The sequence below is a fragment of the Tympanuchus pallidicinctus genome, unplaced genomic scaffold, assembly GCF_026119805.1.
Source record: "Tympanuchus pallidicinctus isolate F22 unplaced genomic scaffold, pur_lepc_1.0 scaffold3, whole genome shotgun sequence".
In the NCBI taxonomy this organism is placed as follows: Eukaryota; Metazoa; Chordata; class Aves; order Galliformes; family Phasianidae; genus Tympanuchus; species Tympanuchus pallidicinctus.
This window is the reverse complement of record NW_026294747.1, coordinates 83631222-83919579: the sequence shown is the minus strand read 5'-3', so window position 1 is coordinate 83919579 and position 288358 is coordinate 83631222. Positions and strand designations below refer to the sequence as shown.

At 36.3% G+C, this 288358-nt stretch overlaps 1 protein-coding gene across 2 annotated transcripts; it reads right to left on the bottom strand.

Annotated features, from left to right (window-relative positions):
• Nucleotides 1-122823: 122823 nt before the first annotated feature.
• NXPH1 (neurexophilin 1) lies at nt 122824-257418 on the bottom strand. 2 transcript variants are annotated; one of them, XM_052695168.1, is made up of 3 exons: nt 257322-257418; nt 255528-255689; nt 122824-124616 (listed from the first exon to the last, which is right to left on the bottom strand). In XM_052695168.1, exons 2-3 carry the CDS (start codon nt 255579-255581, stop codon nt 123855-123857), a joined length of 816 nt encoding a protein of 271 aa, XP_052551128.1. In that variant the 5' UTR covers nt 255582-255689; nt 257322-257418; the 3' UTR covers nt 122824-123854. The 2 variants fall into 2 exon arrangements, with proteins under 2 accessions (XP_052551128.1, XP_052551127.1); XM_052695167.1 differs by lacking the exon at nt 257322-257418 and adding an exon at nt 256516-257224.
• Between the last annotated feature and the right edge of the window lie 30940 nt (nt 257419-288358).

The following is a 288358-nucleotide window of genomic DNA, read 5'->3' as shown; positions in this document are numbered from 1 at the left end:
AGAATGACTTGGGTTGGGAGGGACCTCAAAGATCATCTAGATCCAATCCCTTATGCGCAGGGTTGCCAGCCACTAGATCAAGCTTCCCAGGAACCTATCAAGTCTGGCCTTGAACGTTGCCAGGGATGGGACATCAACTGCTTTTCTGGGAAGACTGTTCCTGTGCCTCCCAACTCTCTAAATGAAGAATTCTTCCTAATATCTAACTGAAACCTCCTCTCTCAGTTTAAATCCATTCCTCCTTGTGCTATCACTATCTATCTAAGTAAAAAAGTCAGTCCTCTTCCTGCTTGTGTGTAAGCTACATGGGTAACTTGATGAACTGTTCTTACTTTCCATCATTTTTCTACCTCTTCTCTTGAAGATGCTATTGTTGAGAATGAATCTACTGTAAAACAGTGATATTTACCTGTCAGGGATTTCACTATTGTATCCTACTCTCTCTCCCTCTAAAGGGAAAACAGATAAAAAGATATTTCATAAAAGAAATAATCCACCACTTTTCTTTTCGGTACAGTCCTTTCCTATATTCCCTGGTGCTTTCTGGAAGGAGTTTTATGGCAGTATTTGTCTGCAGAGTGTCTACACTGTTGCTCTTTTTTTTTTTTTTTTTTTCTTCTGTTTTATTTTAATTAATAATAAAATAATGTAAAGGAAGGTATCCAAGATTCTTCTCTATTACCAGTTGGTTAAGTGTGATCCAGTCTTCCTTCCTAGTAGCTGCTATTGATACATAAGGACTCCTTCCATCTATCCCTTCATGTACAAATGAGCCAATATGTTTGAATTTGTTACTGAAATATTAGTGGCTACATGGTATATATAAAAGCACTCTTGTGCTCTCTTTTATAGTTAATTATGTTTTTGCTTAAATTCTCCTTTGAGAATAAGTGATTTAACCCCCAAGCTACCTGTAGCTTTGTGAATTATGCTCACACCTCACTTTTTGATTATGGTAATGCTACTGATACCATCAGCAAATAATTAATAGCAGGTTTTGTCAATTTTCTGCTCGAAAAATCCTCCTCGAGCCTTACCTACGTCTTACCACATCACACAGGATTACATTCTTTCTCTTCTCCTTTTAATGTTCTTTCATTTTTCTTGTCTGCATCTGAATATCTTGAGCTTAATTTTAAATTGTGCTTATTTCTTTCATCTGCAAACAAAAGAAAAAGAGTATGGGGGGACTCCAAGGCTTCAGCTTGCTCATTTTCAGTGTTTAGTAATGTTTTGCCAGGAAATCCTTCACAAAATAAAATAAAGGCACTCTGGAACTGCTTGTTTTTCAGCTGTATCTTGAAACAGCCAGTGCACAATAGGTTAAACAAAGCTATTGACAATTTCAATTTACAGCCAGCAGCAGAGAAAATTTTAATAGAGAAAAACAGGAAATATCCACAGCAAGACCCCCATTATCTAACAAATTATTTGCTTTCAAAATATATTAAAATCGTGCAGATCTTTGCAGGACTGTCTGCAGCACAACACTTACCTGCCTCCTGGCAACACAGTTACAAAGGCGAAGTGTGTCTCATTCCACTTGTGATATTATAATGAGATGTGAGCCTACATTAAAGAGTAACATGTTTGTTTTCTGAGTGAAATTCCCCAGGTATTCCAGGATGCCAAGCAGCCTTTCTATCTGTCTGCTCTATTGTTAGCATGTTTCATAAATCTAACTCAAATGCAGCTGAATCTTTTTCCTTTACAAAGCATTAGGTTTTGAAGCTAAGCAGCCATCACATGCATAAAATGGTTAATTACATTGTGGCTTTCAAAAGCAATCTTAGTTTAAATCATTTGCTGTTCTGTGAGGAAAGGGGCACCTATGCACCATAACTACAAAGGCAAGGAGGCATTTCTGCTGTCTGTTCTGTCTCCATTTTGAGTTCAGGCTGCCTGCTGATTATTCTGCATTCACTTCTCTAAAAAGCTTATTAATGTGGTCTAGAGGGAGACTGTCAGAAATGGCAGAGTGAATCAAGGGATTTTCCTTCAACATCCAAATGACATGCTGCAGCAAGAGAATTAAACAGATGACTAACCAGTGCCCTTTTGTCTGCAGATGAAGATGGGATTGCCAACTTGTAAACCAGAGACTGACATTTGGGTGGATTAAATTGTCCTGTTATTGTACTGCTAGCTTCTAATCACTGGTGCTTTCTTGATCTCAAGTGCCTCAGCTGAAAGCCTTCTCAGTTCTCTAAGAATTGTTTGCTGAAACCCTCAGCAGAGCTTTTGCTGTAAACATTTATCCATAGAGAAGTACCTCTCTGAAGCTGACTGAGGAGAGTAGTTGGCTTCTAGGTATTTAATTAAAACATTAAGTAGAAAAAAGCTTTAGTGTCAACATTCACAAGTGCTTTACTATAGCTGTGGGTTCTTATAATTGAGTTTTCCTGCAAATGCTTTTTTCCCTCTTTCCTTCTCTAAGAGCTGGAATAGCTTGAGGTTCGCTTTGCCTCATGCTGTTAGTTGTGGCTTTGAGACTGTGCCCCATGCTGTCATCCTCTGGATTCTTTCAATCTGGTTGTTAGCTTTAATTTCTAAAATCAAGATTGGATGGCAACAAGGGGCTCTAATGAAGAGTGGAAAGAAAAAAGTCATTTGTAAAACAGCATTAAGAATTCTTATTTGCAGCAGCACATAATGTGGCCAAGCTGATTTGTTCTGATTTTGTAAGCTGTCAGATGCTTTTCACCTTGCAATTAATATTAACAGGAAGAATATACTGTTCAGGAATCAAAGGTATAATGACATCTATAGCAGTTCTGCCCAGGTATCCATTTGCCATGATTCAGATGCTTTGTCGTTTAGAAAAACAGAGACTGCACCTTCCCATGAACACTGTCATTAGTATTTGCATTTCGAAAATACTGTGCTCACACATTTAATTGTTGTCAGTTAGTTCATCAAGTTTCTACTTTCAAGAATACTGCTTTATTTAAATTAAACAAACAAGCAAACAAACAAACAAAAAAATCCAGTCTTGTATCTTCCAGCTTGGAACTAATAGCAAAGTAATATCCTTTCACAACACTTTTCTGAATTAGATCTGTAGAGAATATCCTTTTCTTCCACCACTCTGGGAAATCTCAGTTCTACTACCTCAAATGGTCCGTGCATTTTACATCTTCAACACAATGAGTTAAATAAGAAGTTGTTATTCCTGAAGAAAGCAGGGAGATGAAGATTTAACATAACATCTTAAGTCACAGAGACAACTTTTCTAAGATGGTAAGCCACTGTTTCCAGGTTGTCCCTGGTATTTTGCATACAGAAGTACAGAATCTGTAGGTTACACAAATGAAAAAAAACTTGTTAAGAAACATCCTGAGATGTCTACTTCTGTAGTTATTCTTGCATTATACCTTAATCCTCACTTCCCTACCTCTGATAAACAGAAGTTAGAGGGGAAACTTTTGGTAGAGCATACTTTAATATAGTCGGCTACCTGTTCACAGCCACTTTACAATCAATATACTTCACACACTTCAATTAGAAAGGAAATCCAGGTTTAGGCTGGCTGTGTGGTGTGTTGCTGGAGCTCTGGGTTTCTGAAGCCTTGGCCTTGCCTCCCTCCCTAGCCTGTGGTGCACTGCAGCTGGCAGCACATCTCCGTTGCTGCAGCTGGCTGATTCACCCTCACTGTTCCTGACATCAGGAGGCAAAGTGTGTTTGCAGTTCTTTGTAAAGTATTTACAAAAAGCCCTGGAACCCAGGGTATTACTCTATTAAGCAACACAGTTATGCTCTATAGACATAGCATGAATTAGCATGACACAACTACTGCATCCAAACTCAGTTCCTTGTGACCCTCAGTACTTTGCCATTTCACTGCAGTGATAGATATACAGAAAAGCACAAGAACACGTTACCTCTCCTATGCTAGGAGATCATCCGATTACGTATGTTCACAATAGTTACCATTCAAAATCAATAGCAGTAAATCATTTCTTTTGGTTACTGCATTTATTATGGGAATAACCATATACTTTCACCAGCATCCCAAGCTTTTAGTACTTTGATTTGCATAACTGCAAAAAAAATTGCGGATACTTTTTGAATATGTTAAATAAGCTTTTGAAGTGCTATTAGAAGATGAATCAGTCACATAAACAACTAAAACAACAAGAGCTACTATTACTGTTTCATTCTGTAAAAAAGGAAACAATGCCAGTTCTAGAGATATCTTGAGAGAAAAATCTCTGAAACCTGAAAAACCTCTGAAAATGTTTCTTTAGAAAGTGGAAATAACAAGTAAACATACAATAAAGAACAAAATTGAAAAAGAGAGAATAACTCAATAGAAGCAGTTTAATTGCCAATAAATAAATAAATAAATAAATAAAATTATATTAATTCTATTCAACTAAATTCTTCTCCTCTCTTTACACCTGCGCACAAACCCAGACACACAGACATATGTGGTATTGTCAGAGAAATGCCTATCCTTTTTTGTATCAAGTTATGAGCTAGCTTATTAAGATTGGAATGCCCAAGTAAACATTTACTTCTCCCTTCCCCCACTTTCCAAGAACTTCATTTTCTGTTAAAGACCCGCAAGAAGGAAAAAGGAAACACTGGCTGAAGACTGCTATTTTTCTTTCTCATTGTTGCTATTATTAACTACTATTTTTAATAAAATAAAAAATAATCTACAAAAACATCACTCTATTTGAAAATTTCTCATAAAGAAAATTCTGAGCAAAATTATTTCACAGTAATAAATGAAAATTAAAATGTGATATTTATTTTGAGATTTAAGTGTTGGAAATAATTAGGAGAGACAATATAATATGCATTCTTACAATTATTTTAAAAAATATATGATTTGTGATTTTATGAAAAGTTATGAACTTATGTTTGTAAGTAAATTAATTTAATTTTGATATATTGTTTTGATTGTCATAAAAAGTCCTGTCTAAACTGTGGAAAATATTTTACAATACATTAATAAAAATGGATGATACCTCTTTAAAACTTGTATTAGCGAGCTGGAGAAGTCATTAGTACACAGCTGTAACCCTAAGAGTGTAGACTTGAAAGAACTGTTTATTTTCTGCCTTGCAGCTGTGTGTAAAACCCACTGAGAGAAACTTGTTACCAATTATTGGTTTAGAGGCTTCAAGTAAAGACAGCAGGTACCAAGAGAGTAAAACAGTCTAGCACACAAATAACTATAAAACACTGAAATTCCTTAAGAACAGTTGTTGAAGGAAAGGAGAAGAAATATAAGTGCTGAAAAGAAAAGGAAGGGAGGAAAGAAGGGAAGAAGGAAGGGAGGGAAGGAAAGAAGGAAGGAAGAAAAAGCAAAGTGAAAGAAAGAGATGAAGAGGAGAAAGAGTTAACTGAGATAGAGAAGGAAGTTTTTGCTTCCATTTACAAACATCAGATCAACCCATGGGCTCACTGGCTGCATTCAGCCCTGGACAGCTAGTAATGCTGCCCCACAATATCTTAAACCTTTGATGTTATTATGTAATTTTTAGCATTGTTTTTTCATGATTCAATTGTGTGTAGCCCAATTGAAGTCTGCACAGGTAACAATGTGTTAATTTCACTTCTCCCACCTGCCACATAAACTCAGTTGAATCAAAGTTCTGTGTGTATTAAACATCACATGCACTTGTGCAACTTGGTGAGTAAAACACACTAATTGCCAATGATATTTAGCCTACTTATATTTGTGTGTCAGTAAAGATGTATTTTTTTGTTATTAAGAAGACATGTAGGTTTTCTTATTTCACTATTAAACTTGAGCTTGTGTTATTTTAAAAAATACATCAACACATTCTGTAGAAGAAATATCCAGAACTCTCGTGTAGTGCTGATAAATTTTATTGTCTCAAAAGAAAGCTAAACCCAAAAAAAAGAAAAAAAGAAAAAAGATGAAGGAAGGATGAAGGAAGAGTGTTCAACAATAAATGAACAGATGTCAGCAGATTTGTCAACACAAATAATAAGGTGGTATGCTTAATTTGCAAGGAAATAGTATCATTTTTCAAAGATTACAATTTGAAAAGACACTATATGAAAAAATATGCTGTTTAATTCACTGCTTATCAAGGAATGTTTTATAAAGATAAAATAAAAGAGCTGAAAAAATGTCATTTTAACAATTTTTTAAAAAATATTATAACTCAAATAGACTCTTATTAAAGCTAGTTATATGGTAGTAAAGCAGATAGCAAAAAAGAGCAAAACCACATATTGATAGTAAGTTTATCAAGCAGTGTATGGAAAGCATGTCATATATAATTAGTACTGATGAAAAATAGATTTTTCTAAAATCTTTATTAAAATCATCAAAATACAGTTCAGGAGAACTGAAGATATAGGAAAATCTTCTGAATGATATTTGGGGAGTAAAGTTACTAATTTCAAACCATACTTTGGTGATGATAGTACAGATGCTACAGATATGGATCAACTTGCCATTTTTATTAAAGGTAAAGTGAGCAAAGATAATGTCACGAAGAAATGGCTTCTTTGGTGCTATTTTAAGGCAAAACTACATCTCTTTATTTGTATGAAGTGGTAAAAATTACATTAAAGTGATTTTATTTAACCTTGGTCATCACATCTGGTGTAGCTACTGATGGTAGTGTGTGCGGTGATGGCTGGTAAAAAAAAAAATGGGGCTTTTTTAAAATCAGTAGAACATGGGGGTTATATAATTAATAGAACATGATGCAACTGCCACCAGCAGCTCACGTTTGATGAAATATACCTGCAACATACAACAAGAAAATTTATGAATGAAAATTTTAACAATAGATAACGTCATGCAAATCATCATCAAAGCTGTGAATTTCATATAATCTAGGGGATTGAAGCATCACTGATTCCAGGAGTTCCTTGAAAGTATGGATGCTGCTTATGGGGATATCGTTTACTTTTCTAGAGTAAGGCAGCTAAGTTGGGGTAAAATGCCAAAAAGATTTTATGATCAGGAAGTCTTCATAAAATCCACCACTTTGGATAGCTCTATTCATAATACCTTCAGGAAAAAAAATAAGAGTGATAATTTCTATAACTATTTGAATGTGATTCACAAATGAGCCTCAAACTTCTTCAGATTTTGGTCTACTTCCTTTCTTCCCCCTCTCTCATTTATGGATGACTGCCAGTTACATATAATTCTTGCATTCAGAGCAAGCAAAAGCAAGATATTGAACTCAGAACTGGTACAAAAGAGAATAATGTGTGTATTTTCTCTTCTCTTTTACATCCTCACATTGACAGGATGAAGTCCAGCTGCTTGTGCATTACGTTTCTAAAGAAATTTTCATCAGAGGAGCTCAAAGTGCTGAACAAATACAAGCCCTATAATACTCCATGGAAAAGAAGATATTACAGTATTTCTGCCCATTCAAACATAGAAAGGGAAAGAAGTTTGAAGACAAAGTCCAGTTCAGAGAGATATTAAGCAGAAAGCTAAAAGAACCGAAATCTGTTCAAACATTAAGCTTCTAGATCAGGTTTCTTTTGGCCCTATCCAACCTGGCCTTAAATGCCTTTAGGGATGGGGCATCCACAACTTCTGCGGACATCTTTTACCGGTGCTTTACCACCCTCGGAGTAAAGAATTTCTGTGTAATGTCCAATCTAAACCTCCCCTCTTTTAGTTTAAAGCCATTCCCCTTGTCATATCACTATATCAGACTATGTAAAAAATTGGTCCCCCTCCTGTTTATAAACTCACCTGAAGTACTGGAAGGCTGCAGTGAGGTACCTCCAGAGCCTCCTCTTCTCCAAGCTAAAACAGTTACAAATTTTATTCTCCATTACACTATGTAAGAAAATGTCTTGAAACAGAAGAATGATTCCAAAACCTGAATACTGAGCATTAAACATTCTAGAGGAGAAAATTACACTTTCTCATCACCATTCAAAAAGGACTCAGACTTGCAATTACTTGCCTACCAGCTTTGGGAATATTCTTTCATGAATGTGCATGGGGTTTTCTAATCTCAGTTTACATTTCTTAATCCCTGGGCATCTATACTATCCATGGATTTATATAGACTTTTCAGTCTCAGAAGTATCATCAGTATCAAGGCACAAGAAACAACTATGAGAGAAGTATTTGATCCACTCACAATCACGATCACAATCACAATTCAAGAATCAAAATCAGACAATTCAAGAAAGATGTACAAGGGTTATTATATCAAAGCAGAATGCTAAAACAAGAGCTCTGGACAAGAGAAAAGATTTAAAGCCACAGGCAGTTTCTAAAATCATATGCTTACTGAAGTCAGCAGGTAGATACTCCCAGAACTGGCTTGAGCAAACAGAAGAAAAATTCTCCTTTTTGCATAGTCTTCTATTAAAGCACAGTTTAAAATGTCTGTTCTCATGTAGACTTTCTTTGGTTTTTGGTAACCCATAAATAAAAACTTTAAGTTATTTTTACATATAAAATGCTGATAGAAAAATTAGGCAAGTACTGATAACAAAATGAAAGTTCTCACTGCATGTGCTATTTAAATGTGTATCATTGTATCTGTATATCATAAGCACACATTTGTAGTTTTTATATAAGCTACTATCCATGTGACAGAAGGATTTCTGATTATACTGAGTATAATCAGAGTAACTGAACTATTTCCAAATTTAAAGGAGCTTTGTAAAGATTGCTGTTGCTTACCCTAAATGCTTTTTATGCGTTTTCCTTTAAGGTGCAAATTGTGACTGCATTGGTTTTAAAGGCTTGCTAAAAGGATATTCCAGTGTTTACTTGAAAGAAGCTGCTTAAATGTTTAATGACATTAGCTCTTTGCAAACAGCATTCATTTCCTGTATATGCAAATTTTCTTAATGTGAAAACCCTATAACAGGTAGAATGTAGAAAGTTAATGAAGCTATGTAATTACTATCACTATAGTGACTGCAGTCCCCAGAGAACAATAATGTGATAAAATACATGGGTTTTGACTTTCTTTGGAAACAACAGCTTATAATTTGAAAATAGATCGTAAAATATTTTCATTATCTTCTGCTGCTTTCTGAAGCAAATGGCAGGTAAAAAGAGATTATGCTTTTATTAACTTCAAAAAAGGAAGATAATGCAATTAGGCAACGTTTAATTGTATTCCATTTTCCATGACTGGCATTGTTTTGGGTTTAAACTCTTCTTTCAGCCATGGTATAAAGCCAAATTCAAACTAACTTCAGCCTGAAAATATTTATTTCTAGGAATGGAAAGTTACACATTGAAAATTACCACTTATAACCCTGTAGTACGTAAAAAAGAATCAAAATCTAATCACAAACTCTGAATGCCATTTGAAACTAAGATTTAAAGGGCTTTTTTCTGAATTTCAGTGCAAAATTCTAATACGTTTTGCAAGCAGTCAGGAAAAAGTCATGAAGAGTTTAATGGGTACATTTACAGTCTATTTTTATTTATTTACCTATGTATTTATTTATTTTCTGATTACAGTGAGCACTATGAAGAGAAGAAGAAAGAAGACATAGACAAGCTCTCTCCTTCAGAAGCACACTGTTGTGGCACAGCAGTCTGGGGCAAGTCCTGGAGTGTCAGAAATCAGATTTCTGATTACTCTGAGAAAATTGGAGCTGGCTCACAGAGAGCTTTTCCGGCCCTTCACTCCCTATCCAAGAGAAGAACCTAACTGCAGAATCTAGTCAACCTGAAATCTCTGTGGGATAAGAAAATAGAAAAATAAATAGATAACATAAATTGTCTTCTGGAAATACAGAATCAGAAATTCTAGTAAAGGCTTCTTTTTCTTATTTTAGTGGACTTTAAGCACTTAGCTAGGTGACCAAGGCTTTCTTGGTTTCCTTACTTGTATCTTTACCCTCCTTGCACAACTTATTGGTCTCAAAGCTGTGGAGATATCATGTCATTTTATTATCTGAATTGATTTTTGGTTTTCTAGATTTCTCGTGTCTCAGAATGGAAATTTTATTGTATTCTGCTATCATAGGAGATGTATTTTTAAAGGGAAAGGATACTTTACCCCATTGCAGAGTAGTGAACTCTTTCTTAAGTGATGAAATGCTCTTAAACAAAATCTTTCATCATCAAAGCATTATTACAGATTCCACCACAATACTCTCATTTCCCACAATATAATTTTGTGTCAAGCAGCACAGAGGTTCCCCTGTGTAGTGTGTGCCCTTCCTGCTGTACTTTATGTACAGCTTGCCCACTGCTTAAAGAGATCTAATAAATAATATTTATTTTATTCTATCATCAACAGATTTGTTCTGTGTTTTGCTGACCTTAATATCTAAAACTGTAGTGCCAAGGAGCTGTAATAGACTGACTCAAAGTAAAGTAAGCAGCTATATCAGTCAGGGCTCTCATGTGTCGTGTTAAGTCAGCAGCAGCAGCTCTTGTAAAAATGTCCTGCCTGACCAACTTTATCTCCTTCTATGACCAGGTGGCCCACTTGATGGATCAAGGAAAGGCTGTTGACATAAACTGATGCAAGACTAGACTTCAGCAAGTCTTGTGATGCTGCCACCCATAGAATTCTGGAGAAGCTGGCAGTCTATGACTTGGACAGGAAGTGGCATTGAAAGTAGTTAAATCCAGTTGATGACTGATCATGAGTGCTTCTCCCTAGGATATTGGGGCCCATTCTGTTTAATATCTTTATTGATGATGTGGATTAGGGAATTGAATACACCTTCAGTAAGCTTGTAGATGACACAAAGTTGAAATGAAGTGTCGATCTTGAATGTAGGAAGGCCCTATAGAGGGACTTGTCAGGCTGGATCAGTAGGTTGAGGTCAATGGGATAAAGTTCAACAAGACCACGTGCCAGGTCCAGCACTTTTGTCGTAACAACCCCATACAACACTACAGGCTTGGGGCAGAATGGCTAGAGTGCTAAGTGGAGTAAAAGGATTTGGGAGTGTTTGTTGATGCTCAGCTGAACATGAGCCAACAATTTGCCCAGGTGGTCAAGAAAGCCACTGGCATCCTGACTTCTATCAGAAATAGTGTTTCCAGAAGGAGCAAGAAAGTGAGGGTGTAATTAGTCTGGTGAGGCCACACTTTGAGTGAACTTGTGTTCAGTTTTGGGCCCTTCGCTACAAGAAAGGCATCAAAGACCTGGAGCATATCCAGAAAATCTGGTAAAGAGTCTGGAGCACAAGCACTATGGGGATCAGCTAAGGGAACTGGGGACACTGTATCACCCTCTACAACTACCTGAAAGGAGGCTGGCAACTTCTTCCAAGTAACTAATAATAGGAGAAGAGGGAATGACCTCAAGTTGTGCCAGGGGAGGGTCAGTTTGGATATTAGGATGAATTACTTCTGAAAAAGAGTGATTAGGCATTGGAATAGGCTGCCTGGGGAAGTGGTAGTGTTTCCATTTCTGGAAGTCTTTAAGAAACGGGTAGATGTAGTACTTAGGGACATAGCTTAGTGGTCAATATTGGTAGTAGGTGAATAACTGGACTAGATCTTAGAGGTCTTTTCCAACATTAATGATTCTATGATTCTATGATCCCGTGTAGCATTACCAGTGGTAGTAACAGGAATTGTACCTTGATAAAACATAGCTAAATTATCCTAATGGTGAAGCTACAAATATTGAGTATTAGCAGCCTGAGATTTTTCCACAAAGATCAGGTCTGACACCTGTTAAATCAGGTGCTGATCTGTGTATCTCAACTGGATGTGTGCTGAGCTCCACAACATGTTCTGGATGCACAACCTGCAGTCCTATACTAATGGCTGCAATCCAGACTGGAAGGGCAGGTTTTGTCCCTTCTACTCCTCAAACCAACCTTGAAGGAGATGTTGTTGTGTAGCTCTGTCCTTGCCCATTAATGGGAAAAGGATATGTACAGGTTATGCATGAGGAGCTTCAAAGTTTCTTGTTCTACAGCAATGGAAATTGGACAGCTAATTTCCTGAATCACTATGTAAAACCCAACCACAATGAGCATTTTGCAGTACATCCATTTATTGAATTTCATTTGCATAAAATGTTCACACAGTTGTTAAGAACAAATAAGTCAGTAAAACTCCATGTCAGTCTCTGAACACTTCACACTGAAGGAAAAAACTGTATTTCTTAGATAAATTAATTGTTGTGAATTCTTCATCCAGCTTAATTTATTATTTACCTCATTGTGAGGATTAATTAATGTCAGTAAAGCAATTATGAAGATGAAAATTATTATAAGTATTTAGAAAATATGCGTATTTGTTCTGAACAGACTGCGAATCATATATAAATATTTCTCATGTCATCTCAGAAATGCTTTACACTTATATTTATTCCAGGTCTTTTTAGAGCATGGCAAGTTTTTTTCCACAGATAGAGGATGGCATCATTGTGTCAGGATTTCAATGGTATTCAGTCTCCTAAATGTCTCCAATGCTTTTAAAAAGAAGCATGACGTTCAGGAGACTGTCTCTAAGTTTGATATATAAATGTAACCAGTAACATTCAACTAAAAGAAGCAAAGGCTCCATTTGATATGGAGCATGAAATCATACTTTTTGAATAAAAAATTTAGAGGGAAGACCTTAGCTTAAAAGGAGTGTCTCTGTCCTATTTATTCTATTTTCATAAAAATAATCTATTTCACATTACTTTAACTAATATTCTGAATTAAATCCAGGTGGAAAATTGAAGGATACATTCTGAACAAAGGTGTGACATTTTAAGAAATTTCATTTAGAGAATTCCTTACTTTGAAATATTTTCCAGGTGTTTTTTAACTTTAGAGAGAATGTTGTGTTATATATTTCTTCTTTTGTTGAAAGAGAAGAAAAAATAGGCAAAAAAATTTCTGGCAGTTAACAGACTGAAAATCTGAAATTGTTTACTTTAATATATTTAGAGTTAGTTTTACTTTGAGATTGCTTCAAATTATATTGAAGATGTTATTTCAAAAAACTGGCCTGTTCAGTGCTTAAAAAGTTCCAAAGATGTATCTTAGGGGAAAGTACCCTTACCAGATAATCCATAACTTCTAATGTGATTCAGATCAAGCTATATTTCAACATCATTCCAAAATATACAAAACCGTGCCTTACACTCAGCTATGACATGTGAATACAAAGTCCCCTGAAGTTATCAATGGTGTTTCCATGAATGTCAGTTGGACTTTGGTTTGGATTTTCATGATTTTTTGTTTTGTTATCTTTCATGAACATCCATGCAGACTGCACCTCTGTACCTGGAAAAAATGGCATGCTTCATTGATATATAAATATATATGTATTATGAAATTGTTAAACTGGGAAAGGATAGTTAGGTGAGGGGAAATAAATGTTTAATTTTGGGTTTGCAACAATGTGTGTATGGGCCTCTACAGAAAGAAATAAAACAAATAACCATAAGTTTGAAACACATTTTAATTGCATTTGGAGATAATAGACACGTTATCTCCTTGAGCCCCTCAAGAGATACCTGCATGCAGCTTGGATTCCATTTTGGAGATAAACGCAACATGTTAGGCATTACCAAGCTTTAAGGAGATTTTTCTTGGATCTGAACATTAATCTCAAATCTGTAAGGGACACTCAGCACAGAAGTGTGAAAAAGAGAAAAAAGTCAAGAGCAATAAAGACAAAATGGTTTCTGTCTAAATGCCAAGCCATCTGTGAAATTTTTCTTTCAACTCTACGGACAATTATTGTAGTACTTACATTTGTAATTATATGAGGCTTATACATTCCGTGGAAAGAATCTTATAAAAAAGAAATATAACAAAATTTAACACTCAACACAGGGCACTTTTTGCTCAATGGTCAGAAAATTCATGGTTTATTCTAACAGATTATTATTTTAAAATATAATTTGCGGAATTAAAACGTTGTACACATCATTTTTCCCCCAGTTTCACACTAGTATAAGAATGAACGGAACGTAAAGTTTGTTTTCAGCATCTTCACACAGTGCATAATCAAGTGTGAAGATGTTGGGTATGAACAAAATGACAAAATTCTCTGAAACAGGAAGGTATTAAGAATACCTTCAGTCTTTTGCTAGTTCCATACAACACACAGAGCAGTTCTGGTCTTATATGTAATGTGAGCAAAAACAAAATGCACAGTGAAAAGTAATGCATCATCATCTAAAAGGGTATAACACCCAGTGATTTTCCACATGGTATTAAGGCTTCTTTGTTTGAATATTTGTTTTTATTTATTATTTTTTTTTCTTTTTTAACCAAATATATTTACAAATGCATGACAGTTCACAGGATAAGATATTCTGATTGATAGCATTCTCCTAGAACTACAGTAGGCTTATATCTCATTTATTTAATTTATTTTAAGTTAGATAGTGTTAATGGGGGGCCAGGAAAATTTATTGTTAGCAGAAATATGTTTTTCTTATTGCCTTCTGTGTCCTTGAGCAGGTCACTTAACCTCCTTACTGTTCTGGTTTAACCCAGCAGACAGTTCAGCACCACACAGTCATTTGCTCACTTTCCACTTCCAGTTGGAGGTGGGGGTGAAAACTGAGAAAAAAAGAAAAGTAGATGTCATTGGTTGAGATGAAAACTATTTACTAAGACAGAAAAGGAAGAGAAAGAAATATTAGTAATGATGATAATGATGTTTGTTTATATATACATATATATATATACAAAACAAGCAATGCACAACACAATTATTCACCATTTACTAACTGATGCATGGCCATTTCCTGAGCAGAGGCTGCACCCAGGCCATCTCCGTACAGTTTTAAAGTTTTTTCAAATGATGTCATGTAAGTAATATCTCTCTGGCCATTTTAGATCAGATGTCCTCATTCTGTCTTCTTGAACCTCCTTGTGTCCCCCTCAGCTCTCCTCATATGCAATACAATACAAGAAACTGAAAAACTGAAACATCCCTGTGCAGCGCAACAATCCTCAGCAACAGTTTAAACATTGACATGTTATCAACATTGTTTTTCTCCTAAAGCCAAAACAGTGTCATACCAGACACTATGAAGGAAATTAACTCTGTCTCAGCTGAAACGAAGACACTTCGGACTTTGATTCTGTAAACTAGGACCAGTAATACTTTGTTTTTAAGTGAATTAAGATGTTTCCTAACCAGTGTTTGAATAATGTTTTAAGAGGTGAGAGTTGGCAGAGATGACTGAACAATAAGCCTAAGGAAAATTAAAATAAATCCAAGGTGTATATGAAGTAATACAAGTTAGTTTATTAAGTTCATGAGCTATAGATTTTGATCATGTTAAATTGTATTATTTAATAGATTGAATTGTGCATGTTTGTTAATTAGAATTATTATAATTTTTCAATTCTAGGTGAAAGGATTTTTTTATTTCTTAATTAGTCTTTTCTTTTTTTAATTTGTCCTGAAAATATGCACTTAAAATGAAAGCAATAACACAGCTGCCAAAAAGCTATGTAAGTATATACATCTCATTTTATATGCATATATATGTTTGGAAGAGTACGTTCACATTAATATTCCGTAGCTATGTAATAATATGATGAGCTAGTTCTGATTTGTAGATCTTGGTTCATCTGCAATAGTCTGTGATAATAAAATGCATGAGAGTGTTGCACCTCTGACTGTACAAGTACTCCTGTACATTAGATATACCCTGGTGTGAACAAATTAGGAAGAACAAAGGACAACAAAATATACTATCCTGATAATCTGCTAGAAGATTGCATTTATATATTAAATGTAACATGAAACTTCAGAAATGTTTAGAGCAGAGAGTGTAAACTTTCACAGCATGATTTAATAAAACTGCAGTATATGAATAAACAAAACGCTGGAAGAGTCATTACTTTCATTAAGAATATTACAGTGAATAAATTAACCTATAACAATAAAACCTGAGCAGCAGATATATGTAAGTCATTTACATCGTGTAGTAGACTCATTTGGTGTAGGAAAGAATGAATATGTTATGGTAGAGGTTTCATTAGTGCTTGCATTTCAATTGACTTAGAAGTGCACCATAATACAAAAGCAATAAATATCATCCATAAACAAGAATACTGTAAAAGGCTTTTTTTTTTTAATAATTAAAAAAAAAAAAAAAAAAAAAAAAAAAAAGATGTTCGATGCCATTACACTTTAATAGTCATCTTGCACTTTCAGTATAAAAACTGCTAAGAAAACTTGCAATGTTGTCATCAATGAAATCAGTGTTTGTAATTTACATGAGTATATTACATAACTTTGTTAACTCTATGAGTGTGTTGTCATTTCATGAGACAAGATTCTGGGAAAGCAGACTTTATCACATTCTGTTTAGGTCACACTGAACTACCTATTCTAGACAAAATTTGCCCTTATTTGCTAAGAATTTTCTACAGTCTAATAAGGTAGTCCAGTGAGTCTTTTATATGTTTATGTTTACACCAAGAAGTATTTTTCATTATCATTTTGTTGTTGTTTTATCAGGGCAAACAGAGAAATCTCTTGATTTTTCCCTACAGGACAAGAAGACTAAAAAGATTTCTTGACCAGGGGACTGAACTCTTTTGCAGACTGTCATTTCTAGAAATAAAATTCAATATAGGCTGAGTTATTGGTTTGAACTGCTTGAATCTTTTTAAGCATCAAAGATGACCGAGGAACTGCCTGTGGCTTATGTTTATCAGCTGTGATCTACTGCTCTGTGTTTGAGCATGTCTATGCAACACTGCAGTATATGATGAACTGTCTCTAAAAACTAAGTATGCAAGGTACCATACCATACAAGCAAAAGAGCCAGTGTTGTTGTAACTTTATTAATATATACACACATCCCATGAAGACAATTATTTCTATATGTTCATGAAAATGAATAAGAAGTTTAATGACTCTACAAGTATTTCTACTTTTTTTTATGCTTAGAAAAGGCTTGAAAATTGTTGTTGCAAGTAAAAGTGGGTGTCCTTTTAGCCCATAATCACAATTGAAAAGTGACTAATAACAGTTTCTGTAGAAAAAGTCAATAAGATTAGGGCAAGAACTGCTGTATGATATATTATTTAATATACCCACCCACTTTCCAGAATTCGGAGGAGAATCTTCATTACTGCATATGACATTCCACATTTGCTTCTTATTTCCATTTAATCCTTTAAGCATTCAAACTTCCTTTGGTAAAGTTCAAAACTTAATGAAGTACTTAATGATAAGTATTCTATCAAATACCACTCCCTGCTGTGTTTTGGTTTTTTTTTTCAAGTTGAGTTCTAACCTATTTCATCACTCCTTAAGCAGAAGTCATTCAATATCTCTATCATTCTTGTTGCACCTCTCTGTAACTTATCAAATCCAACTATATAATTTGTGAGAAGGGATTGATTGAACTACTACACAGTTCACATTCTTGATAGATGTTCATCACTGATTTAGTTGGGTTAAGTATTTCTTTTCCATTCTCTTTAATTTTCTTTATAAAATATAATATGTATTTGTCTGTCTGGAGGAAAGAAGATGGAGTCCACCATCATTCATGCTCATTCAAGACTTTTCATTCTCAGAGTGACTTTTCTGTACTTTTTAAGAATAAATTCATTTCCCATAATGACAATCAGACCTTCATGAGATTTTCATCTTTCAAATGTTAGCACTGTAAACCTAGAGTAACACTAACAACCAATATATCTTTATTCATTTTCAGTTTTTTAGATCATTCATGATTATATTAAACACAATAGAGAGTGAACATTTCTGTTTGGGACTCTAATAATTGCCTTTCTTGAAAGCAAATAAAGGTTGTATTACATATATTATGTTTAAAACATAATATATGACTCTTCTTGCTCGAAGATTGGTTAAAATTCTTTGCTGAAAAATCTTCTTGAAAGATTCCTGAATATGTGTAAGATAAATAATATTTTATCGTGTGTCTTTTAATTCTTCAAGGAGTTCTAGTAGGTTAACAAATGTAATCTTCTGGGAAAGCCATGTAAGTCTATCAATATACAAATCTATCTATCTATCTATCTATCTATCTATCTATCTATCTATCTACCTATCTATCTATCCATCTACACTGAATCTAATATTTGCCATAGTTTCAACCAATCTGCCCATTACAAACCTCAGAATCGTATCCTGAAGTTCTCTAAATTTTCTCGAGACTTCTTAGTGCGCTATTATGTTTATGATATTTCTTTGTTCCTAGTACAAAGGCTGATTCAGTAGATAAATTGTAAACTACAACTCTTCTTTTGGCTGTTTCATACTGTGATTTCTCTATAATGTTGGGGCTAAAATGTCTAGTCATGGAGATATCAATGTTCATTGCATCAATAATTTCTAAAACTTTAAATACTGGCAGCACAAGATGCAGTAGTCCATCTGTCCTATCCCCCCTGGAGAATAAGGTCTACATTGTCATAAGCTCCTCTGCAATGAACACTGAGTCAAATAATTCATTCTGATTTTCTGTAGTGTCCGTATCCTCCTTGAGAACTCATTTTAGATCCTGAACTGTATATGAGCTACCAATTCCCTGGCAGGCTGCCAGATTTTTGCTTTGTTTAAAAAGTTCTAAGGAAGCTGTTTTTCAAAACCTTTTTGTTTTAACTACTTATTTTTACATCAATTTTTTTTATGCCGCTACTTCTGTTTTTACATATTATAATTTCATACACTTTCTCTAATCTATCATGGCTTTGAAACTCCCCCTCTTTTTTTCTCTCCCTCTCCCTCTCTTTCCCCTTTACTAAAACAAAATATTTACTACAATCTTAAAGGGTACTACAAGATGCATGCACCCTATTTTTGTTGTTTTTTTTTTTTATAAAATCTTCTTTGTTGTTTGTTTTCCTTCCCAAAATATCATGTGACCTGAACTCCAGAAAAAAAAGGACCATATCAAAATCTCTTCAAATACTTGTAGTTTGTTTCAGTGAGAAGTTGTGATGTGCTGAGGTTTTATTTAGCTGTCCATGACTCTGCGTGATAAGAATCTTTCCCATAGTATTAAGCTACTGCTCATTATAAGCATTTGAGTATAACACTAAAAAGTTATATTGCAGAGTATCATACCTTACTTACATTTTTTTAAGTTCATATTGCCTTTCCTAAGGGATTATTTTCAGCTATTTAGAAAAATATCACTTCTTTCCAAGCATAAAGTAGTTGAGTTTAACTACTGTCTTCCTGATAATCAATTGCAGCTTTAAGCATGAGGGAAAACGCACACCTTTCTTATTACAGAAAAGGTATAGACATCAAATTTATCAGAGAGATATAGCTTTGACTTTACAAGTCTGGTAAAAATGGCTCCACTTTATCAAAGTTACTGGTCTTTTAAAAAAAAAAAACTATGGAATGTATTTGCAATTAGCAGACTGGCAGTGCTCTACTACTAACTCTGGGTATGCCTAACAGAAAGACATATGTACAGTATATGATATTCTGTTTTCCATGAAAAAATGTTGTGGAGAAAGTCTGTGCTGAGTGAAAAAGACAAGATTGGCAAAAAGAATTTTCTTCCCTGCATTTAATAAAGGAAATTTTCAGATTGTGTAGGGTCACATGCAAATACAGTCATGAAGACAACAAAAGATTTTATTATTTCACATCTGGGTCTGAAGAGGACTCTGCTAGCCTTCTTAAGCTCGGAAGTTATTTTGCCTACCACCTTTGATGCAACAAGTGGTAGATTAAGCATAAGTCTACAATTATGTCTTCTGGAAGATCTTCCATGTGCATGGGTTTTTGGTTTTGTTTTGTTTTTTTTTTTGTTTGTTTGTTTGTTTTTTTAACTTAGGACTTTTAGAATATATTAGTAAGATAGTATTATTGAGGAAGAGTTTTTGAATGTCCTTTCAGCTGTGTTCACAGACTTTCATCTATCTCTACCTCTTTCCAGCCATGTTTAAATACATTATTTTTTTAAAAATGACCATATTTCCAAAATTAGATTTTCAAGGAATAACTAGTATTTTATAACCAGAAGACTTTTAAAATGTTAAGTGTATATAAGCTTTCTTCATTACGTTATGTAATATACAAAAGTGTAGAGTGAGAGAATGCTAACCACATCCCTTGAGCCAGTGACTAAGACCTGACAGTATGTTGTCAATCCCAGACATTACATAAGCATCTAGTCATATTTTCTCTGCACTTGTATGTATATTGAAAATACTCCCATGAAAAAGAATGTAGAGAAAAGTACATGTTCTGATAGAGATATGGATAAAGATATTCAGCCTGCAAATCATTCATCCTGAAACCAAGCACCAGCCTAGAGATAATAGAAAACTGTTAACTGAAAACTGAATAGTTAAACTGTGAATATGTAAACGGAAAAGTCTTTAATCTTTATTATGCTAACCAGTGAATCCATAGACATGAAAGAAATGCATTTCACTTCATATATCCTATCAGTCATTGTATACTTACAAGTATTTTCTGTGTTTGTTGCTGTTAGAATTAAAAAGTGTTACATGAAGAAGAAAGATATTAAGATTTTGAATGTAAAAAGGAACTATAAAGCTCTAATTCAGCTTCAAATATGTTAATGAGATTCAAAATCCAGTAAGGGGGCCAGGGTTGGAAGGGACCTCAGGGATCATGAATCTCCAACCCCCCTGCCACATGCAGGGCCACCAACCTCCCCATTTAATACTAGTACCATGTACTGTAATGACTGTAACATAACAGCTGAAGCATATATAGTTGTCTCCTGATGTTTCAGAGTTTTTCAGTATACAAAATAATTTATTCATCCATCATATACTTTTCTTCTCCTGTATGTTCAAGAGTTAATTTCAAAAGTTTTCCTGCAGATACTATACGTAGTAGTCAGAGGTTTATGATTGTCATCAAATGATTTCATAACTACGTTTCAGTGAAGACATGCTAAGAATTTTGAATCAAATAAGAGCAATGAATCAAGTGGTAAAAGATATCAGCTAAAAATCTACTAGCTTGGGAGCCTCAATGGAGTGTACACTGAAACTATGCATTGTCACAGTATTAGAGCTTTTGTTTATTAGCAGGGCTAGTACATAGTTTTATTTCAAAATTTGAACAACATTTAACCACTAAAGTTAACTGGTTTAAGCTTTGTGTGGGTTTTTTTGTTTGTTTGTTTGTTTGCTTGTTTGTTTATTTCATTTGCTTTTCTTTCCCACAAGTTCAAGCGTTTGGACAAACTATAATATTTGGACAAATATAGTAACATTTGGAGAAATATTAAGTCATATTTCCAAGATTTGTGTTATGTCTCAAATAAATTCACATTCTTTTATTGATTCACAGTTTATTTGAGTTAGGTATAGTGCTGCAATTTAAAATCTTTCACTTGTCATGCTTTGGTTGATTCAAAATACAAAATATAAGCAGAAAAAATATTATTTCTATCCAAAAAGAAGATTCTGATAAAATATTTTACAATGAAAGCTTTTTGTTGCTGCTGTTAATGACAGAAAAATGTACTGGACTTGATTTCTCTTGGCTTCTCAACGTGACAAATTTGTTTTTGCCAGTTTATCTAATCTCGTTCTGAGAGATCTTTGAATTAATATTCACTGTTAATTCAAAGATCTCTCATGAAAAAGATTGAATTACAAATATTTCTCAGAGTTAACATATTCTTTTCTGCCAAAAATTCATGGTAGCAGAATTTCTACCTCACTGAGACAGAATGTCCTCAGTCAAAACCCATCAAAATATTTTCATTAACTGCAGGAGAGCCCTGCCCCTCCACAGATTCAGTACACATTTATTGCTTCCATGTCTGCTGCTAGGAAAAATATGTACTAAGCATGAGGAGACATCTAAAAAGCAGTCTGGTGATCGCTCAAAGGAACATAAATTTCATTCTATGAAGTTTCACTCCATATCACCTATTAGTTTTCCCACAGACTGTGTTGGAGCTAGACAACATGAATTCTTAGTGCCTTTCTTTCACCATTGTGTCTCTTCATTTTTGTGCCTTTACTCATTGAGCAGAAATCTTCTGAAGAATTCAGAGTAGAGATCTTAATTCATTTATCTCTCACCACTGAAGAAGCACACACACTGGATAAATACCTGGTCCTATATACTACTCTTTGAGTAGGCTCTTGCATGAAGTCCAGCTGACTTGATGGGAAAGTATTAACACCCACATGAAGCTAGGAGATGTTCTTTGATCAGGGACACTCCAAGGTGGCATATTTGTCAGTATACCCCCATGTGAGATGGAGAGAAATGGCTGTGAGAGATGGTGAGGCAATTAGCCACTGTGAGCATTTTACAGTTGATGCATGAGATTTAACCAGCCTTCTTCAGTTTGATTTAGATACCAAGACATATTTTGAATGCCTTTTTATTGGTTTGCCTTCAGGGACTGAAAAACAAGATCTTTATTTTAGACTCTATAATTTCCCTGCTTAAAGAATTACTGCAAATCTTCCATTTGTGATAAAGTTTGATAAATAGAAAGTATAATGTACGTCAAAATTATATTTAAAAATTCTCTTCATCTGCACAAGTCCTGCTTACTAACTATATTGCACATTTGACTCCAAGATTATAATCAATAACTAATCAGAAAGAAACTTACACAAATCACAATGAAGTTCTGAATAATATAAAAGTCATAACTTATCCAAGTACATAAATACCAACCCTTTTATTGAAAAAATAAGCAGTTAACACTTTTTCCTTTTTGTTGTGGCATCTGTTTTAGAAATAAATTTTGAAAGAGTTTTCAGAAGCAGCAGCCTCTGTTTTCAAGTGCTCTGTATCTACAGTAGTGAATCCACTTTAATCAGAGAAGTTGGATAAGTGCCCTATCAAAAGCATAGTGCAGGGGAAAACATGCAGATGGAGCTGATTGGAATGGAGGGTCCAGGGGTAGAAAGCTCGCCTTAATAGACAACTTCTCTGAAGTGGACAAAAATGAAGGAGAAATCCATCTGCAGAATATGCAAATTAATACTTGCCTCAGCTCTGAAGCATAACTCAAATGCTATGGTAAAAGGTGTGGTGAATAGAGTTATTTATGGATGTCCAGGGATGAAAGCTTTGCCTATAAAGAAAACTCACACACTCTTCAGTGATGTAAGTATCAACAGTGTAATAAGATTTAATGTGACCATCAAAAGAGAAATAAAATGGAAAACTTTTTCATCACACTTTCTATAGTGAGGGCAAACTGCAGGAATGACCTTTATTGCTAATGCCAAAACACTGAGCCAAATTCACTCCTGGTGCCACAGTGCTGAATTCCAGTAAATTACAGCTGGGATGACCTTGGTCCATTCTGTTTATGTATCCTAGCTGTAAGCACCCAACGGTAGCCAGCGTATTGTGTTTGAAGCAATAGCATTTAACAGTCCAGAGGTGAATTAAAAAAATAATAGTCAATTTTACTGACAACTCAATTCAACTTAGGTTTAATTGAAATAGCAACAATAAACTGGAAGTAATTCCTCCTTGGGAAATGATTTCACTACCCACCCAAGACACAATATCAAGAATCAAACATTTCACTACTGGAAAACAAAGCCAAACAGAATACTTCTCATTTCTATTGAACATTCTGAAGGTAGAACAACTTTGATATCTAAGAGTTTTTGAAAGCTGTTGCTTTTAACTATTTCATAGAAGCTCTTAGGCCATTTGTGGGATATGTACTAGCATTAAGTAATACTATTATCATACTATTTATAAAAATATAAAGGTAGTGTTAGGATCATTTTAAAAGTCCTGGATATGCTGACCTTCCCATTTAGGTTTAAAGAGTAAACAAAATAGAAGACCGCTATATGAGCAAAGACTTAAATTTATGTGCACAATATTTCCCTTATACAGTCGGAAGAATCTGCATTGCATATGCAGTGAGTCTAGACTGCATAGACTCTATTAGCCCACCATGTCAGAGCTGCCAAGTACATTCAGCTTCCTCTGCACTAGGACTTAGATATCCAGACTTAGCTCACAGTCAGCTCAAGGTCTCCTTTTCAGGCCGGAGTCAAGTGAACTTACATACAAAAAATGCCAATAACAAAAAGTAATTTTCATCCATTAATTTTTTTTTTCATTACACTTTTAATCAGATACATGTTTTTACTCCCTGCTCTCACTTTACAGATATTCAGAAGGATAACAAGAAGGCATATTAGACACATTCCTGGGGTGCAATTCACGCTGTCCAAACTAGCAGTGAAGTGAGCAATAAACCTGTGCTGACTACTGAGTCATTCTTCTCCCTAGACTAAGGATAGCTAGTGCTGGTGCAACAATCTCTAAAATGTGGAAAACTGAAAATGTCGTGATGGCATTACATATGAATTTATTACTATTGCTACCCCTTTAAATATTACTGTATTTAATTCTGTAGAATCAATGTGAGATTCAAAGAAGTTAGAAACAAATTTTAAGGTGTAGGTAAAGACTATCACAGAATCCAGGAATCACATAGGATGATTCTTCATACTTTATTCGAAAGACAGTTTCTGAAATATTTCCAATCATAGTTTGAATTCTGCTTCATTACCTTGAAAAACACAAAAATAATTTTTATATATGACTTGCCTGAGTATAGGAGTTGTATCAGATAACCCTCACAGGTCCTTTCCAACCTCAGCCATTCTGTGATTACAAAATTTTTCAATGGCCTAATTTCTGGCAATTGAATAGGAACAGGAAGTTATACATAAAAATAAAGATATCTCCCATAAACAAAGATATAATAAAGGATGGTTATTTGAAGGCTTTCGCACATAAAGGACTGAATATTCTGTTCGCTTACAGCAGTTGATAAAGGAGGAAAAGTCACCTTTGGAAGAGTGATTACCACAGAATTAGAGAGAGATAGGATAAGAAAACAGAAAGGATATTAAACAATTACTTAAGCACAGCCTGTACAAATGAAATCAATGAACATTTGCCTATATCAGAAATTGGATTTACCAGGACAAAAGAGAAGAAATTAGAAAGTATCTTGATAACAGAGTTAACAATTATTAATGATTATTAAAACATTTGAAAATTGCACAGTGCTAATACTCATAGATCAGAGTGTATAAATTCAAGTCCAAGAATGCTAAGAGAAGCTTGAAAACAAATTAGAGTAATTTAGTGCATATTTTTATGAGTTTAGTACGAGAAGACATTAAATGTTAGAAAGTGAAAAAAAACATTACTTGCAGAAGACCAACAACAATGCAGTAGGAATTTTCACTAGTCTTATCTCTAGATAAATTTATTATCAGGCACCACATAACGTTAGTCAATGTAATTTCATTCCCTATGAAAATTCAAGTATTCGATGTGGCTAGAAATGGAAGCATCATTCCTCTTCAAAGGAGGAACTCTGATGATGTGCATCAAATCATTTTTGCTGCTGGCAAGTCAAGATCAGCCATCAGCATACACTGGTTTCTGTGCATTCATTAAAGAAGTGTTTGTGAATAGTCATTAGGTAGAAAATGACTTACCGAACAAAAACAGGCTCTGTTAATGTAAACTAACTAATTGATCTAACATCTTGTACTGTACCACTAGTAATTAAGTAACCAAGGAGACAGATTCTACTGTATTATCAACATAAGAAATACAGGACTGTCCAAGTTCATTGACTTGCAGTATCTGAAGTCTTTTCTATGCTCCTGCTGTATACCTTCTCTCTTCACGTTTGTCACATGACAGGTAAAGGCAGAGAGAGTAAGGCAGGACATTGTCATGTACAATCTTTGTATCACAGAATCATAGAATGGTTTTGAAAGGGAAAATATGTATTACACATGTACATATGTACTTAAGCAAGTGAAAGTCTTTATTTCTCATTTATGACTAGAAACTGTTACGTTCAAGGTACCTAATAGTGTCTGGTCCACAGATGTCTGAAGTAAACCAGTATGAGATTTTTCAAAAGGTCATATGCAAATTATAAGATGTTTAATTCAGTCTTAGTTGTGCTGTTTGTTTATTATTATTATTATTAGTATTATTATTATTCATGCCTTTATCCAAATTCTCAGAATAAAAATTGCATGTGACTTTATATTAAGGACCAACTGGTAGTCAGTCATATTTTCAGCATCTCCACACTGCAAACTAGAGAAATCTAAACTACATTTCGTTGGCTTACTCAGACATGTAAGAGCCAAGTAGCTGCAACAGCTATAGAGTGAAATCGAAGCCTACTTTGCTGAAAAACATCCTACAGAGAAGGTTAATTTAGTCTCTATGGTACCCTCTAATACTGTGCCTAGAGAGCCCCCAGTACCATGCTAATTAACTTTAAGAGGCTCACTGGATATGTTTCTACTGTATTCTTCAGTAGCAGATACAGGAATAGCAATAAACAAACCCACAAGCCTACTCTGTTAGATAAAATGAACATACACAAACATATGATATTGTGCTTGTGCAAAGTAAGGATTCCAAAAAAAAAAGAAGAAAAATCTTTCCTGATGTGAATATTAATCAGAATTTAAAGCAAGATTAAGAAAATATTGTGTAGGTAACATCTTGTCAAGTTTAAAATTCATGTATATGCTGAAACAGTTTGAGATTAGCTATAAAACTGCATGTGGAAAAGAAGGATCAGGAACTCCATTTATTCTTACATATTCTTTCTTCAATAAAGGCAGGATTGTGATAGTGTAGAGAAATCTACAAATTTTTTATAACAATGTTTGTTATATGTGTGTTTTCCCTGAGACAAATAGGAAGTCTGTTATCATGTATTAGAAATGGAAAGCAGGAATGATGCAAAATTCACTAGAAATGTATGGAAGACCAGCTCCAAAATTGATGCGGCAGAGTAGAGATCAAAACTGAAAGTCATTTTCTACTCCAGTGCCCAAAATACAAAAAGCAGAAGAAAGATACTTCCTCAAAATATCAGAAATAGTAAAAGCTCTCATACAAAGAAGAAAACAGCTGTAGGAGAATTAAGTTTAGTTTTAGAAAAATTACAGATGACAGAAATAGAAATGAAATGCACTGAAAGCAACTCTCAGTTTGGAAATAAATGATAATTCTGAACATATATGCCAAAAAGCAGTATACTTTTTAAGAAATTGGCCTCACACAGTTGCTGGGTTTTTTTCTTGTTTTCTGAAAATTCTGCTTAGCTATTTAAAATACCAAAGCATGAATGTATAATGAATTACTGTAAAAGTGATGTGATTGCAAATAAGTTAACTAAATATCTTTAAAATATGTTAAATACCCTAAAAATAAACCCTTAAATAAAACAAAATTCCTGAGCAAGTAACTAATGCAAATGCTTTCTGTATCTGTACCTGTGTCTAAGTGTTTTTCTGGAAGACAGTTTTCTTTGGAAGACAAGTAATATAACTAAGTTTTGCCTTTCCAATTCATAAAAAAATGATTATCAGTGTTCATTGCAGTTTGTAGCTTCTTAACCTCATTCCCAAATCTTGCTGTGAAGTTTTAAGTACGTATACACATAGGTCATTCCAAAAGTAATGTTTCCTTTTTGTTTTCATGGAAAATACAGCAGACACAATCAGCACAACACTATCAGATAGAGTATATTCTCAGCTACAAAATACTATTTTTCAGCATAATCATCAACATTAGCTATGCATTTTGGGTAGTGATGAACAAGAGCCTACATGCTGCACTTGTAAAAATATGCATGTCTGTCCAGAACACGGCTTGTCCTTCACATCTGCAGCATAGGAAGTTCCGCACAAATGTGCGCAAGAACTTCTTTACAGTGAGGGTGACGGAGCACTGGAACAGGCTGCCCAGGGAGGTGGTGGAGTCTCCTTCTCTGGAGATGTTCAAGACCTGCCTGGATGCCTACCTGTGTGACCTACTGTAGGGAACCTGCTTTGGCAGGGGGGTTGGACTCGATGATCTCTGGAGGTCCCTTCCAACCCCTACGATTCTGTGATTCTGTGATTCTGTGATCTCTGTTACCACTGTTGCAGTGCACCACCCACCTCCTCACTGTTTTCACATCCACTATTTTGTCTTCATAAACATTCAACAAGCATTGGTGAATGTCAGTGGGTGATATTTTTTGTGCATGGAGGAATTCAGTTTCGCACCTTAGCTTCATGCACACTCCCATATCAGATGCTATTTTGCCCAACTGCCTCTCTGCTGCCATCTGTCACATGGCAACAACATGTAACAGAATATTGGTGGGAAGGTTCAATATCTACTGCCACACCACCAATATCCACCTCTCACATCATAGGCCAAAAAAATAAAATAGGATACAATACTTGCAGAGCAGCCCTCATAATACAGGAAAAGAAAATACAAAATGTTTATTTATTTGCAATTGATAATTACTGTAGGATCCCATCAGGGAGAGATGGTGGTATTCATAATACATTTTGGTTTTGCTTTTAGAATAGTTGAATTTTGTGACTGTACATCAAAATTTGTTTGTTTGGGCAGATAAATTAAATAAGAACGTCTTCTCTACTTGTATTTTAAGTGAATAATTTTATCCAATCAAAATATAATTTAACATATTAACATATTCTGGTACATATGAATGCATAGGTTGAATTCTCTGAAGATCTGGAAAAGGTTATATCAATTGGAAGAAGGGACAAGAAGACATGTAGAAGTGTGTAGGGAAACAAAGCTAGGGTATTTTTTTATCTTGTGTAAGATCTTGTATGGTTGATTGCTCAAGATAGGCTGCCCATAAAGAAGAACAATAGCTAATGAGGATGGATGCATCACCTAAGCATATCAGAAATGGCTGCAGCAAAGAGAGAATTGTGATATATGTAGAGAGCTCTATTTTGTTCAGCTCTCTCTCATATGACTGGCTTTGAAAATGGAGAGAAGTACTGTGTGCCTTCATTCCACTCATTAAAACAAAATTATAGAGGCAAATATTAACCTTATTTAAATATTTAGATTTTATACTTTCTTTGTTTTCCAAAGAAATAATTCAAATGGTATTCCCTTACTACTGGTAAAAAATAAATCCATTAGTGGAGAGTGAGTTAACTTCAATTATAATAAAGATAAGCTCAAAAAGATAGGGGAACTATTTTATAAAGGGATGGAGACATACTTACAGAAGGTAGCAGAATAGTGACACTGATGGTCAAACAGCACCTGTTTTTACTAGTAAAGAATGTAAGAAAAAGTAATGTGTATAAGAAAATCATATCTTTTTGTCCTTTCTGGAAAGCAAAATACACTGGCTTAATATTAAGAGTTTTCCTGTTGGTTTTTCTATAAACTCAGCTACATGAAATAATATAAAATTTGGCACTTGTTACAGGTGTTTATTTTGATATTCAGTAAAAATAAATATCCTGAACAGACTTGCATTTTTGTCTGTGAATAACAAATTTGAAAAGGTATGGGAGTGTAACAGGTTGTTTCTGAACAGAAGGAAGGTTCATCAGTTTGGATGATTCATTTATTTGTTGTATTAATATAAATAAATGTTCCTATCAGAAACAGTATTAAAAAAAATAATAAAAAAAAGAAATTAGATTTATATATCTTATGCACTTAAATCTAGAAGAATATGTTTGTCTATTTGTCTTTTAAAGCAATGTAGAATCCAAAAAGACTATCATTCCTGAAAAAATAATCTGTTCACTTAAGTAGAGAACAAGATGCTATTCTTCCTTGGATGTAGATATCTACTGCAGCTGAACCCTAAACTTGAGAAATGACGGAACAGGCTTTATTTTGTATCCCTACGATAAGCCCCAAGTTGGTGAGGATGCTAAGAAAATTACAGTAAAAGCATCACCTCGGGAGAAACACAAACATCCACAAAGTTCTTCTCTCTCTCTCTCTTTCCTCCAGGGAACTGCTTGCACTTTGTTGCTGACCAGTATTAGCAGTAAGAAGGTTGCTACCTCAGATGTTCAGGCTGCCATGCACAGGGGGTGAAATATTTTTTATGTCTTTCATCACCCACACAGTGGTGAGAGCATTCATCAACTTCCCCTGAACCATATGCTAAAGATTCAAACACTCTCTGCCAAGGCCAAAGGCATATAAACACATAAACAAAGCACATAAAAAAGGCACATAAAAAGTGTGAAATCATTTAGTTAATACATGACAATGTCACACAAACAAAAGTGTAGCACTCTGGGTAACTTTCAAAAGATTCGGAAGAGCGATCCATAGGTAACAGATAGTTATGATTTTTATATAAGTGTATCTTTTTCATCTGTGGCCTTCAAAGCCAAAAAGAAAAGGGAACAATAACTTTCGGAATGAAATCATGGTAAGCATGATTTCTCACATGATTGAGGGGTCATCAAATGTTATTAATTTGTTACAAATACTTTACCTTGTATCATTTTTTTCTGCCAAAGTTCAAAACAAGGCATGAGTCCGTCAATCTATCCTTTCTCATCATGCTTCTCTGTGTAAAGAGATCAAACAACTCCACAGTAATTTCTGAATCTTGCTTTATGTAATTATAAATGCTCTGCAGTCCAGACAGTTATGATGCTGGCTTCTAGGACACAGCCCCAGTGCTTTTTGCTTCATCTGATATAGCTGACTAAATAAAATAAACCACTGAATTTCTTTGGAATCCACAGTCAGTTATGTTCAAAACCCTTAACCATCAGCAGAATATCTCAAACTTTTTCTATAGTAGACTTGACTGATCCATGCAAAGTGAAGCTGCACTTATCTACAGGTCAACACTCATTTCTGTCCTCAAATATTGCTCAATTTCTGTTAGTTACTGCAGTATTTTCACTGCTAAAGAAACTTTGTTAACAAATTTAACCTAATATAAATATATCACCTACAGCAAAATCTGTTCAGCCACAAGCAGTGTTTAAATGTATTCTGACATAACCAACACTGTCAAAAATAGTACTAAGAACCACGTAAATGAATTACATATAAATTTTCAACTAGAAAATTTCTTTCTAGGATAAAAAACCTAAGGTTCAGTTGTTTGAGCTAGTATTTTCTACTTCTTCAACTCAATATCATAACATTATCATTGGCATTAAAATTGCTCTTGATACAGTTATTATCAAAATGACCAATACTTAAACTGATGGTTAAAATAAAGAGTAACAAAACGAATGTGACAGTAGAGGGAGTAATACAACATTTTAAACTTCAGAGGTCATTATGATTATTATTATTATTATTTTTTCTTTTAGAAGAAGTGCTTTCAGACACTGGATTGTGTCATGAAGCACTCTCAAAGAAGCTATGAGAAGTTATACCAGCTCAACTGGTGACCTACAGCAATCTTTTTTGTATTCAAAAACTATTAGTGCTTTGTCAAGGTGTTTACTTCAAAAAGCTCTACTCCTTTTTTTTTTTTTTTTTTTTTTAATTTTTAAGTACCGTAGAAAAATGAAATATGTTGCTATATTTAGAAAGGAAACCTTTTCCAGTGCATAAAAATACAGAATACACAAGTGCTCTTGCTCTAGAGACTTAAATCTGAAGTTTCATGACAAAACTGTTCCAGTAAACTGATCTACTGCTTTCATGTGCCTATCCTAAATATATCAGTGTATTTTTATTCCAAAGGATTTCCAAGAAACAAGAATAGATCAACTTCTTTACTAAAGGCTGAAACATATATAATCTTCGTGGGATTATCAGAGGGACAAGAAAATAGCCAGTTTCTGCTGGCACTTGATAAAAGATCTCAGTTTTCAATATGTTGGCATTACTTTGTTTGTTTACCAATTTTAGGAAGCACAACAATAAGTTTTCACCTCCCATTAATAAGAATTGATTTTGTTACTAAACTGTGTCCAAATTGAGTGATCATTAATCTTGTACCATTCATACAATGCATCATATCATTTACACTTTATAATTTTGGGCCAGGCGTAGGCATTAGAGTGGTAGTGTAATATGCTAATATTAATAGTCAATCATATACATTTTGATACCATTACTTTTAGCTTAAGAAGAAAAATAAAAGAGAGAGTCTGAAGTCTGCTCTGTATCAAAGTCAAGGATACTGGGAATGATTAGAGTTTTCCATATGTGATGCAGTGATTGAATGTCTCTGCTTTTACACCACTAAATCAATTTCTTCCTTTCTTTTCTGACTTTACACCTGTCTGCATTTTGGCTGGAATCAACTCCATAACAACTTTTCTTGTATCTTTGCCAAAACTCTATCACATTAGTTCAACGTCATGGCATTACGGAACAAAAAGCTTATTCTTAAATCCCAGGTTACCCGATAGAAAGAGAAAGCCTAGAACACACATTCTTTTCCTCCAAGGAAGCCTCGAGAGCAACAGTCTCTAAAATGAGTGTCCCCATACAGGCCGAACCAGCCCATAAACCAATGACAATGAGTCAGGACTACAGTATTTTGAGTCTGCATATTTAATTGATAACTATAAGAAGAAGGGAAGAAAGTCTGAGAACACTGGTTAGCATAAATCACAACACATAAGAACTATATATTTTTTTCTATATTCTGTTAAGTTTCTGCTAGGATTTGTTAGGATTGTGTCTACTAGAAATTTCATTATTAATATAATATCTTTAAAGTAATTAAAACAAAGAAAGCTTCCTCCTTTTTTGTCCCAAGCTATCTCTGCTATAAACAAATTTAATAAAAATAATAAGTAAATATTGCTAAGGAATTTCAAATAAGCTTTTCTGTTTAGGTTCAACCTCACAAGCCCATTCTTTATGGCAATTCCACTCAGAAAGAAAAGGCCTACCGCTGAAAATGATTCAGATGCCAATAGCAAAAAATTATTCATAGCCTATAATTATGATGATAATGACACCATCAGTAATCATAAATCATCATTATGAACACTTGATGACTGATTATTGTGGCAGTGGGCTTTTAGCAAGTGCCCAATATTATTTAAGGAGTTATATGACACACTGAAAATGTTGACTACACTGAGGCTGCTAATTAACAATGTAATGTTTCTTAAAACATTATGGTTTCTTGTTTAACTATTTTCCTATTAAAATACATTCAAACATTTTGTCTGTGAATAATTTACTCTAAATTATTCAAATGCTATAGCATCATGCCTTTTCAGACAGAACCAATTACGTGAAAGGACTGGAATCTTCTATAATCTGGAATATTGTTTTTTAATCTAATTCTGCTTCTAAGATAATTACTCAGAATCAGTCACTGTCAGGATTATAGCAGTAATCAGATTGGAGTTAGAAGCTGTTGATAATATCTCAGAGTCCAATTTCTTCCCATAATAAGGAGATCAAATCAATTCCGCAACTGAGAATTACATTAGGTCTATACTAAATATAGTTTATATGCATCAATTTTCTTTTTGATTTTTTTTCTTTCTTTTTTTAATATGGATCTGAGTCTTACATTCATTTCTTGTAGAATAAATATGTCCAGGTTCCAGTATTGATTTGTGATACATTCAGAATGAATACAACTGAATGGATCATAAATGATTATCTTTGGGCCCTGGATAATGCACAATGAGAAAGAAATGTCTGATAAAACAATATTTTGTTATTTCCACATACACGTTAATCCACTGTTATTACATCTATAATACCTAAGTATAAAGTTATCATTAAAAAATTACAACTATTATTCTGTTTTAAAAGGATTTACTAAAAAAAGAACCAAAAAACCAACAAGAAGAAACACAACACAAATCAAGATCCTCCTTGGATTCAAATACATAAGGCTTGAAAAAAGAAAAGGGTTGAACTCTATTTTCCAGTGAGGATAATAATTTAAGTATAAAATCAGTAGTAGTCCAAACTTTTAAAGATAAAAAATAATTACACTTAGTAAACAGAATTGTAATAGTGAAATAACCTTACTGAAAACAAGCTACAAAATAACTTTCATTTTTTTATCTACTTTATTGCAATAGCTTATATTTGTTTACTGGATTCAGAATCTATTTCTTCAGCTTATTTATGTATTCTTTTAATTATTTGGTATCTTCATTTGCTCTATTTTTGTAGAAGAAATGGGTTAGCAGTTCACCATTTCATTCAGCACTGTCTTGAAAAGTCAAAAGTACAAGGTCAATTGCAAATCCACCTGATTAACACTAGTTTATTATTTTATCCAAGGATAGTTTTTATAGGTAATCTTTTCAACAGTTACCCATGTCTATCATTTTACTATTTGTTATCTCCTCAGCAGAATTAGCATGATGATTCCCACATAGGAAAAAGTACATTAAAAAAAAAGGGCAGAAAGAAAAGAGAAAATAAACCAAATGAAATGAGATTCCAAAAAAGATAGTAGAGGTAAAATACATTTTAATTTTTTTTTTTAATTTTAACATTTTTACACAAAATAATTTATAAGTATAATTAAAATCAATTGCCTTCAGTTAAAAAAAATAAAACACCCTATTTCTTGTAAGTTGAATATTTGACTTGAACCAAATAACTCACTTCATTTTCTTTGCCAAGAAAAAATGTTGCATTTTTCATAGTATCGACAATGCACTTCCCGAGATATTTGACCAAAAATCATATATAAATACATTTATAAATGAATATTTAAGTATTATTAGTACTATTATTTTCAGCCCAGATTTATTTTCTACGTAGCAAGATTCTGGAATGATACCCGTACCATTCTAAGTTATTCTTACACTGTGAAGAAACATTAAATTGGTAATAAATTATGCTACATTCACTTCATGTTGATGCTACATTATATGGACAGACACAAGTAAAAGAAATAGAGTTTCAATATAAAGAGGCTTGGACTTTTAACATCTAGTTAGTAATAAAAGCTAGACCTATTTCAAAGTCTGAGATGAAGGAAAGTAAGAAGGTAGAATAATTTAGACAAAAGTTGTTAGATTTTAAGTTTTCTAGCTTGTCTTCCTGCATCCATTAATTATTAGATTATACCACATTTATGAAAGAAATTTCATATCTAAAAGCATTTCATATATAAAACCACTGCATATCTTTTCTTAAGGCAAGTAGGCTTTTCCTAGTAGGAAGTAGGAAGGCTGAATGAATACACAAATGACAGATGAGTTATCAGGGTTCTTTCAGAAAGTATGTTTCTAAAAGTTACAAATGTAAAACCTCCAGGACTAAACTGGAAAATATTGTGAGCATGGGGAGCAGTATGTATATTATGGACTGCCTGACAGGAAGTGTCTTCGAATTTGTCATTTATTTGATGGCAGACTCACACCATATGCAAACAAGATTCCAACTGAAATCAGTGAGAGTTTTGTTGTAGAACTCATGAAAGCATTAAGAAGATTTATTTTTGTTTTTGTCTTTTTCCAAATTAGATATTCTCACTTTTTTCCTCCACATTTTACATAAAGAAAGATTACTCTTAAGTCTTTCTTGTGCAATTTACTTCTCAGGGAAGTCATAACCAGGACTTTTCATTGCCAGTGTGAGATCATTCTGGCTGCCATGAGCCACACTCAGCAAGGACAAAAGCGGAACCACTGGACTCAGACATTTGTGCTGCTGTATCATAGCTTCAGTGATTCTGAAGTGCCACACCTTTGGGAGTTACTCTAACAGTTATTTCAAAACAGTTGTGGTTTGCTTGTTTGTTTAAACAAAAGGCTGTGTTGTGATGTTTTGAACCTAGGAATCAGACTTCAGGATATCATACGAAATATCATATAGGTGTATCAAGTCTCCAAAAATTATGCAGGCTGAAAAAAGATCGACAACACATAATGTCTAAATGTCTTTAGTAATATAGGGATAGTATGGGACAGAGAAATACAGTGTTTTCATCCTGCAGCACTACCATTCTGTTATGCTTCTGCACCTAGTTCATTGATACCCATATAAGGTGTAGGCCATCTGACATCACAGAAACAAAGAAGTCTTTGATGACACCATAACAATGAATTGTGACACCTAAATTCACTTGCTGTTTGCAAGTATAAAGCATCAACTTAAAGCTTTAACTCATAAGCTTGTTACTTTGAGATGCCTACCTTCCTTCACTAACATCACGAGATAGTCAGACACAGAAAGCATGCAGCCTAGTTGTGTGCTTACATCTGCTGTGGCTGAATATCAGGGTTTGGGGTCTGATGACGCTATCATTTTCTCCTGGAATGAAAAATCATATGCACTGAAAAGTACAAATTGGTATTCATGAATCATCTCCTGATTATTGCAGTCTCACTGAGTTTTCAACAAAGCATAGGAAATCTGCTGATCTTAAGTTCTCTGGACTCTCAGAAAACAGAAAATTGAAGTAGGGTAAAGACTGACCAGAGCCTGATTTAGACCTATCTCCCCTAGGAGGAGATTCACTGAGACATATCTGGGGAGACAGAAAAGCCACAGTGCTACCTGGCCCAGTGGGTCCAACAAATCTGCTCCAGGGAAGAAAGCCAAAACAATAAAACTAAATTTAAATCCACACATGAAAATTATAGAGGTAATTAACTAATGCCTACAATAATCAGAAAATTCCCACTGTAACCGAGCAAAACAAGAGATGTGCCACATATTTAAAGCACCAGCATCCAAAATGGCAGTTTCCAAGTTACAAGATATGGCCGTGTTCTTTTTTTTAAAAAAAAAAAACTTGACACTCTATTTTTTATATTTTAGATGACACTGGAGTGGTTTTATATCAGTTCAAGTGAAATAAACAACTCTCTGATGACAATATAGCTTTGAAATATAGCTTTACCCCATTAAGTCAGAGAGTAGTTGGAGCTACATCCAAACTAGTAACATTTTGAGGGTAACAAGGTGAGATATATCAAATATGTATACATATATATTCTGAGATTTTATCAAGTAGATATTAATGAAGCATACATTCCTCCTCTCCTTGCTTTTAGAAATGTTATATATGCTCTCCAAGTTACAGTAGACGTTGTTGTATAACTATGATGACTATTGCCTCACAAATCATAGCCCAGGGCCCAAGTTTCTTCAGCAAGTAGCATTTAATCAGTCAGCTGCTTTTACTGACATCACACATTGCTGCTAATATGCAATGGCTAAGTACATATTACAAAGACAGGAGGGAAAGAACTGGCTCCACAATCACCATTCCCTTAGAGCATTCTTTTACTACTTGACTAACAGAGCAGGTCAAACAACAGAATTTCTCATAAACAGTTTGATGTTGTTGTGCCCCAAACTGGGATAAAACAAATTAAAACAGCAAATGACTCCCCCTTCAAATATGCCAAAATATGTTTCCTTCTAATGGAAATTTTCCTTCAGTGAGGCTACAAAGAAAGACAAAAGGTGATCTTTGAGTTCACCATATCATTTTTTTTAATACTATATCTGAATTAAGAATTCATAGTACAAGTCTCGTGTAATAAACCAATATAATAAAACAAAAATATATATATATTTTTTTTAAATGCAATCAAATTGATGCAGAAGTGTTAATATTATTGAAAGAATGAACATTTTCCAAATGTAAAATTGTTTCAGCGTAGGAATATCTACAAGTTGTAGAAATCCATTCCCTGAAAATGAAAGAACTTTTAGATATGTAGCTAATCCTATTCCAGGGTGAGGGGTTGTGTTTTTAATCCTGCTGATATAGTCTTCATTTATTACAAGTTCAAATGAGAGCAGTTTCTTAGAAATGATGATTAAAATGCATAACTCAGTGGCTCTGCCTTTCTATATATGTAGTTAGGTCTTTCCAAAAGTAATGCCTTCTATTTATTTCCATGGAAACCAAAACCACAACAGATACAAAGTGCACAATAACGTTATTTGATATAGCTCATTCTTCAGCTTATTCACCACCATTAGCTATGTATTTTCATCAGCAATTAATTAGAGCCTGCACTCATAAAAATGTGCATGGCTCCCCAACATTTTCTATATAGATAGCAGTAAACACAAACAATTCAGTGAATTCTGAGAGCACTGGATGTTTGACATGCATAAAAGAGCTTTACAATGGATCTACACTGCATGTGTAGCACCATGCATGAGATGCTGATCCTCTAAAGCAGTATGCAGAAGAACAAATTTTACACAGTCCAGATATGCTTTCACATTGTCATCTTGTAGTAACTGTAATAAAAGTTACCACTGTTGTTTACTTAGATGATGTTTAGATGTCTATTAACTCAGCACAAGATTGCAGCTTGTAGGCTCAGGATGCACATCTAATTTCTAAAGCTTAGATGTCTCTGTTATTTACTCTTTTTCAGAAATCTATGTGGTCATGGTGTAAATAAATCCTTGTCTATTAGTTATTGGGCTTTTTTGGATACCTGAGTGGTTACTACCTATGAAGCCAATCAGATTTTGCAATCTGCACATCTGTGATTGACACTTCCTTACTTTAATATTCTGCATGTAGAATTGAAAGCAACTTTTAAAATCCCAGTAGGCTCTGAGTATAGTAGACCATCTGTGTAAGCCATGAGAGTTGCCAACAACAGTACTCCTCCTGTGCTCTGCTTTTTAAATAGGCTCCTTGGAGAATAGTAGCTGAGAATCACACTGTTTCAAAGCAATCCAAGAATCAAAAAAATGGGATGCCCAATGACATGATGGCAAATTCTTCAGGCTTTGCTGTTACAGAAGATAGAAATTACGATGATAATGACTACACCAAAGAGGCTAATGATACTGTAAGTTGGGTAAGTTATCAAGGATTCCTTAGGGCACCTCCTAGAGCCCAAAAACTAATAGACAAGGATTTATTTACACCATGACCACATAGATTTCTGAAACAAGACTAGTAGTCTTGTTTAAGTTTCTTTTTGATAGCTCACATGTAAGTGTAAGTATTTACTTATCCTCCTAAGACTTTTTGTCCCTAACCTTACCTAGACTCTTTAAAATCTCTGTTCAGTTCTAAATAATAATATTTATCTAAATAATTTAATGTCCTTGTTTCATGCCAGCCTGGCTCTTTCTTGTTACAACAAAAATCCACAAAACATTTTAGTTAAACTAAAACATATTTCACCTTTCACATAGAAGACATATAATGCATTTACAGTATGTATAGCTGTCTCCAAAAGTAAAGCTTCCTATTTATTTCCATGGAAAATACAGCAGATAGAAAAAGCACAAGAACACTAGTTGATAGAGTCCATACTCAGCAACAAAAGACTGTTTTTTCAACAGTTACCACACTGAACAAGAGCCTGCTGCCCTTGTAAAAATCTGCATGACTGTCTAGAATATGACTTGTCTTTCACATCACTGTCACCACTTGTGACGTGCTTGATTCCTGCAAAGCAAAACCTCCAAGATGCACAGTGTTTCAAAGCAATACAGCTTACTGTAAAGATATCCACAGTTAATACTTTCAAAATTCTAAAATTTCAAGATTCCATGTTGTCAGATTTTCTAACATGCCATTCTCTCCAAAGAACTTTATACATTTAAAGTATCTGGAAGCATATTTTCCAGTCAGTAATAGCAAATTTATATTCTCTACCAGATGAACAAAAACTGTATTCGAGGGGCAGAAGAAGAAGAAAGGACCATTAAAGATGCCTATATCTTAGAATGGGCTGCCCAGGGCCCCATTCATTCTGGCCTTGAACACTCCAAGGGGTGGGACATCCATAGCTTCTCTGGACAGCCTGTGGCAGTGCCTCACTTCACTCTGAGTGAAAAAATTTCCACCTAACTTCTAATCTAAATTTCCCCTCTTTTTGTTTAAACTCATTCTTGCTTGTCCTGTATACATCTGTTTCCCTCCTGCTCATAAGATTTTTAATTACTGGAAGGCCACAATAAGGTCTTCCCAGAGTCTTCTCTTCTGCCAGAGGAACAAATCCAGCTCCTTCCCTTTAGTGATAAAAGAGATGCTCCAACATTTATCATCTTGTGAATTAACCTCTTAGTTTCCATATATTTTTGTCAATCATACTATGGATTTCATTTTCACTTAGCAAAACGTTCATTTACTTCAGAAAAAATAAGCCAATATTCCTTATTGTAGCAAACACTCTACTGATTCCCAATTTGCATACACTAGGCAATATCATGGATATCTACTATTTTGTACTCAGAGACTACCTTCTTTACTGACAGGATACATCATACATATGATTGCAAGGGTTTGCGTCCTGATTAAGAGTTGCTTAAAAGCTGTATGTTTATTCAGAACTCAGCTGTAATAGGGAAACGGACTGATCAGCACATCTGACAGAAGTCTCTGAAACTGCGTTGTACCAAAGTGTCAGGTTCAGGCACTGTGACCCATTCCCTTACGTACTGAATTGCAGAAAGGACTCACAATGATTATGTAAGTGTAGTCAGACTTGTATGCTTAAAAGGAAGTATTAAGCTTGTATTGTTTTACCATTCCAAGTACATGCACAGGAAGACCTCATGAAACAAATTAAGGTCCCAGCCCTTGAATGAGTTCAGCAAAGGTGGGCCTCTCATTTAAATTATATCCTCACGAATCCCTGATCAAAATTCATCACTAGATCAGTAGTCAAAAAGACCATTATAGTTTCTTACTCTTTGTTTCTGGATGCAATCTTATTCTGGGGTAAAATACTATACCTGCTCACTTCCCTCTTTCCTTTCCAAGAAACACTCATCATAGTTGAAAATCTCATCTTAGATTTTATGTAGTATTTTATTTATATTTTGTCATCTATACCACAGATACAAGTCATCTAATATCTGGTTTTAAGCAGTGCAGCTTAGTCAGCCTTAGATATTAATGTTCAAAATTTAAATATACAGAACTACCAGTTACTCCTGAATGTTACTCTCATTACTTATGTTTCTCCTAACAATTATATGTGAAAATGCTTTAGAAGTGTCAAGTTAAGGAATGCAAAGTAAATCCTCAATGATATCTATAATCTGAATATTCATAACATATCTCCTCTAATGTATATATGTATACGCAAGCATTTTGTACATTTCAAGATATTGTCATCTTTGTCCTGTAGAGCTAACCTACCTTTTCCATTCTTTTTTACCCCTAAATTCAAAAATACTCCTTTAGATATCTGGCACATAGAAGTTGTAGTACTGTGGTGCCTATGAATGTAATTCAAGTCTCATACTTTATGCAGTTTTCTCTTTTGGAGTTTATTTGGGTTTTTGAATTATTCTACTTTCTCCTACCAAAAGCTCTCATGCAAAAGAACGATCTAGCATCATTGAAACAGTTTCCCGTATCTTTAAATTTCCCCGCACAATAAAGTACCATACTACAATTTTCATACTTTTTTTTTAAACTATATTCAACAGTCTCTGTTTTGAAGCTTTATTTGTGTACCTGATTCCAGTTGAAGAACATTGTCTTTGCAACAGAAGACTGAAGGCAGGCAGTAATATAGAGGAATAACTAAGGAATAAAGAAAAAAAAACCCTCACAATAAATGTAGTTATTCAGGCATATCCAGGCATATCCATATCTTAATGGGATTTTTAATTGGAATTGTGGTTATTTTCTTTATCCACTATTTAGAGATGAAATAACAGAATGACTTTTTAGGACAGTTTGGAAGAAGGCACTAGAAATGTCCTTACATAAATGGGTTCTGTTTGGATCTTTTTTGTTAAAACAACAAGTATATTGAGTGGAACAAAATTATTTTCAGTGAAGCAAAACTAATGAAAAAGAAACTCTAAAAATATTTACTTTTTACTTCAAAATCATTCCTGTCATATTGCAAATGCCTTCCATGAATTCTCCAGCTTCATCAGGTTTAGAAGTAATTTAGATTCTTTCATTGCTATATAAGCTTTTCTAAATCTTCTTTTTTTTTATAAGAAAACTATTTCTAATTTCTAGTTTAAATTTATACATTTGTACCCATTTAATTTTCTGCAAGTACTATCCTTCAATATTTATGCTTTCACATTTATTTTCAGAATGTATTTATGAAAAATAATCATACCCTTCTCAACTTTTATTTTGCTAGGCTGAACAAACCAATTCCTTTTAATCTCTTTATATATGATAAGTCCTCCATTTCCTCTAGTTATACAAGTAGTCGTCTTCTGCTACTCTTCCAGTCTCAGAGGATTTTATTTAGTTTGCTTTAAATACAAATTGCTTAACACAGTATTATTATATTCTAACTGTCCTCTTACTAGCAGCCTTTTATAACAGCTGTATAGGGCTTGGAGTAACATTTCTCCTGAAAGTATATGCTGCTAAACTGCTAGCTTTTTCCATGACTGAGGTTTAGCAGTCATCTTTTTCATTCAAGTTTGTTCTTCTTCCATCATACTAAATTAATAAACAACTTTTACTTAAAGCAAAGTTTGTTATCTGGCCTAACATATATGATTAGAGTATCACTGCTATCACTTCATCCCATAAAATTATACTATGATAAACTTGCATTCCCCCACACTGATTGTGCTGATGCCATCTACGTTCTCAAACTCATTCATGAAAGTATTTTACTGTCAGTATCCAAAAAAGCATCATAGAAAGAAAACAACCAGTCATATACCCTCATTCTTTCTTTTAATACTAATTTGTCTTTTAATCAGATTTTTATTCACCGAAAACTCTGTGCATCCCATTGTTTCTACTTCAGTGATTACTTGTGGAAACTAAATCAGATACATTTTCTTAAACCTAGCTATATTAAGAATTTGCTTTTTAAAAAATAAATTAGCAATCTTAACAGAAACTTAGTTTATTCAGTAGAAATTACCTTTGATAAAACTGTGGTGAATTTTAGTTTAACTTGCATTTATTACTGTATCCTTTACAAAATTTTCTTTGGTTTTGCATTAGGAAGGTTTTTTTCCAGAGTATCTTCATGTCACAGTATTTCAAAAGCTTGGTGTTTAATTCCCTTAACAATACAAATGAAATTATTACTACTGCGTTTTCAGTTTCATTTTTCCAATTCTCTTAGGTTAGATTTTAATCAATTAGCATTCTAAATATTGTTTTTATACCAGAGTATCTTAAGATCATCTACAACTATCCACATGAGCATTACTGTCCTCACCATAACTTCAAATAAACTTGCATTTTTTCTTTTGTTTGTAAAATTTCTTTAGCCTTATGAACACCAACTGCATTTGGAGTGTGTATGCCTCATGTTCCTACATTATCTCTTTATATTTATGTGGCTGAAAGCTCTCTTACTACTGCTGTTATTTTTCCTCATCAGTTGAAGAACCCCTCAGCTTTATTCCCATTTATTAATTTCAAGAATGAACTCCTTTGTTCATCATTATTTTCCCAAATACTTATCTGTACCCTTCTTTTGAATATCTGCATTGCTTTTTAACTTTGATTATCTTTTGTCCTTTATAAGGTTATTTATTTCTGTCTGAGATACGTACTCTGGAAAACATTTACAATTGTACGTGGAATAATTCAGGGAATACTTTTTGTATGAGATCTTTGGGTGTTCTTTTTAGTTAACAATTTTCTTCCTTTTCCCATACTTTGCTATTTTAAGTTCTAACACCTTACCCAAAGATGTATTTTTCTTTAAGAAACTCTCTAAGAGGTATTGAAGCAACTCAGAATTGCTCACTCCCACCCTTTTTTCCATGGACTGCTCTCAATGAACTCTACTGTTTTCAATTAATTCTTAAGAGTTAATTAACTTCTTAAAATATTGATTATCAGAGATGATTATGCAGGTGTTACATGTGCATATGTCACTACCAAAGATACAATGCTGTGAGTGGAAGAACTAGCAAGAGTGAGGTGGTAGGGGGAAAAAAAAATTAGAATGCAAAAGATTTAGAAGTGTGGTCAGGACAAAATAAAGAAAGAAAAAAAGAAAAAAAAAAAAAAGAAGAATTCAGGCTAATATACTTAGATGTAGAGGGAGGAAAAGAAAAAAAAAAAAAAGAAAAAAAGAAAAAAAAAAAAAAAAAAGAAAAGAAAAAGAAAAAGAAAATGAAAACAAAGCAGGAAACATACATTTTCCAGGCAGAAACCTAGACACTCAGGAGTGATAGTGGAAAGCGATTTAGACAGCAGCTTGAAATATGGCATCAGAAGCAAGCCAATGCAATTTCAGTCTGTCTGTGCATTGGAATCATGACACAGTGGAACATTCTGTCATCTAGAGGAAGGAAAAGTAACTAAAGAATTTAAGGATGTTTCTACTGTGCACCTTATATGAGGAAAAGTAATAGCATCTTTTACTACAACCACCACAGCGTATCTTACTATATCTGGGAAATGTCTGTCTCAGATTAGATTCAATTGTCTAAAAGCAGACTTTGTTGAAATATTGTTTTTAGATATCCAATGTGGATTCCATGCTGGCTGCAGTATTGTTGGTTGCAGTATTCACAACTGAGGAAGATGGAGAGAAGTGCAGTGTATAGATTCAATCCTTACTAATTTTTGGTTTGCATTACTGAAACACTGCTAAAGCACAGCTAAGCAAAAAAAAAAATTTGCTAAAATATATCACCTCAGGGCTTTTGGATTCATCCCAGGAAGACATATTCTACCTCAGACCTACAGAAAATATATATATTATAGCATTAAATTTGGTAGTTCCAGACTGCCAGACAAAAGTCAGATATGTTTCAGTGCATCAGATCAGTGCTCTTTCCACAGTGTACAAGCCTTTGAAAAAGAGTTTCTCAAGTAGCTCATCATTACATAGCCTGCCTCACCACAATTGGTCATCTTGACTGATCAGGTAGTAAAAAGTTTTAAAATATTTATTAATGCCATATAGCAGAAAGCTAGTGTATCTGGTATGCAGAAAGCAATGATGTTTATTACTTTACTGACTGCTAAAAAGGGCTGACATTCCTTAACACAGAAGTATCAGCATTCCCTAAGGAAGTGATATCTTGTAGTAGAATCAAAATTCCCTTCTCATACCCACATCTCTTTTCTTTTTAGGACTGAGCATCTATCCTTTTTGGCTGTAGATTCTCACAGTGTTTTGTTGGCTGAGCCACCTAAGACAGCAAATATGATAATCACAGTGACATTGTAGCAGAGCACTAAGCCTTTATCAGGTGCTTGTAAATCACTCTGTAAATACCTGCCATTGGTTTCTGCTGTGCATTCTCTCTTTCAAGGAGACCCGTACTTGCAAGGCCACTCCAATAGGGAAATGCCTAGGGCTGTGATCCAAGCTATATATGCAATGTAAATACATCCCAGAATAGCAAAAAGTAAGATACCATATCACCCCAACATCCTGAAACCTCCTCCAGATTTCACTATGCACTGTGTTAATATGTGATTAAGATACAAGATACCAAGGACTTTCAGCTTATGGTCAACTTGGCTATTACTTGGCTAAAACAAGTACCTTAATGATGCTGAACCCTTTGTTTATATTCTGTATTATAAATATAATTAACTAAAAAAACAGCTGCAATCAAAATACCCAAAGACAAATCTCTTAAAAACCACTGAAAAAAACAGCCAAGCTGGAAATAAAGAGAGTCAAGAGGAAGCTCAAAGAAAGCCTGTTACTGTCTCCTAATCAATGCAAATTCTTACTCTGAGACATTCCTGTACTTTCTGAATTGATATTTTTCCCCTGTACTACATGTGCAGGAAGTAAAGGTGAAAACATCTACAACATGCTGATCATATAACTGCTGTTAAGTAACAATCATTTGCACCAACAAGTGTCATAACAGTCCTTTTAGCTGAAATCAAACTGTGTGTAGACTCAGGATTAAGAAAGTGCCTGCTGAGAGGAGTTCAAAGTAAACTGACATAGTTATCTATGCAGATTTAAGGAATGATGGATTAATGGAGGATTCTAGGACAGACATTTTTACAGTAGCTACACTAATTTAATGTGTTTAAAAGTTTCAAACTACCTGATTAAAAGAAGTAATATGGCTGACCAATTGTATAATAGAGATTTTGTAAGCAGAATGTAGAAAAAAAATATCTAGCAAAAAAAATACAGTAATAAATCATAGAATCATAGAACGTCTTGGGTTGGAAGGCACCCCAAGGATTATCAGATTCCAACCCCCTTGCCACAGGCAGAGCCACCAATCTCCAGATCTGGTACTAGATCAGGCTGCCCAGGGCCCCATCCAAGCCGGTCTTGAACATCTCCAAGGACAAAACATCACAGTCTCTCTGGGCAGCCTGTTCCAGCACCTCACCATTTTCTCTGTAAAGAGCTTCTTCCTGTCATCTAATCTAAGTCTTCCCTCCTTGAGTTTAAAACCATTCCCCCTCATCCTATCACTGCCTACTATTGTAAAATGTTTATCCCCCTCCTGTTTGTAATCCCCTTTTAAATAGTGGAAGGCTGCAATTCTCACAGCCTTCTATTCTCCATGCTGAGTAAGCCCAGTTCCCTCAGCCTGTCTTCGTAGGGGAGGTGCTCCAGCCCTCTGATCATCAAATGCTCTGGTTTTCATTATTTGAATAATTTTTCATTATTTGCTAAATTCAGCAGGCCTTTCTTGAGACCTAAACAAAGTATTTTGAGTCTGGTTTGAATCTCAAGTGAGAAAATGAATGAAGATTTTATTTCAGATTACATGAATCATAGGTTACGTCCATCTGTCTGTCCTTATTTGCAATCCCTAAAATCATTCCCAGTCTCATGAAAGTTTAGTTTTGGAATGGAAATCTTTTGTATCATTTGTCTTCCTATTTGAACCCCATATTTCAGCTAAGGATTTATATTTCCCAGTTCATCTCACCCCTTCTATCATTTGTGCCATCAACTAACTTGAGTCATTTTGGAAAATGTGTTTTGTTTCAATAACTAGCTTTTCCAACTATACTCTGCATAATCAGTTTCCAGATAAGTCTTGAGGGTGATCTCCAATGAGTGATAATCACTGAAATTGTATTCGTATACAAAAACTCTGCTTCAAAATTTCTGCCAAAGTCAATCTTAGGTCCACCTGTTTTACGGATTAATTTTCAACTGCACTAGAATCTGTAGATGTTTGAGTTCACTTATTACTGAAGGATTTGATGGACAGAGCGATACAAAGTTTTAGTAACTTAAGTGATCATCTGACCTATAGTTGGATTTTGATTCCCACATCCACCTATGCCCATAATCTTAAAAGCAAACATGGATTACAGAAAGCTTGACTGGAGATTGATATTGTAGTGTGTATTTTCAGCAGAACTATTCCACAGGCTCATTGGATTTTCAGGAAGACAGGCAGCATTAAATACATCCCTTGTTTGTCTTGATCTAAAGCAAATAGGATTTAGCTGATAAATTAATATTTGTAGTCATTTCTAAAATGGAATCATAAACTCAGTAAGAACTTTTTATTACCCAGTGTTTTGTATCAACTTCATTTATTGTACAATGAGTAGCTTTCATGCAGACAGTGGCTTTATATTAATCTCTAGAAAATGTAGTATTTATCCTTATCCTGATAGGAAAAACTAAAATGACTGAAAAGAAACCATATTTTCTTACAAAATATTACAGTACTCCGTATTCTTTGTATTCCTGCTTACTGCCATGTGAATTTGGATAGAGATTTTGCTTTAACTTCTGTATCTATAAGACAGAAACTACAAACATTTTTCTGTTTAACTGAAATTTTTACAAAAAACGAATGTATTAAGACCTCAAAAAATTCCTGATATAAAGCATAGCTTTTAAATTCAAATGGAAGTAGAAGTATTTTAAAGTATATTTCCGATAGTGAGTGTGATGAAAGAGTGATTACACTCTCCTCCTAGTGACATAAGATTGGGAAACTTGTTTGGGTTTAACTGTTCTTTATCTCTAGTTTCCATGAAAATAAATGGGAGACATTACTTTCAGAGCAACCTATCCATATATTTGGATTGTGATTCTAATTCTTTTGTTCACGAGATAAATTGTTGACCAAGTCTCCAAGTGCCAAAAGATATCACTCCAGAGATATCATAGTTATTCATACAAACATATTCAATGGTTAGCAATGCAGTAATATGAGTGAAAAAGCAGAAGACAATGTATTTAAAATTTATATTTTCTGTAAAGTTCATGAAGTCATTAAATTCTCCTCTATTATTTTTTTCTTTTTTATTCTAAAGGCTTATAAGCATTCGCAGATTAAAGAAAGATTAATTTCAAATCTACTTTCTCTCTCCCATAACTATTAAGTGAAGATTTGTGCCTACTTTTAAATCAGAGATTATATCTGTAGAAGTCACCCATGATTAAAGCAGCATCATTTTACTGTCTTTTAAAAATGTATTTATTGTTTTCAGTGTTTTTGTGTTTTTAATATTCTAGTAGTGAAGCAACCTATTGCTTAATTAAAACAAGTAAGGTTAATTTATGAATCTCTGATTTGAATTTGTCAAATAGTGATTAAGGTGTAATAGAAAGATGCAATCATATCTACCATGAATTTAGCAGTTGTCTCACAGCAAGAATCTCTTGACCTTACAACTCATTTACTCTTCAGCTTGGCCTGGTAATCTCCAGAAGGAAATGATGTGGAACACATGAGAATTCAGGTCAGAACCTTGTTAGAATCGGTGTGAAAGAGCAGAAGATTATTAGGACTCTCAATAAATTATGACTGAAAATGACTTGCAGTGAAAATTATGCTAGGATGCAAAAAGAGTAGGAAGAAAAAACATCAAATAATATGCCTTCATTCCAGTGAAACTGTACCAAGTGTTTTCTCTATAAAGTATCTACTTAGGAAAACCTTCATTTTCTGTAGCATACGCTAAATATTTCTGTTTTTTTTTTTAAACCTCTTGCTATTTGTGATAAAAGACATCAAGAAACCTAGGGATGAGTATCATAATGCACATGTCCAATTTTCGGTTTGTTCCATTGTTTACACTGATAAAATCTTGCAGTAATGATGTGCAAAAGTGCTTATACAATAAGTAGAATCAGACATGGCTATTTACAAATAAAATCTCTCTCAAAACACTACAAAGCTCACTTGTTCTCACATTCTGATACTTTGCATAGCCAAAGTACTCTATACTAAAGAGAAGATCAGCAAGTGGAAATTTGTACATAAGTCAGATGTAGAACAATATGTCCAAAAGTCTTTCTTCAGCCTAAAATCAGTACTGACAATATGTGAAGAAACTACGTTCTCTGTGGTAGACTGCAGCTTTCTAGTTTTGCTTTCTGCATGTTTACTTATACTTATTACGTAGGTGTGGTTAAATGTTGCATAGCATAATTCTTTCCAAGATTATTTTCCTACTTCTCAGCTTTAACTCCAAAACCAGAACTTACCTAAACTTTCCCAGTTCAGGGAATGAATTTCACTTGGAGCTGTTACATCTGCCTCACTGCTGCTTTAAGCCTCTAACTCAAATGGTTAGGTCTTTCAATCCCCTGCAAGTTTTCACAATCTTCATGCTACTTAAGAATGCCTGTTCTACTCACACTGGTTGTAAATCAAGAATCCAGCTATGGTTCACCAGTATTTTCCCCTACTTACTCAGTTGTGAGTGACTGCACTCCCTTCGTTACCAAGATCTCTAACATTCCTGAAGTTCTTTATCCCAAAAACAACAACAAACAAACAAAAACAACTATCTGTATTAAAAGAGGATCTTCTGTGACCTTTTGGTTTCATTACATAATTAAAGACTAGAAATATGGTTGCCTTACTGAATGCCAAGATAATCTCCAACAGAATTTGTCCTTTCTGCTTCCAAGACAATCTCTGACAAAAGACAAAGAGCAGTGAAACAGTATTCACATTTATTCACACAGGTTAATGCAAATATAAAGTAAATGATTTTAAACAATCATCAAAACTTGGAAAAATCAGTTGCTCAAAGACCATATATTCATGAGATAAGCAAAAAAAAATAGTAAACAGTATATGTAAAAATACTTTAAACTTATTTTTAGTACTGGTAAATACACTGTGGCTTGGATCTTACTACCAAATGCTTAATGGAGTGAGCTAGGAGAGAAACTCCCCTCTGTTAAGAGCTAGATCTTCATAATACTATGCTTTCAAAGAGCATTTAAAAGGCATTTTAGAATCAGATAGGAGATGCTATTCTTATATTTCCAGTTACAAGCCTTTATTCCATCCAGAAAATAAGCTTTTGTCTCATTTTTTTATTGCACTTGGTGCAATCCTTAAAATAAATGCATGATATTGTATCTGCCATCAAGATTTTCCCAAATTTCTTGCCATTGTACAGAAAACCACCAGATGGCGACTGGAAATGCAGCTCTTCATCATTCCCTGAGATCATATGAAGCTGTGTTCATCTATCTTCGGACTCAGCTTCTTGGTGGCCTCAAAGGGCATACAACCTATAGTGTATGAAAGGGAAGCATTTATCACCTTCTGCAATATACACCTGCTTGCTAGCCAAAATTGTTAAACAGCTGCAAGGGAGTTAAATTTGCATAGCGGTTCATAATGTCACATTCCATTATGAAGTTTATTCTGGGAGCTCTCCTTTGTCCCAATCTAGTAATGTAGAGTCTCTGAATGTCACAAATGTCTGCTCTGTTATTCCTTAAATTGTACAGCACCTATCAGCAGTGTCTGGGAGCAAGTCATATTATAATAGGTGATAAGAAATATAAAGTATATTAGCAGTAGAAAGAAAAACAAAAGAAGGTATATAAGGAAAATAACTGGTGACAGAAATGGGGAAGTTTTAAACTATGGCAATAATGTATATATGTATTATTCTATGTTAGTCTTGCTTTAGTCACAAAGCAGTGGTTATGTATCAAACGAATGAGAGTATCTTCATAGCCAGTGAATCAGCTTAACCGGTTTTATGATTCTCTTTGCTATAGCTGCTTCATTAGTTTGCTTTTTATGACCTGATAAACTACTGGCAATATATTTAACTGTTAAATAAGCTATATGAATAGTAATTAAAAGTGGATACTCATTCTACATTTGTCTTCTTCTGTATGTGCTATATTCCACTCTTTTGGATATCATAGCTTATAAAAAACGTTCACAGTTCTTGTATCCTCTAGCCTGACTAGCTTTGTGTCTTCCATAGCTAGTGGCACTTAGATTTGCTCATATTGCAGTATGCTACCTCACTGTATTAACTACACAGACTTCAAACAGTGTGGGTTCCTTGGGTCTTGCTTAATAACATACTAACCAAACTAGCTTTGTCTACATATTACACATCAGAAAGCTAAATAAACTTTTGTACTTAAACGCCTGTGTATACTAGGAATGGTAAAACAGATATATGGAGCAGTGTCTTTTTATGTATTCAGAACTTAACTTTTCTTCTTTTAACCCGTAATTCTTAGCTATTTAGAGCGCTCTCTCCTTGGAAATCTACATTTTATAGGAGCTCAAATGGGAAGAAAAGATATCTGAAGGACAACAATCATGTTTGTCAAACTATATCCTTTCACTAAATCCTATGCAAATATATGAATTTCAAGAAGGATTTCCTGTCCCACAGTTGGTGTATAACCAGGTAGAACTATTCTTGGAGGACAGAGTAATACAGACAATTAAGCCATTTAGAGAGATGTGGCAAAATGCTTCATGTCTATCACCCCAGGCCCCTGAGTAGATGATTGTCAAATTTCATTGTCAGTTCCATGCAGACAATAGTATATAGTTTATTTAAATAAGCTACCTGGGATTAGAACTTTGAAGTACCTGTAGAGATACATGCAGATTCTGCAGTCATAAATTTACTCTTTCATCAGTGTAATTCACATGTGAAACAAAGCAGGATGTTTTTAACTATCAAAGCTTCTAACTTCCCATGCTTTCTACCACTTAAAATTACTGGGGGAATAATACACTTGGTTAGCATAATCTTACTCATCAGAAATTATAGATATTTAGAGTTGAGTATTCACTCTACTTTACTCAGATGCTGCTCACAGAATGTAAGATTCCTACTGTTATAAGATCTGTGACAAACAGTGTAGAATTAGAAACATATATTCAGTGGAAATTATGACTGCATGATTTCAGTAAATCCTGAAGGGTAATTCATCTGCTTCTGACGGAATGCTCAGAACACTAACTAACTAGATTTTAGAAGGCAGAAATAAAACCGTCTCCGACATTATTTTTCTCAAGAAATGTAATGTCTGTTTCTACCATGATTGAGTTATTCATTTGTCCAATGGATGGATAATGTTTTGGGATGAATGTTTTCTCATTTATAGATTTATTTATTTATTTATTTATTTATTTACTTACTTACTTACTTACTTACTTACTTATTTGCTATTGCCAAACTCTTTCAACCTGTCCTCACAGGAGAGATGTTCCATTCCTTGGATCATTTTTGTGGCCCTTCTCTAGATATACTCCAACAGGTCTGTGTCTCTCTTGTACTGAGAACTTTACATCTGCACACAGTATTCCAGATGAAGCCTCACCAGTGCAGAGTAGGAACAGGATCAGCTTCCTCAACCTGCTGGCATGCTTCTTTTGATGCAGCTCAAAATATGCTTGGATTTCTGGGTTGTGATGGCACATTGCTGACTCACATCCAGCTTCTCTTCCAACAGTACCCCCAAGTATTTTTCAGCAGGGCTGCACCCAATCTTTTCATTTCCCCAGCTTGTATTGGTAGCAGTTGTTGCCTCAACCCAGGTACAAGACCTTGCACTGCGATTCATTGAAATTCATGAGGTTAACCTGGGCCCACTGCTCAACTGTGTCTGGGTGGCCTCCCATCCCTCTGGTGTGCTGACTGCATTCCACAGCTTGGTGCCATCAGCAAACTTGCTGACAGTGATCACACAGTCAGTGTCATTGATGAAGATATCAAAGAGTACCAGTCCCAGAACCAACCTCTGGGGGGACATCACTCATCACTAATCTCCATTCAGATATTTCGCCATTGATCACCACTCTCTGGACTCAATCCTGCAGCCAGCTCTTCATCCACTGGATAGTCTACCCATCAAATCCATTTTTTTCCAATTCAGAGAGTAAAATGTTGAGGGGTGCCATGTCAAAGGCCTTACTGAAGTCTGGATAGATTATATCAGTGTCTCTTCCCTTGTCTATTGCAGTTACAGTATCATAAAATGCAACTGAGTTGGTCAAGCAGGATTTGCCCTTGGTGAAGCCATGCTGGTTCTCCCATCTCACCTTCCTATCTTCCACGCATCCTAGCATAGCTTCCAGGAGGATCTACTCCCTGTTGTTTCCCGGAACACAAGTGAGACTAACAGACATGTACTTCCCAGGGTCATCCTTTTTACTATTCTTAAAAATGGGTGTGATGTTGCTTCTTTTTCCAGTCACCAGGGACTTCACTTGCTTGGCACGATTTCTCACATATCATTCAGAGTATCTTCACAACTACATCAGCCAATTCTCTCAGGACTGTGGGATGCATCTCATCAGGACTTGTAAGTGTTCAGGTTTCTCAGGTGGTCACAAGCCTGTTCTTTATTTACAGAATGAAGGCATTCCAAATTTTAGTAATTAAAAGTGTGGTTTATAATTTCATTTATATTGTAATTTACGTAGTTGATGTAGCTGCAAATTATCATTTAAATTTAAACACAATGTCTTTAACTTCCTGGTCAGAGATCAGATTTTTTTTTTTAAAAAAAGAAATTCTTCTGACCTCTCATTCAATTAATCATCATACAATATACTTCTTAGGAATGGGGCTTGACTAGAGTTTTCAGAAAAAGTCACTATAAATTATAATATATACTCATTTGATTATTACATCCAGTTGCAGTGCATTTTGATGGTGCTGCTTTTATTTTTTTCTTTAACCTAACAGCTGCACTGAGATATGCCCAAAATATTGATTTTAAATGAAAGAGAGAAAAAAATTAATATTTTATCTAACAAGTTGGAAGCTACTTACTAGTGAATTACAATACAACGCAGAGCAATTTGCTCCATTTTCAGACTAGCTCTCTGACAATTTTACCTTTCAGAATAAAATGTAGAAGTGAACATATAATATTCTGAAATGCGGCCGCAATGTATTTCTATTTTCCAGCCAATTCTGTTTACCATAATAGAGATGATTGTTTAAATTTGCTTAAACTTGAGATAGCTTTGTTAACACTAGACCCACTTGGTGGGTAGAATTTGAGTTTTCTGTTTGTTTTACAGTTCTTATTCAAAAATTTTTTTCAAGAAGAGATTGATCCTGATGGATAACAAAAGCAGAAAGTTAACATTGGAAGTTTTGGTGAACGAGGTATGGAGCTGTGGTTCTTTAAGGATTTCAGTACTTCCTTAAGGACTCCAGCATACCTTCCCCCTTTCTTCAGACATATAGAGACATGGATGAACTAAGCCCTTTACCATTTTCAGACAGGTACACCTAAACCTTATTTAAATATTTTTTACTATTCCTGCCTCTCTGTACGATCACTGATTTGTGGCATAAAATAAACAGGACATTGAAATGTGAAAATTCATGAAGGAAACTATATAAATAATACAAGTTTCAATTACAACTCCCACTTACTATGAGCTTCAGTAAAATTCCCACTGACTTCAGTAGCAGTCTTGATCAAGTAAGTACTTAATTGACCCAGTGTCAGTAAATTCACAGTAGTCTAGAGAGAAATCTGACTTTGTGCTTCTTGGTGAAAACACTGATAATTCAGGCTAGCAAATTATTCCAAAGAGCCTTACTTCCAATGATACTGTGTAGCTCCTGACAGCTGATGGTGTTCTGGGAATGTCCTTATGGTAACAGAAGGTGTTCAGGAGCTGAGAGTAACACTTCACACCTAATGCAGCAGCTATATCCAATGTTCTGAGTCATCTAGGAGCAGTGTTCTGTCCTCTTCCTATTGTTGCTTAGTGGTGCAACACGGAGCTATGTTGTGTAAGTGTATACAAAACAAACAAACAGACAAACAAATAAAATACAGTAGTGGCTGAAAATTAGCTGCATGGATCTTTTACAAACAACTTTGAAAATGTTATTTGAACAAGCTAAGAGCTAGAAGTAGGTGAAGGCCTAGACAGAGACAAACTGTTTATTGTATGCATTTCTTGTATCTGGAAGACTGGAATGCAATTGATGTAACCTCCTGAAATAACTGTAATATATGAAGCATTATTGTCCCCATTTCTGAGCAGGGAATTGAAGCATTGGGAGATTAAGTGAATTGCCCAAAGTGATACAGGTAGCAAGAAATAAATCCTAGTCTTCTGACACTAACTCAGTGCTTTAGTAATCCTCTCAGTTACAGTTGCTGTAAGAAAAAAAGCCTGATCCCTTGTAAATATTACCTAGGCTTTCCAATGTGTAATCCTAGCTTGAATGTGCAATGTCTGCTTCAATGGCTACAGAACTGAAATGAGCTAACCATATATAGGCATTTTTATAATGTTGCAATACTGCCCATGATTGTACTGGAACACTTTTACCATCACTGTTCTGCATGGATACAATAATGTCATGTCAGAAATTGCAGAAATGGGAAGTTATATGTCCTTCTATCAAAATATTAATTTTTAAAATAAGATTTTGAAATTTTACATGTCCAAAAATTATGATTATACGATGCCAAATCTAGTACTTTTTTTTTTTTTTTTTTTTAATTTTAAGTCATATCCACTTATTAACCTTAAAATATCTGTCTTAGACTATGATCAGAGTCTGCATATTCATCTGAAGTTCTAGCAGGGCAGAGATAAGAAAGAAAAGCAAAAATAAATTTCTATTTTACATAACAAAAATATGCTTATTAGCTCTACCACTGTCAAAGGACAGACTAGATGCTGTTAAATACGCAAAAGTGAAACTCTGGTATTCAGATTTGTGATATATACATGCAGAATGTACATGAAGTTCATTTGGTTTATGGCAGGAAAGACGAGAAAAAATACTGATAAAAGTAAAATCAACAGAAGTGGAATTAGTATGTCGTATTCAGAAAAGAATAGAAGAAAAGATAAGTTTTGGCTAATACAAGCGTGTATGTTCATACGTTTTAAAAGAAGTGACAAAAGAGTAAAATGTCAAAAAATGTCAAAAGACTTTTAAGTCTCCTGGAGTTTGATGTTTATAAATAGTATTCAGTAGTTATATTTGTTATTTGATCTCTAAGCTTTGCTAAATGGTTCAAATTTAACAAGTCAGAATATATCTCTAGTGGTTCAGAAGTGTTAGCTGTACAGTGTGTTTTGACAAGATATTTCACCATATATTAATGATCCCTTGCTGTTTGCTTTTTATTTTATCTAGTATTTTCATGTTAATTCCCCAAATCCTCTACTGTTTCTTTGTTGTTCCTTTATCCTTTTTTTCACTTACCCTGGAATTCTTTGTCAGTCTGATGTAAGGTTACAGCTCACATTGCTCCCTGGCACAGAAATGTAGTCCTTCCTCCATCATTTATTAACTCAAGTAAAATTCTGGAAAGTAACAGATCATAACAGCGGGTCTCATGATCAGTATGGTTTCAAAGGGTCTGGATGTTTTTGGTTTTGTTTTTCATTCTGTGCTGCTTTTTCTCAAGATTCATTGTGTTCCAAAGCTCACCACCACAACTGCAGAGCTGAGGCATTTATGTATCTTTTTTACCAGTATTCCACCATCACATCTTGTCATCATAGTCAGGTAACTGAGCAAAGCTGCTGAATCCTAGCTTCTCCAGACTCTTCTTCCCATCATCTCATTACAAGCAGAATATCACCTTAGAAATTCAGCTGTCTTATCTGCTCTAGATAGGTCTATCACCATATCCAACTGTTCATGTAGAATGAAGACAGATTGTATGTAAGATAAGAGGAAAGTGATAGTAAAGCAAAGTTAAAGCAAATCAAAATTAAGTCTAAAATATTACAGATTGTGCCATTTGTATGTTTCCTTGTTTTGCTTGTCTGATTTGTTTTTTTTTTAATGCCACATACCAGCAGAGAATAATTTGAAAAACAAAAGTTACCTTTAGCTATTAGTGTCTGTCTAAATATTGAAATTCAAAAGTCACTTCTTAGTACTGTGTCTGTACCAGCTTTGGCATTTAACAATAAAAATATTTCCATGTAAAACTAATAAGAATTTTGAATATTGAACCATCTTCTCAAAAAGGAAAGTATTAATTAATTATTTAATTTCCTTTTTAATTTAAATTTTGGTCATGAAATCATTTTCTGCATATAATGCAAGTTGACAATGTGATTTTAATCAGCCTATGTTTTAATCATAGCCTATGTTTTGCTGAGATGTAAATCAGTCCAAAAATAATGTTTCCCATTTATTTCCATGAAAACTACAACAGATGAGCAAAATCTGACTTTGATACAGCAAAGTCAGCAAAGTCTCAGCTTCAAAATACTGTTTTTCAGCATAGTCGCCATCACTAGCTATGCATTTTTGCCAGAGATAAACAAGAGCCTGCATGCCACTCAGAAAAATTTGCACTAGCAAAGATGTCCCACTGTCATTGTCACCGCTGTTGAAAAGCACCATGCATCACCTCACTGTGCTCACATTCACAGTTTGGGCTCCAAAAATGTTCAGCAAGCATCAATGAATATCAGTGGGTGTAATTTTTTGTGCAGGGAGGAATCTAATCCCATCCTTTTATTTCATAAGCACTTCCATGTCAGATGCCATTCTGTCAGACCTTCTCTCTGCTGCCATCTGTTGCAGAGCAACAACATGTAATGGAATATCAGTGGGAAAATTCAACCTCTACTGTCATACCACCAACACCTGCCTCTGGTATCATGGGCCAAGATAATAATAATAATCAGAGAAGCCCTAGGGATTCTCTTGTAATTGCTTTAAAGGAAAAACATAATTGACACCAAAAATTATAAATTTCCTGGGATAATGAACAATGAATTCAGAGGGAAGGAAATACATTTTTTGTGAAAAGTAATTGGAAAACTTAAAACAAAATTCTCTGCCCCAATCTTATTTGCAGCACACCTGTGGAGAAACAAGGCCAGGAGGAAAGCAGTGCAAGAACAGATTTGTTTCTGTGTAAGGAGGGATTTGTTATTATCAACAAAAGCTTAAAAGCAATAGACTGAAAATTTGTCAGTGGCCATTGAGAGAAAATCCTACCTCTCCTGAATCAAAACTGTTTAAACTAATACAGCAGGAATTACATCTTTACTAGAAAGAGAGTGTAGATACACATTAGAAGTTTCATCTGAACAAAGAAAGAGAGACTTCAACAGATGTAGCCATATCTCAGTAGTTGTGCATTGACATGTATACAAGGGTTCTTAGTGTACAGACCTCTTTTCCCAAGATCAGATAGAGACTTGCCTTATGTCCTAGCTGCATGTCTTGGCTATGGGTTAACATTGTGACATTCTGTGCAAATAAACCTTTGGGTCAGCTACTTAAATGTTGACCAATGTAATGTCAGAAGAACCAACAGGATGAGAAGATGTGACAAAAGAAGGAAGAGAAATGCTCGCCCATGTCTGAGAATCATGGCTTGCAGAAGAAACTCCACGGAGGAGGGATCTTCCAAAAGAAATCCTTCCTCAATGGCAGTCAGCCTTTAAATGAGGTCTGAGAGATGTCCACCCCTTCCAGTTGCACAGGTGAACTGCCTTCTTATCTGCACTGTAAGTTGATCTCCGTCTCTTTATTTCCTCCAGGGAATTGTTTGCACTTTGTTGCAAAATATTTAATCAGTTATTTGATGTGAAAAAGCTCCATTAAGAGAGTCTGGAAATAAGAGAGTTCAGAAAAGACACCACATTCTGACAGCTGCTGAACGTATTTACTTGCCAGGAACACCTTGCATATCTTGATCAAAATATAACTATTATTCCACAGGAGAAAAGCTGTAATAACAGAAAGCTTTCTATTCTATCACACTATTCTGATCAGCATAAAGGCTAGAAAAGTTCGTCTAGGAAGTAAGGGAGAACATTTTAACTAGAACTATTTACTAATGACAGCGATGGATTTTTCATAATGTCTGTTTATTTTTAAATCAAGATGCATTGTAGGTTCAAGGAGGTATTGTTCAGGGAAATCTCATGGCCAAGTCTGTCAGAAGATATGATTAGGTCATTACAGTAATGTCTTCTGGCTTTGTAAGTTTAGAATTTATGAAGACAACAAAATGCAAAGAGGCTAGTCAGCATAAAAGGCAATGAAGTATTTGTTTCCAACTTTCTGTGAGTGACCTACTGCATTCATTGCAATTCTACAGTATTTGATCTGAAGAAGGTACAGAGAAAATTTTCAAAAGACGGACAGAGCTCTTTCAAATTGGAGGATATATATGCTAGGTTGAAGATTTTTTATGAGATTATGGACTGAAAAGGATCCTCTTCTCACCATACAGCAAGCCAAAATTATTTTTTTTCTTTCAAACCTATTATCTGTTTTAGGAGTCAGAGCTGTGACAACATTGAAAGTACCACTTCTCAATGAAGTTTTTGATAACTTGAATACTTTGCTTGTATAGAATTATCTTATAGACTCTAGTGTTTCAGACAGATTCCATATCAGTAAGGAACAGATGAGAGTGTGAAATTCTTACTCTACACATCCACAATCTAGTCTAATGTTGGCATCAGACTTGCTGTCTGGATTCCGTTATAGTCCAGGAGAGCTAATCAATACAGGTAATCGAGTTTAGAGAACAATTCATCTGTCCAAATTTAGGACAAGATGAACTCCTCTGTAGATGTCATTGACTGTACTGCCTAGTCCTCCATTGACTATAATGGGATTTAGACAATTAATTCAAACATGAACAGATGTGTTACATGTAACCAAGGCAAGATGAATCCTAACCGCAGCTTTTCCATTATTGTGGATAATGAGAACACCTAAAACTACATCAGACTAGGGACATGATATGCCTGCAAAAGATCTTTTTGTTAAAATCTCTTAGTTTTATTTCACAATAAATTGGACTGAAGATTGTCCTCAGTTTTCATCATGACAAGGAAACTGAGTAATCAGACATTGCTAATAATACTGTTGCTTGAGTGGTGTGGCAAAAAGAATTGCTCTATCTTATCAGTGCTAGGTGGAAAAATCATGTAAGTTTGAGAAGTTTAGTTACTTCAATGCATGTGTGAATATACATACATATGCACTTCAGCAATCAATCTGTACCCTACAGTAATAAAACAAATACACTACTACAAGAAAATCTGGACTTCAGAGTATAAATTTTCAAAATTATAACATTTAACTGTCTTACCTTGAAATGGAAAGAAAGAATAAATTAGATCTCTAGTACTATCCTTAGATCTTAAGATTTCCCTGGTTACAAATGACATAATTACTTAAATATGAATTTGAATCACAGTGGGTGAATACAAAAATTCAAATAAATAAAATAGAAATAGAAATAGAAATAGAAATAGAAATAGAAATAGAAATAGAAATAGAAATAGAAATAGAAATAAATAGAAATAGAAATAGAAATAGTTTCAGAATGAGCTATGCAATTCAGCGAGTGTGGGGCTGGTCTCTTCTCACTGGTGACAGGTGACAGAATGAGGGGAAATGGCCTCTAGTTGCGCCAGGGTAAGTTTAGGTTGGATATCATGAAACACTTATTTACAGAAAGGGTTGTTAAGCACTGGAATAGGCTCTCCACAGAGGTGGTTGTGTCACCATCCCTGGATGTGTTTAAAAACCATTTGGATGTGGTGCTCAGGGACATGATTTAGCAGAAGGCTGTTAGAGTTAGGGTAGTACGGTTATGTCACTGTTGGACTTGATGATCTTTATTGTCTTTTCCAACCTGAGCAATTCTGTGATTCTGTGATTAATGCAGTTCTGTAAACCATGCTAGAAGATTAAAAGTTCCTTGTGAAAATTGCTCTCATGAGGTGTATATGACAGTTCACCATGATTAGTAAAATCTTAATATACTCTGTTTTACCCTGAGTATATATTTGGCTCTAACTTTAAGAACTTAGTGTTGAAATCATATCAGCCAGATGACATTCTAATTGTGGATCCATGGAACATGGACTAATTTCCTCAGGTGAAATCTTTTCAGACAAGACTTATCAGTAAGTGGTCTCGTCTTAGCTTTAAAGTTTGTGTCATGGTCTTATGGTTTTTTTTATCTGTATTCCACATCATAACATCATGTAGTACTCTGGTAGTTAAAGAGTTAATGTTCCAGTTCCATGGACCATGGATCGTTCTGGGTACCTGGTTCTCAAAAGAAAATAATAACTACATACTGCTTGTTCCCTGAGGACTTATTCAGAGAGGAAGATAAAACTGTTCACATACCATGAGATATTCACTCTTCCTTTCTGCTCAGCCCAGCTAGATGTCTCACCTCAGCTTACTTGAATAAGGCCTTCAGTTTTTGGATGCTCTCACTCACTTTATTTGTTACCTTCAATTTCAATTATATTGTATTATATTGTATTAGAGTGTACTATTTAGCATTCCAATATCTTTTTTAGTAAATTATTTTGTTTCCTCTCAGATCATTGCTGCTGTTTTCCCTTTTTCCATTTTTCCCCTTTTCCCTATTTCAGGGCATAGGTCCATGCATCCCCTGCCTCATTAGACATGGAACCAGGCCAAACCAGCCCATATACCATTGACAGTTTGTTTAACTGAGACCAATATATTGCCTAAAAGTAGTTATACAGCTAAGTCTAATTCCAAAATTTTAACTGATGGGAATGCAATTTCTTAGAGTCATCTGGGGCATTCCTTTTTCAGTAACCAGAAATAATCATTGAGTTTTTGTAAAAGTTCAGTAACGTAGAACAATGATTTTCTAGAAAATGATAGGTGTCATGGATGTTATAGATTATCACAATTAAATTATTTTGGTTTTTTTTACAGACAGTATTCTCTAAGTACCTGTTTTTAAAGTATTCTTTTGATCTCCAGAGAAAAATTATTTCTAACAAAATTAAGTAACAGGAAATTTTTTCCCCAGATTCATGGGTCAGCCTTCGGCTCACGTGTGAGACAGCAGCAAAGGGATTCTCAGGAGTTTTACAGCTGAATGTAAGAAACTTGAATATGCAGACTAAAAACTATTTCATTTTGCTAATTTGATTCATGTCATTTTGAAAATGAGGTTATCAGCAAGCACGATTACCTAAGATTAGTGTACAAATGATGCAAAAGGATAGAGAAACTCAGTGTGAGCATGTAAATCCATTGTATCATTTTTTTATCATATCATTGCAAGCATGAACTTTTTCACCTGAGAGTTTGTCCAAGGATGTGAACACTGAAAATAATCCCATTAAAATGATAGGAAAGACTGAAGATGCTATGTACATGGATGTTATTCATTTTATAATCTGAAGTTATCAAATCCTTCTTGTAGAAAGCACATGTTCCAGTTTGACAAAAACAAAGGAATATTATTGAAAGCATAGCCACCTTAATTATTTTACTCAAGATTTGGGCTTAGCTCAAAGCATACTTTTTTACTCAGGAGAATGACTGGAGGTTGGAATGACTGGAGGTTGTTGATGTTAGGAAGCAATTTCTCACACAGAACTACGTTGCTAGAAGAGGAACTTCAAAGATGACACTATTTTAGTCCTAAACAGAGACAACCTGTAACTTGGCCTGGAAAACACCACAAATTAAGCTTAACTGCTAAGGGAGTACGCAAGCATTAAACCACAGCTCTTCCTCCATATTAGTGAACCTCCATGGGATGCAAAACTAATCACAGTAGCACTGCTGAGGTCTTCTAAAGATTCTTTGTTATTAGGCTCAGGAATAATGACCAATCTGACCATAATCTTCTACTTATAAAATGCCTATCAGTGTCTCAAGTATTGTGGTTGCCCAAGAAAAGACTGTGCTGCGACCAACATAATTATTCATATAATATGCATATTACCTTAACATTCTGGTATTTTTAAAAGAAAAACTTGCAGAAATGCTTCCTTTTTTACTAATTTATTTCCACAGATTCATGTGTTTAACAGCACTGCGCTGATCATCAACTTCATTTCTCAGGCTCTAGGAATAAAGCAAACTAACCAGAAGTGATAGTAAGCAAACAGCAGGGAAATGTTTTCAAAGCAGGAGGATGGGAGAAGATATTTGTGAGCATGTTTTTGACTTGTCACAGTGACCCTGCAGAGCAGATTAGAAAACTTAAAGAAAGGAAATATTTGTTTAAAAAGGTCTCTGATTCCCAGGATGCTGTAGCAGAAATTCCAGGGTTGCTGTTTTGTGGTTTTTTTCCAGCAAGTTATTAACCATTCACACTTAAGTTGTAGAGTCTATTCTTGGTCCATACCTACCCTTTCTACTGATGTTCAGCAGTAAGTTCATTTATTGTTTTTCACAGATCTTTCCCAACAAAAATTACTTTTCAGCATATTCACACAATTTTGGGACAGTCTGTGGGCATAAACTTGGTCTGATAACGTTTCTTCAATATTTGCTAACTTAACAAGCAGTGCAGTGCATTTCTAGATGTTAACTTTAAATAGTTGTAAACACCTAAGTAATTCCATTTGTAGAATTTCAGAATAAAATAGTGGTATTATATCATAGTAATACTGCTTTGAGGTAAACCTTCATTATCCAGCAGTAACAATCACCATAGTAGGGAAGACAGTAGAAGTAAATCTTCTGATGCTCATACAATTCAGCCTCCATCTCTGAGTTTAAGCAAAAAGATAAATCCTTGATTTTCTGAAGCTGAACTCAAACATAAGACAAACTAGCTCTGTTTCAATTCCCAGCTTCCAAAGATTTTTGTTAGTTTCCTTTACAGTACTTACAAGCCCAGCTTACCAGTTCTTAAGACCCTTCAGTCCCATAATCCTCCCTTTGCTGTATGCTCTGTAACCTCTGAATGCAAATCAAGGATCCTTTACTGATAGTTCTGGCTGGCTATTAAACAATCTTCTCACATTAAAGTCTTTTTTCATTATGCAGATAATTCTCCCTAGTTCACTTATAACTACATTAAACTTCTATTTTCTTGCTGTTATTTAGGTTTGAATACTTTCATAACATTTTTTATACTTGGAGAAAAACCTAGATCAAAGTCAAGAGGAATCCAAAAGGAATTTGAATCTGATTCATTCTAGTTCATCTAATAGGCCAGAGAGCATCTTCAGATCCATCCCTCTTTCTGACTTCGAAAATGACTACAATCTAGCAGTAAATTTGAAGGCTACTTCCCTATTTTACTTCAAAGATCTTACATCTGTTTCATTTTTGTTTCATTTTCTCAGTAAGATCAACTAATACTGAAAAAGATACATGTAGAGACATTCAACAATTCAGAAAACTGCTAATGGAATTTGTCTACACAGCAGACCAAATTTTCTGTGTAAGGAAATTCGGCATTCAATTAACCCTGTTTCCCACCTTCTTTCCCCCCTTCTTTTACATCAACTCATAAGTGGCATCCCGGGGCAAAAAGAAAAGCTGATAAATGTCAGCAACATGAAGACCTATAAGCCACTTGGAAATACGTCTCACAAGACATCAGAAGAAGAAGAACTACAGCATAGGTTGTCACAGGGTGTTGTTACATAGCCCTGCTTGCTGAAGGTGACCTGTTAGGGGCTGAGGTTCCTGTGCAAATTTTTGAAACTTTGTTCAGATGTTATTGCAGTCAGGACTCATTAAGTTCTCTGCAGACCAGGCAACATGTTTTGAGCTTATACTAATAGCTTTCTAATATCCCTGCAGAATGGATCTCCAGAAATTGCTAGTGACAAATCACATGCAGAATATAGTAGAGAAAATACTAAATAAATACAGCTAAATACTAAATAAATACAGCTAAAGACAGATGTGCTTTTTCTTCCACTTACTACAAGAGTGGAAATACAGTCTTTCTTCATGAAGAAGGTTCATCTGAGTCCTTTTCGCTCCCAGTGTGAACAACAGACTTCACAGATGTCCCTCTCTGGAAGGAAAAAAAATGTTGCTTTCTTGAAATATTGAGGTCAGACGGGCCAAAATTATGCCTTTGTTGCATAAAATTCAACCTTTCTGACCAATATTTTAAAATCAGATTTTTTTTTACCAAAAAAATATTATACCTTCTAAACAAGCTGATTTAGGAAATGAAGATACATCATCTGGTGGGAAGTCTTCTTTGTAGGGTTCCTGGTCTCTTCTCTTGGAGAAAGCAGATAATGCTACTGGGCACCCTTATCTCCTATCCCTGAATAATGACATTCACATGAAGACCCAACATATAGAAATATAAGTCAGCATAGTTCTTATAAGGCAGCAGAAGCATTTTAGACTTAAAATATTTAGGTCGGCATTCCAGGTTTGGGAGTGATTTTCTGAACTCCTCCTGTGGGAGAAAGAAAAGTGTCCCCATTTTGCTGGTCTTTATCAAAACAACTTCATCAATCTTCTTGTTCTCTGTCTCTTCTACAGTGATTGACTACCTATCTAGATTTCTTGGGAGCAAAGTAGTCAGTTCCTCTGAAGTCAGGTAACTTTAGAACTGCCTAAAACTGAACAAGATACTCATAAGTTATACAGTGGAACAGATAGACAAATGTGTGAGCACATATAGGTACATTGTTCACATCCAGGTGTACAAGATGGTCACCTGGATCTCATCTACTCACAAAACAGGACTGAAATATGTTAATAGAATATGTATAAAGGCATTTATACAGTGTCTGGTGAGCAGAGTATTATGATCTGACTCAGTCATTAAGACACAATAATTACATAGGCTGGCATTCCCTACAGGCAACAAGAAAAGAGCTGCCATCATAAAAAGATTTGCATACATGTTTTTTGTGAAGAAGTATTATTTTGTTTGTGGCAGGAATAAAAGCGTATGGAAACTGAAAAGTGTATTTTGCAAGATTAAAGCAAGGTATTCAGATTCAACCACTATCTGCTCATGATTTTAAAAATACCAAAACTCAGAAAGGATCTGTTTCCTTCCTACATTGCTCAACATTTCTTTACACTTGAGCTTCTTTCACCATTTACAAAGTAAAAAATCTCCATTTTCACAGAGTAAAAGAAACAACAGTTGCACTTTTTTTAAGAGAATAGAGTTACCCTTGTATATTAAAAATTCCCTATGTAAAGGCCATACCAATAGAAACAAGTAGAGGGTCCCTGTGCTATCTGCAGACTTCCTTTACACCACAGTGAAAATTCCAGAACAGACCAGTAATACCCAAATAACGAGACAAATTATAATATTAATAACAAATAAATGACAATATTGAGACATATCCTAGTCATTTTTCCCGTGGACATTCTATTTTTTCCTATTAAAATAAAACAAATGAAAAACATTTTTATCTATTTTGAATGTGTTCCTTAAAAAATGGATCCCTCCTAGAAATTTATTTTAAAAAAGTTAAATATATTCTGCTTTTAAAAGTGGAAATGATTCTGTGCTTTTAATTTCTTTCTGAAGTAACAAATGGCTCTGCACCAGAATGTTGCTTGCTTACCATTACTGGTCCTGGCCTTAGGGAATGTTACTTTATTACCTTTCCAAACCATACTTCAGAGGAATTAATTAATTGATGCTCTTAGCAGCCTCATCCTGACAAAAACATATGATACTCAAATGTTAAACATGGAAGCTAAGATGAAACTGTCAGGAGAAGGCTGAAAGTGGTTATTAATATGGGTTTTGATAAATATCTTCTCAGGCTCACACTGTGCCTCGTCTACTTTCATCTTGGAAAGTAGTTAATCTGATTGATGAAGATTCTGTTTCAGATTGTCTCCATGCTGAGTTTAATAACTGTGCTTTTTTTTTTTTTTTTCTAAAAAATAAAAAGTCCCTTATTGCAAGGCAAAAATCCTTTGCACTGGCAAGTTTTGCGATCATGTAAGAAGTCTAATAGTGAAACCTTCGGTTTTTGCTCCCTCTGTGCTCGAATAGTGTTGCTTAATTATCACACCATTCCAAACATGACAGCATCCCGTTCACTTCCCCCTCCCTGTGCACTTTGGAAAGCAGACTGATAGGAACGTTGTCATATGTTGCTAATGTTAAGCCCTCAGGCTTAAAAGAGCAAGCTCATCATGGCATCCTATCAGGTCTCCAGCACAAAGAGGCAACACAGTGAGACAGTTTTGTGCCATTAATAATATTACAGTATTAAAAGAGAACAAGCTGATTTTTTTTACTATTATTTAAATAATAAAAATAATTGTTAATTACATAATCATAGTTGGTTGCTAAGTTAAATAAAAAGGTGCGTTTTTACAGAGTAACATCTGTAGATGTTACCCTACACTAACCAATTCTTCATGTTATAAAGAGCAAAACTTTAAAATATCACACAAAAAAAAAATTAGATAAAAGAGAATCTCAGTTATACAGCATTGATGAACATAAAAAAAACAAGAAATAAGATTATTATGAACTACTAGTTCAGCTTTGGCTGTAAACATCACTTCAGAAAATTCTTCTGTTAATTTGAACCTTAGATATATTCTGCATGAATATCCTGATTTATAGTGACAGCATATATCACCTGTGATTTCCCTAATCATAACAATTAAATTCCCCATGCAGTCTATTCACTGCGCTACATAAAAGTGACTTCCCCAGGCCACCACTTTAACTACACCGTGTCTTTCTTGAATCCTACCATTGACTCCACCTTTTCCATAGCATCTAAAGCAAATGATTTATTTTGTGTCTTACAGAGCACACCCTACAAAACAGATTGCAAATGCAATCCCAGCCTCCTGATCAGCCCACCATTGGGCTAATCATACATTCTTGGTAATGTTTACTCCTGAATCTGACAATTAGGGTATTTCACACCCTCTTAAGCATCTTTTTACTGAAAAGACTGGAAAATCTTCACAGCCCTTAGATGCCTGGAGTGTGGAGGCCACTATCTGTTATGATGTGCTTGTTTCACCTGGGATAGGGTTAATTTTCTACACAATAGCTTGTATGGTGCTATGTTTTGGATTTGCTATCAAAATTAAGCTACAACATATAGAATTGTAGAATCATTAAGATTGGAAAGGCCACTGAAATCATCTAGTTCAATCACCAACCCATCACAATCTTATCTAATAAACCATGCCCCTCAATGCCACATCTACACATTTCTTGAACACCTGCAGGGATGGTGACTCCACCACTTCCCTGGGCAGCCTATTCCAGTACCTCTTCTCTCTTTCTGAGAAGAATTTTTTTCCTAATATCCAACCTGAACCTCTCATAGTGCAAATTAAGGTCATTATCTCCTGTCCTATCACTGGAAAAGAGTCTGATCCCCACCTTAGTACCTCCTTTCAGGTAGTTGTAGAGATCAAAAAGACCTCCCTGAGGCTCCTCCAGACTAAACAACTCCAGTTCCCCTAGCTGTTTCCCATAAGGCATGTGCCCCAGACCTTTCACATCTTTGTTGCATTTATCTGCACACACTCCAGAGTCTCAATTTCTCACTTGTCCTGTGGGGCCCAAAACTGAACACAGACCTTGAGGTGTGGCCTCACCAGTGCTGAGTACAGATGAATGATCACTTCCTTAGTGCTGCTGACTACGCTATTTCTAATATAAGCCAGGAAGCCAGTGGCCTTCTTGACCACATGGGCACACTGCTGGCTCATGTTCAGTCAGCTGTCAAGTAACATTCCCAAATCCTTTTCCTCCTCTCAGCTTTCCAGCTACTCTGCCTCAGACCTGTAGAGTTGCATGGAAATATTGTGACCAAAATGCAGGACCTGACACTTGATCTTGCTGAACCTCATTTTATTGGCCTCTGACCATCAATCAAGCCTGTCCAGATCCCTCTGTAGGGCCTTCCTCCTCTCAGGCAGATCAACACTTCCTCCCAACTTTGTGCTTTGTGTCATTTGCAAATTTACTGCCAACATATGTCATCCCGTAATCATTCTGAACTCTCTTTACTGACTGACACCTGTAAGCCTTGGATAGCAATTGTTTAATTCTTAAGGAAAAAAGGTCCCACAATGACTAAAAAAAAGTGCTAAAAATAGGCCATATTCAAAATTTGTATAGAAGTTTCCATTAAAGTATCTTCCAGTCTGCTAAATCTACAGCTAAACCTGTATAATACCGAAGTCTAATGTGTGGGTTGAAGTTAAAAGGCAGTGCAGTACTAAGGAGCAAGTATTTCATTTTATTGACAGTCCATTAAAGAATACCTTCCTTTAGGAAACTGTCTGGGACTTATCATTTTGTGTGAAAATACTGATTCACCAGAAAATAAATTTAGAATATTTCAGATTAAATTGGCCTTCCATTCCAAAAGCTAGGTAGTAAAAGTTCTCTTCTGAATATTTTTTGTTGTTTTTTAATCTGAAGGAGTTCTTCATTTCAGACTTGTTTGTTTAATGATTATTGCTTCTTATTAAAATGAAAAGTTGAAATATTCCTAAATTATTATAAAAAAAAGTTCCAATCCAATCCAAACTTATTTACATACTGGTACTACATAAATATTTTTGAGAGGAGCAGTAAAAACTATTTCAAGTCTTAAAACTAGACAGAGAAACACAAGAATTACAGTACATCAGGATGGAGCCTGCTGAAGTCTTCTCTCAACGCTGTCAACAAACTCAGGTTTTTTTGCTGCAAAACTAAGGAACCCACTGGAGCCAAACTGCTCCTTGTTCTAGTAGTTTTCATCTTAGCAGATGTATGAGTGAATAAAGAAGACATGAATCCATGCACATTCTGAGATCTCCTCAAATATGTTGGAGGAGATTCAAATGCTGTGATTCTTACTATCTCTGGAAACAAGGAGTAACTTTCATTGTATTTTGGTGGGAGTTTCATATAACCTAAAACACAGAATCTTTCCTCTGCTGAAAAATAGTATAGAATAAATGCTGTGTGGAATGAAAACTACAGAGAGGCAGAAAAAAAGAGAGAGAGAGAGAGAGAAAGAGAAGAGGGGGAATTTCACTTAGGAGAAAAAGGAATTAATGACAAATGGAAAATATAGACTTTTCGATACAGAAAACAAGACAATTTGGAAAAATGAGATATTTTATGTGGAAAATTGAAAGCTATTGTCCTTGGTAGGCATAGAGGAGCATATTTTCCTTTGGACTGGGCAGTGTCTTTCATACATGGAGCAGAGGATGGAAGAGAGTGCTGGTTCTCTCCAAGATGATGTGTAGTTGGTAATCTCTTCTCTTTCTCTTTGCTAGCTCTTGATCTTCCCACTTCTTACAGCATTGAATGATATGTAGCATAAGAAAATTGAGAAAATTTTCTCTTAAAAATTCTTAATCATCAGGCCACTAGGTCTTCCCTCTCTGTCCTCATCTCCTTGTTTGTCTTTCATTTTATGTATTTCCTTTCTTAATGAAGCTGATGAGTTTTATTGAACCCACTAAAATTGTACAACATGATTCAACTCCTCTCCTTGGGTAAATCTCAGAGATAACCTCTTTAGAATCTGCCAGATCATTGCTGAAGGAGCAATTTTTTTTTTTTAAAAGAGCACGTTATATAACATATTTAAAACTTGCTCACGGGAGAAGTGAATTGGGAGTACTGGACCTTATTACTTCTTTATTTTTGTTGTTCTTAATAAACATAGAAAGAAATCACCTTTAGGAGCTGAAGTATAACAGAAAGTACTACAAAATAGAAGCTTTACCAAAAAACCTCCACAGTATACTGATGGCAAACACTTATTAAGAAATGAAATTTTGAAAAATAGAAAATGAAATTTAGTAGTAGCTCTGAGAAGCTGTGAGGGTGCATATTAGTTGCTTTAAAAGCTTTGGAAGAAACAGTAGGCTTGAATATTTTCCTGCTGATTGTATCAAACTCTGTGACTGTTAAAGTGATAAGTATGTCTGACAAGTTTCATTTCAAAGAAACCGCTTTGTGACTAACAAGAAGTTGATCTCATTACCTGCTTCTTGTATCAGTCTGGTGAAATAGTAAATCTGAAGTTCAATTTCTCAATCTTTCTTCTTAATCAGTCTGGAAAAATTGTCTTTAAACTAATGTAACTGACTCCAGAGGGGGTTGAGGGGTGGGGAGGAAAAATAAGTGTTCTCATCTTTTGAAATCTAGGCTTTAGTTGAAAGCTATACATTTTATTAAGATAACTTTTATCAGCCTAAAAAATTAAGTAGTCCAGAAAGAACATTTATTAATACTGCAGTTAGTCTCTGAAAAGCACTTAGGTATGAGCAAATGGAATTAAATAAGAAAATTCAATACTATGAACACTATGAAACATTCCCAAAACCAATACATGGGAAAGAGCATATAAAAGTGCCAGTATATGTAGATTGTTCTGAAAGAAATACCTTCCTATTTATTTCCTTAGAATCTACAACAGATAGAAAAAGCACGGTAACTCTGATAGAGCAAATTCTCTGATACAAAGCACAGTTTTTCAGCAGAGTCATCATTAGCCTATTTGAGCTGACTGAGACATTCTTTATTTCATGCTGTTTCAGTCGTGTATGACTGTCTGGAACATGGCTTGTCTTTTACATTACTGTTGCCACTGTTGACACCATGGTGGTGTACTACCCGCTGCCTCACTGTGTTAACAGGCACTGTTTGGTCTCCATAAGCATTCAGCAAACATCAATGAATGTCAGTGGATGCCATTTTTTCTGCAAGGAGAATTTCAGACTTTTCCTTCATATGATCTTCCATGTCAGACACCAGTTTGTCCTAGTGCACCTCTGCTGTCAACTGTCTCATGGCAACAAAATGGAGTGGAATACTGGTGGGAAGATTCAACCTGTACTGCTATACCATCAATATCTGCCTCTGGCATAGTGGGCCAACATAATGAAACAAGAGACATTACTTTCAGGGCAGCTCTCATAAACATATTCACAGCTGTAGGAAGGCTATTTTTACCTTATTAAACATCACAGAATTCAACTGCAAAAGCCAAAACTGACAGAAATATAATTTGATCATCCTTATTAGCAGAGAAAATTTTCAGAAGAGATTATTGGAATTTATTTATAAAGAATATACATATATATATATCGTATACCATATATATTTTATATATATATATATGTGATAGGAATAACTGGTAGGTTTTTTGCAGCTCAGCCAGAAGTAGAATCCTATTATGGCTAGCTGTAATAATTTACTGTGTGGGAAGTGCAGAGATGTAGACGTGCAGTTAGAAGCCATTGTTTTGCAGGATGCAGCTGCAAAGGGAAGACTTACCTCAAAAAAGTACCGTCAGAAAAGGACTTTGGAGAGGGCAGATTGACCAGCTACTGCAACTGCCATTAGGCAAAGCTCATAGATGGAGGAGCAATACAGCCAACTTATGGGAGAAGGTTTTGTTTTCACAGTGAAATATACTGATTACTGAGGGGAAAACTTCTGCTTCTGTATGAGCACAATTCATAACATTTGTTTATGGTTCTATTAATCAGTTCCTGTGGCACAGATTTATTCACTGGAATGCAAGCCTCTGATTTTTGTCCAAGGTTAGTCCATTGTGTTTCAAAAATAGAGCAGCTGTACTTGGAAAAGGGAGAGAGTAAAGACAGTTTCATATCAGATGATAGGACAGAGAAACGGATGAAAAGGATTTTCCCAAGCTCACCTCCATGGGTCTGAATTCTTTATACACTATGATTGAAAGTGAAGGCTACAAATTAAAAAGACATTTGTGTGACCTGGTCAGAAGAAAATAATGAAACTAGACAAAGGTCTTGTGATATAGTGCAGTAATAGATAAGCAATAAGGAGCTATGGCAATCTAGGTTCATTACAAAAGACATAAATCAGAACAACAGGATTCAGTCAGGACATACAGAGTTGTCACATGGCAAAGGAAAAAATGCTAATACTGTGAACTTTCGCTGTGTAAGGATTACTAAGGTAGCAAAACAGGGACTAAACATGAAGGGTACTTGGATGCTACTGGAAGTTCATCCAGGCTTGGCAAGTTCTCACAAATCCTGGTGTGCAAGAAAAGAAGCCCTATCAGAGCAGTTTGGAGCCTTCTTTTTCATTTTTAATTCCCTTAGGCAAGACCTCGTCAATATAGGATATTTTATACAGGTATGTGAGCATATAAGGAAAAGAAAAAAACATAGTGAAGTTTATAAAAACATACAATTTAATGATGGATTAAATAATAAAATTTAAGATGAAAAGAACAAATTGTGAAAACAAGTCTCAGAGGTAGTTAAATACTCATCTGAGCCAAATTAGATTTAGATTTAGAAACAAGCACCACTTGGAAAAGTCAGTGGGACTTCTGTTTCCACGTTATTTATTTCAACATGTCATTTTTTGATTCTGACAAAATATTTAAATTCCCCAGTTCTGGAAACCTCATGTCTTAAATAGTCTTCAAAGAATCACGCAGATATTTTTCCTTGTTTTCTTCTTCTTTGCTGTACTAAACAGAAAATATGAATTGTACACCACATTCTTCTGGTAACCCAAGAGCAGGGAGCATGAAAAAACATTCAATAAAATGCAACAATTAAGTGGACTGTTTCAGTGTTCATTGACGACTGCTGTCCCTATCAATGTCTACATTTTCCAGAATGAATTATTAGTCTAATGAAGATCAAAAAACTTTTAATGTTCTGAAAAGCAAAATGAGTGATGAGCCATCCTTATGTTTGGATCCTATTTGAACTGTAATTCATGACATTTTCTTACAAAAGTTACAATTAGTGTCATGGACATTGCTGTAATTTCACTGCAAATACTGTGTTTCTTGTCTGTCAAATTCAGAGCAGCTGTCACAATTCTACTCAATTGAAAAGAAGAGTAATTAAAAACCCTACTTTATAAAATTTCCAGTACACTTTACTAAAGTCAAAGTAGTAATTATACAGATTTCAGTCAAAAATGTATTCTTCAAGCTTTTTTAACAGAAAATATTGCCTTCTTCTTTTGAAGTGCCAGTTGTGATTCCCCAAGAAAATTAAAAAAATAAAAATAGAAGTCGACTAAGAAAAAAAAAATTGCAGTGTATCTCCAGCATTACAAACTAATACATGTACATAGAAGGCAAGTAATAATGGTTTATTAAGCATGATATTTTATTTATTATTTATTACATTTAATATTATTCATTATTATTTATTATGTGTTCATTCTATCTCTTAAATCTTCTTTGTGCTTTGAGGCATTTACCATGTAAACTAATGGCATATCATTAGAGATTCCATTCAGAATCAGATACTGAGTTTATATCACAGTTTTCCAGGCCCTCAGAAAGACAGAATCACCCAGAAAAAAATTGCCATTAAAAAAAACCCAGAAAACTACCTGATGCAGTCACTCTCCCCGCAGACCTACTGGCACACGTAGAATAAAAAGGGAGTCCTTTCAGCCAACCCACAGATCTTTAGAAGAGCTGTTGGTGTAGGGGTGACAGTGTGGCTTCAAAAGATGTCACACAATTTCTGACCAGCTCTGCAACTGTGACTGGCGTCATTTATTCAATAAAAGGCACTTTACATGTGACCTCAACAAGACTTAGTTCTTGTTGTAAAAGCATATAAGAAATTCCTAGAAAAAAAAAAATCAAAAACTTTTCAAATATTTCCCCTTGAGAATGCTTCTTGAAATTTAAACTTAATTCCTTATCAAAGATTTTATTCAGAAAATTGCTTATTGTGATTTGTTTGCTTATCTCTAATCCCAGCAAACTCATCAACACATTTCTAACAGAATAATGGGTAGATAAAGCAAAATATTATGTCAATCTGCCTTCCCAAAATTTCTGAAGGGATACCAAGGGAGTTGAAAAAGAGAGCTCTAATCGGCTTAAAGACATTTGTGAGCAGATTTAAATATCCAAATTTGTAAAATATATATATATATATTCACTGTTAATAATTCTTTTGTTTCAAGGCATACTTGATTTGTTTCTGAGTGCAATGTCCTTTCACCTTTTCCCAAAAACTACCAGTCTCCTTTTATAGAAAACATCATATTTTCAGAGCACCTGTGGGCATCCATATAACTGACCTGGTTTTTAGAAATGTTGAGACTCAGCTCCCTGTGTAATCAATATATATTGATTCCTCATACTACATTCTCTTTATGTAGTTGAAAACATACCAGTATTGCTATCCAGTATTTCACTGGGCTGCTATAAAAAAAATCTTAGATATCTGTGCTATTGATGAACTAAAAATAAATGTCAAACTATAATACCAGTAGCGTTAGTAATGCTCAGCATAAATATTTGTTAGAGATCTTATTCTCTGATGTGTAAGAAAGGCTTTCCAACTGAATGTAGTAGACAAAAGCTGAAAAAAGTACCTCTGACCTCTCAGATATTTTGTTTAACATCTTTCTTAGAGATGTACTTCCTAACATTATATATTTATATCCTACATTTTTGTGTAAGAGTAGTTTTCCTATTAAACCAAATCACTGATCCTAAAAGGTTTGTTATGTTTTGTTCCTATCATTCTTATCATTCTGAAAATGCCATAACTTCCCTCACCTTAAGGCTCTTACTGGATTATAAACTGAAAAAATCGACGTCCTATCTCTGTTAACCTTTGGCAAAGCTTGAGGAACTATTTCTTGCTCATGAAAAAGCCATCTAATTGCTAATCTATAATCCTTTTAATATGCTCTACATTTCGGATTGATCTATTGCCAGCTGACCCAGCAGTGCCTGTGGCTATATTAATCCTATTATTCACATGTTCTGATGGAACTCTTTAATGAAGTCTGAAAGGCTTGCATACTACTGATATTAAGGATGGTTACACTTGTATTGTATTGTACCTAATTATGGAGCATTCTATTGTCCCACCTAATTGTTCAAATTATGTTTTTTCCCAAGGCATAATTTATTTTCATTATAAGCACTATCATCTGTGTTCTTTTTTTTTTTTCCTTTTTTTTTTTTTTTTTTTTTTTTTAAGGGGAGGGGAGCTTATTATATTGGCAAGCATTACAATGCTTGACCAGACTATCTGAAAATAAAACTAACAAGGTAAACAATGATACCTAGAAAGATAGGAGTAGTAAGTAATAATATCTTCTAAATTTAGAATAGAACCCGAGGATTCTAAAGCATCCTGAAAACAAAGAAATCACTTGATCTTAAAAATGTCCTTTTAATAAAGAGCATTCAAAAATATCTTTGCTATCGAGAGAAATTAATGAAGCATATTAATAGAAAACGCAATTTATCTCAACTGCTGCAGTTCTTAACTCCAAATTCTTCACTGCTTGTTTGTTTAGTTGTTTTTGTTGTAGTTGTCTGCTATTTGCTTTTTTGCTATTTTTTGTTGTTGTTTTGAGGGGTTTTTTTTCATTCAAATACAGGAATAGAAAGCACTGCATTGACTTATTGTTTAGTAGTATCATACATTTCACAACGATGGAGAATGATGTCATCTCTTCAGTGTCCCACGGTAGAACACAAATCTATCTTTTCATTCCATGCACTACACAGCAATGAAAGCATGCCATCTGCGAGTACTGCATCAGGAAAAAAAAGTTTCTAATCCAGCTATCTCTATTACAGCAGAAGTTGGAAAATAAAGGCCCCTATTCCCTACACTGATGCCCTTCACTGAGTCTTATTATATCTTGGGTCATGTATCTCCAAAATCCTGCCCTGCAGTTACAAGAGAAATCACTTACCCTTCATGATGCCATAAGAAAAATAATAGTCTGGCCTCTCAAAAAAATCACTCAAACTGATTGTCACATGTGTTATTCTGTCAAGCCTCCCAAGAAACAAGTACATCAAGATCAGAATTACTGCTTTCTAAACTTGGAAATGTACTCCATTTGCGTTGCATTGTCAAATAACATTTGTTTTATTTTAAATCTTAAATATTAAAGAAGATTAAGGATATTGCAATGTCTTAGCTGCTGAGTGATCAGCAGAATACATATGCTCCCATTGGCAAAAAAAAATAAATACCAGTACCTCAGCCAAATAGTAACCTTCAGCTACTTGTACTTTCTCTTTCAGATCTGTATCAAAACAGTAAAACTTCACCACCAAGATCTAACCTTAAACAAGTAATGTCACAATGGAGTACTCATCACTCTCTTAGCCTCACTAACTCTTATCAATCTTTATATACAAAAAAACATTTATAATAGAATATATTTAAAATATTTTCCAACCTTGATGATTCTAGGATTCCACGTGGCTTATCCTTCACAATATTGTGCAACTGTTTAATTGCTTGTGCTTCCTCCATTGGGATTTCCATACTGGATTCCTTCTTTTCTGCACATCTGAATTTCCTTACAAATTGTACAAGGGAGACTGAGGAATTTGGTACGTATCTTCACAGCATCAGAAATTCAGGAACTGTCTCAGAGGACTTGACTGAGGCAACATTTGCCATAACAATTGTGGCTAAATTCTCCTACCCTCTCTACATCCTATGCAACATGCTACTCTCCTGAGGTACTTTCTACACAGAAGGAATCACCTGCAAATGAGGTGTACAGTACTTAAAGAGTCTTGATAAGCCAGAAATGGAGACAGAAAATTCCCGCGGGGTTTCACAACAACCCAGTTTTCCAGTTTGAGTAATAATGCCTTTGCCTTACTAGTAACCTTATTGTCATTCTAAAGAGCCACTCTCTCAGGTGAAATTCACATGGGCAACAGTGTAACAACTAGGACAGAGAGTTGGTAACTGATATAAGTGGAAAAATAAGTAGTTCAACTAAGGGAAATCAATAGATTATTCAACCCTTGGCAATACATGCTATTAGCATAAATGTGCTCATTAGTCTGCTAATAGACTTAACAGCCAAAAGCATCTTTCCTTTTAGGAGCATTAACCAGCAGAATGTAGCAGAGGCTTACACTGATTCATTGTATCATCTTAAAAGAACAGTGACAACAAACACATCGCATTTGACCAACATTATCAAACACTCACCAAATTGTAGGGGGAAAATTCTCTATGCAGGATATTGGCATTGGTCGGTTGATGCATTAATTGGAACTTGCTCAACTGACAGCAATTAAATAATTCAATCAGCCATTAAGAGGTTGGAGAATCAAGTTTGAACAACGTTCTCATCTGGTTTTCAGCTGTGATATTTTTCCTCGCTCTAGTTCACACACATCCAACTTTCTGACTTGTTTGGGCCACACTGAATGAACAACAATTGTCTTGAGCTGCACGCAAAATATGCAATATAATGTATGTCCCCCTCCCATCCCTCACCCTTCCCTAATGAAAAAACATCTGGAGATATATCTGTAGAGGTGTTATCTTTTTCAGTATTTCAAATCCCCGAAATCCTGACCACACTTTTATGATCTCCATTTTCAGAATTGCAGTTTCGTTACAGCTCATTGTGTTAATATAGTATCATTGAAATAAACAAATAGCAGCAGTGGTTAAAATTTTAGTTTTGTAAGGAAGAAGAAGAGGGAAGTACTGATTCATGTCATTTTTGATTTTGACTTAATGGCACAGGTTACTATCAGTCTGTTAATTTCACTTCTAAGATATTTATGATAGATTAAAGCTACCAGCTCTACTTAGGCCTGTATGTAAATGACCTCTGATTTGCTTTGGAATCTGCTGAAGTAAATTGGCACAGATTTACACGTGCCTTAATGTTGTTGCTTTTTTGTTTGTTCTTTTGTTTTTTGTTTTGTTTTGTGTTACCGTTTCTCATGCACATTTAAACCATTTTTCATCTTCTCTCAAAACATCATTTTATACTTCTACAAGAAGTAAAATAGTTACCCGTTTTTTAACATTAAAAATGAGATTATATTTTCTTCCGGGGAGTTAATGAATTTTTAACTCTGCAGATTGTCAATTGGCATTCTGGATGCTGCTTAACTGAGCTTTGAACATCTCAGCAAGAAGGCTTTGTAACATTCCTGTTGTTTATGATACCGTCAAACAGTCTCAAAAGAAGGAAAGTGATTCAGTTACTTCTACTAATATATTGATGGATTTTCCTGAAATTACCAGATTCACAACTATGCTGCACATAATGTGCCACTAAACTAACTTTACACCTGATGCTGACTGGAAGAGCTAACGGTATCAACCATCAACTCCTGACCTCTGACTCTGCAATCACTTAGAAATGTTGAACCATGTTTCCACTTTGTGTAAAATTATAAATTAATTATATGTTCTTTACTGGATTGCATCTGTTATTTAGTTTTCCCAGAAACATGCATTAGAATTCACTTATCACCAGTTCATCATGAAGAGTAATTATTAGTCTGTCATAATAATGTAGAAGTGCAATATGTAGTACTTCTCCGTACAAAGCAACAACACAATCTTTAAGTTTCTCCAAATTAAACTGATTACCCACTGTATAATACTCCTGGTGTCATGCTGTATTCCTAATTTCTGTCTAAGTCCCATGAGCAAGTAAAGAAGTTACAAAATGTGTGTCAGTAAATTCACAAATTAAGCACCCATTCTAAAGAACATAACTATATTTAAAAGTCTTGAATAAAATTTATGAATTGTCATTACTAACTGATTTAGGAGTTGATTGATGAAAAAAACTTAAGCAGCAATATGTTTCATAAAATAGTGAGAACCTTGTGGCAAAGCTATCAAACTCTAATAAAAATGGTGCAATGCAATAACTGAAGGTTTAATAGGTATAAACATACTGAAGCAAAACATTTGGTTAACCCTACACACTCTGCTGAATCAGGAAACTACATTATTGATTATTCTAGTACAGCATATCAATATCACATAATAATTGAAAATATCAGTTCCTATAGGATCAACAATTTATTCATTTTCATAATGAAGAAAACTTTATGAGCAGAGGAGGGAGAAAGAGAAAGAGATTGAGAGTACACTGGCTAATAGTAAAAAACAGAAATAATTTGTTTATGCTAAATATGTAGGTCATCACAAAAGTAGTGCCTTCCATTTATTTCAGTGATAAGTAAAACAGATACAAAGAGCACACTATTTGATGGACTCCATTCTCAGTTTTAAAAAGCACTATTTTTCAAGTTAGCCAGCATCATTAGCTATACATTTTTGCCAGTGATGCACAAGAGCCTGCATGCCACTCTTGTAAATATCTTCATGGCCATCCAGAACTTGACTTGTATTCTACATCACTGTCACCATGGCTGAAATGCACTATCACTGCCTCACTGAGCTCATATCCACTGCTGGGTCTCCAAAAGCATTAAAACATTCAGCAGGCATTGATGAATGCCAATGGGTGCATTTTCTTCTGTATGGAGGAATTCAGTGAAGCACTTTTGTTTCATACATACTTCACATTTTGTCACACTGCTCCTTTACTGTCATCTGCCACACAGTAACAAAATGTAATGGAATACTGGTGGAAAAGTTCAACCTCTACTGTTATGCCAATAACATCTGCCTCTGAATTCATGGGCCAACATAATGAAGTAGAAGTCATTACTTTCAGAGCAGCATTTGTACAACGGAAGATTTTATTTCCTGAATGCTGCATTCAGGTTGTTTCTGGAACATCTTATATATTTTCATTACAATCTGAACAAAATCGGATTCTAGTTAAATGTTGCCAAAAGGATGAAAGGATATTATGTAAATAATATTTTGTGTCAAGGATTGAAAATGTCTGGCCGTATCTTCATTTGTTTCATTTTATTGATGCAGACTTTTTATCACTTTTTTTTTCCCTATGGGAGAATTTTAAAGATCATCTCTGAACAACCTACTTATTTTGAAACACAATTAGTGCTCTCAGTGGGCTGCATCTGACTTCCACAGTGCCATGGCTATGAAAACAAAACACAAAAAGTTCACACAGGGAAGAAAAAAATCAGTTTGTAAAATCTGTTATTTTGAAATATGTTTAACTTAAAGATATCATTTTTTAACTGTCATTTTTTTAGATTTGTTTTCTGCTTTTTTTTTTTTTTTTTCTGCTAAAATATAAATGCAATATAAATGCAATTTTAATATAAATCCATTTCAGATACCAAATCCAGGCCCTAAAATTAGTAAAAGCAAGAAAAGTAACTAGTAAAAGAAAGGAAGAAAGGAACAAAGGAAGAAAGGAAGGAAAAAGAAGTTTGCAGTTGGAAAATGCAAGGAATAATCTTATGAAAGCTTCTGCAGGGACGCAGAAATGTGGATAATAAACAATGACTTTGGATGGTTACTATTGTCTCCAGGGAAAACTGATGAATAAAGGAACTGTGCAGACTGTACTGAAAAGGAAAGTCACATTGTTTATCCAATTCCTAAACTTCTGCACTCATAAGATGAACTATTAAACACACAGGATCCCAGAATCATGCACTACAGTCAGAAGAGAATAGTAAACCCTCAGCTGAATCCCTGGTCATCTTCTATTTGCAACTGTCCATCCATCCCATCAGTGGCATGATGTTGTTCTTGAGGCTGCTGCTTGGTGGCATAGGGAATATTCACATCTCAAAGCTGTCCACACACTATGAACTGAAAGAGGGATTTTGCATTTTCTACTGGCAGGAAAAGGGGAGATGGTGGCTAGAAGGAACAGATATCTCAAAACATGTATTAATTCGGAGAACATGAGGTAAGAATTCATTTCTTTCTCTTTTCCTCTTCAGCACTAGGATTTTACAAAAAATTTTGCACAACAATAAAAGATGTAGATAAATTCAAAAGTTTACTTATTGGAATACACATTTGAACGCTGGAACACAAGAATTTTCTGTATTCAAACAAGAACTTGGATATCATTCTTCATGTTGAAAACTAGTACTCTGACAAGTTGCCTACTGGATAGTCTCCAAAAGATGTTTCTTGATATCTCCTTCTTTCTTTTTTGAATTGTCAGTGGTACACAATAACTGTCAGTACTGTAAAAACTCTATATAATGTGTATCTCTATGGTAAGACGTGTAGAGGAAAGTAATCATATCTCATGCATCAGATGAAGTCTCTAGAATAGGCAGACAGATTTTACAACTCAATTATTTTCCAATGTTAAAAAAATAGCAGCAAACTCAAAATAAATCACAGTTCAAAGGAACAGATTTAAGCTAAAGCACTACACTGAATGGTTTTCAAAGGAAAGATAGATAGCAGATATAAGAAAAAGTAGTATGATCCAGAAATGATAGGAGAAACCTGCAATGTACAAGAAAAACAGAATTACAACTAAATCTGCAATTTGCAGTATATTTCAGTTACAATTTTAATTCAAAAACTTATTATCTTTGCAGATGTTTTGTAGTTTTCTTAGAGCATCAAAACTAATAGATTGGGAAATGGCTCTTCTATTAAAAATATTCTCCCACTGAGTTTTATAAGCTGTCCGAGCAAATCCATTTTGACACACAGTGATTGCATTTTTCCCCCTGCATGTGGCTCTAGATATAGCAAATGAAGTTCCATTGACTGAAAGCATATGTTTGATTCATGAATTTTGATGTTACCTTTGGGACAGACAAGAAAGGGGTTGATGGTGTTAGATGTTGCTCTGATAAGTTCTGGATGACATCAGCTTGCTGGATGCTTTGCTCTTGTGACGAGCTTGGGAAGTTTGAGATGACATGAAAAGAAATATGCTGTAGCATGTGAAAACTGAACAGTAGTGTTTATAGCATTTGGGACTTTTTTTGCTTATATTCCTTTTCTGCTTTGAATTTATACATGGTGTTAAGATATTGAGAAACAGGAAAATAAATTTGCTTCATGTCTTATGGTAGCACCATTAGTTACAATATTTAAAATTTAATGGTAATTTGAGGGTATTTGTGTTTCGTTTTGTTTTGTTTTTACATTCAAGCAAGAACACATATTCACAGAAGTCTCCATTCCAGATGGAAAGAAATTTCAAACAGAAAAATCTCTGTTTGAGGAATAGCTAAAATCAGAATTTATTAACAGTTTTATTTGGGATATGCTAGATTAGCCTATAAACAGTCACTGTCCCAGTGCTTGAATAAAGATTGCCTCTTTAGACAAGAATTATGAATTTAGCATGTGAAAGTCCTGAAATCAAGTTCCCAGTACTTTTATTCTTCATTTTTTTCTATTCTGTTTGTTATCTTGGCTAGAATCCAAGAAATTATGATTAAAAGTTATAACTAAAAAACCTTTCTGCACATTTCTGAAAGTACACATCATACTTGTACAGTTCCATAAAGCAAATTTCTTCCAATGGAAATTTTTCTCACAGTCTCTGGTCAGGAACACAGTAAATAGTCACCGTGGGAACGGGTTATCCACTGAGTACCCACTGGGTGGGTATCTTAAAATATAAATATTTGAGGACTCCAATGAAAAAAAGTCAGCAACTGATATCTTTATCCCATGGTAGACCCAGAGGAAGAGAGATGAAAATTCAGGGAACAAACTGTCAAATTAACAGCTCTTACAAATGTATCTTGAGTTTTACTAAACAAGGCAGTAGTGATTAAATTAAGTTGTATGCGTTTCTATCTGCACATTTATTTATTACTGTTTACAGACTTACTCATTTATATTTTAAAGTCATTTGATAGATTCATCATGAGACTTACTTGTTTAGTGAAAATAAAGTCTTATATTTGTGGCAGTTTCTAGACTAAAAGTTTGGAAACCATCTGATATATTTTCAAGATCTGCATTTCTCTATCTTTATTTTTGTAATAAACCATTCTAAACACTTTCAAATTTGACAGAATAAAATTAAACTTTTTGAAAAAACAAAACTCAGAATTCTTGAAATAAGTAAGCTTTTCAAAATATCATAAACACTTACCTTTATGCATTTTCCTGACATAAAATGACATCATCTTTATGATAACACAATAAACACAAGAGAAAAGTACTTGCTATTAAGGTATAAAATTTGGCTTGACATGGATAACAACATCAATAAAATATATTCCTTATTAACAAAGTACCAACAAAATATTAATTCCTTACATTAAGAAAAATTTTGGCAACTGCAAACAGCGTGACAGCTTGTCCAGTGAAGGAAACAAAAAAAAAAACCACATTGATTTCTTTGTGTTTTATTTTGAATAAATAAATAAATAAATAAATAAAGGTATTCCATTGTAAGTGTACTTAATGCTTTTAATGCCTGTTGATTATATTTGAAACTTCAGTTTAGAAAAACTCAATTATTCACATGGGTGTTTTTCAACATAGAACTATTGAGAATAATAAGAAAAAAATATCATTTGAGCATGATAACAATCGTAAGTAGAGAAAAAAACTTTTCTATTTTGGAATATTTTTAATATTCTTATTGAACATTATCCACCTTCACTAATGCAGAATTCAATTTCTAGCACAAAAGAGATAAAACATTGATATTGGTAATGGATTTTAATCTGAAATAAAACGAAGAAAAAATAGAACTGTTCATTAAAATATGCTAATGATAGTGTTTGCCTATTATCCATAATATCATAATATGTTTTTAATGTATTTGGGCAAACTGGAAACAACTGACATTAACAGCAGATAATAAATCCCTTTATTTTGTCTGTCCAGATATAATTTACATGCTGCTACTGTGTTTCTTCTCATGCATTTGCAATGAAAATAGCAATGAAATAAATTAACCTAGCACTATTGAAGTGGGCACTGCAGTACAGTCTCTCAGTGTTTTTGAGCCTAAAAAGTACATCAAGCATACAGACAACAAATGGGGAAACCTTACACCAATGAGTTCTCTCAACACATGGCAAAACTGCCAATATGCCTCTGGAAAATATATTGCATTAAATATGTCAATAACAAATTCTATCAGCTTAATGAAACAGATGTTCAGGATTTCAAGTGGATTGAATGACACTGATAACTTCATTCACAAGCAATAGTCAATATAAAATATGATTTTCTTAATAGAGTAGAGCACAGTATTGATAATTAAATAAACTTTTAATAATGATTCTGTCAGAGAGCAAGAAGTGCTATGAATCATTCATAGTTACATGCTTGAGGCAAGAAAAAAAAAAAGAAAAATGGCTGATTTTTTTCACTTTCTTTTCTGCCAGATTTGCTCTTCCAAATTAGCTAGTCAAACCATCTGAATAATGAGGTCAAACATTTGACAGGGTTAAAACATCATGGGTTAGAAGTAATAAAACATAAATAATTTAAACAAGAAGACAGCATGGACTTACTTTCAGTAAGTTATTCAAGATTTTTTTAAAGAAAAAATTGTGATAGAGTCTAAAAAAGTTTTGCATTGCAAAGTTGGAGTAAATATTTTCTCTTCATATATTTCACTGTATCTACATCCTCTGAATAGCCTTTCTTTCCACAGTCTACTCTCACCCAATATAGTGTAACTACTTGAACTAAGAACTGAATTGCAGCACAAATCTCTGTCCACAGAGTATACAACAGGGTATTTAATCCCCAGTGGTCATCTTTGATATAACAGGAAAGACCTGAGTCATCTGACAAAACGACCTTCTAAGATGCTTCAGTCAGGCACCTCACACAAAGCGATACAAAAGACAGCTCTTTCCCTCAATGAGTTCACTCAGAAAACTGAAGGAAGAGAAATATGATGGTAAGTTTGCAGGTGGCACCGAATTAGGTAAGGCAGGTAAGAAGCTCAAGGCCACAGCTGCAATCCGGAAGGATTGGAGAAATGAGTCACAAGGCCCTGAATAGGGTCCATATCTGGATCACAGCATTGGAGGGGTCCTGACAACCACCCAATTCCCCAGGCTAATTTACAACTAGTGACTGAGCTCCTCCTTGGGAGCACCACAATCAAATAAAAGTCAGAAGACTGCCAGTTCAGGTGCATGTCCACCGCCTAAGGAACAACCCTGACTATATCACTGGATAGAAATGTGGTGATATCTCTATATCTTTACTTTTGTATCTTTCTTTTTCTCACTCTTTTCAAGGTGTATCATCACAGCTTATTGCCAATAAATTATAAATATATTATATACATATAGATCTATTTATCATAATGAAGTACAAACATTTTAACTGATAATTTGGTGTGGCTTCACCTTAAATCATCCCAAGAGGATCTCAGATCTTCCGACCCTTTTGCGCTACCCAAGAGCCAGGTCACAACAGGAGAAGCTTCACTGAAGTGTCTGTGGGGTTGGCAGAGTGTGAGCTGAGCACGAGTACATGGTTAGTCCTTGCAGGAAACAGGAAAACAGTGTGCTGCATCGTGTAGGCAGGAGCACAGACAGAAAATTGAGGGGAATGATTAGTCACCTCTAATCAACATTCATTATATCACATCTGGATTCTGACCAGTTTGGGGCCTCCAGAATAAGGCATTCATAAATTGGAGCAACTTTAGAGGAGGACAACCAAGATGGTCTTGAGCACCTACGAGAAGAAACTTAAAGAGACAAAGAGAAGAGGTGACAGCAGAGGTGACAGATTTGTGAGACCAAGAAAGCAGAGACATGCTTTTCAGTGTTGCATGGCGGCTGAACAAATAAAACAGACTTAATTTGAAATAAGAAAGGCTCAGTTTGATTATATGGAAAAACAGTCACAATGAGGTCAGTTTGACAGGTAAGCAGATTGTTCTAGAAGGTTATGTAGTCTTCATGCCTGGATATTTTCAAGATTTCACTTAATCCTGAGATCTGACCTCACAGGTGACTCCACTGTGAGGTACTCCAGATGTACTTAATCTGTAATCTTAAATTACAATACCAGATAAATTAGTTTGCATCATGCTTCACACTAATCTGACAAGCCCACAGTTGAACTTGTCAGCTAATTTTAACATATCAACCTGCAGATCACAGGACAGAAACAATTTAGTAAATAATTGGTACTGATGGCCTCTAGTATTGGATTGTCTATGATAAGTCAAGCATCACTGCTTACAACTTTTTACACCCCTAGAGCTTTTATACTTAGCTTTCCCCAGAAGTTTGATAGTTTGACACAGGTGTATTCCAGTCTGCCTGCATTTTCTCTGCTGTGCCATGTTACTTCAGTTTCTTTTTTCAACAGAATTTCCTCTCTTACAATCAAGTACATACGGTAAGCAATGCAGTATCTCTGTATTATACTCACGTTCTTAATTAGTTCCTCCCTATTGAAGAAGTAGATCCAGGACAGTTTCTTCTCTGCATGGATTTTCTACTTTCTGGATCATAAAGCTGTCTTCTCTGTATTCTAGGAACTACTTTCATGTTTTACTGTCTTCATTACCTAATGGGTTTCAAAATGGTTATTGTTAAGTCCCTCATGAATACAGTATCTTCTGGTTTTTAACACTTCAAGAATTGATATAGGAATTTTCCATTTTAATCTATTGCTCTGTAAAAAATATACACAGTTCACTGTAAACATTTATTTTTCCAAGGCATCCTCTGCAAATAACTTATAGTTATGTTTTCTTATTTTTCTACATAAGGATTCAGATGTTTTATTTCAGCCTTTATTTTTTACATATTTTAATACAGACCTAATTTCCTCCTTTGTTGCTGTTTCTTGACACGATAAGTTAAAACTTACTTTTCTGCTATTTTGTCTAAATAGTCTAAAGTGTGAGCAACTAAAGATTTATTTTTTTTTTCTTTCAAGTGATAATTAATGGTTTTTCCTTATGGGCTTTGCCAGAAAAGATAAAGATCTTTGTCATCCACTTGTATTTGTATTTTCTTTTAAGAAAGCTTGTTCTGTATATTAACTAGAAGATACAGTGAGACAAGGTAGTTGCTAGGAGATATTTTTTTTGCTGCAATAAAAGAACAAATAGTGATTTGTCTGAATATAATTTATAGCTACCCCCAGGCCACAGTAAATTATGCATCTGCTTTTATTCACAGAATGTCTTACAACTGTTTACTTCAGATACCTTTTTCCACCTGTTTTTCTCCTGTAGTTCTGCATATCTTTAATGCAGAGTAGTAATATGTTCCCAAGAAACAATAACATGCTTTGATAAGCTAACTTCCACAATATGTCTGGTTTCTCCATAAACATAAGTGGTAAAGTAGTGAACGTCTGGTTACACATAATTTTTGCTAATGTCTAATTGTTACTGATGAACAAGAGGGAAGCTGTAGAATGTCTGTTCCTTCATCCTCCTCATCAAAAGCATTAGGGACATTCTATAAACTGCTGAAATACTTGGGAGAATAAGTGCTAAGATTTCAGAATTTGTACTTGTATATTACTTTGCTATTTTAAAACCTGCACTGAAGTGTTGAAAATTGAAATTAAATTTTTCAATTTTGTCTTGTATTAGATTATTTCACAGGAAATATTTCCAGTATGTGTCTTCATTGTTTATGTCCCCAAAGCAACTCCTACAAAGAGAACTTTGAAACAACTCCTTTGTTCATGTAATCCAAAAATGTCTCTTGTTCAATCACTCTCACCTGTGTCACTCAGAACAGATTTACTGGCATGATAGACCTCTACTAAAGTTTCTGATACCTTTACATCCATCAGTTTACAGAATGCAAACTTTTGCAGAATAATTCTGTCATATACATGTGGAAGCAATTTAAGTAGTTTCCAAAGGAATGGCAAGTAATGAGAATACTTGCATCCATTAAAACTGTAGCTGCATTTTATTTAGTGAAACAGGAAGATAATGATGTTTTTGATGTATGCAGGCTGTGAAGTCTTAAACACAGATCTTCAAGACTGATATTTTAAAAAGCTGTGAGATAAGCAATAAAACAGAATAAGAAACTTCCTTACTTAATTTTTTCTTTAAAAAAAAAAAAAAAAAACAAAAAAAACTTCATTTTCTAGTATAACTTTTATGCACTCTCTTATTTGGCTGCTGGAGTTTAAGAGTCAATATAAGATGTCATTTATAATAGTTCTCTTTAATAAGGATATTTTTAACACAGTCCAGAGTTATTGACAAAAAATACTTCGTCAGTAGCCTATTAGATGAAAGTAAAATCAGTTATTACTCCTGTTTTCTTACATCCACACACTAAGCCACTACATGACATTACTTACGATCATTAACATTTAGCTTAGATTTATAAAGCAAACCTGTCTGATCTCTAGCTGTTCCTGTATTTCTAGGTTACTGTCATTCTTGCTTGCTTCCTGAGTTTTGTGAGACTTATGTATGGCTGCATTGCTCTCTGTATTGCTTGTCTCCTCTTGTATATAAAAATGTATTTTCTGAAATGTAAATTTTCTGCTGCATACAACTAAGAAGTTGAGCAGGCTCAGAGGGTCTTATAGCAGCAGCTGTTTTATGATGTGTTTTTCTTGCATTTTTTATCAATTTGAAACATAGAACCTTAAGGTAAAAGGTCTGAAGTGACTTATGGGAGAAGTCTTCAAGTAGGCCTAAGTGTTTTCTAAGTTAGTGGCTGACCTGTCTCCCTGTATATGGAAATATTTTGAGCATAGGCTGGAACACTTTTCCCCTTCCCTTCTAACACTTGAAGAAAGGTTTGACTGTCACCTGCTGACAAATGTAAATGAAGTTCACTGTCTTGTTATTAACTTGATTGATATTTCCTGGGTAAAAGCACTGTGGAGCACTCCTGTTATGTAGTGATACTGGGTGAAATAGCTGTTTTGCATCTCTCCAGTTATCATTATGTTAATTAAGTTAATAAATTTACAGCCTCTAGCTGTAATCATATTCCTATGTGCATCTTATTTGCCCGAGGTGTTTGAATCAATATACTAGTCTTATCAAGTCTGACAAAATACACATTTTGCTACACAATTACCAGTTTAAGAAGTTTTGGGGGATTGGGACGTATTGAGTTACTGGCACCTTGATGCTTTTTTTTATTTTTTTTTTTTTAATTTTTATTTTTTGGAAATATACCAAAGGGATATATACAAAACTTTCTAAATGCCGCTGCAGTCCCTGTATGCAAACTTCATTTACAATGGTGAATGTATTTTACTGATCACAGGAGAGTAAAGAAATTCATATTACTTCCTAAACAGTATTTGGTAGATCTTTACATTAAATGCTGTCATCTCTTAGATTTTGTTTTCCTATATGTTGGTGAGAATTTCCAACAATCCTTAACTTTATCATGCTTTCAAAATATTCAAAAAAATCTCTCTCTGGATAATGATAATGCAAATGGATTTAAAATTAAAATGCAAGTGAAAGGAGAAAATTCACTTTAAACTGAAACAAGCTACAGCTTCTTATTCTTCCCACTAGTTCTGAATTGGTATACAGAATCCAAAAGATACTTCTGAAAACTAACTAGATTTATAGTAGTTTTAGCTATCACAGTTTTTTTGGTTTTTTTTTTTTTTAAATAAATAAAAAAATGATAGCTATGTAAGAACTTACATATAAAATAAACTGAAAGGTTTTGTTTAGATAAAAAAAGAAAAGAGTACATATGAAATTAAAGACACTGGTGAGCAACATAATCCAAACACTTTCTACAGTATTCCTTGTCCATCCCTCTGAGGCATCCATTTCTAGCCACAATCTGAGACAGACTGTAAAATAAATATCCTTCTATTTTACCAGACAATATTGTTATATGGGGCCAATAGGATAAAGAAACATCTTTAGCTTTTCTTGGGAATGCTTCCTTACCTGTTTTTAACATCTCACAGCACAGAGTCAGTCTAGCTTTGAATTGTAAAATGGCAACTAGCAACTAGATTGGTAAGTTGTACTCACATAGCATTGATTTGTAGGCATGTAGTCCTGCCCAGAAGATCATAAAGGCCTTCCACTGTAGAAGACATGCTCAAAAAAATCACTGTGGATGTTTAGAGATAAATAGGGGACTGTATGGTTGTTGGGAGATATGGGTAGAGAAGGAACTTGAACAAAGTATTGGTGTGGGTTATTTGGCTCCAAAACACATAATATTTTTAGGAAAGATTTAATAAACATGTAGAAATTGGCTGGATGGAAGGGAAATCACCAGAATAAGTTGTGAAAGTGAATAATGTTAAGTATTTTACACAAGGAATGGAGCAGTAAAATTCAGAAACTAAAAGGCCACACACAAAAATGCATCCATTAAAACATTGGAAACAAATAATTCCATTATTTTGGAACTGAAATCATTGATATCTTGGAAAAGATAGCTGACTTGTAAATTGCTTGGTTTGGAAACAAAGTCTTTCTGATGTTTTTTTCCAAGACATCCAGTAGAATTTCCATGGTAATGCTAAGTGCAGCTCTTCTGTGTTCACAAGTTAACTACAGATCATAACAGAACAATCAGGTGATAAACTCTAATTTGCTAAGATACCATGACCGTGTTATCCATAGTGTTATGAATAACAGCCTTTCTTGCTATGGAAACCATTAAAATAAACTGAAGCTATACTTCATGGATTTATAAAATTTAGGGATCAAGTAATAAATTTCAGAGCTGATCTGACATTTTCTATAGTCAATTGAAGAAAAATATCCAGGAGGATAAGGTGAACTCTCCCAGACTAGTTCTTTTGGAAGGGACTACAGATAACCTGAAGTCCAATTGTCTGATAACCAAAAGTTAAAGAATAGTATAGAAGACATAATCAAAATGCCTCTTGAGCACTGAGAAGCATGGGTCATTATCCACCTCTCCAAAAATTCTGTTCACATTTCTGACCACCCTCACAGTGAATAAATTTTTTCCAGTACCCAGCCTGAACCTCTCCTGGTGGGACTTAGTGCTGTTCCCTCACATCCTATCATCAATTACTGGGAGGAAAAGACTGACATGTCCAGATCCATTTTTCCCCTTAACAAAATTCTAGATAGTAATAGGGTTGCCTCTTAGATTTAGCTGTTAGTCTGCTTTTCTGCAAACTAGAAAAGTGTCATCCAAGCGCCCTCTTCTCCTCACGGGACAAGCCTTCATTCCCTTTTACCACCCTTGCTGCTTTCTTCTGGATGTTTTCAAGGACTATAACATCCTTCATATCTTGTGGAGCCTATAATGGTGCTTCTGCACTAACTCTAAACATACGGGGTTAATCACTTCTATTGATAAGCTGGCTTTGCTCTGTTTAATACATCCTAAGATGTGGTTTGCCCTCTTGACTGCCAGTGCATGTTGCTGGCTTCACGCTTGGTGTGCTGCCACTATACCCCCAGGTGCCTTTCTGCTAAGCTGCCTCTAGCCACTTATCTCCTAGTCTGTTCCTGTATCTTGCATTACTACAGGTGCAGCACTCAGCATACTCCTTCGTTGAACTTCATGTCGTTGCTAATTACCCTGTGCCCTTATCTATCTAGATACCTCTGTAAGGCCTGTCAAACCTGTAAGGATTCAACAACATCTCCCAGTCTAACACCATCAGCAAATTTGCTGAGGATGCATTCAACTCCTAGTTCCAGACAATTGATAAAAACCTTGAACAGCATTCACCTTAGAATTGAGTCCTGGGGAACACTGCTGATGACCAGCTGCCAGAAACATACATTACATTCATTACAACACTTTGAGTTCTACTGCTCATCCAGTTCATCACGCAGAGTAGCATGAACTTATTTTTCTCACGGTTGGACCATTTATCCATCAGGATACTGCTGAGGGACAGTAGAAAATGCCTTACTAAAATCTAGAAATATTATATATCTACTACCCTCCCTTCTTACATTATACAGGTGATCATATCTTAGAAGATCAGATAACTAAGGCAAGACTTATCCTTGACAAATCCATGTTGATTATCACTAATTGTTTTGTTCTTTAAATACCTCTAAATAGCACTCAAGATTGTCTTCTACATAACTTTTCCAGGCACTGAGGTTAAACTGACAAACCTGTAGTTTCCTGAGTCTTCTTTTACGTCCTTCTTGTATATTGAAAGACTTCCCATAATCCCAAACTCTGTGGTAAATTGTTGAGAGATGTTCAGCTATAACGTCTGTTTTTGATCGGATTTACATGCATTTATTTATTTTTTCTGAAGGAGCGATTACATATTGTACATTGAATAGTGTTCATTGAAGACAACAATTACAACAGGCTTGATGATTTATTGAAAATTTTGTTTGTTTGTTTTCCCAACTAGAGCACTCTTCTTCCATTGTACATTTGCATCTAGTTGTTTAACTATTTACTTAAATTTGAAAATTTAGCTAAATTCTTTTATTATCCAAATTTTGCCCAGTAATTTCATTCTCATAGTAAATCTACTTACTAGCCCCTAAAAATATATGATGATTTGATCAGATGGGTTCTGTTTAATTTCAACCTGTGATGCTAATATCACAAAAATTTAACTCTATGCCATTTTCAAACCTGTCACTCACTTGGAAGTTCGTTCTTGGGTTGACATGAAAAGCATGGGCATTTACTTTACTTGAGTGGCATTTGGGACTGACACTGTGCATAGCGATGGTATCAGCGCACCTACAGTGTGAAGATTATTCCAGTTTTGCTGTGAATGTCTCTTACTGCATCTGATTCTTTTAAATGCCTCAGTAATCATAAACAACACATACATTCATGAAATCTTGTTTTTTATAGTCAAAGTTTTAACAAACTCTTCAAGGATACCAATTTGTAAATATTCTCAGTCTCCTTAGCTTTTAAAGAACAAAATTATGGTATGAGTTTAATGTTTATCTTTAGTTTATCATTATTCTTTTTCTACAGTTTTGAGATTTTTGAGGGGTGTTCATTTCCCATTTGCCTCTGGTTCAGCCAAATTAGCAATGTGAGTTTTAGCGCAAATCACAAAGTTTTGGTATTGATTTCACAGACACCTCAAACAAGATTTTGAAAAGGAAAACCGATTAGGAAACTTAATCATTTGTAGTAAAATTATGTTAGCTACTACTTGGCAAGATTGCTTTAGAACTAGGGCTTTGAAGCCTGTCACAGGTCTTAAAAATAAAATTGCTCGAGTAGTTGAGGAGAACTGTATTAAAATGCAAATTTCCAGCTGTTAATATTTCTTCAAAAACCAATAATCCCTCAAGGCCACCAATATGTCAAATACTTAATGGAAAAATATCCCTTAGGCAGAATGGCCTTTTTAAGTTGACTTTTGATTAAACTTAAAATACTATATAGAAAAAAAAAAAAAAAAAAAAACTTAAATCAGAAAGGGGATATAAATATAGTACTAGACTAAAATGTCATAGAAAATGCAATTGGAGGGGCAAAATTAAGGTCACTAATTTTTAAGTAATTTTCTACCCTTTATGAGGATTAGCCAAAGAAATAATTGCTAATATAAGGTATACCTTAAATCACACACTTACAAATGGGACCTGAATAAAACTCAGGGAAAAAATAATCTAATACTTTTTCAAAGAAGCAATATATATCTATATAAAATTAGGGCATAGTTGGCATGTGTAGCACAGAAGTTAAAGTTCCCACTGCTGAAAATTTCTATTCTGGTGAACAAAATCTGGAACTTGATCAAAATTATCAAGTAAGAATACCTGCTATCAAATTTCAGGACTCTATTTGTCTGTCAAACAGGATTCAGATTTCCTTTGAAAAAAATGGCTTAATCAAAAGTGCAATCCTGTTTCCATGAAAAGCAGTGATAAAATGAGAATGTAAGAAGAAATAAGATACTAATTTGCACACACTGAGGTACACTATGACAGAGTACGCCAAAATTTTGAGGAAACTAAATTGTCATTTATATCAACTTTAAACTTCAAATCAACTTTAGACCAATAGTTGCCAACAACGTACTTAATTCCAAAGTTTCATCCAATATAAAGTTTTTACGGAAAAAAATGCTGTTTAGCACACTCTGTCACATCTGTGCTGCTGTAGTAACTTTTTTAGGAAGAAAACTGTGCCAGCAATGACTAAAGAGTATTTTGAGTTGCAAGAAAAGGAAGCTGAAGTATAATCCAGTCTCAGTTCATCTATATGATACATTAAAAAAAAAAAAAAAGGAATTAGAAAAATGTTTTGGTTAGACAAGAAAATCATGTGACAACAGATGCTGGATTCTCAGCTGGTGCACAGCAGAGTAATAATATTGATGCACCATGAAGATAAGAAGAGCTACATCCATAAGGACATGACATTATATTCTGTTCTCAGAAGATATGTAAGGATGTCCTTAAGCTGTAATATAGTTCCACAGAACAGGCTTTCCATATAGAAACTTTCTTACAGTCCTTCTGAATGTGTAGAACTATTGAGGCTTCACACACCATTGCTTTACGCTGGAGAATATGAATCACCCAACTGCAATGAAAAGACCCAGGGAGAAAAAAAATAATAATAATTGCAGGGATAATTTCAGGTTCTTGTTTTAAAATGGAAGGAGTGCTGAAATCTGTAGTTTGCATCCATAGAGAAAAAATATCAAACAGAAATTTCCTTCTTCTTTTTCCTCTGTAAAGAATTCTGAAGAAAAAATTAGTTACTGGTGATGACTTACATGATGCTTTAATCAAAATTGGTTTGTTTCAGTTTTAAAAGATCCTAGAATTTATCAGTGTAATCTAGAACTCCTAGGCACCTAGAAAAAAACACAATTTTGTAGTTTCTCTTAAATTTCCATATTTTCTGGATTTCATCCATCACTTACTATAAGGAATCTTGGCAGCATTAAATTGCAGGTTCAGAAAGGGATGTGAGCCCTAAGAAGGACATCAGGCAATTTATATACCCAACTCTTTTCTCTACGTGCTTTAAAATTGAGAACTAGAGTTCCCTAAAATGACTGTAGGCAGAAGGAGGATGGAGATAAAGTTATAACAGTAGATATAGGAAAATAATGGGAAAGATATAAGCACATATCTTTACAACATATCTCCAAATTCTGTATATCAAATCTGTATATCAAATCTAGTTCTTAGCATCCGTAGTCTTAGCATAGCCTCCCTAAAAATTTACAAAAGTACCCTGAATTCTGTATTCCCATCATCATTTCTCAACAGTTAAGAAAGTAACACCTTTAGATCTTGTCTTAAACATCGAACCATCTTCCTGTGTAACCACACGTTCATACAGGATTCTAGATTTTACCTTGTGTTTAAAGACTATATGTTTAAAGACTATATGTTTTAATTCAGAAGGTAATACTCTATTTTAGGCACTTTGAAAGAAACTTCAAAAAGAGCGCCCATTTTTTTGAAACCCCAAGTGTTTCATTTTTGGTGAACATCCAAACCAAGTAAAATAGAAATTGAAAAGGACATTCCATGTGATCAGCAAGTTTCCAGTTTGCTGATAGCTAACTTATGCTCTGTGAAAAGAAACTGATGTCTAAAGAATCAAGAAACTGTATTTCAGTTTCTTGTGTTCTTATATAAACTACTGTTTTAGACACAAAGAAGCCATTTACTGGGTGTTGAGGACACCATGCTAATGACAATGACCAGTTTTGATTATGACCAATGATTATATTCAAATCTTGGCTGTGACCAACGACCAAAATGTGTTTGCTGACATAGCATGTCACAACAGCACTTCTCAGAGCATCAAAATAGCTATACAAGCACTTTTATTTCACCAGCTGCAGGATGAATAGTAGAACTTTGACATTTTCAGTTTAACAAATCTGTGCTTCAGAAAGGGCAGAAAATGAAAATGAAATATATTTAGAATGACAATAAACAGAGTTATTTCACTTAAAGTATTGTTTGAAAATTTTTAAAGGAAAAGTTCAAGAGAATTTCAACATAATTCCTTCCTTGTCATAGAATTTTTTTACCAATTTATGCTGAAGTTTTAGCTGCATCTCCAACCAAAGTACGTCATCATTACCATGTAAGTACAGTCTCTTTGTTATCCCAGCTTCTCATCATGTTCAACAATGCTTTTTTATAAATTCATTTTCAGTTGTTTGTGAGTCAGACTTAGAAGAAATAAGTAGTTGTGATTAGTATTGTGAAGCTAAAGATGGAACCACACTGCATTCTACATTCAGTTCAGGGAGTTTTATATCCCACTCTCTCCATAATTTCAGGGCAGAAGCAGAGAAAGTCTCTTTTAAGCTTGGATATATTCCAAATTAACAGCTGTCATATTTTCATTCTTTTAAAACTTTTTTGTATGTTCTCTTATTAATGATTTGAAGCCATGAATAGGTGATCTAATATTGTATATGTAGAAGAGTTACAGATTTATTTCAGCATCACTGACATTTTTCCTTTCCTTATCTAGCACAAAGCTCTGACAAGATTTTAGAAGTTAGATGTATTGCTCTTTTATTTACTTTGTTTTCTGATATTTCCCTTTATTTTCCTCAGGGCCCATTGCCCATTTGGAGTTAAAATTTTGCTTCAGATATATCCAAACACTCTTGTTTATCTGTTCTCCAAATATCCTTTTAAAATTTAGTTATTCTTAAAGGGCTCTTTTACATTTTAAATGGATGATTGAGAAGTTACTCTTTTTTCTCATTTACTTTTCATCTTTAAAAATGAATTGTTGTCCAGGTTGAGTGTTTGATTTTGTTTTTAGTTAAGTAAGAATGTTTCTTGAACATTGTCATATTCCTAATTAATTCTCCAAATAATAGTATTGTCTGAGTGTTTGGTATTTTTCATTTGGGGGTGCGGCAGATTTGTTATAATTTTTTTGTTTGGTTGTTGTTGTTTTTGTTTGGTTGTTGTTTGGTTGTTGTTCTAATTCATTTTCAACTTGTTGGTAAATGAGTAAGGGCCTTTTCAGCTAAAAAGGTGTCTGCAAAACTGCAGTCATAGGTAGACACTTGTTATATGCATTTTACATGAGTATATGAGCAATGCCATATAAAGGGCAAAGATATATGCAATTGCATGTAGGAGGGATCCAGGTATTAAGAAATTTCTTGTAAAGAACAAGAGCAGAGGACTGTAACCATGTAGGATTACCACGTCAAATATTCAAAAGAGATACTTAGAGTCATTTCTGAATCGTTTGTTACAGATGAACAATTCTTTATATGAAGTCATAGTAACTAATAATACATAAGTGCTAAACATCTACATAAAATATGGGGAGGATAGTGATTGAAAGTGGTAAATTTCGGTTTTTGACAGTCAGTGCATCACTTTTTTCAGTAGATTAGCACTCCCATGTATTAATCTTCACTATATCTATACATGTTGATGTGATTACTTGAAATAAACTTCAAAGAAGATCTCCATCAGCATATTTTAAAAACTTTAACGTCCAAGGTTTTCCAAAATTTGAAAGAATTATGTAGGTATCACTATACAAACTTTTTAATTTGCTTTTCATCTGAGTGTTTTTAAAAAACAGTTTAAAAAAAAAAAAAAAGAGAGAGAAAAAAAAAAAAAAAAAAAAAGTAAATATGATACCTAGAGGACTGTCAGCCATTCACCGGTGACGATCAACAGTTTAAACACAATGGATTCACCATGACTGGTCCATAAACAACAAAAAGAAAAGGCCACTTAATTTAAAATAACCATATGCAATTAGAAGAGGAAAATGATTAATATGTGTCAATGATTCACAGGCTGGTTTGGCCCAGTCCGTGACTAGCGAGGCAGAGGGATCCACAGAACAGTTGCAACAATCTGAGGAGATACAAACTAATTTACTAAATATGGTACTGGAATGCAACATACAATAATACAATATAATTAGAATTAAAGCTAGTAAATAAAATATAATGAGAGAGTGTCTGAGAACTGAGGGCCTCACCATACCCTGAGATGAGATGCGCAGTTGGGTCGAGCAGCATGGAGGAGAGCCAAAGGAAGAATGGCCATCAGGTGACCTTGCCAGGGGTCATATCTCCTCTCTGAACACAAAGGGTTCTGGGGTATGTAGTTCTCTTCCGGACAGGTGCCCAAAACTGGCGCATTAACTCTTTAAGTCACAGTGCACGACATGATGTTATGATGCAGAATACCAAGAACCAAAAAAATCATAAAACCATGAAAATGTGGCATGATTCTGAATACTAAAGATTGTGAAGCATATTTTCATTCTTCTTTTGTTGTCTAATTGAAAGCAGAAGGACAAGTTTTTGTAAGTATACTTTGGGTAGAAGTAATGGATAAGATACATCCATATGTCAAATATGTGTCTTCAGTTATAGTGTCAGTCCTATGAGATTAGTCTCCGTCATTTATTTGCTTCGACAGGCTGAACTCAGGATTAGGAAAGGAACTCATAACAAAGTAGAATTTCTTAACTGTCACCTTGCTGCACAGTTAGGTCATTAATTATTTCCTGGTAAAAAAGAAAAAGAGATTGGACATCAGATTTTCCACCCCAGAAGAAAAAGTTCCTGAAAGTAGTTAGATTAGCTCCATATGAAAAAGTTATCCTGCTATAACTTTATTTTCAAAATAATTCTTTAGTTTTCCAAAAAGAAGGGGAAGGAGAGAGAAAATCACAGGAAATGTGTTCTTATGTGTCATTTCTTTCCAGTGAGTAAGATTTAACATAATGCTTCATCCTTCTGGAATTAAAAATATATATATATCCAGCAACTGAGATCTTGAGAACCAGCTTTCAAGACTTTGGTTTTGAAACAACCTCGACCAGTGTTTAAGCTTTTTAGATTTTTTGATCTCAAATTCCTCTTACAAATTTGTTTTTCTTTCTTCCCACATTTATTTCCCATTTCTGATTCTGAATTGGACTGAACTTCTTTTAAATCAGGCTTCTCACTTCTCTCTTAATCAGGAAAAACCTCCCGAGACACTGACCTTCTAGTGTTTCAACATATTATTGCTGTGATCTTTTCTGCATAAGAGCTACCAGACACAAATGATTCATGCTGAGTTTGTCAAATGAGATGACTAATGGGAATGGAGAGTAGATCTGTAGATGGACTTCTTTGTCTCATTCTACCCCGTATACTTGCATATATTTCACCATTTAGTTGTCTATTATTTTGTTATTTATAACAGTTTTTATACATTCAAACTGGAAAATAATCACTCTATTTTCAAAATCATTATCTTGGAGATGACATATTCTCAAAGTCATATTAAATTCTAGTATAGAATATGAAGGCTTTTTCTAATTAATTCAATTTAGTTATGCAGATTTGGTTCTGTCTACATAATTTTTTCACATAGCCTTTTTAATGTTACCCCTTTTACAAAGAGGTTAGACTTCAGAAATTAAAATCTGTGTGAAAAATAGGATGTTATTGGTCTTGCTTAACCCTAGCACCTACTTCCTCTGTAAACTAATGGGTGCTGAAAAAAACTGCAGCTCTTAAGTTGAAATATGACTGCATAAATCATGCAAAACAATTCAAAGTTTCTAGACATCAAGAGTCTTGCAGATTTGAGGTGTGATTGAAGAGTAATAATGTACTTTCGTCAGTTAGTTAGCCTGAGACTGAAAAATAGACAAGCTGATTGAAGGACTTGACCTAATGATCTCATGCTTTTCACTCTACCCTGTGCTTGTTTCCAGTCCACTCTAGGTCTTTGTTCTCGATTTCTTAGTAGACAAAAATTTTCGCTCAATTCCACTTATGTAAATGTGTTTCACTGAGCCTGTCAGTTTTGGTGAGATCAATTTTTACAGTACTATTACTATTTTTAGCTGATGTGACAGAGGTAATAAAAATGCCTTTAGCATGGAAGTGACAAGAGGTTATTTTTAGGAAAAGTTCAAATGACCTAAAAATCTTTTTGACTTGAATAACAACATTTTAAACAAGTTAAGCAAGATTCCAGGAAAAAAAATAATATTCTCAAAAAATCAAGAAGAATGAAAAAGTATACCTACTTACTTATGGCTATTTTCACTTATCTTGATTTCATTAATTGAAAGAAAGATCCATGTGCTTTATATGTCTTTAATTATTCCCAATCTACGAATTATTGTTATGTGTTTGCCAGGACTTCTCACAGACCATATCAATTATTCTGCAAAGAGTCACTGCTAGTATTTAAAATCTGCACATTAGGATCAACTGAAATTTCTCTTAATGGCCTAGACCATGCTCTATTCATCTTCCTCTAATATAGAAATAAATAAATAAAAATCTGTGACATGCATCTTGAAAAAGGAAGGAAATAACACTACATTCAATATACTTTCAGTGCAGATAAAGATTTTATCAACAAAATAAAAATTGTTAATAAAAATTAATTTTAAGGAACCAAATGTAATAATTAGTTCTTTTTGTAAAGTAATTTATCCACACTTGTCACATGTGTCATCAGAGAAGAAAGCTATTCTGAATTTCACAAAATGTATGCTTTTATAACAATTCACAGGTGATTCTAGATTTTGTGGTTCACGTAGAAAATGTAGGTTTGATTTTAACAGTTAACAGTTTAGTTAACAGGAAAAGGTAACAGAGAAGGCGTATGATATAATTAAGGTATAACTGAAAATGGCTGCTCAGGTAGTATCCAAAAGTGCATTTCATCTGATCTTTCACAGAAAGATCATTTACAATATCTTTCTATCAACTGTTTACTATATGCTTTGGCTATTTAAAAAGTCGTTGAACAACTGTTGCTAAAGACATTGCTTGAAATTAAAGGAATGGGGTTGATTCTTTTTATTTTGTCATTTTCAGAGTATAAAGAGTAACCAATTTATTTTAATATACATTCATAAAGAACAGTTGTAATTTTGTAAATGCTATTTCTCTGTCTACTTCCAATATTATATGTGCTGCTTCTCGCACAAAAAACCATCCATAAAGAAAAAACGTGTCTTACTTTGCTTATTTTTATAAATGATTCATTGCTTCTGGAGATTTAATCAAAGTTTTCTCATGGAAGCCTAATTTTTGAAACCAATTTACAACATACTAGCTCTTATAAAATAAAATTAATCAGCTGAAGGCCCATTTTTATGTTTAATTTTTTAGCTGAGAAGAGGATTTTGTAAGTGTAAATTCATCTAGTACGAAAAGCTTTGCAGAGCACTGCTTTCACTATTTACACCATGTCCAGGCTATAAGTGAAACTGTTAATGGTGCTTGCTCAGGAGACTTTAACCCAATTAAAAAATCCCTGACAAAATAGGCTACTGCGCTTTAGTCTCAGTTAGCTTCAGGAGAAAACATCAGGGGTAGGGAGATGACAACTGGTCAATTAACATGGCTTCAGATGTGTCATTCTCACTCCACAGTGACACTAACTAAAATAAAGTGAGCTAACACAATTAAACAATAGAGATTCTTTATTCATCTAAGTGCATCCCAAAGACTAAGAAAGATGACCTAGTGCCTGGCAGATTAGTGAGAAAGTTCAATCCGCATCTACATCTCATCCATGGATATTGTCATTTAAGTAAAATTGGAAATCAGTCTTAAGTGTTGCACTTAAATGCTGTAGATGTCCACTACATCTCCAATCTCTTTTGCATAACTGTTTTCCATTCCAAATCTTTATTCAGTGAAATAAGAGGGCTGTTCTGATAGTAATATCTCCTATTTTATTATGTTTACCCACAACACCAGAGGTGGATGTTGGTGGTATAGCAGAAGAAGTTGAACCTTCCCACCAACATTCTTATCTAGTTGTTGCTGTGTGACAGACTGCAGCACTGGGACAGTTTGACAAAATGGTGTCTGACATAGAAGTGCATATGAAACAAAGCTGTGTCATTGAATTCTTCCATGTGGAAAAAATTGCATCCATTGGCATTCACCAAAGCTTGATGAGTATTGATAGAGACCAAAAAACAGATGTTGGCAGTGAGGCAGTGGGTAGTGATGTTCAGAAGTGGCAATAGTGATATGAAAGGTAAGCCACATTCCACACAACCACATAAATTTTTACATGCATCAGCTCTTTCTTATTGCTGGCAAAAATGCATAGCTAACCATGGAGACTGCTGAAAAAATGTTGTTTTGTATCTGAGAATTTGCTCAATGAAATAGTGTTATTGTACTCTGTATTTGTTGTAATTTCCACAGAAATAATTAGAAGGCATTACTATCAGAGTTACCTATGGATAAACCCTATCCTTATCTCTTCTACAATGTACATTCCTTGCATACTCAACACGCTAGCATTGGCACTGCACCATATAGCTCTGCTAGTGTTACTTGCCTTCAGAACAAGCAAAGATTCTGTTCTGAGAAAGAATTTTTGCTTAAGTTCTCCTTTTCCTTAGTCTCCCAAAATAAATACGGTGTACATCTTTGTGCCTCTCAGGCTTCATCTTTGACAGCAAATAAGCCAATCTAAGATCATCTGTAAAGAAAATCTTTCACTTCATTTGCTCAAGCAATCTTCTCTGTAACTTTTCTAGTATGATTTTACCTCTCATGAAGAACAAAAATCTTTGATTCTGGTTCTTCCATGAGATTTTTTTCTTAAATGATTTCACTCTCATGCTTAACTACTTGAAGTTAAACATGTGAAAGTCAAATCTTCTCAAATTTATCTAGTATTCTTCTGCGTTCACAGACATTGAAGAAGAAATATTTTCCTCTTTTTTCTTTATTCTTTGTCTTGAATTTTTCATTTCTATAAAATAGTCCTAATTTTTTTTTAAATGTATTAGTAAGATCTCATAAGCAAATCAGTAATTTGTTTCAAAACTGTATTACTGTGCATAGTAACATATTTTCAATTCTCCAGATAATTTTATTGATATTCTATATTCTTTATGCAACAGAAAATTTTCTTGCATTGTTGTTTAGCATGCCGTTTTCCACTTCTGTTATACAGACCTGAATTGAACATTTTCCTTTGTATTTTTCATTTTATCTAAGTCATATACACTACTGAATTTTTGTAGGAGACTCTTCTGAACCTCACGAACCTCTGAGATTTTTCTGCCCAGATTCCTTCTAGAAAAAAAGTGTTCTTTAAAATTACAATTCATAAACCTGTTTTTGTTTATCTTTTTGTTTAGTCATCTTCTTTGACTCTCTCTCAGCACCTGCAGAAAACATTAGTAATGTTGAAAGTCATTTCAAATTATCACTTATTGAATGAAGAGGAAAACTTCTTTGCCATCTTCCTAATATGCACTTATCCAAGTATTCCAGTTTTAGTGAAGAAAGAGGTGTGACTCTGTGTGAGTGTTTGTGAATTTTTGTAGTTATCTATGGGTTTAAATGGAGAAAGAGTAACTAGAAAACAACAGGCTGAGGAGATTAAAAGGTACCACATGACAGTCTCTCAAGAATTGTTATGCTTCAGAGACTAGCAGTCCTGTTGAATCTACACAAACTAATGAACTGAGAACACTAAGAATTGATCAAATCTGTGAAAGGTCACCAGTGCACACTGGTGTCAACAACAGGTAGTAAAACAGGTGGTTTATGCCAGGTGATGGCATAAAAAAACTTCAGGAATTCTCATAAAAAAAGGGAACCACTGAGAGGCCTTCCAAATACCTACCTAGATATCTCTAGTATAAAAGATTTTAAAAGTTTTTATTTGGATAGAATTTGGATATCTAGCCCACAAGAAACTGAAGCAGGTAGCTAAAATTTGTGTATTACGATGATGTCAAATAAAGATAAAGATGACAATAAAATTTAAATTTTTTGACCCCACTGTGAATGGTAATGTCCAAGAACAAGTTTATGGGAGTTTTACTTTCAATCTTGATTTTTTTCACAAATCTATTAAGCCTAATCATTCACATGAAGGAGGAAAGCACTTTAAATACCAAATATGTCATTTTGTGTTGTCCTGGACATCTCATTTTCCATACTGTTGCCACAAACTGGAGATGATCTCTCCTGTCATTAGAGATGAACTATAACTTCAAAGGTCCAAGATAGGCATAAACTGCTATTTTGTTTTATTCTATGATTTTATATTATTGCTTTGACTTGTAATATACGTCAATTTCATTTGCAGTTTGTACTGTCTTTCCAGGGAGATCAATTAAAGATAACCAGACAAATTCTTGATTATATTCAGAGAGTCAATTTTAATATTACTTACATGAGGGAATTGTAATCTTATCAAAGATGTAATCTCTCCAGCTCTGCTTTTGGTTACTAGAAAGTTTATGAATTGTAATTCAAACCAATGTGATAAGAAATGTGAGCAAAGTCCAATTTATCGGTGTTCAGTCATATAAGCTAAGTAAATAACAGTGTAATGAAGAAAAATCAAAGCTACAGGAAAGGATTTCCATTAAGTTGCCCAGCAATGCAATGACATTTCTAAGAGTATATTCTAAAATGCCATGAATTCTAACACCAATGCATAAAGTGAGACAGGAATCAATGCCAATTTCAGACAGAGGAATATGCAATATCATATTAGATTCAGACTGACAGTTTATTATCTTTATATTCAAAAGATAGCATGATAGCCTTGAAAGAGCAGAGCAATGACATAACTTGACTCCACAAACTGCAACGTTCACTGAATATGGAAATGTCAGGTACTTGCTTTTTGCATGAATGATCAATATCAGTAAGAATTTATTAATGAACACTGATTGAACACCGGACTCAAGGTGGATAAAACCCTCACTGTACCTAAAATCAAGCCTCTTATCAAATATATAATTTTAGTTGCATACCTTGATATTTCTGCAAACAAAATTGTAATATTTATGCTATATTTCTATCATTCTGAGGTTTTATATAGTCATTTTGTGGCCTTGAAAATTCAACGTGATTTCTACTGAACGTAGGTAGACATTTAGAGCATGAGGAAACAGTCTCAAGTTACATCAGGATAGATTTAGATAAGATGTCAGAAAGAATTTCTTCACAGAAGAATGAAGATGAGGCATTGGAATGGGATGCACAGAGAAGTGATAGAATCACCATCCCTGGAGCTGTTTAAGAAATGTGGATGTGGCACTTATGGACACTTTACATGTGGTACTTTTCATGGACTTAGATGATAGCTTGACTTGATAAACAAATTCTTTTTTTACATTTTCTATTATTTTATGATCTTACAATTGATGAAATGAGCTAAATTCTGGTGTGAACACTAATATATTGAAATTTGAATAAGATTCAAATAATCATTTAGTAATGATTGTTTATATATTTTTTAAGAATGTCCTTTAGCTCTTGCATCAGTAAAGTTTAATGATGGCAATTTAGCCAGAACAATATGAGTCAGGTGGTCCTTCCCCTACACACAGCAGTGGTAAGGCCACGCATAGAGTGCTGCGTCCAATTCTGGCTTCCCCAGATATGGAGCTACTGAAGATAGTCCACTTAGAGGTCACAGAGATGATTAAGGGGACTGAAACAGTGTATAAATATCTGAAGAGAGGCTGTAGAGATGAGGGAGCCACCTTCCTTTCAGTGGTGCCCAGGGGCAGAACAAGCTAGAGTGCACAAACTGAAATACAGGTTGTTCTATCTGAGCATAAAGATATGTTTTTATTGTGATTGTGGCCAAACACTGGCACAGGTTGCCTAGAAATGCTGTGAACATTACATACTTGGGGATATTCAGAATTTGTCTGGACCTTGTCCTACACAATCTGCTGTAGGTGACCCTTCTTGAGCAGGGGAGACAGGCAGGTTGACATCTTGCATTCCCTTTCAACCTGAATCATCCTGTGATTCATTTTCTGTGACTCAAATATCTCTTAATCATTTTGGAAAGTAACTGAAATTTATCTGAGTCTTCAAGACCAGTTTTGTCACATATGGGACTTGCAAAAACAGAAAAGTGGGAAGAATGGCGAAGGGAATTAGGCGCACAAGTCAGTAGCACCGTGCCTTGGTGATTCTGCAATTTCTGAGCTACATCCCACATGCCACTTGCAAGGGCCTTTTGAGACCTCATGATGTTACAAGATCACTGTTCACGAGCACAGCTTCTATAAGTTCACAGAATCACAGGAATTAGAAGGAACCTCAAGACATCAAGTCCAGTCCTTCTGCTAAAGCAAGTACTCATCAATAGGCTGCTGGATGTAGGCATCCAGACAGGTCATGAATATCTCCATAGGAGACTCCATGTCCTCTCCGGGCAACCTGTTCTGGTACTCTGTCACCCTTACTATAAATAAGTTCTTCTGCACGTTAGTACAGAAATTCCTCTGTTCATGTTTTAGGATATTAGTCCTTGTCCTATCTCTGCATACCACTGAGAAAAGCCTGGCCTCAACCATTTGCCTCCCACCCCCCTTTAGTTATTTATAAACATTAATCAGATCCTCTCTGTCTTCTTTTCTCCAGGATGAACAGACCCAAGTTACTCATCAGGTTTCTTCTTTCCCCTGTCTGTCCAGGTATGGTTGAACGGCAGCACAGCCTTCACATGTGACAGCCAGTCCACCCAGCTTTGTATCATCAGCAATGATCTGAAAGTCGAGTGATGATAAAAGCCACAAGTAGTTTCACACTTTGCCCAAAATAAGTCTGTAGGACCACCTAAGAAAATTTTCATCTGTGACAGAAGAAGCTTTTAAATAAGGCTTTGGGCTCGATTTTTAAAATGATTTAGGGGTCTTTTAGGTGATCAGACACGCTCACAATGGTCATAGTTAGAATAATGCATTGTGAAGTTCCTTGTGAAGTGCCTTGTGAAATTTGACTAAGCTAATATGGAAGCCTATGTGATGTATACAGGTTATGGAAATAGTGGGAGCAAAGAGTGGAAAGATTAGGAATCTGCATCTGACAGCACCAAAACAGAAAACTTGTCCCATGTGGATCTCACATGAAGTCAGGCTTCTCAATCTCTCTTACCACTTGCAGTACCTCTTTAAGACACAGCCAGTACCATTTGGCTGTTATTTATGGACATACTTGAGATGTTGAGGACTTTAGACTGACTATCTTGCCACAAAGTTTACAGGATGGAAAGCGTTTGACACCTTATGTGATTATACATCATTCACAAACAAGACATTCCCAGCATCTGCGATAGTCCATCTTCAAGTTTTTAGGGCTGGAGCTAGTACTACAAATAACTGATCAGTATTTTTTCAGCAGTACTTTGGTTGCTTTGACAATGCCAGTTGCGAGAGATGGCATGTATTGAATTGGATACCTAGGAGGTAAGGATGTATTTACAGCTGTGAAAACAAAAGCAGCATCAATACAATGTGTCTAAGTACAAATCTGCTGCTATGGGAGTCTGAATTATTTTGAAATCTACATGAAAATACCTCAAGGAAACTTAGCACTGCAGCTGCACTAACATAGCTTGTGATGGGATGTTTCATAGAGGCTCTATATCAGGTTCTAAGGTTGAGTAGTCATATCAGTTCAGCTCCACCACAATAAGTGTAACTATCCTCTCAGAATGGATTGTTTGTTTGGACTAGGAATGCCACTGAGACTGGCATAACTGCTAAATGGGAGCAGCTTCATAGCTGTGCAGGGTAAATACCCCAAAACCCCCATGTCTCCCAGGAACTTCTGAAAATTGGATTTTAGGTTCCCAGGTTATTTTTTAGCGGATTTTAAATTCTTGTTCTGAATTCCTAGAACATAAATAATGATTCACCCACCAATAAGGAATAGATGGCACTAGCAGACTTAATATGACATATTCTGGACTTACAGTCCTGTGAGACATATTTCACAAGACTGCAAGACTTTCAGTTCCACTAGCAACAAATCCAGAAATATTTTATTCAAAGACTACCGCAATACTGTTCAAAATCACTTTTATCTCTGTGGGTACAGTGTGGAACGTTATCTTCAGATTCTTGCATGTATTCTTCCTGCTTTGGGAAAATTATGGGATGTTAATCCCCAGTATATGATTTTAAACTTGAATCAGTACTTCATGAAAAAATAGTCTAATTATTTTTTAACTTACAATAAAAACAATTATGTCTATATGCTTTCCATTTAGAAAACCTGAAAAATTTTAAATTATACCGAAATAACAGTAAACACAGCATATTTATCCAGTAGTTTTAAATAAAATTTTCAACCCAGCAGGGCTAGCTACAAAGCATTTCTCTTCCTACAATGAGACTTTTAATTCAATTATGTACTCATAGGGGGAGAAAATGGTGTGTGTTCCAGACTGCAAAACCCATTGTCCACATGTGCATTCTCTGATCAAACAGATCTAATAATTCCTTGTTAAAGTCATCATTTCCCATTAGATGAGCAACTGTGGCTGGTAAAAGGTAATGGTTACAGTGTGTTACGCAATTAACACAGTGTGAAATGAACTGAAATATGTGTTCTAAAGATGATTTTCAATGGAAATAGAGTACTTAGACACTATGTATCGAAAATACAGATCCAAATGTGTGCTGTGATGAATGTTCTAACAAAATTGACTGTGCTTATTCACCACACATTCTACACATTACGATTACTGTGTTGTCTAAAGCACATCAAACGTTCTTTAGTGCTATGAAAGAGAAAACTTGCATTAGAGGAAAATTACTTGAAATTGTCTGGATATAGATAAATGACAGAAAGGCTTTTTAATGGTTTCTGCCACAAAATGTAGTAAAAATTCAGATAATCACAAGGAATGAGATCTATAATAAACAGCCAGTTTAGTAGAATGAATTTAAAAAAAAAATTACGTACCTCTGAAAAAAAAAACCTAGCAAAACCATGAGTAAGCAGTGTTTTCTACATGGTGTGTGCCAAATTGTGCAAGTATAACTCAAGTAGTCAGTGAACCACAATATCCAGTTGTTCATAGATATAGAAGTTGCAGCTTCTGTCTGTCATAATAAATAAAGAGAGCAGTCTGGTAGCAAATATCTGATCTGATAAAAAGTTCCATAAGTCCTTTCATATAGCAGAGTATTTTCACAACCTATATGCTAAATGCAACTCTGGAATTCAAGGCAGTGCAACTATTTAATATCTCACCTAAGCAATGACGCATTTCTAGAAATTGACAGTGCTCTGTGAGATAAAGTTGCAAGTTCTATTGTTCAACTGTGTAAGTCTGTAGGACTAGCTTTCTAAGATTTACAGCCATTCTACATGGGCAACTGGTGACTGTAACACACCAGATCCATGCATGCTCCAAGCCACAGGAGATGGAGTTTTTGAGATTCCTGAGTGAATTACATCAGGTGCTACTTGACTGAGTCCCTGTTGACAATCCTTTTTTCTCAAATAGATTTTTGGTATGACCCAGTATGACTAACTCAGAGCACCAGTAATGTTAAAGTCTAAGTAGCAGCCTTTAATCCCATAGACAAATCCTGAGATACTATTGTTCTCAAGAGAGCAAATATCTATCCTTGAGACAGACACATGGGTCCTTGGTGCTATAAAACCTCGAGTTAGCAAGGTACAGAGGTATTGTTAAGCATGTCAGAAGACAATTTCAGAAGACAGATAGATTATGTAGTTGAGAGAATCCGTCTGAATCTGTAATATTGGCAGCAGTACTCTTCAGGATCCCTTAATGCTACAACACTAAGTTCACCTTCCAGTAGGGGTGAGATTAGGCTAATCAGCAATTAAATTACACAAAGCAGGGAAAGAAAAATAATTAAAAAAATAGATACACATTCAAGCATATCTTCCTGAAAGAACTTACTGACCAGAAGACCTTTCAGGTGAAAAGATGGAGAAAATGGCTGTGGAAGCCAGAAGAGTCTTAAAACCAAGGTTCTATCTATACTGTGTGATGAAGAACAGTACAGAAATTCTCCATCTAGCTACTGGTAAGTTTTATCTATTTTTCTGTCTTGTACTTATGCTGGATTTCTTCTTCACATTCATTCCTTCGCTTTTCTCTTGAGTGTTGTTTTATTGTATATACCTGTTCTTGTCCCTGAGGCTCTTATTTTACAAGCCTCCAAGATATCGTGTTTGACGACACCAGTTCAGAGCATACTTATGAGATACCCCCTTTCTCCTAGCACTATTACATGGCAGTACTTAGATGGTTTTTAGATACTAGCCAATATCTCCATATCTGTTTTTCCCCCCTCCTTTTCTTCCCTTGTTTTCATTTTTATCATCCACAATACATGCTTTCAAAATTTCATCTCAATTTTGTAAGTATTTGTGACAGGGATTGTCTGTGTTTGCATCTGTACAATGGTTAAAATCACAGCTCTCATTATGCAAATAGTAAGTAATAAATACTAAGTAAAAAATAAAAATATATATGGCAAATTTAAAAACAACAAAAAAAGCCCACATTATTTCCATTCTTCTTTTTGCAATGGTCTTGTGAGCAAAATGTCAGGGCCACTCTTTTTGTTCCCTGAAAGTGGGATGAAGTGGTGTTCAGTTTTCAGAATGAAAGAGATGAGACACAAAGTAATCTGCTGACTAGATCTTGCCTTTCAAGCACAGGAAAAAGTGATTAGACTGTCTCTTCCATCTAACAGAAAAGATTCATTAATGTTAATTTACAAGACACATCATTATGCAACCTGTAATGTCTTTGGGTTGTGCCAGTATTCACTAAAATCTGGACAGAAAATCCACTGACTCCAGTGTGAATCTCACTACAGATTTCAATGGGCTTGAAGTTAGTTATCACAGGAACAGATAATTTTGCATACTCCAAAACTGAGTACTTCAAATCATGTCAGTGTTTTTATTTATGCAAAGAATGGCAGGAAATACAGCCCAAAATCTGGCCCAAGGGAAGAAATGCAAATACTTTACAAGATTTGAATTTCTCATAGAGTATAAATGCGACCTTGGAACTGTGACCTTTGCAAAAAATGATGCAACATAATGTGCCCAAACAGTGAAATGCATGGCGATGATACCTCACTCCAGAGTTAAAGATGCACACAACAGAACATACCAAATCTTAAATCAAGCACACTGCACCCATTTGTGGATGATATTCAGCTAGGTTACTTCAATTGATTAGCAGACAGACAGAGTTTACAGACAAATCTCATATGAACAGCAATTTATTTTCATTCCACAGGACTTCCAAGTTCTTTGTGATTCAGATTGTCCATAGATGATTTTTTTCAATACACTAAGGGCATCAGATAGTTCAAACTTACAAAGAAAAGATTGCCAATAATGAGGTTCCTCAGTAGCTCTTTTCAGAAACTTCAAAACAATGACCTGTTATTGTAGATGAAGAAATGTTGTCATCTCTCAGCAGAATGGCATTTCTTCAAGTGTAATATCTGCAACAAAGGACCTTGCATAATTGTCTAGAATAGTGCAAAGGGGACAGAGGAAAGCATAAAGATTGCAGGACATGCAAAAACAGCAATGGGTAAGAAAATGAGACAAAACTATTTTCTCTCCTTGAACAGTGGGAAACAGCCTGAATAAGAAAAAAACATACAGCTTAGGAGCTGATGCAGTGATACACAAAGATATTGCTGGGAGGTCAATTTCTCCTCCCAGTGATAAAGACCTCAGAAATGTGAGGATCCACACTGTACTCTATTTAGACTGATGGTTAACAGGATTTATAACAGAAATATAAATAATATAAGAGTGGAAGGACCCACTTCTAACAGCACGTCTTCAGGAAATGAGCCAATTTATGCTGGTCAGGCTGCGAGGCAATGGAGAATAATTGATATTTTTCTTCTAATAGGGAACAGCACTGCAAATAAACCCTGAGTATATTGACTATTCAGTAAACAAGTAAATAGAGAGTAAGACTGTCTTCCATTGCACTGCAAATGGTGTTTTCTCTGTTTAATTAAACTGTAGAGGTTAGGTCTGCAGAAGGACATATGCACCTTGAAGTCCATCAAGTTTGTTCCAGTGATCACTGAATCCAAATTTTCACAAAACAAAACTCCAGGACAATTGCAAACTCCTCCTTAAGTACTGACCACAAAGAACATTTAACATCTAATATATAGATAAGCCAGATATTTCTCTTCTTGAATGACTGGAGATTTTTAGTTTGGTAAGCTGCTTCATAGCGCATAGAGCAGAAAAGGATGGGATTCATAGTACTAGAAAATGTGATGACAGTAGGAAAGAGAGTCAGTAGGAGTACCAAACTCACTTCTGCTTTCTAGGCAAGTGTTGTAACGAGATGGTTCTTAGAGAAAACGTGAAGATGAGCCCTGTGTATTTTAAAAGGGAAATCTTTGTTCAGTTCTTTGAAGGAAAGAAATGACCAAGGGTTAATTCAAAGTATATTGCAGCTCTCATCTGATTCAGAGAAAAAGATAACGCTTAATAGTTGGAAAAAAACAGGAAAGGGGAACAAGAAATGGAAAACTGCTCTCACCAGCGTCTGCAGAAACTAGCCTGTTGTTAAACAAAATCACTTCCTCTCTTTCAGTTCAGACTCCACAAATTTTTTGTTTGATTGTGCTTTTTGTTTGTTTGCTTTTGTTGTTTTAAATTTTTTTACAGCAATAATTGAATGAACTTTGTGGACTATCTTGTGAGATAATATTTCTCCCTCCAGCCCAAAAGCTGTGCAATAGCATCACTTCAGTGATGTTCACACATTTAAACCTACCAAAAGTGTTTACCAGCACAGGAGAATGTGTTAATGCTACGGCTTTTTCCTTAATGATATGCATTATTACAGAAGTGCTGGCAAACATTTTCTCTGCATGCAAGTAACCACGCAGACCTACACAGCTGTTTCCACATGTAACTGCTGCATATGTAATTGCAGCCACTTTAGAAACAAATGCAGGTATTCAGAGAGTTGATAGATAATAGTAAAATAGTGTAGGCAGTAGCTGTAGCTGAGTTTTGTCTTTTTTCATTTAAAAAATTTATAAATGAGGATCAAACTCAATTTAAAGCTAAACTTTCAGTGATCAAAATTAAGTAATATTTGTAAGGGTTGAAATCCTTGTTTTGATGAAAATGTAAACATGTATCCTAGCTTCCTATCCTCTTTTAGAAGGAAGCAAAAGTCATTTCCCCAAACTGAAAACTCACCCGCACAGTGCTTGCATTTGTAATACACACATAAAAATGGACCAGAGGTAAGGGTAACTTCTAATCCATTATTAACTCTCAGCAGAAATCTCCAAAAGACTACTAGTCTTCCATAGAACTAATTCATTTGCTAATGTGAACAAGAATTAGGCATTTTTTAATTGTGGATAGTTCCAAGAGAAACGATTTTCTTCACTTTACACAAAAATCTACTTAAGGTTTAAAGTTGCTGACATTTTTTCTTCCTACAAGAAGGCAAATGAAATTATCTCATTCCCTCAACACTTGGAAGTCATTGTTTCTAGCAAGTTTACTGTTTAGACCCCAAATAATCATTTCTATAAACATGTGTGTCTGTAGTCTAAAGAGTAACTGTAAAAATGCCAGCTTGGTTATTCTAGAAATATTAAGACCCTACTTGTGCCATTTTGCAGTGATTTACAGTATCAGTAAAGACTATGAAGTGCTGATGTTGTAAGTTCAAAAGGGAAAAGAGGAGGAGAGGGATGCATTATTGAAAACCAAAATCATGTTGATAAATGGGAGGAATGGTCTGAAATCAATAACAGGAAATTCAATAGAGATAAGTGCAAAGTACTACACTTGGGGCTTGACAACACAAGTAGGTTAGTACAGCAAACTAAAACATGAGTTTGCAGTACACTTGCTGCTGCATACTAACTTTTTGTGTTAACACTCCTACTAAGCACTAAGTATAGCTTTGTGTGATGCTGTTTACTCCACATGCAGTAGAGTAGGCCACAAGTATCCACAAGGGGAGCTTGCAAAGAGAAATTAGCATGCTGTACATTTGTATCCAGCCTACAGTGATTTACTGGTTTATATACTCGTTTAGGCAGAAAACTCAAATGCAAACGCAAAGTATGGAGTTACAGGCTGGACAGCATTACAGCATAAGAAAGATATAGTCAGCACAGAAAGCACAGCAAGCCATCAGTGATAAGTTATGGAAAATAACCATGATATAAATATTGCATACAACACTGTTGCTAACATGGAGATAGAAACAGAAGATAATTCTTCATATTATGTTTTGTTTACTGTTGTTAAGAATATCATCAAGAATAGACTGTTTCTTTTGGGGTTCCAAGATTGAAAGATAAGGCAAGTTTTGGAGCAGCTGTAAGAATACAGCCAAATATCCTACAACGGGAATTTAAAAGAAGTGAAACTGTTTAAAAAATCTATAACTGCTGTCTGAGTCTGGCTTTCAAAAAAAATATAAAAGAATGCTTTGAAGGAAGTCTACTGTTTTTTTCTTTTAATCCATTAGGAATTGAAAGGAAATACATGTTTCATTTGCAAAGATGGAGATAGTCAACTACATTTTAAAAATATTGAAGTGTTATCAACCTGAGGGCTACATGAACAGGTCAGCAAGAAGAACAGTAGGAAGAATACTTGGGTTTATTGTTTTCATTTCTAACCTTGAAACATGACAGTTCTACAAGAGAGAAAGGGATAAAGAGGAAGTAGGAGGAGGAGAGGAATAAAGAGAGAGGCAGAAAGGAAGAGATTAAGAGTAAGAGAAGGAGAAAGAGAAAGAGGGAGGAAGGGATTTGCACAAGCTTCTCATGGGGAAGGGACAGAAGGATATATGCTTGAGAAATACTGGCTAAGTTTTGAGACAGGTTACCTTCAAAGAATGAGGAAACAAATCTATTGGAGAGTTTACACAAACATCTTTCTGTGTGGTCTGAGCAATCTTACACCATTTTAGCAGGAGCTCAGAATTAGCTTTGTAACTCTCTTTTTTCTATCTCTTGAAATCTATAAGAACGACACTAGAATGTAGACCTTCCTGTGGCCTGCATGTGACTTAAATATATGTTTTGCAATTAAGTACAGGGCAGAAATATCTATTATTTCAAATGCAAGAGGAAGTTACCCTAATTTCCTAGTTGATCAATCACAGTTCTGTTTTCAGTGTCTCTTCTAAGTTATGTTCCTCATCTTTACAATAACATACTTACAATTGCAAATCATAATAAACAATTAATTTTATGGTTACATATTAAATTATGATTATTGGTGGTTTCTGTGCCACCTGGTTATTCAGGTAATATTTCCATCACAGTACTGCTTCTGTTCTATATGTATATATTTGCAGTTTGCATGTTATAATGAGTTCAACAGATCTTATATACAGCTAATCTTAAAATAGAAACCTGTGTGTTGACAGCATTTCTCATTCAGACAGCAGATTGAAAAGCTCTTGAAGTGGAAGGTGAAAAATCCATGCCTGCTTAGATAAAGATGAAGAGTTTAGTTAAAGTCTGCAAACAAAACAGAATAGAACTTCAAAAAATTCATAAACTTGTAATGTTTAAGGAGAAATGGTGATAACAAAGTTAATTGCCTTCTCTTGGCTACTAGCCATCAGATGTTTTAAGCCATAAATGAAAAGCAAAGGAAACATAATGTAAAGACTTTTTGAAAATAATGTTAACAATATCTTGTGGAAAATGAGAGAAAGTAGAAAGAAGCCTACATGATAGTGATTGCAACTATATCTTAGCCCACTACCTAGAAGCATACAAGAAATAGCTGGAAAATAAATGGAAATAGTGTATCTTTACTAGAAGTGAGATTATTTTGTTGATTTGCTCTACCTCCAAGAAAATCATTCTGCCTTTCAGTGATATTTAGACACTTAGAGGCAATAAGTTTCTGTACTTCCCAGCCCTGCAAATGAAGCTCTGCTTATTTTTAAAGCCTACTTATGTCTTTACCTAAGGATTAATTACAAGTACCAATACTGTTTGTTACTTTGCATTTCTAAATGAGTTAATGCAAAATCATCTCATTACTTCCACTTCAGTAAAAGAAGTAGTTGTATCTCATCCATTCCACTGTATATAATAAAGAAGTGTGGAGTACTGTTTGCATGAGATCTAAAACTGGCAAAATGGACAAGAACAAAACAGTAGTGTAAGAAAAAACACAGGAAATAAGGATAATAGACACATCAGAAATCAGTAAGAAGTGAGCCATAAACCATTTCTCACCTCTGACATAGCAGCAATCTAGAAATAGATGCAAGTAATTGTCTAATGAAGTTCATTGAGTGGTTCATATATCTGTGAGGTTAAAAGTATATTGAAAATATAAATAGATATAAAAAGGTAGAGCTGAAGACAATAGCATATGCATCTCAAGACTGTTAGTTCAAAACTCAAATGATGAAATAGAAACAACACTAAAAAGCAGTATAATTAAGGCTTGCCATTTTTTGAGAATTAATAGTGGAAAGCTCATTAGAAGTCTTTTTCTTCTTTACAGTTTGAGACCTGAGAGTGACCATTGAAACTATGAAAATGGAGGAATTTATTAAAAAAAACATATGATGAGCAAGCTTGTCTTTCAGAGTTCAAAGTTTAATTTTTGAAATGTCTAGTTTTCAAATCTTCACTGGTGTGTTTCACATTTATGACATATTTTTGAACCCTCTAATTTCCCACTAACAACAGAGAGGAGTTCATTTCACACATCACTAAAGCTCTCCCTCATAGCTCTACGTCTACTTGCTGGAGGGCTGAGGTACCTTTTGAATAAACAATAAACCTCACTTATGCTGCATCTTCTAGAATCTTATCCTGGACAACGAGATTGATGCTCTCAGAATTAAAGTTCAAGTAAGACATTGGTTTCCTCCTGATCTAAAGTACAAACATAAACAAACAAACAAACAAACAAACAACCTGTATTGTTTCTTTATTCCAAGGGCAAAGTGAAATAAAGGATTTGAAATATGTGCCACGTAGTGGACATCAGTCCAAGCTGAGGTAGGCACCCATGCCTTTCAAATGGAATATATTATCATGAAGACATCAACATTCCAATGAGAAAATAAAGTTCTCCGCAAAACAGAATGATCTATCTGCTAATTTTGGTAATGATAGAATTTCAGCTAATTAGCAGGGAATATTAAAAAAAAATATATATTTCACCTATATAATTCACAAATCCTTTTTGGATGTTTGGATCATGCTACATCTTTCAAGTTATACTGTGAGATGTATACTACCCAAGTGAACACAATATTCCAACAGACTTTCATTTTCTGATAATCTTTAAAGTCTTTAAAGAGTTATATTTTAATGAGTGTTTTTTTTCACAGTCAGCAAAATGTTAAACTTATACATACACTTCCTCAAATTTATCTTAAAAAATATTTCATACACGAATTTTAGGATATTTTGAGTAAGACACTGCCAATTCTTTATTAAAAGAACAAAAATGTTTTATTAGGCAGTAGTCTGTTCTTCCAGTGTCAAAATGTTTCTGGAGATAGTATTTATACATTAGAGCATTAGTAGGGAAAGTCACAAAAGAACGTCAGTATAAATAATAATTACTTTTCCAGCTTTTGAATACTTGCAGAAAATCAGTTATTCCATTTCTCATAAATTCCAGACATACACAGAGATCAGAAGTTTTGAAAATGTTAAGGAGTGCTTATGTTTCATTAATACATATATATAATTGTTGAAAAATAGTACCTTTTTGTGAGAACAGTACATAATTTTGTCAAAATTAATTTCATGAACAACATGCCTCAAAGTTATACAAATGTGGTTTACAAGAATTCTGCAGTACACTCTTTTGAAAGTTGGAAGTTCTTAGCCTCAAAACTATTTCTGAGTGTATACTGTATATACAAATATCTGTATTGTAATGGAGTTCCTTAATGCAGGCATTTAAGATCTTCCTTAATTCTAAATGCATATTTGCATACAATTCAGCTGGTGACAGAGCTATTCTTTAGATCAGATGCCTGGGCTTTAGATAGGCTTTACTTCTCAAGTAAAAGCAGATAATACTTTGTAATCACAGAATAACAGAATCATAGGCATTGGAGAGGACCTCTGAGGATCATCTAGTCCAAAATTTTGCTAAATCAGCTTCCCTAGATAGTTTGTACAAGAAAATGTTCAGGTGGGCTTTGAATATCTCCAGAGAAGGAGAATCCACAGCCTCTCTTGACAACCTGTTCCAGTGCTTTGTAACCATCAAAGTAAAGTAGTTTTTCCTCCTGTTCATATGGTACTTCCTATGTTCCAGTTTATGCTCATTACCCCTTGTTCTGTTACTGGGCGCCACCAAAATAAGCTGGTCCCATCTACTTAACTCCTAGACATTAGATATTTTTCAACATTGTTAAGAATCCCCCTGCTTAGTCTTCTCCAGACTGAACAGTCCTAAGCCTCCCGTTGGACTCTCTCCAGAAGTTCCCTGTCTTTCTTAAACTGGGAAGGCAGAACTAGACAAAGTACTCCAGACATGGCCTCACTGGTGCAGAGTAGATGGAAAGGACAACTTCCCTCAACCTGCTGGCCATATTCATTTTAAGGCACCCCAGAATTGATATTGCCTTTCCTCTGATCCTTAGACACTTCTTCCATTTTCCATTACCTTTCAAAGATGATAGAGAGCAGTTTGGCAATCACTTCTGCCAGCTTCTTCAGCATTTGAGGATGTATCCCACTGGGGTCCATGTATTTATGTGCATCACATTTACCTAGGTGATTTCTAAACAGATCCTCCTCAAATAAGGGGAAGTCTTCCTTTCCCCAGACTCTCTTTCTTATCTTCAGGATCTGAGATTCCTGAAGAGCAGTCTTAATAGCAAAGTCTGAAGCACAGAACGCATTCAGTAATTCAGTGCCTTCTCTGTGAGTTCTGTTACCAGAGCACACACCTTATTCAGCAGTAGGCCCATATTTTCCCTAGTCTTCATTCTCTTGATCTCATTGATCTCCCTCACCAGATTTAATTCTAAGTGTGCCTTAACCTTCCTTGTTGCAACTCTGCATGCCCTGAAGGTGTCCCTATATTCTTCTCAAGTGGACAGACCTCTTTTCCACATTCTTTAGACTTTCTGCTTCCATTTGAGTTTTTCCAAGATCTCCTTGCTCATCCATATGTGTCTCCTTCCTAATTTGTCTGATTTCTTACTCCTAGGTGTATACCAATCTTGAGCTTGGAAGCAGTGATCAACAAACTCTTTTGGGCCTCTTTACTTGCCAATGCTCTAGCCCATGGCATGCCTTCAAATAAGCTCTTGAATAAGTCACTGTTCGCTTTCCCGAAGTCAAGGGTTGCAATTGTACTTACTGACTTGTTTCTTCCATGTAAGATTCTGAACTCCACTATCTCATGGTTGCTGTATCTGAGGCTGCTCCTGACCTTCTCATTCGAACATGTCCTTCCTTGACTGTAACAGCAAGGTCCATCAGCACACTTCTCCTCACTGTCTCCTCCACCACCTGCATCAGAAAATCATCTTCCATGTACTGAAGAAACCTTCTGGACAGTGTGTGCATGGCAGTTATGCTTTTCCAGCAAATATCAGAGTTGTTGAAGTCCCCCATGAGAACCAGTGACTGTGAGCGTGAGGCTACATTCAGCTATCTGTAGAAGGTCTCATCAGATTCCTCCTCCTGTTAAGATAGCCTCAACTGTGTCACTCAGATTAGCCTACCTCTTACTTCTCACCCATAAGTTCTCCACTAGTTTATCAGTGATCCCTAGGCAGAGCTCAATACTTTCCAGTTCTCTCACGTAAAGATCATTTTCACCATCTCACCTTGCTGGTTCATCTTTCCTAAAGATTACGTAGCCATCCACAAAAGCATTTTAGGTATGAAAACTGTCCTAGAGTGAGATCATGGCCCTGTGACCACACATAGATCACCAGTTCTTCTTGTTTATTCCCCATGCTGCGTGCATTGGTAAATAGGAATTTAAAAAAAAAAAAAAAAGGGAGCAGAGGATGCAATCCCTGTTTTAATCTGCATTCTCATAACACATTGTGTTCATAGCAGTTTGTAATATACCTATAGAATACCAGGTTACAGCATGAGAGTCAGAGAATGCATGACAATGCTGTGATTTAATCACAGTAGCATACTCCAACTAAACACCTTAGAGCAGTATTGTCTAGGCCAACATCCAGCAAAACACCACAAAACCTCCTTTCTGCTCTTCTATAGATGGAATTATAATATTTCTTGGTTCATCCTAAATAAATACAGTGAATTTCAAAATTTTTTGGCATTATATTTTTTTCTCAAGGGAAATTTTAAAAGACAAGCTTTTTTTAAAAATGTGAATGTTCTAGTTTGTTTACTATCAGTTCAAATGTGGGGGAAAAGGTAGAAAGGGATAATATGTTATGAGTCATTTCATAAGCAAAGAAGAAAGTGAATTTTCTGTTCTGTGCTGAAGTATTTTGATTTAAATAACAAGTTAAAGTCTTTCAAGTTTTCTTCACTGTAGAGAAGTTTGATCTGAAACAAATGCAATGTAAAACCTCTTATTTCCGGTATCCTAGATTTCTTGTCTTAAAAACATGGAAGATTATAAATAAGCTCTAATGTTGATCCACCCAAGGCAAATTAAGTATATTGCTCCTTGCCCAATTGTATGATCCATGTATTTTTGTAATAATTTGTTCAACTAAAATAACCACATTTGTAAACACTCTATATTATTAAAACAAAGAAAAAGAAAAAAAGAAGGAACAAAGCCACTAACCTCATTTTGTAAACATCAATACCTTAACCTTCTTTAATCCTAAAAACATACCTTTAGAGCTATGCATCTTTATAATGTCTAGAATTGGTGGCCTGTAGTAAGGCAAGATTTGCCTAGTCTAGCACTCCATTAAGGCATTGTTCATGTACAAGACCCAGATATCCATATGTACACTGTTTAACTGAATTAGAAATACTCATGCTCACTGAATTCCTTTTTCACCTGTCAGAGAAGTAATTTTTTTAAAAGTTAAAAAACACAGTATAGTTCCCAGAGAAACTGAATGAACCGCAGTGTAGTATTAGCAGATAAGTAACACATTATATGCTTTGATTTTAGATCCCTGTTTCACAACCAGATCATCAAAACAACTCTTCCAAGTTCATTCTCAAGAAAGCTTATCAGGAGTAGCAAGTTCTTTTAAGGCTTAAGACTAAAAACATTGTGACTGGCTGTGAGAGGCAGATAAAGTACCAACTACCACAATTAGAAGAATCAAATCTATTGCTTAAAAAATAACTCTTTTGCGTCTTGGTGTTACTTGAAATCTATATATATCTATGTGGTATATATATATATGTATATAATTTATACAATTCATAGAATGCAACTACTTCATATATTCATGAACAGTATAAAAAAAAAAACATAACGAAGTTGTACCAGTAGTAATCATTCACATTCACTCTTCAGAAATATAAACAAGAAACCACACATGTAATGTTCAATCATAATACAGGATGCTAATCATATTTAAAACTGGACATCTATATACTAACATATGTAAATTAATACCCTATTGAACTAGATAGCAAAATTTTCACTGACTTCAATGGAGCCAAGATTTTACTCCTGGTCATAGAATGTATTACACTGTGGTATATATTCACAGCACTTACTTTCCATACAGCACAAATGAGGAAACACTACTAGTACAATCACAGTTCCTGTGAGAGAAAAAACAAATGAGCTGTAGCCCAACATACTCCTGAATGTAATCAGAATCTGGACTGTATGGCTTGGACATTTTCTTTCTCTAAATCTACACATGGTCCAGGACCACAAGGTTGTCTTTGGAAAGTCACATATAATGAAGAAATAATTCCCACAGGCATATGAATTTGAAGGAACCAAACATTAATAATATGCAAGTCTCCTCTCCTACTTGTACATTATTAGGAAAATGTTTACTTGTTAAGCATATATTTTATTCACTTTGTTTCATTCTCGTTTATGTTCTGCATGTTTCAGTAAGAGATGTCCACAACTGGATGTTGTTTCAAACTTCTCACTTCTTGAAACATTAGTAGATTTATTGGGACTTTGTAGAAGCCGCTCATGATGTTGAGCACCTTTGGAAGCTGACCCATCTCTGTATTCACAGCTTTGACAGAAGAGCACAGAACCTGGGGTAAGAGTGAGAGGGGGAAGGAAGCATTGCTAGGAAGGATAATTCTGAAAGATAAGGGGAAGAAATACTGAGTTCTTCCTTAGGCAGCCTTCTTTTAAGCATCGCCTTGCTATAGTCACTTGTGAACCAGCTAGTGGGGATAAAGTGTGCCAGTACACACACAAAAATATATAAAAGCTAGGGGTTTTTCATTCATATTAAGAAAATTCCCTAATCCATATACAGGGATCTCTTAATTCCATAAAGAGAAATCAGTGCCTCAGAGGAGGCTAGAATTAAGGCAATTGGCAGGCCTGAAACAGTGTGGCATCATGTTTCCCCACTTCTAAACACTGATGAATCATTTCAAACAAATCCTAAATTTTGTAATTCATCTGAATGGGGTCTTCCACTCAAGTTATCAACACCCTTCGTAGTAATGACATTTTCTTGCTAAGAATCGGGCCTGAGAAGTTTTTATATGTTCTCCATACATGTCTACAAGTATTTACACGTACTCTTATGCACACACGTATATATACACACACAAACATGCCCACACGCAAATTTATAAATATATGTACATATGCAAAGAGGTAAGATTGAAAACCATGTCAGATTTGGAACGTTACCCACTTTTCCGAGCCATTTAAACTACCATCTACACAGTACATATTGAAACTCAACTTTAAGATTTCTTTTATTTTTATGTACAGCTCATTTTCTGTTTGGAAATAAAATATCTAAGTACAGACAAACTGTAATGTTTATATGTATAGCTTTCAACAATACTTTAGCTGAATAAATGCTTTGTACATAGTTCTGTCTTTTAATGAGTTTACAGCTACATTGATAAAATGGATTCCTCAATTCCTTGATTGTTTTCAACCAATAACAAGCAGAGAGACAATTACAAGTTAATATTAATAAGCAGCTCAAATAACACTGGTTAAATTATGTACAATACAAACCATTCATACAAATCAAGACTAGGATATTGAATTTGTTACAATATTTTGTAATAAAGATAAGACAGCCACTTATAACTTACATGTCCTCCATGAGGCATTTTCCTTCCTAAAGATCATCTGGAGGGTTTTAAAATAGCTTTGCTTACTAAACTCAACCAGGTTTAAAGAATCAGAGCTTAAAGAGTCAGAGAAACATAAAACCAGAACGTCTGCCCACATGTAAATTCCAAATGTTTGCCCATCTTTACTGGTAACAGGCTCACTCCATGGAAAAAGAGCCACCTAACACCACCTTGAATGTGCCTACTGTATGCTGGAAAAAGTCACTATGCTTTGCTGTGTTCATATAGCAAGGAATAAACTCTAGACACACATTTTTCTCCCATTTTAACAAGTATTAAGCCCTACAGTATTATTTACTGGTACAGCTACTCCAAGCAGTAGAATGCATGAGTGAGGATTATTGGTATACAGTAAAGGACTTTCAAAGAGATTTCCACCACACTGTGTAAGAAACTGTTCTCTGTCTAGTAATCCATTTTGCTTGATAATAGTTTATCCCAAAACTTTAGTTATCAGACAATGAAAATCTCTCTTAACAGGAATCTCAATAGATATGAGCTGAAGAGTGTGTGTCTCTGTGTTTATGATTTTATTTCAAATCCACAGTGATTTACAACTAGATTAATACATGGTGCTGACTGGGCAAAAATGACATTATATTGTTTTCCACTAACATATTTGCAGCCATATGACATCAGCAGCAGGTAGACACATTCCAGGCAATAGATGTGGCTTTCCTCCTTGAGGTTACAGCCCTGTCATACGAACTCCTTTATTCCCCAGGCTTCAGTCTCAGACACGTGTTTATCCTCACCCTGAGGGGAAGTAGGGTGTGTCACTGTGGTAGTTGTAATCAGGACACACCTTCTGTACTAGTTTATAATCTGTACTATAAAAGGAAATGTAAATACAGATTACTTTAAAGGGCTTGGAGCAGAGCCATGACACGTGGCTCTGGGTCTGCTCCTGATAACAGGTTTTTGAAGGGTCATAGTTGCAGAGTGTGTTCTTGGTAGCCTTGTCAACCTTTTCGTACTCGATTCGACAGTTAAAGGACTTGGAATCTTTGGCATCAATCACTGTCTGTTGTGCCAAGTCAAATTCCACTATTTTTGTAGGGGGCACTAGGCTCACAGATACATTCCCTTGACCAGTGGAGTTATGCCTGAAGTAAACGCTAAACGTCCCATTGCCATGGTCAACGATTTTCCCTGTTATTAACAGATTTAGCTTCACAGTCTTGATGTTGGAATGAAAATCGCCCCAGCCAAACATTTTCTTAAATTTCCCAGTCTTGACAATAGGCCGTCTCTTTGCCCTGGGCCGAGGCTCTTGTAGGTCTGTGGAGTTCCTCAGCCAGTCCCAGAGATCTTGCTCAGTATAAGTTTCTGGGGCATCATATCGCAGGTCCAAATCTGTATCGTTCTCCTTTCCACGAAAAGTCTGTGACAGCAGTCGGCTGATAGACAAGTCTTTGCTACTTTCTGTCCATATGTGCTTTAGTGTGGATTTGGAGCTTCCTGATTTAAGAAGTTCTGATTTACCTCCATTTGTTAAATTTGCACAAGTAACCTGAAAAAGAATGAAGGAAAAGAAAAAAGAAAGAAGACATTAGGATATATAATACAAAACCCACCATTTCCACCTGAGAAAATGAGCAGATTTCAAAATCATAAAGAACTATTTTTGGGGAGAAAAAACTACATTCTCTGTACTCAAGTAGAACAAAACATAACTGTCTATTTTCCTCTTCTTCTCAAGTAGTTGTTATTTAATTCTCTTTTGTCAATCTTTTGCCTTCAGAATTAATTCTGACCATTCATTTAATTCTTCGGCATACAAGCTATGTCTTCATGATGCCTGTAATTGATGAGTAAGGAATGAAGTTTGCAAAAACTAAGGTACACAGCTGTGTCATCCTGCTTTTGGTGACCATTTCTCACCTCAGAGTCAAGTACTTTTATTTTAATGTTTTCTCTTCACAGTAGCTGTTTTTTCACCCATCTGAGGCACATTCATTTATCTTTAATGCCCCTTGAGTTCACTGTTAGGGTGTTGTCTTGATGCCAATTTGACCATGCTCAAAGTTCATGTCACTACAAATCCGACAGTAGCAACCTAATTTCCCTACTCCTTTTGTAAAAAAGACATTAGTCTGCAGTCTTGACTAAGACCTTCAGTAACAACTACAGTATAAATAATAGAATAATGTAAGTTTTAACAAGTTTCTTCAACAGCAATAAATCTACTGTGAGTTATACCCCAGTTAATGCAAGAGGAGTCACGCTCTTTTGCTCCCTTTCTAGATCAGTTACTGATTTGCCTTATCTGTATGAAGTCTGACATGCATTTCTCCCTTCCTCACTCCTGTTTCTTCACATCTTTCTCCATGAACCAGAGCGGTCTGTGCAAGACGGAGAGTCATATGTGCAATTTCAAGAAAAAATATGGCTACTTATTTGAAAGTAATAATTTTTAACAGTTGTACAGAGCACATTTAAATTAAAAAAAAAAAAAAAAAAAAAAAAAAAGCTGTCTAACTCACAGCAGTCATGGAGAGCAGGAAGGGCTGGAATTAGCAGGGGACAGCAAGAAAACAGGAGGCATCTACAACACCCTTAGACTCATTTCTTTAAAAGCTTAGACCAGGCACACTACCACATTTTTTTTTAGTATTTGAACTTACATGAAGAAGCCATTGAGTTTCTTATTTCCCTTTTCATGACTACATAATTCATTCTGAAAATGCCTGGTTTATAACTCTGTGTTCCGGCACTGAGTTACATTGTGCCTTCATATTTTCAGTTACATCTTTCTTTTTACTTAAAATAGAATTGAGTATATTCCCAACTAAGGAAATATATTGAAAATTGGCTAATATTTAAACCATGACCCCTCTCTACTGCTATAACTGTAGGTATGTGACATGGACAATGTCTATCACAGCTTGACCTTTTCATTTCCTAACAATAATGGAACTGAAAATGCTTTCATCAGCTTAAATACACTTTCAAGACCAGTTGAAGACATATACATAAAAGCAGACTAAGAAGCCTTTGTATCCTCAGATAGGAGGTATGTCCACAGCCTTTACAGTAAACAAATAGGTAAACTGTTCTGTCACATCCCATACTACAGCTTCCCAGTGCAATTCCAGTGAGAGGAGTGAGTAGAAGTAATAGCTAAAATATGGGTTTTATTTAAGATCTTGCCAAAGGGATGACTGTTTCCTCTTTTGAAATGAAAGAAGGATAAACACAGCCTAGCATTTTGATAGCCACTTTCTAGCTGCATCTTAGAATCAACACAGTCAGCCAGGAGAGAAGCTGTAATGAAATGCACTGATGGTGCACTGGTTAATGAAGCAGCAATGAACATGTCACGGAGAGAGCGAATGAGACTCAGAATATAATTTTATAGTGGCATATGTGGAAGGCGTGCAAAATAAGGGGAGATATGTGGCTAAAAGGAAAAATGTGCCTGTCCAGCATGAATCTGTCAACATGTTATGAATCTAAGCAGGCAGTTAGAAGAGCTAGTCTACCTACAATCTGTAGGTAGGACACAGATTACCGCCACTATATTTTTCTTTCCTTGGAGCTTGCATTTCCTTTGTTTGCCTTTCTGCCTCCAATAATTTACATTTCATAGGATTATGCAGCAAGTTCCATGTAACAAGATGTAACGGAATAAAAACTATTTAAAAATAAGGTCTCTTTTTTTCCAGCTGAAACTGAACGACAAAGAAGGGAAGCAAGTATTTTTTTTTATATATAATTGCTGACTGATCCAATACAAGTACATTTTTGAAAGCCAGTATATTTCATGGAAATGAATGATTCAGATCCCATGTATGTTCAACAGCTTCATACTTGACCTAATAAATACAACTGATTGTTACTGTCATTTATTTAGTAACGTCTGAAAGGCTTCTAGTCACGCAGTCAGCCCTGAGACCTCTGCAATTTTCATTGTGGGTAACTGACTACATTCATGACTAAAGGCCTGAACCTGCCCTCCCTAGTCAAGTGTTTGTGCGAGTACTCGAGAAACAATCCACAATTGTTAATAAAAAAGTTCTAGAATTCATAGCTCTTCACTAACATTTTCCAGCCAAGTACCTTTTCATGTACTGTTAGTGCACTATGTGCTATGGAAAGCAGCTAAATGTATCCTCAGAGACTGGCACACCCAATAATACAGAGCACTTCTGTGTAATAGAATTTCTATTCTATTACAGCAGTTATTTTCACATGAACTAATCCACAATTTTCTTCTGTCTCTCTTCTTTCCAACCATGAGTCTGAAATAATACAGGAAAGATCATAAAATCCATGTGATTTTGCACTTAGCACTGTGAAAACCAGCTTACTGAAACACAGACTCATTTTAGCAAAACCTGAAAAAAGATCCAATTTTAAATGACTAATTGAAGGTTAAACCTCAAAGTAGACAAAATTCCATCCTGGCTTTTTCCTTCTTCTTTGACTGTATGTGCATATAATCCAGAAACGTGCATACAGTCTGTTAACAAGTAATTCAACATAAAACGAGTTACCTTCTCTTCCAAAACCACAGCCACTCACAGACTGAAATGCATTCTCCTTCATTATTTATCTTTTTCTCAGTAACAAATTTCAGTAAGAATTCACTGGGACAGTTGAAGTCTATACAATAGGGACGAGAATGAACATTTTTCTCTATATTTACACTATAAAAATTTATAGAGATGACAGGAACAGATTTATGTCTACTTTACTCCACAAAAATAAGACCTATTTCAGCTTCTGTTGGCTGAAGTGATCATGGTCCAGGCTTGTTTTTCATTGTATGTATATACAGAGCTTTCTATGATAGCCAGTCTTCACTGGTAGCTTTAAGCTTTACTGTAATGGAGGAACAGTAGAGTATACAAGAAACAACAGAAAGTTTTGCCAAGTACAGTGCAATAAATCAATGTTGCAAAAGGGCTGAGGAGATGAATTTCCTGTGACTACATAGCTAGAAGTGAATAATTATGATGTCAGTAGTGTCTGTATAGAACAATAGTAAGGAGAAAAAAGATTTAGGAAAGCTTAGCCATTACAACAAATGTTACTGGAAAAGCAGCTCAGTAAGTATAACAAATTGACCTTTGCTTCCAGTCTTGTATCTTTAATGGAAAATACGACTCTCCACTACCTAGTAAAGCTTACTGATATAAAAAAGGTACAGGGACCAGACTGCCTGGAACCTTTTTCAATGAATAATGACAAACAGCTATTCCATTTCTTTCTATGTTTTTAGGCAGAAATATAGACAGCAGTTTCCCTGGACACAATACATCAAAGCACAATTAATAAAAGACGTAGGAACTGATCTGTAATGCAGCTTTTTGCTCCATTAAAACAGAATTTTCTATTCATTCTATATCCTTCTTTCTGAGGATGAAGAAATTTTCATGATGATGTTTAGCTTCATCAGATGTGTTTTAGTGAATATCTGCAGTTCATTTAGGACTTCCTAAGGGATAGGTAGGATTTGTCTCAAAAACCTTGGAATCCTTTTTAAGACATTGAATTCTGAATGCTCAGTCAGATCAAACCTGAACATTTGAAACAAAGTTGGAAAGTATGTCAGGAAGTCGTCAGGGTCTTAAGTGGTGAGTTAGGCTCTATTCTCATTTCAGGGCAAAATCAACCATAGTAGTTTCAATATTAAGATTAAATCTCAAATTTATCTGAGTCATTCAAAGAGATACACAGTATCTTGATTTCTCACTTTTCTCTAATACAGTTCATTATCTGTAATTACAGTATTGGCTTAGAAATTATGTATTTGTTTCTCTGAATATATGACTACTTGAGGGCAAATGAAAATGTAAACAACAATCTAATACTCAAGGTAGAAAATCTCTCTCTTCAGGTAAACAACTAATCAAAACTGAAATCATTTTTGTTGGCATAGCTCTGTAGCAATTTGGCAGCACTGTTTGTGTACTCTCTGTACACAAGAACTTAGAATTTTCTTTCCTCTGTCAAATATCCCAGCTGATGGAACAGTACTTATGGACATAACTGTAAGATAGACTCAGTGAAGGAATTGTGGCTGCTATAAATTGATATGTGAGAAGGGGGCAAATGCAGAAAATCTCTCAAGTTTCTACCTCACACAAGCAGAAAACTGTGTGTCAAACTTAGACAACATTTTTCTGTTTGACCAGCAAAGAATAAGTAGTTAGATTTTTTTCTTTTTAAATCAAAGCATCATCAAGCTCAGATGAACGTGAAAAATGAGACAGTAAATCCTAATTTACTCAAATGAGAAGACAAAAATGGTTATGCGGGATCAAGCCAAAAACTCTCGCCTCCAACAGCAGCCAGAGGCCATTTATAAATATGTTGAACAGAGGTCCTTGCACAGAGCCCCAGAGAATTCCATTGGTGACCTTCTTTCATTACTTATCATTTTAAATGAAGCACCTGAAGTTTTCTGCAATATTATGTAAAATAGTCATTTGGGATCATTCACTTCAATTATGTGTAAAAAACAATATTTATGTTGCACAGAAACCATAGGGAATGTAAAACTTTTTCATTGTCTTTTAGCTGTGAAATAGAATTTAACATACACTGCAGTTCTTGCATAGATTTTAAGTTTCATTAAGATTTCCTTTGTGCTATTTAAATTAGTTTTAATTTTTAAGCTATACTGTTTGTTCCAAATGGCTTTTATTTGAAGGAAAATTTGAGCTTTTTTAATATTTTGCACAATAGAGATTATCCAAGACCAGCAGCTAATATGAATTCAGTGAAATTTAATAGAAATTTAAATTAGAGTGCTTGTATCTGTTGATATCTGATATGGACCTGGCTAAGAATCAAAAGGTAGTTACAAAATTCATATCTAAAGGCTCTGGTATATCAACAGGTACACTTCTTTATTTAGTTATATTACAATTCTTTGTATTTAATTGTATTTAATTAATGTATGTAATTGTATTGTTGATTATAAACACAATGTTAGTAGCCTATTATCCATAAGTATGAAAAACTAGTTAGTTTCAAATAATCTTCTCAGAATGCAAAGATGATACAACATATTCAGAGGTTGGTTTCCAGTAAGAATACTTTAGAATTACACATCAAATTTTGTTTTAATCTTATTTACTATCCTTTGAATTCATACTGCCTATGGCTATTGCCAAAAGCTCTGTGAATGTTAAGAAACCAACTGAAGAAGGAAAGTGGCAGACTGCCACCACTTTTAAAGGAGTCAGAACATATCCTGTGTCAGACCAGTTCACGATTTAGAGTGGGAATCATCTCGCTCACCACCTCACTTGCATGGGATTTAGGTGGTAGATACAAACAACTCTTCTAGGCTTATTCCACAGCTAATAACGTGAGAAACAAATGAACTACATGATCTATCTCAATTAGCTATTGATGGACCATCAAGGACTGAATAAATGCTCATCATCTTGTACTCCTACAGTGCCTATCACTTATGAAATTGCCATTGAGAGAATACTGTGGAGGTAGCACAAATATTGCAGGCTAGAAGCTGGACAAGTTTGCTCTATCAAAACCATTTCCACAAGACTATAATCACACCAAAGTCTACCATAACCAATACTGTAAGTGTGCTGAAGCTAGTGCTGTGTTGTTTGTACAAGTAGTGTAGTCTTAGAATCATAGAGCCACAGTGTGATATAATTGTTTGGATCAGAAGGGACTACATGGATCCCTTGCCATGGTCAGGGATACCTCCCGCTACCATCTACCTCCTACCTACACTGGGCTTGAACACTTCCATTATTCCACTTGAATACTTTGTAGTATTGCTCATACTTTTAGATCTAAGAAATTTCCTACAGAGGGCTTTCCTTTCAATGAGAGTATAGTTTTGTACTATTTTGTTATCTTTGGGATTTTGTTTGATCTTTGATCATACAAATCATTTTCACAAGTGTTTACAGTCTGAAAAATAACCTTCCTTGAGCCTGTTTTGTTAACTAGTGATTAGAACAAAATGTTTAATACTTAAGCGTTCAAAGAGTATTTAGCCTTCTAAAGAGACATATAGGCACCCAAAATCTGGCAGACAGTCTATGATTATGGGGATATTTCTTCCAGCAGCACTGCTCCGACGTTTTTTCTTTCTCAATTTTCTCTGCTTTGCTCTACCTGAGTATTGTCCTTTCAGCTGTGGCAGCACAGCTCATTGTAAATTCTTTGTAATGATTTTCTTTTTCCTTTCACAAGCTACCAGAGTGGAAAAATGACTTGAAGTTAAACACCCAGACTCCTCTAAGTGCCTGGAGAAAGGCTGGGCACTTTGAACCAGGAATCAAAACCACACATCCATACAAGGAAGTCATGAGATATCAGCTCTAAGAAACATTCTACCTTTATCTAGAAAGCAGAGGCAAAAAAAAGAACTGCTGTCTCTATTGTCTTTCAGAGAAGGGATCTCACTGTTTTTCTTCAAAAAGTGTCTCCTGAAAAAAGAAAAAAAAAAAAAAAAAAAAAAAAAGGAAGAGATTGCTATTGAAATTAATCTAAGAGCTTGAGAACATCAGCATGATGCCACCTAAATTCTTGTCCAGAAGGCCACAACAAAATCTAGCATAGCATCTGCATTTTTTCAGTATAGTTCAGGCAGAAGCTCAGTACATGGATGAGATCAGGCCAACCATAGCCATGAAAGAAAGCATGGCACTATGCTTCCAGGTCAAGAAAAGGAAGCGTTGCCTCATTTAAAGGTATTTCAAGAACTGGGTAGCTCCAAAGATGGTAGAAAATGGACTATATAAATACACTTTGTAATTGTGATTCTAGAATACATGAAAATTTATGAACTGTCTCTGCTCAATTTATTAGTCAATCCTGACCCACCACCGAAGTTAATTATAAAACTCCTAGAGGAGCAGAAGAATGAATATAGTGTGGCATTATGTAGTTTGTTTTCATTTTCTTGACTAGTAATATAATTAAGGTAGAATTGATGCTGTTCAACATCATTTCTCTATCTACTTAGAAAACATTACACTACCACATATAACAGCCTGTGAACTGAAGGACCAGCTGAGTTACAATACAGTGTGAAATTCTTCTCATCACAATTTTACAGCTTTCTGCTTTCTGCCATAGAAGTGCTGGAATTCTCTCCAAATGTTTCTAATGGTAGAGATGCAAGTGAACTTATAAAGATTTGGAAAATGATTGAAATATATCTGTATGAAATATCCTATTAACTCTTGCACTACATTTTACATTTTTAGAAAGAATTTAAACTAAACTGTTGAAGCTTGCTGCCTGTGTTGTCATTAAGGATTTTTTACTTCAGTGGATTATGGCTTTTGAAAATTCAGCCAGCTCTGTTCAGCAGGAGATTAAACTTCCATGGAATAAATTAAAGTGGGTTAAAAATGTCTAACAGAATTTTATGACCCTTGTATTATCCCAGTATTGTACAGTGCTGCTAACTTTGAAATGAAAGTCTAGGTAGGTAAATAAATTTTGTCAAGGATATATTTCTCTCATTCCTGTAAGCCTCTTTTATTAATACTGGTATGCCATTTTCTGCATACATGTATAAATTAATATTAAATAAAATTAGATTTTATTTGAAAGGCCACAGAGCAACGTTTTAATCAAAATTTGCCCTGTATTTTTCTTCACAGATAACACACTAAAGAAAATGTCTACTTCGTATGGTTACACATATCTTCTGAAGAGGATAAAAAAGACTGTAGCATGTTCTACACTAGTTAAATGAAAGATATCCCAGTACTTTATAGTGGTATCACGGTTTTGGTTGAGATAATTTTCTTTGTAGAGGCTCATATGATTCTCTGTTTTGGTGGGAGGGAGGGAAAGGGGGGCTGGTGAAAATAGTTATCACACACAATACACCACAGCAGTGTTTACACAGACTGAAGTACTCTTCCTTCTCATGGTGCTCTGACAGTGAGGAGCAGTGGATGCACAAGGAGCTGGGAGGAGGCATAACCAGGACACCTCAACCCAACTAACTAAAGGGATATTCCATACCACATGATGTCATGATGCTCTGCAATAAAAGCTGTGTTAAAGAAGGATGAAGGGAGAGATGTTAGGAGTGATGCCACTTGTTCTCCCAGGTAAGCACTATATGTGATGGGCCCTGCTTTCCCGGAAGTTGATGAGCAAACCTGTTGCAGTGTTCCCAAATGGCAGAAATGTTGAAGACATATGGAAATGGCAAAATTTGCTCTTGATAAATCTGAACAGGACTCAACCACCAGTGCACATTTGATCATCTGGGATGTAGGAAGATCAAACAACCTCAGACAAATACTACTTCATTTTATATACATTGTTGGCCTTTCTGTAACTGTGAACACAGATATCATGCAATATCTATTATTCCATTAAGAGGAATAAAGTTACAGACTACTAGAAGAGGATACCATATACGAATTTCTCTACATTTGTAAATTACATATATTTATTTAGTTAAGTATTCCTTGGTAGTATAATCCCTGAATTTCTGCAGACTAGTTTTTAGGTTTGTGGTATATATTTCTGAGTTGATCAAAGCAGATGCTGTGAAGGAACCTAGCATAGTCAAAACAAAACAGAATACCCAACAGAAAAATCAACATTTTCTGTGCCTAATAGTTATCTTGTATTTTCTTCCTACAATAGCATCATAGCTAATTAAAAGTGAAAATTAATAGCCAACGGATTAATCAAATTCCATATGCAAATATCTGGCTCATGAGAGCCTTGGTCCAATTGCTAGTACCATCACTAAGGTCATTAATTTAAATTGAGATGAGTTACAAGTCTTTTGGGCATTCACATATAAGTTGAAGGAGGTTATTCATTGCTAAGTTCTTCATACCAAAAATGAAAAGCATAAGAAGAATGAACAGCATTTCAGCACATTGATTTCTAAGATAATAAGCATTCCTATGAATTTGCCTTTGGAGGACCACAAGTACTCTCCTATAACATGGAGTAGTTCTGATACATAGTTTTAAATTCACATTAAGATGTACCAAAGCAAGCTGAATACAGATAGTTCAAGGTCTGCTAGGTTGATATCTTTGGGATTATTTTATGCTTGCTGATCTCTGCCTAGCACCTTCAAAGAACAGAGAAACTTTTTTTAATCAAAACTTGAGTCCAAGTTTCATAAACCCTTCAGAGACACTTTCATAGTCTTTCACAGAAAAGAACCAAACTATTCCAGTTAGCAGAAAATATAAACATAGCTTCCAAATAGAAATACATAAGCCCTAAAGCATTTGTTATACTAGAGGTAATTGAATGCATTCTCAGACTAGCATCTCCTCAGCTCACTTCAACTACTCCAGTGTCTTGATCCATAACTGCATTTCCAGGAAGGGTGACTAGAAGAAATGTAGTTTTTTAAGGCAAATTACTATGGACAGCCCAAAACCTATGAACTTTCTCCAAATGCTGATGGCTGAAATATTTTAAGTTGAATAGTTAGCAGAATGACTGCAGAGTAATAAAGTAGTGATGGCACCATATTACATTTCCTACATAAAGAATAAAAGTATAAAATTTATTATTCTGACCTTGTATCACAGTGCCTTCTCAGTTATGTAAAAAATTCAACTGGTCTATCAAAATGGATTTAGAAAACAGTGAACTTCCAATATGTGTGGTACTCAGAAGGTTTTGAGAATTAGAGAAAAAGGTGGAGTCTGGAAAATAAGGCTGGAATCCTTGTATGTGTGGATTGGAGTATTTAATCAACAGCATGTCTGTAGAGAATCATACAATGTCTTATGTTGGAAGTGACCTTAAAGATCATCTAGTTTCAATCCCATACTATGGGCAGTGTTGGCACTCCCCTGATCAGACTGCCCAGGGCCCAATCCAACCTAGTCTTGAATGACTTCAAGGATGGGGCACCTACACATTCTCAGGGCAGCCCGTGCCAGTGCCTTACCACACTCTGAGTAAAGAATTATTCCCTAACACATAACATAAATCTCCCCTCTTCTACTTTAATGCCATTCCCCATTCTTGTCACTAATAGTATTAGATTACCTAAAAAGTCAGCCTCCCTCCTGCTTGTAAGCTCCCCTCTAGTACTGCAAACACTAAAATATAACAAACTCAGGATTCAGGAAAAAATCAGACATTATTGATTCCAAATCAGCATGAATCACAAAATGTGGGGGTTCTAGAAATAGATAGAGAAGCAGGAACTTCTTATATCAAGTTTGAGAGATCCTTCATCTTGGAGTCCATTGTGCTTTGGCCTCAGATCGTTCTGAGTGTCACTGTCTTGACCACACTGAATTGTTTGGGCCAGTTCTGTCTATAGTTCCATTTGTACCATCTCTTGTTTGAACTGGCTTTCATTGGAGTGGCTCATAATATCTTTGACCTTCAGAGAATAAATATTTCTTTAAAGGGAGGTCAAGACTACTATGCATAAACATCTGCCCCCTCCCCAGAAGCAAATATATTTCTTCCATCATTGTATTTCTGTATCTGTGTGGCTCAACAACAGCACAAAACAATTTAACCTTAGCAAGTAAATTTCATTTTTTACCTGCCAAATACTGGTACAAAAGATAACTATGAAAAAGCAATAAAAACCTCATTCTGAGGCAATAGGTAACATGCTTTTGCTATACTATACTTGCTAAATAACATTCAATGAACTCATAAAAGCATTTAATTTAAATTTAAATGCCTGCCAGTTCTATTCTTCAGGGAGTAAACTACACCTTTCCTTGCGTTTCTTTGAAATGCATTTGCAGAATAGACATCATTTCAAAATCCACTATTAGTGTTATATATGATTACTATTACTGCAGTGCTCATGGTCCATCCTTTTGTCAGGGTTAGAACGTACTAGAAACTGCAAAAATATACAGTCCCTGCCCTAGACAGCTTTATCATAGAAATAGAATTTGCCAACGCAAGAAAAAAAATATATATATATATTTGTGATGTCACAGTTCAACTACAAAGTTAAGAGCTTGTACAAATCTCTCTTCTACTTTGAATGTCATATCCAAGATGTCCCAAAAATGTTCATTTCAATCACCAGCAGAGACATAGAATGCCACTAGCTGTTTTGAAAAGGATACAAATTCTGGGAAAAAAAGACATCTCAGAGGAGATTTTACTGTACTCAGTAAGTCCATATGATCAAAGGAACTGAAATCCACTCATAGGGCACTAAGAGTTCCTAATATTCTCCACAGGCAAGGATATCTCTCCTTTGTTGTGCGACATGTATGACTTGTTGCTTTGAAAAGGGTTATAGTAAAGGTAATATATATATATATATAAATAATTATAAAGGTAACTATATATGTATTTATATAAATATATTATGTTATATATATAAGTATATATATAAGTATATATATATACTTATATATATTTACTGAAAACCAGTAAAATCTTACTCAACTTAAAAGGATAGTTGCTTTTTAATGGGTTTCCTTACTTTACCGTATAAATAACTAAGACATGAGAATGTAAGACAGCAAGAAAAGTCCAATTTGTACTTGTTACAAGATTATATCCAATCAATGAATTATTTTGAGCCCTTATCTTACAGATATTCTTTCTAAAATAAGTTTATGAAATAGTAGAATCCAGTAATATACTGGATGAACTAATAGAATAAATTGTTCCAGTAATTTCAGAATAATATTTTCTATGGAGCACAATGTAAACAGAGATTTGGTCTAAGAGACATCATGTTTACAAAAAAAAAAAAAAAAAAGAAAAAGTATTCAGTGACTCGCTAGTTGCAGGATAGTATAAGATCAGGCTTTGTAATTTACAGTATCTGTATCATGGTAGTAAATATAACCAAATATCTGAAGACTTTAAACAAGGCCTAATCCCTTCATCCTTAGCCCCCAGATGTGTTTGGTGCCCAGGAAGTAGGAGAAGGGCAGTGACTGTGAGGTTCTAGAGAGAAAACACACACGTGTATGCAAATAATTCAGCTATGGCACACTTTTGTCTAAAAGTACCCACGCCTTTTCAAGCATTGTCATGTACTTTGAGTAATGCAGAAGCAGATCCTTTGCCAACATCACTGACTACCACTTAACTGATTTTTCAGTAGGTCCATGCCTGATTAATCCAGCTGAGGTTCTGCCCATACATATTTAAAATTACCAAATGCTTCATTTCTAAGTTACAATCAAATCACTTAAAACAATTTTAACAGTACTTGTAGTAAAAAATATAATTTGATATCACCAAGGATAAAAAAATTTACAAATGTATCTACTGAGTATAAAGGATTCAGGCAGGAAAAGCAATTTTCCATCATGTCCTTCAGTCCAAAAATGAGCGTACTTTTTGTTACAGGGAAGAGCAGTAAGGGATGCATAGCAGTCTCTGTGTCTGTTCAATTAACTGCTCATTCTAATCAGATTGCCAGCAAGGGATCATTACGAGTTTAGTGCTTATGATGTAAAATATCTACTAGGAATTGGATCATAACTTCATTTCACATCTGTTTCACACTAACAAATAGAACAAAAGAGTGTTAATCACTGTTGACCTTTGCTGGATTTGAACTGGTAACTTGATTGTTAACCCCCACTGAGGGTCTCTGAAGTAACTGTAGAGCCCCTGAGGCATGCAGCTTGACCCCCTCTTTTCAACATTGGTTTTAGCCAACAACATCATCAAGAATATGCTCAGACTTGCCAATGCTAATTACAGCTTTGGCCATAGTTTTTCAGATGAAGTATAGATGAAACTGTCTAACTAGAAATATTAAGAAAATATGTTGGGCTCTTAGTGATTCTACATTAATCAAAAAGTAGCTCCAGCCAAGAAGATCTTGCAGCCAAGAAGATCTTGCAGACTCATGCAACTATACAGTCAGGCTGCTTCAAAGAAATGGCCAGTTCCTGGCAATTGGAATTCTTAAGGAGCCAGGTGGAAATCTGTTAGTTTTGGCTTGTATCAAAATCTTCCCCCAGATGGTAATACAATTCCAAATAAACTGAGATTCACTTTGCAGTGAATTTCATTATAAGAAAGGACCATACAGAAAAGAGAGGAACAAAAGGCTTTCCCCTCCTCAAATTTCAAGCTATAGTAGGAAGAGCATTTCTTTGAGGCTTCATTCCGAATATGATTAGCTCAAAGTTTCTTTATCACCAAATCTAATCTTTTTTTCTTGGTTATTTTCAAATTTACATTCAATTATATTTTAGACTAACAATTATTAACTGAGAAAAGAAAAGCAAAGAAGCAGTAAGACCTACCTTGCACTCAGCACCCAAACAACAGGTATTTTAGTTGTAAAGCAGGTAGGCTGTCTTGCAAAGCTTAAACTAGGAGAATGTGGTTTGCACTGGTTTTTTTTTTTTTTTTTTTTATGCTGCTTTGACAAAGCCCTCATTTCCTACACTGTCATTCACTGCATACTTTCCAAGGTGAATACAGTATTACAGTAATTGTATGTTTTCACTGGAGTAATTCATTTTCTCTTTAAACCGAGTTCTGGCCAGTTGGAATTGGGCAAGAACTACAGCAGATGCTAGTAGTTCACACAGAGGGACATATTAAAACATACTTCCCAGTTTGATTGGGCTACCAGATACTCTGTGTACACATCAACGGACAAATAGAGAGCATGGTTTACCTGTGTGCAAATAAAAGCAGGTTATACTGTGAGCTGACTATACTTCAGTGGGGCTATTCTAGTACTACACATACATGACTGAAGCCTTAATCAATTCCATGTGTTTGCTGAGTAGTCCACTGAGTATCAACTTACTGAAATAGGCAACTAATTTTTGTCAGAAACAAAAATATTATCCCTTTCATGATGTCTTGGTAATACTGTGGCATGCCTGCATGTGTAATACAAACTACTTTAAAATTAATAATTTTGACAATTAAAGCCTAGAAAAGAAAAAAAAATCCTTATTTTTCACCCTAAAAATGTTGGCAAGAGACACATGTGAGTACCTAAAACCAAAAAATGACTGAGAAAATTTTGTGGTTTGTGTTTTATTGACAATATTTCATCAACTAGTATTTTTCAAACTTTTATACACAAAATCACACATCAATCTCAGTCAGGCCCTTCAGAGAACCAAAAAAATGCTTCAAGAGCCATGAAAAGACTTAGAACTTTTGAACCATTCCCAGCCCCCCTATTGTTGCAGCAGCTCCTCCAGGAAGGCAGCTTGCCAACTTCCACAAACAAACCCCACAAACAAAACAAGGGAACTGAGTTATTGGATGGACTATCAACAGAACCTGTGGCCAGTATGCCAGGCCACCTGTTCTAGGGGGAATTGTGCCATGGAAAGAAGCTGGATTCAATTTCCTTAGCAATTCTATTTACGTGGTTTCCCAGTATTTATCAAATCTTGCCACCTGGACAAACTCCCATTGTGTCTAGCAGAGAAAGGGAAAAATAGAGCAGAATGTGTATTCCCTCTCCCCATATAAGTTTGATCTCAGAAACCCCTAAGTAACTAATACAGATCTTATAATGGAAATGTAAAATCTGTAAAATAAATAAATAAATAGATGAGGAAATTTTGAGAGATTTACAAAAAAATAATAAAAATAATTTAAAAAAATTTGCATTTTCTTCAAAATTCAGTGAAAACTTCAGGGGACTGAAAGAATGAAACACCTACAGATATTCCAGGGGGAAAAATATCTGTCCATTGATCTTATGTTATTTAATACACTAAGGCTTAAATGTTTGGAGGAACATAAAACCATTCACAAGCAAATCGTCTTTGTCTTACCCCTCAATATACTCAAAAGACAAAGATATCAACAACATACCAGACATTCAAAATTATACCAGACATACACATATGAAAATTACTTTCTTCCTTTATCTTGCAACATAAAAAGCAATAAAAAAAATCTTTCAGCATTTGAAGGAAGTATTTAAATTCATTTCTTCTTTTGACTGTTCATAAAATGTAGTTTGAAAAAACCTCAGTGACATAAAGTTTGTAATACTGCGGGAATATAATATACAAATAATATGCTCAGATACAGCACTTTTCCTTGAAGACATCAAAGTATTTTACAACAGAATTAAGTCTGTCTACTACATAAGTTATTACTATCATTAAAAATATAAATGGCAAAATGAAAGTACTGAAAGTGACACAACTCGGTCAAGAGAATCCGAAACTACCGTAAATGCCACTTCGGCTGAAAAATTGTATCATCAACAAAAATCAATCCAAGAATAATCAAAGCCAGTTATAGTAGCATATTGGGTGAGGATATTAATTCAAATGTAGTCCTAACAGAGAAGCACAAATAGAAGAGTATTTGTAACTGGAATCAATTTTAAGCTAATAAATATCTGCTCTGATCAGAAATTCAGGAAATAATTGCAAGGTTAAAAATAGAAAGTACAAATAACTGATGGCATAGTTTGAAAGGAAGTGTGTATATTGAAATCCAAATAATGCAAAGACTTTTTTTTTCCCCAGCAAAATACCTGACTTGGGCATAATAAAAAAATGTGACAAGCAGACAAGGGTACAAAGCTGCACAGTGCTGGTTCATCATTGACAAAGTCCTATAGAGAAAGGAAGGTTTATAGTTGGTGAGGACCCATGTGACACTTTCTGGAGACTGAAGCTTTTTATTCAGAAAAGAAACAGATGTTTTGGCAGATAGCATAGAAAGAATCCTGTCAAAGACTATAAACTAGGCTTGAAGGCAAGAAAAAGGAGTGGGGGAAAAATGTGAAGTATAAAACAAAAGAACCAAAATGACATGGATAAAATAGAAATGCAGGAAAAAAAAAGACAAAGGCTTTGTTAAAATTGAAAAGAGAAAGTAATGTTCTAAACTCCTTGTAACTTTGGAAGAAGTTTTAAGGCAAAAAAAATGAAACTGATCTCTCTTCTACTGGCACAGCTCATTGCAGCATGAGACTGGGAGATTAATTTTATAACTGCAGACAGAAATCTAATAAAGGGAAGAGTCAATGCCCTTTTTAAGCATCAGTAGAGAAAGATCACAAGAACCCAGCCAATATTAAAATGCAGCCGAGGTTTATGGACAACATTTAAGTAGGTTTATCCTGGAATAAAAGAAAATAGCTGACTTTGTAAGTGAAGACAGGCATACTTCAGTCATCTGCCCCTGCACCTTTAAGTTTTCCTCATTCATTTACTTGTGACAAAGACATTCCTTCTGAGCAAAACAAATACGCTAAAGAAAAACTAACTCAAACTCACCAAGACAATTTCTGTGCATACTCTCAGCCTTAATAAAGAAGTTTGCCAAGAAACTTCTAGCTTGTTCCATTCTGAAGTCTACTTCAGATGGACAATTACCTGCAACCACTTCTAAAAATATCCTCTTTAACTCTCAACAATAACCTTTTTTCGGAAAATTGGAAGGAAGCTGGTATCAGGGTAGCAAAGTCAGCTAGCCCTGCCGTTTGCAAAGTAACAGCTGAAGATACTTCGACATGTGTTGGGGTAATATATCTAAATTGCCATGCAGTGAGGCCTCATGTAACACACTCTCCCAGCTGTGTATCTACTGCACTCTCACTGACACTAAAACAAGTTGTCATAAAGGATTCAGATACTATATGTCATCTTCTCCACAGATCCTTACATGCTTGTCCTTAATATATAGTAAATTCAAGGTACATCAAGGGCACACCAAGGCATAAACAACAACAAAACTATATCACAAGGACAAAGCAAGATTATAAATTGTTATTATGGAATAATCTTAACTTCCATTGCAATAAACTTCCTACACCCTAAATTAACACGAGTCAGCCAAAAGGGTTGCTGTTTAAAGCACAATTCCTTAAGGTATCTTCAATTCAAAGATTAGAATTAGTATTTAAATGTTGCCCTATAGAAAGACACTATGAAATTTAATAATAACCTATACTTCTCATACACTGTACAAAAGAAAGAACTAGAAAGGTAATATTGTTATGAAAGTGTTACACTCTTTAGTCTTTTGCATGACAACCCTTACTTCAAATCATTAAGATGTGCCAAGAAATAGAATATGTCTGTAAAAACAGGAAACCATGACAATATTCACATTCAAAGGAACATACAAAGAATGATAGCAAAGAAATTAGTATACACCTCAATTAATCTGACAGGAAGAAATAAGGCTCATCTGGATAAAAAACTGACCATACAAACACATTTTTTGCTTTTCATATGTATTTCCACCAGAGGATCCCATTTGAAAAGTTCTTAGTTTAAGTCAAGACCAGATTTTCCTGTCTGGTGGGCATGAAAGCACAAATTCACATTTGCACATTAACTATGTTCTCTGTGCTTCAACTGTTATGTGCAAAACTATTTCTGGAATTGTATCTTAGCCTATAATTTAATGGTTATTGTACATTTGGGAGAAGAGAGTGCACCTTAGTTTGCCACAGCTACATTTTTATTGACTGCACAGTACTGAATGGGGAAAATCTCTTTTTGTTATCAGATTAAGCACACATAACTTGGAAGATTCACAGAATGCATATACATCATCAGTGATCAATTAGTGTTTGCAGTTACTGTGGGATTGAAAAAGTATCTGCATATGCATCTAGGATGCTACTCCAACTATTCAGCAGCAAGAAAAATTCTTATGTCAGAAACATTAAGGAAAAGTAGTGTAGCACTTTTACCAGTTATTCTCTGGGAAAACTACTTTCTGTACTCTCACCACCATCCCAGCCCCACATTTCCAGCTTGTTGTTCATCATTAAGAAAGAGTATGAAGTATTCTCTCCAGTGGTTTCCACTGACTGTAACTTCCAGGTATTTTGATATGATCAGTCCTCCCTGGGAAGATCTATATCATTCTAGTTTATTTCTTCCAATTCAGAAGGTATGAAATAGACAATAACACAAGAACTTTCACCTTGCTCTCTCACTTTCTCTGAGGCATTTAGCTTCCACTTTTTCCTTCTCTCTCAGACTTCTCAACATTTTCTTCTACTCTGACAGTTAGGTCTGTGCATTCTGAGAAACAAATCCTCCCTTAGTCTGATTGAAAGCCTGATTAAAAGTAAATCTCCCTTGTTCTGTAAAGAGGAAACAACTGAAATTAGTTCTTACTGATGGAAAAGTCACAAGTCCAAAACGCCAGAGGACAGATGAACCAATCAAAAAGACAATGAAATCTTTCCACTAACTTTGATAGACTTTTGCATTAGGTCATTAATCACCACTGTTAACAACTTGAGGGGAGGTTTTGCACTAGAAAAACAGAGGCAGACAATACAACCTTGACATTTCTACTGCACAAGTAAAGCTCAGAAGATGTACCCACTGGCATTCTACAGTTTTTAGATTGTAATAAGTTTTATATTTAAATGTAGTAGAACAATGACAAACTAAGTATGGAATTAATGGTATTTGGTTTGTCACTGAGTTTTTCTGATTGGTTGCAGTACTTTTCTGATTGGTTGCAGTGATCATTTTTATTTTCATTTCAGAAATAAATAGTGTATCTACAATTAAAAAGATATGTGTCCTTTGCAGAATTATTAGTCCATGCACGCTTATTCAGAAGTCCTCTATGCAACAAATTATTAATACAAGATTTATAATGACAAAAACAATAGAGATATTTGCACCTCAGATTTAGAGATTTTTATAACGTGCTAAAATAATATATATTCAATACCTAAAATTATATACTGAAGTTGTTTTCTTTGTTTACTGCTATTACATCCTATGTAGAAAAATGAGCAATATGCATAGCATTTCTTCATCTTGATCTTCCATCTGCTTAATGCTAATTTGCATGTGACTATGGGGAATCAGTCATCTTTACAAAATATTTTTACTTCTCTAACACTCTTCTACCTGCTATTTACTAGCCAGTTCACTGAACCATGTTCCTGAGTTATTCCAGGCAAGTGTGAATTATTTTGCTTACCTCTGTTAGAATGCCACATTCTTCACAGCTACAAATCATTACCACTTCTCCTCATTTTACTCACCTATACTTCTTCATTGTATTGCTCCAGTAAGTGAAAATTACCATTGTGCTGATACTCACAAAATGGCTGAAGTCATTTGCCTTCATTTATATTTGCTATTACCAGCTAACTCCAGTGTTCTTTCATCACCTGAAGTTAATCATCTTCCCTTATCCAAGAAAGCTCAATATTTCAGTGGTTGCCGCAGTTGACGCTGGCTTTTACTTATTCCAAATTGGCACCATTTGTACTGTGGGTGTGATGAGTGCAGAGTTTTTGCAGCCCCACTGAACATAGTTAAAGGAATCACAGACATAAAAGGTGAGGTACATGCATTCAAATAGATATTTATTAGTATCTCTTTCAGATTGTGCTGTAGCCAGTGCTTGTTAGAATAAATTACATTTATGTACCTTTTCTCCCTTCACTAGTTAACTTTTAATCTAGCTGAGGTAACAAGACAAGTACTTGAAATTAATAATTAAACTTCTTCCTTTTATTTTTGTGTTTTAATCATGATCAAATAATAGCTTTCTGAAACTGGATGTTTGGATCTCACTATCCTGAAGAGCAGAAGTAATACTTAAAAATCAGTAATTTCTTGCTTCCCAGTTTCTAGTAACTTCTTTTAAGTCATCTAACATCTTCCCTCTTTTATAATGTAACTTTTACTACACTTGCTCAGATGTTTTGGATCTTTAGAATAGACTTATGATGGTCCCTGAGCTTTGCTAAACTTTAGAGATTCTAATATTCTTATCATGTGCTCAGGTATGGCCTTGATTTCCCTCAGTATTTCTTCTACCTCTCCTAGGAAATTTTCATCAATTCTCAGCATCTGTCTCCCACTCTTGTGAATGTTCAGGCAAGCCATTAATTTCATGTCTGGAAGTTCTGACCATTAATTATACTAGCTTCTTACTCCTGCTACCTTTATGAACTTCTGATGTAAAGTACTTTAAAATGACTTCACAAAAAAGTTCAGCATGTCTTCTCCCACTTTCTATAGCTTTAGGCTTCAAAAGAAGCACATATTTGCCACCTTCTTCTGTAATATTTAAAAAATGAAATCTGTCTTGTGAACTAGTTTTTCCTAAATGTACTATTATCTCCTGGTCTCAACCGTGGGATGTAGTAATAGCCTTGATCATCTGCATTAATTCCCCGATTTTCCAGAAACTGACTTTTTTTTGCAAGCATTTAGATATAATGCATCTTGCATGAGAATTTTTAGTAGTAAAGATCATTAAAAATTGAAACTAATCAGCTAAAGCTGATTAAGAAAATACTGGGATAGCATAAGTATTTATCAAAAATGTGCAGAATTGACCTTCTGTCACTACTACCATTGCTTACACTGTATTTTTGTACATAAGTAAATACGTTTTTATTCATGCATGTGATTTTTTAAAATTCTTTCATTGTCTTCTTCAAACAAAGAACTTAGATTTCCACACTAGAAAGGACGGGCACTGTACTTCTGACAAAACTTCCTTTCAATGCCAGTTAGTGTTTCCCTTTTATGTATTATAAAACTGTATCAAATGCCTCTAGAAATTGGGATCACATAATATCCTTTGTAAACAAGTCAGTTCTGTAAATGAAGCTAAATACTTTCTCATTTGGTTCAGCATTTTTGTAGATGTTTCTGCATAATATCTTTAAAGAATACCTGTTCCTATTCGCCTACAAAGCCGAAAGTATTATCCAGTCTGTCATAAACCACCTGAAATCTCTATTATTTTAACATCTATTCCTCTGGTGAACCCTGGCACCCTCACACAGAATCAAATAGAACAAAATTGTCACCTTGTTTGACCAACTTCTGCCTATGATTTTCTAAATAATCAGATATAAGTTGTTTAGCTTCATCTTCAAATTCCCTCTTATTTTTATCCTACCTATCATCTCCAGTGAGATTTTTCTCCAGTTAGACCAGAATGTTGGCTTCCATTACCCATTTGTCAGATATTTTTAAACAATCTCCTCTGTGATTTTTTTTCCGAGCATCTGTCTCACAACCTCATTATCTTCCTTCAAATCCCTCATTAAAACTCTCTTGCTGTGATGCCTACAAAAAACATGAGAGAATGTTTAAGCTAATAATGCAGTGAGACACTTTCTCTCATGCTAACCAACATCGCTTCATCGTTTCGTTGTACTTGGCTGCTTGGATCCATGTGTTGTCTCTTATCTTTGATTCGAATCATAGCCTCCCCATGAGGTCCTAGTTTATGACTTATAGCTCTTTGGTGCTGAAAATATAAATAATCAGAAGATAAGGCTTTTCCTTCTCATTATACATTGTTACCTCCTGAAAACCTGTTCACACTTCCCTTTTCTGTTAGTTTCTAGCAAGTAATTATAGAAAGTCATGCAATATAATCTCAAATACCTCTCTCCTTTTTGCAAGGAAACACACAAATGAAGGGTCAGTTCATCCTCTATTCTGAAAAAAATCTTTGAAAAGAACTACGGGTAAGAGGAGAAAGCCCAGGGTTCAGCATAATTTCTTTTTCTAAACAAGACAAGGAATTTCAACCCTATTTTCTTGTCACCTTGTTCCTATCCCTGACATGTTATTGCTGTGGATTGTACACATTTAATAATTACTTTAAACAGAAGTACGACTCATCAACACAATTCACCTGATAATTGTTTATCACCTGGAGAAAAGCTAGCACTTTTCTAATCAGCGATGCATAGTTTTCAAAGAGAAAGCTTTTTTCTGCCCATGAGAAAAATGTAAACATAAATATACCTAACAAATATTCATGGATGGTACAGAATACACTATTTTGCAGGTAGGCAGCTTTTATACTTACATTTACATAACAACAATGATACACAAATTTAGACTTTGTATTGCTCAGTTAAGATTAAGACTACTCAAATCCATAGAATAAATTTTCCTTTCACTGCATTCTTAAAAAGAGAATACTAACAATGAAATCTGGCTGTTTGTATCAGCTATGTTCATGAATTCTGAAACTAAATTCTGTCATTTTAGTCAGAGGTATCAGTAAAAATAGTTTAGTTATGAGAATTTAAGGATTTCTAGAGATTTAGTAGTTCACTGATCCCACAGCACTTCTATAGGAGGCAACTCAAGTGGTAGGTAGAGCCAGACACTATTCTAGCACAGAAGCAGTTTGAAGACAACATGGAACAAATGTAATCACCACTACAAAAAGCATTTCAGACTTGAAACTGTGGATGAATATCTCATTGTGCTTGTAGGGGAATGAGGTAGCTCCATGCTGTTAGCATAATCTGACCCTACAAACACAGTAATGTCCCCTCCTTTGATTATATGCTGACAACCCAGTCTCCATTTAATCATAAATTATTATCTCAAGAAAATTTCATGTCTTTGTGACTTTTAGAATATAAACATGAAAAATATATTAGTGAGTAATGCAGACTACCAGGAATCTGTTTCTTATACACAGTATCTGCTAGTGACTTACAAGTAGCTACACATATTATAAAGAAGACTTTCAGTCTGTGCAGCATATATTAAAAAAATAACAATAATTGTGCGTTACAAACATGGTAGAAGCTCAGTTTTGACAGCTCATAGTGTAAGAATTTCATTTTCACCTAAGTATTTCCAACAGACTTTTTGTCTATCTCCACATAGCATAGGAAAGCAACCCAAACTGAACAGATCCATCTTAAAATGTTGAGCAGAAAAAAAAAAAGAAAAAAAAAAAGCCATACTCTTCCAGAATTTCTCTTTACCTTTTTCTGACTTTCCTCTGTGGGTTTTAATCATATTCCTAACATCACTTTCAGTGTGTCTTATATCAATATCAATTTTCAGTCTGTTTCCAAATTCAAGCAGATATCTTCGTCTGAAATTGTGTTCTGATTCAGCAAGAGAAATGACCTTGCAAGACAGCATGAAGGGTAATTTAAACAAGCAGAAGAAATAAGGGTAACAGATTAAGATATTAGACACTGCTTTATGTTATTCACATAACAATATCAATATTAAAAAAATACTCAAAATATGAAAAGCAATGCTATGATCATATAATGGCTGAAGTCAAGGAGGAGAATCAATTATATGACTTGCATTCTATGGATCAAATTTAAAGTTATGCACCATTTATGAAGATCTTTTGAATAATTCACTCATGGAAAAAAAGTTCAAAAAGTGCCGTCCAATAAAGCACAAATCTTTACACTTCATTTACGCTATGTTTCTTTATGCACAAGTGGCCATATCTCCATTATGCATTCAAGGGTGCATAATCACAAAACAAGGTGGACTGTGACAGAAGGGGACATGACCTGTTCCAGTGCACAAAATATATGCATTACCAGTGCTCATTTAGAAAAGGAAAAGTAAAAGAGGTATAAAATGTCAAATTGCCTGATATAGCCTTAACTTAAAATTAATGCCCATTACTTTTGAGAATTTTATTCTGTGATTTGGAGCAATACAAATAGAGGATGAAGAGGAAAGAAAATAAATGTGATGACTTCGTGAAATTGCACAAGTTGTTTATGTGAAACCTCAGTGATGCAATTTGCAGTTTTTGTGACCCATATTTTTTAAAAACATCCACACTGATCTAGAAGTAACATAAATCATCACTGATAAAGGTTTTAGATTACTCACATCTTGATGTAAGTGAAAGGTAGCAAACCTGTTAGATGAACAGCTAATACAAATCCAACAGGACACTTTAAGTGAATTGGGTAAAAACTGAAGAGATTTTCTAAAGGTTAAATGAAAATATAAATTTTATGAAGAAAACGTTTTGTCAGAATCTTACATCACAACATGTACCCAAAACCATTTGGTTGGAGAGGAAATTAATCAAATCCCATGACAATACCATTCCCAGAGTTTTCAAGAAAAGGGACATTTCAGTGAAAAGTGTTACTTCTTTGTATGATTAGCAACATCCTAAGCATTGCCAAACACACCATCTCTAGCTGCAATGTTTCAAGAAGAACATTGGTATATCACAATCAGTTGATAGAAAAACATTTTACAGGCCTGGCAGTTCAATTCTGTTCATAGCTAAATACTCCACGAGCTCAATATTTTAGAGAAGATTAGGAATGATTTTATCTACGGCTTAAAAGGATGTTTATGGGAAACAGAGATTTAGTAATGGCTTCTTTGATCTATGGTAAAGCATAATTTTAGGGACACATCTGAAAAACTTCAGAAAAAATGCAGATAAGATGAATAATTGCCATCAAATGTGAAAAGATTAGGAGAAAGACAGAAAAGACTACGAATTAGAAATATGGAACATTTAACATTATTTAGGCCCATAATTCTGGAATTTTTTTATGGAGCAACTAAAGCAGAGTTGTGCATAATTAGTAGTCTTCTCAGAGATAGGATACACAGAAATTTATATATTCACAGTGGAAGAAGGACTACACAACATGAAATGGGAACAGTTAAATATACTATCAAAAGCCATTAAAAGTCATTAGTGGACAAATATGTAAATAACATTAAAAGGAGATAGCTCAGAAGTTATTTCACAAATATATTTGCTCTCACTAAAGATTAATATCTGATCAGTTCTCTGAATATTTTCAACAATCGTACGATGTCTTGTAATTCCCACAGTCTTAACATGCTAAGTGTAGAGTAAAAAAAGAGATGTTTCATGATATTAAAACTGCATTAACATGAACAGATTATACTATATATACAACATATCTTATATTCTGGGAAATTCAAATACAAGATTAGGGGCTTTTCATGGTTATTTTGGAGGAGATATTTAGTATGATATGATGGACGTCATCAGTAAATTGTACATTTGTTCCTCAGGCAAGTCTGAAATATTACCATTATATTTTATAGAGATTTTGCTTCTGACGATTGAGCCAAGGGATACAGACTGTACAAGAGTTTTACAAGAGTATCAATGCATGAAGGAAAGAATATAAATAATGAAAAGTCTGATAAATAATAAAAATGGAAATAATTTTATTTCAAGGAATACAACTATAGAAATATTATAGGAGTACTCAGACAAGCTCCATAAAGAGAATAAAAAGGCTAATAATAAGTGGCCGTTGTCCAGACAACTGAGCCAAATTTTTGAAGAGATTCAAGAGGTAACTCTTAGGAATAACAAGCACCAGGTGTCAACAGTGCTGCTGCTATAATGCTAAACAAACGAACAAAAAAACCCTATAATATTGGAGACCTCATTTATGATTTCACCTTTTATATGGAGGCCCGTGAAAATGCTAAAGGAATTAAAGAAAGCAGAAATATTTCTAATTTTTAAAAAAGAGAGACAAAATGTAAAGTGACTGCTTTCTCTGTGTGTTATGATTCACAGAATTCTAGCTTTAGACACCTATATAGATTTCCTTCTTACAGACAACAAACAGAAGGAGAATGCAAGTGTTTCCAGACATATATAACATTTCATATATCTCATCCTTATGTATCAGATATTTTTAATGCTTCAGTGACAAAGAAAAACCATAGTTTGATTAGCATGCATAAATAGATTTTAAGAACTGTGTGATAGCATTTTTCCAATATAATCTTTGTACTACAGTGAAAGAACTGCCTAATAAAATTATTAGGGTTGTACAATTGTGTCTTATACTATTGAAAAGTAGGCTGTGGCATGGGAAATCCTTAAGCAATTTTGCAGTGATATAGGATTAAAAAAGGGAAAACTATGTGTACAAAAAATCTGGTGATCTATAGGATGTTTATGTCTAACCATGGATTAAAAAATAAAAATAAAAATAAAAATAGAAATTGAGTCTCAAGCAAATTCAGTGTCTAAGCATACAGTCAGAATTAGGGAATACGTTCCAGACACCAATCTTTTGGAAAATTGTTCTTAAATAGCATGTAAAGTGCTGACCAGTAAGGAGGCAGAAAAATACAACAAGCACTGCTAAAGATCTTTAATGTCCAGGTGATGAAACAGAAGAAATGAGAATCTGAGCTTTATTCATCAGAGTGATATTCAAGTGTTATAACTTTTGGCCTTCACTGAAATTGATAGTTACATGAGTGTAATTTCAATAGTGAAGCTGAGCATAAACTCAGTATTAAGTTGTGTTATTCATTGAGCTAGTGCTTCCTTTGTTATGTTTGTTATTTATGGCCTGCCCTTGGAGTCATACCTTGCTTGAAGTATGTTTCTGAATTATTGTCAGACTTTACTTGATGTTAAACTATATTACATTAAAATTTTGCTGATGGGTAGTTTTAATACTCATATGAATTATGCAACTATACGTTGTCTTTATTATTTATATTATTTTGATTTAATTAAGGTTACCTACCTGAATAATTTTTGTCTTCTCTTTTTCTTTCAGTGACCATTTCATGCCTGTCTTCTTTATCTAATAATTATTGCTCTAGGCAGTTTAGATCCAGTTAGATTGAGTTCTTTTGTTACCAATTTTGGTTTGTCGAGTCATATTGTTATTTCAAAATCAGAAAATGAGGTACCTGATTTTTGGAGAATTTCTTATCTTGGTACAGATATTTATACATTTAGAAATTATTGTCTATATAGATATAGACAATTTGTAATTCTGATTCCTTTTTAATAAACAAGATTTAAGAGGAAGAAAGAAACAAAATTGGCATTTCAGACCCAAAGGAAGGATATGTCATTGATCCTGGAAAAGACTCACATGTCAAGGCTACCATGTAGCATTTCAGTATTTTCTTCATTCATTATAATATTCTTCGAGAGGTGTTCTCCTTTCAGAGATCATGAATAGTTTTTTAACCAAGAAAAATTTGCTGAAGATGTTATGATTTATATAGGGCTATATAGTGGTCTTTACAAATCTTTCCTGAGTATATTGTCATCATGAAATAACTCTGTGCTGTTTATTTTATTTATTTTCTAATTTCTGCCTTCCAGAATGCCTGTCTGCTGTTCTATGAAAATTACAACTGAATATTACACCTGAATAAAGGATAGAGATGCCTTCTGAAACAACAGAATAAATTTCATCTCTTTCTCATCCTTTCTAAAAACAAATGCTGTTTGTATAGACCTACTTACAGAATCACATCAAGTTCCTTACTTGTAGTCAAAAGAAAAAAAAAAAAAAACATGCTATGGGACAAATTGTGCACCAGTAAGATTCTTCTAATCTTCACCCTTTAAATCAGAAATTGCTCATTTAAAATTCTTCTCTTAAATTGAACATTTTAATAAATAATATTTTAAATATACATCTAAAACCAGGGTATTTTTGTGCGGACAAAAATCAACTACAACCTGCAGAACAATTTCTGAACAAAGCTTAAATGTATTTCAAGAGAAAATCAACTCTGTAGAACAAAGAAATTGTTTAAACAAGCTATTCCCAGATAAGGCAAAAATGGAAATATGTGACTTACAGGGTACTTGTTCAAACTGAAAGAATATAGTGATAATGCTGAGATGGAAGGGGTTCAATGCTTTAAACAAAAGCTATGTTCATTCAGTAACTTACTTGTTTTATTTTTATAGAATTTGAAGTGTAAAATTCTCCCTTTGCTCAAAGCACAGAAAGCCATAGGCATAGTTGAAACGTACAAAGGTAGATATAAATTATTCAAATGTATTGTTGCCTAACCAAAAGGAATAATTCCATCACTGCATTACTAGTTTATTATGAATTTTAGGAAAGATTTCCTAGCTTGCACAGTACCTGGCAGCACTGAACAGCTGAATTTAAAAAAGGACAAAACTGATTCTGTAGCTGATTGTATCCTTACATGTATATCCATGACACCACTTTCCATTACTTCAGTGTCACCACTATGCACCTTCACTATGCAGTCAGATATTTGTCCTTGGATGGTAGGTCTAGTTATGCATAAGAACAATTGTAGCTGAACTATGAAGAACCAAAACTTGTTTTGCAGAGTTTAATTTTTGAGTTATACCTATGTATTTCACATTTAAATTATGGCTGCTTCTTAGTTATTTTTTTATTCTTTCTTCATACCAATACTGTACTCATCACCTGAAACTATGACTTCCGCATGGATACAGAAACACAATATATTTCATGAACTTAGTAGCATAGCAGTGCATACGCATGTACACATATACAAACCAAATGAAATAACCATAATGCACAAATAATATTTCAGAAGCAATATTGTAATATGTAATATGTAATATTGAAAATAATCCCAAGAAAAAATATCATTGGTCTGAAAGCTACTCATAACAGCCTCTATTCAGGAAGACTGAGAATTTTCCCTTGCTTAGTGTTAGTCTTTGGAATGAATAAGCATGCAACAAAGAAGAGTAGAAACACAATTCACCTCTGCTCTCACACTAGTCATGGAGTGAGCCAGGTGAGCCTGTGTGCTATGCATCCAAGAAAATAGCACAGTAGACATCTTCCTACATGGAAGAGAGCACAGGGACATAGCACCTTGCAGAGGCTCACCTACTTTGGTAAGGCTCCAAACATTAAGCTTGGTTTAGCTCATCATCAAAATATCAGCTGAAATTCCAACGTAATTTTCTTTCCAGACCAAACATTTTGCAAAACTCTTCTCATGACAAAAGAATGGCAGAGCATACTGTTCTACTCTGAGCTCAGCCATTTTTGCAGACCATTAGAGTATTTAAATGTCCTGGACTTCTTGGATTGCTTTAGCAAGTAGAAGGAATGGTGCTTAGATTTCTCTGAGCACATGCTGTAATTTATAATTTGGCTTCCAGAGAGGACTCTGAAGTGAAACAAAACAGATCATTCCCATGTTCCATGTAGAAGATACTACTTACTACCTTATTAGACTTTCACTAAAACGATGGAAAACTCATATATAATCAGTTTCACATCCCTTAATAGCTTTAGAGGGGTTTTCACTCTGCAGTGTTTTGGGCTTTGAACAGCGAGATTTAGCTCAGGGTTTCAAAGCTGTTACACAAGGGAAGTGCATGCATGAGTCTCAAGAAAGAGAAAACAACAAATTTTGAAGGTCCCTTCTGAATTATTTACTATGTGTTTCAAAATTCTGGAATGGAACATATTCCAGCAGATTAATTTTTTAATATTTAGCACTATCCAGTAGTCTTTAAGGGCACAACTCTTCCCTATTTCCAAATATGATATATATAGTACTGTGATAAGATTATATGGATAACTATGTAGTTCTGATTGCAATGACACCCTAGTATTCTGATGTCCCTCCTGCACTTTGCAAAGATCCCAAAATCTTCAAAAGATTTCATTTCACAACACCTTTGAGAAAGTAATCTTTCTTGTCTTATACAATTGGGAATGAATGATAAATTTTGTCAAACTACTAAGGCATCTAAAGAAGTAGGTTCTGGTTTCCCTGAATTTTTAAAAATATCCAAAATACCTACACACCAGGACATGAAGAACTGTCTCCAAAAAAGCAAAAGAAAATGAGACTTTACACATCTCTGAATCACACCTTAATCATACCTTAAAAACATAAAAGCCTGATCATTTTATTTAAAATAATTAGAAAGAAATATTTTCTAAACAGAAGATAGAGGGTAATTTCAAGAGGCTATTATCCTCTTCTTGAGATAACTTTTATTGTGTTTGCATATGCAGGGTTTGCATATACAAAGTCAGGCTCATACTAGAACTGTAACTAGGTGTACGGACATAACAGAGTTGTCAAATATATTTGAGATTCTGAAAAAGTGTCAAGAAGACACATAATGCATTTAAATATAGGCCTCTGGTACCATTTTAGACATGTAAACTTATTCAAGCTATCAGACCCTAAGATGACAAAAAAGAAGCCTCTATGCAACTAATTTGAATCTTTCTTGGTATGGCTACCAAGAAAACAAATTCCATAGCCTGAACTCTATCCTGCATGTACACTTCAGCTGACTAAAACTACCTAGGCTGTGACTATCATCCAAAGCAGAGACATTTTGAAAATCATCAAAAATAACTATAAATTTGTAACACTTTCCACCCTATTCTTTATGATTTTTCTCTGTTCAAAAGTTTTTTTATCCTAATTTGGGTCCTGATCTTGCTACTGTGATAGATTGTGCTTATATTCCTATGGAGATATACAGCAGCTTAATTAGGTCACTGCACAGATCTAAGGATTCAGTTAAAGACTTGGTCCTCATAGAGTTGTTAAGTTCTTTTGTGTGAAGAACAGAGAATACTTAAAAGTATTTAGATCTAACAATGAACAGATGAGAAGTAGTAATAATACTGTCCTTCCTGACAAAGAAAACAAAAAGGAGAAATTAAAACTGGAAATTCATTCAATGCCATCTTTTGTTGCTATTTCAACTAGGAAAAAAAACCCTTATTATATAAGCTCCTGGAAACTGTTTCAGTTGTAAACCAACTGTTCCTATCAGCTTTTGACACAAGTGACATGTGTTAATTTTGACATGCCACTATGCAATTTAGCTGGTAGAAACAGACTGTAGTCTGGATGGACAGTCTGGTAGAAACACACTGAAGTCTGTATGTATATATATATATATATATATGTATATGTATATTTATATATATATATGTACACATATATACGTATGTACACAGACATATATTTATGTATAAAATATATTAAGCTGTTCTCAAAAGTCTGAATATACATCTGGCAATGCATCAATCATCTTATGAAATCACAAAAGTTCTTCCCTAGATATCAAGATCAAACTCTAGAGAGGAATATATTACAGCTAAAGGTAACACAGTGATAAGATGAAACTGGAGTAAAGCCTAGAAATTTATGCTGAATGCCTTTCCAGCCAGACTTCTCCAACAGTCCAGCTGTAAGGAACATTCATCACAGAATTCACTTTCAATTATTTCAGCCTCTAGGAATCTTTGTACTACTAGTTGGTTTCTTTCAGAGACAGTGCCTACTCTGTAATACATACAAAATCCTCAAACCTTGGGATTAGTACTACTGACACTCAGCCCTTTAACTCACTGTGAAGAAGAGGCACAGAAAAGTAATACTTGAAGGTAAAATTGCATAAATCTGTTGGTGCATAGCTTTAAGTAAGATCCATAGAGTTATTCCCAAAGGCAGGAAGGGAAGGAAAACTTTTCTACAAAACAGACCAAGAAGATGTTTCAATTTCTGTTTAGATTACAAAAAATATTTGTCAATAAGTGCTCCTAGGAGAATCCCCTAGTAGCACAGCTCACCTTGGGTATCTGCAGACCTCTGTTGAAATCAAGGGACTGCTGAACCAAATCATCTCAGAATTGAAGCCTTTGATATAGCAATAAATCAAGTACAAATAAATTTCACATAGATATATAAACTAGGAGGAAAATGTCAAAACTGCAGAAGACACGTTATGTATGACAGAATCACTATCCCTAGAAAACTTCTCCCTCAGCTCTGTTTCTCTGCTTCCTAAGTAACGTTTACAAGATTAAGTAATTCCATGCAGAGCACTGTTCTCTCCTAGGTAGGCTCACATGAGCTCCCCATGCAGTCCTTCACCCACTTGTTTCTTCTCAAAACCATTTAATTAGTTCAGCTGCCTGGAACAGCCATGTTTGAAATTTCTTTTGAATTTGGAGCATACATCAAAAGCAGCATGCAGAGGACACTGCCTGGAATGTTTGTGTCCACACGGATTTGCCTCACTCTTGGATGTGTAAACTTGCTGGATGTGTCAGCTAAGGAGGTAAAGACTATCAGCCACTAAAAAAAAGGATAGATCACAATAATTAACTGTTCTAATAGAAGTTCTGTAGTGTATCATCTGGAAAACATCAGCAAAGAACAAACTCTCTTCTGACTCACAATTCACCCATTATTTATATGGGGTCAATTTAAGAGCAGCAGAGCAAATGGACAATGATAATAGTCACTAAGGCCTTGATAATGGATCAGAGATACATTGCTGCACTGAGGAATGGTTGGAAGTCAAAGGATAAGGGATAAGAAGGGAAGAGTAACTAGCAGCTCCTGTAGGTAATGCTCCTGGGGTATTTTTAGAGATCATAGACCTAGATCTGCAGCTAACCCCATGCCTTCAGGCAATTCATTTTGTTCCTGTCTTCCCTGGCATTTATTTTGGGCTGTATGCTGGTTAGGATAGCAGCTGTTCTTATACAGCTCCGAACCAATGGCGCTCTGCACTTATGAAAGGCTTCTAGACACTCTTAGAATTCAAATAATAAATAATCTTAATTTAGTAAATATTTATTGAGCTCTCTCAGGTATTATACCTAATTACTGCCATTTTCCCTTAAAGAATTAATCCATCACTCTGCTGAAAATAAAAGACCTTTTCAAATGGATTTAAAATCTATCTACTTGGAGAAATAATTTGTTCTTATTTTGTTCCTATCTTTTTATGCAAATTTTTTGCTTCCTTGAGGGACAACTCTAAAGCCTCTAAAGAGTGTGAGCTAAATAAGTATTGAGCAAGTTCAGATTCTCCACAATATAAAGATGCAGAGAGAAATTTTCTATTTCTAACGATATTATATACATACAAAGTCTACATTCCACTCAAAAGTCATTAATAAAAGAGCTAAACTATGCATAGTATCACTATCCAACCACCTAATTTGACAACAATATATTAACAGTACATGTTCTTCTATTTCTGAAGTTTGTAATTACACTTCCATAATTATCCATTTCCATCAGCTCTATCTTTTAGCATTACACCGTATAGTTAACTAGAGTTTTGGTAGGGAAAGATATATTTTTGGGAGTACTCCTTTTTTTCAACTGGACCTTTTCGAGAGCCTGAATTCAGATATTCAAGGACTTATTTGCATATTATTATTTACAATGCATTATTTGCATTGTAAATGAGGTGTAACTCACAAGAAAGGCCAAAAATATTTGAAGTTTGGCACCCCACATATGAGGTTTGACTAACAAGAAACTGTTTACTTCAGCTAGTTACAAAGTGTTTGCTAAAGTTATCGCTGGAAAGATTCCAACGAACTTCAGCAGCACTCATCATACACAGACAGAAAAAAAGTAGAAATTCTCCCTTCTAGTTGAAATAATTGGCTAGTCAAAGAATGAGAAAAGTTTTCCTTTTGTTTACAACTTTTTAGTCTATGTCAAATATGGGATGCATCAATATAGTGACACAAGAACTGATCACAAGTTTCTGTTCTACGAGGATAAGCACATGTAATGTGAAAAAGAAATGCTATAAGTTACTTGATTATCGGTTGTTATTTTTTGGTTTTTGGTTTTTTTTGTTTTTTTTTTTTTGGAGGTTTTACATCCTGCTCCATCTGTAATAAGCAATTTGAAATAGGTATTATTCTGTTACTAACCAGCTCATATAGCTGTTGTATTCAAAACAAAAATTTTGGTTGATCCCCATAATTAAAATAATTAAAATTCATAAATTGTAAAGGTTTGAAAAAGGGGCATTAATGTAAAAAAGGCTGATAGTAATTCCAATTTCATTTTTTTTTAAGTTATCAATTTCTTGTACAGAGATAGAACAGACCCAGATGATAAAACAGATCATCCTACAAAGGGTACTGAAAACATTGGCAAGTTTATCCATTTATCCTATTCCACATGCATCATTAAATTGTGGGACCATAATGGATTTTATTATAACAACAATGGACCAAAATAGGACTATAAAATAACCAATGGTTCCTACAACTACATTCATTGATCCCATATAAATGTGTTCTTAGTAGTGGACTGAATCTCATGAATTAGGAAACTAAACCCAATTTGATTACTCTGTGTTGTGTGACCATCACCATTTCATGGTGCGACATTTTGTCCCATTCTGACCATTTGCTGTCGAGACTGCAAGTTGTGTCTGGTGGGTACTCTCATTTGCTGTTTACCTACACGTTTTCTTATATAACATGGCCTCAATGTCAATTGAAGCCCATAGGTAATTCTAAAACTCAAAACATACATAATCATTATCAAAGCAACTCACAATACATCCAGAGACATGTTACATAACTACAAACCTGAGGAACTCATTCACGTCCCAGATTTACATGGAGATGAAAACGATAAATGTACTGAAATGCCATCCAGTTAATGGACAATACATCTAGTTGTCACAACTTTTTGTCATCGCCAAAATCAACATGAATGAGAAGGCTTTAAAAAGGAAGAGCAGACAGTAAGAAATGAAAGAGAGTTCAGTGGAGGTCTTCCATTGCCCAGGACTGTGGGCACTGGAAAGATGAAGGAGGACTATCCATGATCAACAAGTACAAACACCACCAGGAAATAGAAAGGCCATAGCACTGCTCATGCAACACTGACTTTTCTTAGGAAGATTTTTAAAGGCCAAGGCTTCTACACTCCAATCTTGACTTAGAGAAATGATGGGCATTGTTCTTATGCACAGCTTCAATATCAATTTGTTTTCATATGATCAGTTTTTGAAGTTCAGAATCAAAATGTGTCAAATTAATCAGTTCAACAGTGCTCCAATCTTCTGAATTCCTATTGATTACATGGAGTCTGCAAGCAACATAGCAGGTCTTAGATCTCCTAACTATCTTTGAGAATCAAAACTGATACTCTAGATCAGTTTAGCGTAGCTCCTAGGCAATATCTCTACATTCAGATTTGATTGTTATCCTACTTAAACATACAAATTAAAAAGACAGAGAAAGGTTTGCACTTTTAGTCATATGTTTCCATTATCTACATGACAATTACCGAGCTTTTGATTTTGTGCTTACTATTACAGTGATTCTGCAAGTATGTCAATCTATTAAAAACTAGGATCAAAGTCAGCAGATTTTCCCTGGCAATGCCATTATTCAAGTTTATATAAATTTAGAATTCTTCTTATTATATCTTACCATGTACTAAAAAAAAATTCAGTTTAACAGCAACAATTGATAACAAGAGATATGGTAAGATATAGTCCTACCAGACTAACAATCACTTTCAGTTGCTATCAGATCTGTTCCAAATGAAACAATATTTCCAATGTAATACAGATCTGGTAGATGAAACAAAAATAATCCCTACCATTTCAGCATGAAGCATGTTTAAAATGTTCTTCGTTCTCCTTTGAATAAAGGCTATTTTTAGACAGATTCCTTTCTTGACTGCATGCTCAACAATGTATTCCAAACCAGCACTGAAATACGTTCTCAGATAATGTCCAGCTTAAATCCACAGGGGAATCAAATGAACAAAAGGAGCTTAATCTGAGATGTAATGAAAACATCGGGAAACATGTAGGAAAAATATTTCCTGCAGATCTCAATGGTCTTCATAATGTAGACCAAGATGCATGTGCTCCATAATACTTGTTAAGGTTATAAAGTTGGTTTATTTCTGTTATTTCTTCTTCTGTTTCCTTGTTCGTTTGTTTAAAAAACACTCTCATTTTATTAAGAGATTCGTAAAAGTCTTGTTATAATTTCAGTTTCCCATTCAGACAGATTTATGGACTTCCCCCCTTGTTTATGCCCTTTTAATACACCACTAGAAGCCATGACTACATCAGGATTTGCACCAAAGAACTTGTGTAAGTAAATCAACATCAGCTGATAAAATAACATTCTGATTTAACAAGATTTTTCTTATTCAGGTTCTCTCAGTCTGCTTTGTGTCAGTTACAGAAAGCACAGTCAGAAAGAAGGCTTAACTCAGAATTTTTTTGCAGAGACTTTAGCAATGCCATGTTCAGAGCAGTTTTCCTGGTCTTTATTATACTGCTAGCCCAGGAGAGGAAAGAAACAGTTTAAAAAATGTCACAGTAGGAGCTGGAATAACTTAAGTTTTAGATCACTGATCACAGATGTGAAATATTCTAGTTTTGTTGGAGCATGTGAAGGTTTTGTACAGAATTTTTAAATAAAGTAACATGATTTTACTTTCTTTTTTTTAGAAAAAATAAATGAACATGAAGGGAGAGATCATTGCATGCCCTTATTAACATGAGCTGAGCCAAAGCCTGGGAACACGTGATGGTAGATGCTAACATGAATCACCTTAGAAAAAGGTCTCCTTTGCTGGGCATTTTTTTTTTAACTGGGTTGTACTAGTCACTCCTAAATCTCTAGGTAATCAACAGGAATTATTTTTACACAAAGTAATAAAATAAATTCAGATATGATCAAATAATATTCTAAAATCCAATGTGGTCACAGATTATCATAATTTTTGCCTTCAAATTTGAAAAACCATAAAAAACAAAATCATTAATAAAACTTTAAATGATGAAATGATAGTTCCTTAAAAGGATAATAACAGTTTGTAGGTGTCTTAAGCAATAAGGATCAAAATACCCTAAACCCTGGAAAATTTTGTGATACGATCTCCTGATAATTTTCTTTCCCTAAACTGGTATTATATTTGCCATAAAGAAACTCATCCTACCTTTTTTTAATTTTTTCTGTATTTCCCCCGCAAATATTTTCTGCTTTTTAAATATTTTGATTTTCACAATGAAAAATCTGCAAACTAAATTTATACAATGGTTACAATGAAAATAATGCCTCCTATTCTATTATGATAGCCCACGACATCAAAGGCAGAAGTTGATGGCATGGCAGTAGAGACTGAACATATTTTGTCACACGTTGTTGCTGTGTGACAGATGATAGCAGAGGGGCAGCCTGACAAAATGGCATCTGACATGGAAGTGCATATGAAGTAAAGTTGTGGAACTGAATTCCTCTGTGCAGAAAATAATGCACCCACTGACAGTCATCAATGATTGTTGAGTGTTTATGGAGACCAAAGAGTGAATGTCAGTGCAGTGAGACAATGGATGGTCCATTTCAGCAATGGCAACAATGACATGAAAAACAAGCTGTGTTTTGAAAAGCCATGCAGATTTTTACAAGTGTAGCATGCAGGTTGTTGTTCATCACTTGTGAAAATGCATAGTTACCAGTTTTGGCTATGTTGAAAAACAGTGTTTTGTAGCTGAGAATTTGGTCCATCGAATAATTTTATTGTGGAGGCATTTCTTTTAGAGCAACCTGTTTATTCTTGATAGCAGTATACAGGCATGTCAGCAATATAAAATAACTTCCCTACATGTAATGGACGCCAAATTTTAATTTTTTCATGTTATTGCAAAGAGGAAAAGTGTTAGTCCAGTGTATGACAACAAACAATGTGCTTTCTAGTCCTCAGCTGTAAATATACCTGGAATATGGACAGAAGTAGCACTCAGCCTGAACATCCATCACTACTGTGATTGTTTGAAGTGCATCCGGTCCTCCGGAGTATATTTGCTGTGATTACCCAGTTCGTCTTTTTCAGCTATTGTGTGTGTCATCAGATGACAGTAATGAAAATAACTGCAGTCATTATTATAGGATTTAAGGCTTTGCCATCTGCTGAATATTAGCCTTTGCCTTCCCCCAAATGGCATGTAGTTGTGCCAAAATCAATACATATGCAGTGTCACTGTACTATGTTTGTATATATTTGTGTATCTCTTATTTTTCCTTACATACCCTAAGAAATCACACAAAATAGTTTTAATAGAGCCAAGTAATCTCTAAGGAAAAAGATCAGACAGAATAAATGTAGTTCAGGTATTGATACCCAATTACAATGGTACGCAGAACTGGGGACTGCAGTTGATATAAGTCATTACAAAATATATATACACAAAAACTTAGTGCAACAGTGTTTAGCATATGCTAAGATGCAATAATGTCAAACACAGATCCTAACAGATTTTTATTATACAATCAACATCACTTGGCACACTGTAAAGCATCTTAGCTAAAAGGTAATGTATAATATTAGCAATTGTACACTACAGTGCAATTGAATACAATATTCATCCTTACAAAATATCAATGTTTTCCCACATATACAAAGTGTGCCAGTATCTGAATGCCTTGTATGATTGCCCAGCCCTCAGATTACAAAAGTTTCTCAAGTCTTTGGGAGACATACTCCTTCCTTTTAAGATTAAAAAAAAAAAAGAAAATATTCTGATACCGGTTAACTCCTCCTTGCATACAGCCTACTTCACTATAGGCTAGTGGAGTAGGCTGTATCTTCCATATCAATACATATACTGCACATAGCATACAAAAGATCATTCTAAGCAAATTCTTAATTTATGCATTACTACTCTCCAAGCTGGACATGCTCTGAGCAACGTGACCTAGCTGTGGATGCCCCTATGTGTTGCATGGGAGGTGGACTAGGTGATCTTTAAAGGTCCCTGCCAAATCAAAGGATTCTTTGATTCCATGATTTTGTAAAATTCATATGGTACTTACTGATAAATGCAAGGTATTAGTGATGGCTACTTCAACAAGTCTAGTGGTTGGTGACCCTGCACATAGGAGGGGGCTTGAAACTAGATGATCATTGTGGTCTTGTTCAACCTAGGCCATTCTATGATTCTATGATTTTATGATATGACTAACAATGCAAATGAACTCCGTGAGATATAAAAAATCACAAGTCACAATCACCAAGGAACTTTTGAGTATCCCTTGTCTGGATTAGAATGACAGGGAAGATTGGACAAGAGACATATTGTTTTCGTAGGATCAAAATATTTTGGGTAGCATCCATAGTCATCATTTGCTGCCCTGTTTCTGCCTGGAATGTATTATCTTCATTACATTTGTTTTCAAGTGTTATTATTTTGGGAAAGTTGGAACACTACAGTTTCATGCTCCAATCAGTAAGGATGAGATGAATGAAGATGCCTCAAGATATTGTCCTCAGCCAAGGAAACCACCTTAAGTGAGAATATCATTGTAGCAAATTTGATTGAAGGGAAAACAATTGTGAAGGAGATTCTACTAAATTTCTAGTATCAAAATCACTCCTTACTCAATTCCGAAAAGTCAGATGAGCCATGAGCAAGTATAACAAAAAATTATCACAATCAAAAATAATACTGAGGAAAACAAGCACAATTCCACAACCTCCAGGACACACTGCAGGACTCAAAATGCAGCCTGACTTTACCTGAAGAATAGCCTGTTCTGTTCCCAGTTAATCAGAGTTTTTAGTCTTACACTAAAAGAAAAATATGGTAGCTTAGATTGTATAACTCATTCAAGAACTAATTAGTGCTAGAACTCAAAAAAAAAAAAAAAAAAAAAAAAAAAAAGGTATTTCAGTAAACATTGTGATCATTAAGCACTTGGAATTGTGTTTTTTTTTTTTTTCAGAAACAAACTAAAGCTTGTCATCTATAGAATAGAAGTACACTGAAACGTAATCACATTGATCTAGCACTATATTTTCTGCTCAGACAGTAAAAAGTTTTACAGCAACAGGTATCAGCTTCTATACAAATAATTCAAGTTACTTAATTCAAGATTCTAGAGGACTCTCATGCTATCTTTATAACCCTACGACCTCAGATTACTAGACTGAGCATGAAAGAAAAGATGAATTAAAACATGTGGAACTACTTCCAGGTTTTCTCTTGGTTTTCTTCCCAGTTTCTTCTCAGCTTGCCAATATGTCCATACAGTTCTTCAGTATTTTCCCTATTATTGTTATCCAAATTTTTCATCTATGTTTGAATTGAAAGATGTAGAAGATTCAAGATAGTAATTTGCCACCATGTATGGAAATGTCATTTTCCAAAACATGGAGGAAATGAGTGAGAGTCCAACAGTCATAAGAGTTGATATCCTGAGGAGGAAAGTTCTTACCCACCATTATGATGAAGTCTCACTTTCAGTTCCTTTTCATACTTTCACCACATTAATGTACTATGAGATAGTAGCTCTAGGTAACAGCAGGCTCTCCATTCATCTCACTGTTTTTAAGCAGAAGTTCCACTCCTGAAAAAAGTAACCTTCTCCATTAGGCTTACTAAATATTTGCCTAATTGTGAAAGATTTTGTGTTCAGTAAATTTGGATTATAGAATCATAGAATTATTAAGGTTGGAAAAATCCACTGAGATCATCTAGTCCAACTGAGAACCCATCCTCACCATACCCACTGACCATGACCTCAGTGCCACATCTGCACATTTCTTGAACACTTCCAGGCACAGCGACTCCACCACTCCCCTGGGCAGCCTGTGCCAATGCATCATCACTCTTTCTGAGAAGAATTTTTTCCTAATAATCAACCTGATGAAACTTTATGCCAAGGACGTTTTTTAGGTGTATCGTTTTATAAAAATATTCCTAAGCAGCATAATTCTTTGGTACTAGATAGATCAGAAGGGAAAAAATAATAATAATAAAAAATAAACAAAACAAAAACAAACAAACAAAAAAACCATCTCATCCATAATGGAAGAAAGGCAACATGTAACTGACATTTCACCATAGGGAACTGTAATCAAACAAGTGCTATAAAATGTAGCTGCAACAGTTTGCAGATGATAAAATCCACCTACAGATACTTCTTAAATCAGATTTGAGGGTTAGAGGTCACTCTGCCTAAGAGCATTTTAGTGTAATATTTGTCAAAGTTCTGTCACTCATGATTTTTGTTGTTGCTTTTGTAAGAAAGAGTTAAAGATTCTAATACACTGCACACATCTTCTTTATACTCAAATGCAAAGTCATGGACAACTCAAAATGCTGCCAAGAAAAATAGTGCTACAGGCCATCTTCACTGACAGTAGTACAGCTGGAATGAGAACCTTCACTAAGATCTCCACTGGAGCATAGGAATACAAAAATTAAAGAAATAGCCACATAACTGGGCAATCTGTTGTGGTTTGTAGGTATACAAAATTTGACCAAATTAGAGAACATTATAAATCCAGATTATTCAGCCATCTGTGAAGTTAAGACGAAAAGTAGTGGGATTAGACAAAAAAATTCCAATAGTCTCACTAGACTTTGAAGCAGAATTATGTTTCAACTTTTCCCTCATTCATCCAGGACTGACCTAGAGAAAAGAACCTTTATCTCAGGTGGAAGGACACTACACTGTATCATCCACAGCTCTAAGTATAGAGAGCGTATTATGTGAGGGGGAAATTTGATAGAAGAAACAGTAGATGACAGAAGACAACAGGAGATAAGTACATTCAGGGAATCCATGAAGGGAAAAAAAAATGCTGTTTAAACTACTACTCTGAAGAAACCCATACTCAATGTTTTCATGAGTATAGCATTCACATTTAAGCAAAAATTAGTTTTGTTTTGTTCCAACTATCTCAGCTGGTTACCACCCACAAGATTAATCCTCTGGTACAGATCCAAAATTTCTGAAAGCCACAAAATAGCTCCAGTCAGCATATATACCCTCTTCTGACTCAATACCAAGATATATTTCCTTGTTTCCTTCCAAAATTAGTTTTACACAAATAGCTTGAAAAAATAGTGATTTCACTATAACATCTTAAAACAGAATTAAACTTCTATCAGAAGAATCACTGTGATCTCTATTTGTTAGAAGTAAAGCAAAAGGCTATAAAACAAACTGTATAGAACAAATATGCCATAGAGTAGAAATGAATGACAGGTAAAAACCTGAAAACCACTTTTGCATTAATTCAGTGGTCAAGAGCAGTGACATGCAAATAGATGCACCTGAAGAATCAGTTACAGAAATTATCCTGAATTGCTTAGTAAATGTGGAGTTATTTAAAAACAAACAAACAAACAAAAAACCATAAATATGCTTCTTCCTTAATTCTGTGAAAGATCCTGAGGCCCTAACAGACACAGTGAATCAATCAATTCATCTATACAATCAGGTGGTATGGTAGTTATTGCTCATTCATTGTGATGTAGCATCCTCTGAAGCCAAATTAAAAGAATGGGAGTGAGATATTAAGAAAGGGTTGCTTGTAGATTGACACATGCCATTGTGCTACATTAGATCAATTAAACTATCCAGACAGTCCTTTGAGAATAAATGGGTGTATGCTCAAAGAAAATAACTGCACAATCTGATGAACACTTTGAAACAGCAATTCATCATTAGTTTCAATATGAATGGCAATAAAGACTGAGCAAATGACAAATGTTCTATGCAAAGTCAGCCACTGTAGAAGAATGCAAGAGATAAGACACTTCAGCACTTTCCAGTAATGACTGTAATCACAAAACCAAAACTCCATGGTTATAGAAATATTATTTCTCTGAAAATAAATCCTCTGCCATGAGAATGGCTCAGACTGCTTCACTAAACTTCCCTGAATTGCACAGCCTGGACGCAAATAGACTAACAGAAGTTACTTTTTACCAGCAGCAGACCTTGTAGTAATTATCTAATACAAGTCACTATTTGGTTAAAGGGAACATAATGAAGCACAAGAACCACCACATCACTAGAATTGCCTGTAAAATAATGGGGAACACTTATGCACCAGACTAATTTAAGAGGATTCTGGAAGTGAGTGTCCACAAGACAGTCTCAAATTCAAACTAATTCTACAACCAATTCTCAAGTAGATATTATAAGACCTATGTCTTCTGAACTCCTTCTGTATTAATCTCTTTCATCCTGTCACATTCACTTCTTCTTCTTCCCTGACTATGCTTTAAAATGTTGGGCAAGTTGGGTGCCCCTTGAGAGCCAAGAAATGATTCAGAAGGGGCCATAAAGTCTGAAAGCGTCATTTTAAAACGGCCTAAGCCAATCTCCTTTCCCATGGCCATAGATTGTTATTCCCTCATTTACATCAATTCTGACACTAAATGGAGCCATACAGAGTCACATCAATTTACTAACCCAAAGAAAAACCTGTTTTTTGGAGGGCTGACTTCCAGTGTAAGTCATCACACAGTCACACACTCGCTGTTTCCAACACAAGAAGCTGAAAGGGTAGAGGGAAGAGCAAAACCAGTCTTTTCTTTGCAACAGTCAGACTAACATAGCCTGAACACAGCACTAGTGCTGTGCTTCACTAAGGGGAAGTAGAAGCTTAGAAGTTGTTCTGCTTTTACAAGCAGTTCTGTTCTCTCCAGAGCAGGAAAGTGAAAAGCTACTCCAAATTAGTAGCTGAAAGTGTTTACACTAACCAAGGGACTACTAAATGCTTGTAATTTCTGGCAAAAGCTCAGATGTTCCAGGACCAAATGCATATTCACACCAGTCAGTGATTTTGTATTGACTGTCTTTCCCCAACCTCAAGGGTATGAGCTGCTGCCAAACATCCAGAATGACACACATGCAGGGTAGCCCAAGAGGATCTCATAAGTTCAGAAAACTTTAAATAAGAGTGCTCCTTCATACAAATGTACCTTTTCTTTCCAGAGTGAAGATCCAGAAAGAGATAGAAACTGAGCGCTTCTGAAGATGCGGAATGTAAGCATTTTTCCAACCTGCCAAAAATTGCCAATAGTTTGAACATAAAGACTTTTTGATGTTTCAGCAGTCAGATTCAGTTGCCACAGAGAAAATCCTAGACAAACATCAGCGACAACACCCAGAGCTATCAAGAGGAGTGTGTAAACTAGACATTTGCTCTTTCTGTCACTAGAAGCTATTAGGCTTCTGTGTACCACACATCAACACTACAATGAGAGGTCAAATACCCCTCCTCAACATAACCATTCAGCTTCTTAGCACAGCTATGAACTCAAGTTCTAAAGGTGAAACTGCAAGGCTTGAGGGAAAATGAGGAGCACAGCACAGCTGTGGCAAGTAATAAGACCTTTGCATATTTTGTTGCAGATGGCAAAATCCCAAGGCTTTAATATGGAAACTACTGTTGGAGTTAAGACAGGGAGTAACTGAAATAAAATATTCAAAATTAGTGAATGCCTGCACACTCCCACTTGATCACTAACAAGCCAGTGTCAATGAAAGTTTTCAGGGCAGATAAGCTGTTATTTTCTCATTTGTGCAAAACATCAGCATCTTCCAAAACAAACACTTTCTCTTGCAAAAGAACGCAAAAAATGTTTTCCTTCCTTTAATTATCCTAGTGATTGAAAGGCAGAATATTGAAATTAACTAGAGAACATTTTGTGCTTTCTCTGTTCCCAAATATTTCCTTGCTTCTCATTTGTTTGTAGAGTGAGCAGGTAAATTAATCTTCCTCATATACTCATCAACAGGGATCCTTTTAGGTGCCAACGTTTTCAAAATCTCATTTCCCAAATACTTTATGAGCACACATTTTGGTACCTGGCAGTATTATCGCAGATTAGAAATTTGGTAATGATGGACCTTAATATTTAAATGCAGTATTACACAGTAAAAGTGTCAATTTTAGTCAATAAAGCAGTCTGCAACACTTGAACTTCCCAGAGAGGAGGCTTTTTTTCTAGCCAAGTAAGCAATTGAAATTTCCATTTTCCAGATTTCTCCTAATTGTGCGCTGTGTTGGCAGAATGACAGTGTGCCGACTGTACTGCTATGGTCAACATGGGTTACTAAACAGGAATATGTTTGATATCTTAAAGAGGCAACAAATGGAAAGAAAGATAAGGAATTGATTTTTTAGTGTTGTATCTTTTGAAAACACTTACTTATAAAATATAAAATGATTGATCATTTTTTTTTTAGAAACTTTTTTTAAAACTCTTCATTAGACTATTTTTAATATGTAACAAAGGTGAAAATGAGTGATAAATTCAAAATTTTCATGATCTCAAATCCCTTGCCACACAAGTGATTTTCTCTTGAGTCAGACTTTTTGATCAATTGTTCATCATCTCCATCAGCTATGAGTAAGATTCATTCACGTCATTTGTCCTACCTCTATCATAAGTCTTATCTATAATCTTGTCAGAGGATGTCTGTTAACTCTAAATCGTTTGGAAAATGAAGATGTATTGTGGAGAGGGATCTCTTCATGTTTTAGATTTTTTTCTGTGCAACTGCTTTTGGTCACTCTCTATGGGCAGAGGTTACAGAGCCAGGTATACCTCTAACTTTGACAAGAAATCATACAAGCTGGATATCTTAAAATTTGCACTGACAACTGCTTTGTACAGCAGAATACACCACACCATATCTGAAGGATCACAAACAGAGCTGTTTCAATACTAGAATAAAATGAGTAAAGATCCCAAGAGCAGATGATATATGGCAGTAACTATCAGCAGAAATACATAGGCTTAATATCTTATGTTCAAAATGGCACATCAGGAGTTAATCTTAAATTTTTCAGAGAATAATGACATTACCATTTTTCACTAAAGCAATTAAAATGCTTTATCTAGTGAGGTGGAACACCTTGGATCATAAAGACCATATATTTTTATTTTTCTGTTGCACTATTTCATCAAAACTCTTCAGTGTGCAAAAAGTAGGCTTTGGAGAGTTCAGGTTCAAAGATTGGTGCAGACCTGATATGACAAAATAGAAGCTACACAGGAGCTATGCTAATGCTTTCTAGTCTGTAAGGGAAAGTCTCAGGCAAGCTACCAGATCCCCATTCTGAAATACCACGGGTTTCTCCATAAAGCCTATTTCATTATGCTTTGCATTGAGGTAGCCAAAACTTACTTTTACTTCAGTTCACCATTAGTTTCCTTCGAAAGTATTTTATAAACAAGAAGCTTCAGAAAGCCGAAGCATATATCTCTTTTATGGGCTATTTTTATTTATGGCAAGATTTTCCTATGAAAACTCCACTGCAAGATTTTTCTGTTTTCTGAATTTTTTAAATCTAAGAAGAAAAGCATATCCAGAATATTAATCAATCCCTAAATCACTCTTTAAGGTCAAACAGAATTTTTGAAGTTGATATATCTGACAAAGGATTATGACTGTAAGAGTCACACCTGCACCTTAAAAGCAAATTTGAGAAATGCCAGATTATTCCAATTCAACTATAAAGTCAAGAAAAAAACCACTTTCATGCAGTACATTTCAAGTTTCTTCAATAAGTTACTCAGGTATTCATTTCCAGAATAGGTGTTAAGTACACAAGTATAACAGTTTCAACTTTAAGTCTTGTGTTATAAATTATGTCACTTAACAATCAGTAACATCTGAGAATGCATCAAAAATTATAAGCAAACTAAAATTAAAAAAGAAAAAAGAAAAAAGAAAAAACTATTCTCTCTCCTCCCCTTAGCAGAGCATTTCAGTGCAACAACAACCTGCCTTGCCTGTGTGATATTTGACAGCATTAGCAAAAGTATTGTATAATATACTAATATTTCATTATCGCTTTTTATCTTCAAATTGGGCTAAAAAATAGAGTCCCACGTTGTCTTGTCCTGCTATTTTATTACTTCAATTGTACCATTCTTTCATCATGTACGATTTGTATAAGATTGAGGCATTCTTCGTCAGAGAAATAGAAGCTAGCTTATTAAAACAGAATCACCCAATTATCCATTCATACTGTAGTGGGATAGACCCCTTGAAAAACAAGAGCATCCAATAAAAACCTACTGGGAACCTGTACTGTGAAGTATATTAGGGTGGGCTCTGCAGCCTACTTTTCTTTTTATTTCTTCACTGAGATATCTATCCCGTGGAGCTAAGATTATTTTTTATTCTCCCTTTGTTCAGATGGTACATGGTACCACCATATTGATCAGTGAAATAAAAAATTGGTCCTGATGTTGGCTTCTCTTAGGGGAAGGATGCATTAGTATTAATGCTCTAATCTCCTTTGGAAATGAAACAGGAGATAAGAACCTCCTCCCAAGGAGAAAACATTGAAAAGGTCATTTTTTATAGCAAACAGATGAGCAAATATAAGCATAGAGGCAATTTTGTGCCAAATCCTATTTTGAGTTCTTTTTTGTTTTTCTAAAGCAAAATATCATCTGAACTGATTTTATTCATTTTTGTGCTCAGTTCAGATTCACCACCTTTCATGATGAATAAAGTAAAATGTGCCTATTTTCATGAAAAACTGCCATTTGTGCTTTAAAGAAAATGTCCTTGTCATTTTTTTGCATAGTGCTTAGTCCAAAAAGTTATCTGGCAAGCTTCAAATGGTGTACATATAAGTAGTCAAAGGGGAAGAGCTCATACTTGACTGACTTTAGAAGTAATGGATAAGAAAAAATTAATTAACACATGAAAACATATTTTGTAGCATGAGTCAGTACAGGCCATACTTTGTGGTTATATCTATATGGAACACTATATTATAATAACAAATTTGATTTAATATCCCAAGGCAGCAGAACTACAAGTATGTTTAAGGTATTAGTGTTGCTCGGCCTCTGATTCTGCCTTGCTGCTCTGTTCAACTTCTGCAACAATTAGGAACACATGGATTCAGGTATTAACCCAGTTTTGTGTCATCAACAATAAGAGTATTACGTTACATACTTAGTACATAGAAAATGCATCCTATCCGTAACATAAGCACAACAATTTCCTTGTCTTTACAGCACTTTTGACCTTACAAGTACACTGTATGGCAACTGTAGGTGCAATTAGTCTTAAGGAAGTAAAGCACTCTAAAAGAATATTTTTATTACATTAGCTTAAGAAATTCATATTCTCCAAAAAGTAAAGCAATTCAAAGTTATGATTTCCATGGCAAACGCAACATCCATGCTGCATGTAAGCTTGAAAATATCTGCCAAAGGAAGTGTTAGAAAATTCTCTGTGAGGTAAAAGGGGACTATGTTAAAATTCCTGTGAGAATCATCATTTCAAATTCTCTGACTCCTCTCTGCGTGTACATTCTTATCAGGACATTGCACAGACATACTTCTTTGCATTTCATACTAGACTTCCACTACATTTGTAACACTGTGGAACATTTCACTCTGAATGTTAAGCACTGGAATTCTAAAACCTTGCTCCTATGAAAAGGCTTACCAGAGCAGAAACTGAGTTGTATTAATTTACTGATGTGATGAAGAGGATTGTGAAAATCAGAAATGATACTCTTTCTATTTTCTCCACTACTTTTTGATTGCAATAATTGTGGTCTCCATGGATGTCTTACCCATAACAGGCATACCAGCATCTGAAGCCATTTACTGAGAGTGGAAAACAATTCAGATCAAAAATGCACTGCTGCCAGAACTTGGCATATTAGAGTGTCTGAAAAGATTGCCAAGGCTGGCATTTTGCCTGTGTTGCTCAGGGCTACAAAAGATTGACGTAAACTAAAAATAGTTGAAAAGATCAAATGTGTTTGTTTTTATGAGGTAATTTTCTTTAAAAACACAACTTGCCTATCAAAACACAAAGGCCTAATGTGACAAGGTGCTGATGATTTCTAGAATGGTGCTACAGATCATGTGGGTTTCATAAAGTTTGAAAGGATCCTTCATAATTGGACCTACAGCACATGCAGATATGTAAAATGTTACGCACAAGGTGGACTTTGAAAAAGATCTAAAGGAATTAGAAAATTAATTCTCACTGAAAATCTCATAAATCATATCAAATTTGAAGGAGAAAAACTAGGGACAGTTCAAGAACTAGCATGCGATTGAGAATTTCTATACCTTTCTATACCCACAGAACATTTCTATACCTTTCTATACCCACAGAACATTCAAAACTAGATGCATGGAGGCTGAGCCATAGCACAATATGTTTTTTTCCCATTTCTGCAAAGACCCTCTCCAGAATTTTAAAAAGGTTAGAATGAATTTGTCCCAGTTCTTGTAGAACCATTTGGTTGTATACAGACAAAGAAAATATATATTCATTTTCTTTGGAATTTTTAAATCATTTTGCTTCCAGTTTTTGTGTTTGTCTATCATGAACCAAAGCCATACAGACAAAAACATACAGAGAATGCTAACTACTAAATCAATCAAAATTGTCTAATAAGTAAATGCAATAAGCTCACAACCAGTATCACAGGATTTTTCAGAATACAGAGTTTACACTTTAATTAATTACTTTAGGATATGAAGGAAAGATAAGCATGGGACAGCTTTCTATTGGGTGTTTTATAAATAGAAACATACATTCACTCTGTGGTCAAACAGTTTACAATGGTGAGCTGTTTACAACCTTTAAATCTAATGCAGTCATGCAGAAGAAAAAAATATACACTGGACACAGCAATAGGTTAGTTAGTTTTCCAGTATCTACAATTTCTGCCAGTTTCTTGCCTAGATCTCAACCTAAATTCTTTTGAACCACAAGAGTTTCATAATTTAAATTGATATTGTGTAATCCCCAAAACGCAAGGTAATTTTAGGTTTCTTCTAGTAGATTTTCATAAAACTGCCAGAAGCTCCTTCTAGGTTCTGTACATACAGATGGTGTAACCACTGTGAACTAGGATCTGGTGATCTCTCGCACCTGAAGGAACTAAAATTTACATGGAGTTAATTCAAAAAGAGGACTGTTGACTACATAACCTCCCACTGTGGAAGGATATTGTGTGCTTGAGGAGGACGCAAACCATACAGACTGGAAAGCTGCTTCTAGCAAGCAGTTATGACAGGAGCAGTAGTATATCCAAGGGACGTTATGATTTTCAAAGACACTGATATTCAGATATGGAAAATTGAATGGGGGGGGAGGTTCAAATATTTTTTATTTGATAAAGATGAAGTACTGACTTTCTCAAGGCAAGTAAACAAGAAAACTTATTTCAGTAAGATGAATTTTTCTGGAGAGCCAATAAAACTTCATTTCACAAACTTCTCTCGACTGCTGATCCACACATTTCCAGTTACTGGCTTTTGGACAGCTGCCGAGTCATCACAGTGACTGACATCTTTTTCTTTTCCCCATATACTTTTGACTTTAAAAAAAAAAATTTTAAAATGCTTATTTGGTGCATCACTAGCAGTTTTCAGTACACTGGTTACTGTGCCCTACAGACCTCAGAGTGGAATTCGACCTTCTCTTGGCCCTTAGAGGCAGTCTCCAATTATTATTTCTGCAATATTGGCTTCCTCTGCCTCTTCCAGAACAATAGCAGGTTGGACGCTGCAAAGCACAGATGCCACTAAATTCACACCTACAACTCTCTTCCCTACTACCTGCAAATGTTGTAGCACACAGCAACAGTAAATACTGCCTCTTAATCTGAACTAGATATCTAAAATTCTGGATTCAGTAGCCACCTCTCTTTTTCCCTTCCTCTCAGTCTATAAGAGATAAAATTGTTATGTACATCAAGTTCTTTTTTTTTTTATTATGCTGGCAGTACTGAAGCTTGTCCCTGTTGGTGACTGTGATCACACCTGCATGTTATTGGCCTACTTCTCATAGAGATTTTTGGCATGCATGGATGAATTTTACTATAAGAAGTTTCGTACTGAACATTGGCCACATGCGAAATATATTTGTGATCACTGAGAATGATGGTAAATATATAAACACAATTTAGTTCCTCCATTAGGAGATGCATAGATTTTAAATGACTTTTTGTGTGTCTTGGTAGCTACATAGATAGGAATACATGTTAAAGGAGTGTTATTGTGCATTCAGAGACATCCTGATCCAACTAGAGTGTCACTGATGGATTCCTGATTGTGATACACTTCAATCTCTGATTTGTGCTCCTATTTTCTCCAAATCTATATAAATAAAAACATAAAAGCACTATAAATGCACGTTATTAGTGAAATTACTTGTACAGAAGTGCTTTTAACTTCTTACAAATTATACTGTGTCTGCCATTAAAGAGGAAACAATTTTAAGGGGTAGTCTCTCTTTAGCACATGGAAAGTGAAAAGCTATTAAAATGTTGTCCACCATAAACGTTTGTAGTATATCTGATTTTATACTCTGTATTTAAAAGTTATAAACATTTTTCTCCTAAAGCAAGCCAGGTGTTCTAATCAGAAGGAAACTTAGAATAAAAAATATCTTGTGCCATGCTTTAAACAGCAATTAATACTAGGACCAATGATCATACAAAATAGAAATATTAATGCACAGAAAATCTTTCTAGCAGTAGCACATTTAGAAAGATGTTCCAGTTTTCAAGCACATTTTCACACACAGCAGACTTTACCCACTCACAGGAATCCATGCATGTAACATCTGCCTCCGAGTCGATCACAAAAAAAATGTATTTAAGCATATCACCTTGATCTAAAGGCTACAAAAACTTCATAATCTAGCAGCTATCACCTGATCCATCATAACACTCTACCTCAAATCAACATAAAAATACTTCCTGTACACTTTGAATATAAATCCATTAACAGGCAATTGTCAAGTCTGCCTATTTATCAGCTGACTTAAATGATTTCTGATCACGCGGGATCAGGACTAGATCTCCAGGACTGTTCAAAGCCTGTTGGAGCTTAATTATTAACTTTCATAAAATCTAACTTAACTTACATAAGACCTAATATAATTAAATGCAAAACTAGCATGTTACAGTTTTTCAAATGAAAATATTTCTACCTTAAGAGTCTGGCTTATATGTTGCCCTAGCATCAGAACTTTTGTGAAGAGATTGCTGCTGCTGTTATTCCACACCTCTAAGTGTGTTCTCTACTACTCTTGCACTGGAAAGAGGAATTTTGAAAGGTCTTCAAGAAGGCAGTGAGACCATCATAGGCAAGTTCTCCTGGTGTTATTGTCAGATCTGATGTTCTCCCAAATAGCTACAGATACTGAAGGTGTAACTTGATCTAACTAGTGGAGCCGTCAGGTTTGTCTATGAAAATTATGCTGAAATTATTATTAAAATGCTGAAATCAGCATGAATAAAGTAGTCTCTCAGCCTCTTGAGTGTAGCCACTTAGTCTCAGCCAGAGAAAAGTCTTCTTTACAGAGTTACTTTTTAGTCTGAGAGTTGAGCAATCCTGTAACTCATTGCTGTTCTTGTTGGTTCTTATTTCTTTGCTTTTGTAAATGGTGAATTAAGTCACCCAATGGTACTCTACTAGGAGAGATTTGTAAATCTCTATTATCTAATATGAAAAGAAAACACAAAAGCATTTGATCCTGGTTTATCTTGGTTCTTTAACAGCATGAGAAATATTCCATCAAGAAACTAGAGTCCCATTAATTCCTGTAGAATGAATATTCTTGAAGGATGGATTCATCAGAACAAGAAAACACCAAAACAACATCTGGCATTAAACTTAGCAAAAATAAAAAAAAAGTTAAAAAATCACAGACAGCTGTAATGAAAACTTACATGCCTTATGCTTTAGAAAGTGCATAAAGTGCATGATCCTGAATGAAATATACATAGCTTTATGGACTATGCAAGCTCTGGATACTAGTTACACAGCAGGCAAGCTGATATGTTCAGAAGAAAGATCAAACTGCAACAGAAAGAAAATACCCAAAATACCTCTAGTATGAGTTGAGAATGAATTCCTTGCCTTCATCTGCCACCACCCCTGGTCTCTGGACAGTCTTCCCTCTGTGAGCTATGTATACTATAAGACCTATTTCCCTAATAAACCCTTGTTTCTTTGTTCTGTTCCTCAGGACTATACCTTGCTTCTTTAAAACTTCACTCTTTTCTTCTACTTACTTGCCACTTAGATATGCATAGCTGACAATAAACAATTCCACTCCAAGTGTTATGACCTGGGTTTCAAAGACAAATAACAAACTCAGAATAGTTCATGTTGATTCCAGTTTGTCCCTGTTGAAAATAAGTTCATTTTTCTCCATAACAAATGAATTTTAATTATTCGGACTTTTTAACTATTTGTGTAATCAGAAAAGATCATATTTGCCTACCCATTCATTCACACCCTGTTAAATTATTTAGCAAGATAACCTACACATTTATCTTCGCAGCCTTTTCCTTGTACAGTACCTGAACCAGCATCTTGTTCATATATTGCAGCAAAGAGCAGTTGAGCAGTTGATACAGGAGTGGAACAGCACTGAGAGTAGTTGATATCGGCTTTCAGGTGTGATCATTATCCATATGTTTATCTAATGTATTTATGAATGATCCAAATCTACTCTGTTAAAGTAGATTAAAAAATGATGCTCAGTGTAGTTCATCCTTTTGGATGAATTAGAATTATTTTTTAAAAATAGCACATTTAATGTGGTATATCTACATTTTTGCTCTGCCCTAGGTGAAAAGGGGAAAACAGAAAATAGTAAAAAGTGAAGTAACACAAACCGTAGCTCTTGAGAGATATTAAATATTTGTTCTAGATTCAGTTGCGATTTTTGGAAGAGGTTGCTTCATATCTAGCTCTGTTTGTCAAAGCCTTATATTACAGGGAGGATTTCCAAAAATAAATGCAGGAAAATATTACTTTTCCTTTCTCTAAATACACACAAACATTTAATGTACTAAACTAAACTACTGTGCAGGCACATGCCTGGTTATTGTGCAAGAAACTGCATCTGTGCAGGTAATATTAAAAGTCTGATCAGGTACACAAAATGCTTTAAATCAGATGATTAATTACTTTTAGAAGTGGATTCCTCTCTCTAAGATGAAAGGAAATATTTAAGTTAGTTGAGATACCTTATTATTTCTCCATAATATAAGGAGCTTTATAGAAAGATTAGGTTTATTAAGTCAGACTCACAATGCAGGCTTTCAACTGCCATTTCCAATAAGTACACATTTGTTTAATACTAAAGTTCCCTTTCAAAACAAAGTAGTTAAGCCTACCCTCACATTTATACATCTGCAGTTTGTTTGATAACTTACAGCATAATTACAGGCTGTCCTCCCACTAAATGCTGTATTCAGACTTATGAAACAAGGTGGTAAAATGTGCGCTGGAGTCTGAGTACTAAGCCCGTAATTTTCCACAAGTACCAGGAAGAAAAGAAACAGAGGGGAACCCTGCTATTTAAACTGCTCAGTTATCATGTTTCCCTCCCCCACATACACAGTAGCATATAACCCATTCATATTTCAATTTTACATTTCCTAAACTGTCATCTTCTCGTGTTTCAAGTTCATCTGAAATGCAATCTGCTTATCTGAGCAGCAGTGAATGCTTTTGCAGATCAAGCGAGGGCTGTCTCTCCCCACTCACAAACAGGTCTGCAGCAAATGGGTTGGTGGCACAAGGCAGGTATTGTGGGGTTAGCTAAACTACCAAGAGAGTTCTGGAGGGGAGAGCTGTGCAGACCCTTTCTTGCCTCCCAAGTTCAAGCAGTAAGAGGATAGATAACCTCTACTGGAGATGCAGCTAAAACAAATAGGTAAACTCAGATAGAACAAGATCACATGGAATGGATGACCACTTCAGACAGGTTTCAAATAACAGGGTAGCCAGCGGTGGGGACTCAGAGAGGTGGCCAAGCTCCCAGAGCCGTGGGTTGCCCACTGGGAGTTGCCTCACCACCCTCACTTTTCTCTAGGGCTGCTTGCTCAGGCAGGGAACAGGGTTCACGCAGAACCTGAGCTCTTCCTTTCCTTGCCCCCCAGCCCTTTTGTGCAGGGCTCTTGTGGAAGAGAGCACATGCACTTTTCCTCAGGGACAGAGAGCCACTTGCCAGAAACAGAGCTTTCCACACAAATATATTCTCTTTCTAATTTTTTTGTTTGTTTGATTTTTTTTTTTTTTTTTTTTTTTTTTTGAGTCCATTCTGTTATCATCCTTAACCACCAGTCAGAGGTTTTAAGGGTGAATTTCAGTTATGTGTATATGTAAAGCTCACCATGTAGAAAAACGTTCTCTGAATATCTCTGTTCTGTAAATGCGTCAGCTCACTTGGTGCTGCTCCAGCCTGCATTTTGTCTCATCCACTGCATATAACTCTAGCAAATTATTCAAGTTTTAGATTTTAAAAACTTAAAGTCATCTTCACATACTGAACACTTCCTGCAATATAAAAGGAATGACTGTTAAAAAGCATATTTATCTTTCATTTCTTTTTTTTTTTCCACTTTCTTTCTTCCCCCTGGACTTGCAACATAAATATCAATGAAAACGCATTCATTTCTGATTCCATTTTCAAATCCCTCATCTACATTTGGCAGGTTGCCAACATGAAAGACTTAGCCTGCTGTGAGAAAGTATGTTGCACCAGAATAACATCTTGAAAGTAGGTGTCTGACTTTCATAACAGTGGTAGATTTATCAGGGAAGAGAAAGATAAGATGCTGAAAACTGAGTGCTTTAGTGTCCTTTCTTTGCTAAAGCATCTCCATAAAGCAAGCCTAGGAAACATGGGTCCATCCTCACTTGGTTTGAAGTATTGTGAAAGGCTGGAATACCAGGAAAATGTAGTCTAACCCACTTCCTCCTTCTTACTGCTCTCATAACGATTTACCTAGGATACACACCTCAGATTTTGCCTGAGCTTTCAAAGACAAGGAAAGGACATTTCAGTCATGCCCAAATCCAGACTGTTTTTGTCAACAGGCCAGACAAGCAGAAAAAAAACTGTTTAAGACACAAACTACAAGGAACTTATGGAGATCTGTTGAAACTTCATCTCCATGAATTACATCCAAAGTTGCAGCCTTAGGGAGAGCTTACCTTCTGTGTCTGCTAAACCAAAGTGTTATCTGACAATTACTCAGAAAGTAAGGATTTGAAAAGGTAACATTTCTGCTTAGACCTGTGTGGATGCAACAAGTGGAACACAACTGTCCCTGTTACATTTGAAGCCTTGATCCAGGGCTTTTGTAGAACACTCAACTCTCATCACTGCCTCCAAAAAGAAAAGATTAAGGAATTATTACTGAAAAAGAGAGATACAAATTTAGATGGCTAAAGGAAAAAAACAGAGGAATCCATGAAGCAGTTTTTCAAACTATGTCAAAGAGATGAAAAACTCAGCGCATGTGTTACAATATCAGCTGAAAAAATATGGCATTACTGTAAAAGAAAGGACGTGGAGGAGCCTGTCAAAGTACTTTAAAAAAAAAAACTGCCATTTTTGAAGCAAAGTTTCTATATAAAGTTTACTATAATCTACATACATGTGCCTCGCTGTTATGCATTGAACCTGGCCACATGAGAGTCTGAAAGCATGTGTAATATTGGTCATTTTAGGTACAATTTATGCTCCTTTCCCTAAACCTTCTGTATAGTAAATCTTGAGTCATGGCCTGAACCACGACTGAGCAACTGGGGAAAGTTGGAAACCTGGGAGCACAGGTGAAGGCAATTCATCTGTGTATGTAGAAGGCGTTGAGCCTAACTGCAGCTCTCTTAGACCTCATTTAAGGGCTGGCTGCCACTGTGGAAAGATTTATGGTTGGAGATCCTTCTGTTCTGGAGTCTTTCCTGGAAGCCTAGATCTTTAGAGACAGATGAAGAGACCTTCTCTTTTGAAATACCATCCTATCTGTATTAGTTCCTTTGCTGTTCCACTCCTGTATCAACTTTCCACCACTTTAATCTTTCCTATTATAACACCTTCCCCCACCAAAATATTTTATTGTCAAATATTCTAGTTGTTCTCTCCACATCTATCAATTGTCCAGAAAATATTTTCCAGTGGTGAAATAGCCTGTGATACATACAGCTGACCTAGCTGAGAGATGTTCTTTATGACACAAGTTTGTACATGGGCACTTAGTTCCATTAGGTTTTGTATCATTGCCTAATTTTCATCTGCCAGTAGTTCAAATAGCAGTAATTAAAACAAGAATGAATTACGATGTTTAGAAAAGGGAAGAAAACACATTATAACTAAATGAAATGACTTTTTGCATCTGTGTACTGACCACTTGGTGTGAAAATAAAAACAAAGGTGCACACACATCATTCTATGGTATGCATAATTATCTGACCATACATTTTTGTCTCCTGTAATTAGGCTTGCTACAAGGAAGGGTACAGCACTTATGGCTGGATTCACAAGAAAGTGAATTTTTTTTTCAATTTCCGCCAGCAGTGGCAATCAACTACTGACAGATGTACTATGAATCAGAGTTAATTACTAGGTGACTGGGCACTACATTGCCTGGTGTTTCTTCAAAGTTCAACAGCAATGATCTTTGGCAGCACTGCTCCTGCTTCCTCAGCTAATGCACTTATTTGGGGTTTATTCACACTGCTCTGTTTCATAGCAGCATCTTAAGTCATCAAAGTGAGCACCAAGAAAAAATAAGATGTGACAATAAAAGTTGTTCTGAATTCCAGTTGCAGTTCTTGATCTCAGAGGCCAAAGTTAAAGCCTTTACTTTTACTTTTAAAGTTTTAAAGCCTAAAACTCTTCTCATCTCTCCCAACTCCTCAGCATCACAGCTGTGAACATCAGCACTTCAGTCACAGTCCTTCTCTCTAGACAGGGCTCTTTGCCAGAAGGATGGCACAAGAGCTCCTGCAATCTAGACAGATTATTCAATTATTTAAGGCTAATGATCAAGGCAAAGGTGGATGCTGGCTCCCCAGAACAGCTGTGTGTAAGGCAGAAAAGGTCAAAAATGCTGATGTAAAGTGAGCTAATAGGGAGACACAGTTACTTCTCAGCACATTGGGCCCAAAGCTCAAGGTGGAGCAGGTCAGGAAGCCAAGACCCTACGTGACCTCTGGTGTATGGAGAGGGAACTGCAGTGCTGAGAAAAGGGTTGAAATCCTTCTCAGCTGATCTTCAGAAACCTGGTCTGCTACAGACACCTTAACAAGCCTGATTCATCACTAGGGAAAACTCAACATCAGACAATTATATATTACTTGCCCTATTCCAAACCTTCTCTTTTGCCACTGGAAAAGATTTCCTTCCTTTAATATCATTGTAATCTGCAGCTCACACAGAGTGGGAGCTTGTTTATGAAAGAAATACTTTTACACTGTCTCTTCTCAGAATACAACTGCACTGGAAAAGAGACCCTATAGTTATATATTGACACCAATGAAAAACGAATTTTTCCATAACATATACTGCCTGCTCATAGTGTTCAGCTTGCAAGAAATTAACTTGGGGTTAAGAAAACGTAATACTCAGGAGTGAATTTTCAATTATTTCAGATTCTTTCAGTAACAGTAGAAGTCTGAACACACTGTTAGTCCTACAAAAATATACATACAGGCTATGTAAAGTACTACTGATGTTTTCCACTTATCATTACACAAGTTATGAAGAGCCAGCAGGGAAGAAAACACTACCACGATGTATTTTTATTCAAAGAAAACTTCAAAATTGATTGCAACAAATGTGAATAGTAGAACATGCAAGTCAATAAGTCAAGGACAAAGACAGCAATCTACACCACAAATACTCCTTTAAGACAAGGCTAATCAGACCATTGCCAATACTTAACAGCCAAATTATTTCAGCTAGTGTCAGCTTCCCAGACAGTCACTAATGCTGACTGACATGCAAAGATATTGCAGAAATATCAAACAGTAGTCCAATTCTTGAGGTCCTGACTCATGCATTTTTCTCAGTTGTTACTAGGGCAATTTTTTTTATTGAAGTCAATCCATTCTGACACCTTGTTCTGAATGCTTGTTGGACTTGGCAATAATAATTCCTTCTGCTTCTTTTCATGTGTTATCCCTTCAGCCTTGATCCTTTCATCTGTGTCCTCTGTAGAAACGATGTGAAATCCCTACTCTATTTCCAATTATTAAGACATCTGGAGATGGCAGTGAGAAGTCATGACAACTAAATATAACAAGGGATCCTACATTTAAAATGCAATATGACCTAACATTTACTGAGAGAGGAGAATGTCATGATTATAAATGTATCATCTGATGATCTACTAGTTTTCACTATCTGAAGTATGTTTAACTAAACTGAATAAAATAAATTTACCCTTATTAGTCAAATAATTTATTTAAGACTTAGATATTGATAGGAACTCAGGATGTTAGGAGGCTGAAAACATCTCTACCACTTGAGAAACAAATAAATAAAAAGCCCAGGTCTCCTTTAAACTGCTTCTGCAGAAATTTTATGTTGATTGAAATTTTAGTCAAGTAAAACTGAGATACAAAATATAGATTTATAGATTATAGAACCCTTTTTCTTCTGCAAAGTAAGAATATGGCTTATTTTTAATCTTTTCTATAAATCACTCATGCTCTGCAATTTTAAGAAATGAAACAGGGAACTGTTAGATGATGTTTAAAATCAGGACAATAGGGAGATTGACACCAAATACTTTGGTACACTTTCTCATGGCTTATGGTGAATATCACCATACCAGAAGCTTGACAGAATATTTATGTTCTATGTGCAAAAGGGAAGGATTGAGGACACTTTGTCACGCCTCTGATATAAACTGTCTATAAACCCATGTATGAGCTACATCAATCTCTACTTGTAAAAGATTGTATCCTGAGTGTTTATGGTTTGTGGGCAGCCCACTGTTTGTAGGTAGCCTTCATTTTCTGCAACCCACCTGGTTGCACAATGTCATGAGTGCTCTGCTCTCCACCTGTCAACCACAATCTAATAGATGTGCAAAGAACCCTGCCTAAATTCTCATCAATTATTTCCCTTCAGGATCAGTAAAGGTTCCTGAAAGGAAGGAGGAAAGTCTGTTTTTGAAGCCTGTATCATGCTGTGCAACTAGCTCACAGCTTTGTGTCATGCAAACTTTAATCTCTTCACAACCTGTCTAGTTGCATCTTAGTCTGTTCTCAATATCATCTCTCAGCTGAGGGATCTGGATTTCTCATGATCTAATCATATCCCCTGTCATCTCAGTATAGGTTATTTACCCTATATCTTTATCACAGATACATTCTTCAAAACATCAGTTAAAAACAATGAGACAAAATCAGCGAAAGGCTTTGCTTTACTAAGTGCAAGCAAACTAGCTGTTGGGCATTCTAGCAAAAATGCCAGTCTTTTTTCTAATCTTTAATCTTAATGTTTGCCTTCTCAAAGCAGCTAGTTGCTTCCTTTCCCCTTATCTTCTGAATCAGATAGTGACAGTGTGTTTTCATACTACATTGCATGTTCATAACCCATGTAAGCTGAAATGTTGTGTCAAGTTTTTTCCCCATCATCGACTACTATAAAAGTAAGTACTCATCCACTGATATTCACAAAACATTTTTTGTGTGTATCCTTGAGTATACCTTCAAAAACAATCATTCTCTCTTGCTCAGAAATATAAAAGCTTTTCAAGTCTATTACTACCAAAAGAGCATACATCCTTGGGCACTGTGTGTGCTGCTTTCTTTATTTTTCACTATGGTTTTATTTGAATGTTTTATTGATTTATTTATTTTTTTTTCCTCTCAGATCCAAAACCATAAAAACAGAGGAGAAAATGTCTACTTGTAAGTGACAGATAAGGAAAAAGGCAGCTATGGGCAAGAGCCCATAACTAAGTCTGAAAGTTGAAGGAAGAATCCTAATGAGATGGCATGATACAGCTACTGAGTCTCTGCTAGTACACAGATAAGAAAGTGCCTTCCTCAAATTTAGCCTCACTTGTAGGAGAAAGAGTAAAGGCAGCACACCCATGTCTCCAAGTGAGCAAAGAGACAGAGGCAAGAAGGGTAGACCAAACAAAAGCAGTACATCACTGGAAGCAAGCTGGGCCCTAACAAACTGAGAGAAGATCATCCTTTCCCCAAATGGGAAGGAAGCAGGTGAAATATCTGCTTGAGAAGGGGTGCAGTTACACTTCATGTATCCAGACCTTTCACAGGTACACAGTGCTGCCTTCTGTAACTCATTGCTGTGAATGCATTATAGCACAGCTATCAGCCAAACGCAACCAGCCAATTCACAACCAGGCAGACTGAGCACTTCATACATCACTATATCCAGGGCTTTGCCTTTAAATCCTGTTATTTCGCTACCTCAAAGGCACCTCAGTACGTCCTAGTTGAATTGGCTGTACTATTTATCAATAACAGCAGTAGCTGCTGCCACATCTTGCAGTTACTTGGAACTGTAGCAATCCACCTATGGGGAAACAGCGAAAAAAAATCAACAAGATTGCTTCAGATCTGCACAGCTAACAAAGGCAGGGCTCTGGCTTAGAGAGGCCAATAACATGCTCCAATACCGCAAATTTAAGTGAATGTGACATTGATTTCTCCTGCAGCTCAGTTCCATAATTAAAGCTATAACCAAAGACTCTGATTCATTGTTTTACTCAGGCACATTCTCACTGCAGTCAGAGGAATCTATCCAGTGAAAGACCAGGGAAACGTGAGCAGCAGCCCAAAGGTTTAACTTTGCTTAGTTTATTTCTAATCACACCCTTTTAAAAGCATAATTAAAGCCTTTTGACATGTGAGGTGCCATATACGTGCTCCAACATAACATGAGAAAGATACAAGATGAACTCTTCATGAAGCAGAGCCATGATTTCATCTTGACTTCTGATTCAGACCTCTCTATCCTGTGTCCCTGTAACCCACCTTCCCTACACCCATGCATTCGTAGAGATCTTTTATTGCTCTCCCCATCTTGCCTCTCAGCTTCTCCCTTCTGCATTACAGAGGAGCAGACATATCCCCCACTACTGAAACTTGAATTTTTATCGTTATTTGCGTGGTTCCCTTTTTCTGAACGCTGAAGATAACTACCTGGTATTGTCTTTGTCACTGTGTTACTTCTGCCTTTCATAATTACAGGACACTAATCTCCCTGTGTAATTAAAAATGCATTTTAAGGATTAATGATATTACATTTACTTTTCTCCTGACGAAGTTGAACTGTTTTCTCCATACTGTTACATATTTACAATGAGCTCTGAAATTTCTGTAGTGGAAGGAACAGTAATATTGGAAGCAATCACCAATAGTGGCATGATTGTACTGCAATATCAAATGTGTATTTAAAATAATGGTAAAATTTAAATGTTTAAATCTTTTTTATATATATACATTCAGAAAGCATTTAATATACTTTAAAAATAATGGAATAGGTCACTTAGCAGCAAAGTAGTCGGTGAAGCTATTCATCTATACAGCAAAACATTAATGCCCTTTGAAATAAAAAGGCGAAGGAGTTGTTCTCTTTATTGTCTAATGTTTTGTACATTTTCAGACCCAGGTCCAGGAGTATTTATCTTTCACCTCAAAACCTGATTGCTGTGCTAATGCTATTTAAAACTAAATGGAAGAAAATTATATTCTCTGCAAGAATTCGATTTATTTCTTTCTTTGGATAGAAAAAGAAATAGTAGTCATTTTTATTCACACAAAGCCCTGTATAGAAACCTCTGTGTGTATATCACACTGGGCCTCTATAATTTGTTATTAGCTATTGGTTATAGCTGGGATAAATGCATGGGAACACTATGTGTGTAATTGTAAGCAATGTCACTTTTGGATTTGGGACTCAGGCCTCCTGCAGCTTTCTACAAATCATTACTCTCTCTAGTTTGCTCTTTTTCCTGTAAATCTTTGCACTTAAGCCAAACAGGAGTACTTTTCTTAGGCACAGGAAGAGTCAAATTAATTCTTGGAGTGAGCAAAAAAGAGAACTCACTACACAGCCACATCAACCTTGTGCAAAATGTATAAAGCAGCATTTGAGGAATTAAATGTGCTGAAACATTCAAAAACTATTCAAATATTCAGTGACCCATAGTACGCCTGGCTCAACATGAACACTCTTGACAGGAAAGTCTAACATGTTTTCCTGATTTCTGACAACCAGCATTCCAAAGGAGATAGCTGAACACCACAGACCATGCTAGTCTTCATTTTTTCTCATATTCTGTCTTGTGATCTTAATCACTGTGTTGGTAGTATGCACAACTTAACATGGGACAATAGGACCAACTCACTGATACACAGCTACAGAGGATTTCAATAGAAAATTTTAATATTTGTGTATGATGCTCAAATATCTTCCCAAATACCTTCCCAGTTGAAGCAGGAAAGCCGCTGAGTGCAGCTCACTCACTCTGCTATGCCCTTTCAGTCATTATCTTGAAACTTGAATCTTGATATCCAGAATACAATTTGCAAGGTTTTTTTTACCAAGAATTGTTAAAATATATCATGGAGGAATATTTTAAGTTTTAGCACATGGAAATCCAAATCCATATTCGTTTTGCATGAAATAAAGCTCCAGGACAATGAGCTTTAGTTACATACGCAGGTAGCACAAATGCATGATCATATGGCTTATATGTAAATAGCTAGCTGAATACCTACTTAGGAGTTAAGTTTATGTGCCCCAGATACAGAAATTCTGCACTGAGTTTAGTTACTTAATTGCATACTCAAAGCTTTGACTTTCTGTTTGTTAATATGATCTTTATTGGATTTTCCCTGGATAACAGATTCCCAAAGTACATCAGCCTTTGCATTGCATGAAATTTCTTCCTCTCTGACTCTTATTACAGTTCTCTGGGGCAAACGCATTGTTTACTATCTCAAAGCACGTTACAGCTCTGATCTTTCTATTTGCAAAAGCAAGAAATCATTCTGTTGATCTCCAAATTGTCAGCAGCAAGAAACAGTCCCTTGATCTCTTGATTAGAGCCTGTTTTTGTGCCCAGGGTCTGTAAAGTGGGACATGTATGTGAAGAAAGGCTCTTTGCTCTCTCACCTCTTGGATATGCATGCAAACACTAGGCGTAATGTAAGCACCAGCAATTTTTTTTTTTCCAAAAAAACAGCAGAAGTGGATGTATTTGAACAACAATGCAGGCAACCTAGTTTCTTCAATCAGAAGAAGCCCATGCCTCTCTGGACTCGTTACTTTACACATGCATTCGAAATTTGGCTTTCACAACTAAGAATTCTGAACTGTCTCACATATTTTTCCAGCTGATTATGTATGTTACAGTCCACTAGGAACAGATCTGAAATAATTTTATTTCATCTCACCTTACATCAGACAACACATTAGCTTAGCACATTTTAATGGAGTGGTGCACAGTGTCTCTTTCACTTAATGTGACCACATTCTGATGAGGGACCCTAGTGGGTTAAGGAATCATAACCATAATGAAATCCAAGGTTTTAGGTTTTGGTTCATTAGGCAACAAGGATAGCTGTTCAGAATGTTTGGTTCCAAAAAGGAATACAGATGCCAAGATTTTATATCTCTCTGGAGAGTTTTTCCACAAACTGTCATTGCTAAAGAAATGTATACTGAAGTGGGAAGGAAAGAGGGATTAAAGAATTCAGCTGGGCTACAACTTATTTATCTATCCAAACAGGATAAAAAGTTTGTTTCTAACTTGTGTAAAAAGAAAAAATACCTCGTGAATTGATAAACTTACACTGGCTAAAGAGCAGTTGCTATTTCCAGAATAACACATATCTTGCATATATTCAAGGTATGGACACCAACTGACAGTGAGGTGCACTCCTTTCCACTACATACAAAATGCATACAAACACCAAATATGGTCAGCATGCAAATCACCGATCTTTCATGGATCTTTTCCCAGAAGAAAAGAGTATTGTAACTACACTAGGAGCAGACAACAAGAAAAAGGAGGCAAGTCCATTTTGCAATACATAAACCTACCAAAATTGTATTTCCACCTCAGAGTGAAAATATGATAAATAAAAGTTGAAAGGTACTTGTAGAATATTCAATGTATTATCATAGGAATTCTCCTCACCATTACAATTTGCATAAATTAGCAATGATTCTGGTAATCGAGGAGGATGGAAAGGTTATGGATTTTCTTGCCCAGATATGGTCCCTCTGGTAAGGTAAGCCAAAAAGCTGTAGAATTTTAAGGAAGGCTGAAGAAAACCAGATAAAGGAGAGCAGGAATTTATCCTCCAGTGTGTTCATATCCACTTTTTTTTCCCAGAATCTAAGCCATACACTTGAAGTAACAAGTAATTGTGATCATTTGAAAAATATTAAGCAATACAGGAGAAGAGTGAGCAGTTTACATACTAGAGAATAAGCAACATGCCTTCCATTAGCAGTAAGGGAGTGCTACAAAATCAGACAGAACTGGAAGCACTGAACAGTTCTTATTGCTGCAAAATATAAAAAGCTTTTTCTGTTCTTTCTTACATGTACAAGTCATGGACTACACAAAATCTCACAGAAAAGAATATGCTAATACCTTCAGTTTGTGAAGAAATGAAAACAAAGTACAATGGATGTAGTCAAAGCATTCATTTCCAAGGTTAACATTCAGACCCTACTAGTTCTCCCAGACATAATAATTGAGCAGAAAGGATGATTAAAAGTCATAATGCATATTTTTTTCCAAATCGCACACTTGACTTTGATCACAGCCTCTGATTATGAGGCACGCATAATCAAAAATACTGCAATTAAATTGCATCAAAGACTGCTGACCTTTTGGTGCAATCTTTAGTGTAAAATTCACAGTATACAAACATGCTTTAATCTACGTGAAACATTTATCATGCACAAAGAAAGGTAACTTTGTGGCATCAACATAATTAGCCCTGGCATATTGACTCTACATGTCAGCCCTTGGCTGTGAGCTAACTTGTGTGAGATCTTGACATAATCATGTTAAGTGCTGCCAGTTTGTGTAGCTGCCACGGAATAAACAGGAAAAATGGTATCAACAACGTAGGCGTATGTTCTGTGCTGCATGTTAATGAAGCCATTTGCACTAAAATTGTTGATATTTGGGATTTTCCTTTGTTTTAATCATGTAAATAATCAATATTACAGAATCCTTATACTTTATTATAAAGGCCACTAATTAACCCATGGGTTATTGTAGAGAGTGGGAGAAATATTTTTTTTGTAAATACATTCATTTTTCCAAGGTCTTCTCTATTCCTTCTAAAATGCTGTGATTTACTGGCAAAATAATGTGGCCATTTTATCATACAAATAAATAGGCATAATAGCTACAACATAATTTACAGACTATTTCAGTTCTCCTTGAACCAAACCACCTACTAAAAGAAACTTGCCATGAGAAAAAAAAATTGGATTTATGTCCATAGAAAGCACAGATTTTCATTCTCTCAGTTCTATCTAAAAGTTACTTAGTAACAGCAGGAACCTCTGATGAGTCTTCAAGCCTGTCTTCCACCTTTTAATTTACATATTTGATATTCTACAATCACCTTCTGAAATCATAGAGTACTGCCATTTCTGTTAGCAATAAGAGATAAGAGGATATACTTTGCACATTTCTTATGCTTGATAGAATTAAAATACTGTATTTGATGTCAGGATAAACTTCCTTGCAAATGTCATACTGTGGTTTTTAATACATGCAAGGTTTTAACTATCCATTTTTGTTTTTTATTGCTGTTATTACTATAGACGATTTGGTATTAATATTTATTTCAGAATATATCTTGGAACCTTGATGATCTAGAGTAAGGCAGCAAATATTACCAAGTACAGAATAATGATGAGACCTCATTTTAAGGCATTAAAACACAACTTCAAGCTTCTTCTCTATTTATAGCACACAAATATCAAAGTCTGACTGCTAAACACAGTGATGACATAATCATAAGAAGCAACCTCAGCATCAGCAAAATCAGTGTAATAAATCCAGCATTATCTGTTATTGTTATAAAATACACTTGCATATACTGATTGTTTCTGAAATTATATAGTGTTAGAAATTCTAAATGTGCCTTCAGCCCAGTGCACTGCAAGGTGAATAATTTTTACTTCATAGATCTGAGCCCACTCTAGATTCCTAAGACAAGCATTGGTTTGGACATAAAATTTTCCTTCTCTTTTAGATCTCATTAAAATGAAACCATCTTTTTTTTTGAAAATTTAAGCATAGGAGAATAGAAAATCCCATAAGAACTGCTGCTTTCTCCATGTTTCCATCATTTATTAAAAAAAAAAAAAAAAAAAAAAAAAGTTATTAAGAGTGACTGAGAGAATTGAGGCTGTTTAGTCTGGAGAAAAGAAGGCTGAGGGGGAGACCTTATTGCTCTCTAAATCTCCCTGAAGGAAGGTAGCAGCAAGGAGGAGGTTGAATTCCTTTTTCAGGTGGCCAATGGTAGGCCACAAGTAACAGATCTCAAGTTGTGTTAAGGGAGGTGACATGAAGGGACACAGCTTAGTAACGGGACTCAGTAGTCAGGCTGATGGTTGGATTTGGTGATGAGAAAGTTTTTTCCAATCTAGATGATTCTATGATCCTATAATTCTAATTCTGAATCCCCTGCAGCTGGTGAAAGTTCCTAAACCAAATCCAGCTCTAGAGCTAATTCTGGCTGAACTGTGCTATTCAGGTTCTGTGCCTCTGAATCTGAATCCTGTTATAGGGATTGTCTTCAGAGTCCTTTTCAACCTGTGCCTTGATAAAATACTCTTATTATGTTGTTAATTTCCTTTAATTAAGAATAACTCTGAAAGTTTATTTAATCTTAAAAAAAAAAAAAAAAAAAAAAAAAAAAAAAAAAAAAACCTGAAACAAACCATCCTAATAACGTGACTGTTCTGGAACAGGGGAAAGGGTGGAATTGTATGAAATTATATATCTCCGTATTGCAGAACATTTTTAGTGTGCTTTATTTACCTTGGAAGATAGAACTATATTAATTTACCTAAAAATAAGTATTTACTGCCACTGGGACAGTCTACAGTAGCTTGACATCCAGTTGTCCCCTAGAAAGGGACTAGTACTGATAGCACAGACACCTACAGTGTCTCAAACAACACTTGGTGGGCAACAGTTCCAGGGTAGGACTCAGCTGAGGAGTGCACATGCACACTAGTTGCCCAGGCTGCCTCTGTTGTCCCTGGAGAGCTACTGATTATAGGCAGTAGAACCCAGACTTCTAGCTGATCAGCTCAATGCTTATTTAGGTTCCAGTAACCATAAATACTTTGGGCTCAATTCAGTTGCACAAAATTGATATTTTTTGCTTCTATGTGCACAAGTGTAAATTTAATGCAAATCTAAATGTTATGTAAGAAAAACTGGAAACCCAAGCCCTTCTGAACCAACATGTTGCAGCCATGGCCACCTGATTTTCAGTTGGCACCAGCTAGCCATGCTTAAGCAACTGAATTAAGCAAGCCCTGATGATTATACTGTGAGTGGAGACTCCCAGCTCACATAGACACCTAGATTTAAGTCCCTGATCTGGAACTAAATCTAAAAAATGGTGTCCTAATGGCCCTCTTCTAGGCCTGGTTTTACTGTTACTCTCAGCGTGAGAAATTTTAAATAAGAAAGAAAAAAACAAAATGTAAATTCAATTATTTTGATATGCAGCTGAGAGGAGAATCATGTTTGACTTCTTTTCCTATTACTGCCCATTAATGGTATAGATTGTATAATTTTGCATATCATAGACTTATTTCTGACATTCCAAGCATCAAATCAAACCATTCCAGAATAAGACTTAAACTTCTACTACCTCCCCATCCCCTTCCTGCACAGTTGCTTGCTCTGCTGCTTAGGGCATTATCTGCACAGAAAACTTACACCAAACCAAGTATTTACAGTGACACATTCCCGTTCTGCTTCTTCCTTTTTACGTCTACTTATTCCTTTATAGCAAAAGAACATTTCAGAAGAAATTGTAGTAGACTTCCTGTTTTGCATTATGTTTATTAAAAACACTTCACAAGCAATCTTCACAGTACAAATATTTAGTGAAATTAGTTTCTTTTACTTTTTGCATTACTGCAGAGGTTATTGGTTCAGGAGATTAAATGTAATTTATTTCCAAGTATCTCAGACATTTTATCACCTTAGTATTTATCCCTCACATCATGAGTACTAGATATATTTATACTTGCAGGACTTACCATGCAACTTTGATGTAAAAAACAGTTCTTCCTTCTGCAAAGTGAGAATGTAATGCTTAAAAAAACCCACTGTGAAAACACTTATCCATCTTCTATGCACAGATGTAAATTTTGAATCTTCATACGAAGTTATGTATGAAAAAAATATTAATTGTCAAATTAGTCTGGCAATCTGTGCTTGTTTCTGACTCCACTTTTTATGCCAATATCTTCAGATTCTCTGATGACTTATGCAATCCCTTCCTCTTTCTTCTTTTATATTACAATGGGCTCTAAGATAAAACAAATAGCTGACACCAAACAAGAAGTCTCAAAAACAAGGCTAGGTAATTCATTATGTTTTTCTGGTACTATGTTCAGTAGCAGCATGAAAGGTATCATGGAGCAGAAGCTAAAAGTTCTTCCTGATCAATCAACTTCCCAAAAAATCATTTGAGAAGTGATGTTAAACATGCCTTATGGGATTCCTTTAGATTTCAGAATTCCTCAAGCAGTGACAGCTGAATTCCTTTAAATGCAATAACTTGAGAAAGTTTTCCAAACCAATGTCTAACCCAGTCACTTTTTTTAATGAGAAAATAAGGAATATTCAAGAAGCACTCAAGTTTCCACTTTTTATTATCTCTATGATCTATACTAAAAAAAAATAGTAACAATATAGGAAACTGGAGTTCTATATCACTGAACAGTCCATATCCAGTATTCCAAACAAATTTCAATTTACAATGGGCTGATTTTCATATCTGACTTCAAAACATTCTTCATCAGTTGCTGATTCCTGATTTTGGTAAGCTTCTATGACGAGTTTTAGTTCTTCTTGACACATGTTTTTTTGTGTTCTGTTGTTGTTTGTCTGTTTGTTTTTGATTTTTTTACCTTCTAGTCATCTCCTTTTTTCCTCTTACGTTTAACTAGGAAGAAATAAAAACCCAAATTTCAGTTTCTAGAAACCTCATCTGCACTCCAGGCACCTATTACTCCTGAGTGATCAAGGAGAGTTTTTGTCCATATAACAGTTGTTTAATACCTTAGAAAAGTTTTCTTCCAAGTTTGTCAAAGCAAGAGGGTTTTTTTGTATCTAAGGCTTAGTCATGGAATTACTGATTTCTTTAAGAACATAGTTTTTACCTACAATGCAGTATCTGATGCTTAATCAAAAACAATGATTAACCACAACTGTGTGTGCAAAAATCTGCAGATTCTTAGAATGTCCCTCATCTTTCCAATTACTATTATGTATATAACCCATATATATACTCCATTAATAACCAGCATCCTGCATACACTCATTCTTTAAAATTGGTTGTCAAAATATCTAGACATTTTTAAAGCAAATTTTTATCAGTTTTTAATATACATATACTTTATGATATTTATAACTGTGTAGACTACCACAACCTGAATGAGATTTGCCAAAATTTCTTGCCTTTCATACATTCCCATCTTGACATTCCTGACATAATTTGTTTGACACAAGCATGCATGTTATACATTATGATTTTATAGATCAGCTTATTTCTGATACACTGTCAAATCCTTATCAAAAAGGCTGTTAAACAGCATGTAGAGACACATCGTTATCTATTGATTCAGTAATTCACAGAAGAAGCCAGGCAAACATGTCAGATGATGCTCTTTTCATAATCATTTCCAGCCACCTGTGTTAGACTGAATTCTTCTAAAATTTCATCCTGCTTTCAACATGCCTACTACTCTCTCCTGGAGGCTTATGATTAAATCCTGCATAGCAACTGCTCCCTATATACTCACTCACTGTCAGGAGGTTAACTGGTAGATCTGCATTTACCACATTTTCTCCGAGTCCCCAAAGCCTTCATTCCCTCTTCAGTGATAAACGGAGACCTTAAGAGAACCACTCTAAGTACATACAACCCTCACTTCCATCTCTGCATGAGCCTTCTCTTCACTGTTCCCTAAGCACTATATGCAGCAAAGACACATGCTTTTTCCTGTTATTCAAACACTCTATGCCTGCTGAGGGAATGAAAATGACTGGGCCATCTTTATAATAGTAATTGTCAGAACAAAGCCCCCTGGACAAAGCACAACAATTTCACCTTATAAGGAAAAAAACACTACTATTTGTGTGGAGGGAGGAGAGGTAGATAAGCCCCAAGCATCTCTCATATTCAAAATTCATAGCAACTTCTGCATCCAAAAATTGCATCAAGTCTGAAGCTTCTTATAACATGGGCTTCATGAGGATTTCTGTCATCACCACAGCATTCTGAGTATCTTAGTTTACCCCTACTTATTTTTAGACATGAAAGAAAAGAGGATTTCTCTTTAACAAGCTTTAAAGAAAAACATCTGAAGATAAAAATAGCTCTCCAGTAATAATATGCTGAAACCTCAAAACACTTCATGCTAATTCCTTAAAATACTAGATGGCAAGTTTTACTATTTCAGTTACAGATAGGATATATATACATCTGCATGACAGAGCTGTGGTCTCTTTGAGCATATCATTACAAAAGTCAGTTTCAAATGTACCAAATGTTATAATGGGAAAACTCCTCATTGCAACGTGTATGAAATTTCTGTAATACTTTATCCATAGATCACTATTTATACAGAACATATTATAAGATCTCCAATACTTGAGGTTGATTTGTTTCATTACTGTGGTGGGCAGTAGAGTTAAGAGGATACAGATATTCTCATGCATACGAGGCATTCTGCATTCCATTCTCTTCTTCAGTTACTTATACATCTAAAAAAATACTACATTAATATTTTTCATGCTTCAAAAATCTTTTTCTCTGATCAAATTTAATTCATTCCTGACTGGGTAAGACAAGAATAAGTCTCAGCGTGGCATTAGATGTGAAAAAAAAAATGCACATTTAAATGTGTGTAACACAGTTTTGGACCAGACCAGAAATACAGTTCTCCAATGACAATCTTCAAAATTGGCTCGTTCCTTCCAATAGGTTTCTGGTAGAGCTAAGAAAGCATGTTTTGTTTTCCTACACAGAACACAGTATGATTTCTTCATTGAAAAAAAATGGTGAAGTATGGGGGAAAAAAAATGGTTAGCAATGGTACGTTTAAAATTGAATATCATTAATTTTAACAAGATCTCTAGATCAGGGACAGTTTTTGTAGCCACTCGAATGAGTTTGATGGCACTTCAAAAAATTTTGAATCTGAACAGCATTTTAATATTGGTAAAGTCCATTTCAAATGCTGAATGATTTCTCTTTCTTGGAACATGTCTTATACTTCCATCTCAATAAAATTTATATAAACCGCAAACTGAAGAACATTTAAAATGTATTAGCATGTTTCACTGCAGCTTACTGAAACACATTACAAAAACAGGTTTTCTGAAATACATACCACAACCTGGTATTTCCAACTAGACAGAAGAGTTGATTTTTCAACCTCAGTATTCCTTGATATACATCATTTCACCAGAATACATGGAAAGAAATCCCTTTTTTTTACCAACAGCTATTATCTTTCCTAGAAAGATTTATGTGTATTTTTCTAAGGAATTATCCCGTTTCACACTCATAAACTAATATTTGTCTTCTAAGTAATAAATGATTAGTAGACATTATGACAAGAATAAATGCATTGCATGATACTACAATAAATCTGTAAACTTCAATCCTTGCAGAATACTCTACCAAAATACCCTGTAGTAATCAATAACGTTTCACACTATTTTCACACTATCAATGAACAGCATAAAACAGTGAAAGATGCATGGAAGTTTTTCCTATACCCAGTAAATTATGTTTCATAGACAAATATTTTCTGTAGAATGGGCTGCAGCATAAAAAAATTCCTGGGAACTGTAAGTTCAGGATAATTTTTATAATGTTTGAAGATATATTTATGTCAAAACTGGAACATGAGGTTCCAAACCAATTTGATCCGTAGAGAAATTTGAACAAATGCTAGACCAAGGGCATTTTCTTCAGCATCAATAAACCTGACATACAGCACAGCACAAAGTTACACTAACAAATATGTTTTTTCAAGGATGATTCTAACTGCAAATAATAGAACAGATCTTGACTATAAATGGCTAGTAACAGCAAAATAATCACTCTGTGGTTATGCTCTCTACCTAACTTAAATGTGAGTTTTCTTAAACTTTGACTAATCTTTGCAAGCTTTCCTTATAATCAAAACATTTGCAGCTGTACTTCAGTACTTTAGATTAGAAACATCACTTGTATAAGCTATACCTGAATCAACACACCTGCATTTCTCAAGTAGTAGTAAAACTCACTCTGTTAGACTATTCCTGCTGTTTCCCACTTCATCCAGGGCCTAGTTGCATTTACAAAAGAGCAATAAGCTACTGATATTAGTAAGAAAAAGAAAGGGAAAAGTTACTTAACTAGAAAACAGTTTCATCTGAAGTGGCTTAAATAGTTAAATCACCATGCCAAAGCTTAGTGGTTTTTCACTTAGTTTTGTGCAACAGTGTCAGGAGGAAAGCAAGATACATTTGCCACCTGGAAACTATTGCAAGAGTTCAAACTCCTTGTTTCAAATTGAAATAAGGAAGCAAAATTTTGAAACACTGTTTTTCTTAGGCCTCTAAAAAAGGTCTACACAGCTTATTTTTCTTGTATTTTTCCTGAGGTAGTATGTGATGGATAGAAAGTAGACTTTTGATAGAACGCACTGGGTAGACTTCCATCAAATCTGAAATATACCACAAATGAAATTTAACTTACCAAGATAAGTAAGCAATTGATAAAACCCTACCTAATCCACTTAGGTTTCAGGGAAAAGTCTCTTCAATAATTATAGATGCATTACTGAGGAAACTCAGAGGCATTCTTCTCCTTTCTGAGCTGGCTGCCTAGATAAGTCACCTCTTATTAGCAACTCTGAAAGATGTGCTAATGTCTGAGACTTCAGAGGAGCCTAGATTTCCAGCCATACTCTGACCAAATTTAATGCATTCAGATTGCTCTGAGTTGTGTGAAAGGTCTCTTATGTGGTGGCTGTTGGTTTGAAACATCAGAGGAAAGAGCCCAGCTTCAATAGAAGGGGCACGGAGTACTTACGTTCAAAATGGTGGTGTTTAAGCAACTACCTAAAATACAAAATCTATAGAGATACTGCAAATGAGAACTCTCATGTCCCCATAACAGTGCAGGAATATATTTGTTTACAATGTATACTTGTTTACTGAAGCATACACAGTAGCTCCAGGACATGATTAGCTTAAAAAACCTTAAAACACCCCTCTTTTTTTTTTTTTTTTTAATTTTTTTTTTTTTTTTTTTTTTTTATATCCTACTAAGTAACTTTATCACCCCAGTGATTAGCACATGAGATAATAGAAATCCAAATAGCCAAGAAGGTCAATGGCATCCTGACTTGTGTCACAAATAACTTTGCCAGCAGGAGCAGGGGAGTGATCATTCAGTGTAATCAATTCTGGTGCGGTCGCACCTCAAGTACTGTGTGCTTAGTTTTGGGCCCCACACTACAAGAAGGACATCAAGGCCCTGGAGCTAGTCCAAAGAAGAGCAATAAAACCGGGGAAGAATCCAGAGCACAACTCTTATGAACCACAGCTGAGTGAACTGAGATTGTTTAGTCCAGAGAAAAGAAGGCTCAGGGGTGACTTTATAGCTCTCTACAACAACATGAAGGAAGGTTGTGGTCAGCCTCTTCTCCCATGTAGTTAGGAATAGGACTAGAGGGAATGGCCTCAAGTTGCACCAGGGGGGATTTAGGTTTGATATTAGGAAAATTTCTTCTGTGAAAGAGTGGTTAGTCACTGGAACACACCCAGGGAGGTGGTTGAACCACCATTGCTCAAGAAAAGTTTCAATGTTATACTACACGACATGGTTTAGTGGGGAAATAGTGGTGGTGGGTGGATGACTGGACTAGATGATCTTGGAGATCTTCTCCAACCTTGTTAATTCTGTGACCTAGCTAAGCATCAAAACAGTCTCACTCCATGTATGGAAAACTTTAGCTTTATAAATTAAACACACTTAGCAAAGGTCAAGTACATAAGAGTGTAGAAGTTAGGACATAGGTAACAACTTGTCTTACATGACTAGAAAGCTATTACAGCCCCAGTAATGCTTGGATCATGTAAACCATCTATTTGTCTGGTGCTAGGCTGTTGAACAGAGAAAGCGTATTTCCTGAGAAGGGGATAGCAGATAAAGGAGATACTCCATATGCCATATGTTTGTTTCTCTATTGAAAAGTGTTATTTGTTCTCATATATTTATTGTACATTTAATTGCATTTTTGTTTGCACTTTACTGATATTGCCAACCACTACAGATGTCCTATGTTGAAAAACATGACAATTTTGAAATGCAATTAACATATATAGTGTCAACAGATGTTTTGAAAATATGTTCCATTTCCACACTCAGCAGACTTCTGCTACTGCCTCCCACAAAGTAACAGAAGTCTCATGAGGCTAATGGTTTTGGAACAGCCATCAGCCCATTATAGAGGACTGTTTTCTATGAACTGCTGTAGTAGACTCTAACACCTTCAGAACAACCCTTGACAACAGGATTGTGCTGATATCACAACTATCTTTAGGCATTTTAAGACTCAAGTCTCTGGAGCTTGACAGTCCCCAGTATGCAAGGCTGGCATATACTGTCCCCAGTATGCAAGGGCTCCTAATCTTCCACAGTCCTCTGATAAAACCAAATGATCTACACTGGTGTGATTTTAAAGTGTATTATGTGTGACCTCTCAAATAAATGTGAAGAGAGTGAAGCAAGTTGAAAGAGCAGTTGTTAAAACAACATGTTTTTATGCAATCTGGTTTGGATTTAAAAAAAAAAAAAAAAATCATTAAAAAAGCATTCTTATCTATAAATGTCATTATTACACAAACAATTTGAAGACATTACCAGATAATTCATCACAGGGCACAAGAAACAGAGTAGTTATATCGTCCTCATATTTGAAGTGAGCTGACTTCCTTATGGACTGGTGCTCTAATTTCTTCTGCCTTTCCCCCAGCACACATTTCCCCATACAGTGAGAACTCAGATGAGGTCATAGGAGTGTGGAATTCAAGGACAAACATAAGATACTAATCACATCACCTTCCTTCCTCTTATTGGTATGCTTCAACCATCCCAGCTCAGCAAGCCATCCTTAACAGGAGATACAACCTCAGAACCTGAAAGATTGCTCAGATTTAGTGATGAGTTTAGGCCTATTACTTGCTTTCTTTTTCATGGTGGTACACTTCCAACAGAAATCATAAAACATATAGAGGACTTTGTTTAATTCCATCCCTCACCCATATACACAAATGCTGTAAATAGATATGAACTAACAATTGCCTATTTTTACTGTCTTTTACTTTGAAACAGCAAATTATTTTCCATTCTTAAGAAAATGAGATGCTGTGAAAGCATAGGATCTCTCTCCTAACTGAATTTATAAAGGCTTTAAAATATTTTACTTATAACATTTGAAATTTTAGATGTCATCTGACAAGTCAAAGCATTTACTGCACAGCACCTCTTGCGGGGTGGTAACAGAATCTGATTTTTCACCTTTTCTTTAAAACAAATGACCCACTGCTGGCTTCAGCAGCATATCGCAACCAGTTCATGAGAGAAAGTAAAGAATAAAATTCATCAGCAGCATTTTTAAAAATGACTTGCCCACAGAGATGATTTTTCCCAAGGTAGGCAAACATGCTGATATCTGAGGGCTTAAGTCTCTGATTATTTTCTTGTTTGTTGTTTCCCACATAGTGTACTGAGAGTGTTTGCACTGTCTACACAAATGCCACAGGTTAATTAAGTATTTTATGTTTAAATGCATTTCCTTTCATCAGTTTTAATTGTGGGCTTTCAATTTCAAACTAAGGTCCCTTTCTGATAGAATCTTTAGAAAATAAGAAACCTCTGATTTATCTTCTTATTAAGAAGCAAAATTATTGTTCTTATTAATATTTACTACCTTGTATAATTCTAATGTGTATTTTTCTTTTCTGAAGCTCAGAACTTCATCTTTTTTACTCAAATTAAAATTCCTCTATGATTCTAACTGTTTTCAAAGTGTACTTAATGGCCTCTTCTAGTTTATACATATATGGCCTCAACAGGAGCACAGAGTTAATAAAGTGATGTCATTATATCTTCCAATTTCTTCTATCCTATGTTATTTCTCTTCCGCTGATTGCTATGGAGATTTATAGGTTACTGTCCAACGTAGCTTCCAATATCATGTTTCCAACTCCATAGTGTTTAATAAATCAGGCTTAATTATATCAGTGTCACATCTGTCATCTCAGCTGTTGTTTCCAATTGAACTAAGTCTCAAATATTAGAAAAATAGTGTGTTTTATTCTTTGGAGTTTAGAAATGCACCTAAAGTCACTCCTCCTCCGGTATTTAGGCAGTTGATCTTCATTTTGTCACACAAAATGTCTTATTTGGGATGCTGGTAATGTTACATATGTGCCAATTTGTGATAAAGCCCATATTCATAGGCATGTCCATGTGTTAAGAAATCATATGTTCTTGGAGAATAAAGAATAATTTAGGTGCAGCACTACTCAACCATTTGATTTTTTTGACAATCTGTTTATTTCAAAGAGTGAAAGTCACATTTTTAAATATTTTGCTGTCATTTCTCCAGTTTTCAGAAGTCTCATTACCAATATGTCCAAGCAACTAAATTACTTCTTACAATTCTGATCTGTGCACAAATATGTATATGTTTTTATTTAATTTTTTGATCTTATTTAATTTTGTTCTGACATACTGTTAGCTTTCCAGGATATTCCTCTGTGAACAGCACCTGTTCCTCCTAGAGTTCAATCGTAATTTTCCTTATCTTGTATTACTGATGTCTTTGGCAGATGTCTTTGTCTGACCTGAATACTCCTTAGCACTTGTCAGTCTTCTCCCTTTCCTGCTTTATATAACCCCCCTAAACATTTGCCAGATTCTGTGGTAGCACTTTAGCTCTGTTGTGGCAAAGATGAAGCATTACATTCTGCAGATACATTTTGTTCTTCAAAACCTTCTGCAGTTCTAACTTGATTTAAGTTCCTTGTAGCTAATCAGCTTTCCCATCACAGGTCTGAGACTGAGTATTCTCTATCCTGCATATACTGGTAAACTTAAATACATTTCATGAAAGAGTTGCTTACTGCTGTATTTTTCCTTGGTAATTTAATTTTAATTTCTGAACCTTCCCAATGCTAAGCCATAGGCATAAATTCAGTCTACTGTAAATGGCCAGAAGAGTTGCCCAGGTCTTGCAAGAAATTCACTGATATGTCAGGAAATTGCCCATCTTGATACCTGTCACACATACCTTTCTAATAATCACCTACTCAGTGAGTGAATGATTCAAACAAGAACTGAATTTCCTACTGTCAAACTTATCTCATGCTATTGCACAAAAAACAGCTTCAACACTTTCAGTCTGAGAGATGCTGAGACCATTGGAATCTTCCATTTGAAATTAATTATAATAAATGAATGTACACATTTTCCTTCAAAAATCTTTGTGCCAATGTATTAAAATTGTTATGGATTTCAACTTTTTAAATAGCTGGCATAACTTAAATATTTTTAAACCATCAGAATCAAGGAATTGAATTTTAAGTGGTAATGGCACAATTCTCCATTTACTTTTTTTTCACAAAATTTTTCAGTGTGGTAGAGCACTCCATCAGGCTAGAGCACATGCTCTAGTCATCATCCCAGTAAAAAAACTGGATTGTAACATTTCTAAATTATTAAAAACCTTACAATGAAACTGTTTATTTCCACAGTCAGATCTAGCAATGAAACACAGTCCCTACTCAGGCTACAGCCAATTCTTAAAGTAAGTCAACAACTGACTTTAAAATACAAAGCAAACGTTTTGCAAACTGTAATCTACAAATTTAAACTTCCAAAAAAGTTCAGCTCCTACAGTTGCAAGTCCCAGCTAAATGCTTACTACTCGAGATCGCATCTCACAACCCCTTACATGTTTTCTCAAGGAACATCTTTGAACAAGAGGTGACATTAGCAAAAAAAGGAAAAAAAAAAAAATAGCTGCTCCAGACTCAAAGAGATCATGAAAAATAGACTAAATTGTCTTACTATTCCCTTAAGTTAGGCTGACATTTGAAACAGTAATTTGGAGAAATGAGAGAAGAGATATCATTGACAGGAAAAAGTATGAGGGGTATTGATGAAGAAAGAAAAGTGTGAAGTGAAGCTGGGGTAAAGAGGTTGAGAAAGATGAAGCTACCAGATTTTCCCTATAGCAGTAATCTTACAACATATAACTCACTGTATTATTTCTCATTTAGAGATAATCCAGATTTTTTGTTCCTTTGTAAAGGCCATACAAGGATTCAATAAAATTATATCTCAAACAAACTATAAATACTTTTCTTCACAGGTCACCTTCTTAAATTTTCAATTTCATTTTTTTTTTGTTGTTGTTGTTTATACTGCCAGGTATACATAGAAATAGACCAGTTTTGAGTTATTATCAACACCATAGACTACAGAGAACATCAGAGTAGTACAGTTAAAAGGAATTACCTATGGATATCTAATAGATTCTGCGCATATGTAGTTGCACTGGTTTTTAATACTGTAGCAGAAACAAATTTCCCCTCATGCTTGCTCCAAAAGCTTACTCCATCACTTCACAATTAAGTCCCAATGTTGCAAAGAACTGAGAGCCCTCTGCGGCCCACGAGAATTGAGTGTTTACAACACTGTGAGGGACTGGTATTTTTAATTATCAAGGCTAGAGTCCTCAGGCAACATCATTCCCTAACTCAGAGCTATTATTTCTAGCAGTTCTTCCGAAGTATAAACAAGCAGCTCCAGAGTCGTCTACACAGTAGGAAATTTAGAAGTAGTTTCATTGCAAATGATTTCCTACAAATAAAAAACCACCAATAAACACAAACTATGATTTTTTCGATTTTCAGAAATGACCTAATGAATTGAGACAGTGAAGCTAATGTGCCCCAGTTATGTCGGGGAGGGGATGAGGGAAGAAGAAATGAAGAAACAAAGAGAGAACTTGGATTATAATGAAAGGTTGTGATTTAACCCTTCTGAACATCTCACTTTAATACTCAGTGAACAACTCAGTAACTGAAAAGATACTGTAATTTTCTAGCTACTGAGCTAGAGGGCTTTAAAGGTGTGTGGATGGAGCGTGCTTTAAAGGCGATACAGTGTTCTTCTGAACACAGCCAAGCTAGGACTCCCAAACACTGTTCTGCTGGAGCAGGAGAAAAATATGATTGTCATCATCCAGTCCGCAGGATGCACTAATTTTGTGAAAAGCCTGACATACAGCACGAGATATATCAGTGTGGAACACAGCTTTGATGGTGCCAGCCCTACTCTTACCACTTCTCAAACTGTGAACATAAACCCATTTTCACACAGAGGCTCTTGTCAAAATACATCTAACTAGCATCTCTCTATTCCTCTGCATCTTATTCTCCTGACTGGGTTGTAAAGACAAGCTCTAGAGCAACTATAGCTAGAGATGTGCTGCTTGACAATATGGGAACCTCTTGACAGGCAACATCCTGCAGATTAGGCTGGACTTTCTTGGTTTGTTATTGTTTGACACATTCTCCCCTGAGCTCCATTGCCTCTCTGGTCCCCTTATCAAACTCAATCCCTTTTACTTTGTTTCACTTCAGGATACCATTTCCCTACATTTTTACTTCCTATTTCATCTTTGTTAACAACTGACAACACTCCTCTTCCTCTAGAAAGTGTAAAAATGAACATATGGTTTGCTACCTTCCTGTTATCTGCTAAGACCTCTGCATTCATTCCTGTTTTCTTCTGTTTAGGTTGTAAGCTTCACAGGATAAGGAATCATATACGGATTTGTATGAATGCAGTACCTAAAACAAGGATCCTCATGCTGAGGAATGAGAGTGAATTTCTCTTCCTCTGTCTTTGAAAGACAAGACATAATAGAATGAGGGAGCTTTACAAGAAGCATTATAAAACACTTTTTAACAGAACAATAAACTTGTCTTGTCTTCAAGCTCCACTATAGAAAGAGATGATTACTCCTTCCTGTGCAAAAGGATGGACTTATGCCAGGAGAGACACTGTCATTGTACCTTGCCACCTTGTAAGGAATACAGGTGGAGAAAAGTCTGTGGGTTTTTTTTCTGATGCTTGTGTAACTGTACTGAACTATGCACACTCAATCGAGCTCTGAGGTAGAACTCATTTTTCTCTATAAAAGTGAACCTGACAGCTTGAAGACGTGGTCTAAAAATCAATAGCATACAATTCAGTAAGGACAAGTGAAAGTGTTACGTTTATGCAGAAGTGATCAAGTGTACAAACAGAAGATAGAAAATGAGTCTGTAAGGAATTATTTGACATCTACAGGGGATCACAAGTTGAGAAGAAGTCAAGAAATTAGCTCCACTGTAAAAAAAATAAAGCTACTATCCAGGTCATACGAGCAGTATCATATGCCAGAATCAGCTGTAGATATTCTAGAATTAGCAGGCAGCTAAACAACGTAACACGCACTTTTAGAAACTGTGTTTTAATGAAGATGTGAAAAATTGCAGTAGATCAGAGGGACAAGAAAGGTAGATAAGAGGGCTGAATAAAGGTGATCTGCAAGGAAAAGATTGAAAAAAAAGAGATCAGTCTGGAGAATGCAATGCTTAGAGGAAATGTCATAACAGGCTTCAATAATATCCTGCTGAGGAATTGGAATCAATTGTTCTCCATGTCCATGGGGATTAGAGCAAGAAATAAAGGAATGTGAACATTTTAGATTAGGCATTAGAAAAAAAATGTAACATGAAGAGAGTAACACACCAGAACAGATTGCTGGGAAAGACTAAAATCAATGTCATTGGATTTTTTAAGAATAGGTTCCAAACATGATTTATCAGTTTTTGTGACAACAGTTGTAACACCTTATGCTTCTTTCATGTGTTTTATAACAAAGAACCCCAGGGGGCAGCTTCCCTCTAAGTAAAATGGGCAGATGGAAAATTTGCATTCCACTTTTGCAAGCAATGAAAGAAATGTCTCTAAACAGTTGAGCCTGAGTTGGGTCTCCCACATACTGAGCAATAGACAGGCCCCTAAAAAGACTGCACAAGTAATCTGGGGTCTCAACTCCAGGAAGACATCAAACCTAAAGCATAAAGACTCAACTAATACAACTTACCTGATCTACCTTCAGATGCATACAAAGTAAATGCCTAAAACCAAACCTGTCATAGCACACCCTCGTTGTAGTCAAATGTGATAAGCATATATGCTTAACCGATGAATTATCTTAAAAATTAAAAATAAAAAATCAACCATAAGCTACATTTCATTTTTCCATTGGCTACAAGTGCATGATAACCAATCAGGAACATAGCTTTCTGATGTGCTACATCATAATCATCAATTTGAAATAAAGAACACCAAGATGTGGAGTGCAGTCAAGACACGCAAAGGATGAAATGTCATTCTGAGGGACCTAGGCAGGTTAGAGCAAGGGGCCCAGGTTAACCTCATGCGGTTCAACAAATCCAAGTGAAAGGTCTTGCACTCGGGTCAAGCCAACTTTGATTACCAATACAAACTAGGAGATAAAAGGATCGAGTACAGCCCTGCCAAAAAAGACCTGGGGATACTTGTGGATGGGAAGATGGATGTGAGCCAGCAAAGTGCCCTCTTAAAGCCAGCTGTATCCTGGGCTCCATCCAAAGAAGCATGGCCAGCAGGGGGAGGGAGGTGACTGTGCCCCTCTGCTCTTTGCAGATGAGGCCACACCTGGAATACTGTGCCTAGATGTGGAGCTCTCAGTACAGGAGAGACATAAACCTGTTGGAGCGCATCCAGAGAAGGGCCACAAAAATGATCCACAGAATGAAAAACCTCTCCTATGAGCATGGAGGGAGAGCTGGAGCTCTTCAGTCTGGAGAAGAGAAAGCTGCAAGATGACCTGAGATCAGGCTTTCAGTACCTAAAGGGGAGCTACAGTAAAGAAGAGGACAGACTCTTTAACAGGATTTGTGATGATAGAACAAGGGATAACAGTTTCAAGCTGGTTTCAGGAAAATGGGTTCAAAGAGGGTAGATTTAGGTTAGATATAAAGAAAAAACCTTTTACAGTGAGGGTGCTGAGGCACTGGAACACATTGCCCAGTGACTGGTTGATTCCCCATCCCCTGTGACTTTCAAGAAAAGGCTGGATAAGGCCCTGGCAATGTGATCATAGCTGTGGTGCTCCTATTCATTGCAAGGGAGATAGACTATATGGCCTTCAGAACTCCCTCCCAGCTCTAAGGATTCAGTGCCCCTGCTCTGAAGTGACATTTTTACTTATAAAAATACATTATTGTATCTTGTCCCTCCCTATCAAGCTCATTATGGATTTAATTTTATATTCAGGAGGAGAAGCAGAAAACATTTTTCTTCTATACTACTTCTAACATGTTAAGATGATGGCTCAATCATAAGAATATGAACTGCCTAGCAAAGAAAATATGATGGATGAGTTTGGTCATGGGAATACAATCCATTCAGCTCTCATGTGATTCTATAATTTGCCATGTGATCCTGCAGTGTGTGTAAAGTGTAAAAGATCTCTTCAGATGTACTTACATGTTTATTGTATAGTAGCCAGTTCTAGTAATAGCTTTCAAATTCTTTTTCCCCCAGAAATCACTCTCTTTTTACACTAGATTCGTTTTTCAAAGATGATATCTCTTTTGTGGCCTCCTCTCCAGACCCTTTTCTTGTTTGAAAAAGATCTTCAGCTTCAGACTGCTTCTCAATCTTTCCATGCATCCTTCTCTTTTTGCCATCACTTGTGGCAATATCTTTCTCTTAACCATGATACATCTGAATAAACCTAGGACAGGATAACTTGTTTAGGTAGTAGAGTCCATCTTGCTCTTGAGATGCATTGTAGCAATTTAGGGACTTCATCAGCTAAGCATGTTTCATGATTGTTCAGACTGAAGATAAAGGACTCTGTCCCTACAGTCCATAATACAGGTGAGAAGACAGCTCACAGCTGTGGAGTGGAAGGCTGCCATTGGCACCAGGCACATCAGAAGACCAAAGAGAGGTTAGCAAGAATTAGTTGTGTTTAACACAAACTTCAGAGCAGTGCCAAACAGTCATAGTTGCTTGCAATTACCACTTCCCTTATTCTGTGCAATTTTAAGCAGACTCCATTAAAGCAGATGGCCCACATAACTATTGTTCAGCTGCCTAACAGTCATAGATTATCAGTGGGTTGCTAATTTGAAAATTGTCTTGCTTTACAGTTAGTTTGTGAGATGTGGGAAAGGGGGTCTGATGGTTCTTTTTAATGATTATTTTATTACACCATTGCCCTGGATGGGGGATGTTGTTAGGAAAAGTAAGGGGAAACTTCTATTTGGTTCTTACATTTACTTTCAGGCTCTTCAGGATGTACAGATGCAACAACAGGCACTGTCTGGGTTAAAATTCTGCTGACAGTACCTCCTCATAAAAAAAAAAAAAAAAAAAAAAAAAAAAAAAAAAAAAAAAAAAGCCAGCATGATCACAATACTTTTTTTGGCTTTATTTTGGTCTTTTAGTTGGAGAAATGCCATTACTGGTCCCTTTGGCAATTTTCTGTCATCTCCTTCAAAAAAAAAAAGCCAACTGGTTTGGCCACTTTGAGTGCTAGTTTAGCAGCTGTCACATTCCAGATTATACTTCTTGAACATTGGCATCTGCATCTGTGACCAGCCTTTTCTCTAGCTTCTGCTCTGGCTTAGTTCCCAGCTGTGCAACAGCCCTTGGGCTGGTGCAGGACCAATCTGCTTCAGGACTTCTCTTGCATCCTGGTGATTGCTTTCCTTTGAGTCAACCTTGATAAGAGAAAATATGCTTCACAGCAATTGCTAATCTTGCAGACAAACCCAAGATGGACTGCATTTTTTACTCAAGCATAGATGCAGTGCTCTTCTAAGCACACCTGGAAACTGCCTGCTGCAACTTGGTTGAGAGAGGTACAAATGTTTTGTATTTGTGCTGTGGAGTATTTTCTTCAGAAGTAAAGTAGTATTTACACCTGGCTTATTTTCTGAGCCAGTTTCCCCACAGCTTTTTGGTAGCACAAGTAATAAAATTCAAATTCTGGCAAGTTAACAGATGTATAGTAGCAGACTGTGCTAGTACCCAAAACCTGGATGAACTATCAAGTAACATACTAGAACCTAAGCCACCTTGAATGGTGACATGCATTCATGCAGACATTTGTCCACCTAAGCCATCATGAATGCAGACAAAGAAAAAAAATTCACAACATACCATTAGTATAAAATGTTAGAAAAATGTCTCAATAAGGCATTTGAAATAGGACATAAATTAATACAAATAAGGACTCAAGAGGTAAAGGCTACAAAAGACCAAGTCCTTCTGTATCTAATACACAGCTACTGAAAATTAAAAAACAATTGGTCAAAGTTTGTCTGGTAATCACAAGCAAGTGCTTTCTAGATCACAAAGATAAGCCCTGCCTGAGACAAAGATTCCAAATTAATTAATTTCAGCACACATTTATAGGCAAAGTATAACTCCTTAAACATGCACAGAGAAATATGGTAGAACTTCCAATCACTGAAATAGGCAGCACAGATTCTATGTATTTCATCTATATGTGACGTTTAATATGTAAATCTATTATCTGTTTGACATACAGTCAAGCTACAAAGTGCATGCAAAGGACCCAAAGAATTCCACATTGCCAAAACTGCTCTGTACAGGGGGAAATCACAACAGACACAAAGCTGACAGAAGCTGCTCCCCTATCTCCTATGACAGTTTCCAGTTCTACCATCCAAATCCAGTACCAGGATGCAACATAATAATTAGGAAACAGGAAAGCAGAAGGGGGACAAAGACAGACCAAAGCAAACTCCTTTCTAACCCTTGTCTCTATGAAGTCTTAAAACATTGTGGCTAAAGCATTACTTCATATCACATTTGATTTCCCAGTCAGGAATTGTACTTATCCGGCCAAGAGCCTTTTCTAGCCACACACTGGTTGGTATAAGTGAAGGTTTATTCCTGCAGTATCATGATCCCATAGACAAAATACATCAAGTCTCACAGACAGACAAGACAGTTTGCCAGTGACTGCACTGTCAAACTGAGGATGAACTCCATCCAAACAGTCTGATCCCTTCAGTGACACTTCAAGGTAGACGAAGTCCTTCGGTATCACCATAACGTGGCATCAGATGATAACCAGAGAAGTCATTACTTTACAATAAAAGAATGAAGATGTGTAGAACAAACTGTTCAATGAATAAAGGATATTTACTGTATAACAGCATCATTTCTTAACTTACTAGATATAATGCAGTCCAGCAAGCATAATTACTTTGATCTCACTCCAGAATCTCAGAAGGTGATAAAGATAGCTGGCTATTTGATATTATTTCTGATAGTATATTATAATATACTGTTAATACATTATTAACAGTAAGTCTCCAAACAAGATAGTGTTGCATAGTCTCCATAATGCCCTCTCCTGCATTTCTAGGGTACTGTGCATAGTAAGTCAAAACTGTGGAAAGAATAGGACTGCATTGTGTCAGGCTCTCATCTAAGATCCTCTTAAGAGATTCTAGCTTGAGGCTACTCTAGCTAAAGATCTGGCCTCAGAAAGATCAGTTATCTTCCCCACCCTCTTTTAGGGGCGCAAGCAGAGTGATTTTAAATGAATCCACTAGTCCCTCTTGTAATTTTGATTTTTTTTTAATCTTCTATTCTCTCTGTAAATAATTATTTACATATTAGATAAAGTGCTCTTAAACTTCTATAATTATATAGTCAGACTGAAGTTTGTAGAGTTACATCAATTCAGATGGATGGATTTATCTCATATGAGTTAAAATGTACTATTTTAAAAAGAGCATCAAAGACCCTAGTGAACAAAAAAGCGCAACATCTCACCTTGTATTTCATAAAATGATCAGAACCTGCCTTAATACTAATCACAGAACAGGCTGAGAGTGTCAAGACTCTTCAGCCTAGAGAAGGCTGTGGAGGAACATCATACTGGCCTTCTAGTACCTGAAGGGGGCCTACAGGAAAGCTGAGCAGGTACTTTTTATAATGTCATGTAGTGACAGGACAAAAGAAAAAAGTTTTAAACTGGAAGAGGGGAGATATCAGGAATAAATTTACTGTGAGAGTGGTGCAACACTGGAACAGGTTGCCCAGTAAGGTTGTGGATGCCCCCTCCCTGGAAGCATCCAAGGTCAGGTTGGATAGAACTTTGAGCAACCTGATCTAGTGGGAGATGGATCTAGAGGGTTGTAGTCATTGATTCTTAAGGAAACACTGTTCTAGCTGAAGAAACTGTCCACTGGGTTCACTCCAAGTATATTTACACAGAGCAGACATAACCCCTTTCTGCCAGTGTCTCCAGTTCATCTTTCATGTTATTCTCCTAAAAGAGCTTGCCCTTTTCCAGAGTCATTTGAGTAGCCTTTATTCTGTACAGAAGATTTTTCCTTTCTTGAATATGAACGATCAGAATTGCACATAATTTTCCATATGAAGTGGAAGTAATAGCATTTCTCATCTCACTACTAGAATTACCTCACCTGACCTGTCTCAGGAACATTTTACGTTTTTCATGGCTAAATGGTGTCAGTAGGTGTTGGTTAATCTGTGGTCACTTGATTCAATAAATCTTCCTTTCTCTCAGCAATTTCCAATTTCTCCAGTTCATAAAATAACTTCTTGTTATTAGTCTCCAAGTGCAGTGGCTGAATCCCAAAGATTTTCACTTCACTAACCTCTCTCTCCATTTTTCACAAGGAAAAAATTTAAAAAAATTAAGATCACTCCTTCTGTAAAAGCTCTCCAGAAAGCAGTGTGTGAATTGGACTCCCACCCCACACTTGGGCTGGATCAATGCTCAGTATCAGGAATTTCACTCAGTTCTTTAGTTCACTTTATCTCAATACTAAAAGCCACCTTTATTACTGTAGTTGATAAAACTTCATAGAATACACTCGTCTTACAAAAGGGGAAACAGAGGAAGCCACAACAAGACTTTATCCAAACAAGTAACAGAGTGGCTCTAGAAATTACCTCCATCTTGTAATCCTTGCCCTGAGAAATGCAATAATAGATCACCACTGACTTCACTGAGGCCGGGTTTTCCTTATAATATGGTTAGTAAAACATTTTAAATTCAGCTTCTTGTTTTATTTTCTAAGTCTTTTTTTTTTTTTTTTTTTGGTCTTCTTCTTTCTGTGTAATGAGCCTATTGTGTTCATTTTGCTATTTATTCAATTTCTAATCAAGCACTGCTTTTGGATTTATAGAACTGATGAAATAAGTTTATACCCGATTGAAAAGCCCTATTAATAATAAGGAGAAGAAAGTATCCCTAGAAGTGTCAGAAATTATGCATATTTCCGATTTGAATTCATTTAGGCCAATTTGGGCATACATTATATTGCTACTACTCCTTTTACAGGCTATTTTTCCTCATTTTCAATAAATATTTTGTTGTTCATCAACTATGCCACTATGTCATTCACCAACTACAGAGCAAGCACAATAGATAATTAACTTCCACCAAATCCCAAAGCAGGGCATTTATGTGAGAACAAGGTTGAACTATTTACTGTAATCATATAATAGAGAAGCTTACCCCACAACACAGGTCTCTGTCCAAAGTGAATTAAACTCTCCTGAACTCTCATTCTATAAATACACAATGGTTTTTTTCCTTCCATATAGTACAGTAAATTGCAACCATTCTTGTTGTGTCTCAGAGAATGTGAACTTGAAATGGAAACAGTCAGGTCAGAGACACCACTCAACAATTCTTTACTTGAGGAATTTGCCTGAGAAAAAAAAATGCTGATACATCGAGTGCAGGAATAAATCCGATACAACTGGGTTATTCTGGTGCTTTTGCAATGCTTGTGCTTCTTCAGCACCAGAACATCGAAAGGTTCTGAATAATATCCACTCACTTTATTTTATATCATTCACTGGTGCTTTTTCTTTGTATTTTACATATTAAACTGCAGTTCTCAAAGCCATGAACTGAGCCAAGTAGGGTGGCTTTTACCACATATCTCAGAGAATCCTTGCTGGAGTGCTTATCCAGAATTGCTTTTCCTTCCACAGCAGGAAAATATTTTAAGAACTGGATCCAGTCACAGAATAGGTGCAGGCTGTGCTGGGCAACCAGTACTTTCAGGATTAGTAAAGATTGCCAGATATTTTGAAAGATAGCAACAGCATCTGCCAGGTCATTTCAGCCTTCTCCTATGGCTCCATTGGTGTGGATCAAAGAGACCAGTGAGCCTGGGGGACAGCAAGATGGAGTGGGCCTCTGACAGAGATCAGCAGGCACAGCATTCAAAGATAAAAGGCTCAGTCACACAAAACAGTGCAGTAAGGAGCAGAGTTCAAGAAATAGGTCATTATTAATCAAATCATAGATCAGGCCCAATAACCACATATTTCCCTGAGCTTGCACTCAACAGCCCTTTTGTAAGATATTCATGGAGTTGGATCAATACCTCTCTGGAGGTAAGCGGCATAAATTATGTCTCAACGTATACACCACAGGAGTTTTACTGTGTGTTGTATACAGTAATTGCATTTTATAGATGATCGTGGCAGGCTTCAGCTTTCATTGATTTTTATCATAAACTAAAAGGTGATAAGAAGAAAAGAACAGCATTCTATATGAAGAAGCCAGTCAGCTGAGGCTGCAAAAGAAAATGAAAATTTCACATAGTATGCGTGATCAATCCATGTTACATGCAGAAACAAAGACAGATATTTGATTGAGAGCAGTAAAAGAAAAAAAAAACACCTCAAAACAGTCCATAGAAATACCCATTCATCTAACAGCAGTCAATTGTGCTATCCATCAGCGAGGTTTAAAACTGCAGGAAGTCTCTCTAATTACAGGCAGTTTTAACTCTTACACCATGAATGCCATCTGAATCATTTATGAAACAAGGTAACTGAAAGTTGTGTTCTCACTATCACACATAATATGAATGCATTCACATTGAGGTGAGGGGTATAATTTAAGATCTTTATGTCTAACATTTGTAACATTCAAAATTTTTATCTTTAAATCATTCCTTTTCTGATTCTTTTTCATGTCCTTCACAGCAAGCAATTCAGAAGAGATGTTAATGCAGCATAACAACTCTTTACCCTTTTTCAAGGCCAATTTTGCAATATGGGCAAAATGATTGGAAATGTAGTCCTGAAAAAGCTTAAACCATCTGTCAGGGACTCAGTTAAGAAGATCCACACTGTTTCACAGCCAAAGATGTGGATAAATTATGCCTGGCTAAAAATGTCCAAAGCATGTGGGTTGCCATTCAAGCTTATTAGGATGAATTACAATTTTTTTTTTATTGTTCATTACCCTAGTAAGATAATCTTTTCAAATTATAACATGCAATAAGCCATGCAGACCAGAAAGCAAGCAAGTGGTAAACACTGGTAATAATGATTTTAGAAGTGCCATATCCTTATATATCAAAAAGCCATATATGTGTATGCACTCAAATGCCTATTTGTTTGTCTGTGTTGACAAATTATTATCTATATGTTCATGCTTTATAAATTTTATGCACTTTATATTACTGTTCTTGTTTAATTGCATGCCATAAACCACTTGTTTAATATTTTATTCCTGAATGTATTTTAATATAAATGTTAAAGATCAAGAGTTTGGGATAGCTGTGATTAAGTTATACAGCTTATTCTACCAGACATAAAAAATAAACTGAATATTATGATGTTGTTTTAATATCAGTGTTTTTACTAACAGCTGTTACCTCAACATTTTTAAACAAGAATTTTTCTTATGTATTTTATAAACACATTCAGCCTAAAATTCTTCAAAGCGTATAAAAAAAAAAAAAAAAAAACTTTTATCACAAATACAGAATTGATTATTAGGTGTGGAAAAGTCTCTGGGTAACGCACAAAATCAAGTTAAATCAAATGCTTTCCTCTAAATGACTATGACATTATTTTAAAGCCTCACAGACATCATAAATGTTAAAAGGTACGCAAGTCATAGAATTACAAAGTGTTCTAAATTGGAAGGGAATCCAAGGGATTACTAAATCCAACTCCTGGCTCCGCAGAGAGGGATCCAAAAAAAAAAAAAAAAAAAAGACTCAGTGTGTGAGAGTGCTGTCCAAATGCTCTTCAAACTCCAGCAGCTTAGGGCCATGACCACTACCTGGGGCAGCCCGTTCCATGCTCACCTCACCACTTTCTGGCACAGAGCCTGTCACAAACTCCCAGATGTTTGCTGTCACACAGAGCAGAGCTGAGCGCTGCCCCTCCACTCCCTGTGAGGAGTTGCAGCTAGCTGCCATAAAGTCTACCCTCAACTCCGGGCTTGAGCAAGCACAGAACCTCAGCTGCTCCTCATATGTCTTGACCTCTAGCCCCCTCACCATCTTCACAGCCTTTGGAGGCTCTCCAATGGTTTTATGCCCTCCTTATATTGTAGTGTCCCCAGCTGCACACTGCTCAAGTTGAGACCACACCGGAGCAGAGCAGAGAAGGACAATCCCTTCCCTTGCCCAGTGGTACTGCTGGGCCAGAATGCAGTTGGCTGCCAGGGCAGCCATAAAACTCTATGCTTATCATAGATGTGAAAAAATTATTAGGTATATTCAATAACTGAAAGGCATTTTGTGCACAAAAGTTACTAGTATTTACCCAGCTGAAATTGTATGATATTTTCTTTGACATCTATACAAAAATTCTTACAAGTCATGAAATTCACCACTTATCTGCTTCAGAAATGGCAAATTAGCACTAATTTCATCTAGGAAAATAAGTTCTCTTAAACAAAGCATCCAGCTAGATTTAACATGGCCCTAAATCTCAGCTTTCACATTCACAAGTATTTTTTCTTATCAGTCTTTTATGGGTGAAAATAACAATATCTGATTTTCTCATAATATTGTCAGAATTCAGAAATGAAAGTTAATGATTTTTCTTAAATAGACCACTGAGAAGGTGAAAGCAAACAAGAAAGAAATTATCTGAAACACTGATGCAATTAAAGGAACAAAACCTCCCTTCTTTCATAATCTCAGTAAAAAGTTTAGCATGACTGAATCATAAAACAGCTTGGATTGAAAGGGACCTTAAAGCTCACTCAGTATGGGGTCAATTCCAACCCCATACTGTATGTCAGGGCGGCCATCCACCAGACTAGGTTTCTCATAACTGCATCCAACCTGGCCTTGAGGATCTTCTTTGCCAGCCTGTTCCAGTGCCTCCATAGCTTCTGAGTAAAGAATTTCCTGTTACTATCTAATCTAAAACTCCACCCCTTTTAGTTTAAAACTTTTCCCCCCCTCCCCCCCTCCCGTGAGATCTCCCTAGATCCTTCTCTTCTCCAGGCTGAAAAACCCCAGCTCCCTCAGCCTGAAATCAGGAACAGAAGATTAAAGGAGAGGTATAGAATGTCTCTTTGAGGAGAAAGCAGCAATTCAAGAAAGTGCCTGCTGTAAAACAATGTGGTACACAGGGTACTGGGACCTTTACAAAATTCTCACTGGATCCTTAGTGCCCCCAGAGTAATGGAGTCCACACACTTTGTACAGGTGTAATCAAGTGAAAACATGTGAAGATCACCTATTCCAAAAAAAGATCATAAGCATCCAAATTTCTCTACAAAGCCATCTTGGCATCCACATACCCTGAGTGGTCTTTATTATATATTTACTGGATAATGAAAGCAATGTAAAATCCATTAATACAGCAAGAAACAAACAAATAAACAAAACAAAGCAGCAGCTGGCACATTAGGTGCTGTTCAGGTGCCAACACAGCAGTCTGCACCAAACATGATTATTTTGTGTTTGTTTGGCTGATTATATTCAGTGGAAAATAGATTGCAAGCAGAAATAGCAGCTTTATCAGTAGGGCTGACTGTAGATTCCACTAGGCTTCCTGCAGAAAGTCACCTGCGCTGCTTTTTACTCATATCTACTTATATTTTTTCCTCATCTCCATTTTTATGCTGACAAAGCAGATGTAATTTTGTGTGTCCAGTTATGGTCACTTGGTATCTGGCAGACCCCTGGTCAAGTGTGTCTAATTCAGGGAAGATTGAGCCAAGTAACACTTGGACTGATTTTGAACTGGTGACATAGATAGTGGAAAATCAGATGTCTTTACTGTTATGCAGTAACTGGGGAAAGGAAAAACATGTTGCCCTTTCCCAATTTTATTTGTTTGAGCAAATTTGTGCATCCCTTAAAGGTCATCCTGTTACATCTTTAAGCTGTAAGCCATAGTCATGAGGTGACTGAGTTATCATTTATCATAGCAGGTTAAAACTGTCACAGCCTTGGTTTGCTCTTTAAGAAAACAGAGGAAAGGAAAGGCCTGACATAGCATAAGTCCTTGCTCAGCTCCACACAGAACATGAATTTCTCTGTTGTAAGGACATGAAGGCTTCTTCCAAGTAATAGAGAAAGGAGAGAGAAGTAATGTATAAGCCATCTCAGCCCATAACTCTGCTAGAAGCATGAGAGGAATAATATGGTCCTAAATAAACTGTGAAGATTTTGTTTTCCACACAGGTATTGAAAGGAAAAGGAATAGAAGAGCAAAGATGGAAATCTAGTTGGCAACTTCCTAACATACATGCCAATATACTCATCACTGCCTCAAACCTACATTCAGGTTGTCCTCTGGTCTGTTTCTGAGTGTGTACACACACAGCTTACCTGTGTTTGTTTTCCACCAATCTGTGAATGATTAGCCATACCCTAAAAACACTAAGGCTTTCTTCTTCAGCCCTCACAGATGTCTCCATATTGTATTACATCTGTAAAATGACCAGATATCAAAAGTAAAAGATGTTTTATAGGCCTTTCACACTGGTGGACAGGAAAATTGTATTTGGAGTCATATACCTCAGCTCCGTTTTTCCTCAGCGTAACACAAGTGTTACTTACCCTAAGTCTTGAACTGCACCAGTGGAAAAACATTTATGAGGCAGCTTCTCAAATAGTCCAATACCTGCAATTTTTTCCTGCCCAGTATCACTTCGGTTATTATACTGTCCACTACCTGCTATATATAGTAGTTTTTGGATTAGTTCTTTTTATAGAAAAATAAAGCACTTCATATTCAGAGACCACCAAATGAAAAACTGAAAACATACAGTGAGGGAATAATTGTTAGAGGATGAAAAAGAAGACTATTTGATTTAGTCTTTCATATAGATGGTAGTATTTAAATGTTGGCTCTTGTATGATCTCATGTTTTGAAGTTCAAAACAAATCCTGAATGCAATGCAAATGAGCTCATTATCTCACCTCTGATCTTTATGTATTTAATTTCTTGATGACCTGTTTTACTTTTCTTTTGCCTTAAAAGCAAGAAATTCAGAGACAGAGGAATATTTTTACATTTGTTTTATCTTTCTTATCCAGATCTGATTACTAATCACAATGAATAATTGACACTTAAATGGGCATACACAAAAGACTGGTTACTCAATATATGTTGAAGAAATTAAGTATTATTATGTGGCATTAAAAAATAACTGGTAGTTTTGAGACATTAATAAAGACAAGCATCTATACAATTTAAATTCTATTTTCTTAGCTCACCAGATAAAGTGATAAAAAAGCTAAAGCAGCCTTTTAGTTTAACCTATCCAGCACATTAGTGAAATACTCATTTTAGAGAATGAATGATGAACTTGAAAAATCTCCATCAATATGAATGGATCAGTGTACTGTCTCTCATTAAGCCTTGGTCATGTTACTCATGTTCATCTTGCTGTGTGATGATTCGCAAATGGAACTTCACTACTCAAAGCACTTATGTGCATTTTTTGTCAGTTATTAAAGAGCACTGGGGATGAAAGAAGCTGACCAGGAAACATCAAAATTTTTAAGTACCAATTTTGTTACCAACATCTAAAGTGAAGACCATGAGTTACACATTTACAAGTTGTCACAGGACTTTAATTTCTGGAACAGATCAGAAAAAGCTTGCAATCATATGCCTACAGTCATTGGCAGTTTTTTTCCCTTCCCCCCAACCAATGCAGTACATAAGCTGTTAGTTCACACATTGACCAGATGGATTAAATTAATAGCTTCCTAAAACTACAGTTTACTTCAGGAGTTAGCTGCTGTTCACTGAAATCTAAGGAACATATCTGCCACTTAGGCTTGAGATTCATTGCCCACTTCCCTTGCACTCAAGCTCTAAAGGTGTTCTCAAAGCCCAGTAAGCTGACATAGTACTGTTCCAAGTGCCTTTAGGAATAAGGAATTATAAACATAGGAGAAAGAAAGGAAACAAATTCATATTCAAAAGTAATGTCCTTGGTCTGCTGGGTCAAGAAGAGTTTTGTATACAACACTGTGCAATCATGACTACTCTGGAGATCTTCAGACCACTGCACAGTGTAGAGTAAGAACTCATGTAGTCATTCCAAGATGATCCAGAACTCACCTGGGAGTTCAGAGGCTACCCTTGAATTCTGCAGAAAAACTTGCAGAACCCTAAATTTGTCCAGCCTACACCAGCTGGCAGAGCCTACTGGCCATGATTGTATGTTATACCATCTTCATATGCTCTTGCTTTATGATGGATTCAGGTTATAACAGATTTTAGTCAACATAATTGATGATTACATTCAAAAGAGAGAGAAAGAAAGTCCTCCGTTCTGTACATTCTTTTGTTACAGCACTGACATTTTCTGCATAAAACACAAGAACTGTTTTAGTGGCTAAACTACTAGAAAACCTTGAGTTTGATTCATTGTCTTTGGGGGGGATAACAGTGAGAAATAGATAGGAAACTAGTCACAGCTTCTACATTTTCTTACTTAGGCCCCAACCTACTTTAGATCAAACCTATCACTTGCACCACTTCTGTAAAAACTGTATATTTCTAGCTAGCTCAAAAAAAGACAAGAAATACTCTTTTGAATCACTGCTTCAAAAGACAACGAATAACAAAATTGGAGACAAATTATTTGTAACACAATGGAAAGCACAGGAATGATAGCATAGCAGCAAAGTCCCAGGCTGCAGCAAATAAGAATGTGCTCAAATCTGGCAGCCATTGACACAGAAACAAAGGAAAGCATCTACTTACCTTTGGAAGGCCTCAGGTACACAGGGACCCCCACAGAGATACCCTTGCCTCTACTGCCAACCCTTAAATGAGGTCTGGGAAGAGGTGGATCATGGTTCTATACCTTCTGGTTCTACACTGCATGCACCTGAACTTCCCTGGGTTGGCCCTGCTTCCCACCAGGTGCTCAATCACTGCTTCAAACCCTGACTTAACATTTCTGCTAAATTATCATTTGATAGTTAAGTTAATGTTCTGTCTTTTAAACAATTGACAAAAGCAAAAAATTGATGTTAGTGAAGAAAAACATTGCTAAAACATAGCATAATGCAGTAGATATACAATGCCTTTGTAAATGTATCAGCTGACCTTTTTGATATTCAGTGATAGATACAATTGGGCTCTCTTAATATACCTATATGTCTCATCTATGAAAAGCCAGTTAAAGTGATGTTTTATGACATAAGGGATACATTTCAGGAATCTCTCTGTGGTTCTTCACATCCCAGAAACAACCAGACCATCTGGTACAATAACCTCTGTACATGTAGTCAAAGTACACAACTTTGCAGCAGCTGAGCATAACAGTATGAGAAAGGTTGCTTGACAATTTCTCTAAGCAGAGCTCAAAATAAACGCATTAGTTTCTTACATTCAGGAGCACATCATTAAGATGAGTAATTGGGAATGAAATAAAAGGAAGAATCCAAGCTGCATGATAACACCACTGCTACAGTGTGTGAAAATACATTTGCTTTTTAATTGGCCTTTTACCGTCAATTGGAATTGTGGATATGTGATCCAAAATAGTCACAGCATGCCTACGTGAATTGGCTAATGAGATGTCCGCTGACTGCTGAGCCCTTCAATTAATCAAATAGCTGAATACATTTAAGGTAGCTAAATATTCTTCTCTCTGGTAATATGCTAAAACCCTACATTATATCAGACATTTTCACTGGAGACTAAAATCTGAGTTCATACTGGGATAGCCTTCAAACAAAAAATGACATTCATTTTAGTGATTCGAACATCTGCTTAATTATTTTTATTACCCTGCTACATCTTAGGAGTAATATATTGAGAATTTGACTTACAAAATAAATTACTTTTAAGACAAAGAACGGCAGATTAGATCTGTAGTTAAGACACCTGAGAGAAAAGAAGGTTTAAATCTCAGTTCTACCATTCTCTTCCGTTTGACCTTGGCCATGACATTTAACTTCCTATCCATATCTACTGGATATTTATTGATGTTAAAAAAAGAAAAAGAAAAAAGTGTTGTATATTTCTCTTCTGGGAAGTTTAAGGCTTCTAAGATTTTGTCTAGCCCCCACATTCCTACAGCAATTTAGTCATCATGGGATCCCTATAAAGGCAGTGTTTTTAAGTGAGCTAAAAGACAGACAACAATTCAGAAAAAAAAAAAACAACATTGTTGTGGTTCTATTCTACAGGTAGCTGAGCACCATGCAGTCATACACTCACTCCTCCCACCCAGTGAGATGGGGGAGAGAATCAGGAAGGGAAATAAACAGCAGAATTCATGGGTTGAGATAAAAGCTATTTAGTAAGACAGAAAAAAGGAAAAGGAAAAAAAGAATCATAGTTATGATAATATCTAGATATTATCAAATATATATATAGACACACACACAAAAAGTGATGCACAAGCAATTGCTCACTACCCACCAACCAATGCCCAGCCAGTCCCCAAGCAGCATGTGCCTACCCAGCCATCTCTTCCCCATTTTCAAGTATTTTTGCATGGTGTCACATGATATGGAATATCCGTTTGGCCAGTTCAGGCCAGCTGTCCTGGTGCTGTTCCCTCCCAGCAACTTGTACTCCCTCAGCCCCCATCACTGTCAGAACAGTATGAGAAAATTAGAAATTGAAATATCCTTGACTGTCTGCACAATCAGCAACTAAGCCATCAGTGTGCTATCAACGTTGTCTTTCTCCTAAAGCCAAAACAGCATCATACCAGACACTATGAAGAAAGTATCAACTCCATTCCAACTGAAAGCAGAACAGACATATATGACAAGCAAGTATTAAGAAGCCATGTCACAATATTTCTATATAAAAACATTCTTTCACATACAGAGGAATCGTTTAGGGACCTATCCAGCTTCTCTGCCCTGAGGGAAAGGACTGTTAGTGAATATGTTAATCTTTTTTGCCTCATCCTGTGTTTTCTTCTGATACTTAGGTTTGCCTGTTCAATCCAAACCTCGACTTAGCCTGTAAGCCACTAGCAAAAAAGACCATCATTTCACATATCTTCTCAATCACATTGAGATGCCAAATCAGAGTCCCTATAAACAGCAAATTAGTGGCTACTAACTTTACCATAATAACAATGAACTCTGCAAATTCTAGTGATAAAAAATCGTAAAGGGGAAGGCAGAAATAAATGTTTTCATTAAAGATAACATTAGCTACAAATTATATTCAGCACACACAATTGCATACAGCTTCAGCTGCTTTCCAGCATGTGGCTAGTCTTTTGTTGTGAATCATTTCCTAGATCATTCCATAACTGGGCTCTGCTGGACACTTCCCAGATAGATTAGAATTTGTTAACGCTGACGAATCTTGTTTTTCCAGCATTTGACCTGTTCTCTGCCTTCAGCATTACTTGTGGTTGAAGAAATGATCTGCTGCAGCATACTCAACCTGAAAGAAACACTTAGAAATGTTATAATAGCGTTCACACCACACTCAAGATTGATCAGAAATGACCTGATGAGCAGTTGTGGTGAGTTGACCCCAGTGGAGAGCTAAGTGCCCCGATCAGTTTTTCACACACTCTCTCTCCAGGGGGACAGGGGAAAAAAAATGAGAAGAACAAAAACAGGAAAAACCCATGGATCACAATAAATACAATTTAATAAGTAGAGGGGAGAGGGAAAAAAAGAACTAATAAGTGATGCAAACACAATGCTTCACCACTTCCCACCAGCAGATGGCTCAACCAATCTCTGAGATTCATCTACTTTGGAAAAGTTATCCTAATGTTTTATTGCAAAAACATTATGTATGTGAGTATGTGGTATATACCCTCACATGGTATGGAACATCCCTTCAACTAATTTGGATCTGTTTTCCTAGGTGTTTCCCTCTTCCAACCTCTTGCCTGTGGCAAGGGGCAAAGTGAGAGAGAAAGCCTTGATCCTGTGCCAGTGCTGATGAGCAACAGATAAAACATTACTGTGTTATCAGCACTTTTTTGGTCACAAATTTAAAACAGAATACTATAGATGCATACCAAATTGTGTCAAGTAGAATATTTTTTTAAAAAAACTCTTGGGTGATATTCTCCACACTTCCCCCTATTAAAAAAATAAATTAATTAATTTAAAAAATAATAAATTAAAAAAAAAATAAAAAAGCCACACACAGTGTTGTCACTCACATAAACTCTTAATTTTACTCCTTAATAAAATTTCCAAGTGTATAACAATTTCCTAGTAATATTATACTATGAAAACATTCAGGAAATAATCAAGTAATATGACCTTCTTAGGCAAAATCATGATAACGTGCCTTTTTTTTCAGTGGGGGAGCAAGTAAACTTGTATTATCTCAGCACTCCAGAACACTTACAGAAAGGAATTTAAGGATTCCTAGGCCAAAGCTGCATCTACACAAATGTTGACCATCCTCTAGGTCCCTTACTATTCTACTGGGTTAGTTCCTCTGCGAGTTGACCTCAGGATATCAGTACGCTTCAACTGAAAATGATTTTGCCTGGAACAGTAGCAATGTGGACACGAAGTATTGTGTCACTTGTTCTACCGGTGCAACATCACACCAAAGACAAACCTCCCCAGCTGTTCACTTTGTCTTAAGGCCTAGAGCAAGCCAACAGATAAATGAAACAAGAAAACCCTTCCTCCTATACCAGCAACAACCAAATTAAGTGACACAAGAAATTTTCACAGGAATGAGGATTTAGATGGCTACATGTATGTTTGTACACATGATCCAAGTGTCTAAACTTTTATTATAGCTGGTTTTCAGCCTGCAGGATAAGTAGAGCCTCAGTATATTCTTCCAAAACTCCAAAACATACCATTTGCAGAAGACAAGGGTAGTGGACCCTTGAAGGATGTCTAGGAGAGTTGGTAGACAAAATAATTTTATCAATAACATCTGTACTTCATCATTTTGAGCTGAATCAAATTGATCTCCTAGTTTGTATAGTTTATTCCTTTCTTGACAATTCCTTTTCTTTGAACTGTTAGTAATATTAAACTCTCATCCTGCAGTGCTGCTTCTGAATTTTTCCATTTTTCCTTTTACGCTTCTCACTTTCATAGGAAGGTCTATTGGCTTGTTCTTCTTTGAAGACAGATTCACTTGGTGTCACAGCTGATTTTGAGATTCCCACGACAATTGGTTTTCCTTTTGTTCTCATATTGCAGATAAGCAAATCTTTCCTTTTGGAGACACTGACAGGTAGAGCTAATTTGCAATTCCCAGTAATTGACCATTTCTTAAAGACTAATGATGCAGTTCACATCTAACCAGACTTGAAAAAAAATGCACAAGAGGAAAGCAAATCAGAAGAAATGTGTATTTCACCTTATTAAAGGGCTTTCATCAGCAATTCTTTCTTAAGCTTTAAAGTGTCTCTCTCTCTTCTATGTTGATGCAATTTGTAAATCTAAACAGTTGGCTCAAGCTGATGTCATTTATTAGATGCTTTAGTACACAATTACTACACTTTCTACAGATTAATAGTTGTAAGTTATGAAATAGCTATTTTGTTAACCAGAATAAAAATTCCAAGTTATACTTACTTGTATTGCCCTTCACTGGAATATAAGAAATTTATTACTTCTATTCTTAAAATATATGAACTCTCATAACCAATTTGGTTGTGTTCAGTGATTACTTTATGTTGCATTTCTGGATAAAATGAAATGAAAGACAACACATGCAGCTGGGGTCTCACCACTACCAATTGTCCTGCATTGGAAGATAGAGGACTGCTCTATGTCTTTCTTTCTCATTATTTATTTAGCCAATTTTTATTATCATCCACTTTCTGAAAAATCTAACTTACATTTGTATCTCATGCTACTGTACAACTGAACAAATACATAATTACCTCGATTTATGAAAGAAATATATTTTTTCAGAAGTAGTCACTGTCTAATAGTAAACGGCAGCTCGAGAAATTAAGTGCATGCTAATTAAAAATGGCAAAAATCTTGAAATAAAGGTCAACTGTGTTAGGTCCTTGAGAGTTACTATTACAGTAATTTCAAAAGTCTGATGCTAGACAGGAGTTAGAAATGTAAGTAGTTTGGGAGGTCAAAACCTGATTGACTCATGAACACTGGACACTGGAACATGCTTCTAAAAAAATCATATGTTCTTAAGTGTTGAGCAAAAGTAGCCTAGAAATTTAGATGTATCTAGAAACATTTACTTGACATTCTGAATGCTGAAACTATTTCATATTTTTGGTCATTAATATGCTCTTTTTCCCCTATTATCTAACTCAAGTTGGAAATATAATAATTCTTTTTCTTTTAGCCTCAATTTCATGATTTTTTGGGGGGGGGCAGGAGGGGAACTGCAAATACTCACTGTGATTTTTTTTATATTTTACACAAAGGCATTTACTCAAAGTGAAATAACTTTATGAGATATCAAAAAAACTTCTATTATGTCATTAAGATTGTGTGATTCAGTAATAAATCCCAATTACCAACATGGACCTACTGTATTTCATTTCTACTATGAAATATCAATGGCTTGACTAATGGCTTTCACAGAAAAATAAGTCAAAGTTTAGAGTGTAATAGGTTCATAATTTTCCAAGGACTTAATTTCCTACACACCAGCAATGAAGCCTTGGACAAAAGACTCAGACAGTGAAACAACTTTCAACTGAGAAAATCAATAAAAGATACAGACTGGAAAGGGTTAAACAGTAGCAGAAAATTAAGATATATGTTGCGAAACAGAAACACTAAGAAGAGCAATAATAAACCTTGAAGAGATAAAATGTAGTGGAAAAAGGGGAAAAAAATGACTTAGGAGTGTTTAAGAGGAAGGAAATGACAGTGGAGAAGAAAGAAATTAGAGAAAATAATCTAACAGAAAACACCAGTAAAAGACTGGAAAAAAGTAGTAAAATTCTAAAGAAACATATAAGATTTGAAGCAAAAAAAAAAAAAATAAATAAAAAATAAAAATAAAAAAATAAAAAATTAATGACAATAACAATGACATTCATTTTACTGATTGCTAATTTGTAAGAACTTCATGTTATCTATGACATTTGGTTTACTTTACAGTGAGCATATACACCTTCTACATGCTATGCGTCCCTAAGTTTGGTAACTTCTGCAAATAGAGGTACATTTGCAAAATTAAACTTCAATTTTGCTCTGTAATCAATGGCCCATAGTCATGTGGAAGCATCTTTTCTGATTATATATTTTTTGTAATTCTTTATCTCCCAACACAATAAGAAAACTCCAGCACACATAGCTGGGGCACCTAACACTCCACCCCAGAATTGTGTCTACTTCTGACAGCCTTCTTACTGATAAATCCACTTGAATTACATGGGAAGTATTTCAGTCAGTGTGTTTTACTACAAATCTATGTAGATAGTCACAATAATTTACTTCATCTGTATATAGATTTTGCTGGCAGCCATTTCACAATGCAAAACCTGAGAGTTTTTCTGCTCGGAAGCCATGCAGGTATTTATTCATGACTATTCTCAGGCTATAGATATCTCTTTTCTTTTAAAAGGAGACCTCTCTCATATTTCGAGGTTTGAGACAAAGAGAGAGCACTAACTGTATGTATATTACTTCAAGAAAATTTGAATCCAAAATTGCTAGTCTTACTGCCTTTCAGACAATCACAAAATTTGTGTTAAATAGTGCTCTATGTTTTCCCCAGTAGTGGTATTTTCCTTTTGTATCTGTCACAAGAGAAGCTTCTGAAGTGGAAACTTCTCAAGCATGGGGTGTTTGGTGTAACATCCAAAATTAGATGTCATTCATCTTTGTGTCAACAGCACTGTAGGTAGCTAAAGTACAATTTTTTCACTTTCTGATTTACTGATGAGTTGCACCACGACCTAGAAGAGGATATTCATGAGAAAGCAGCCTTCTTTATGGAAATAAATTCCTTAGGAAAGTGTTTCAGGCATCTCCTCAGCAGTTACAAGTAACCAGTAAGAAATGCCACAGCTGTTGAACACTGAACACTTGAAATAGTACTGGGATAGAATCGTCTAAAATAGGTTTCAAAACATTCTAAAATTAAAAGGCAAAAACTTCCTATACCAAGTGCATACTGAGTTTTTTTTAATGCTCCATGATTTATTTATGAGGATTTTCACCACAGTTAAGAAAAAAAATTGGTTGAAAAATAAATGAAAACCAGCATGACATTAATATGACCAGAGAAAACCTCTTGCTCTTGCCTTTGGGATATGATCAAAGGACTCACTTCTGTGGGTATAGTTCTGAAAAATAATCATGTCTGACAGCTAGCATATGGCCCCGATCCTTAGCTGTACTTGAACAGCATTTGCCACACCAATAGTGCAAAGCATGCCTAAAGACAGCACAATTTTCTCCTGAAGCAACTACTGGAAAATAGGAACTTCCATAAATACAAAGGTGGAAAGTATCTAGCCCGTTTTTGTAGTCTGAGTAAAGGAAATGAATGAGATAAAAGACAGGATAGAAGATCATCCCTATATTAAACAGTACCTTATGGAGATGGACAAAGAAAAAAGAAACCAAGACAACATGCAACCTCCAGGAGCTAAGGGAAATTTTGATGAGTATGTAATATTAAAAAAGCTTCCCTTTGCTCTTGAATTGCATTGTTCATTCCAGAGACACAGCTGAAGAGCGAGACTATACACAGATTGGATACACTCCAGGATGCAGCCTACAGTTCCTGTTCACAACAAGTCAGTAGGTAACTTACTGAAAGTTGATAAAAGTTCCCCTTTCTCTTCATAAAATGAAAGCATAGGAAGGGGGAGGAGATGAAGAATAAAACTGATACAAGACAAATCAGGAAATGGCTGGGCCATGCACACTAATCCAGAAGCTGGAGAGCTATTCAGAAATTCCACAGATTGGTCTCCATGTTGACATGAAGAACAAGAAGTGGGAGGATTCCACTAAAAAAATTACAGCTGCATTTCCAAAACTCTGTGAGAATATCAGGACTGTGATTTTTGTCACTAATCAGAAAGATATAGCTACACTATTGAACAGTCAGTGTTTTATCAACTTAAGAACCGTGATTCACCTCAACAGAAAAAAAATAATGGAGCATAAATAGGTTTGTCACATCTTCAATAATTTTCACGAAGTGTTCTTACTTAAATTTGTGAAAATGGAATTTGTGCACATGATCAAAATCAATGTTGTTTCCCATTCCATTTCATTTACATGCAGAGACACAGTGTGGGGAAGGAAGGGATGGTTTTTCATCTCTTCAGTTACTCCACCTGGGAGTAACAAAAGGGGAGCAAATTATACTGAAATCCAATACATAAATGCAGAAATTCTTCAACATGCAGTGAGTTTATCGAAACAATTTCCCACACATTGCAGTGTAATCCTGTTTTCACATCTACACTCTCACCAATGAATCTATGAGCCTTTACCATGTCCTGAGATTGTCTTAAGCCCTCTACACTTACCATGATTTTAAAGTTCTCTCTAATAAGCTGAAGTGAAAGAGGCAAAAAAGGATCAATTAGCTGCAACTGATCTTTATATTTATAAATTGTGAATACTTCAAAAACAGTAATCTCTAAAGACTTTATTCTGTTCACTTTTACAGCCTATGTTTCTTGTCATTATTTTCAACACCTTACCTGTTACAGGTCATAAAACACAAGGAAATACAAATAGATTCTCCATGTAGGTGTGCTATGTACACATGAGGAGATCATTCCCAAAAAAACCCTAAAGCTATTTTGTATTCATTTTTATTGTGTTCAAAAATAACAGTAGGCTAAAGCAACTTGAATTCTGAACTAAGAAATTGTTTTGTTTAAAATTTAAAAATAGACTTTAAGATTACCTTTTCTCTACATAGACTACTAAAGTATCAAAATAAAGTGTCCCTAGAAAGTCCTAGATTTTAAAAGGTACTTAAATAGAAGATTTTCATTTCAAAAGCACTAAACATCCATGAGTATCTATTGTGGAAATGGGAGGTAGATTCCCAAGCTTTAAAACATGAACAGTTTAAACAGGCAGAGGTATCTCATTTTAGGCTTAATCGTGGTGACCAGCTGTTTCTTAGTCTTCTATTTGGAAAAGGAGCACCAACCGTGATTTATCATTTTGTGCTTCAGATGGTCATTCATGTTCATGCAAAGTGGATATAACACTAGCACTTTTCCTTCAGTTTTCTGGTGAAATGCATATGTCAAAGTTAGTATTAAAGTGTATAAAATAAGAAGCATCTACTTTAAAGTAATTAAAAATACAGCTGATAAAAATCTATAATGTACTTAACAGATTTGAATGCATTTGAATTACTTTTTGAAATAAGTATGTTTTCCTATTCCATTGAATTTCCCCTATGATATGCCACCCTTTAAACATGAAAGCAGGGAAAGAGTAATAAGTACAGTTAGAAACTGGAACTTCATAATAGCAAAAGTCAGCTGAAGCTTCCATTCAAGCTTTGAAACAGATACTATCTTATGAATTTTTTATGGAACGTGTGTATCTTAGAATTCCCACAATGATTTTAGAAACCCACAGAGTTGGTAAATACCAAGCAGATCTACTAGATGAACAGCAAAAGAAATCAGAACTAGAAGCAGTATGAAAATATATTACAAAATTTTGATTTCTGAATTGCCCAGTAAACAGTAATAAAGATTTTTTAATTTTCTTTTTAAATAGGCTTACTGAGCAGCCAAAGAACAAGGCAAATGAAAATCAAGTCCCAGTGAGCATTCCATTTTTCAGGTGGCTAGTCTCAGGCTCAGGTTTGTCATAGAAAAATGTTAATTTTTTAGAGCTTGCCAATTTTACTTTCTATCAGCTGAACCATAATACTTAATCTCAGCAACAGTGGCAGATGTCTCTTAGATAAGACAGCTGCTTCTTTTAAGATAGAAAATGCAGTCAGATTTCTTTAGCTGATCCACCTGCATGAGCATATTCTCGTTGCAGAAGGGAGAGTTGCCTGTTAAGCACTGATTGTACTTAATTTGCAGTAGCGCAGACACTTGTTACTCCTTCAAGGGATGAATGCAGAGACCCAAAGAATCAGATTCAATGGCTGTACGGTGTCTTAGGATGGTGCTGCATGAAACCATATTCCTTCCTTGACGAGTCAGAAGAGACTAACATTACACAAAGCAATTTCCACCATCGCCTACAATAAGCACACAAGAACAAGCAGATAGTATGACAGCATTTCAACAGCAGCGAGCAAAATGTATCTAGAGAAGATTGTAAGAACAAAACAGGTCTAAAGTGACATTTCCTCAGAATACCTTTCCAGCCTCTAGCTATCTGTGGCTCAGTCATCTCCTGAAGACAGAATATACTATTTCTGGAAAACACCACCCATTGTCTCACCTAAGACAACTCAAGGTACAGAAAGCCAAATGCTTTTCATCTACCTCAAAATCATCAGTGATTCATCATTTGTGTCCTGAAGTCACAGCCTTGGCAAGAAGCAGTGCTAAAATCCTGAAAACACAAAATTTCAAGGAGGCGTGTAGGATCGAAAACTTCTTTGCCTTCCACTGGTATAAATGAGCTACTGTATGTATGTTGCACCCTTCTGAATGACTGTTAAAGGCCAATCAGTGCTAGCAACTAACCTGTTTCTGTGATAACTGCAGAGGGTAGTGATAATCCAGGGTCCATCTTCTTACTTTTCCATTACAGAGCAATGTTGTAATTTACAGTGTTTGTAAATAGGCAGAGTTCCTTCAGATATCTCCTTCACAAACCTTGTATTCAACTCCTCAATCCTCCTTTACAGGACTATGGAGAACTGAGCAATTGTTCTGTATGTAGAAAGCCAAGAATGTGAGGTATTTCTGCTCCATCTATATTATTAATATTATTAAGAAGTACAATAGGGTTTATGTTCCCTGTTCACAAAGGATGTACACTCTTCAAGTACAAGATCAGAAGCCTAAAAAAAGAAAATAACTTGCCATTTTCATAATAAAGTTACCAAGTATTCTCCCCAAGTCCTCTTTGTGAAAGGAGGAAATAGTGACTGTTGATAAGAAGCAGGTAATTTCCTCCTGATTCCTATTCATAAGCTCCTTATGAATGTTAACACTTTAGACCTTATGATTAAAGCATGATTAAAATTAAGATTTCTGCCTGTCAATACTTGCTTCCCTGTATAAGCTTGGCCTAAAAAGACTTCCAAATTGTTAGAGTTGTTTGCATAAGAAGAGAAGCTTCACTTTATTGTGAGCCAAGGCTGCCTGGTAGGCAGATAAAGCCTTACCCTAGACAGGTGTGTTAACTTCTTTGTAGTTCTGATCTTCCCATTCAATTACTTTTTAAATAACAGAGAAAAAATAGTTCAGATAGATGCATAATTTACAGTAACATCCACTTTCTTTATGCATACAGTTTAGTGGCAATCTCCTTTGGCTTTCAAAAGAGTAAGACAGTCGTTCAGATTTTCATAATGTAGAATTTTAAAATACTTGTTCTTCTCAAGGTATTGATATAATGCAGTGATGATCATTTAAAAATAGAATCTGTGATTTATTGTCTAAATGGACTGGACTTCCATGAGGCCAAATCTTAAGGAAAAAAAACAAAAAAAAACAAAAAAACATGGAAACATTTCACAGACAAAAATTAGTATATTGATGTGAGTTATGTTAAAAGAAATGTAAAGATAATACTTCAAATGAGCTTTAAGCTCTTCCAGTCAACGTGACCACATGCAAATGCATTACCTTTATGTAATTGTTTAGACCCCAGCTGTGGTGCAGTACAAAATCCATTAATATCAGTTTTCCATGGCCTTGGAACTGAACAGCACGATGCCATTTTTTTATTCAGATGCAACTGCATAAATCCCTTATGTTTCTCCTACTAGGGGCAATATGTACTACAGCCCTGTAGGCAGCTACCCACGTTCCTGTCCACCCTGTATCAGATCACACTACATGCATCCTGATGGACACCCAGGTCCTTGGATGTTCTGCTACTAATCCCTGCCTAGAGCTCACACTATGTGTTTGACAGCTGCATCATGGAATAAAACACCCAGTTTAATAGGCCTTACCTGAATCTACTTACTTACATAGTATTCATAGCCAAAGGAAAAGGAGATCAGCCCCCAGAGGAGGCTCTCAGACTTCCATCAGGCATGGATATACTTCAGAGCTTGTAGCCTAACAAGGCATGGTAAAAAAAGGACACCTATTTTCCTAGAGACCCAGGTCACAGCACTCCAGTAGGTACTCTTACATATACACATTACTTTTCTGGGAGTATTCATACTGGAACACATTGAAGAACCCTTCCCACTTAATATCCCAAGTAATCAGAGTCACGATGATTTTATGTCACACAGGACAGAGCACACAAGAAAAGACATTATGCAACTTTCTTGGGTCAGCTTGAAGAAGGCAGGAAATAGAACAGATGCTAACAAGACCAAGGTCCTTTCCCAAGTCAGACAGAGAGCAGATGAATCATGTGTAAACAAGTCTGGCCATTCTCCAAAAACCTTTACTTAAAGGTTTTTGTTACCCAAAACAAAAGACCTTCATTCACCTCACTACACGCTTTTTTGCCTTTATGAAAAAAGTATTCTGATAGCCCAGTCTCAAGGAGCAGCACCCAAGTGCTTCTGTGCTTTCTTGGCACATCTGGAAGGCAAGGATGGCACTTATCACAGAGGAACCTGTCCTTAGCCCATTTTGAAACATGGAATTTCATGGGGAGACACACGTTAGCTGTCTAAGCTCTAACCTGAATGTTCTGTCAAAGACAGGTAATACTAAGAAAATCCTATCTTAGTCTCGACTGCTGTTGTAACAGGCAAAGTTGATTGTCACTTATACATGTACATACATTTAGATATATTCATATGCACACATATATGTGTACTCAAAGAATGCTACACTGTCTCCACTGCTAGGTATCCGTGTCAAAACTGGTTACCATCTGATAATTCTGCACAGCAATCTGGATTAATATATATATATATATATATATATAACATATATATATATAATATATATGAGGCAGCCTGATTTCCAATATGAAAATTCTCAACTGAAAAAAAAAAAAAAGCATGCAAAAACAAATTCTTTAAGATATACAGATTTTGTTCCTGGCTTTTGCACTTGCCCAGTATACCCTTCCAACACTCAATATCTGAGTCATTTCAAGTCTGTCCCTTTGCTTGAACCATCTTTGCAGGCAGTCTTTTTCTCACATGCTGGTTCTCAGGATTGACATCTCATTTGGCAGGGCTTATCTGGATGGCTTACATCGTGGACAGAGTTCTTTTTCCCTGCGCAACAAGAAGAGAGATAGTAAATCTAATGCATTCCAAAGCAAGGGAAATGGCCATGCAGAGTAGCAATAGATGAGTCTCCAAGACCAACAAGCAGGGGAGAGGGTGAAAGAGCAGAACCTGGGACAAGGGAAAGATGAGGCTAAAACAAGTAGGTACAGATATAAGAATCTTACATAGATTACACTTTTGATTTTCTTTGTCCTATCCAGTTGCTGAATGCATAGCCCAGGATGCCAATTCAAAGAACATTCAAGAGTGACTGAGACCGGTATAATCACAGAAACAGAGACAAGGCTGCCTACACCATAATGAGCTTTCTGTATAGAAAAATCAAGTAGGACATGTCTTTTCAGGTGTGCCTCTCAACTGTTGTCTTCTGCATAGGTGTTTTACTAGAATAAACAGGCCAATTTTTACAAATACTTGCACACGGAATGTATTTGCTTCCCAAATAATTGTCCCTTACTGTACCAAACTGAACTGCTCTGTGTAACTGACAGGTACTTGCAATCCAAGTTATAAAACAGCTAGGTCAGGAAGGAAACAATTCATTGCAGGTTACATGGAGCTGTGCCTCCCCTTCTCTCTACTTTTAGCAAAACAAGTTCTCAAAGACTTCAGAAGGAAAGAGAGGATCCATGATTGATTTGGCGTTACACAAATCTGGGTAGAGACTGATAACAAACAACTCTGCTACATGCATAACTAAAACTAGGAATGTTTCCACTGGTTGACATGAGAGCAAAGGAAGAACTGAGCAGAAGCACCTACAGATCCATACAGTAACCTTGGGAAGAAATACTCATGCGTGTCCTGTTCTCCACAGGAGTCACCATTGCTATCTGATGCCTTCCAAGGTACTGAAATGGAGCAGGTAGACAAACCCAGGCTACATTTTTCTCAATCATTTACCAGCACCATCAGCAAGACTGTGTAAGAAAGGTGTTTTCAGTTTACAGAGAAAACATCACACATCTTGTCCAGCTGCAGAAATGAGATATATAGGCTCTAGCTGCAGCAGATAGAGATCAGATAGGATACCATGGAATGTAACCAAGGACTTTCCTCATAATATCCTACCAAACAGTGGGCAATTAATGCTCCTCATTACAAATTAGCCCTGTTCAGTATTATGTAAAAGAATTTGCTTGAGAAAACAGCCAAACCGAACTCTGATCAAATAGCATTTGAATTTTACCACTTTCACTAGTGAAACTGACTTGCATTAAAATGTAGTATAATGTCATTCTACCTTTTTCTCTGTTATTCCAATAGCTTAAAATTTCATAAAGTCTTAGCATTAAAATTACATTACATCTGGTTTGCCTAATACCGGAAAAGTATTTACTCCCAAGTACGTCAGAGCTGAATTGTTCCCCAGCATCCACTGTAACTTAAGACCAGTTATAAAGACAGTCCCAAACCATTCCTTCATCCTACTTAAACCTTTCTTTGGCCAGTAGGTAAGTCTTCTGTGGGCCTTGCTAGAGGGCAAAGATCTTTATCTTGTGTACCATACAAAATCACCATTATCCCTTATCAATCAAATTCACATTGACAAGATAGATAACAAAGATGTAAGACGCTGTATTAAATAACAGTTATCTTTGTTAGTTCTATTTTTTCATTTGAATTGACAGGCTATTGCCTCAAGCTATACACAGTTCAGGCAGTAATTCACAACTTGAATTTTGGCACTGAACAAGTGTTTATTTTTCAAGTCGTAGTAGAGAAAAATGAGACAGTATTATATTAATAAGTATATTACAATATAATGTTTAAGGTATAAATTTAAAATTTTGTTTAGTAATCATATATTGCTAGGTAGAAATTTAAAATTTTGTTTAGTAATCATATATTGCTAGTGCAACAAGTTACCTTTATATCTCTATTTAGAGTGCTCACATGTGCTCCTGCAGAACATGGCTCCCAAGCCAGAAGAGAGTAGGAGCAAATGTTTAAACATGTGAAGTGTGTGACTGTAACTTGAGTTCCTTATTTAAAATTAAGCATGTATTTTAGAGTTTCACTGGGCTGGCACTAAGAGGGTTCCCATGTCAGCAAAAGAATGTCATCAAACAATTCTTCTTCATCTTAGTAGTGAACAATTTAATGCTAAACCTCAACCAGGATTCATTTGCGATAGTATAATGGATGCATGCAAGGAGCCTTTTTTTTTACTATTATTTTGAAATATATATATATAAAGTACATAAGTAACATGTAAAGACCTGTCAGGAACTATTCAGACATAGGAAAATGTTTTGGCATCTAAAGGCAATCACACAGCTCCACCAGTACCAAGAAAGGAAACTGTTCACCATTCTTCTCCTAGATCTCTATCAAGAACAATTATCTCTGCATAGCTTTCTAGTAAGGTATCATAAGAAATTCAAATTTGTTTGGTTCTTTTAAATCCTTTCAAGTCATATTTCTATGCTTTGGGTTTTTTATTACAGATGAGTTAGTTGCAAAAAACACATAATATCCCAAAACATCAATCTGAAATGACGTAACGAGAGTAGGATTCATGTTTTTAAAAAAAATCAATCACTGACAAATCAATATATCTTTCTCCTACTTCTGCCTCAATGTTTTATTCTTTCGTAAGGTCTACAGCTTCAATTAAAGACTAAATGTGTTGAGCTATCATACCATTAATTGTTCGCAGTAGGTGAAGTGTTCTGACTTACATATTAACACCCTTGTGTGGTGGATGGGACAAGCGAAAGAGCTGGGGCTGTCCAGTCCATAGAAGAGCAGGCTCCAAGGAGACCTGTGTGCAGAGTTTCAGTGTGTAAAGAAAGGATATAGGAAGGAAAGAGACAGAGTCTTTAGCAGGGTCTGTTGTGATCAGACAAGGGGAAATGGTTTCAAACTAGAAAAGGGGAGATTTAAATTGGATGTAATGAAAAAGTCTTGTATAGTAAGGGCAGTGAAGCACTGGAATGGGCTGCCCAGAGAGGTGGTGGGTACCCCATAACCAGAGACATTCAATGTCAGGCTGAACCAGAATGTGAGCAACCCCAACCAGCATTAGATGTTCATTACAAGACAGTTGGACTAGATAACCTTTAAAGGTCCCTTCCAACTCAAACAACTGTGATTCTATGAATCGCCTCACAGAGAGACATTCTTGCTGTATTATGAATTCCTAGACAGCATCCAGTATTACTGCCATTGCGGAATGCCTGCAGTTAAAGTGCACTACCAGTTTCTCCATAGTTAGTAAGTCAAACAAGTGATGATTTGAATGTCTAAATTTAGTGGTACCCAAAATGGGTAGCACATTTTACTATCTACTGTGTCTGGATTTAGGTGGGAGATTTTTGGTGGTGCTTGGGCCTCTACGTTTGCTTTATTTTTATACATCAAAAAACTCTGAAATCTTTAACTGAAAGACTTTGCTAAGTTTGTCTTGTGGCAGTTTAAAAAAGCAGCCGTTTATTTCAGTGATGAGTATTAGATCAGACTATGTGGAACTCACAAAATTAGTACATATTTCTATCCACATTCACTGCTTTCTATAATACATTGAGAGTACCGTTTATAATCCTTGGGCTCCTCTGCTTGTACTTTTTACAAAGGACTGACAAAAAGGCAAAAAAATGAATAAATCAAAACAAGCTTTGTTTCTGCAAACCATGTAGTAATCTTGCTTCTAGCTGACACAGGTTCTTAGATATCAATTACTTTAACAGGAGACTCATTTTAAATTTATTCATTCTGAATATTCCCTTTCAGTTAATAAACACACACGCAAAAAATATTTTAGACTCCTGGTCTTGCTTTTACTTATTTCCCCTCAAACTGAGTTTACTGTGAAAGTGACAACAAATAAATGTTGCCCTCATAGCTCTTATTAAATCCAAAAATATTTTGTAAGCAAAGATCAGCAAAAGTTGCTGACAAGGAATTTCACAGAGATGGATCTCCTGATCCTGTGTCTCAGATAAAATATTCATCTGTTTGTTCATGCCAAGGTTAAGGACAGAATTCTCGAAGAACTGTGGAAGTGTAACTACTGCATGGTCAAATGCTACATACGTCTTTGACTCCATGTGAGAAAACTCCAAGATAAAACTATCTGTATTTGTACACAGCCATGCTAACAGATCATTTAAGAGGCAAGACTTCTTAGCTCACATATTGTCATACCTAACTCAATATGTTCAGAGTTAAGGTTGCTTCATTCTGCTACACCAAAAAAAAGAGGCTAACCAAGCATATAGTCATCTGTGCATGGCTGTGCAGTTGTGCTCTAAGAAAGAGAAATTACTATGACTCTACAGTAATACTTTAAGAAATCTCTTCTAGTTTATGAGGTGCTGAGCTCCACTCACTAGACATAGTAACAACTACTTTTTGTATATTAAATCTCCCCACAGAAGACTTACAAATGTTTTTATATGTTTTTAAATTTTTGTAGTTCCCAGTATCTTCACACAATACTAGAAGACAGACTTTGTTATAGATCTATGGAAATCCAGGGGCATTTTTGGAAGTGTTTTCAACCATAATTCTGTTGCTGTAAAGCATTTGTAAATTCTAAATAAATAACAGTGGTTAAACTGATTACTCTCAACCAAGTGGAGATAGTCTCATAGTAATGGGTATTCAGTGCATTCTTATTACAGAATGAAATAACAGCCAAACCAATACATACACTCTGGTGTACTAATTCAACCTATGGCCAACATCAGGTGCAGATAAGGAAGTTGTAAATAGTGGAGAAGATAAAAATGTAAGAATAGAATAAAATATGGTTCACATTTCAGTGAACAAAATATTTACATATTGAGAAATTGTAAAATCAGTTGTGCGTAGGAAAGTTCATGCTAGCATTTCACTTTTAAGGCTTTGTTTCTGCCTTATAGCATAACAGCTTACACACTTTCAGAACAATTGGTCTGCTAGCCAAGAGAGGAAACCACAACAGAAGGTATTGGTAGGCACAAATGGTCAGATCAAGGGAAACATCCGGACTTAATACCAGCTGAAGCTCTGGCCATCAAATGTTCCAGATACCCAGAGAGTAAGCTGAAGGCACCTGGGTAGTCTGATTTGTGGCAAATCTCGCACTTATTCCCTGAGTTTACACATGGGAAAAAAGAAAAATTTTACTTTCACCATATCATTTAAATTTATACTCCTTTTATCCATCTCCACCTTTAAAGTAGCACAGTGATATATAGTTGTTTTCTTACTTATCCCAAAACAGCTACAAAAATGAACCGTGCGAAAATTGCATGAGATAAGAACATAAGAGTTAAAATAAAAAAAAATGAGAGAGAACTCTTGAACTCTTCCACTATTCATTACTCCTATCTTTTCTAGTACTCTATCTCACTATTTTTGTAAGACTGTAGCACAATATATCCTGGCATTTTAAAAAACATCTGTGTTTAGTACACAGTTATTCTGTAAATAAATCTGCAATGAACTGCTTGAAGGTTTATTTCTTACTTTTCAGCAACTAAGCATAAAATATTGAGCTATAAAATGCTTACAAAACTAAATTACAGGAAGTAAATAGAACACTGTTATCTACTGAGCAAATGGTGGGTCAAACAGTAGCTTGAATTCTAGTAGTGAGTATGACTGTGACCTTCACATGCACCATTGACAGAAAGCAATTTTATCTACATTTTTAAATCCATATAAAGTTGTAAGATGGTACTGCTACAAAATGAAACTTTTTTGTATGTCCCAAGGAATAACTATGCTCTCCCAAGGTCACATGTAGCCTGAAATGCAGCAAGGCTTTCTCAGTTCTACTGCCAGTACATTTTGCCCAGAACTGGTGGTGCTGGTTATCTATTTTCATTTACCACTTGAAAAGTCTTCTTATTTTAAGATGGAGAAGTTAGAATAAGGCATTGTTTCTTTTACCCACTAGCTGCTTCTGCGAACTGATCGCTAATTATGTCTGTAGCTGCTACAGCAAGTTACTTGTTTCATCTGTACAGATGAAAAGGTCTATCCATTGGTGGTGGTGTGAAAAAAAAGCCTTATTTTAAAACAAATAAATCATCTTTTCTGAACAAACAACACTATGATGTCTAAAATTCCACAATGTAGGAAATAACAAAAACTATATATGGTTTAGTACAACCTGTACGTTTAAGTATTTAAACAGCAGCTTTTTTTCCATTCTGTTTACACCAGGTGTCTCTAGCTGCCATTTTTAATTAAAAAAAATAATAATCCATCTGTTACTACATCCCACTATTTTTGCTCTCTCTAAGCACCTCATGACAAAATATTTCTTACAAGTCTGGTCTGAAACCACAATACAGTCAGCTCTGTTATAAGGACAATATAAACAACTGAATTCTTCTAGCTATTCTATTTAACACTTCAAGCTTTTCCAGAGTATAATGCAAAATAAATAAGTTTATAGAATAACACCATTTTGGAGAGCATTTACTGCCACACAGAGTGCCTAGGAGGACACATGTGTCTATAAATTATAGGTGGTTCTTGTAGCAATGCCTATGATTAAGGTTACCTGAAACTTCCCATAATAAGACCTTTCTTCAGTTGCTTATAAAAGTTTGCTGAACTTTAACCACTTGAAGTAAAATTTTCACTGCAAGGTATCTGCCTCAGTATTTGTTTAACCTTTTTGGAAAGTTCCACACAAAATGGTTTAGAGAACAAGATTACAGGAAAATATACCTTGCTTTGATAAAAGAGTTCTTCTTTTAGAAATCCTAATGTTAGCTTTTTGGAGAATGGCAAACCGTTGAAATGTGGTAGGGCATGTCCCTTTTGCCAGGTATATAATTTTTTACAGTTCTGAAATGTTCATTCAAAGTTACTCTAGTTTTCTATTTTCATGGGAGTTTTTTTTCCTCATTATTTTTTTTTTAATCACAAGTCTTAACTATTGTTTTTCAGAAACACTTCAGATTTTAGAGCTAAAATCACTAATATTCCTTACATGTTCCAGCTCCCAGTTTTGTTTGTGTGGAATAACGTTTACATGTTCTAGCTCCACAAAACAATGTATTTGTTCAAGTCAGTAAAACTAGATGCACTGAGCTACTATAAACCTGCAATTTTTGTTCCTAATGTCATGAGCCAATTAATGAGATGCTGAAGCCTAATTCTCCAGTTTTCTTACTGACATTTCCTGCTTCAGAGGCACTGAAGATGACACAGAGACTAGATGTGTAGAGAGCACAGTATTTTGAAGAGATATATTTATGGGCAGTGATAGACACAAACACATGGTCAATTTTCTAGATATAATTAATTAGCTGTGCCATGAGAGAGGTTTGTTAAACTGCATGTAAGTCTGATTTTTGTTTTATAAAGAAAAAGCATTCAGGCAAGCAAATTATAAACAAGAAAGTATAATACTGCTTAAACTTAATACCAGCAATTTTAGCATATTCTCCAGGTTAGATTCAAAACGAGCCTGAAACTGCTGCAATTAGGTACTTACTCTATCTCAGGGACATGTTTAAATTCCTAATCTAGAATTAGGTACCCATATAATCCCACTGGAAGAAGATTTCTGAAAGCATGATTTACAGAAGCTACTATGCACTCCAAACTAAGCAACCGCTGGAAGATGAGAAACTAACACTTTCTGTCATTTCCTAGGCATGCAACACTCCTAGAGCTAGGCACCTTATCCTGCTACTGCTAATATGCCCAAAAGACAGAGTAGGCAATGTAATTTCAGCTTTCCGGCTCAAGCATTTCTTTTGCATCCAAACAAAGCTTTTTTCTAACATGAGTTCTCAAAACCTGAAGTGGCTCCGCAACAATGGAAATCCTATGCATGAGGACAAAAGGCAAGAAAAAGACTTAATGGAAGTGCTCCAGAACTTACCTATAATCAGATCCTGCTTCCTGAGTGCATTAATCCAAGAGTAACGTAACGAACAAGTGAAATCAAGAAAATCTCCCATCTTATTCTACTAAATAGTGGTTGAAGTGTAGCAAGTGTGAGTGTTGAGTTCATGCTCCCTAAATCAGAGAATGAAACTGAAACTCCCAAACCCATAATGAAACCTTCAGCCAGTGGGCTGATGATTAAAATAGGAGTGAGAACAAAGGAAAGCATCCTGTGTTCCTCCTATCCCTTTTATAAATCTCAGATAAGCCACAAGATCCAACTGAAGCCACTTTTTGATAGCCAGTACTCTTTTTGCTTTCACATTCTTGTAAGAATTAAGATTACTAGAGAAGTTACATCATTTTAGGCTGCTGTAATGATGGCTCTTAAGCTCAAAAATAACCCAGAAGTCTATTCCAGCTGATATTAATTTTACCATAATTAATATTTGAATGTGAGGTGCATTCATCAATCTGGGAGCAGAGTTTAGCTGCATGTTGTTAGTGTCTTGCAGCTGTGGTATTTCAGAGCATGACTGAAGGTGGCAGTTGAGCTCAGAACGATCAAACAAAAAAGCTATGGCCTGGCATATCAGCCACAGAAAAGATACTGCATATTGAGGACATCCACATGCAAAAATGTCCAAAGATGATATTCAGAGTGTCAGAAATCACCATACTAATGAAGACCAGAGCTTGAGTGTATGGTAATGAGAATTATGAATACTATGAAATAGTTCATTAATTAAAGCTAGAAGCTGTGACAGGAAAAGACAACAACAATGAGAAACAAAGAATAATGCTTGTAAGAGAAGCTTTCTGCACAGTCATTTTCTTAGACCTTGAACATTTGTGGGATTTCATTGCTATGTTTGGTGGCAGTAATACTGTCCAAGCAAAAGAAAACCCTAAGTTTTCAGCCTTGATCCAAAGCTGTGACCAAAGTCAAAATGTTAGGTTTGTGTGTAACCTTGTCTCAGTCATTAAATGTTATGTAAATGATTCTTAAATAGCCTGGTCGAAATAAGCATTTAAAGAGTCAAGCTTGTGCCAGCTCAGCAATTTGGACTGAATGGTTTAGTTTTTGTTGATTTCTTTGATTTCTCAAAAGGAAATTGAGCTAGGATTGTCATTCAATTACTGTACTGATTTCTATGCAACTTCAGTGACTCATTCATATTTTAGAACCAACAGTGTTTTATTAAAGATGAACACTCTGTTCATCTTTTTGAGAGCTAATAACACTTTTTCTACCATTCCCAACAAGTCCTCTAGTAAAAATAAAGGTGACCAAAGTAAAAAAGCTAATTAAACAGATTGAACAATGCAATTTTTGTTTTTAATGGTAGCTTTCATATCATGTTTATTTGTCATGAAGCCAAAACAAGCAAGAAAAAAAAAGCACAACCTCAAGTTTATATTTATAACCACTGGAGGTCACTTTTATGCTAGCATTCCTGCTAGATTTCTCTGTCTATGCAGTGATACATTTAACATCCGTAAATAACTCCAAAATTACTTTTGTTGTCAAAGATTGCTATCTCAATTAAAAAGATAGTTGAGGTTGTTTTCCATTAGGCCATCTTTATGACAGTGTTTGTTTCCGAAATAGACACACAGAAGACGTTGGAAGCTAGGACAAATTTATCAATGTAATTTCACTAGAAACAAATTTCCATTCCCACGGGGCATATTTATTGGAATCTGACTGTAGCTGGTCACATTATTAATAGTGAACAATTTATTTGATTAATTGACCCTACATTTCTGTTCCTGAAATGACCTCTGCTGTTTTGATTTCTGTTGCTTTTTGTTGTTGTTGTTGTTTTGTTTTGTTTTATGCATGAGCATTCTGTGAGTGTTTCCAGCATATTTTATGCTGGAGCTTGCTTGGGAGCTGTTTGTTTCATCTAATCGCAGTGATTATTGTTCTACAGGATATGGTGCGACGTGAGTCTTCACATACTATTGTCTTTGTTCTCTACTTGACTTTGCCACTTAAGTGCAGTACGAGTAACACTTCTGATGTGGTTACTGAATATCTAGCATTATGTTTCAACTTCTGACCATCTAAGAGATGTAAAGTCCTTACAAAAAGTCCTTAGGTAACTATTCATTGGGAAAAAAATATTTACATAGACAAGCGTTTAAAAAATATACAAAAATGAAAAGGGTGACCATACAGGAGAATTGAAATGTTCTGAAGAGTGTGAACTTCTATAGCTGGATTCTCATGCTATTATCCCAACAAATGTCAAGCTGTTTTTCTGTGAAATGTTTTCCATCACAGAAGGATCCTTCACACTTTTCTCCAACCACATAATCAGCTGCAGCTAAAGTAAGGAAAAAAGAACAGCTTGGAGTGTGGCCCTTAGGATGTGCAAGTACATCTCTATGAAATTAGAATTATAGGATGTATAAGCAACTGATTTGCTATATAAAAAGTTATTAGCATAAATCTACTGCAAACAACCTTCTCTAAGCAGGCAGAAAAAAGAATTATTCTTCATTATTCTTACAGACTGAGATGCAAAAAAAAAGAAAAAGAAAAGAAAAGAAATGAAAAAAAAGGCAAAGTATAGATGTAGTAGCTAAGATTACCCCCAGAATATCCTAGAATTTAGGAATTCATCTTAAATCAATCATGCAATGTTGACCATACTCAAACAGGTGTAAATGTCAGTATTGTCTTGGACTCAATTTAATTTCTCCATTAATATGCAGAGTTGGAGTGAAAACTAAACTTTCATAGTGGCACCCTACAAGCACTGCATTCCCACCAATGTACAAATTTCTTGATAACCACATGAGCCCATATGCATTTCACTTCCTGCAGCGTTTTGAAGTTCAGGAGATTAACAACTTTGCATGAGGAACAGAAGTGTATGCAACTTTAGGCGATGTAAAATATGTGAGCAAACATGAGTCAGGGACATGTCCAGATAGCTGAATTTTAGCCTGAATCACCAGTCTAGCGAAGTCACAGCTCCACCTGTTGAGCTAAAGCAAATCATCCACCCATAACAGTTAGCAATGTAGGGTTTGTTTGTTTTTTTTTCTCTCTTTTTTGCTAGACAGAGATCAATAACAGTGTTCTATTTGGCTAAAACAAAACCTAAAGGTTTAGGAACAAACCACTTAGTCATTATTCTCAGTGAAGGAATGCTGTAGCCACTGAGCACTTCTGCCAAAGCACAAAAGGACTTGGATGTAAAGGAAGAGTTTAATGGCAGACCAAAGGCAGGATCCCAGTTTTCTTGATCAATTCACTAAAGCATACCACAATGAATGAAACAATGTTTGAAGTAAAGAGTTTAGAGCCATTCAGCTCCTTCTGACTACACAGGAAATGAACTTGCTCAGACCAAAGACAATGAATATCACTTGCAAAAAACTTACATCCTTATAGACATACATAGATGTTCATTCATATTTCTTAAAATGCTTATTTCTTTCTTCTGTGCTAGTTATAAATAGCCACTGCAAACAAAGAAACTCAAACTATAATGTAACAAAATATCATTCCCAACCACCTTATAAAAATGGGAATCAAGAAAAGGATACTGTTTTATGAACAGGATATTCAATGGAAAAGTTCTCACAAATCTGAACAGTGTGAGCACAAAAATACACAACATTTATGTGGAAGAAAATATAATGATTTTATTTATTTTTTTTTACTAATACGATTGTCAGGTACAATTTTTTCTGAAAGGGGAAAAAACTGCACTAGTCTGCAAAAGACATATATAAATAGCAGTTAAACTTCAAATCTAGAGCACAGATATAATACTGCATAGAGGCCACACATGGTCGGCTTCTTCAGATATGCCACCATTTGCATATCTTTGTTATTTTAGAAAACAGTAAGTGGTGCTTGAATACTCCAAAAATATATTTACCAAAAAAGAAAAATGAATAATCTATCTGAAAAGCCTACTTTGGATTTCATTTCAAAGATAAAAATGCTTCCCAGACTATACACAAGTTGAATTAGTAGAATAAATCATATCTCACAATTTCTAAAATTCAGAATTAGGTAGAAAAAAATATATTATTCAACAACAATGTATAATTTTTGTTATCAAATAGCTTATTATCCAATAATTATTGTGAAAAATATTAAAGGAAATATTTTTAGGGTAAGGGATGATAGGTAGTGTAATGCTTGTCTATAAGCACAACTCTGTAATAGATTCAAAGTAGACCAGATGTAAATTATTACACTGTAGGATTCATAAAAAACATAGATGCATGATCTTTTCTGGCACAGGAGAAGAAAAAATTATATCCTAAAAGCAGAAATTAAAAAACAACAACAACAACAACAACAAAACTTATTGCATTCACTTATGATTCTTGTTCAGCAAAACACTGAAGCCCATGCAAGCAATTCTCCTTTCTTCATTTAAACTTGTGTTTTATAAAAAGCAGTCACAAAGCACTGGCATCTACTCTAACGTGTCAGATGCAACCCCACAATTTCAGAATATTCCATTCACTGTGAAGAATAAAAGAAGCAGCCGCACCTCCTCTAACCTACTTAGTCACACATTTCCATATTCATTTGGATTGCATTACGCTGAAAGACTGAACCATATCATTACAATCTGCTAAGCCACCCAATAACTTTTTCAAGGCTTACATTCTTCTCTAGTTAGCAAATATTAACTTCATTAAAGATACAAACATAAGCCACATTCTGATACCTTTATGATTCTGTGGAATAGTGTATTATTACAGTGACTGGTACTATCTGAGCCAGAAGAGCTACTCACAGAGTACACATCAAGAGAAGAGTATCACCACTTGATTAACTGTAAAGAAGCTGAAAATACGGTAGCTGATTCACACAGAGCACTGTTTTATCAAAGGCCAGATGATGTTGTTCCTTACTCACACCAAATGACTACTCAGTGAAATGGCTTCACTGAGTTAACAATATCCTTTGTGCACATAACTGCTAAAAATCCTATTTATTTATATTTATAATTCAGATATAAGTAGGTGGTATTACAAAAGGGTCATATTCTTGTACTTCTGTTTGCAATATGTATTACTCTATCATCTACTGCAAGCGGTCCTGTGAAGACAATTGAACTGTTTGTGAAAGCAGAGACAAGAAATAAGTTAGTATATAAAACTGTGTGTCTTGTTAAGGCAGTATGTATTATAGATGAAGGCAGCAGGATGGAGTCCATCTTCATTAGTGGTCAAGGTTTTGGTATTTATTATGCACATCTCTGTATTCACACTCCTGCTTTTTTTCCTGTTCTTTGAAGACCCATGAACTTAGCAATTGTCACCAAATAGCTACAAAAACATTGCTATGTTTTACCTAGCACTGTTGCCAAAATGTTTCCAGAGTAAGCTTTAAGAAAACACTCTGTATGCAATACAGAGTAGCTGCAGTAAGTGAGAACAGAAATTACTCTAAATTAGAGTCAAATTACCAAGTAACATTCTGATTTTAAACAGACCTGTATTTTACAATATTGCTATTGATTGTGCAACAACTGTGAGGGCACAGCTTTAACATTATTTTTATTTTAAGCCCATATCTTCTTCTGAAAGGCTTCAAATGCTATGGATGAAATTGCAAATATAATAAAAGCAGTCCATTAATTTTATGTAAGTAGTTTTATGTACCTGAAGGCCTATGACAACACTTCTTGACAAAATAGCTTAACAGTAGAATTTTTCTTCTGAAGTTCAATCAAGAATGGTTTATAAAAATATTATGGTACAGGTGGTCTGAACTTTCCATAACAGCAATTCCATTAGTAACAATTTTTGAAGTACTGTCAATTATGCTTTCAATTTGAAGAGGCACCTGAATAATAACAACCAATCCTCAGTGATAGAAATGATACACTTAATCTTGAACAGGAGACGGAATCTATACTTCTACTGAGTCTGCTGATCCCAAGGACTCTGTCCCAGGAAACATCTAATTTTAAGGAAATGCACAAAGAAATAGCATAGGTATATTTTACTTCGTAGTTTTTCAAAAGTTTAGCAAAAAGCAGAGTGATTAAAAGGTCACACAAAAAGAAAAACAGGGCTGTACACACAAAGAAACAACTGAGCTGCACACACAAAGAAACAACCAGGCTCTTCATCCTTTAGATTTATTTGCAGTAGATGAGCCTGGATTAGAAAATGAGATTTGAGGACAATAGGGCACTAGTATCATTAGCATTTGGTAGTCACTCACAAAGCAAACTAAGCCTCATTTCAACTCTTTCCACAAACTGCAGATGTGGAAAAAGCACATTATCTTTCTATGCACTGATGCACTGGTCAACCTGTCATCTAAGTGACGAAACAGCTAACAGAAGAGGTGATACCCCAGAGGACATCAGTAAAATCAACATGGGAATGGACAAGACAAAGACCAACTAGCAAACGAATCCTTTTAAAGCAGACACAGGGGACCAGAAGAAGATATTACTGAACTGCCCCTTGGAGAGGCAGAGACAGTGCATCTGTAGAGATGGATGCAGCATGCAAGGCAGATGAACGTTCCTGAGACATTTGTCACTAGGTGTACTGCAAGACACTGACATTAATGAGGGTGGCATTTGGAAGATAAAAGCAATATCTCTGAAGCAGACAATACAGTTTCCAGGCACCACTCACGGGAACATGGTTTAATCAAAACAGACTGGAAAATGATCACATCCAGCAAAAGTACCACCCATCACTACTGATATTCATGGGAGAATATGGATCAAGAATAAATGACTTTGAGTTTTGTCTGTGAGGTTGGTGGAGACTGTGGGTTGTTTATCCTCATAGCCCAGTCAATTCCTATCACATTTCTTTATTGAAGGGCTCTCCATAAGTCATCCACTTATACCTTCCTTGTCAACTGTCAGTATTTCAGTGACAAGTGCTTTTCAGGCAGCAGACCTCTAGAGGACAGCTCTGTCAATAGTGAGTGGGGATTTACAGGAGTGGAGGATCTTATGTGTGATTACCTCCTTATGAAAGCGAGTAGGGAGCTGGAATATACCCCAGCCTTGGCTGTCTGAACAAAAGCAAGTGGAGTGAGCTAATCTGGCTGTTTCTTGAGGTTGCCTCAGAGCACCACTGCCCTGAAAGTAATGTCAACTTTTGGCTATGCAAGAGAGCTTTTTCCACTACAACCCAGAAGATGGGAATTGATGGTAGTAATTAATCATTTCTTACTCTCACACTTCAGTGTCAGTCATGCCCCATAGCCCATTTTGATTCTGATGCTTTCAGATGTCCCTGATCTTCCCCCCAAAAAAAGAGGATGCAGTGCTATGGATGGCATGAGGTAAACCCAAGCATCACAGAACAACCTTCCCAACCCCAGAGGCATGATACTGGCGATCTTAGATAATTAAACGCAAAATCTCATCCCTATTCCCCAACCCACTCAAGCATTACCCCTCTAATCAGTGTATCTCAAGAAAATTAAGAGGCTGTTTCCCTGTTAAAAGAAAGCCAGTCCATGGCAACAGGAAATACATTGACCTTCTTGTCCACCCATCCACTTCTTCCTTTAGGAAAAGTGATGCAGGCAACAAAACTCCAGGTCCAGAGCGGGTTTCGATTATGGTCTGAGCAGCACTGGCCCGAAATACTGACTGGTTCGGGGCAGGGTGTCTGTGACGGAGGAGTTTCCAGGGCCCGGCTTGCTCCCCGTCTTCACACAGCGAGCGGCGCCGGCGGGGCTCCGTGGGGGAGGGAAGAGAGGCTGCTTCGGGCGCTGTCCGCGGTGCTGACGCAGCAGCCTGCCGGCCCCGGAGCTCTCCAAGTTTCCGAATGGCAGGGCCACGGAGCCCGTGCGGCTGGGGGCGGCCGAAAGGGTGCGCCAGCCTCCGGAGGCGGCTGGAGCAGGCGAGGTAGCCGCAGATTATTGCAAGTCAGCCTTGTATCGATCCGTCTGAAAACCCCAGTCTCCCCCTCTCACAGCCTTCCCCAACTTGTAACGTCCAAAGCCTCCGACAGAGAGAAAACAAAAAGAAAACCTTTTAAAAAAATCACGTGGACTAATAGTGCACTGAAGAATGTTTTGCTCGCGGATCCAATAAGAAAGAAGAGGAAGGGAACCAAAATATACTCGAAACAGGACAAAGATAAGCTCTTTTTCCTGTTTACTGTTACATGCAGGTGGCTCAGATCCACGTGTAAAGATGCCCATGATCTTGTCCTGTTACAGAGTGTCAAGAACCTCCCGGCTGTCCTTCAAAGCCTTCTCTTTCTCTCTCCACTTCAGCTTGGGCTGTGGTAGAATAAAACTGACCGAATTCCTCCTTTAATCACAAACAAGACTATCAAGGCAGATTCTGGGAAAGAAACTGTTACTAAGCAGCGACCTGTGTCATAGTTAAAATAGAAAAGCCTCTCGCAAAGTCAATTCTTATGTAGATGAGGCGACATAAGAGCTTTTCTCTCTCTTAGTGAGCTTAGTGAATTTCTAATTTGTCCAAAGAAGCCCTAGAGGAATGAGAAAGAAAGGGCGGGAATATTGGGACTGCCAGTCATAATAAATATTGGCGTGCTCTGGATTGTTGCCTAGAAATGCACTGAAAATTGGGAGATCCAACTCCACTGTCTCAGCCAAGTTATTTTTCTTGACCTTCGGCTTTGTACAGCCAGGCTGAACAAACTTCCTCAAATGAGCATCACCCCTTCTCTCTGCAAGAAGCACAATTTCAGTCTAAGTCACAGAACAGAAAAGGGAACGAGAAGCAGTTTCCACACCAAAGGAAGAACACTCTCAGAAATTTAAAATACAGCAAGAAAAAAACATAGGGTTAAACTATAAACTAGGAAAAGTGCTGTCCTGTGGAACAGAGAGCAGTTTCCTCTGCATTGAGAACCCGCCAATATATATCATATCAATAAAAAGGAGCTCTTCGAAAGCTTGCATAGTAATTGAGATTGGAGATCTTTTTTGATATGGGTTGGCATTTCCTCATATCAATCTGACAGAGCCAACTCAGGAAATTGCTGGTAATATTCATCTGGGGAGCAGTTTCATTAAACGTAATTCATTCGACTTTCACAATAAATTGAGTGACATCCTTACAGCAGAACCTTTTTATCCTTGATGAAGTGCTTGCCAGCCTTTGGTTTTCCACTTTATTGTCACATTCCTTAAAGCAGAATCGTCAACATGTCAATCTGCTGCATGAAAAAAAATGCTAAAGCTGTATTTACAAAGCACCCAGGAGCTAGTTTAATGCTGTCTTATAAGAAGAGAGAGTTGAGTTAAACTATCTGATAAATCACAGCATAACTTCACCCAAGCCCAATCAAGAGAACAGAAGCCAATCCTACACAAGGAAGGATGGCTCACACATTCATTTTCTCCAAGTGCTGGCTATTCCGAGCAATTGGTTTCTTAACCTGCTTCACCGCACTTTCCAAGACGACTGGGAAATTGGCTTTTTGTTAATTAAAATGGCGGTTTAGAGATGCAGGGATGTATTAAAGGGCTTAAAATGGATACTTCTAAGTACCAACTTGGAAGTTTTGGCTATTCAAAGGGTAGGGGATACTGGATTCTATTCAGGTGCGTGCCTGAAAGGTGAAAACTACTCGGAACTGCCTTCTCCAGAGATGAAAGCATCATGTGCTAAGCAGCAGGAAAATAAATTTCAGTGCAGAGGAAACCTTGCTTAAGCTCCTAGGACGATTCTTGTGGTTGGGAATGAAGGAAGTGTGCAAAAAGAATAAAGTAAAAAAACGCATTACTGTATGCCTAACAGAAAATTAGAGCACAGGGAAGTTTACTTCACCAGGTGCAAGTGATTCGAGACCGATTTCTATTCCTGTGCCCCATCTTCCGAAAGGGTAACTATTTCCCCTACACCACTGCAGATGCGTCCCAAACTCTTTTAGGGAGGAGGTAGCGGGAGTGTCTCAGGAACATGTCAACTCCTCAGCACAAAAAAGCCACCAGCCAAGAGCTCTCCCCCCTCCACGCCTCGGACGTCAAATTGAAAAATGCAAGAAATCGCTTGTTTGAAAAAAATAAAAAGCAATAGCAGAATGCTTTCAGCACCGAATGTCTCTGAGAAAATACTGTGAGTGGTGATTATGACAGGACAATACTTTCCCTCTTTTTTGTTTTTGTTTTGTTTTGTTTGCTTTTCTTTTATCTTCGCTGCCTGTAGAGCTGTTGGTTTGTTGTTTTTTTTTTTCCTCCCACATCAAAGTAGGACGCAATTAGCAACTATCTTAAAAAACGGAAAAAAAAAAAATAAAAAAAAAAAAAAAATTACTTATCTTCGTAGCACGTGATATCTTTGCACGTTCTCCATAGCTTTCATTAACCGGGGTGAAATGACCGCAAACAGTGCGACACGGAGCGAAATTAAATGTACACAAACTGCGGAGCCTCCAACCCCCCGCTTACCCCTTCAGCAAACACCGCACCGAGTGTGCCACCGCTGAGAACAATTGGAAACAGCTCTTCTTCGCGACATTTTTTCAGAAGAGCCTCACTCGGCTGTCGGAAGGCCTCCAATCGGTGTGAAACGGACCTCAAAATCCCACCGACACGAGAGGAGGTTAGCAGGCTTTTTGCACATACCTCTGCCAACGCCGTAGCCCTGTAAAACACTGAGCCCAGGAGAAGCTCCCCCGCGGAGCAACCTCCTCGCAGCCCACGTCGGGGGTGCGTGTGGGGGTGGGGGGAATCATGATTTGCCCTTGTTCCATTTAAGTGCTGCACGGAGGAAAATCTCCCTACCAGAAAAAGTTTGTGTCGAGCCTAATCGACAAACCCGCTGCTCCGGGCAGGGAGCAGGCAGAGAGCAAGATGGGTGATCCCAGCAGAAGAGGCGCGAGCTGCTGTTCCTTCCTCGCAAGGGGTGGGAGGGCTGTCCCCCGTGTCTGCAGTGTAGCAGAGCCAGGAGCGCGGCGGGGCCCGCAAGGAGCGGGCGGTGCGGGATGTCGCGCTGCGGGCGGCAGACGGGGCCAGAGCTGCCCCTGCCGGGAACCCGCCGGGCCCCGCTCGCACCGAGTGGCTCCGTGCAGCCTGCGGGAACGGTCTGCCTCGGCCTTTTGGCCCGTTCCGGAGGTGGCCCGCCGAGAAACAAGTGGTTGGGAGCTTTGCCGGCTTTACCAGCAGCTTTGCTGTGCGTTTTGTAGTCACCTCTGCACTTTGCTTCTACCCCGGGAAGAAGAAAGTAAGGAAGAAGGAAATAAAAGCTGGGAAAGACAACTTGGAGTTTTGGTTTGCCGTGTTGTCAGGAAGAAAATTCACCATCAGCTAAGTGGGAATTAAACAAGAAGGTTTCAATGAAAGGAATAGTGTAGGACGCCAGTGTCCTTATGTACAGACAGAAATGAAAGCCAAAAAAGAAGGGAAAAAAGTCTCCAGTCTCCGAGCGGTCTTTTCTCTCTAAATATTTGCATGCTTCCTCAATGACAGTTTTAAGCTGGGCACAGCACTGATAGCTGAGAAAACATTACTCATTAGAATACCACCGAGAAGCTTTGGAAAGGACAGCGAGGTGTCTCGGGGTAAATCCATCCGAGTGTGGCATTTTGAACACTTTGTGCAGCTCTCTAAATCTGAAGGAACAAAATCACTGTGGCCCGTGGAGATTAACTCCTAATTCTACCACATAAATACAGAGCCACCCGTTTAGGCCAAAGGCAGCGCGCTCCCTGCGCAAATCAAATGCAATATTTGCACTACACCGTGTAGCTCAGAACAAGGAGAAAACACATGTCTTGCACAGGCTACTTAATGTTCTTATCAATAAGCATAATACAGCCAAGCAAAATTCCCACTCATTGCGGTCAGCTGTGACCTCTATAAATCCCAGGCAATAAGGCGGAATGACATACAGCTCTATTAAAAGGAGGGAGGGAAAGCAGAAGCACTTCTCTGTCTTTTCTTTTTTTTTCTTTTTTTTTTCTTTTTTTTTTCCCTAAGATTTCAGGAAAAGGTTGAACGGTGGAAGAAGAGCTGAGCAGTTCGCCGGCTTGGGGGGGTCACACAGTGGCAGTGCTGTAGCGGGGAAGCTCGGGGCGTTCGCTGAATGCCGCCGGGTTCGGGAAGGGGGGACGGCTGTCCTCTCGCCCACAGACGTCCTGCCACAAACTCGGTGGGAAGCTGATTACGTCGTCATTTCGTTTACCCTTCCTAACAGGCTGGGCACCGGCAATCTAGTTCCGAACTGAGTCCAAGCAGAGGGAGAACACCGAGCGCTGCTGCGTGGCGCTGCGGGAAGAACTCGGCGCTTCCACGCGATCACTTTATCACTGCGAGGGCCCAACGCGAACTTTCCGACTGACTCCTGAATGCAGAGAGGGGAGAGAGGGGCCGGCATCTCCAAGTGGGGACCGACGGAGAGAGGGAGAGGAGCCGATGGGACGGAGAAACACTCCGCATCCCCCAGGGTGTTCTGGCCGAGGAGCGCATCTCCCCTCCCCCCTTTTGCCTTTTATTCCCGATTTTTTTTCCCATATTCTCATTTGTTTCAAAGGAAACTAAATATATATATATATCGTCTCCTTTGCTCACTGATGCCAAGCCCAAAAAAAAAAAAAAAAAAAAAAAAAAGCATTCAGGTAATGAAGTCTGTAACTAAACGGTAATTGAATCAGCATAATTTGCACACTGAATGGTTTTCAAATGCTCCCAGTTTACAATTAAAGGAGAATTAATGCGCTTGTTGTTCAGACTGCGGCGCATTAGAATAAATCCAGCGCTGTTGTTGTAATGAGTCGAGAGCAGTTTAACTGCCAGCAAACACATTTAAAATTTAACACGACGTATCGATCTCGCTCCGGTTCTTTGATGGATTGTTCGCCGCGCGCGTTTTTCCCGGCTCTCCCCATCCCTCCGCCACACAACCGGCGGGAGGCGACGCCTGGGGATGCAGGGCGGCGGGAGGGCGCGGGACGGACGCGGGCCCCAGAGCTGCGCGGCCGCGGGAGAAGAGCGCGCGGACCCGCCGAGCCCCGCGCCCGCCCGCGATTGGCTGCCCAGCGTCGGCTGAGCCTCGCAGCGCTGCACTGCAGCGCCCCCATGCGGCGCGGGAGCGCCAACGCAGGCAGACGTGGAACGGGGAGCGCCGCCGCCCCCGCCCCCGCCGCCCCGCAGCCGCCGCCGGAGCCGCGGCTGGAGCCTCCCGCGCACGGGAGTCGGGGTGCTTCGGCGGCTGCCGCTGGCCGAGGGTCTCTTCCATCCCCTCCGCCCCAGGGATGAACTACCGCCCGGCGGTCGCCCGCTGAAAGCACCGCAGGCAGCCGCGCGGGCTGCAGGGAGCAGCCTGCCCGGTTTTGTTCCTCGCGATTGCGAAGGGAGCCAAGTGTGCGCTAACGGAGATAACGCCTCTGTGTACCCGCGTTCCCCCGAGAACCCTAAAGGAGGTTCGCCACGGAACTCAGCGGCGCTTCATGCGGGGGCACTCGCTGTGCCGGCGCCGGGGCTGCCGAGAGGTGGGGCACGAAGTTGCTCCGGTCCCGAGCCCGAATGGAAGCCTCGCGGCAGCCCCTCAGGCACCGGGAGCCTGGCATCGGGACCCTGCGCCCTCTGCCCTCCGGCTGCGCGTCCCTTCCCCGGGGACGAGAAGTTCCGGCCGTGCCCTCCGCTCCTCCGCCGGAAGCCTCCCACAGAGCCCCGCTCCCCTCCGGCCCTGCCCGGCCGCGGGCTGCCGACAGCTGCCGTGAGTTTGTTGGTTCTCCGGCGCTCCCCGCTGCCGGCCCGTGCACTCACCAAGTAGAAGGTGGGCTGCAGCAGGAGGACCGCGCACCAGTACACAGCCTGCATCCTCGCCGCTCAAACTTCCCCCGCGCTGCCTTCGCTGCCTCTTTGTTCCTCGCAGAACATAGATCCACCTGACATCCACTTTACGGAACAAGCGGAGCTCTCACCAGCCTAGACAAAAATGAAATTATAGACCTCATGACCACAAGGCAACGTTAGGCTCGAGACAAGGGGGGATGAGAGGTGTGTAGGGAAGGGGGGGGCGGGGGAGAAGAAGGAGACGGGGTGTGTGGATGGGGGTGGAGGGAACGGAAAACGATTAAAATCTAATTAATCCGGCGGCAGAGCGAAGTGACCTCCCGGTCCGGGCTGGCTGCGGAGCGCCCGGCGGCTGCGCTCCCCGCGTCGGAGCCGGGCTGGGGAGACCCGTAGTGCGGCCGGGACGGCCCGGGGATGCCATCGCCAGCCCTGCGCGCCCGCCCTCGGCGGGGGCCGGCACAGTGGACAAGGACAGGAGGTGAGGGGAGCGGGGCTCTGGCTGCTCCCCGTGGGCGAAGAGCTTCATCGCCGGGCCCACCGGACAGCTCAGCGACCCCCCACGCGCCCAAGCGCCCACCTCCCTCCTCTCGCCTCTCCGTGTCTCGCTCCGTGTCGGGGCCGCGCCCCGGAGCGCCCCGACGGGCGCTGCCCCCCAGCCCCGGCCCCAGCCCTCCTCCTGCCCCGCACCCCGCGGGGGGGTCGCGGCGGGGATACGTACGGCATGGGGGATCCGACGGCTCCGAGGGGCGCTCCATGGGCGAGCCTAGAGGGGCCGAGCGCCGCGGCGCAGCCCCCCGCCCCTGCGCATCTCCTCGCCGCGCTCCGCGCCGGGCTGTCCCGCGGCCACTGGGCATCCGGCGCAGGCACTGGCGGGGCGGTCGGCGGGCTCTCCCCCCCCTCCTCCTCCCCTTCTCCGCGCACAGTCGCGCACGGCTCCGCCGAGCAGGAGGACACTTACGGGAGGAGGGAGCTGCCCCGGCTGCCCGCTCGCTTTCGGTGGGGGGCGCGGGCAGGAGCGGCGGCAGCGGCGCTCCGGGGCGTCCAGGGCGATTTGTCTCTATTAGAAATGACTTATTGGCGAGGGAGCGGCGAGCACCCGCTATTTAACTTCCGATAAAATCTATCTGCAAAGACCTTGGCCGATCATCTTAAAATAAAGCGCCGGAGCCGAGCGCTGTCCGAGCCTCACTGCTTGGGGAGTGAGAAAGAGCGGCGGAGGGGGGAGGAGGGGGAGGCTGGTTCGGCGGAGGGGGAAGGGAGGAGGGAGGAAGGGGAGTTCAGCGGCGTCCCATCCTCTCTTCTGCACGGGGTGATGAAGCAGAGCCTTCCCCGAGCGAGCCGTGAGCTGCCTGCCGCGCCCGCGCTGCCCGCCGCGCTGCTGCCCTGCCTGGCGCCTGCGGAGCTCCTCGGCCTCTTCTCTTTCCTTTCAGTTTTTCCTCTACCCGCGGGGGTGTCCCGTGCGGCCGCGGAGCCGCTCAGCCCGCAGACTGATCTAGGTGACGGCTGCGGGAGCCGAGCTCCGGGATTAAAGGGACGGTTTCCCCCCGCCGGCAGAAACCTGTGGCTGGGCAGACCCTCGGAGCGAGGCTGGAAGGCGCATCCCTGCCCGGTGCTGCGGCGAATCCCGCCGTTTGTCATGCAAGGAGAAAGGTCTCATCGACCTTGCTTTCCTTCTTCTTCACAAGTCCTCTGGGTTCTTTTCCTGCCCTCTTCCACATCCCCCACTTCCCCCCCTCCCCCTCCTTTCTCCAGCCCGTGTCTTACCAATGTGACATTGGGACAGGGTGAAGGGGAGGACACCAACAGCACAGGGCAGCCTTCCCAGATCCCCAGCCTCGATAGCAAAGCTCAGATTTATCACCTCCCAAAGGGGAACCAAGAAGCAAGCCAGCATGCTGCATGGAGCGGGGAACTGGAGGGAGGGAGGACTTCAGCTGTCCTGCCAAATCCTTGCTTCTCTCAGAGCATGTCCTTGTACTTAGCATTTGCAATCTGAGGCTTGAGGACCGATTGTAAAATGCTGTTTTAATCTCGGGCCCTGAGTTTGGAATAATAACATAGAAGGGGAGTGGGCAAGGTGGTGAATCCCCTTTGGAAGGGCAGCACCATAGTTCCCCCCATGGCCATTCCTTCTCCAGACACCTGGAAGACGGACATTTCCATATGGCTCCAGCACCAGCCCTGTCAGACATGTGGGACACTCACGTCACGGCTTTGAACAGAAGCATGCAGCCTGCAAGGAATCATGCTGTCATCCTGCCCCTCAGGCAGCCCCTGCAATACCATGTGGGCTCCAGCAGCCTGGGGACTTCTTGTTTCAAAGGTGTAACAAATCAAAAATCACAGCTGACTTATCCTTACTGCTAACTACCACCTTCCTATCTTTTCCACTCCTATTTTCTTATAAGCTGAGAGGCTTTGTCTGCATTTAGTACACAATCTATAGATAGAAAGAGAAATGGTCCTCTCATAGCACAGAACAAACTTGCCATCAGCTGAGTGGAGCTCACGGACTATCTACTCTATGGGTCTTTGCAAGATGCAGCTTTTATGCATGTAGCATGGTTACTCTTACCTTAGATGTGAGACTGCCAGGTTCATGTTGAACAGGAGGAGCAAACGCAAAGTCTGACTGATTGCCAGGGGCATGTTGCTGAGGAACATACAGCTTCCTCCAAGAAGGCTCTTTCCTGCAGCCTGCACAGCTTGATTCAACCTCTCCAAGACTGGATCATTAGTGTCTTCATATCAGAGGTGGTATGGAAGTAGACCTTGGAGAGGAATTCTTCTTTTATCTGGGTGAATTTAGGTCTCCGCAGTCTTTCTCCCCTGGATCCTGTATCCCAGTTAGGTGAGCTCTGCAGTAGAACCCTAGGGCTCCATTGAAATCATAAGTGTGGCTCCTCTTTATTTCAGCTCACTGAAATCCCCTCCCCCTGGAAACTCAGCAAGCTCTACTGTGAACAAGCCCATATGTTGTCTACCTGAGGCATCAGAAGTCTCTTGAGGTAAAGGTCTTAAGAGGGAATGAATCCATTTCCTAACAGGCAGGGACTGACCAACACTTCACTGTGGGCTTTCTCACTTCAGCTGACTTCCCAACCAGAGCTCCTTAACTACAGAGAAATCAAACTTTCCTTCAGAAAGGCCAGTTGGATCGCTTCCCTCTGTTGTCACTCCAAAAGAAAGAAGCAAGAATGATCTTTTTTGATTGGTCTTTTCTGCTAAAAAATAAAAAATAAAAAAATCATAAATTGGGTTTCAAAGGATTCCAGCTGTTAACCTGTGATAATTTTTCAAAGGGAATGGCACTGCTTATCTGACATTTAGGATTTTTCGACATAGTCATTTGACTTTTATCTGAATCTGTAATATTGGCAGAGCAGCTTAAGTGAAATATTAGATTTTTAAAAGTTAATTTTAATTCTAACCATTTGGATACTGCGTGCAATCCTAGCAACAAGGTCCCCAGCAAGGTGGTGTCAGCCAGTGAGGTTTTAAAGAATCACAAATTCTGGGTTTACTAATGGACTTTTAAAAAGTCCAATTAGACTTTAAAATGCAATTGGACTACTTTTAAAGCTTTGAAATATATTCTGACCTTTAGGTAGCTTCCCTGTTATTGCGAAGAAAGCTTCCCAGCTTTCAGAACTGAAAGGGTCACAAGCAGAAAATCTGAAGACAATGGCAAGTGATTAATAATTGCTGGAGGTTCCAACAGAAGATGGGCACATGATTTAATTGCTTGAGGCACTACAGGAACACACAGTGCTGTAATGATAAATATCAAATGACTGGGCTAAACCTGCTGTGCGATGTAGCTAACCCACCTGCACATTATACATGAAAGCAGTCAGTAGATCTGGATGTCATGCAATACAATTCAAAGAGCCTAAGTATCTTCTTTTGGAAATAATCCTTTATATATATGTATGAATGTATGTATATATATACATGTATATACATAAAAAGAAAATAAAGCAAAGAAGCCAAGATGGGCTGGAGTACTGAGTGATGAAGCAAGCCCAAAAAGGCAAAAACCTGATGCAGCTCAAACAATTTTTCAGTCTGCCCTCAACCAGATTTTTCTCAGTGTTTCACTGTTACAACCAATGCCTGGGTTGGGAATTTTGGTTTGGTTAACGTCTATAAAAGCTTTGTCCCATCTCTTTAAAGGATACACAAAATGTTAGCAATTACTGTCTTTAAATAAATAAAAAAATCAGCCTGTGCAGTGAGCAAATATCATCTCATCTATATGCACACTGAAGTACCGTTGAATTCAACTGGAGTTGCATATACACAACAGTGACAGATTATGGCCTCCACAGCTTTTCTATATTTGTACTATACAGTATATGGGCCAGATGCCTCATATCACTCATGTAAATAATCTTACTGAAATGTTCTTCATGCTGCCAACCATTCATTCATCAGACCTTCACTTCTTATCCCTTCCCCTCTTCACAATTTCAATAGATTTTGTTTGGTTTCAAGGAAATCTTCATGTTCAGAGTATTTTTATTGTCGGTATAAATACTACAAACAGATCCTTTGCCACATTTTATTCCATTCCTTCAAGGTCATAATATGACTGTATATTTTATTTGTACATCCAAGTATTTTTTTAAAAATCTCTGTGAGACTTCTATTTTTATTACGTTGATTTCTGCCTGCTTACTAAAACGTACCATAAAGTGATGCTACTCTGTATTCCATATGGAAAAATACAGGGATACTCCAATCACTTCAACAGAAACACCTTGAATTCATAGTGTTCTTAATTATTTTTCCTGTCACTATGTCAGGAGGAATCATGAAATGCTGGAGTGAGATGTGGCATGCAGCATCAAAGATGACTAAAAGGTAATGTACTAACAGTAGTGTCTGGATCACTCAATGCTTCTGTGATATAAATATGACCAAGCCTACAGGCTTCATTGGGCTAATTACAGGTGACACTCTGTGCACACTCAGGATTTTTCCCAAAATACTTGAGATGAGGTGAGACATAAACTATTGTCTATAAGAATAAAAGTTATAGCCAAGTTTATCTACTGGCCCATTAATAATGCCTTTAAATCCACAGAAAAAAAAAAAAAAATCTCAAGATCATAAATACAATAAGTAAAAAAAGCTTTCTAATCTTCTTTGCATGGAGAGCTTCTTTTCTAACACAATACATATAATAGAGATTTCTATTTGTATTCCGTGTTGATTTCATCCATTAAATCTTGACAATTTCTACAGTAGCAACACAGGAAATAGAGTTTTAATAATAACTATAAGAAAAGAAAAAAAAGAAGAAAATAATAATTTAAAGTATATTGGAATGAGTCTGTACTGAACAAAGAGTAACAATGTCCAGAAAATGCCACAACTTGGGTGATTTTCCTAGAGACGTAATTAGATTTCTAAAATTCTGTAGGACTAAGTGAATTTCTTAATTAAAATCCAATTATTGGAATACTTCACGATGGCCACTCAAGGGATTATTAGCTGATAGCAACAATTGTTGAAATCACAAAACCTGATAACAAAAGTTTTATTAAAATTTTTCTGCATGTATTTTTAACTGCATGATAATGCAACGTAGATAATGTCAGCTAGAAATCTTTATGTGAGAGAGTGAAAATATGACAGAGTTAAATTGTCTTGAAGTAGAAATTGATGGAGGAAAGACTCTTTGATGCCATCAGTCTTTGCTTTCTGTGTGCTGGTGAGGAATAAAGTGGGGAAGATTTGAAGGTTATTGGACTTCTGGGAGGGCCAGAGGAAGGATGGACAGTTGCAGCTGAGGGCACTGTTATAGCAGCTGTTCCTGGGAGAACACAGCTTTTCAAGGCTTGTCCAGAAAGTGCTTTGTACAAATTCGGAGCATTTGGGTCAAAAGTCCACTCCATAGAGGAAGGGGGAAAGGCAAAATTGCTACCTGAGAGCAAGGTAGGACATCACAGTTCTATACCACACGTGCCTGAAGCAGGAATTAACTCCATGACACAACATTGCTGTCACTGAAGGAAGATCCTCTCATGTCTTTTGATCTGCTATTTTTTCTCAATCACACTCCAGCAGTGCCAGGTTACCAGTCTCAAGGCAGCATTTACCTGTTACTCAATGGAGTGGTGGCTTTAGAAGACAAGCAGGGCAGGATGCCAGGCTGTCCCCTCCATCAGCACTTTCAGAGGCTCTGAGGGCAGCTCCTTCTTCACATCACTCCCTCACTTGAGTTCTGTGCCAAGACCATGAAAATATGCCCAACATGCAGCACCTGGCGCAGTCCTGACTCCTCTGCTCCAGGCTCACTTCTTTACAGTTCCTTTGCATTGCAGTAAAAAGCCCCACAGTCCTGTTGACTTGAAGAAAAGTACAGATGGTAAAAGACTAGAATTGTTGACATCTGAAATAAACCTTCTTCTCTTCTAAGGAAAGAGCTGATAAAGGGGTAGATCACCTCAGTTAAAACAGCCCGAGAGCTGAGCTCAGATATGGGACTCTTCATGCCAAATACTGCTGCCACAGACAGTAGCTAAGATGAAGCGGGCTCATGGGTGAGTTTTTAATGAGATATGTGCAGTTCTAAGCACTTTCAGACAGTTTTTACTTTGCAGAGCGTTTGTAAACTACCACCATACCAATTTTTCTGGGAACTCATCGTTTGCAGAATCTGAGCGAGGATGATATTTTATCTTCCCTAATGACCTAGCTTCATGCAGTTGGTCTTGCAAGGCAAAGTGAGCTATAAAGAAACAAGTCAGGAGTTTCTACTTTTCATGTTTTAGACACCTACACTCAGTCTACAGGTCTGCTCCTTGTCAGAGAAATGAAAGTTTAGAGGCAGTGTTAAGCCCTTACAAGAATTCTTGTTTAGATACCTCTTGCAGTGACAAGAATTTCTAAAAACAGGTTTTGTCTCAGCCCTCGTCTAGGAGGTGACTTCACACAGCAAGATGTTAAGGCCAGCAGGGGATAGCTTTAAAACCAGACAAGGCTGCATGCACTTCAGGAACAAGATCTTACCTTGTAACTACCATTATTTGGGCTAAAAAAGATCCTAGCACGGCTTTGGTTTTGATTATTTAGAAGGGTTCTCTGAGTCACACTCATTATCTTCTTCTTTCCTTTTTTTTTTTTTTTTTCCTTTGTATACAAAAGTTAAAACAGAATTCCTCTGGACTTCATTATGGTTTTGTGTCTTTCAGATGTTCATAGGTATAAAGGATGGCCTTCAGCCAGGCATCCACTCACCTTGCTACTTTACTCAACTTAGAATTGGGTCTGTTTTATACTTAGGGAATATAAAAGAAATGTGAGATTATGGGAAAGGGTTATGTCTTTTGCAAAACTTCATGCAAATGTGTCAAATTTCAGCTTGTAACAACCATAAAATAATCAAATGCTTTTGCTGATCTAAGCCTACATTTTCTATGAGAAAAATTCAAGATGTTTTGGACAGAATGTTGTGAAATCTTTGTTAGAAATGGACAAATCTTGGAAGAACTTTCGCCTTTGATGAAAACCTGAAATAGGCTTTCCACTTTGCTTTGCAAGGGGAGTGAAAGCTTCAGGCAATGTATCAAAGAAATTACAGAGGAAATGAAATTCCTACTTTTGCATGCAGTTACTGCTGAGGTATGAATACTTGGCTGCAAAAGGAGGGACAGCTGACAGGATCACCAATATTAATGAATACATGTTTAAACACAAAGGCGTGTTGATTTGTCGAGTTACTTTGTTGTGCTGATGCAATGGCTGTACTGCACACAGATGCATTTCTATTTTACTCTGGAGAAAACTTTACTAAAAATTATTGGGATGTGAAGCCAAAAATCAGACGAAAGAGAAGTAACCAATTCCCATGGTTTGCATCATTTAATGTGAAAAATCCTTCTTTCTTTGTATAAGATTTATGAGGGAAGGGGGGTAGGGGTGACTGGGGGGTGTGGGGGGGGAGAACGTTAATTACAATGGATTATTACAATCTTCCAGTGCCACCTTGTGGCTTAGCATAAGACTGCAAAATGCATCCAACATTAAACTTCACATTCACCAAGCATAAACACCCAATTGTAGCAGTCCACAAGTTAAGATAACAAATTCAGAGTGTTTTTCATCTTACGTATTGAACTACATTTTGCTCTGCTCATGAACAAAATTCCAGCTTTTGCCAGTATGGAGTTTCACCTGTCATTCTTAATGCCAACATTCAGATATCACTCAAACATGCTCCAAAGCTTACTGCAGACAGACTCTGAGACAGGCTTTCCTATGTGTGAGAACTGCTTTAACATTGCTCCATGACTATTCCATGTAATTTAATACCAAGGATATACTTTTGAGAGTGGATAGTGATAGGACAAGGGGGAATGGTTTTAAACTGAGACGGGAGGTTTAGATTAGATATTAGGAGGAAGTTTTTGACACGAAGGGTGGTGACACACTGGAACAGGTTGCCAAGGAGGTTGTGGCTGCCCCATCCCTGGAGGCATTCAAGACCAGGCTGAGTGTGGCTCTGGGCAGCCTGGTCTGGTGGTTGGCGACCCTGCACATAGCTTGGAGTTGAAACTCGATGATCTTTGAGGTCCATTTCAACCTGGCTATTCTATGATTTTATGATTCTTTGATTCTATGATTCTATGAAACCATTTTTTCTACTTCACCATGATGCACACATCTATTCCAGTGCTTTGCTGCTCTCACCATGAAGACTTCTTTTCTAAATCCATAAGGATTTCCCTTGCTGCAATCTGATGCTCACTCTTACAATGGGATCATGGTACCTGAGCAGAGCTCTTAGATGTGTCTATAATATAAACCCCTTTGTGATAAGGGATTTCGACCAACAGCTAAGTGGGCTTCTTAAGCCTGGAAGTGAACAAACCTACATTATCCATAAACAAAACTGGTCAATTTCAGAGACTCATATCCGAATGGACATATCCTCTTTAAATGGGAAAAGTGTATCTTCAAGAAGGAAGGGCATACAAGACAAAGGGCTGTCAGTAGCAACGGCAGTGACTCTAGCAGTAGGTGCAAACTGGTTCCTGCTCAGACTGGTGCTGTGCACTGCATTTCATAGCCTAGACAGTCCAGTTCCCAAGCTGACTCACCACCCCACATCCTACAGAGACGCTGCTGTTTTCAGTTAAACAAGGCCTGAATCAACGGCAAAGGCATTTAGAGGACATAAATTAAGCTGAGGGGAATTTAGTTGAGTATGAAAGTCCAGAAAACTTACAAAAGACTGTGGTATGAAAATAATCTCCAGGCTGCTAAAGCAGAATTGTCCATCAGCACCAAAATCATGTCTGGATAATTATGTCTAAAATTATATTTCAATGCCAGTCAGGTATTATGTAACAGGTCTTAAACTGGGATTCCTGATTTGGAGAATCAACCATTTAACTTACTGTCAGAGCCATCTTTTACTTTCCAGCCTATACTGCATGTAGATGTATGCTGACAAATGTGTTGTTTCATGTCATCTGTCGATAGTATATATTACGCCGTTTTCAAAGGAGCTGAGCTTATGTATTGTACCACTCATAAGATAATAGGATCATAAAACATAATTGTAAGAAGCACATTTTTTGGAAGATTCATCTTCTTGTTGAGGGTAGAAGATGTGTCTGTGGTTTTATATTCACACATAGATTTAGGGAGACAATCAGATGCTGACAGGAGCCTGATTTAAACAGCAATGTTAAAGCAAGGTGGCCATGATCACTGCAGCTCCCCAGTTAAATTGAGCCTTGCAAATCTCATTTTGTCTTTACAGATCTGGAGGACAGTCTCAAAATGAATGACTACAGTATCCCTGGCCAAATACATGCTAACCAAAGAGTCATCTTTGTGCACAGCCAGATTTGGATTCGCTGTTTTCTCAGGTTTTGATATCTCCAGATTCTGATATGCAGTATAAAATTTCTCTGCAGTAACAGCAGACTGTTTAGAATTAAATCTGCTTTTCCAAGCTGGCTAGTTTCAAACAATGAAGGAGTAAATTTGGGTTCCAGAGGTCAGACTCATAGACTCGATATGTCCCTATTCTTTAAGGGGCATTGCTTTTAACTATGTGTGGTGACAGGAGGAATTATGTAATTCAATTAGGCTTTAAGTTCAGCTAAATTTGAAACATTGCCAGCATGGCAGAGTGTACTCACATAAAACAGATGTATGGAGTTCAGCTCTAGAACTTGTTCAATTTAAGCCCTTGTTGACTAAAATTTAGTAAAACCTGGTAGTTTAAATCCTGACTTTGAATTACACATCCACACATTTAGCAGTCTTCAACTGGATCAGGTATAAAGCTGGTCTAAGAAAGTGATAAATAGGTAGCTGTTTGTTTTCTGTTTGAGTGCTGAGTACCACAAAGATTAATTACCCTTAATTAACTATCTCCTTTGTAGAAGCTTGGAGCAAAGTATCTAATGAGAGCAGAAGGAAAGCAGAAGCTGCTTGATTCACTTAATGCACAGGTATCACCTGTACAATTATCTGCCCTCTGAGCAGATGGGATACCCTCAGGGCAACCACAATTCTGGCCCTGATAAATGTGACACATTGAAGGAACTTGGAGTGACAGAATAGCACTACTTACAGACAAATCTTAGCACAGTCTCGGCTGTGTGCTACCAAAGAGAAAGTAAGTTTCCTCTAAGGGTAGCATCTATCCAAAGAGGACTGAATATCTCCAGTAGAAGGGCTCCCTGAGCAATAGGATACTGGGGATATCTATATATTCTCTTGCACTAAGGACAAAAAATCAAGATTGCATTGTTAAGAAAGTACTCCATAGAGATTAAATTTTCAGGCATACGGATAATCCAGATTCTTATGCCACAGATAATTTCCAATTATTTATATGCCGCATGTTACAGTGATGGACTTCTGAAGGCATCTGAACAGTTTCTTATGCAAAGGGGACCTGTTTGTTGTGGACCATGACATTATTAACATCAAAGGGAGAAGAAGAATAAACAAACCATCTTCTTTTAGGCAATGAATTAAAGTTTAGTCTGAAATACTCTAGTACCATGCTCAGAACCACAGAAACGATGCACTTAAAAGTGTGGCTGAGAAAGTAATAAAGGTAAAAAGGTTAGATTTTGAAGCTCTCTGGAATATTTGAAAACAATATCAGAAAGCAAAGTCAAACTAGAACCAAGTCTTTGATTCATCAAGAAAGTTGTAGGTAACTTTTTAATAAAACTCAAAGAAAGTCAACATTTATGGAAAAGCTCCTGTTCTTGCCTATGTTCTGTAATATCATAACTCCCCCTCTTTTTAAGCAAATGAATGACATTCATCTTCACCAAATTCATAGCTCTGGCAAGACATCTCTCACTTCATGGGGCACCCAACTGCTGTGCTGAATGAACTCCTTCCTTTCTTCCCTCTGTCCCTCAGAAGACTCAAAGATTCCCATTAAGAAAGGATTTTATGAGTGACAGTCCCTAATATAGAATTGCCTCATTTCCATGATAACATGCCAAGGTTAATCAAAGATCCAATTACCTGTCTTTCCCAGACCTTTTAACACAAAGCAGGTATCCCCTTTTTGACTTGAGTCCCAGCTCCAGAACAGTGAGCTCCAGGCAAACTTCTAAGTGCCCAGTTTCAAAGAATCCTGAAATGGGTTTGGAACATCTGAAGCTTTGGGAGGTAATTAGTAAACATAAGATCTGAAAGCTCTCAGGGACTAACTGGGAGAGAGAGTCCATTCCTTGTCTACAGCCCATAGTTAGGGAGGTAGGGAAATAAACAAACAAAAAAAAAAAAAAAAAAAACAGGGGCTCTTTATTTGTAAGTATCTGTAAGGAACAATCATGTAACATTTGAGGACTTTTCTCTCCTCATTGAACAAAATACCCCAAGGGGATACTTCATTTCTACTCACAGATATTGGTGGGTAAATCAAGAAGAACCCTTTCAGTACAGAGAAAGAATGAGATCATATGTGGGTGATAAAGCCAGTCCAGACTGCTGATAAACATTAGAAGAATCTTCCTAGAGGTACTCAAAGGTCCCAGGGGACTACTGCTGTACAGAAGGGTGTTAGAGGTGCCTGCTGTGTCCTATGCTCTGGACATTGCGCACTTGTGTTTGCAGTTTGAGTTCACAAGACAAAAAGCCAGTACTGACTTAGCTCTAAGTGGCCTGCTTCAAAGCAACCTGCAAAAGGGTTGCAATATATTGTCACACTGCATGCATAGTGACTATGCCCATAGGAGCAAAAGAGCTGAAAGAATTAACATGAACTGATTTTAACTTCAAGAAAGAGAATTACCTAAAATACTGTAATATGGGGAAGGGGAAAATAAATATAATAGGCAAAAGGGTAAACATTTTTATATAGCGTGGAAATTGTTTTAAGATGTCATAGCATAGGTCTCTTAGTAAGCTAGTAACAACTATCAAAGGAAATCTTTAAAAGGAACAAAATCACAAGTCAGTTAGAGTAAACAACAGGATGGAGAAAACTTTTAAATGTAGAAACGACAGAAAGGAAGTTTAATCCAAGTGAGGGAAAAAAGAAGAAAAAAAAAAACCTGGCAAGTTAAAGTGAAAACCATGAAAACCACAAAGAAGCCCAAAATATTTTTAGGAACAATTTGCTGAAGGCATAAAAATGTTTCATAAAAAGCTCTCTTTAAACACCTCAGAAATAGGAAGCCTGCCAGCTAGTTAGTCAGGCAGATATACGATCAAGATGTAAAAGGAGTGCACATGGATGATAAGGCTGGAAATGTTTAATGAATTTTTCCACTTGTGTTCATGGTGGAGGATCCGGGGGAGGCTCAGGTACTGAAGTACTTCATACAAGGGAAGAATATGATGATGTGTCTCAGACTGAAATGTTAGAAAATATTTTGAAACAAATTATAAAATAAGTCGTAACAAATCATGTTCCAGGACTCAATAATGTTCACCCAGGAGTCCTAAAGGAATATTAAACTGCTGAGCAATCAACTCTATTTCATAACCTAAAATGTACACCAACATCAGTGCCATAGATGTTAAGGGTGATGCCATTTTTATACATAGTTATCAATACTGAACTTAGGAATTCTGTATTCCATCACAAATTGGAAATTGTGATTGAGACAAATAATTGTTTAGTATTTTTTTGAGGATAGGAAGTGAGCAGGTCAAAAATCATAAGGACACCACTCACAAATGTTCTGCTGTGCTACAGTTTCCACGTAAGGGAAGTTTCTAAAAACCAAGCTCCTCTCCTAGTAAAACCAACAGCAAAGGATGAAAATGATGTGGAGAAAGTAAGCAGGCGATGATTTTTGTACTACTTTTCTCAATGCAAGAGTTCTCACCCAGTGAACTGAGAAAGAAGTATTATTAAAGGAAAATGGAGGTCAAGATGTAAGTGAATTCCTGAGCACATCACCAAAGGATGTGCGGGTTACACATCTGAAATTGTGGAAAGAGAGACAACTTTATGATAGATAGAGGCATTACATGTTATTAAATGATGACAATAGTCCAGCTGCTCTCTCTAGGCCAGCCAGTGTTTAAATTACTGGTTACCCAAAGCTGGCAAATTCTGTTATCACAGACTTTCCTTCTGCATTATCATCCAGAGATAGACTTTTGGTCTAAACAAACCTTTTGTCTGTCTAGCAGTCCTTAAACTACAGCTGCCCAGAAGTAGAAAATCTGACTGGAAGAAACCATTTGAACCACTCTGTCCAGTCCTTGGCAGGACAAGCCTCTGTGACTCAGAAGGGATTCACTGAACCAGAGGGCTTCAAGGCTGTGAACAGCACTGCATGCTTAAAACCTAGATTAAAGGAGAACAGACAAAACTGCAGTAAATTACTGGAAGAGAACAGGAGGAGATGAAGGGCTCCACCTTCTCTTCCATAATCTCCCAAAAAAAACAGAACTGCAAAAAGTAGATGTCTACCCAAGAGAGGAGGGCTGAAACAAAAGCAAAAACAAAAGCAAAAACAAATACTACTGGTGATTTTTTGCTGAACAGCAGTGACTAAAAAGACCTCTTTTGAATGCAAATATTTTGTTTGTTCTTATATTCCCCCTCCCCCCCCCCAAAAAAAAAAAAATTGAAATAATTTAGACCCTGTTGTTAAAAAATCTGGTGCTACTCTTTCCTTTCTGTGTTGCAATTTCTGTTTAGGTGCATCTGAGTGACTAGGGCTCTCAGAAGGCAAGAGATGCCAATTTCTGTAAAAGGAAATGGAAGTGCTGTTATCCAACTCCACTATACGATCACTAAATCTTGAAGCTTGTCTCATAGTGGAGGAGCAGTGAAGCAGGAAATTGCTAATGCAAAGTGTGTAAGAGAAGATCCACTACAGCAAGATGCAGGCCTCAACCCAAAAGCTACAGTTGCAAAGGAAAAAAGAAATATGTGGGTAGAGGAGAGTGTTATGAAAATACAACAGCTTAAAAAAAATAACAAAATAAAATAAATAAAACAACAAATAATTTTACTATAATTTAATAATTTTTTGTTTGCAGCAACTGGTCTTCAGTAATGCACACAGCTGGTGAACAGCACAGCCCTCCAGAACCTAGACCATAGCAGTGCATGTACATAGGAGGGAGGGAGTAAAATAATTTGTTTTAAAATTGATGACTATCTAAGAAAACAGGTTGGCAGTAGCACTTTGGCTTTGTAGATTCCTAGCTGCAAGTTACTTGCTGTCCCTGTGGGGTTTCTTGAGACTCTGCAAGCAGTGGTGGTGGGCAGCCCCACAGTGTTTCTGCAGACCCACTCAGAAAGTGTCATCTTTTTTGCACACCTGTGTGTGAAAAGGGTTTTAGATTTCTGGTTAACCTGGGGTCCTTCAGCATCAACTTTACCTGCTCACTTAAGCAGTACTAAACATCAATGGTACTATTAGCACTCTTCAAATTATGCACACACTTAACATGTTTTCAAGGGGACAGTTTGTATTCCTCCAGGCAAGTGTTCAGCTGTGTCTGGCAGGTATAGGCAGGTAAGAGCTACTGATTGTCTGATAACTGAAAACGTGTCTGCATAAGTCTTCATGGTTTAAGACAAGAAATATGTCCATGAGTGGACAAATGACATCACCTTTTCCTGGGGTGCTGTAAAACCTTATATTCCCAAGCAAAATTGATTTCACACTGTTTGCTCTATCCAGCTCTTGTAATTTCTGTAGTGAATGCTTCTGTGACACTGCAGAGATGACTGGAAACTCAAAAGGGAATCTTCCATATCCCACATTGACTCTGGTGTCTTCTCAGAAAAGGAAGGCTGGGAAGCCTGCTGTAACCATACATTCTGGGGAAGAGTGTTAAAGACAAAACTATATCTGCCCTTTGGATTCAATGCACTATTATCTGAGTTTTATATGTTTACTTATTTACAGAAAACATGGCATCATTTGCAAAAGCAGTTTTCTGAAAAGTATAGCCTTCTGGATGTAGCTGGAGCCATAACTGGCAGAGTTGGAAGCGTAATTATGTCTATGAAATCCACATGGTGACATTTAACAGACCTTAAATACAGAGTTGCATAGTGCACACTTCTTCACTATCAGCTGCATGAGGTGTTAATGTGTCTTAATATTCACCATGTGCAGAGATTCAAAATATTGAATGACTTACTCTCACAGCAATAGCTGAAGCAGAGTTTGGTTGTACAAGAGAATTGTAAATTGGAAAATGTATGGGACTGAACATATTTTAACTTCAGTAGAAAAACAAGCTCTAGTTATTCATAGCTGGGACCAGCTCCAACCTCAAAGTTAGGCTGCGGATTGTACATGTTCAAACCAACTAACCTTAATAACATCACTGTGCTGATGGATGTTGCTATAGATTTAATTTCCAAAGATTTTGGTATAATGCAAAATGCTTCATATTCTTCACAGCCCCCATGTTCCTTGGGCATTAACTAGGAGCATCTACTCTCTGAGTGTCTGTTCAGCTGATCCTTCTCTCTTAAATAGCATTATCAGTACAGAGGGCTAAATACGCAAAAGGGATCTAATTTGGGCAGTGTTTCTATAGCTATCATTTCTGATTTACAATTCATCACATCTATGTGTAACCATGAAAGATTTGGCCTGTAGACTTAGCTCACTGTCTGGGTTTCGCAGTCAGAGGACTAAGGCAAGAAACTCCATAGGGCAATTCATCTCACCTAACCCAGGCACGAATCTTTAGAGCATTTTGACATTTGATTTAGCTTCCTGGCACCAATTAGGCTCCTGCTTTAGTGAGAGCATATTGTGCTTTGAAGATGCCATCTCTCTCCCACCGGCTGCAGAAAGGAGGTCTGACATAGCTTAGATCCAATATTCCAGGCAACTAAAGTTAAGGAGAATTAAACCAATTTCTTCTGTCCTCTCAGATGCTGAAATCGTTAATTGTGGATTTTAAATGAGACTATCTAGGCAAACTCTTTGCTTGATGCTGCTTTCAGATACATTATCAGACACATAAATGCTAGTCTTAAAGTTCAAATCACTTAATGCTCATAATTAGAAGCTGTTTTCTAAAAAAATATATAAATGATCTGAGATCCCAGCCTGAAAGCACCTTGAAGGTCAAACTCCAAAGCCATTTGCTCTTTCTCCAGGATGAATGTTAAGCAGTCACCAATTCGGGAGTAATGTAAAGGCCTTGCTTGTTACGGGCATCTATGTCGTACATAATATCACCATATGTATGTAGGGAATGAACCAGGAACATTTGCTGTCAGACAGCAGCAGTTATTTGCAAACACAGCTGAGGTGCTTCCAGCAGTGAATTGTTCACATGCTGCTTGATGTAAATAAGAAGCTTTTTTTACAAGCACCCTGGGGCAGGGATCTATTCATCTGAGAGGCTCACCTCAGCCACTTGGTTAAAAGTAAATGAAGAATATAATGCACAGAGACATCAGGGATACCTTTGCCATTCCAATTCTAGACAAGACAATTTCCCGTTCACTGTTTAGCACAGAGATTTCAGTGGCTGAGAACTGCAGCCGTACACCTACTCTTGATGCCTATTTTGACTGTACAACACACCAGCACTTAAAGGCCCCCCCAGTTTCTTGGATCACTCATTGTTCATTTAAACGGAGATGTCATAGTAGGCATCAAAATTAATGGGTGCCATGACAAACAGCCTGAATATGGTAAAGAGTTGAGTGTTGGAGCACTAATTCAAATTTATCTAGCATTTGGCCTCTTCCAGGAGAGGAATAATAGATTATTGGTTTAATACTTACTGTGTAGCACTGCTGACGAGATTCCCAGTTCCAAGTTTTACTGCTGCCAATAAGCAAACCTAGAAATAAAATACCTGTGGAGTTATGCGTTGCTCACTTCACTCATCCATTGTCCTCATTAGCAAAAGACCTGAAGAAAAACAACTCCATTTGTATCAATTTCTTACCCAAAATTCCCACTGGATACCCAGCTGTCAGCACATCCCTATGTTTCAAGGCATTCAAGCATTGATAAACAAGATCTGAGTTTTCTTCAGTGTTAATTACAGGAACAGCATGCTGAGCTGATATTCAATCAGAAATCTCCTTTTTCCAACCCAAGATTCACCCAACATACGGCTTTTGACTGAAAGTAGAAGTCACAGCTGTATTTATCACTTACGTAAAATTGAAATTGCATGTTTGAGAGGCCACTGCAAAAGAATTTGAAAAATTCTCACCCTATCGAATATTGTAACTGTAACCTGCAGCAGTAGCATAACTTTGGCTGAGCTTCTTTTGCCCTAACTTTGTGCTTTCTTCTACTGGGGGGAGAAGAGCCAAAATTCTGAATTTCTCAATTCCCGATCCTGTTGTACGCACTGCTGTCTATGTGTGACAAGAAAAGAAAAATTAGATATGAGACCATATGAGACCGTTTCTAAATGAAGAGGTAACAGCTCAGCAATGAGAGGTGAAGGGACATAGTCATTGCAAAGGAAGAGACTGAAAATGGAAGAAACAAGTGAGATGAAAGCAAGAAATGATCTCTGATTGTAAACAGGCTCTTTGTAAAGGAAAGTGAACAGGTCATTGGACTACATTCAGTGACTAACAAAAGATGAAAAAGAATACTGTTTGATGAAAGGGTTCCCATTATCTACAGCAGCAGGTTCTTGAAAATGGAAATACTGTACTACTGTGTATCAGCTGATGCTAGACAAGCTGTTAGTGAAAGGCTGTATGAAAGTGACATTACTCAAGAAGAAACAGGATAAAAAGTGAATGAAAAAACTAGAGCATGCATGGAACTGCTGCCAAAATGTTTAAAGAGATAGTGAATGATAGGAAGGTGTCTGCTACTGTATGCCCTTTCAAAAAAAAGTTATCTGTTCATTAGAACACTGGCAGCTGTCAACAAAGATCTGCTAGAAATCAAAGGGAAGGAGTTTTTTCACTGTTCCCAAGAAAACAAGTTTTTCTGTCCATTATTACTGACAGGAAAACCTGTTAGAGGCTTGGCAACAGATGTTAGAGGGTGTGCAGTATATCTCCTATGATGCTTGTAGTGAAGAGAGATGTTGGCTTGGAGATGCTGGTCATTATATGAAACCATGGAAAGAAAATGGAACAAACTGCTGCAGAAAGTCTCGGAGAGAGGGCAAGTGTGCATAGGTTCAGTTGTAGTGCAGCACCTCATCTCAGGGGCTGCTGTTGAGGTGTGTGCTTCAACTGCTTCAATCCTGCCCAAAGAGAAGATCAAGTGTAGAAAGCAGTGAGACAGAGTAAGAAAGTAAGAGAGCAAAAAAGAGTATAAATAGCAAGAGAAAACATCGCCAATGCCTTCGGAAAGTTGTGTAAGTGGCAATATTGCCTCCTAGATAGCTCAATGGTAAAAACACAAGGTATTGGTAGGTAAGATTAATCAAATAGGTGCCTGAGCAGAGGAGTGGGAAAGGGACACAAGTGGAAGTCTTGGCAGGTAAAGTGCTGTCTGAAGGAGGGGACGCACAGACCAGCCAGGGCAACCTGCAGATTGCAGTCTCTTATCACCTCCTCTGGCCCAACAACAGAGCCTCAAAGACTGCTGAAAGCATCCCATCTCCTATTCCATCCTGCAGGAGGGGGTGACAGGACAGCAGGTTCCTCCATGTGTGCAGATCCTGTCACTTACTTGTGCAGCTCTGGGATTCTAAGTTTGCTTGAATGTTTCTGCCTACATAAAACAGAGGAGCCAGACTCTGAAGACAGACTTTTGTCTCAGCTAAGCTGAAAAAATAAGAGCTAAAACGATGCCTGAAGGTACAGTGAGATTAGTTCATAGTGCTGAGCCTCAGCTGGACTCTGGAAGCTGCAGCTGCTGTGTAGTGTGGCTCTGAATAATAATAGGATGAAAACACAAAAATGTCACCAGTATTTGTGTCTTATATAAAATGAATTAATAGTGTCAGCTAGCTATTTCTGTACTATACTGAAAGGGTGGTGAGACCCTCTCTGTCCTTCTGAAACCTGTGTGCTTCTTTTTCATCCCTTGCTTACTATGAAGTATCCAACTAAGAAATGATCCCAAAACCCCTTGGTTATCTTTTCATGGATGTAAAATGTTCAGTCCTTATAAATATAATCTAACACCATTAGTAGCTTTCCAATGTTATGAATTTATGTAAAAAATACAGAAAGGGACATCCTGGATCATTACTGGTCATGGCTAGGTCAAGCTGAGCTGGTCAACCCACACTTCCACAAACTTCCAGAACCACAGCTGGAAGCAGTCTATGCCCCAGGTCCCCACATTCTCTTGGTTGACAGCATCAGGGCTTTCCAAGGGATGCCTTGATACTATCTCACATATTCATAGTGCCAGAGCACAGAGTACAGAAGGAAAGTCAATGCACCCTTCACTGGATGCATCCCAAGTTCTCTCCCAAAGCATAAAGCCCCAGAGTTAACTCAGTTAATGATGCAGAGGACAGCAAATTTGAATCCAGCCCCCTGTCTGACTCTAGGAGTTCCTCTGCTGAGTCTTCTCTTTTCAGGTCCAGGCTGCCATGTCATAGCATTCTTCCATCTCATACCTTCTGATTACAGCACCCATTTGGCTTTGCTGAGTATATGTGTGATCATTTGGGAGAAAATAAGTAGTAACAAGTGATCTGTAAAACTCCTAAATTAGTTAATGATTGGACAACATGCTCTAAACTGCCTGTTTAGTCCTAATTATCTCACCTGTATAACGTGAAATTTCAGATTACCCACAATCCCATTTTAACTTTCTAAATTTTTATTGTTCTTAATCAGAAATCTATTTTGCTTTTGTAGTACTTCTTTTGGTATTCTTCATAGAGAATATAATAAAATATGCATTACTGTAGACTCTTGGTTTCTTACATATCATAGTGATTTTAGGATGATTGGTTGTGACAAATGCAAGATGCTCTGTGCTACAACTATCTTGAGAGGGCTATGAGTTTTAGCTGGCATTCCCTAAGTGTATTTCTCATTACATCCCATCATTTTACTATCTTTCAACAGTGATGTCCCTTGTCTTCATTCCAGTGTTGCCTTAGGGATAAAGTAATGAGTCCTCAGACCTTTTTTCTCTCTCTCTCTATAAAGAAGGTAAACAAAGTACCAGACAAACTAGAAGATAAAGTAGCTCACATAGTAGGAAAGAGGGGAAAGAGATGGGACTATACATCAAAGAAACTGAGAAGATTTGATTCATGCAGGGCCCAGGCACCACTTGACTAATTTGTAATAGACACAAGCTTTGTGCATTCTGCAAAACTCCATCAAAATCATTTTAGGTTTCTCATGCAAAATGACTCCTTTCTCACCATCTCAGATACCGGATTTCAAGTATCCCCTCCAAACACCAAATCATAAACTCAAAACAAGAATTCTATCTTTTAAAGAATGCTATGATAGACTTTGGCATTTATGAGATAAAAGGAAAGACAGATAATATTTTTTTTTTACATTGACAGTTTCTGGTGACATTTCTGCTGCTATTATATCATCACTAAGTTCCATTATATAATACTGTAACTGAATTATGGATAGCACACGTCATTTTCCACATCTTTAGCTCTCATTTTTTGGCAGTCCTGTGAAAACTCTGAATCTTAGACTCTCCACATGGTAAATGGGGTATCCAGCTCTGTGCTTCAAGGATATACCTCTGTTCCTTTCTGGGTTGAGGCTATCAGGACCACTCGTCTTCTACTCCTGGCACATCTCCTTTTATTTCTCACTTTATAAGTAGGGTGAAGGCTTCAAACTAAATGTTCCCCCTCTGTGTAGATTATCTTGGTCGATGCTTTTGTGCCTAAGTCCTCAGAGGTCTTTGTTTTTATTACCCAACGGGTATTTCAGTTTCTACTCCTTTAGTTCAGGAAATAAATAACACTGGTTCTTTTCTATGCAACTCAGAAATCAATATCTATTTGAAATTTCTGCAGTTATCAGTGTTGTCTTCTTTAAACTGCAAAGCATTTGAGAGCTTTGTGCCCTAACCATACAAAGCCAGGCTTTTTTTTTCATGTTTAAAAAGAAATTCTTCCTGCTGGAAACGCATAGAAGCTGCACGTGAGATACAATGTACATGTTGTCATCAAGATATCCTGCAGACAGCAGATTTTCTGACCTAAGAAACACATACTGGGGAGGCTGGCAAATAGCTGCATCCTGATGCGGGAGGCTTGAAGGCCACCTGTAAACAGACAGTAGATCGCTTAGGTTTGCTCAAGGAAGTCAGAAATAAATGCATGATTTATAGAAGAGTAGTGCAGAAAAAGAGGTAGTTCAAGCTCAGAACAATGTTGTTGCAGCTTCCAAGGAATTGTTTATGGAAAAAAAAATGCTCGATTTTCCTTCAGAACACTTTTCACTTACTGACATATTATATCTTTCAGAGCTGAAGAAGTCGAACACGCTTCTAATAAAAGGCAAGTATGCAAGGATGCAATTAAGAATAAGATATCCTGCCTTCTCATTTCTCACCCACAAAAGTACATCTTGACTGAAATCCCAATTTTCTTGAAAGCAAACACCTCTGACTGTAATCAGGGCAGGATTTCACTTGGTGCTGCTGCTCTCTGCCCTGTCCCACCCCACTGCCACCAGCCAGACCCTTCCCATAAGACAAGCTTTGTCTGTGTACAGCTGTTTGCACAGCTGCTGCTCTCCTTGGCAGCACTGAGTAATTGCTCTGCAGCCGCACCTCCACAGTATCTCTCAAAAAAGACAAGTGCAGCATGAATGCAGCAAGTGTTTAATCTTTGCTCTTATCTTCCTTCCTTCCAGTTTCTTCTCCTACAATCAAACATGAGCAAGCCATGTATTTTTGTCCCCATGGTTACCACTTTACATTTTGCTTAACACCTTTGGTCCCCTCAGGGCTGTAATGTGCAGTTTCTGACTGGATAAGGATGATACTTGAGGGCAGCAATCCTCGTCCAGATGAGAATTGTCCAAATGATGCTAAAATACCAAAACATTTCTAATCACTACAGAATCATGAATAAACAGGTAGATATGGATTGTGAGATTCTTGGGAAAAGGAATAAACTTTTTTGGAAGATAATTTTTCCTCTGGCATATTTCTGCAATGCCACTTTCAAGCATCTGCTACATTCTGCTACCTTGCATTGCAGTACTGTCATAACTCATCAGCAGTGCTTGGGCAGTATTTGCATAGTGAACCTCTAAGAAATATCTAGATTCTTCCAAGGGGAAAAATGGTGACTTGGTAGGTTGCATCTTCCCCTCTGACACTAATACTCAGGCTGCTATCTCAGGTTAACATGGGGAGCCATGAGCTGCAGAGGATTCTGTCTTTCAGATAGCATATTAAAACTGAGAGCCTGCTATTCGCAATCACTGAAAATACTATGCCACTTTTCTGTAAGGTGTTTTATTTCCTTTACTCTGGTGAAATCCCAGCTGTGAACCTTACGTTCTGCCTATCTATTTGCTCCTTAAAATTAAATTGGATTGGATGGTTTTCATTTCCTGTCCCCTCACTTCTTGTGTTGTGTGGCTACAGGCAGTTAAACAACCACAGTGTTTCAACCCAGAGGTGCCTGTATGTCAGTAACTGGTGAAATAATCCTTTTATGAAAAGATTTACCTGCCTCACAGGAATGTTGCGAAGTTTAAGCCTTTTTTTTTTTTTTTTTTCTTTTTTTTTTTTTGAAAAAGATTGAGATAAAAAGCACCATGGGTATACTGATGACCTATATACTTGCAAGGAATTAATGGGCTTTGTATGAAATTAACAAATGCCATCATTTTTTTTTTTTTTGAGATTTAAGTTTCCTTCTTCATTTCTGAGCAGAAATTGGTTTTGATTAAGTGAAATAAAAACAGTTTGGAGATAATCCAGGCAGGAAAGAAAAACCAACCACAGTGCTCTTCTTTAGAGGAAATAGCTTTCTCTGCCAGGCAGGATCTCTACAGGATGCAGAAAAACTATTGTGAAGGATGGCTGTCATATTAATGCAGTTCCAGGTCTTATCCTGCAGCCACTTTCAAGACATGTGACTCAGCTGTATTTCTTTCTATTCAGCAAAATCAGCACTTGCTCTGAATACCAAAGTCAGGAAAGAAAGAAACACAGAGAGATCTCTGTCAGCAATCACACAGGCAGTGCATTTCCTGATGAAAACGATGGCAGAAGCCCAGATTTCATTGGTACTTTACACTTGCATCCCTACTGCATTGAGTTTCCTAGATTTGGACACTGGCCATCCAAGAAAAATTAACCCCTTGGGATGAAATGAGCAAATGTTCTTAAAATCAGGTGTTAACATGAATTTCAACAAACTTAGCAAAAATAGGGCATGTTGTTCCACACTGCCCTGGCAGAGGGAGACATCAGAAACATAACTAGTTATGTTAGAAGACCTTCTCTCATGGAAGTAGAAACGACTATTATTAATCACTGTTTTTGGAGCATCCAACATGATCAAGAGACTTTTAAGTAGCAATAAAGACAAATTCTCAACGTTACGTTCCTAAATTAAATACAGAGTGGGAGGTAAGGGGAGTAGCACAATGCACAGAGTGCTCTTAGGATGGTTTGAACCAGTTGATGTGAATCAGCCAGGAAGTCTTGTATGTAGTGTTAGGGATTATCTTGAGAATCCTGCAGTCTACTTTAGTCATACAGTCTTTGTAGAAACCAAATGCTTTTCTTATAATGGGTTTTGTCAAGTACATCCTGTGAAAGTAGGTATACTTACTGGAAGGAGAATATTAAGTGGAGCCAATTCTCATTTATTTTCAGAATTTTCCAACTTGCACTTTAATGAGACTTCACTGAACAAAGCCAAATTCCTTCTGTTTAAACTCTCCTTTTAAAGTCTTGAGGGTTTTGTTTTCTTTTTTTTTTTCCCAAAAGTAAATATAATAACAGTGAGCTGGCCTGAAACCTCAATTTACAAATGTTTATATTAACCAGGTGTTTATTTTGTTTGCATTATCTCATCCTCTACTTCCCTGGATATTTAAGGATTAGCATATGTTATGGACAAGATCAAAGAGATCAATTTACAGTTTATGAGCTTTATTCAGGAATTATTTGATTTTTGCAAATACGACACAGCTGCTGTGTATGCAAAAATCTACTTACTTAATGGTATGTAAAGAAAAAATTTCTATGGAGTCTTTTGTTTGACAGAATTCACTCTTCCATCTCATACAAAAATCAATTAAGATGAAAATGCAACTGGACGATGTATTTTTTTAAATCAATAGACACCCATGTTCTCAGATTCTATTGAATTAGATTTTCAAAGCTCTTTTGTTCTCACCTGTCTATGAAAAATCATTCACGGCGTCCTGGATCTCAGCTCATAGTGACTGCCTGAATCCAAAAGGTAAAGCGCTCTGTCCCCAGGGAAGGTGCCAGCTGTCTCATTGATTCAGCACAGCTCTTGGCTGATTCTGAAGTAGCACTGGCATAATTTCCAGAGAGAGGTGTATAATGAGGTAGCGCCATGTTAACCATTACCGGGGAGAAGCAGAACATCTGGTCTGGAACAAAGGAGAAGTCCATAGCTGAACTATCAGCATCAAAGCATGCACTCACGGAGTAGAACATGCCAGGATTCACTCGCTGCCTAGAAGCAACAGATTTAGGGCTGAAGTGGGGTGTGAAAATAACAGTAAAAATAATAACAAAAAAAAAGAAACATTTTCTCATGTATTTCTTCCCTAGGATCTATGTGCTCGTTGACTTAAAAAGCAAAACAAAACAAAACAAAAAAACCCAACCTGTTACAATTTTTGTACTCTAACAAAACAGGATATTCAGAATAATCTTCACCTTGTACAAATTCATAGTTATTACACATGCATTTTATATTTTTCTCCAGTTGCCTTTATTCCATTCACTCTGACATAAGACCCCACCCTAAGTGAAACTCATCTGCCTGTTGCAGGTTCCAGTTCTACAGCAGGAAGTCTAGAAATGCTGGGGAGCACCCAGTCTGTCAGCTGGGAGTGATCTCCCCATGCACTTCTCCCACAGTTTGGAGGACTGAGGATGTAAACTGTGAAAATTTTTCACCAACATTTGGTGGAGATGGTAAGGAGTTTTTAGAAATAGGGTGAGAGAGAGAGAGAAGGAAAGACACGAGCATAGGCAGCTCGTGCTGTCAGGTGCATTTACAGTAGGTGCTGGCTCAATTCTCTACCAATTCACTGAAATCCCTGTCTGTAGCAGCAGGATGCTGGCAGCATTTGCATTGGTATACAAATGCCTGGATATCTTTCTGCTTTATTTTTGGGGGTTCAGAAATTTAAGAAATCTGTGGTTTATATTAGCAAAATAAAAAGAAAAGAGATTGCCTTCCTATCATTTACAGGAGATAAGAAAGGTCTCTCCATCAGCTTCCAGAGCACAGATTTATCATGAGCTGCACTTTTGGGTACACCAGTGAGCATATGGTACCTTAACAGTTCTTGTCATCATTCTGGACATTTCCCTTGCTGGGCTGTATTCTCCAAGAGGACTGAAGCTGGGGGATCTGGCCAAGTAACCTTGGTGGCAAGTCCTTGAAGCAGGTATTTCTCAGTGAAAATCATCATTCTCTCTTTCAGTCATAGGAGGGATGACACTGCTCTGAATTTTTCTGATGCTGTGAGAAGTGTTCCTGGCATTGCTCTACCTCATGACCACTACCACAGATTGTAAATTGTGAAAAGGGACTTTTGTTCTTTTTCCTGTTCACCCCTAGGGTTGATAGCAACATTATTACAAAGTTAAATACGGAACTGTTAAATGTTACAGGCACTCTTTAGTCAGTATCTCTACCAATTTTCCTGCTGTCCCATCAGGCAGTTCATAGTACGGATGCAGTGTGATGGGCTTTAGCTGACATAGCAAAGAAAAGCATTATTGAAACAGAAGACTCCCATGACCTCTCTCAACCTCAATCAGGACTCCCCAAAACTCCCTTTTTTCACATTGCAAAGAGTCAGGTGCACAGCACTAAGTTATGAACTCCTAAACCAGAATACCAATCCTTCATATTCATGCATTTCTCCCTTTCTATTCATAGATTGCTCTGGTAGTTTTCTACTATGACTTGCCCACTGCTCTTCCTCTTACTCCCCCAGATGCCTCTCAGAACAATACATAATCTCCTCATACTGTACTTTTGAACTTCAAAATGTTCTGTGCCCTTTTGGATTTGTGATTCCATATTTTTCTTTCAGCCCACTCTGCTCATTGAATCTCTCAGGCCATCCCCTTCATATACTGGAACTTCCCCTAGAGATGCAAGGGGATTAATATACATGCTCTGTTCCTCAATGTAGTGTTGTGAGTCTGTATCTGTAGTACTGGAGCTCTGAACTCTGCAAAACTTCTGCTCCCTCCATACCCTAATGGTTCAGACAGGCAGACCTCCTGGTGCAAATTGTGTCCCCACTTTTAGCCAGTATATGTGCATATTTATTGTGTGGACACAAAGGAGGAGAAGTATTTCTCCCAAATTTTAGCTCAACAATGAGACAGGACACTTCCGGAATGTGCCTCTGCAGCCAGAAACTGCAAATTCTCCCAAAATCCAAGGTAGAGATATAGACAAAAAAAAAAAAAAAAAAAAAAAAAAAAAAAAAAAAAAAAGAGTCACTGCATTCACTGCATTAGAACAGACTATATAAAAAGGTTCTTTACAGACCCATCTGTATGAATGTAAGTGGCTGATCCACTTCTCCGCAATACTTCTGATATCAGTCACCTGACAAGTTGCTTGTGGGAATGAGGAAAGAAATAACGTGTCATCAAAATGAACTTCTTGAGTACTTCCATTTTGGTGTAGAGAACATTTGATAAAAAGAGGCACTTGGCATCTCTTCCTTAAACATAGTCTTCTGCCTCTTTTGTTCAAGCTACTGAAAGCTAGATAGCATTTGCACAGGGAGTAAATTCTTCACAGGCAGGCATCTGGATCAGTATATTGAAATTGAGTCTATTTTTAGGCAACTGATGCTTGCTTCCCATGAAACTGCATATTTGTAGTTTTCAGGCTTTCTGGAGAGGATTTTTGCCATAAATTGATTGTAAGTCATTTTGAGTGTATGGAAGGAAGAGCCTGCTCCAAAGTCTATTGAAAATATATTAGAGTCCTTCTATTGATTTGAAAAGCTGAAGATCAAGCCAGAAAGGATTCATTCTGTCCATGTGAAATACAGGCAATTTGCATTAGAAATGCAACATAAATGCATTTCTTATGCAAAACTCAGCTTCACAGCCTATCTAGCAAATTCCACAGCTGGAAACATTGTTCTTTTCTTTACAACCTGATTCTATTTATCCAGGTAGTTAACCAGATATTTGGGGTTTTCTGAATTGGCTGTTAGGGGGATAAATTGATGACAGACTCTGTGATTGCCCTGGTACAACCCATTTTCTTTACCAGGAACAAGCATAAATCCCTGATGCAGCAGGAACAAGCAATAGAATGTTATTTTTTTTTCTTTCAGCATCCTAAATCTGCCTTTTTAGCAATCATTCTGCCCCAACATTGCTTTTTTTTCCTTTGGCTTTCCTTCAGTCATGCCACAGATATTTCTTTGTCTCCTATTTTTTCTGGTCCTTTCTGCTTGTTTTTCTCACAGTTATTGATTCTCATTTCTATTCATTTGAACCTTAGGCTCTGAGTGTGTTTCCCAGAAATGCAGAGCTGCCAGGATCTGCTGTCAGTGTCCACAGTAGCAAACCCATTGTATTCCCTCTTTATTGCCTACCATCACTTAACTGCTCTCATTTACTTTAAGAAACAGTGATAGTCATGCTCAGCAGTTTCAGTGGGAACTGTAATCGTTAGTAAGTAACAAAAATCTCATCTATGACCAAGTTACAACACATACATATTTACCTTGCATTACTGATCCACAAGTGCCAAAGTATCCATGTTCTTAGGCAGTGCCAAGTAATTAGGAAATTCATTTAGCTAAGTCTGAAAAGAGTGCCATCCAAACCAAAATAACTTTCACGTTGATCCAATGATGTTCTCAGCCCATTGAGGCTCACCAAAGTCTGTGACTAACAGATTCAAAAAAACTCATCTGAGACCAGCATACCTCTTCAGGAAAAATATCTGAGCATCAAATCAAGCCATTTCTCATTTAGTGAAATAGTTTTACTTTGAACGACCAAAAATTGTGAAGTAATTGATAGATATTAAATTACCACTTTCGGGCAAATGTCTAACTGAGATAAGTCACTCTGTTAGGATAAGAAAAACTCACTGTTTTGTAACATGATTCTTTTCTATCATTTGTTTCCTTTAGACTCAAGCATTTTTAATTTTTTAAAGTTTTTAAATACATGTAAAAACAAGATATATTCCTGTGAATATATTTTAGCAAATAGGTGTGGTACTTGATCTTGAAGGGAGCTTAGGGTTTATTCTAGGATCAATCATCAAGTTACGGAGAGCTTTGACAACTCTGTATTCTAATTTTTAGTCTTGTGTGGTGGCCTGGAGAATATTTTTGTAGACTTTCAAATTTGCATTAATTTATTAATTCTGTTCATGACCGTAGTTTTCAACATAGAAGAAATTTATGCAAAGAAAACAGACCATGTCTGATGGACAGAACTAATTCCTTGGGTTGTTGTGCAGCTTCTCCCCAGGAAGATGAAGGAAGTCACCATCAGAGCTCTTAACTCTTAATAACTTCAAGCAACAAGTTTAAAAAAAGGGATGTAGAATGAAAACATCATTGAGGAAGGCTAGAAGAAGGTATTCAAAAAGACATTTTACAAGCAACCCTCAAACAGAAATAACTAAATGAGCAGTTTGAGAAAGAAGTTCTGATAGAGAGTCCAGTAGTCCTGAGAAACCTTAACCAAAATATCAATGACTCTTTAAAAATCTTAAAGGGTAGAATTTGTTTCAGTTGTTCATTTTTACTTTTTTTTAATGTCTACAAATCTTACTTATTTCCAATTTCTTTCATTATTTTTATGCTTATGTCCTTTTGCAAAGGCTGAATGCATTTTGCTCCAGATGTTACAGAGTTGTTCAGAGCAAACAGCCTGTCAGGGCTTCCTCAGGAGAGCTCTTCTTCCTCGATGAAATCAAAACTATTTCAACAGAACATTATAAAAATATAAAGTTATAAACACATAGAAAGTTTATTTACCCAGATCTTCTCCTCAATGGAAGGATTTCACCTCTAAACTGCCACATAAAAGCAGGGCACTCTTGCCCATCACATCCTCTCACTGTACTTTCAAAGAAAAAGATTTATCTATTCTTCATGGATCACAAACAAAAGTAGTCCCTGCTTGAGAGTCTCATCTTTCTGCACATTTTGGGTACCCAACTTATATTTGACACCTCTACTCCCAGAGCCAGTCCTGTTACAGATCCAAGCCTATGAGCTGAAGTTCATATGAAAAGCTAGATATAAAAGATTTGACCAGGGTTGTGTGGAAGCCTGGTATGGAGCAAGAGGCTGAAATGCTTTCCTTGAAATGACTTCTTTGCCTTCCAGTGCACCTGACACGGCCTTGAGAACCAAAGCACTGGCTATTCACATAATGAATAACTCTTCCACTAAAAATTGCTCCAGGCACACTTGGCAGTAGTAGCAAGGATAAGTGGGAGGACTACACTAGCTGATAACACTTGATAAACTATTAAGCAGCCCACACATGGGCTTGAAAGGTTTGTGTGTGTATATATTCATCTTTTCTGTAAACACACAGAGGACAATTATGAACACAGTGGCTTAAACTGTCAGTGTTAATAGATGCTGGCCCAACACAATTACTACTGCCCAACTCCCACAGAAATCTGTCCTTTCTATCAAGAAGAACATCTTAGCTGGGTTTTCAAGTCCTGCAGAAACTAAAAGGGAAAGAAAGAAGTCAATTACTCAATTACTCAGGGAAAAAAAAAAAAAAAGAAAAAAAAGAAACAAAAGAAAAAAGAAAAAAAGAATGTTTGTATATATACACGTATATAAATGATATTTGACTTGCACTGAGAAATATTAGCAACATCTCAGGAAAACTCTTCATGTCACCTAGCATGGAAGGTCATCTTGGAGAGTGTGGAACTTGCCTTCACTTGAACGTGGCAACTCTGTCACTCAGAATGCACAGAGGCTGCAGTTTATTGGCAATGGGTGCAACAGTAGCATCAGAGCACTGTAGTCCTATCCTGTTCAGTGACCCCACATTAAAAGGAAAATTTCATTCTGCAGATAATTGATGTTCCATCCAGCTAAAGGCAAAATATTCAGGTTACAAAAGCAGAAAACCTCTTTGTGTGGTATATAAGTATCACAACATTGAATATATGTGAGTACACATGTATCTGCATTTGTGTACGTGCCCTATGTGTCATGGAGGTCCCAGGACCCCAGCAAGGCTGTTACACCCCTCTCCAGTTTCTCAGAGCATTCTGTCTTAATGGTTGTACAACACAGAATCATAGACTCATAAGACAGTTTGGGTTGTAAGGGATCTTTAACATCATTTAGTTTCAACCCCCTGCTATAGGCAGGGACACTTCCCTCTGGGCCAGGCTGCTCAGAGCCCCATCTAGCCTGGCCTTGAATGCTTCCAGGGAGGAGGCATTCACAACCTCACTGGGCAACCTGTTCCTGTGTCTCACAGTAAAGAACTTCAGCCTAAGATAATGATGTGGAAGAGTAAGACTACATTCCAGCTGACACCTGTGAATTTCTTACTCATATCTAGTCTAAATTTACCCTCTTCCAGTTTAAAACCATTTCTCCTCATCCTGTTTCTACCTGACCTTATAAAAAGTTCCTCCCCAGCTTTCTTGTAGGCCCCCTTCAGGAACTAGAAGGCTATTGTAAGGTCCAGCCCGGAGCATTCTCTTCTCAAGGCTGAAGAGCCCCAGCTCTCTCCATCTGTCCCTGTAGGTGAGGCACTCCAGTCCTCTGATCATTTTCACAGCCCTCCTCTGGACCTGCTCCATCAGTTCCATGTACTTCTTGCGCTGGAACCTCCAGGACTCAATGCAATACTCCAGGTCTCATGAGAGCAGAGTAAAGGGGCAGAATCACCTCCTTCGAACTGCTGGTCACACTTCTCTTGATGCAACCTGGGATACAGTTGGCCTTCTGGGCTGCAAGCACAAATTGCCAACTCATGTTGAATATTTCATCAACCAGCACTCCCAAATCCTTCTCCTAAGGGCTGCTCGCAAGCCATTCTTCATCCAATCTGTATCTGTGTTTGCAGTTGCCCCAACCCAGATGCAGTACTTGCACTTGGATGCAAGACCTTGCACTTGCTAGTGACTGTGAAAAAGGTCTCTGTTCCACCACAGAAGCACACACGTATCGACTCTGAGAAATGTCATTCTTCTTTATATCAAAGCGCCTGGCTTCCTTTTGCAATAAAAGGTGCTATATAAGGCAAGATATGACAATCCGAGCAATAAAAGAAATCCTAATCTCTTCATGCTGGGCACAGAGAGTTTATTGAAGCACTGGTTTACCGTAGTATGTTATCGAATTGTGATAAAGCAGATAAAAAGGGAATGGAAATGGAAAAGTTATTAAACTAATTGTATCAAGAAGAATATTAATTTAATTTATCTCACTTTATTATTGCCATCAAACTCAAATGCAAATCCTGAAGTGTGACTTAAATAGATGATTGAATTTAGTTTGGGTCGAAAACAAAGGGTGAGAAATGACAAACGTTCCTTCATCATATTAATTTGGAAAAACAAATCTTTCTCCAAAGTGATTCTTTCATATCCTTCTAATTTCCTAGTCTTTTTAGGAATCTTTAAAGCCACTGTTTTAGAGGGATTCATAAAGAGGACTAGGGTGCACAATCTTTCTTTACTAAACATTGAACGTATTTTCCCAATATTAAAACTCAATTATTGGGTGTTTCAGTAGATGCTTAGAAGCATACTGAAATCAGAAGACGGTGACCACAAAGAGAAAGGTAAGTGGTTTTTCTGCTGACTACAAATAAATATGCTCTAATTAGTTCTTTAAATGTACTAAGGTATTGTGAAGCTAGCATAGCCCTACAAAATATTAAATTTGAAATAAATGGTTGCTATTCCATGCTTCCATTTCAGTGTATAGGGTTCTTTCATTAAATTTTAACTTTATTTAAAAGAAGAGTTAGAGTTGAGTTGAGTTTCTCACACTGTAAGTATTTAAAAGCCCATGTCCAAAATCTAGCACAATAAACCAGTGTATTCTCAAGGATTACAAGTGAAATCTGGTCATATTTAAAGAAATGGCAAAATTCCAGAGTGTCATCTTAATTATATATACTGGAATCAGAGTTTTATCATCATCCTGACTAAGGATATATCTACAGTATATACAATGTACTTGCCAAGGGTAA

Bases quoted from the DNA above. Each gene is read 5' to 3' on its own strand.
- NXPH1 (XM_052695168.1), bottom strand. From the start codon at position 255,581: ATGCAGGCTGTGTACTGGTGCGCGGTCCTCCTGCTGCAGCCCACCTTC. The intron at 124,617-255,527 runs GTGAGTGCACGG...ATTCTTTTTCAG, and splicing joins TGCAGCCCACCTTCTACTTG to GTTACTTGTGCAAATTTAAC.